Source organism: Nomascus leucogenys, chromosome 6 (assembly GCF_006542625.1).
Source record: "Nomascus leucogenys isolate Asia chromosome 6, Asia_NLE_v1, whole genome shotgun sequence".
Taxonomy (NCBI): Eukaryota; Metazoa; Chordata; class Mammalia; order Primates; family Hylobatidae; genus Nomascus; species Nomascus leucogenys.
This window is the reverse complement of record NC_044386.1, coordinates 87,888,529-88,176,886: the sequence shown is the minus strand read 5'-3', so window position 1 is coordinate 88,176,886 and position 288,358 is coordinate 87,888,529. Positions and strand designations below refer to the sequence as shown.

Below are 288,358 nucleotides of genomic sequence, written 5' to 3'. Positions count from 1 at the left end.
ATGATTAATAACAAGATAGAATATATTTGACCTAATCTTTGTGGACTTTTCTATTATTCATGTAAGTGGAATAAAACTTTAAAATTTACATACTGATTTTTTTTTTTGAGACATTTGGCTCTTGTCATCCAGGCTGGAGTGCAGTGGCGTGATCTCAGTTCACTGCAACCTCCACCTCCAGGGTTCAAGCGATTCTCCTGCCTCAGCCTCCCGAGTAGCGTGTGCGCCACCATGCCCAGCTAATTTTTATATTTTTAGTCGAGACAAGTTTCACCATGTTGGCCAGGCTGGTCTTGAACTCCTGACCTCAGGTGATCTGCCTGCCTCAGCCTCCCAAGTGCTGGGACTACAGGCGTGAGCCATGGTGCTCGGTCAATATTGATTTTCATAATAATAGAACACTACAGAAATAAATATTTCTTAGGTCAAAGACAGAACATGGAAGTACAAGTGCTCTGATTTCCTTCAAAAGTGAAATAAGAGGTAAATAGATGAGTTTTGTCACCCCATTTTTTCTCGCTTTTTGATGAATACAAAATCTAAAGGAATAAAAGCTGTGCCCAAGTACCTTCACTAAAAATGGCTTGTACACAAAATTAGATCAGAGTTAGGAAGATCTGTAATTCCTATTTCTCCTACAAATTGTCTTTTAAGACAATTCAATTCCTGGGTAGGAGCCTAAAATACAATTTTTATAGTAGAAAAGCTTCTGTGTTATGATCATAGAAACCGGAATTTATTTTTGTTTCCCTCATTTTGGAAAGAATAAAGAAGTTACTTAGCAATCTCTGTTTCCCCGATACCCTATTGTTACTTACTTGACATTGAAGATTAAAGTTATTTAAACATTTCAAAGATACTTTTTAAAGTCTGGAGCTCACTATGTCTAAAGTATTCATTAAGTCATTAAATATATATTCGATATTTAATGTTCAAATAATGGAGGGGTAATAAAAATGAGTCAAACATTTTTCTTATCTTCAAGGATTTATTGTAATTTTGTGGGAGAGGTAAATAAGCACAGCATGTGGAAGAAAGCAGCCACTTGCTATACTTTACAATGTTATGCAAGTTCAAGGAGAGGAAAGCTCTTGTTTGTGTGGGTAAAATGGATCATCAAAGGTTTCAAAGGAGGCAATAATATCAAATGTGGTCTTAAATTTTGGGTAGAATTTTGAGTGGTGGGGAAAAAAGGATAGACTGTACAGGTGCAAGAACTGCATAGTCAAAGATAGAAAAGAAAAAGGAATTAACAGAAGGTCTAATTTGCCTGGAAATTAGAGATAACACTGGAAGGTAGTGTGGTCTTCTTTGGGGAGTTTTAATGCCAGGTGGGGGAAAGCAGGCCACAGGGAACCAGAGAGGCTATTGTTGACCGGAGGAGCACTGGAACTGGAACTCAGAAACATTCATCTGGTCACAAGACCACATCAAGACCTCAGGGCCAGTGCTGATCTAGACAAGAGTTTCCAACTACTCAATCTTGAACAAGGTAGTGAATTCTCATAAAATTAAATTCAGTGTAGAGGAGTGTCCTATATTCTAAAGCTGAGTCCTCCCTACATTACCATTTTTAAAATAGTCTATAGAACAATAAAAGATAAGTTTTTTAAAGAATGTCTTTATCTGGCAAAATTAAAAGTTGGGAATTCTATGTTGGTCCTAAACCCTTTTTGAAATATTATTGGTGAGAAAACCCAAAGCCTGGGAACTCTTAGCACACGGTGCCAATTTAGACATGAGAAAGAGTGGGGCGAGCTTGCTTGGATAGAGTGGTGAAAAAGTGAGGCTGATAGGAGGAAAGGTAGTTGGAAATTTAGAGGACGAGGTAACTATTTGGTTATGGGAGTCAACAGAGGACAATTCCAAGGGTACCATTAATCAAAACAGGAGAGCTGGGAGGATAAAGGTAGTTTAGTGGAGGCAGGGTAGGCAGAGGCTGGCGAGGAAGAGATTCGTTTTGGAAATGTCATGTGCTTTGTTCCTGTAAGACAGCTGTTTGGAAATGTCCAATGAGCAATTAAAATGTCAGTCTGCAGCTTGGGAGGGGAGGGCTACTTATTGATGAAACAACAGGCATTTATTTTATACTTACTATGAGCCAAGCACTAAGTTTGGGGGAAAGAGACATATTTGCATGTTATTCTACAGACTCCCTTGCACTGATCTTTTCTTCATTAAGTACTTGTTAATATAATCCTTTTATCTGTTTTATGGTGCTTTGAACATGTAAGCCAAGATACAATGGAAATACAATATTCACATTTACAATTGGTCTACAAATGAATAGAAAACTAAGACCGAAAAAAAACCTTTATTATTGTATTAGTTACTAGCATAGGCTAGAGTAACAAACGGATACAAGCATATAATGGCACAGCCCCATAAAAGTTTCTTAGTCACAGTTCATCTCTTGGTGGGCAAGTAAATAGGTTGCTGAAATGACTCTTAAGAGACACAGCCTGAGAGGGGGTGCACCTCATAAACACAAGGCTTCCAAGGGTCACTGCATCTCAGTCAGTATGCAGTGGCACTTTCAAGCCTTTAAGTGGCAGCATCACTTACACTTAAAATCAACAAGCTAGAACCCAGTCACATGGCCCCATCTAACTGCAAGGGCCGTTTAGGAAACATAGTGAAGCTTTGTGTTCAAGAAGAAGAAATGGATTTTATTGAACAATGAGCAGACTGCCATAATTTTCATTAAATCATCTGAGAAAAAAAGTTAAATTATAAGAAATAAAACACTGGGTCATGAAGAACACTTAGTGTACCAATGAACAGAATCTTTGGCACTGCTTCTCTGGAAAGAAGTAATTGGCACTTATAAGGAACTTCTATTCATGTAACAGTTAAACCATGTTTTATTAGAAACAAAACAGCTGAATTCCAATATTGTTCAGAGTCCTTGCAAGGGTATCATTTGTTTTTTCTAGCTGAATAGTAATCTAAGCTAACCGACCTGAAATGATGGGAAAGAAGACAATATTCCAGTATTAGTATGTTTTCTACAAGCACATCATTGACAGCCTTCCTCTTTGTTCCCAGGAATATAGGCCTCTTCCACGTGTTTGTGGTTTTTGCATTCGTGTCACCATCAGCATTTTTTCTTCACAATTGTCCTTCAATGACTGCATCCTGTTACGAACTCTTAGCCTGTGACCACTTGCCTACTTCCAGATTTTGACTAAATTCTCAAACCCTTCATGTCAGTTCTTAACTTGAGCCTGAACTGTGCTCAGAGTAGCAGACAGAAACCCATTAGCAGTAATCCATCACTGCTCAAGATCTTTTATCATTTGATATCTAGAGATATCAACATTTATTTATGAAATATGTCGATTATCCCTTAGGACTAAATTCCTTGTAATTTAAATCAAATATCTCTACTAGGGACATTTCCTTTCCAAATCTTATCACCAGTTCTGCTTTGGTAGAGTCTTTATTTTTTTTTTTTGAGACGGAGTCTCACTCTGTCACCCAGGCTGGAGTGCAGTGGCACCATCTTGGCTAGTTGCAACCTCCACTTCCCAGGTTCAAGCGATCCTCCTGCCTCAGCCTCCCAAGTAGATGGGATTACAGGCATGTGCCACCACACTGAGCTAACTTTTGTATTTTTAGTAGAGATAGGGTTTCACCATGTTGGCCAGGCTAGTCTTGAACTCCTGACCTCAACTGATCTGCCCACTTCGGTCTCAAAAAGTGCTGGGATTACAGGTGTCAGCCACAGTGCCCAGCCGAGGAAGTCTTATTGACATCAGCAGTAATACATTGTTTCTTCTGGCTTCAAATTTGGAAAGGGAAGCATTTGAAAAGAAACAGGGATTTCAGATACTAGCTCTGCTTTACATTGATCCTAAATAGGCGGTGCGGTCTCTTGCTGGTAAGTAGTAGGGAGGAAGAGGGGGGATACTATGGGAGTAACATGGATCATCAGGAAACCTTCACAGCATTATTTTGTTAGAACATGTTCATGGATTTTTGGTTTTGGTCACCTAGCACCAGAACACTTTGTTTAGGCAGAGCCCTAAAATAGGCAGGAGGCAGGGTCACACATCCCACTGTGGAAGCTAAAGGAGGAAGATAATCTTTTTTCTCTGACAGCTGGGGCATCTGCAAATGTTCTTGCCAAGGGCTTTGAACCTCGAGGGACTGACACAAAAAGGCAGGATGCTGAGATCATTGTATGTATGGTGGGATTCACAGCCCATAGCACAGATGACTTCTGAGGTGTGAGGTCCTCTGAAGACTGTACCTAGGGCAGGGACCATCTTGGCTGTGCTCCAAGTTGCCGGCTTCCCTGGCTTCTTCTTCTTTCCTGGACCTTGTTCTTCTTTGGTTCTGTGATAGACGTAAAAATTGCCTTTTTCTTGCGTTGGTCAGGGTAAATTTCTGTTGTCTTCACCAAAAATTCTGACTAGCATAAACATTCCACATATCATCCACACCTATAATTTCCATTAAAATACCTGTTTCATTGCAAAAATTATCAATGGAAAACTTTTTAAATAAATAAGACCCCAAAGCCAAAAACCACTATGACCTCATCACCCATGCAAAACCATTGTAATCAATGTTTTTAAACATTTTTTGGTACATACTCTCCCAGACTTTTTTCCTGGGCATATGAATCTTTTGTTTTTTTTTCTTTTTCATTTTCCCTCTTCCCCTTTCTTTTCTTTCTTTCGCTATTATAAAAATGCTATGATATGATGATCAACATGTATGTTATATATCTTTGCACACTTGTATCCTGAGTTTGTCTGCTCTTCTACCTTATCTATAGAATTACTTCTCAACATGAACACAGACATGAGTTGGTCTAGCCTAGTGAAAAATGTTTGTCACACTTACTTGACTTGCCCTCCAATAAATATATGTAGAAGTGGTAATTCTCATATACAAGAAGGCATATACAATAATTTCACGTAAATTATTGAGTTATAAGACCAATGCAAGGCTGGGCACCACGGCTCATATCTGTAATCTCAGCACTTTGGAAGGCCCAGGCAGGAGGATCGCTTGAGCCCAGGAGCTTGAGACTAGCCTGGCCAACATGGTGAGACCTCATCTCTGCAAAAATTTAAAAATCAGCCAGGTGTGGTGGCGCATGCCTGTGGCCCCAGTTACCTGGGAGGCTGAGGCAGGAGGACTGCTTGAGCCCAAAAGGTCAAGGCTGCAGTGAGCCATGATCACATCACTGCACTCCAGCCTGGGTGACAGTGAGACCCTGTCTCAAAAAGAAAGGAAAAAAAAAAAAAAGACCAATGCAGCAGAGTAAAACATGTTCCTCCGCCGGGTAAAAGTCCTCTAACACCTATCATGGCTATCTCATTCCGTTATGTACAAATGAATTCAAAGTTTTTATATTGCTAGGATCCAGAACTTCCAAAGAAAGTTTAGGGTATACATATACTCGCCTGAAAGAACCCAATTATTTCAACTAGAAATATGCTAAAAATTTACTAATTTCTCAGAATGCATTAAATTGATCTCTAATTCAAGAGGCACTGTGGAAAATTTTTTACAAATAGCTTACTTAGAGGTACAAATAATAATTGCCATTACAAAGCAGAGAATCTAAGAGGATTTAATTATTGTATACATAATTTTACTATGTATATGAAAGTTATAAATGCCATTTGCAAATAGTAAAAATATTAAAAGTTCTTAAAAAGTCTGATCCCTACCTCATATCTTAATAGATTTTAGTATTCTTTTCTTCGTAGAGGTAAACCTCAACTCTAGATGGATTAAAACAAATTAGTAGAATCTAAATTAATTGTATTTCTATTTTTCAATCAAAATTGCCTTATGTCACTTTGTTCTATAGCTCCTCATTCCATTATTTGTCTTTAAGGCATTTATTTTTTTTTCTTTCACAGCCATATTTTAATACTAAAAGAGCTTACAGCTCTGGTTTTCTTGCTGATGAATGCTAAACAAACTTCCCTCATTGCTACTTCAAAACTGTCTTTAATAAATATGTTTAAGAAACCGATTCACAAAATTTCTAGAGATTTCCAAACAAATGTGCAAGTAAATTTTTTTTTTTTTTTTTTTTTGAGATGGAGTTTCACTCTTGTTGCCCAGGCTGGAGTGAAATGGCGCAATCTTGGCACATGGCAACCTCTGCCTCCCGGGTTCAAGTAATTCTCCCGCCTCTGCCTCCCAAGTAGCTGGGATTATAGGCACGTGCCACCAAGCCCGGCTTTTTAAATTTTTTTGTATTTTTGTAGAGACGGCATTTCACCATGTTGGCCAGGGTGGTCTCGAACTCCTGACTTCAGGTGATCCACCCGCCTTGGCCTCCCAGAGTGCTGGGATTACAGGCGTGAGCCACTATACCTGGCCTTTTTTTTTTTTTTTTTGAGATGGAGTCTTGCTCTGTCGCCCAGGCTGGAGTGCAATGGCGCGATCTCTGCTCACTGCAAGCTCTGCCTCCCAGGTTCACGCCATTCTCCTGCCTCAGCCTCCCAAGTAGCTGGGACTTCAGGCGTGCACCACCTCACCCAGCTAATTTTTTGTATTTTTAGTAGAGACAGGGTTTCACCGTGTTAGCCAGGATGGTCTCGATCTCCTGACCTCGTGATCTGCCCACCTTGGCCTCCCAAAGTGCTGGGATTACAGGCATGAGCCACTGCGCCCGGCCTTTTTTTTTTTTTTTTAATGAGACAGTATCTGGCTATGTTGCCCAGGCTGGAGTGCTGAGGCGTGATCTCTGCTCACTGCAATCTCCACCTCCCGGGCTTAAGGGATCCTCCCACCTCAGCCTCTGGAGTAGCTGGGACCACAGGTGCACGCCACCATGCCAGGCTAATTTTTGTTTTCATTTTTGGTAAAGATGGGGTTTCACCATGTTGCCCAGGCTGGTCTCGAACTCCTGAGCTCAAGCTATCTGCCTGCAGCTTCCCAAAGTGCTGGGATTACAGGCGTGAGCCACCGCACCCGAGCCTTTTTTCCCTTTTTTAAAAGAAACCAACCATCTTTAAGCGGTTTTTAAGATTTTTACTGTTTTTTGTTTTTAGAGAAACAGGTCTTGCTATGTTGTCCGAGCTGTTCTTGAACTCTTGGGCTCAAGTGATCCTTTCACTTCAGCCTCGCAAGTAGCTGGGCCTACAGGGGAACATCACCATGCCTGACTTATTAACTTTAAAAGTCACATATATAACTGTTTTCATCCAACAGTGCTTTTTCTCCATGATCAATCCATTGATAAGGTAACTATCCAATCATTTAAAAAAATTTTTTTTTCTAAATTATCCAATACTTTATTAAGCAAAACAAAATAAGGAATATTTAACTTTTTAGATCCCAGGCTTCAACATTATTTGCTATTCAATAAAAATAAATAAAATGTAGTGGTTTTCACATTTGTTACCACAGGTTTCAAAAGAATAATCTACATTCCTAAAAACTATTTACATATACAAACAAAAAAGAACATAATTCAGCTGGAGTTTTTCCATGTCATTGTCTTTGGAGTCCAAGCAGCAGAACCATGATGTAGGTAAGGGAGTACTATGGCCGATTGCCAGTGATGTGATTCAAGCTCAAGAACTGAAAGTTGAGCTGTGGGTATATTAGCTTGACTCATAAAAAGGATGCTAACCAAAGGGTCTCCAGCTTTAGAGACCAAACAAGGGCAAACGTGCTATTGGTGCAAAAGTAATTGTGGTTTTGCCTTTTTTTAAAAAAAACGGTAATTACTTTTGCACCAACCTAATAAAATGGCAATAGTAACGATACGGTTATTTGTAAAACAGTACTCTCCTACACATTTCAAAAGAGCCTAAGGACACTCATTGTTCATGTCTTTGAGAACAAAATAGGCTGCTCATTTATTTGGAATGGTTCTTGATGGAGGATATTCTGGAAGGCGGGAAGATCTTTCCTTCCTTGGCCATCTATCTCTCTAGGGGGTCAAACTTTGAAGTGTATCTCATTTATTCTTCTCAGCGTGACTCAAACCTAGTTTCAGAGGTTAGAGACTCTACATCTTTCAAACACAATTCCTATTGTAGAATTACTTAGTAGATAGGAACTCTTACCTGTTCCCAACTCCGTTTCAAAATTCAGCCAAGATTCTTTGATATGGGATTTCTTTCTATATTTTCTGAAATGCAGTGCCACTTAGAACACTTATTTACTACTATAATATACAATAAAATGTAATTTAAAAAATAACTTTGTAAAATATGTAAGAGCAGTGTTTTTTTTTCTGATATTTGGTCATGTTGTGTGGGGCGAATACAGCTCAGCTTTGGCTGAGCTATATTCCTTTTTTAATAATAAGAAAGTAAAATCATTTATTTTCTTACAAATAGATCTATTTGTAAAAGCAAAAGAAAATTTATTTCAAGTATGTAAGGAAAGAGGAAATTATTCAATTGGTTATACATATACTTTTGGCTATTTCAATTTCTGTAACGACTGCCATCCAGTGAAGCCTTCTTTCAATTTTCTAACATTAAAAGTCATCAAAATGTATAAAGGTAAGATGCTTCTAAAAACAACGGTCACATTTAATGTTTCGATTTAGTAACCAATCATGATTTTTTCAATTCTAATTTTAATTTGTTTCTGTACTTTCTCTTTAATGGGGGAGGGGGTGGGCTTCTAAGTCTTCCTCTTGAGTCTTTGTACAATAAAGTGAGCTATTTGCTTCTATTTAGCAGAGCTGGATGGGGCACATCTCTGCATTTGATTGGTTGGTTTTTAAGGGATTACTCCTCTGGAAAGACACTGTCTCATATTGCATTGCTAGCAGCATGGTCTTAACTGTGGTTAAACTTTTAAATTGAAGATGAACATTTACCATCAAAGAGAACACAAACTTCAGGCCTCCTATGTTACACAGATCATACACACCATATTGACCTGTTTTGATAAGAGTTCTGTTTGAATACAACCCTAAACACCATATCCAGAAATAACAACTGTCTCAATGGCATAAATAGGTAATTTGGGGTTCCTCATGTATTACAAAGAAGCCAATAAAACTTAGAATAAATTCCAGCTATACAAATAGGCTTCAATAAGATTAACAAAATCTGAGGATGACAGGCAAGTCAACAAGTTAAATATACTGTTTATACCCAGATGAAATAAAACAATGACTTCTAACTTTTATGTTGCATTTCCCACCTACTCAGAGTAAACATCAGACTTCCAATTCCATTTATCATTTTATCTGAAATAATATACCGAGTAAAATCCTTAATTGCAGGGCTTTACACTTGCAATCCATCAGGTTGCAATATTAAAGTTACTACAGCTTCTTCCCCAGTGTAAGCATTCTATATGTGTTTTATTTACATTGTCACTTTTTATTTCCTCCTCAACTTCATATGTCTAAGAATGAAACTGTATTGCTATTATATAACAGTATTTTAACTTTGCAACATACATACTAGTTTATCTCTCCTTTGAACTCATGTTCCTGAAAAATAAACACAATGTATCCAGAAAAACTACTTTGAGGTGTGTGGGGAAGAGTGCAGACATGTAGAAACAAACACTAAAATACGGTCTTGTGGAAAGGTAAGGATGTATCTGTCCTTGTTGACAACAATCCCCGTGGTTTATTAACAGCCACAGGCAGCCAACTTAGTGCCGTAAGTCGGTAACCCAGTGGGCATCAGGGCTTTAAGGTCTCTTAAAACTTAATGTGATTCAAAAATACCCAAGGCAAGCACGCCGAAAAACCTGGAGAAAGTGCTCCAGTTAGAGCCTCCTTGGCAACCCAAACCGAACCAAATGACTCAGGTGGACGATTAGAATAAACCGTGCGCCATTCTCTTTCACTAGGTCTATAAAGCCCATAAATTATGTTTGGTCCAGAAAACCAGGAGTTATGAGCACATTCCTTTTCCACCTTTTAATATTCTATATATCCAGCAACAGTTCTTAATCCATGGTCTTCATTCATTTATTGCCTAAACAAGATCTTGGGTGTCTCTTGGTGATCACTTCTTCCAAGCTGACCTAATATGACAGCAAACTGAAAAGCCTCTTCGTGGGAAGGGTCGAGACCGCGCGGTAAGTCATCCAACAGTGGAAACATCTTGCTTTTACGGACTTATGTATACGAGGGTGGCGATGGCGGCGGCCTGATGGGGACGAGGCCGGAGGGGAAGGGGCGCGCGGGCTGGGCAGCCGCGGCGGGGGTGACGGGAGTAGCCACGCTCCCCAGCTCAAGCCGCCGGACCCGGGACCCGACAAGCCCCTCCCCGCATTGCACCCTGACCCCTCTCCTCCTTCCAGGCCTTTCATCTGCCCTCCCGCTGGGCAGCCCGCGGTCCCCGGACCTCAAGCCGCCCGCCTCCTTCCGCAACCCCGTCGCGCAGCCCCGCGAAGCCCTTGGCCGGGCGAGGACCCCGACCCGACCCCTCCGGCCGCGCCCCTCCCCCTCGCAGAACGCACCTGCGGCCCCGCCCCCGGCCGAACGCTGAGGCGGCGGCTAGCTGGCACGGCCGGGCGGCTCGGCCCTCGAAGCACAGTCACCTTCCCTTCCCCCGCCATTCCGCCCACCCCCCTCACTCAGCCACACAGCAGCCGCCGCGCTCCTCAGCCGCCCCGAAATCTAAAGGGGTCCGTCTCCGGTACCACAACCAAATGGCCGAGCCTCCCTGGCCGGCTGCGCAGCCCGCCCATTGGTCCCTTCCCCCCCCCGCCGCCGCTGCCATTGGCTGTTGCCCGGAGACCCTCGGCAGCGATTGGCTCGGGCCGCTGCCGCTCGTCCGCGGGGCCGCATATCCCGCCTCCACGGCGATCAGGTTAGTGTGCGCCGCGGGTGCTGGGGGCTCGAGAACCGAGCGGAGCTGGTTGAGCCTTCAAAGTCCTAAAACGCGCGGCCGTGGGTTCGGGGTTTATTGATTGAATTCCGCCGGCGCGGGAGCCTCTGCAGAGAGAGAGCGCGAGAGATGGAGATGGGCAGACGGATTCATTTAGAGCTGCGGAACAGGACGCCCTCTGATGTGAGCATTTGCCAAAAATATCTCTGTCGGTCCATTCTCCTACTTTGTGTGTGTGTGTGTGTGCGCGCTGGGGGGAGGCACTTTTTTTGGGGGGGCGCCCGGGAGGTGCGGGTTTGGGGGTCGGACTGCAAGCGAATTGGCAAGGCTGGGGGGTTGCAATGCCATCCGAGCATGTTCCGGCTGCCGCCGCCGCTGCCCTTGGTGTGTGACTACCTGTGCGTGTGCTCCCGCGTGTGCGAGTGTGGGTGCGAGAGTGTGCGTGCGAGTGTGCACCCATCGGGGGCCGGCGGGCGCACGCGTTTGGGTCGGAGAGAATGAGGCGAAATCACCCTCGGAGATCGCTGCTCCCGTGACTCCGTCTGGGGGGAAGATTAACGAGGGAGGAGGAGAAGAGGGGCTGCCTCCTGGATTTAACAACAAAAAAGGGGGTTTTACATTTTATAAATGTATCCCCCCTTCCGCCCCCCTCCCGCGCCTCCCCCCTCCCTTTCTCTCGCTCGCTCGCTCGCACACACAATAAGTTTGGGGCTTCGCGAGTCCAGTTTAGTTTCTGATAAATGTGGGCCGAGGCCCCCGGGGAGAGCGCGTGGGGAGGGGGCTGCAGCGGAGTTGGGAATGGCTGGAGTTTAAAGTGCGTCTTCATTTCTTTGCAGTGATGAGGCGAGAGACGGGGGAGCCATATTTGTAACTTTGTAGTGTTCGTGAACGCGCCCTTTCTCTCCCTCCCTCCCTTTCTCTGCCTCCCTTCCTCTCCTCCTCTTTCTCCCTCACTCTTTCCACCCCACCTTCGGGCCAGATGCTGATGTTTCTTCCTTTCCTTCCGAAGGGAGGATAAATTAGAAGGAGGGGGAGGGATTTTCGAACGTGCTAAGGCACAGATAATCCCCGCGCCTCCCTGCCTCCAGCGATCGCTGGTGCAAGTTGCCCAAAGGCTACGTCCCGGTGCCCCCTCGCCCCAGCTTCTTCCGGCTTCCCCAAGATGCCAGCCTTTGGGCCCTGGTGCCCCCCAGCTCAAACCCCCGGCGCGTCTTTCTCAGGGCTGGGCTCGTCGGCAGCCATTCGGCGCCTGCTTAATAAATGGGCACGGGAAACTTTGTCAGGACGCGAGCTGCCCTGAGCTAGCGCCCGTGGTGGGTACTGGCTGGGTCCACGTTTATGCGGGCATGGCAAACACGCAGCTCTAGGATGGGAGTTTGCCCGCTAGCCGCCGTTATTGATTGGGCAGCGGCGGGAGCACGGCCGGAGGAAACTTACACGGGTGGGAATCGCGAGGCTCGAGCGAAAGCCTACCCCTGAGGAGGGGGAAGGTGAGGGTGGGTGACTAGAACGCTGGTTTTTATTTTTGCCTCCCTCTCGCTTTCAAACCTGTTTTCGGCGAGTTGGCGGCTCTGGGGCGGAGACCCCGGCCAACTCCCCTCTTGGCCCCTCGGGGGGACCGGGGACGCGCTGGCGGGAGGACGCCCCCAGTCTCGGTGGCCCGAGCTCCACGGAGTTGGGAGTTTGGGCAGCACCGTGCGCTGGCCTGTCGCCCCTCTAGCCCGTTAAACCCGAATCCCGGCGAAGGCAGGCCTCGCTTCCTCTTTTCCCCAGTTCCTCCCCCAAACCTGAGTGAGACTTTTGAAAACAAGATCCTTTTTGTCTACCCCCTCCCCGCCTTAACGCAGCTGTGGACTGGAGACGTGCGAGTGCCTTATGGCGCGCAGGGCGGGGAGAGGGCGGCCGCGGGAGAGGAGGGGGCGCCGCCGGTGGAGGCCGGAGTTTCCGCGCACTATTTGCCGGCGGCTTACCTCTCTCCGGCCGCTTTCGTCCCGGCCGGGACACGGCGCCTAGCGTTTGGGGGCTGGGTGTGGTGATGGGGGAGGGGGCCGGGGCCGCCGTCTTCCCGCGTACTTTCCGGAAGCCCCCTGCGCTGAGGGGGAAGGGCGCCAAGCGCGGAGCCGGGGTCGCCGCGGGTGGGTGCGGGGGTGCGGCTGGCCTGGCGAACCCGACCAACGCTGCCGGCCCCCCGGGAGCGAGCAGGAAAGCGGGTCGAACCGGCTCTTTAAACTTCCCCGAGTGTGTGTGTGTGTGTGTGTGTTGGGGAGGGGAGCGCACCGCGCCGTACTGGGAGCGATTTCTCACGCTTCGCCCCCTCGCCTCCCAGCCTCGCGGCCCACACGCCTGCCCCCTGCCTGGAGGCGGGGTGGGGCGCGGGTGGCGGAGGAGGGGGCACTTTCTGCACATTTGCGGGGGAGGGGGAGAAAGCTAGCGAAAGAGGGACAAAAGGGGTGGGGGAGGAGGAACTGTATTTTTTTAAACGTTCTTAAGACAAATGGCTCCCGGAGCGCGTCCCCTGCGCCCCTCCCCGCCGCGCTGTCCCCGGGCCCCCCACACACCCACCTTCGGCACCTCTCCCAACTGGGCTCCGGGAACTGGTGGCCATGCCGCGACGCCGAAATAGGACGAGCAGCCATGTTTCCCGGGGCTCGCGCCGCACGCCCCGCCCCTCCTCCCCGGCGCGGGGCGCGGGGCTCGGAATGCGGGCTCCGGGCTCCATGTGGCGCGGGGCGCGGGCAGGCGGGCGGCGGGGGTGCAGTACGCGCGGGGCCGGCCTTGCGGCTTTCTAGGCTGGTTTCGAGTTCCAGGTGTTTTATTTATTTTTATTTATTTATTTTTTTAACGGCTAAGCCCACCCGGGGCTGATCCTGAAGGGCGCCGAGGCGTTACTGGGGGGCGGGAGCCACCGCCAGGGCCCTGCGCGCCAGTGGCACGACTGCCGGGCGCCGGGCTGCCATTTTGTCACCGTGGCTGTTGTCGCTGTGGGGGGCGGGGGGAGCGGAGTCTTGCGCCATCACCCCGACGGCCTCCCGCGCGGAGGAGGCAGGGGGAGCCGGCTTTGGGGACCCCCAGTTGTGCTATGAGCCCCGATGGGGGTTTCCGCCCCGCGCCAACGGCCTGAGGCTGTGCTGGAGCGTCACGGCGGCCGCGGCGCCGGGAGGACGACGATCCTCTGTGCAAGTGCCCCCCCACGCGCTCCCTGCCTCCCCCGCCCTCCTCTTCGGGGTTTCGCCGCTCCTCCTGCAGGCGCTCAGACGTAGTTAAATGTGGCCTTAAGGACTAACCGATTGCTCTGGTGTTTGCTCTTTCGGCGGAAGTGATAGAGTAAGGGGAACATTAAACATGAGGTTCTTTTGGCGGGGGTGAGGGGTGTCGCGCAGGCGACACTAGTGGTCCTGACTGAAGCCAAGGACAGCAGCCTGTTCCCCGGGAGGGAAGAGTTGTCGATCCGTTGGGGAAACGCCCTCCCGGGCTGGGCTCTCCGGGAAGGTAGGTCGAGCTCCGTGTTTCAGGTGGATGTTGCAGTGCCCAGCAGGCTAGGGGAACCCTCCTCCGCGGTCTTAACCTGCTCCTTCCCCCTTTTATTTTTGCCTGGGGGAAGGCAGCTACAATAGTAATGAGATCCTAAAGCGAAAGAGAGGGATGAAGGTTTGCTTTTGAAAAAAGTAAACCGCCTTTCTCTGGATGTTGACTTAGGAGCCAGGCAATTCGTCGCGTCGGGTCCTCCGATGCTGGCGTCTCTGAGAATTTAAAAAAGCCGATATAGGTGCTGGTTAAGCACCTCACGAGCTGAACTCTGGTATCTGTGCAGAGACTAACTTTCATGGCAGCGTCCAGCAGAGGCTGCCTTGGAAGCCAGCTTTTACTTTGACCTTTGGAATACATCGCATGATGTTTTCCAGGCTGACTTACTGCCTAATTGGGTTCAAGTATCATGATATTAACTACAGTTTATGCAAGCCAACCAGGAACTCGCAGGCAGAGAATTGAGCCTGAGTTCCCCTGTGGTCATAGTCAGTTGAGTTCTGCTGCTGATAGTAGTTTCGAGTCTGGGGGGCTCCATGATGAAGATGGGCTTAGGAATTACACAGACCTGGGTTTGAATTCCCCCTGCCACAAGGAGGTAGGATACATTTACCTGCCCTTGTGATCTTGGGTTGGTGAGCTTAACCTATCTTTTTGAAGCTTGGTTTCTTCACCTGTAAAATGGAATAATACCATTTAATCAGTAAATGATGACAAAACTGGTTTGATATGGCCCTCAGTATATACTGTCTGTGTGACAGTGTTAGTCGCGGAGACATATCAGGGTGCTTCCAGGCATTACTTTGAGCTCCTCCATGGTTTAGGATAATAACAATATTAGCTAATGCTTACATAGCAACCACGCTGTGTCTGGCACATTTCTTAAGTGGATTACATGTACCAACTAATTTAGTCCCCACAACAGCACTATGAGGTAGGTATTATTATTATCATCATTGTGCATATGGAAATTGAGGCATACAGGGGTTATCATGTGACCAGTGAGTGGCAGAACCAGGATTCAAACTCAGCCAGTCTGCATACTCAACCTCTACACTGTACTGCCTCCTTTGAAACACCCTTTTTTCTTAAGATACTATAAGGAAGAGCTTTTTTTTCTCCAGCTTTGGAGTGGTGCCACCTTAGAAAGAAATAGAAAATGAGTTTTCTGTTATTGAAAACATAATAGAAAATGAGTTTTCTATTATTGAAGATGCTGAAATGAAGAGTGGATAGCATCCTGGTTCAAGATATTAGAGGGCCAGGAGGTTCAGGACCAGGGGCTCTGGATTATCATTTTATGAGGCCATGCACTGAGTTTGCTTTAGCACATCACAGTGGGTTAGGTTGAAGTGGATCTGGCCTTTAAGGTGCTGGGGGACACATTTTGAGTAAGGAGAAGACAAGCAGGAGCTGCTCAGGCAGTCTGCATCTTCAGCCAAAAAAACTCAACATAATTGGCATGTCTTTAGTATCTGGGACATAGTATACTCATAGCACCTCATGGATCATCTCACTTAATCATCCCAGCAACTCTTTAAGGGTAGGCCAAGCAGTGCAATGCCATCCCTGTTGTGAGGATGAATCATCTGATTTTTGGAGAGGTTGAGCAACTGGTGTGGCACAGCCGGGTTCTCGCACTGCCAAACTACAGGCCCCTTTGGTGGACAGAGATTCCGAGGAGTGGATAGTCCATTGGGTCCATGGCCCATTACCAGAATCACGCGAGAGGCATGTAAAATGCAGATTCCTGGGCTCCACCCCAATTACAGGAGTACCACAGCGATCACCAAACTATAACTGAGCTCCCAATTTTTGTACAGTCATAAGCTAAGAATTATTTGCACATATAAACGTTGCAGTCAATTTGATGGTATGGAACACTCTTTGAATCCCAATGACATGAAATGTTATTCCCCTAAAAAATAAGAAATCCACTTGTCTTGTTAGCAGATCTCATTACAAAAAAAAATTGTACTCAATATATTCTGAACTTTATCAACAAAAGAATTGTGGAAATGTGTTAGATTTTTCTCGTTATAAAAGTCATTATGTAGTGTTCTTAATTTTGGCTCTTGATAAAGTTTACTATCTGCACCCTTTGCAGAAGAGGTTTGCTGAAAAGGTGGTTCAGTAGATTGGAGGGTGGGCCCCTGGGATCTGGTTTTTGCTTTGTTTAAGCAAATGGCAAGCCATATATTTGGGTGATACTCTCGGGGTCTTTTTAAGTCCTTTTATGTGTTCTGTGCCCTTTAAGTAATTGGCACCTAGTGGAAATCAGCCTCAACCCAGGAACCTCCATAGGAAGAGAAATTATCCTTGTAACTGGTTTAGTATGAAGCACTTCTCGTCTAGAGTACTGTATAGCCAACCGAAATTCTTCGTTGTGTACTCAGAGCATGTCAAAGCCTTCTGTGTGTCTTGTAGTTGAATGGTCACTCTTAGGTTCTAGATGTCATCTCAGAGATAGAAAGAACTTGGGGTTGGAACAGTTAGAGCTTTGAGGCTTGAACCAAAGGTGTGCCAGCTGTGCACCCAGTGGCTGACATCAGCCTTTCAGAGCCCAGATCTTTGAAAATGACAGATAATCCTGGAATTTCTAGTTTTTGGCCTGCTGCTTTTCTACCACGCATGTTTCCTGGGGAATGAACCAGCAGCACAGTGGCGTTGAGTTTCAGAAGTTTTTCCCTCTAGCGTCTTGTGCCTGAGCTAATGCACGGAAGGAATGGTTATAAAATTGGCCAGGTCAAGGGAAGGAGGAGATAAATTCAAGAGGACAAATCCTAGTCCCCGTAACAGCAGCCTGTGTTGTGACAGCAAACCACAGCCCCAGTTCCCTCTCTCGTGCTGCTGCTGCACCACCAGCCTCTCAAGGTGGCTTACTCTAGAATTACACAGTTGGCCATCTTTCTTTTTTTTTTTCTTTCTCTGTAGCAGTATGAGATTTGTTTCCTTTTTTATTTATTTATTTTATAATTTTTGTAGAGATGGGGTTTTGCCGTGTTGCCCAGGCTGGTCTCAAACTCCTGGACTCGAGTGATCTGCCCACCTTGGGTTCCCAAAGCGCTGGGATTACAGGTGTGAGCCAGCGTGACTGGCCCCCTTCTTCAATACCATTGGAAAGACATCTGCTTGAGCTTTCAGAGCTGGCCATCCCAGAGCTTGGGTCCAAATTAATTACATCACATTGCAATAAAAAACTTCCTGGAAATTGTGTAGGATACTCTTCAGACATCTCATGCCTTCTCTATTTTGTTGCAGTCACTTAGGAAAGGAGCAGGGAGCTTGTTGGTGATTGGGCCCTGGCCCAGTGAACGTGGCCCAATTGTCTGTCCTGAATTCTAACTTAGTTTAAGAGGAGGCTCATAGCTCTGGTGTCTAGAGAGGCATTCCTTTAGAAATGTTTGCCACCAGCATCTCTCTTCTTTGTTTTGGCAGTCCATCCCTTGCTCTAACTAGTTCTCTGGTCTCCTAGGAACTACCCTCTCCCAGTCCCCCAGCACCACTGCCTTCAAGCAGAGAAACATGGACCTGACTCTGAATCTTCTATTGCTTTGAAATAGAATTATACAACAAATGATAAATACCCAACAATGATGTTTTCATTAAAGAGATGGAGTCTGGCAGGGACAGAGATTTGTGAAGGCATCTGTTATTCAGAACTTCTCATGTAATAAAATTTGTGGAAACTAGATGAGCAAAGCACCATGGCCCTGAGCCACCTTCTCAGACATGGAAGCAGCCTCCTTGTCTAGAACTAGTTGTCCTGATGATGTACAGACTCTAAAAAAGATAAAAGTCCCTTTATTCTACCACACCAAGCCCTGTCCTGGGCCTGCTGGGCCACACCCTGCAACCCAGTGCTTTCTCTCAGATTTATTTTGTTTTAGCTCCACAGCTGTCCCCTGAATTCATTCAGCTACTGTTTCCTTTACCAAAACTTGCTCCAGGCAGCAGATCTAAAAGACCAGCTTACTTACTACTCCACTATTATTTACTCTAGTGTGGATTAAAGTCGGCGCTGTTTTTCCCAGAGGTATTTACATTTGGAGATTCTGGTTTGGTGAGGAAATTACCAGAGAACTATTAAAGACTTGGATGCTCTCCTCAGCTTTGCTATTAACTAAGTTGGACAAGTTGTTTAGCTTCTTTGAGCCTCTGTTTTCTCCATTCTGAAATTCTAAAATGGGAGTGTTGAATTAGATCAGTGGCTTTCGAACTTTCTGCTCCTAATAGTAAGAAATACATTTTATACCACTACCCAGTATGTACCCGGTATGTTCCTGTGTTTTGTGAAAAACCGACACCATGCTCCTCCCTTACTACATGTAAAATACTTTTATTCATTAAAAAGAAAACTGACTGGCTTGGACCTACAAATTAGTTTCATTATTTGTTAATGTTTGAAAGCCATTAAAAGATGAATATTAAGGTTTCTTTATACTCAATACTTGTAGTTTGGTTTGGGGGAATGAGAGGATGCCCTTGGTAACTTTGTGAGGCCTCTCCACTGAGAGTCAATCATGACTTCTGTTTTAAACCAGTCCATCCCATCTTCTCCAGCTGCTCTCCTTATGTCTTGCTCCTCTCCCCTCCAACCTTCTCAGCATAAGGACTCAATCCTAGGCTCCTACCCCAGACGGGTGCCTTCCAACATTCCTGGTGCCAGTGGCCCCCCATCAGGCATGTTCCCCCAGCCCCTTCTCCACACTCTTGTCACCCAGGGCCCCATCCTTCAGTGCATTGCACACTTTGCATGCTGGGTCAGGGAAGATTGTGGAGAGAGGACAGTGCACCCGGTTTCCCCCCATAAACTGCGTGGGGGTATGTCCTCCCTCCCCTACTTCCAACTGTGGCACTTGGGCACGCCCCTCTCAGCGCACCTTCCCTTTTTGTCTCTGCAAAATGAGGTTGTAATAGTGCCTGCCACACTGTCTGGCACACAGTAAGCTCTCAAGAAATGTGAGCTGTTGTTGCCATTAGAACACCATAGCTAGAATACCGTAACTGGCATTCACTAAAAAAAAAAACAAAATAAAACTTAGGGCCGGGTGCAGTGGCTCACACCTGTACTTCCAGCACTTTGGGAGGCCAAGATGGGCAGATCACCTGAGGCCGGGAGTTCAAGAACAGTCTGGCCTTGTCTCTACTAAAAATACAAAAAAAACAAAACAAAACAAAACAAATCAGCTGGGTGTGGTGGCGGGTGCCTGTAATTCCAGCTACTCTGGAAGCTGAGGTAGGAGAATCGCTTGAACCTGGGAGACGGAGGTTGCAGTGTGAGCCGATATCGTGCCACTGCACTCCAGCCTGGGCAACAAGAGCGAAACTTGGTCTCAAAAAAACCCAACTTACGTTATTCACAGACACATTACATACGAAAGTGACATTTCTTTCAATGGGAAAAGAGGTTTAGAAGCTAGAGATTCAAACTTACCAGAAGTTACTTTTTCCCGCTAGGAATTCACAACAGTCCTGACATTGGACTCTAGGTAGTTTCTACTGAGGGTAAGTGACTCGTCCCTTTTCTGGGCAACTCTTTTTCTTACTGCCCTCAGCAACTATTTCAGGCCTCCCCACCCCTTCCCTCCCAGCCAGGACGTCCTCTTCACAGAAAATGGAAACCTCCTGGTTTCTTAAGCAGTTGTGAGGCTGAACCTGCCTTAATCCCTCCCAGTTCAGTGGTCTTCTTGTCTTGTCCACCCCTCCCTCAGTTCTCTTGTTCCTCCTGGGCACCTAGCCACTCCTGTCCTTTGGATTCTTCTCCAGCTAGGGATGCTTCTCCCATCTTAAAGCAAAGACTCTCATTGATCCTGTGTTGTGCTGTAGTTACTGCCCATCCCCCTCTTCTCCCTACTCCCTAAACTTTCTGAATTGTCTGACTATCTTCTCCATCCTGTCACCTCTCTTACTCCACCCCATGAAGTCTGGTTTGCTTCCTGAACAGTGCTGAGAATCCCAACAGCCTTCATTTCTTATCTTGCCTGATGTCTCGGTGGCGGGATTCAGCATTCTTTTTTTTTTTTTCAGACAGAGTCTCGCTCTGTGGCCCAGGTTGGAGTGCGCAGTGGCGTGATCTCAGCTCACTGCAACCTCCACCTCCTGGGTTCAAGCGATTCTCGTGCCTCAGCCTCCCGAGTAGCTGGGATTACAGGTGCCCACCACCACGCCCAGATAATTTTTTTATTTTTAGTAGAGAAGGGGTTTCACCATGTTGGCTAGGCTGGTCTCGAACTTCTGACCTCAAGTGATCCGCCTGCCTTGGCCTCTCAAAGTGCTGGGATTACAGGCCTGAGCCACTGCGCCCTGCTGGGATTCAGCATTCTTGACTTTACGATAGATGTTCCCCCCTTGGCTCTCCCTTTCTCTGGTATATCTTCTACGGCTCTAGTCACTCCTCTATTTCTGGTGTCCTGTTGCTCTCCTGTTTAGCCATGAAGTACTGACTTATTCAAACTTGGGCGCTGGGCATTCTTATCCTGTATTCCCTCCAATTGGAAATTTGTCCTCCCTCACTGACAGCTGCAGGTACTGCGTGCTGCTCTCTGAGGTTTCAAGTTTACCGCTTGAGTAAGCTCGAGACCCACCTGATGTCTCCACCTGGGTGCTCCAAAAGTGCCCTACTCTTAAGTCCAAAGGGAACCCGTGTCCTCTGTCCATTGCCCCCCACTGCCCACACACACACACTCACGATCCTCTTTCCATCCATCATCATCACAAGTCTTGTCTGTTTAAAACATGCTCTGTTGCTTGCCACTGATCTCCCTGTATCATAGTCTAGTCTTCTTGAAGCCATGCTGTGACCTTCGACTAGAATGATTTTATCAAAACACACATGTAACCATGTCACCCCATACTTAAAATTCACCATTGTTCCTAGGATAAAGTCCCAAATCTTTAATAAGACCAACAAGGTGCTGCATGGTCTGGCCACTTCCCATCATCTGTTCCCTTGCCCCACTCTCTCTGGGCCTCCCTGGCTGCCTCTCATTCCTGCAAACCTGCACCACACTGAGATTGCCACTGTATCCAGTTAGCATCTAGTCATCTTTACTGTCTCCAGCCTCCTCCCTCAGGTTTAGATCTAGTTCTTTTGCCAGAAAACTCTTACAGAACTTTTCCCTCGGAGTGCTTCAGTTTGTAACTACATATTCCAGATTATGAGTGTTTAATTAGCATCTCTGTCGCCTTGCCTAGTGGGTGCACTACACGATTTGAGGGACTTGCTTTTGCTCATCATTGTGGTCTTCAGAGCTCTACACTGTGCCTGGCACATGGTAAGCATTCTAGAAGTACTGATGGAGTGAAGGATCTGCGGTACTTACACTTTCTTGTCACTTTCATCACCTACCGGTTGGTACATCAAGCACAAAGACACTGAAAGGAAGCACACACCTTCACATCCGCACCCCCACCCCCACTGGTGTGAGTTTCTGATGGAGTTGCCTCTGGGTGGGTGATGCATAAGTCTCAGGTTGCTGGTCATCACGTTTTTCTCATTATCACATCCCTTATCAGTAAACAATTTGAACCTGAGCCCCCCAATATGTCTACCTTGCAGTTATGGATTATTCACATTCACTACCTATAAATATGTGCATTATAAAATGTAACGCCAAAAATATAAATTAAAAAGGATACGTTTAAAAATCTAAAAAGTCCTGAAATTCTTGCATCCCAGTGGATTGTCTTGGGCAGTCCACATAAAAGACTACTGTTCTAATTAATTGCTTGTTTTATTTTAAATTCAGTTACTAAAGTTCACTCTGTAAAAGAAATGCTCATACCTTCCCAGACACTGCTTGTTAAGATCTCTCCAGCCCCAGTGTGTGATGAGTAGGGGTGGGGGACATTCACAGTCCCCCTTTAATATAATAAGCTAGCTTGCCCGAGATCCTTCGTTAATCGAGGCTCCACTGCTGTGTGTCAGCTTGGTGCTCTTCATTTAGGCTGTGTGGACAGATCCACGCAAGTCCCCTCCAGTCACCCCTGGGTTCCCACAGAGGTAAACCTCCAGGTTCTCTCTGCCCGTGTCCTGAGAGGCCAAGAAGCAGCTACAATAAGGATTCCATCAGCCATAGATCAGGGTGGGTGGGAAGGTGGCTTTCTCCTAGTTATCTTGGAGTGGGGAACAAGTGAGAGGCAGGATTGTGGGCTGGAAGGGCAGAGACAGAGGTGCACAGTGAAGCTTGAAAGAGAGAGGCCCGCAGAGTCTCTTTGCTGAGAGATTTCAGCAAAGTTGTGCTGGGACTCTGCAGCCAGCAGCGCCCAGTGCTGGGTTTCTGAATTCTGCTGCTTCCTGTAGAATTCGTGAGAACTATGTGTGTATGCATGTGTGTGTGCAGGGGGTGATAGGGTGGAGGCAAGGGCCTGTCATTCTAAATTTAGAGGAATTACTTTCAGATTTCTTCAGGGACCATGCATCTGGAGGAGGGACACATCTTCACTTTATGTAACCAACTCTCACCTTAGCCATTGGCTTCATGGGCAGGCCTAAGTGGTGTAACTGAATGGACAGGTGAGGAGAGTCCACTGACATGACCTGTGTGCCCAGCATCCAGAGTGAGACAGGGAGCTGTATAAATGCTATGTAAGTATTTTTGTAGCAAATTTAATTTCTTGAATCCAGTCCTTCTATCCTGGGCTGGGTAGGGGAGAAGAGCGTGTTTATAGAGGATGGTGGTGCCTGGCTCCTGTGGTGGAGCTGGGGTGATGGAGCATAGCACATACACTGCAGGGAAGAAGGTGTGTGGTTAGTAAAGCAGATTCAACCCCAGCTGTGGATCAGAACTGCCAGGGGAGCATCTGAAGCAATACCCAGGCTCTGCCTGAACTGAGTCAGTCTCTGAGGGTGGTGCCCCAGTCTGTGTATTTTTAGAAAGCTCTAAAGGGGACTCTAAAGCACCGTTGGGAACCACCCCATGGAGCAGGGTGCAGAGCTTCACAGCAGGTAGGAAGAAGTAACTAAGTGGAAACTAGAGGAAAATGGAGCAGAGAAATCAGGAAATAGGAAAGAAGGATGCAGGATTTAATCTGCTGGGGTACAGGGATCCGCTCCTTGACCTGCCCCCCACATCCCCACCACCATGGGATTGTTCACACAACCACCTTCTGCTCATCACACTTGGAATTTTTCATTTACATGTATCAGGATGCTGCTCCTGGGAGTGTCAAGTGGGCGTTACTGATCAAGACTGGACTCGGCCCATCTTTCATGTCCAGCTCTTGAGAGGCCGTGGACCTTTTGTAAAGGGCCCTAGGCGCGACCAGGCAATCAGGTACAGTGGGCAGTAGTGCTTGAGAACTGCTGAGCCTGAGGATGTTGGCAGGTCACCTCACTGAGCCTCAGTTGCCACATCTGTGAAATGGTGAATAACCTGCTTCCCAGAGCTGCTTGTTAGGACCGAAAGAAATATTGTTTATGCCAGCTATGTGTTGTAGACGGACCCTGAAGGGTTAAATTCTACCCGTCAGGGCTTGAACGAGCTGTTTGGTCAGCGGTGGGGGTGGGGTGGAGTCAGCCCCTCTCCAGAAGGTGCTTGCTGGGGTGGGAGCAAGTCTGAGAAGAGCTGTCTCAGCCTGCCCCAGGAGAAGGCCTCGCCTGGAGCTGTTGAAGCAGTGGAGAGGAGGGGCAGGGAGGCTCTGGGCAAAGGAGAGACTCCCCCCAGTTTTTTGTGGAGGTGAGGCAGGAGGGATACCAGCCAAGTTGCAGGCATCCCCTGCCCCCAGGCCTCTTCTGGGGTGGGGGCTTTCGCCCTGGCTCACCTTTTCTGTGGCAGTTGTTCTGTGACCCTAGCCTTCTTGCCTCTAAACTCCCCTTCTGGCTGCAGAACTCTGGGCCAGCCTCTCCCACTCCTTTATCTTTCATTCATACAGCTCCTGAGAGGTCTTCTTTTCTGGGAAGCCCTCCTCAACTCACTGGAAGAAAGGGAGCAAATTGTGTCCACCCAGGTGACATAAAGGTAAAAGTTCTGGGGACTTCCAGGGCACGCAGCAGCGTTCGCCTCTCAGCTAAGTCCAATAGCACTCGCTTAGGTGTGCATCTGTGGCTTTCTCTCTGTCTGGTCAGTGCTCCTTTATATGTCCATACCCCCTGCCAGAGGGCAGCATTGAGGGTGTACAGAGCCCAGTGTGACTCTCCTGCAGCTGGGGACATAGAAGAGCTCTGTGATGATGGCAGATGTGGTTCTCCAGCATCTCGCCTGGCTGCCAGTGGGAGTAGCCTGTCTGTTCTGGCACAGGGGCCTGTTCCATATGGAGGGCCAGGAACTGGCCTTCACAGCCACCCAGGCATTCCTTCCACTTCTGCACGTCTTCCTTTCTCCATGAAGATTTGGGTGTACCCTGGTTGTGGCCTCTGAAGACTGGGCAGTCATGTACTTTGTGAAGTTTTCAGCTCTCTCTGGTAGGCCTGATGAAGCCTATCTGCAGAGGTTGGCCTGAAGCCATAATGAGCAGTTCTGTTCTTTTTAGCCCTTGTCTAGTTTATGGCTCTGTTGCAGACATGCCTTTCTGTGTCTTGGTTAAAAGTACTGGTGTGTCTGTGCATTTAGGTGTGGTCTGCGAGTCTGGGAAAGCTTCTCCTAGAGGAGAGCCCTCCAGGGTTGCTCTTTGGGGTGGGAGTAGTGGGAGCGGAAATGGAATGCTGACTGCCCTCTTACAGCCAAAAGGGTACTTCATTCAGGGCAGGCAGTTGGCATGTGTAGGCACTCAGGAGTCTTCCTTCAGTTCCAGCGGCCAGTGTGGTCATCATCAGGAGCGGCAAGGTTGGATGTGGGAGTGAGAATGTGCCTCTGAGATTGACCAGTGGCCATAGACTCCAGCAAGATGTGGATCTTGGTCTGAGAGGCGCCCACTGTACCAGAAACCAGACTTGTATCGAGCAAATGGCTTATTAGCCCCAGGAGGCTTATTACCGCCGCAAATGTGCCTGATGGTGAGCAGCACTTGGCCACTACCGTCTGATGTTAACCAGAGTTACGGGGGTGGTTTCTGCAAATACACAATACTGTGGAGGGGTTATGTGGCTTACCCAGAGGCGCCCAGATAGCAAGCGAAGGTGCAAGATTGGAATCCCTGTCTTTCTGGTTGACCCTTGGCTTGGCTAACTCATTCATTCATTCATTCCACACACATTGATGAATGCCAACTCTGTACTTGGTTCTGTTCTAGGAACTAGACAGGCACATCACCTGTGCTGCCCTTGTGGGGCTTCTGTTCCGCTGAGGGAGATGGTCAGTAGTAAGCCATCAAGCAAACGCATGGCTGCTGGTGTGATGAGTGCCACGAAGACCCATAGAGCTGTGTTAAAGGAGATGGGTGGTCCAGGAAGGCCTCTCTGAGGAGGTGGCATTTGAGCACTCAAGTGCCTTACACTGGACTTCTGACCCCATGAGCTGGAACTTAGGATATCAGATTTAGAAGTACCTCTGGAAGTCCTCTTCCCAATAAACAAGCTAAGGCCCAGTGAGCTTAAGGTGTGAATTCATGGAGCGATTCATGGGAAAGATGAAATTATACCCAAGAAGGACAAGTATAATAGCTGGCCACTGCTCTGCTCACACCAGCCTTGGGCTCTAGCCCTCTGCCTTTTCATCCCAGAATGTGTTTTATTATCCTCAAGACTCAGCCCTTTGAAAGATTTAGACTTCCAAATTGCATTTATTAAAAATAATAAATTTATTTTCTCATGGCTGGGTGTGGGGAGGGGGTAGAAGTTTTAAACACATTTGTAAAGGTTGATCAGCCCTCCAGGTAAGGCAAAGGCTGACTACCTGGAGCTGGTGTTTTTCCTGCCTAGGCAGAGACACTGCCCAATTTTGTACCACCAGCTGCTGTCACTGTCTGTCAGAGTGGAATTTCCATTGGTGTTTCTGAAACAGCAGTGTTTCTTGGAGGACCCCCATTAGTAATTTCTGGATTCCATCTGGACCTGGTTTAGGGGGTTAGATGCGTTTGAATGGAGGCTGGACAGACCCTACCGATGCCTCCAACCAGAGATGGTGAAGCAGGACTCAGAGGGCCCCCAGGGTTTATTTTAGGGAGAGAGAAGCCGACAGTTAAATCAGAGGTCACAAATACATCAGCAGACCCCACCTCTCCCAAGGACCAGGCTGAGCCATAATTGGCCAATAGTTTCATCTAGAAGCAGGCATCCTACATCAATTTGAAAGGAGCTTCTGGTTGAAGTAAGACTTTATTAATTAGCCTGTTAGGAAAACAGTTTTCCAGTATTATGAGGGCTGGATAATTTCATGCCTAATGTTTTTCTTGGAGCTTCTAAAAGGAAGACATGGCCACGTGCAGTGGCTCACGCCTGCAATCTCAGCATGTTGGGAGGTTGAGGCAGGTGGATCATGAGGCCAGGAGATCGAGACCATCCTGGCCAACATGGTGAAACACCGTCTCTACAAAAAGACAAAAATTAACTGGGTGTGATGGTGGGCGCCTGTAATCCCAGCTACTCAGGAGGCTGAGGCAGGAGAATCAGTGGAACCCGGGAGTCAGAGGTTGCAGTGAACCGAGATTGCGCCACTACACTCCAGCCTGGCCACAGAGCGAGACTCCATCTCAGAAAACAAGGGAAGACACTAGATTTTCATTTTTGTACTAAATAGAAAAAGTAATATCTTTTTAAAAATGTGTTTTGTTTGTTTTTAACTGTTTGTTCATCCCAATGTGCCAGGCACCATATTTACTCTTTAATCTATACAGAAATGTTGCTGGATGAATGGAATTATGCTCACTGTGCCAGTGAGGGAACCAAGAAAGGTTAAGTAATCAACCTAAGGTCAGGTAGTACTGAGGAGCTGTGCTTGGTACAAAACCAGGTCATCTAACCTGGAATCTTAGCTTTGACTCCCTCACCTTCTCCCGGCAACTTTGGTGATAATATGGAAATACCCTAGACTCTTGACTTGACTTTACTTTCTCTTGAAATCTGCTACATTTATTTTCCTACGAAAGTGAAATAGATTATGCCAAAAGTTCTGATTTTTAAAAATGTTTTATTGTGGGCCAGGTGCAGTGGCTCACGCCTGTAATCCAGGACTTTGGGAGGCCGAGGTGGGCGGATCATGAGGTCAGGAGATCAAGACCATCCTGGCCAACATGGTGAAACCCCATGTCTACTAAAAATACAAAAATTAACTGGGCTTGGTGGCACACGCCTGTAATCCCAGCTACTCAGGAGGCTGAGGCAGGAGAATCCCTTGAACCTGGGAGGCGGAGGTTGCAGTGAGCCAAGGTTATGCCACTGCACTCCAGCCTGGCAACAGAGCAAGACTCCGTCTCAAAAAAAAAAAAAAAAAAAAAGTTTGTGAAATAGAGCACATAAAACCAAACAATATGTGTGGGATTTAATGATTTTTGTCCTTTTTTTTCTATTTATTATTTAATACTTTCAGGGATATCCTAGTAAAAGCGACTTTCCATATGCCTGCCTGTACCTTTCTGTGCCAGGGTCTTAAGAAATGTGTCTGGGTTTCCCCTGTGGCTCTGACACTCCATCAAACACCAGGGCTTGTGCATGCAGGTGAGAAGCATACCCAGGTGCCTCAGAGGTACCGAAGAGGGTCTGGAATGTGGGAGAAAGGCAAATGGCTTTCCAAGAAAAGTAGGCTAAGACATAATTAGGGGCTTAAGTGCTGCTTTAAAAAATAAGTAGCAGTGTATTCCAGACTCCTCTAAGAAAAGAGAATTGCTCATTGTGGAACAGGCATGGCAATGCAGTGCCTTTGCCTGGAACACCTTGCTCCTGCCATCACTAAGACCCATTCTGGGATAAGAGGAGGCTTACCCCTTATTGAGTATCTACCATGAGCTTTGTGTGGTCCTTGCTTGCTAGGTACTTGGCAAGCATTATCTTTTTGACCTTTTAAAACACCTCTGAGGTGTAGGTATGGCCACCCATTTCCTGACAGAGATTGGCCTACAAAGGTCAGATGGCTTCCAGGGCACACTGAGCGGCCCTTGTGTGTTGGAATGTTCCCTTCTGTTTGTCCCTCCCAGGCTGGACACTTTGGGAGCAGAAGTCAAAGACACCTTTATCATTTACCCTCAGCACCTGGTGTAGTGCCTGGGATTTAGTAGTTCTGAGGAGCGTGTATTGAATGAATGGAGGTTAAGTAACTTAGACATTAGATAACAGGACTCTGGGCTGGGCACAATGGCTCACGTCTGTAATTCCAGCACTTTGGGAGGCCAAGGTGGGTGGATCACCTGAGGTCAGGAGTGCAAGACCAGCCTGACCAACATGGTGAAACCCCATCTCTACCAAAAATATAAACTATTAGCCAGGCATGATGGCACATACCTGTAATCCCAGCTACTTGGGAGGCCGAGGCAGGAGAATCACTTGAACCTGGGAGGTGGAAGTTGCGCTGAGCCGAGATGGCGTCACTGCACTCCAGCCCGGGCGACAAGAAGAAAATTCCGTCTCAAATAAATAAATAAGATAATAGGACTCTGAGGCTCTATGACTGCCACCCTGTAGGTCAGAAATGGGATCTGATTCCAGCTCTTATCAATAAGCTAGGTGAATGCAAACTGACATGCCCAAGTTTATTGATATTACAAAAGTATTTATTACGCAAAAGATTGGAAGCAACCCAGATACTCATCAATAAGAGACTGGTTAAGAAAAATGATGACACACTATGTAGTTGCAAATAAGAAACGAAGAGGGTTTTTATGTACTCTATTACACAAACTGCATGAAAAAAAGGCAAGGCAATGATTAGTATAGTATGGTAGATTTTTAATAAAAGAGAGAAGAAATAAGATTCTGAATTTGCTTGTATGTGTGTGAATGTTCTAGAGAGATGCTTAGCAGGTGGTATAGTTGACTGGGCAGACAGAGGATAAGATAGGAGGGAGAGTTAACTGTATATCTTATATATTTTGGTTTTAAAACCATGAGAATGAATGTGTTAGTCAAAAAATTAAAAAGGAAAAAAAAAGAGGTGACCTTGAACCAGCGATTCCACTGACCTGTGCGTTAGCCTCCCTATCTGTATGGTGAGGCAGTTGGACCAGATTGAGACTCCTTAGTCTGAAGTGGAATGTTGTGAATATTGTATTTCTCAGACTTTGATGGATTTTTCCAGGAGATCCTGACCTTGTGCTAGGGTAATCTGCAGTCCCTTCCATTGGTGGCCTGGCCTGGCCCTCTCAGGATGTTTGAGAAAGGTTGGGGGCCACAGAGAGCAAGGAGCCTTCCCCAGAGGAGTCAGGCCTTGTTCCTGTCCCCATTCCTCAGAGTTCATCCTCTGAGCACACACCTCTGGTGTGACTCAGTTGGTTCTTCCTCCAAAGTGAAGGATTACAGTGAAGAGAGACTGTTCTGGAGCATTCTGGCAAAGTGCTACAGTTTAATAGGAAGGAAAAAAATGGCAGAACATTTTCCGGGTTATTTTTAATGCTTTTCAGTTCTGCAAACATTTATTGAAAGCTAAGTGCAAGGTAGTGTGGGGGAATCAGTTGCATAATACCTCACCTCTGCTTTCTGGGGTGCAAAGTCTTGGGTAAGAAACATGCTTGTAAAATTTATCATAGTGACCTCTAGGACAGCCTGGCTTATCCATGATCTCATTGGGTCCCATGGAGACAGGTGGGATTGGTAGGGATTCATCCCATTTTACAGGTGAAGAAACTGAGTCTCAGTGAAGTCTTGCCCAAAGCCACACAGTTTGTAAGCAGTAAAGCCTGGAACCAAGCCAGATTTTCCGACTACTTCTCATGTGTCCAAACCCCCATAATCAAAACATTCTCCCATAGGAGATGTCCGGGGTGTAGATTAGGCCCATTTCTACCTGGAAACATGGGGCAAGCACAGTCCTGATTAAAGCTTCTTCTCCTTCACTTTTTTCCTTTGCTTTTTTTTTTTTCTTCTTCCTTTAAGGCAGAGCAAGGTAACTCTTAGGCTTATGGCCAGATCTCAGGTCTTAACTACTTTCCTGTGGTCCGAGCAATTCTTCTTGCATTGCCTGTGAAACCCACTATCCTATCACCAGTTGCATGCAGAATATCCCCTGTGGGTAAAGGTGTGTAACCAACAGCAGCCTTCTCTCCACCCCAATCTCATGCTGCCACCTCCTTTCCTTCCCTTCCACAAATTCTCTCGTACCCACCTGGCTTCCTAGCTGTTCCCCAGTAGGGCCAAGCATGCCACCCACTCAGGGTCTTTGCCCTGGCTGTTCCTTCTTTCTGTCTGGAAGGCCCTTCCTAGTTGTTGACTTGGCCTTACGCCTCTGCCGAAAGCTCACTTTGGATAGGCCTTCCTGGTTACCCTTTCTAAAGTAGTGCCCCTTGTCACTATTGCTTTTCTGTCCTTTTCTTTTTTTTTTGAGACGGAGTCTCGCTCTGTCGCCGAGGCTGGAGTGCAGTGGTGCGATCTCGGCTCACTGCAAGCTCTGCTCCCCTGGTTCACGCCATTCTCCTGCCTCAGCCTCCCGAGTAGCTGGGACTACAGGCGCCCGCCACCACACCTGGCTAATTTTCTGTATTTTTAGTAGAATCGGGGTTTCACCGTGTTAGCCAGAATGGTCTTGATCTCCTGACCTCATGATCGGCCTGCCTCGGCTTCCCAAAGTGCTGGTATTACAGGCGTGAGCCACCGCGCCTGGTGCTTTTCTGTCCTTTTTTTTTCTTTGCAGCATTCATACATATTATATACATGTGTATATGTTTATTGGTTTATTCTTTGGCTCCCCTGCTAGAATGTAGATCTGTGAGACAGGCAACTAGTTTTGTTTATCATGGTATCTCTAACGCCTAGCATAGTACCTGGCATGGCATGTAGTAAATACTCTGTACGGACTGTTGAATGATTGTATCGGGCCTGCGTCCTAAAGCAAGTAATGCTTAAGAAGAAAGAATCAAATCATAGCATTTTAAGAGAGGAAAAGACTCAGAGCCCTCTTTGCAGGGCTTTATCATACAATATTATTAATTCATCTAATAAGCATCCAGCACTCTTTATGTATGAAGCTCTTTGCCCACAGTCACTTACAGCCTTCTGATTCATACAGGGACAGGAAGCTCCCAAATTTTCAGAGCAGCCCCTTATTTTGCAAGACAGCCATAATGATCTAGAGGCCTTCTTACAAAGTACACTGGGGAGAAAGCTGTCTCTTTATGATTCCTGCACTCTGATCTTAGTTCTTGAACCACTGGAAAACACAATAAACACATGACATTCCTTCAAATAAGTGGAGAGAAATAGTGATCATGGTCTCCCCTACCCTCAAGCCTAAACATCACTAGTTCCTTCAATTGTTCTTCTAGTATCCCAGTTTTCAGATGCTTTCCTACTCTGGTTGCCTTCCTCAAATTTGTTCTTCAAATTTTGGAATTTCAGGTCTAGTCCTGTCAGTGCAGAGTGTTTTGGGACCCTGACCAAGGAGCCCTGGTCCATCCCACGTGTTCTTATCAGCACAGCCTTCGATGGCTCATCTGTATTGGCTGCCATGGTAGAAGCCTCCTTCATGAGCCTCTGATGAAGACTAAAATCATTAAGTTCCTTTTTACATTGTCTCGAGTCATGTGGACCCTCCCTGACTTTCTTCATAGTTTTTTGGTTTGGGGTTTGTTTTTGTTTTTTAGCATTTTGAGATTAAAGCAGCCATAGACTTGTGAACAACAATGAACTCAACCTGCACTCTTTTTAAAAAACAACAAGTGTAGGTAAAGTTCTACCACCAAACCCAGATGAAGAGGATGGAACTCTGGAAGTTCAGCAATACCTGCGAAGCCTCTAACGCCTTTCTTCCCTCGTCGTGTCTTTCTGTGTCTGTGTCTGTCTCTCCCTCTCCCCTTCCTTCCAGCAGCCCCTCAGTTCCCCATAGCTTCCTTGCTTTCCCTCATTCCATTTCTTTTATTAATCCTCCTTCCAATTGGAAATATGGAGTTAACATATACTGCTAGCATTTCTTGCACTTCCATCACTAATATTTTTTGCCATACATGTGTCATTTACAGATTTAAGGAAGCTGCACATTTCACACTTGTCTAAGGGAGAAATAACTAATGTTAAATTGCTTCTTATGTGTAGCCCCTGGCTAATTTGTTTTGTGGCCTTGGATAGAAAAAACTTTCAGCCCCAGCCTTAGGTTCTTCTGCTTGGTTGGTTCCCATTTCTGCCCAAATCAGCGATTTCCCATTGGTGGTTGGACAACAGGGCTTCAGTGCCGAGGCGGCGTTTGCTCTGCTTCTGTCATTGCTGATGCTGCTGTCATTTTGCATAGAGGTGGCAGGGAAGGAGGCCAAGGTCGAGGTTTCGTCTGTGAGGCCATTTAGCTTTCCCTGCCTCTTCTCCACTTGCAGCCCTGCCTGGATGTGTGGAAGGTGGGAGGGGAGAGCAGGGACTGAGCTCAGGTCTGGGCTCTTCCTAACAGCTAATTTTATTTTCTACCTTTGTTTCCTCTTGCTTCAAGGAGGATGGAGAGTCCTGTGACTTTGAGGGCGTGGGCCCTAAGTTAGGAGTCGAGAGAATGGCCTAAGGTTCGATTCTACAGTGGAGTAACTGTGTAGCCTTGGGTGAGTCACAGAGTCAGTTTCCACCCAGCTTCGTCAATTGCTAGGGAAGTTGGATTAGATACAGTGGTTCCCCAAAAGTGGCATTGACGAGGTCCTTTAGTTCTTTGAAGCATTTTTTAAAAGCTATCTGAAAATGGGGCAGACACTCACACCACGGCTGTGGGATGTATCCTGGCCTCTGAGTCTGATTGGCATGTTTTCTTAGATGGATTATCCTGGGGGCTGGAATAGGCAGAAACTTTGAATTGCCAGCTCCTGGGTCTCTGAATAGTAACACTGGGGAAATGAATTAACTTCTATTTTGCTGACAGTTCCACCACTCAGGGTCCATCCCGGACTCCAAGGCAGAAACCCTGGGCTGCTCCCCGAAGACTCCAATGGGATTTCCTAAGCAGACAGCTCCCACAGTCCACAAGCCGTCCCAGCCAAGCTGGGCTTCAATCTCCCAATCTGATTTCACAGCCAGAATTAACCGTATCTGTCAGCTGGGACAGTTGATTTTTCTAAGAGTGGTTTTAGTGGGGAGCTTTGCCTCAGAAAGTGAATAAAGGGTTAGCCTTCTATAATCTAGATGATTCTCCAGAGCCATTCCCCACCGACACCCCAACCCCTCCCCTAGCCTGTTTGGCCATTCAGCAAGCATTTACTGAAAGCCACCCCCTCGGGGGAGGGCACCAGGGTGGCACTGAGACCTCAGACCTTAGCAAGGCTGTGTTGGGGGAGAAATAGGAGGAAGAATGACTGGCCTTCAGCAGCATTCAGGACCCTGGTGGACAGGGGCAGGTTGCCTGGGAGGGACAGAAGGGGTAAAATTTCCATTGTCTATGAGCTGGGAAGCACTTTGTAAACTGTAACATGCAACGCCAAGTGATGTCATTATTTTTGCTGCACATCAGGGAGGCTAGCAGAGGGCTGAGATGGGAGGAAGCACAGGGGTTTTGCCAGGGAGCACTGATGGGTGGGGGCCGGGAATCCTACTCTGGATTTGCACTTGATCCCTGTGGCCATTAAAAGCTTTTGGACAGGGGAGTAATGAGACATGATGTGACGTGATCAAAGCAGCGTTTTAGGAAGATTGAGCAGGATTTACCCTCCTTGCTCTCTAGGCCTTGGTCTTCATTCTCTGTGGCTTTTCTGTTGCATGGGTGCAGTGCTGTGGCTCTGTAATAAGATCAAGAACGGCTGTGGTTTGTGTTATGAATCACCGAATTGTCAGCTCATGGATCTGAGTAGTGATTGGTGATCCTGGTCTCTCCTCTCCTCCCACCCCAGGCATCTTGGAGACCACTCAATGACCTGTGAGAGGATAGACATCAGATGGGACAATGCTGGACTCCCACATTCGGAACCCAGCACCCGGGGCCTCTGGAGGGTGTTTTTATATCCTGATGTGTGGTTTTTAAAAACTTGTTGTAATTAATTTTACAAATTGATATAGTTGTACTTATTTTGGGGGTGCTGATATGTTTTAAGAGATTAGATGATTGAGTTTCCCATTTCACTCATTACCCAGGGTAACTGCCCCATGTCCCAGATTTCCTTTCTGGCATCCTTCAGTGATGAATCCTGGGCCCCTTGACCCATGAAATTGGCCACGTTCTTTCGGGAAAAGTGACTGAGTTTGGATGTGGGGTGGGCACTCAGGCTCAAAGTGTATGTACCGAGAAAATTTTGAAACTAGAGGGACCTTATTTCTGTACTCAGGCTGTACTGTCCAGTGTATGGACTAGAGGACTAGGAGAAGCCCAGGGAGTGGTAGTGACTTCCCAAAGAGCACACAGCAAGTTAGCGGCAAGGCGGACCAAAGCCCAGGTCATCAGAGTGCCTGACAAGCATTCTGTGCACTACAGCTTGGTGCATCTTGGCCCCCTTTCCTTCTCTTCCCTGGTTACTGTTCACACACCACCTGCTGGGACTCTGCTTCCAGTGCCTACCTTTTCAGTCCTCCAGCACCTACCTCTTCAGTCTTCCAGCATCCACTGAAGGTAGGAAGGGAACAACCATTTAGAAGAGTCGAGTCTGCGGCTGGGTGCGGTGGCTCATGCCTGTAATCCCAACACTTTGGGAGGTGGAGGCAGGTGGATCACATGAGGTCAGGAGTTCAAGACCAGCCTGACCGACATGGTGAAACCCCGTCTTTCCTGAAAATACAAAATTAGCCAGGCGTGGTGGTGGGCACCTGTAATCCCAGCTACTTGGGAAGCTGAGGCGAGAGAATTGCTTGAATCTGGGTGGCAGAGGTTGCAGTGAGCCGAGATCACGCCACTGCACTCCAGCTCAGGTGACAAGAACAAAACTCTGTCTCAAAATAAAAAGAGTCGAGTCTGTAAGATTTTCACTGGGTCATGTAACCTGCCAGTTCTAAAACCTTCATCTCCCCTTTTCCACACTGCAGCTCCCATCCCCCAGCAAAGCTAGACCCAAAACCCCTCCTTCCCTTCTTCAGACCCCAAAACAGTTCCTGCTCCTCTGTGAACACTTTTAAGAGCTATACATGCTCTTAAACTAGACAGGCCTGGGCTAGAGGCTGGGCAGTCAGGGAAGGCTTCCTGCAGGAGGTAGAACTGACAGGTCCTTGATGTGGAGTCTATACCAGCTGGAAGGTAGGAAGGAGGTTTAAGGGGGAGGAAGCAAAGGAACAATATCAGGGAGGGGCCCAGCTAGGATTCACCAGCTAAACAGGCCCATTTGGCAAGCCTAAAACTCAGGTCTTGCAGCCACCCCAGCCTGCGGACTACTGCTGTGAGTCTGTGTTTCTGGCTGGAGGAACATCTGCGGTGGAACCAGCTCCTCTGCTTTGGTGAAGCAGAAACCCAAGTCCCTCTCACACCCGCGGGAGGAGAGAGAGGAAGCCGGTTCCAGGCGGTGCAGGAGCAAGTCACAGGGTTTATGTTAATGCGGGCCCTCCCCGCGCTGGTGGCTTAGTCTATGAGCCGGGGCCCTGGCAGACAGCTTAATTACCGCTGCAGCGCGCCTCAGCTTGTGTTCCTTGGCTCCCTAAAATAATAAGGATGGCGTCACCGACTTCCCCGGGCCATGTGCTCCCCGCCTGCCTTCAGAGCTCTATTGTAGGAAACAAACAACAAAAAAAAATCAGAGACATGGATGCTTTTTTCTTGGGGAGATTTTTTGTTTGTTTTAAAGTAGTAATAGGGGACTCTACCCCTAGTTAAGGTTTTAAAAGATCTTCTAGAGGTGTGGAGATCTGGGTCTACTACTGTTGAGGCTGCAGAATAGCCTTCTGTTAGCAGAAACTTGAAAGCTACACGGGTGATCTGTTAATTCCATGGTCTTCCACTGGGGATGTGAGTTCTGATGCCTGGTGGTGGTGTGTGCTGAAGGGAAATGAATCGCCCAGCTCACAGTGACTCTGGGCCCAACTTTGGACCTTTCTTCTTCCTCTGAAAAAAGAAAACTGACCTACACCAGAGTTTTGCAGACTGTAGGTCACGTTACACATATTTTGTTCTAAGTAACATAAGAAAGTAATTGCAAGTGTTAAGTTTTGTTTTCAGTTGTGTATGCCTATATACACATAAAAATGTGTGTACTGAGCCACGGTGTAAAATGTAGAAAGCCACTGTGGCCTAGGAGATCCCTAAGGCCCTGCTAGCTTTCAAAATGTCTAACTTTTCTGCCAGAGCTTTCACTTTTCCCCAACATGGAACCTGACTGATTTCTGCAGGTTTTGCCACACTGGCTGTTCGGCAAAACCATCGATTTTATGGTTAAAACAACAAAATCACATGCATCTATCACCCCAGTCTAAAACCTTGGTGTCTCAGACAGTTTGGCCTTCTAGCTGAAATGGGATCTGCAACAGGGGATGGCCCATTTAAAAGCTGACCTATTTAAAACCCACGAGCACCAAAAAACACAGGGTCAATTTGATATGAGTCTTCTCTTGTGTGCAAAGAGTGGAACCTGAAAACCAAATTGGTCAGGGACTGACAAGGTTGAAACCAAAGCTACAAATATTTATTGAATTATTGCTCCGTGAAGGAAAAGAAAATCAAGGTGGTCAGGGTTAGTGTGAAAAACAAAACAAGGTGTGGATGTGAAAATCCAAAGGGGTTGATTTTAAGCACACCATTCCTGGTTCCCCAACTGGTTAAGAGGCCTCGTATTTACTGTAAGGAAGCCGTACAGACAGCTTAGTTGACTCAAATCTGCTAACCTGCCCTTCGTTTCCATTCTTGTGCCTTGACTGTACACAACAGTAAAGATAGCTGTGGAAAAAGGGGAAGGCAAGTGGCTTTTTCCAAGCTGGGGATGCTCCAAGTACATTCTTATTTAATCCAACCCTAGGTGATGGACATTATAGTCACTAAAGGAAACGGAAGCTCAGAAAGGTAAGCTGGGCTAAAAAGAAGAAAAATTGAACTTGAGCCAGTTCTCTCAGACTCGAGAGCCTGCCTTCTGTCCAGCTTTCCATGTTGCCTCAGGAAGTACTAGAAAAAGAAGGAGCAGTTCTTACTCTAAGCTTCCTTCTCTCTGGTCCTGTCCTTCAAAGGGCTCTGTTTCAGGCCCAAACTGTCCACTTTAATCAGGGCCAGCTTCACAGGCATGTGACCCGTGCAGCATGCACTTGGTTTAATGCGCTGCTGTCACTGTCTTGGAATTCTTAATAATTTTTAAGCAAGGGGCTCCGTGTTTTTCATTTTATGCTGGGCCCTGTAAGCCAGTCCTGGCTTTTGATATAGTGTATCTCCTCTGTTGGTCCTTCTGGGTCCCCCTCATCTGCCTTTAGCATGCCTGTTCTATCTGGTAGAGGCATTTGAAGAATGCACCATGGCCCGGCCCCAGTCTTGCTACCTGGCACACTGGACTGAGTTGTTTACCGGTGGCTGTCTCCTCCCAGCTGGCCACCACACCTCTTGCTGGCAAGGACCCCAACCTTGGCTTACTGTTTCTTCCGTGTCCCCTCAGCCAACAGTGTCGCGGGCGTGTCCCATGTGGAGAGGGCTGGAGACCTGCATGCAGAGCACTGGGTCAGTCAGGTCAGGGGGAGTGTGCACAGCTGACCTGCCTCTCAGGGGCTTATGCTTGTCTTGGGTACAAGAAAGACTCCAAGAAACCACTGGTGTTTATACAAGATAGAGTTCATTCAACATTTATTCGTCGTACTGTTGAATATGTTTCATGACAGTTTGACTCAACTCTATATTCCCAGCACCTAATGTTATACCTGGCGCAATAAACAGGACATTTGTTAAGCAGTTGCTCTGGTCTCCGCTCCCTGGTAGGCTGATTACGGAGGACAGTCCCTGACCTCTAGGAGGATCGGATGCTTAATACACGATTAAATGATTCATGCAGCAGCTGCCCTTGGTGCCCCAGGATGCACAGAGCTGAGTTGGAGAAGGGTTCCTGGGAGGGGAACTGGATTTGTAGGGTAAGAGTGAGAGATTGGGAGTGCTAAGGTTGGATGAAGAGGAGGGAGCTCCAAGAATGGAGAACCTTGGAGGTCATGTGTAGGAACATGAATTTTTCCCAAGGCAGTGAGAAGCCAGGAATGTTTTCCAGGCTGGAGTTTACTCTTTATAGGTTAAACAGATCTCATCATCCCCTTTCTACAGAGGCAGAAGCCTGAGGCCTGGGGGAGAGAGCTGAGATCATTGAGCCAGTTGGGTCCTTGCCCTCTAGGTCGAGGCCTGTTCCCAGTAATCCAGGCTGCCTCTTGACCACTTCCATCCTCACAGTCATAGAGACCTGGTTTGGAGGCAAAAGCAGGCTTGAAGTGACTTGAGGTGACAGTGACCAGTGCTGCAATGTTGGGAACAGAGGGGAAAGGCCAAATTTGAGAGATCTGTAAAGACAAGATTTCAGTTTTAAACAGCAAATTGTTCCTTAGAGTAATAACGTATTTGTGTTTATCATGGAATTTTCAGGTCCCATTGGTGAAAAATGACTGACAGGTCTTTGCTTTGGGGACAAGTTTTTCAGGAAGTACAGGACCCCCAGCAATCTGACATCTTGGGAACCTTCATTGCCTTCTCACTGACCTCTCTTATGAATACGAGGGCCCCTTTTAGGTGTTCACTTGAGGAATGAAGCATTGGGGTCCTGTGTAGGTTTCTCTTCAGGGTGTTGGAAAAGCTTCTGATACAAGCAGAGTAATTTCAGTTCAACTAGGTAGAGTAACCACATTTGGATATTTTTAAATGGTCAGTGGAATTGGGGAAAAGTCTACAAAAGTACAAATTTTCCGTTTAATTTTAACTTTGCACTTCACTCACACCCAGGACTTGGCAGGGGAAGTGGGCCTTGATTTTTTTTTTTTTTTTCTTTTTAAAGCAGAACACACCCTGGATGGAAAAGGGATGTTCTCTTTGCATGGAAGGGTTAGAACCAAGTACAGAGGAAATGGGTTGGTATTGTAACAAGAGTTCAGGGGTGGGTCTAGGCTTTGAAACTGGAGCACTAGGAAAGTGTGGCCCTCATGGAGGCAGGCAAGGAAGGGGATGGGATGTCTTTCACAGGCAGCTGTTAGGCTGACATTTTTGTTTTGTCCTGTTTGGTGCATTTCAGATACTTCACAGCTCACCTGCTGCTCTCATTGGGACCCCTCTTCACCTCATGACGAAGCAGTGGGTCTTTCCCCCATGTGGTTTGGGCTTTTTGGTGGTATCAGCAACCTCAGGTCTAAGCCCTGTCCCCTCCCTCTCCTCTGTGATCTCACCCTGCACGGTGCTGAAACCAACCAGGGAGGAAATGGAGAAACAGTGGGGATTCCGAAGATACTACCTTTAAAACGATGGGGATTTCCCAAGGGAATGGAAGCAACCTCTTGCTATTTGGGGAAGAGTAGGGTCCCAGGCCCCTCTCTTTATTCTTGCCCCCTCCTGCAGCATCATCTGAGCCAGGGCAGGGTTAGGCTCTGTGCTTTGGTTGCTAAGGATGTGTAACCAGAGCAAAGACCTCTGGGGGTGGTGCCCACCTGGCTGGTGGAACAGTTAGAAGAGGAGCTGAAAAGAAACAGTTACAGCTGTAGGGGCAGGAAGGTGTGATCCCTTTCCTCACCCATCATAAGAGTCATGGCCAACACTTACAACAAAAGAAAGGCTAACAAAAGAAAAGCGTAACAAATTTATTTAATCAAAGTTGTAAGTGACATGAGAACCTTCAGAGAAGAAGACCCAAAGACCCAGGGAAACTGCCTATTTTTATACTTAGGTTTGATGAAGAATAGACAGCCATGAAGAAATGGGACTGGACAAAGGGGTGTAGGCTGAGAGGGAACCCAGCAAGGCCTGTCTGTTCGGATTCTTTGTGGCCTCTCTGTGTAGCATTCCTTCCTCCTAGATATGGGGCAGGACCTCTCTGGAATGAGGGTCTTCAAGGGAGAAGGGACAGGAGAGAGTAACCTTTCTCGGCTTTGCTTTGGGAGAGAGGAATTCTAGTTTCTGTGACCTGCCTTGGGGAAGAGAAGTTCTGGATTCTGTGACTTCTGGGGAGACAGGGTGAGAGACAGGAGGGCAGGAGAAATTAACAGAGCTTGCTTCTGAGGCCTTCCAATCTCCTTTAGTTCAAAGTATCCAGCACGCCAAAGCCCCTTACATTTGGGTATTGTGTTCTGAGCCCCAACACAGCCAAGAACTTATAGAATTGACTTGGGGGTCTGGGGAGAGTCCCAAGAAACCATCAGGGGCCCCTCCTCATCTTGTGGCTAACACCAGCCACCTGAGTGCAGTAGACACCCACCGTCCTGTGACCTTCTTTTGGGATTTTAGGATAAGCAGTTCGGATATGCCTTTAAAACGGAGAGAACACACCCCAAGGAGTGGTTATGGGGATTAAACGAGACTGTGTATGAAGCACCTAGAGTGTGCCTAGCGAGTGCTTGAGAAAGATATGATGATTATTTTTAATAAAAGCATTAATAGTGGTTGCTTGAGTATTGTCCTCCAGAGGAGCAGCCCCAGTTTTGGTGTGGTGGTAGGAGCCGGGGACTGGCCTCGTCAGGACTCCGAAACCTATGTCTATCTGTAGCATTCCTAGGCAGCCTGCCCCAGCAGTAGCCCCTTGGGCTGTGGGCAGGGGTGGCAGGCAGCACTGTTCCTCTCCAGGAAGAAGGCCGACTTCCTGGACGAATTCCCTGGGCTCCCCAGCACTGCTCTCTGAGGCCCTCCTCTCCTCGGCGAACGGCAGTAAGGAGAAGCCATTGACCTGTCTAGAAAAACCGCATGTCTGCAGTCTTTAAGGGTAGACTGGAATCTCTTCTCATATTTGCTTTGCTTTGGTGGAGCTTCAAGAATTCCCAGGCCTTCCAAGGAAACCAATTACTAAAGAAGACTGTGGGCCATGAGACTCCAGTGTTTACTGCAAACGAAGGAGATGGCTCCCCTCCCCCAATACAGTTACTCTCCCTCCGTCTGCACTGGTCCCCTAAGGCCTGGCTTCCTGGCTCTATGCTGCTTTCCTGCCCTAGGGCAGAAGGCCTCACAGGATTTATTCCCAGGCACTCTTGTCATGACCTTGAGAAGGTGGCTTGACCTGGACATCTGGATCTCAGGGACTGAGGGGGTGGGAAAGGACTGAACCTCCCCCTCCCAGACCCAACAGGAAGGTGGGCTTTGGTGACCATTTCCTAGGCTGAGAGCTCCTGAGCTCCAGGAGAGGGCTACGCTCCCTGGCTCTCCCACTCTGTAGGCTGTGCTAGATGAAACCCACAAATTGCTGCTGTCCCGGGCGGAGCGGCACGCCTCCACCCACCAGTGAAGAATGAAGGCAGGGCAGTTGCAGGGCCCTGCAGGACTCTGAGGTCCAGATGTGTACCCCAGTGCTCCCCTGCTCTGCCCACTGGCAAGAGGGGGCTGAGGAGGGGCATAGCAGGCCTCGTGTGGACTCTGTTTCCATCTCCCTTCCCCCATATCTCTACTTGGCCCAGAGATGCCTGAGTAAGAGGGGCACCCGGTCATTCTGTGCCCAGAAGGAAGAAGCTAGGCATGTTGGCCTGCTCAAAGGAGCAGGAGCAGCCCTGGCCCTGGACAGGGACAGGTTAGAAAGCCTGGCTGCTTATCCAAGAGAAGAAAAGGCCCTGAGGGGCAGGAGCAACCCTTTGAACAATGCCGGACTGCTGTTGAGAAGGACAGGCTTGTGCCATGTGACCCATTGGTGAGAAATCAGGGCCTGTGGATGGAAGTTCCAGGGAGGGAAGCAACAAATCCGGTCGACATTGGAAAGTGTTTCCTGGCACCTGCAGGGAGCTTGGGCTGCTGTGTCCTGGGCTGAAGGGACTCTTTGAGATACCAGGTGCAGCCAGGGATCACCTTTAAGGTGTCTTCCAGTCCAGAGAGGCCAGGTTTCCCAGACGCTGGCTGCTCTGGGGCAGGAAGGAGAACTCTGGGCCAGCTGCCTGGAGGGCCACGCGCCGGGTCTCCTTTGCTTACTCCCAGGGTCATTTCGTGCCTGCGACCTGGTTACTCTTGCTCGGCCTATCTTTCTGCCTTCTTCATTAGAACCTGCAGTTTCACCTTCAGCTAAGCCTACCTCTTAACAACCCTGTGAGAGGATGGCTTTTTATTCGTTCTTTCTACCTCATTAGAAATAAAGGATTTAGGACCCAAATTGTGGGTAAGGGAGCTGAGTGGGGAAAAAGACAGGGCCACAGAGGTGCCTCCAAGGACAGACTTTGAGACAGATCTCAGCATTTCATTATGGGCCCATCCTAAGTTTGTGGGTTTCCATTCTCCTTCCACATCTATGCTGGACCATGAAGAGCAAAGTCTAGAGCTGTGCTATCCAATATAATAGTTACCTGTGTCTGTTTACACTTAAATTAATTGAAATTAAATAGAATTAAAAGCTCCATTCCTTATTCTCACTGGCCGCACTCTGTGGCCACATGTGGCTAGTGGCCCCTGTCTTGGACAGTACAGACTGTTTCCATCCTTGAAGGAAGTTCTGTTGGACAGTGCTAGGCTAGAGGTGGGAGAGCTGGAGGAGCCCCTGGTCTGCTGCCCCTGCCTCGGGACAGGCCACATGGGTACTGCCATGTGAATGCCAGCTACAGGGGCAGGCTCTGCTGTGATGGCAGGAGTGGGTGAAAGCAAGTGGGCTTGTGGGGGTCTCATGGGGGCATTGGGGTGGCGGGGCAAGGCCCAGAAGTCCCTAACAACGCTGTGGCTGGTGCATGTGGGTTTTGGGAGAATGCGAGAGCAGGGTTGGAATGAGACCACCAACCTTGCAAAGGCATCAGGGCTTACTGGGTTTGTCTTCTGCGGTACAGCCAAGGCCCCTGTCTGGAGTGGCCCCCTGGTTCTGCAGCTTGGCTCACCACAGGCCTCCTCTCGCCCAGATGTTGAAAAGGCAGAAAAGTCAGGGTGGGCAAATCCATCCTGTGGTCGTTGGCAGCACAGTGATCCGGAAAGCTAGAAGAAGTGACGGAATGACGGACTGCTTCCTGCGTCTGTCTCCCTGTCCTCCGAGGAGTCTTCTAACGCCCTCCCCCTGCTTCAGCCCCATTCCTCACCCCCACTCACACAGTCGGGCCTTCTTTCAGGTGAAAGAACTTGTCCTGGACAACAGTCGGTCGAATGAAGGCAAACTCGAAGGCCTCACAGATGAATTTGAAGAACTGGAATTCTTAAGTACAATCAATGTAGGCCTCACCTCAATCGCAAACTTACCAAAGTTAAACAAACTTAAGAAGGTAAATAGAGTGGAGTCTGTGTGTGCTGGGAGGCGGGGGTGGGGAGTGGGGAAGGGTTATTACCTGTGTTTAGATAGAGTAATTGAAGGGAAAGCCAGGTGCTTGCACCAACATGCCAGACAATTCCCTGAGACTGCTTTCCCTTCTTGCCCGTCTGGGGAAAGCCGGGCAGCTCTGAGCCGATAGCCTTCATTTTAAAAGCTGTTTCTGCTTTTTCTTTCCCTGCCTTATTTAGCTTGAACTAAGCGATAACAGAGTCTCAGGGGGCCTGGAAGTATTGGCAGAAAAGTGTCCGAACCTCACGCATCTAAATTTAAGTGGCAACAAAATTAAAGACCTCAGCACAATAGAGCCACTGGTAAGTCATTCAGACCCTCCCCTCCCTGCAGGGGTAGGAGGTGGGAGGAATTGGCATCAGCAAATACTACTTTTGCATTTGTCTTTTTCCCACTTAATTTTTTTTACTCTTATGATGTGCTATGAGATAGAATTGAGCTATTGTTTCTGCTGAGTCCATAGAGAAACTGAGGCCCAGAGAAGTTAAATACCTTGACCAAGGTCACACAGACAGAATGGGCAGCTATTGTATAGGTAGGGTAGAACCCTAGTTTCAATTTCTGGTCTCCTGCTTTTCCACTCAGTTTCTGCTCAGCTTTGGAAACCTGAGCTGTAATGTCTTCAGGTTCAGGGCATGGCTTGTTGCCCCTTTTTGGGAAGGGAGGAGTGATCCAAGAATTAAACTGGCCCTGGAGGTGTACTCCAGTTTTCCCCATGGGTCGCTGGCCCCAGAACTGTGGGAGATGAGTCATTCCTGACATAGAACCCTGGAAAGACTGAGAGCCGTGTGGTGTGAGAGCCTCGTGCAGGCAGGCCTTCCTCAACGTGGTGTGGAGAAGAGTGGCCCCTGGTCACCAGTCCTTGGTGCGATAGTGAACAGGCTCTCAGGGGCCTGGGTAGCATTTCTAGCTCCTCTGCTCGTCCTTGTAGAGATAGACATCCCCTAAGCTTCACTGACTTACCAGCCAGAAAGGGGCAGGTCATGTTCAGAACAACGCTTTCTATATTACCAGGATCTGATTTGCTGTATTCCTTTGATTTTAAGGAAATCAACTGTAAGATGTGTCACTGAAAACAACTCTTTTGGAATAGGAATTACTACCACATGAAGTAAATACACCTGTTGTGAATGTACATATAAGAGTCACCTCATTAGGCCGGGCATGGTAGCTCACACCTTTAATCCCAGCACTTTGAGAGGGCGAGGCAGGTGGATCACCTGAGGTCAGGAGTTTGAGACCAGCCTGGCCAACATGGTGACACCCCATCTCTACTAAAAATATAAAAATTAGCCCGGCGTGGTGGCACACGCCTGTAGTCCCAGCCACTCGGGAGGCCGAGGCAGGAGAATCGCTTGAACCTGGAAGGCAGAGGTTGCAGTGAGCTGACATTGCGTCACTGCACTCCAGCCTGGGTGACAGAGCGAGACTCCGTCTCCAGCAAAAAAACAAGCAGCAGCAGCAGCACCTCCAGGCATCTTAGAATCGGGGAAAGGCCAGGAGGACAATTGGCCACGTTTGCCAAATTTCCCTTCTGGGTTTATAGGGGAGATTGGGTATCCCTCAGATTGGGCTGGAGTTTTCAGGGTTTCTGTCCCAAAAGGCACTCCTTGCTCTCCATGGATGCTCACGGGACTTGCTGGTGGCCAATGTGGCAGAACAGGACACTGACATTTCTTTTCCAAGCTCTTTACCTGTCCATCGATGGCACTGGGGGCAACTAGTAGAACGTGCTTCCCACAGAACTTCTTTTCAGGCCTTCCACTGGTCTAGGAGAAAGCCAAACTATTTTGATCTGTCTGGAAGTCTTGATTTTATAATGTCATTACAAAAGGAAAAGTCTGTGAAGTTCTATATATGGGTGAAGTATGGGGATTGAGTGTATAAAATCCTTGTAAAACATTGTGATTCGGTCACCATTAGGGATCAGGCACTCAGGCACATCCACGTTCACACTCTCCACTGCCCCCTGCCCAGATCACACGTGTCTCAGTGCTTTTCCCACCCCTGCTTGTCAGTGTGTGTTGCCTTACCTTCCTGGGGCGGGAAGCTGCTTTTGGTAGGGGGTGCTGGGCTTGCCCACACAGACCACTGTCAAGACTTCCTCCCTGCCCTTGGCTTCTGCTGAGAATGACCCAGGTCTCAACTGCAAGGTCGTAGAGAGAGAGAGCAACCCAGCTCCCGACATTGACTCCAAGGAGCAGTGGTTTTACTCCCTTGTTAGACCTGGCCCCCTTTGGAATGGGGACTCAACCTGGGATGGGATTTTTTTGTACCTGGTGCCTCGAAGGTGGGTGAGGTGGGAAGTCAAAATGCAGCTCAGTTACTTGCAAGCAGTATGACCCTTCCCTTCCTGGGCCTCACTTTCCTCTACCATCAAACAGGGATAACATTGGCTAGAACCCGTCTGGTGTAAAGCTTTGACAGAGCACATCGTGTCAAATACTACGGACAGAATCAGGATCCTCCATTGCTTTTTTCTCTTGTCCTTTTTTGACAGGCAGTATTCAAAGAGTAAGAGCACAGGTCTGAAGTTGGGCTGCCTGATGAATTACCAAATCCTGTGCCCTCCATTTCCACATATGTGAAATGAACTAATAATTATTTCCACCTTACAGGGGTTGTGAGATAAAGTGACTCAGTACATGAAGTGCTATGTTAACTGCCCTCATCATCATCATTATCAGATGCAGAAGGAGTTAGTTTGTTAGTTCAAGTTGCCTTTTGGTTTCCCTCTGGCTCCTTAGTCTCAGGGAGAGGCAGCAAACCTCTTGGCTCATGCACCAAGAAAGCCCCAGGCTAATTTCAAGTCGATCACTGTTAAGACAAGCTGTAATTGCAGAATAAAAGTGTTAACATTGGATAAGGCTTCAAAGATCCTCCAGTCCAACCCCCCATTTTCCAGATGGAGACACTGAGGCCCACAAACTGCAGGTGATACGTCTGGGCAAACACCGTGGCTAAGCCGAGCCAAATCCAAGCTTCCTTATCACCTGGAAGTCGTGGTCTGTCCATGCTATCTCATGGCATCCTTGCCTGTTTGCTAGGGCTGTTCCCCCACCTTCCTCCCACAAATCACTTACTGTTGGCTTCATTTTTCCACTTGCAGAAAAAGTTAGAAAACCTCAAGAGCTTAGACCTTTTCAATTGCGAGGTAACCAACCTGAACGACTACCGAGAAAATGTGTTCAAGCTCCTCCCGCAACTCACATATCTCGACGGCTATGACCGGGACGACAAGGAGGCCCCTGACTCGGATGCTGAGGGCTACGTGGAGGGCCTGGATGATGAGGAGGAGGATGAGGATGGTGGGTGACAGGGGGCGGCCCAGGGCTGCAGGGGCGCAGCTGAGGCCTTGGGGCTCCTCCTTGGCTTTGCAGAGGTGGGTGGGCTGGGTGTTGGGAGGCCCCCACCCAGCTACTGAGGGCTGGCCCGCTGTCTGGTAGCTACCTCCTTCCAAAGCTATGGAGGGGAGTGGGGCCATCTGCTTTGTTTTCCATAGTCCCTGATCCGTCTCATTGGTTGACTTCCCTAAAAGAACAAAGCATGAGTCCCATGCTCATGGAAATATCGCGAGATTCTCCAACTGCATAACTCCTTCAAAACCATCCAACTGAATCCCCACTTCAATTTTTGTCCCTTTTCCAAAGCCCCCCAGGGAGTGGGATTCTTTCTGTACTGTGACCCGCACTTAGACACTCTCCCAGGGAGGGAGGGAGGGGATAGAGAGAGAAGGGGGTGTGGCCGGAGGACCCCCCTTTCCCATCTAGGTATTCAGTAGTGGAGAGGAGGTCCAGAGCTAGAGGGGTTGTGGGGCCCCCTGGTGGTTGCAGCCCACAGCCCCACACCTAGGGGCCCAGGCTCAGGTGCTCAGGAGCCCCAAGTGCTGAGAAGTGGAGGGCTGCAGGCCGCTTGTTGGGTTCCCTGCAGTGTGGTGTGCAGTCGAGGCCTACAGGAAGGAAGGAGGGAAAAGAAGGGAGTTCTTCGTCCTGTTCCCTCCCCTTCTCCCTTGCCACCAGCACAGTGCAGCTTTCCCATGCATCTTTGTGGCCAGATAAAGTTGAGAATGGAGACACTTGCCTGATTAATTAATTCAGATACAGGATTTTGGTTTTCCTTGTTCGATTGGGAGTGTTTTTTAAGATACTCACAGACCGTGTTTGCCTTGGTGGGGATCTTATGATACGGCAGAAAGGAGCCAAAACTGGCAGTCCCAGGACCAGGCCCCCTACCAGGTCCCCTAGGCCCAGCTCAACCAGTGACTCGATGTGTGACCTTGAACAAGTCAGTCCTCTCTGTGCCTCAGATCTCTCACCTTTAACCTGAGGAGTTTGATTGACCTTGCCGCCTTCCCGGGCCCCGGAACCTGTTGCTGTGCTCTGACAATTTCCTGGTGGTCTCGGTGTGAGAGGCCTCCAGAAGGGGCCTTTCACATTCATAACACTTGTGAGGGGGGCTTATCTTTGGCACGACTTCAGGATGTGTTTAATTATGTCAGCACTGTTTTCATGAGAGTTAGTGTGTTCCATCTTTGGGCTTAGGTGGGTGTGGGAGGGTCATGAGCCCCACATTGAAGACGCTACAGGAGCCTGTGCTATGTGGGGGCGGAGCCAGCTCACCACTAGTTCTGTTTCCATTCCCCATTTCGATTGCACAGAGGAGGAGTATGATGAAGATGCTCAGGTAGTGGAAGACGAGGAGGACGAGGATGAGGAGGAGGAAGGTGAAGAGGAGGACGTGAGTGGAGAGGAGGAGGTAAGGAGGCTGGGCTGGGCAGGGCCACCGTCTGCCCCTTTGAGGCAGTCCCACTGACTGCCTCTGTGATCAGTCTTGGCAGCCCTGGAGCCCTGGTTAGGAAAGTCACTCCGCCGTGGGTAGTGAAGTGAGTCCATTTCAGAGCCTTTCACTGGGCTGTTTCTGGGGACACAAGACTTGCAGCAAGCTCTGGGGAGCCTGGATCAGAAGAGGGGAAGAGGATTTTAGAGGCAGGGACTGAACCTGCTGGGGTAAGCCTGGCCGTTGTTTCTATGTGAAGAAATACAGAATGCATGGCCCCATTTTCTGCTTTTTGCTTTCATATGCTAATTAAGATATTCATTGAGCACTTAAACTGTGCTAGGGAAAACCAAAGACTGCCTTGAACCGATAGGTAGCAGGATAACACTGCTGGATCCCAAATCAGAGAGTGACACTATGGAAATAGAGCACCAGGAGTTGGCCATTTTCCTAAAGAGATTGGCTGGTTCCCAGTTTTTTAACAAGATCTGTGAGGGGGTGAGTCCCAGCTCTACCACTCGCAAGCTGTGTGTCCCCAGACAATTCACCTGACCTTTCTGAGCCTATTTCTTCATCTGTAAAATAGGGATCATGATAGCTTTCTCACAGGGTTGTTAAGAGGATAAAGTGAAGTGTAAGTAAAATACTTAAGGACAGTGTCTGACAAGGGGTAAGTGTCTGACTGCTTATTGTAGGCGTTCACACCCTCCTCCAGATTCCTGGCACTGTGTTGGGTTTTGTGTTTGTGTGTTCTGAGTCTCTCTGTAGCAGAGTCATTTTCTATGACTTGCTCAGAATTCTAAATCAACTCTTGCTAATTGCAAAAGTTAGAACTAGAGAGTTTTAAAGTGACAATAGCGTGGACAAGGTGCCTGTGTCCCCTCCCAACTCCCCCCGCAGTTTCCTGTCTCCCTCAATGGAGGATGCAGACACATCCGCTTGCCACTCACTCAGATAGTGTCTTCCAGTTCCAGCCAGCCGGCCCAGGCTTGAGAGACACAGGCCAATGACAGTAGAATAGCCGAGGCCAGGCGCGGTGGCTCACGCCCGTAATCCTAACACTTTGGGAGGCCTAGGCGGGCGGATCACTTGAGGTCAGGAGTTGGAGACCAGCCTAGGCAACATGGTGATACTCCATCTCTACTAAAAATATAAAAATTAGCCAGGCATGTTGACGGACACCTGTAATTCCAGCTACACAGGAGGCTGGGGCACGAGAATCGCTTGAACCCGGGAGGCGGAGGTTGCAGTGAGCTGAGATGGCACCGCTGCACTCCAGCCTGGGCAATAGAGCGAGACTCAGTCAAAAAAAAAAACAAAAAAAAGCTGGCAAGATGAGCTTGGTTTCTGTTTAGTTGTGCTGCTGGCTTTGTCTTCTCCCTAGGTCTAGACTCTTAGGCTCATCTCTAAAGAATATTGTATTTTAAAAATAAAGTCTTAGTAAAACAGGTTCCCCTAGAACAGAGCAGTAAGTTGTATTGGCTAATAGCTGTTTCATCTTCCCCTTCCTGTCACAGGAGTATTGCATGTGGGGTTTGGGGGGGTGGGGATGGGGGGCGTTGTGGGTTTTTTTTGTTTGTTTTTGTTTTTTAAATAATCTCACTGACCATCTGTGTATTTCCAGCTTTCAGTAAAGGAGAGCTTATACATGCAAAAAAAAACCAGAACCTTAGCAAACAGACTGATGAAGGAAGTCTTTGGTGACATTTTAAAAGAATGTTTCCCTTGACAAAAAAGAAGTCTGTCACCAAGTTCTTTTAAACTTCAGGAACCGGGTTTAACAAGCAGATATTCAACTTGCATATACCTTCAGGAGCAGAGGAAAGCAAGGGCCCTGTGTTGAGAATGAAAGTCATACACCTTGCTGAATCTCAAGCTGGTTGGGAATGATGTCCTCAGGGGGTCTTGAATTTATCTTCCCCATCCCTTCCAGGTGGTCCAAGTTTGCAAGCTAGGGAAGGGGCTGGGTCGGGTGACGTCGGACTTGCCCACAGAATCTGGATTTACTGAAACTGGGGTCTTCCCTTGAAGCCAAAACTAGATTGAGGACAGATGCAGGAAAAGATGGCCTACTTTGCACGTCAGGGAGCCTGCTCGGGAACTTGTTCTCCGCAGAGAACGTGCAGACTGGAAAGCTGCCTGCCTTACAGGGACTTCAGATCAGAGTGCTTAACCTGGGTCCTAGAATCCATAACCCCCTGAAACTGCTTGCAAATATTATAAATGATACGGACATTTTCTGGAGAAGGAGTTCACAGCTTTCTGCAGATTTCCCAATGGGTCCTTGATCTGAAATAAATTAAGAACCTCTGCTTTACATTCCTCCCGAGATGTCAAGTCTTGGTGGGGGCTCTGAGAGGCTGGGGGTGACCCCGGCCTTCTTGTGCTCTGTGTGGCTTCCTCAGCATGTCCCAAGGCGGGGCATTTCTAATGTTCTGGTGTCTGTCCTTTCTCCTAGGAGGATGAAGAAGGTTATAACGATGGAGAGGTAGATGACGAGGAAGATGAAGAAGAGCTTGGTGGTATGGCAGTCTTTTTACTCTCAGCTGGTAGCAGCCTGGCCCTTTCACTTTGGCCTTAGATTGCTTAGACTCTGAGGCCCCCGGCAGTGGGCAGGACACTCCTGTCAGAGGCCTCAGGTTCCCCTTCCAGCTGTGCAGATGTCTTGCCTCGGTTTCCAAGGATGGCACAGCTTGCTAGTCGTGGGTCCCCTGACTTCTCATTGGGTGGGTTGAGTTAAAGAGGTGGGATTAATAACTAATCTAAATGCCACTTTCTTACTTTTCCAGAAGAAGAAAGGGGTCAGAAGCGAAAACGAGAACCTGAAGATGAGGGAGAAGATGATGACTAAGTGGAATAACCTATTTTGAAAAATTCCTATTGTGATTTGACTGTTTTTACCCATATCCCCTCCCCCCCTCCAATCCTGCCCCCTGAAACTTATTTTTTTCTGATTGTAACGTTGCTGTGGGAACGAGAGGGGAAAAGTGTACTGGGGGTTGCGGGGGGAGGGAGGGCGGGTGGGGGTGGAATAAAATACTATTTTTACTGCCACTCTTTATTTTTTCCCCCTACTTTTTCTTTGTGTCCAGTTTTTGTCCCTGTAAATGCGATAGCTAAGTACACACTAAGTGAGCATTTGTTTCTGACTCTCAGAGAGGATGGTTTGGAGTTCTCTTACGTTTCCTGGTATTTCCCAAGTCTCTTGGGTTGGGTGGAAGGCTGTGGCTGGTCTCAGTTTGGTTACTCAATGCCCAGGAGGGGCTGAGCACCAGCCATATCTTTTGCTTTGCTTCACATGATACCTGCTTTTCTCGGGCCTGCTAGAGGCATCCAACGCCCTGGTTTGTAAATAGCATCCTAAAGGCGTATTTTGGCACTGGTCTGGGGACATTCCCCATCTCTCATCCCTTTTCCCCCTTCACAGATGGTGGTGGGCTTCGCTCTACAAAGAGGACTCTGATGTTACTCTTGAGCGCTTATGAGCCAGAGAGCTGAAAACGGCAGGCTTGTTGTGTTAAGTTACAAGGAAAATGGATTTGGTAATTAAAATTAGAAGAAACACACCCTCAAACTTCAACTTCTTTAAAAGAAAAAAAAAACTGTCCTATCTTGTTCTGTAAAATATTAGAACGCTTTGTTTTACAAAAAAATGATGAGAGAATTCTTCCACATGTACTTCTGTGCTTAGAACATTTTTACAGACCTAAGCGCTGGAGACGTTGCTGCATGTCGGCTGGGTTTTTTTTTCATACACCCGAGCACGGAAAAACTAACGCAAAATTGTATTTTCTTACCTAGTGGAAATCTGAAATGACTGCAAATTCCTAGTGAATGTACAGGTTTGCTTTCGTGTCCCTCTTCTGGTTGCTTTAGAAGTGACGTGTAATTTCTGAACCCATGTTTCATCTGTATAAAAGAACATCTGCACCAGTTTTTCTCCTGCCCCTCAGAAGAGCCAAACTTTGAGTTTTATGTCTGTTTGTCATTGATAAATTTCAATAAATCTTTTTATACAATTTTTTTGAGGATGGCTTCTTTGAGTCCAACAGGCCATTGATCTTTTCAAGATGCATTCCAGATGAACTGCTAGGTGAGGGGGAAGCTTCGTTTTTGTTACCTGATCGAATAGCTTTTCTTATGAGATATATATAATGTGATACTATGTTTGGATATTTTTGGTCTTAAAGCAAGACTCAGTGGTGTATCTTCATTAAAAGCTTCCTTTAAGAAAGTTACAGAGTTACTAAAAAAACAAGTACCCAAACAATCAAGTTGGGCCAACCTTGGAACCTTGTTTTGAATATCTTTCATTGTTTTGTTTGTCGTATTGTAAAAAGAATGTATGGTTGAAAACTCAGGAATGTTTATAAAACAAATTATTTCGCAAACCCAGAGGTTTACATATGGTGTTTTATTTTGTTACTTTACTTAACAGTATTATAATAATTTCCCTGTATCTTTAATTTTCAAAAGCATGTATCTTAAATGGCTACATAGTAGTCCATCAACTATATTCTGATTTACTTAATTCTAACCAAATGGTTAGATGTTTTCGTTATGTCCAGCTTACCCCTGTAGTGGATATTGTTGTATTACTACTTATTCATACTTTTTGTGGATTTCTTAGTACAAACTCTTAGAAGTAGTAGAGTCATTGGACCAAAAGCTAAAAACATTTATGAGGCTCATGTACAAGGTTCCATGTTTTCCAGAAGAGTTAAGCCAATTTACTGTGGTTGTTTACACATGTACACATATACTCATTCTGATGTATTCATTCTTTACAGCCTTGAACCCACAACAAGCCCTAGTTCCTTACAATGTCTTATAGTTGTTGTGTGATTCCAGCAGTGTAAAGTGTTTCCAGAAGAGCCCGTGACCCACCTCACCCTCTGCGTGGTACCCTGGCACTTACTGCCCTTTGGAGCGAGCTGCCTGTGGTTCCAAGCATGGGATGGAGAAGTGACCTCCTCTGGGCCAAGTGCTGTGCTAAGTACCCGGGCTGTGAGAATGAACTAGGCAGGCATGTTCTTGGGCCTCTCAGAGTGAAAGAACGTGGGGGTGGGGTGAAATTGAGAGATGCTCTGGTCTGGCCTCAGGTTTTCTGGCCCTGACTTCCCTCCATGGGGTCTTTAAGGATCAGGTGACTGACAGATACAGCAGTAATACTATAGGCCAGGCACGGTGGCTCATGCCTATAATCCCAGCACTTTGGGAGGCCAGGGCGGATGCATTGCTTGAGCCCAGCATGGGCAACATAGTGAGATCCCGTCTCTACAAAAAATACAGAAATTAGCCAGGCGTGGTGGTGCACGCCTGTAGTACCAGCTACTCGGGAGGCTGAGGCAGGAAAATCACTTGAGCAAGAGAAGTCGAGGCTGCGGTGGGTCATGATCACCCCACTGCACTCCAGCCTGGATGACAGGCTGAGGACTTGTCTCACAAAAAAAGAACTACAAAATGTAAGGAAAAATGGAAGGTGGTGAATGGGTTGATGTTAATGGGCCTCAGGGAGGAGAACCCTTTCTGTATTAATCATGCCAAGCATTCACGTCAACCCTTGAGGAAGATCATATGTCCATTTAACAGATAAGGAAAACAGGTCAAGTAACTTGGAAGAAGTGGAATCAGCATGAAACCCAGGCCCATCTGGGGCTATTTTCATTTCATGGAACTTAGTGGCACAGAAAGCTCAGACAAAGGAGAGGAGAGAGGGGCAGGGCTGGCTTTTCCTGAGTTCCTTTCCTTCAAATGCAGCATCTCATTAATCTTACCAAATCATCATAGCCACCTTATGTAGATGCTATTACCCTTGCTACACAGGTGGCTTAGAGGGTAATGCCCAAGGCCATACAGCCAGGAAGAAGAGCACCATCAGGAATTAACCAGGTGTGCGATTCCAGAGCCAGCCCTCTTGCCCGTACCATAAGTGCCTCCCACATCCTGACTCCTGCTCCCCAGATCAGACCACTTGTGTGAGGGAGGCGTGTTGCAGTAGTTCCTCACCCAGACCATATGGCTTCAGCGAGGGAAGTTGCACCATTCAGTGTGCTAGTCAATGCCACACAGACCCTTGAGAGGGAAGAACTTTTTCTAAGTCACTCCGTTGCAACCCTCTTATTTGACCAAAGAGGAAATCAAAGCCCAGAGAAGGCAAGTGACGTGCTCAAGGTGGCCCTGCAAGGGAGTGACAGCCAAGCCTAAAACCCAGGACTCCCATCCCTGGGCTTCTGCACCATCTCACACACAGCTGTACTGTTTGGGTGGGGGGAGGCCAGCTGCAGCGAGAAGACACACAGTGCAGTGTGTCTTCCAGGAAGAAAACGGCCGAGCCTTGAGTGAACAGGATATAGTGAGTGCCATGGCCATGTGTGTGTTTAATGTGGCTTTGGAATGCATCATAGGTTCTTGATATTCACAGTGGATTTGGCTTCCTGACATTGGTCCTATCTGACACCGATCACCACGGAAGGGCTGCGCATTTCCTGGTGCAGATCAGTGCCTGGAGAGGACAGTAATGATGACGCTTCTTGATTATGAGCTACTCTGTGTCATGTGCTTTCCATCCATTGCCTCCTCTAATCTTCATAGATTTCACAGAGGAAACCGAGGCTCCGAAGTGAGACAACTAGCCCAGCTAGTAAGTGAAGGGCCTCAAAACTACATCCTTCTGACTCCAGAGACCTTGTTCTTAGCCACTGTGTTCAAAGTACCAGGCAAATGAGGGAAGGGGGGTTGAGCAATTCAGTTTGTCTCATTTGCTGACTTGCAAAGGCTGTTTTTATCCTGGTTTAGAAACTCATTGTTCGTGGTTGGAAGGATTCCCACAGTGGGTCTCTAATAAGCAGCTTTGGACAACAGCAGCTCTAAGTCCCTGGTCCAGCCCTTGGACAGGCCCCTGGGACAGGCTGGCCCAAGGGTGAGCAGGCCAAGGAGGGGGCTGGAGATGGTTGCACAGATAAGCGTAGGTCAAAGGCTGGGTTATCTGACTGAGGCCCTCAAGCCTGGCCGTGGTCGCACTAGCAGAGGAGAGATTGCCAAAAGCTCCGGAGTCACTGAGGCATCTGGAGGCTGCTGGCTGACTGTGAACTGGGGAGCTGACGCAAGGAACGTCCGTGGGCTGCCTGCCAACCATCCGTTTTTCTTGGCCTAGCAACAACTCCAAGGGACCATTGGAAGGACTCACATGGATATGGACCATTCTCCATTCCTGAAGTTCAGATGGGCTGGCCCCCATCCCTCTGGGTCTTAGGTAAGCAAGTTATTTTGTCCTGGCCAGTCAGCCTAGTCCAAATCCTAACCACAGTGACTGGTACAAGGAAGGACCTGAAACCCAAATTGGTCAAATGAGGCTTGCTCCCTGGAATCTAGAAAACAAGAATCTTCTGGTGGGAGGTGCTGGGCTAGAGGATGGAGGCCTGGAGTTGAGGAGGCATAGCCCTTGGATAGAGCCATGACAGAGAACCAGCGAACCTCCAGGTGATCCCCTCTCATCCTGGGAGTCCCGATGACTGCAATGAAGTGAGGACTTCAACAGATACTTAGAACTTACTGTTTGCCAGGGACTATACATTATTTTTCTTGTGTTTCATCATAACCCTATCTGGTAATCATCATTATCCACATTTCAAAGATTGAACCCATCTAAGTGCTCAATATTGGCTGTTTAGTGCCAGACACAACAGTAAATGCTTTATAAAAATCAACCTAGTGCTTCCCAAATTTCCCTGATAATCCCTGGGGCCTGTCAGACTGCCAGGCCTCACCCCTGGGAATTCTAGTTCAGTAGCCCTGGACTAGGGCCCAGGAATTTGTGATTTTAACAATGCCCAGAGGATTCTCATCATGAAGGAGGTTTGGGAAATGCTGCATTAAACTCAATAGCCACAGCTAATGTGGCCATACTCATTCAAAACTGAGAAAAGTGAGGCTCAAAGAGGTTAACTGACCTGCCCAACATCACACAGGTGGCAAGCGGAATTCAAATCTGGGTCCACATGTCTTTTACACCTCTTGTAGAAAGGGGATGATAACAGCTACCTGTGTATCTCACAGGCTGTGAGATGATGGAAAGATGGTGTGTCAGTCTGTTCTTACCTCACTCTAAAGAAATGCCCGGCCGGGTATGGCAGCTCACAGCTGTAATCCCAATACTTTGGGAGGCTGAGGCAGGCAGATCTCTTGAGCCCAGGAGTTAGAGACCAGCCTAGGCAAAATGGTGAGACCCTGTCTCTACAAAGAATACAAAAATTAGCTAGGTGTGGTGATGTGCACCTGTAGTCCTGGCTACTGGGGAGGCTGAGGTGGAAGGATCACTTGAGCCTAGGAGGTCACGACTGCAGTGAGCTATGATTGCACCACTGCACTGTAGCCAGACAGAGCAAGCAAGACGCCATCTCAAAGAAAGAAAAGAAAAGAAGTACCTGAGGCTGGGTTATTTATAAAGAGTTTTAATTGGCTTATGGTTCTGCAGGCTGTACAGGAAGTGTGGTCCTGGTATCTGCTCGGCTTCTGGTGAGTCCTCAGGGAACTTTTACTCATGGTGGAGGCAAAACAGGAACAGGCCCGTCACATGGCAAGTAAGGGAGCAAGAGAGAGAAGGGGGAGGTGCTGTGCTCTTCTAAACAACCAGATCTCTGAGTGAACTCAGAGCAAGAACTCACTCATTACCATGAGGATGGCACCAAGCCAATCATGAGGGATCGGCCCCCACCCAAACACCTCCCATCAGGCCCCACCGCTAACAATGGGGATCACATTTCAACATGAGATTTGGAGGGGACACATATCCAAACCATATCAGATGGGAAAGAGCAGTGGAAAGTGAAAATTTCTTTTTTTTTTTTTTAAGTATGGTAAAGAAGCCCAGGCGACCCAAATATTTTTTGTAACAAGGAGAAAACAAAATTTTCAATGGCCCTTGGTAATTAAGACAAGCTTCTTGGAAGTTTTCCTCCCTTCCCTTTAAAAATTTACATTAGCAAAATCCACTCTGTTGTTTTTTGTTTGTTTGTTTATAAATGTAAGGGGTACAAGTGCAGTTTTGTTACATGGATGTATTACATAGTGGTGAAGTCTGGGCCTTTAGTGTAACCAACACCTGAATAATATACATTGCATCCATTAAACAATTTCTTTGTGTCAACCACAACGGTCATGATACATTCCATGGACTATCTTGGTTATAAAAAGCAATGGATTTGCCCTCTGGGAGTATCCTAAATCTTGCTGATGGCCTTCTGCAGGTGTTACACATTTTGGTGAGGCACTCAGGAGTCAGGAGACCTGGATTCTCATCCTAGCTCTGAAACTAACTAGCTGGGTAGTCGCCAAGTCACCTCTGTGTCCTATAAAAACAGTGATGCGGACTAAATGACTTTGACAGTCTTAGTCGATAGTTTGTTGTATTATTTCCCTCATTGCCCTGGGGCCTATAGTTACATCTATTTTGAACACAAAATAAAGCATTCCCCTGCCAAAACTCTGCAGTGGCAGTAGGAAGGGTCAATGTGGGAGAAATAGTAGCCTCTCTGGTGAGGCAGGAGTGTTTTGATAGAGAATTTGCAAAACGACTTTCTGAGGTCTCAAAGTGTAGACCGATAGCCTGGTCTATACACACCTACAATTGCCTGGGTAATCCAACTGGCTCAATAAGGAAGTGTAGATAAAACTAATCTGTATTGAGTGCCCTTTATGTGCCCAGAGCTTGACACATGTGATCTCATTTAATTCTCACAGCAGAATTCTACTTGAAGTAGCTATTATGATTTCCACTTTCCAGAAGAAGAAACTGATGTTCAGAGACATTATGTTAAGTTGCTCAAGGTCACACAGCCAGGAAGGCACCAACTGGTATTAGAACCGGTAGCTTCCTGGTCTAAAGTATGGAGCTGTTTCCTCAATTTTTAGGTCTTGTGCAGCCTACAACGAACTGCAGCAAGATTCATCTCACCCAAATCTTGGCTTGATTAATTTCACACCTTTTCTCAAGAATCCAGCTCTCAGGCCCAGCACGCTCCTCCCACTCATCTCTGCAGTTCTCCAGACTTCCAAGCCTGTGACAAAACCAGTCTCTCCATAGTCCCTGGGAACAGATGTCTTGCAACAAAAATGTTTTGAACCTCAGGAACAAGGATAATGGATCTCTGCTTCTAGAGAGAGGGACACTAGATGTTGTGAAAGATCAACAGCAGCTCCTTTCAATGCCTGAAAGATAGGAAGAGGCAGCACAGTTGGTGGTACCATCCTAGGCTAGAGCTAGGAAGCCTGTGAGACCTTGGACTAACCACTTATCTCTACTCTCCACCTCCCAGAGTGTCAGGAGATATAGGGCATCCATGCATGCTGACAGGAATGATCCAGTAGAGAGGGAGGCATCAATGATAGAGGAGAGAGGGGGAGAATCTTGGAGAAAATCAAAGGCATGGGTTCTAGTACATAAATAGAAGTTTGGCCTTTGGAAAAGGACAGGACGCTTCATCCTTCATAACAGGAGAGCAGGAGAAAGGCTGTAGATACAGGTAGGTGGGCAAATTCAGTGGAGGGAAGATGGGAGAGTTCATGTTGGCTTTTGAAGGAAATGTGAGGCAAGGTCATCAGTGGGAGATGGGGGCACAGAGGGGCAGAATGGGAGTGGGAAGTTTGAGGAGAGATAGGAGGCATGACAGTTGTTTTGGGAGTGGGAAAACATCTACACCAGGAGGCATGGGAGGGCTAAATGCCCACTTATTTGAGACCAGTGAGCATGACTTTAAGGGGAGGCCCATCGCCATGTCTCAGCAGCTTAAGTGAAGGCACCAAGGAGGCAGACAGTTGCGTTAACTAGCCAGGTGATTCTGATGAGTAAAGTGCAGGCCATGGAGGATAGGGCATTTAGAAGGCTGTAAGGATGGACCATGAGTTCTAAGCTGGCTAGGGAGGGAAGTGAGTCAGCATTGATAGTGAGAAGGTGGGGAAGGTCAACAGATGGAGATGTGCTAGGGCTGAAGGGTTGCTGGGGTGGAGCATCGAGGTGGGTGAGCTGAAGAGAGTGGAGAGTAGCACAGTGTTAGTGAGAAGGTCAAGGATGTGAACCTGGGAGCAGGTGTCTCATAGGATAGAGGAGCCGACCTTCACTGGAGATGAGGAGGTTGCAGAACTGAGAAGCCGAGGTACTGGACAGTTCATCCTTGAGATTGTTGACATTGCTGAGAATGATAATGGGAATAATAATAGAAAAAAAAATAATGAATCAAAGCTAGTCCTCACTGATGCAGAGGCCAAATGCAGCAATGAAGAGGCACTCACGCCTCTTTGAAGGAGGAGGGAGGAGTCCTGGAAGCAGTAATGTGGAACAAAGAACAATGCCCCAGTTCCAGGCTCTGGGGCCCAGGAAGGAGGGGCAGCCGTCCTTCTGGCTTCCTCATGAGAAGTCTGCAGGCGGAGTGGAGTTATCAGGCAGGGAGCAAAAGAGGAGGTTCATCAACTGCTTATCAATGGACCACACATGGTCCTAGCAGGTTGAGGACGTGAAAAGTGTAGAAAATAGCCCTTGTTTTTCCCGCTATAACGTTCATGTATTTTCTTAATTAATTTTTAGAGACAGGGTCTTGCTCTGTTGCCCGGGCTGTAGTGCAGTGGAGTGATCTTAGCTCACTGCAGCCTCTACCTTCTGGGCAAAAATGATTCTCTCACCTCAGCCTCTCGAGTAACTGCCTGGCTGATTTTTTTAATTTTTTTTTTTTGTAGAAACAGGGTCTTACTAGGCTACTCGGGCTGAGCTCAAGCAATACTCCCACCACAGCTTCCCAAAGTGCTGGGAAAGTGCTGGGATTACAGGCATGAGCCACTGTGTCTGGCCACAGAGCACTTGCAGTGCAGCTAGAGACTAAGGAATGGAGCTTTTTTTTTTTTTTGAGATGGCGTCTCACTCTGTCACCCAGGGTGGAATGCAATGGTGCCATCTTGGCTCACTGCAACCTCTGCCTCCTGGGTTCAAGTGATTCTCCTGCCTTAGCCTCCCAAGTAGCTGGGATTATAGGTGCACGCCACCATGCGCAGCTAATTTTTGTATTTTTAGTAGAGAAGGGGTTTCACCACATTGGCTAGGCTGGTCTCAAACACCTGACCTCGGGTGATCCATCCGCCTTGGTCTCTTAAAGTGCTGGGATTACCGGCGTGAGCCACTGCACCTGGCCTAGTAACGAAGCTTTTAATTATACTTCATTAATTTAAGTGGAAAGAGACACAGGTGGATATCATATTGGACAACACAACTCTAGGTTTTGCTCTTCAGGGTCCTGAGCATATATATGGAAGGAAGTATTTTTAAGCTGCTGGTGCGGCAGGGCTAGGGCAGGCTACAGAGCCAGATTTTTCTGTTCCAGTGCTTATGGATGTCCACAGAGATGCTGGCTGTCTTGGGTTCTGCTTGTCTTCTCTGAGTCTTTGGAGATTGCCGGCCTCTCCTTTTGAGGGCTGCCCAACTTCCTGCAGCCCCACACCCTCACTTCTCTTCCAGGAACAGATGGCAGTCACTGCCTGTTGCCTCCAATCCACCCACCGTCTCAGACCAGTTCTGACAAGAAGTTCACTGACTGAGCATCCATTTTCCAGATACATAAGTCAGGTGTCCCCTGTCACCCCTGGCCAGTGTTCCAAACTTCATTGTTAGAATTCAGATGGCAGGGGGAAATCGGGTACACCACTGTACCATCCAAGCCCCATCCAGACCATAAAACAGGTGTTTTGGACAACTGCAACAAAGGCTCCTCTGTCACCTAAATATGATGGCAGCTCCAGGGCCACAGGCATTCAGTTCACTCTGCTGTTCTCTGCATGACCCAGGCAAAAATGAGCTGCCTAAGCTGGTTGGTCACCAACACTAGGAAGCCCCCTGATTGGTCAGGTTCTGGCTTGGACACCAACCCCTGCTTCAATCATCTGGTGAGGGGGCTCCTGCTTTAATTTATAGGCCCTCTCAACTGTGCTGAAAGAACTGCCTGGGCCCACTTTCCCAGAAGAGGCTGTGGGCGTGCTCACCACTTGGAGCTCCACGGATTGTCTAAGGCAGCAGAGTGCCTGAGTCTGGCTGCCCACACTTCAGCACTCTAGATCCCCCTGTGGGCCTCAGTCACAGAACCTGTCTTTGCTGGCTTCCTTGAACCCTATTCATATTCTACAGGTGCTTACCTGACTTGACTTACCTGACTTGACTTGCTGGCTTCCTTGAACCCTATTCATATTCTACAGGTGCTTACCTGACTTGACTTGACCTCCATCGTTTTGGTTCCTGGCACAGTCCTTATTACTCCTTATCAGCTCCAAGCTGTTGCCATTCAATTCCTTAGCAGGCAAAGCGGGGCAGAAATATGGAGTTTTTGCAGTGAGGGGTCTTAAACAAGAGGATAAACCCATGGTTCTGTTGACATTATGGAGTCAAACTTCTCGACAGATTGGTTTTTAGGAAATGGACCACACTCCAGAAAATAGTAAATGAGAGCAGATATATAAAGATTATAGAGAGAGATTTTTTTTTTTTTTTTTTTTTGAGACGGAATCTCACTCTGTCACCAGGCTGGAGTGCAGTGGCACGATCTCAGCTCACTGCAACTTCCGCCTCCTAGGTTCAAGTGATTCTCCTGCCTCAGCCTCCCAAGTAGCTGGGATTACAGGTGCTTACCACCATGCCCGGCTATTTTTTTTTTTTTTTTTTTTTTTGTATTTTTAGTAGAGACAGGGTTTCACCACATTGGCCAGGCTGGTCTCAAACTCCTACCCTCAGGTGATTCACCCACCTCAGCCTCCCAAAGTGCTAGATTACAGGCATGCGCCACTTCTCACCTGGCCGAGAGCAGATATTGACCACCATGCCAACAACTGGAGTAGATATTGGGTGGGGCTACAAAGTTTAAGGAGGCTTATTTTCTGCTCTGTTTCAAGACAGCAGACTGAAGCACGATTTGGACTTGAGGTGTCCCTTGAGATTTTATAGTGACAGACAAAATTTTGCCAAATTTGATCAGCAGCCACCAAAAATGAGAATTCTTAAAACTGTCTCAGAATGGAAAGAGGCTTCTGACACTTTAAAATGCAGTTTCTAGCTTTCTAGGAGGAAAAAGGTACAAGAGGGGATGTTATAATATTTATTGAAAAGAAGAGAAAACAATTACTGTGCATACAAATGGGGATAGTATGTAAAGTTTATTGTCATATGAAAAGTTAACATGCTCTAGATTCAATAAGAAAAAAAACAATTTAAAAATGAGCAAAATATTTGAACAGACCACAAAAGAAGAGCTCCTACAAGCATAGGAATGCGGACTAATTGGAAAGAGGCACAAGGGAACTGCCTGGGGGGATGGAATGATTCTATCTCTTTACTGGAGTGCGGATTACACATGTGTATACATTTGTCAAAATTCATAAGCACGTGAAAAAGTGCCCAACATCGTGAATCATCAGGGAAGTGCAAATAAAACCCACAATGAGTTATCATTCACCCACTAAAGCAGTGAAAATTAAGGAGACTGACAACACCAAAAGTTGGTGAGGATGTGGAGCCATCAGAGCGCTATGTATTAGCTGGTGGGCGTGGACAATGGTGCGACCTCTTAGGGAAACGTTCTGGCGATTTTTAATTTTATAATTGTATACATACTTTCCAACCCAGCAATTTTTTTTTCTTTTTCTTTTTTGTTTTGTTCTGTTTTGTTTTTGTTTTTGAGACAGGCTTCATTGGGTCATCCAGGCTGGAGTGCAGTGGCATGATCTCAGTTCACTGCAATCTTTGCATGTCCCCCCCTGCCAACTCCCCCCTGACCCCCGGGGGCTCAAGCGATATTCTCACCTCAGCCTCCCAAGCAGCTGGGACCACCACAGGTGTGCACCATCACACCCAGCTATTATTTCTTTGTATTTTTAGTAGAGACAGTGTCTCGCTATATTGCCTAGGCTAGTCTTAAACTCCTGGACTCAAGTGATCCACCTGCCTTGATCTCCCAAAGTGCTGGGATTACAGGTGTGAACTACTGTGCCCAGCCAGACCCAGCCATTCTATGCCATGATATTTACCCAACAAAAGTAAAATACATTCGCAAAAAGCCTTGTACAAGAAAGTTTATAGCAACTTTGTGATAGCCCAAAACCGGAAACAACTCAAATGTCCAAAAACAGATGAATGAAAAAAAATTGGGGTGTATCCATACAACAGAATAGTACCCAACGATAAAAATCAGTGAATTACTGATAAGCACCACTCAGAAGAATCTCAGAAACGTTATGCTGAGCAAAACCAAGCCAGACACAAAAGTGTACATCCCATATCCATTTATATAAAATTTAATAACAAGCCTCTGCCAGCATGGAAATGGGAACTGATTGAAAAGAGGCATGAGAGAACTGCCTGAAGATGGAATTATTCTCTTGAGTGTGGATTACACGCGTGTATGCATTTGTCAAAATTTGGCTGGGTGCAGTGGCTTATGCCTGTAATCCCAGCACTTTGGGTGGCCGAGGTGGGTGGATCACCTGAGGTCAGGAGTTTGAGACCAGCCTGGCCAACATGGTGAAACCTCATTTCTATTAAAAATACAAAAAATTAGCTGGACGTGGTGGCACGTGCCTGTAGTCCCAGCTACTTGGGAGGCAGAGGCAGGAGAATTGCTTGAACCCGGGAGGCAAAGGCTGCTGTGAGCTGAGATCGCGCCACTGCACTCCAGCCTGGGTGACAGAGTAAGACTCCATCTCAAAAAAAAAAAAAAAAAAAAATCAGCATGTTGTTGTGCTAACCCCTATCGACTCCAGTGATGATGGCACCAGGCTCAAGAGGCCAAAGAAGAGACCCAGAGCCACCAAATGTGACACGGAGTTTTACTGGGGGCTTACATGCAGGGGAGAGAGTGCAGTGGTGGTGGCCAGGCAGAAGAAATGCAACTGCTTGCAAAAGGCATGCAGTTGATACAGCATTTCCACTTAGCACCCTAACAACCTCCACCTGGCAACCTTCATTCAGCCCAGAACTCAGAGACTCAATCTCCCATATGGGCTGTCTTCCACAGGGTGGGACTGGGGCTCAGATGTTCCTCATAGACAAGGAACAAATCTCCAGGTTGGCCACTCCCAGATTCCCTAGTTCAAAACACACATTCAGGTGTCTCTGCCATACAGGGTCATTTTCAGCATACCCCCAAGTTACTGCTATCAGGTGCATTTACCATACACATATAATATTTGTGCATTTCACTGTGTGTACACTACAAAAATAAAAAAATAGAGAACTTTTATTAATGATATGCATGTTGAGGCATTTAGAGATGAAGTGCACTGATTTCTGCATTTTGACGTGCATAAAAAATAAGATTAATTGATGTATATACGGTAAAGTAAATATAACAAAATGTTCATTATAGAATCTAGGTAGTAAATATATTTTCAGGCTTTCAGCATACGTGAAAAATTTCATGGTGAAATAATGGTGTGAAGATAATATGCAAAACGAAGATATAGAATTAAGATTATGGCCAATTTTTAAAAATCACTGAAAACATTAATTTTGTATTTTTATATTTAATTAAAACACATTAACATAATACTTGTATTACGAGATAAAAAAATTATAGAAATTCTGAGGCCAGGCGCAGTGGCTCACGCCTGTAATCCCAGCATTTTGGGAGGCCGAGGTGGGCGGATCACTTGAGGTCAGGAGTTTGAGACCAGCCTGGCCAACATGGTGAAACCCTGTCCCTTCTAAAAATACAAAAATTAGCCAAGCATGGTCGCGCAGGCATGTATGTCCCAGCTACTAGGGAGGCTGAGACACAAGAATCACTTGAGCTGGGGAGGTGGGGGTTGCAGTGAGCCGAGATCACACCACTGCACTGCATCCTGGGTGACAGTGAGATTCTGTCTCAAAAAAAAAAAAAAAAAGAAAGAAAGAAAGTAAAAGAAAAAGAAAATTTAAAATATGCAGAGTAGAAATAACATTTAAAAAATCTCTACTCTCACAACCCCTGGAAAATCACTTATAACATATTAGTACATTTCTTTTTTTTACTTAACGTATCTTGAAAATTTTCCACTGTCATTAAATGTTCTTCAAAAAAATGATTCTTAGATGGTAATATATTCCATTGCATGTATGTACTATATATAAATTGTTTAATCACTCCCTATTGTTAGATGTTGGCTTGTTTCCAAGTTTTTCTATTCTAAACAAAGCTAGGGTGAACATTACTCTGCATGCATCTTTGACCACATTTTGATTTTTCTTTAGGTTAGATTCCTTAAATTTGGCTTACTGGGTCAGAGGTTAGGAACATTTTTAATGTTTAATACTAACAAACTGTTTTCCAGAAAGGTTATACGAAGTTACATACTCTATGTAGTATACGAGAGTGTTTGTTTCCTGCAACTTTGATATCTTTGGGTATTTTTTTAAATTTGGTTTTAATTTTTTTGCCAATCTATACGGGAAAAATTGTATTGTGTTATCATTGTAATTTGTATTTCTTTGAATACTATTAAATTTAAACATTTCTTTTTTCCAAATTCTTACTAGTGATTTGTATTTCTTCTCTAAATTAATCTGTTTACATCCTTTATCTATCATGTGGGGGAGGCTGTTACTACTTTTATATTGATTTGTTGAAACTTTTTGTAAAATAAGTGTATTAATCTCATGCCTTATGTGTTTGCTACAGCTATTTCTCAGCTTATTGCTTACCTTTTCCATTAAACTTTTGATTTTGAAATAGTTATAGATTCACATGTAGTTGTGAGAAATAATACAGAGAGATTCTGCATACCCTTTACCCAGTTTCCCGTAATGGTAAGATCTTGCAAAATTATAGTACAGCCTGGGTGAGGTGGCTCATACCTGTAATCCCAGCACTTTGGGAGGCCGAGGTGGGTGGATCACCTGAGGTCAGGAGTTCAAGACCAGCCTGGCCAATATGGCGAAACACTGTTTCTGCTAAAAATACAAAAAATTAGCCAGGCATAGTGGTGGGTGCCTGTAATCCCAGCTACTTGGGAGGCTGAGGCAGGAGAATCGCTTGAATCCAGGAGGCAGAGGCTGCAGTGAGCCGAGATCGCGCCACTGCACTCTAACCTGGGTGACAAGGGTGAAACTCTGTTTCAAAACAAAAAGATTATAGTACAATATCACAACCAGAATATTGACTTTGATAGAGTCAAGATATAGAACATTTCCATCACCACAAGGATTCCCCATACTGTCTTTTTCATAGCCACACCTACTTCCTTCCAGCCCCTAATCCTTCCTTAATTCCTGGCAACCACTAATCTGTCCTCCACTTGCATCATTTTGTCATTTCAGAAATTTTATATAAATGAAATCAACATTATGTAAACTTTTGGGATTATCTGTTTTCACTCAGCAGAATTCTCTGGAGGTTCATCCCAGCTGCTGCATGGATCAGTAGCTTGTTCCTTTTTATTTTTAAGTAGTATTCCATGATTTGGATGTACTATAGTTTAACCACTCACCCATTGAAGGACATCTGGGTTGTTTCCAGTTTGGGGGTATTATGAATAAAGCTGCTATAAACATTCATGTACAAGTTTCCATGTAGACATGTTTTCATTTCTGTGGGATAAATACACAGGAGTGCAGTTGCTGGACTATATGGTAGTTGCATGTTTAGTTTTCAAAACAGCTGCCAAACTCTTTTCCAGAGTGCCAATGCCATTTTACATTTCCACCAGAGTATATGAGTCATCCAGTTTCTCTACATCCTTGCCAGTATAAGATGTTGTCGCTATTTTAATTGTTAAATTAATTAATTAAAGAGATAAGGTCTTGCTGTGTCACCTAGGCTGAGGTGCAGTGCAACAGTCATAGCTCACTTGAGCCTCAAACTCCTGGGCTCAAGTGATCCTCCCATCTCAGCCTCCCAAGTAGCTAGAACTACAGGCACAAGCCACCACACCCGGCAAAAAACTTTTTTTCTTTTTCTAGAGACAGGGTCTCACTATGTTGCCCAGGCTGGTCTTGAACTCCTAGCCTCAAGCAATTCCCCTGCCTCAGCCTCCTAAAGTATTGGGATTACAGGCATGGGCCACTGTGCTCAGACACTATTTTTATTTTAGAACTTTTTCTTTTTCTTTTTCTTTTTTTTTTTTTTTTTGAGATGGAGTCTCGCTCTGTTGCCCAGGCTGGAGTGCAGTGGAACGATTTTGGCTCATCTCTGCCTCCCGGGTTCAAGCAATTCTCCTGCCTCAGCCTCCCGAGTAGCTGGGATTACAGGCGCTCACCACCACACCCAGCTAATTTATTTTAGAACTTCTGGTAGATGTGTGTAATAGCTCATGGTAGATTTAATTTGCATTTCCCTAATGATTAATTTTGAACACCTTTTCATGTACATATTTACCATCAGTATATCATCCTTAATGAAATATATCTTTATGTCATTTGCCCATTTTCTTTCTTTCTTTTGTTTTTTGAGACAGTCTTGCTCTGTCACCCAGGCTGGAGTACCATGGCACAATCTTGGCTCACTGCAACCTTTGCTTCCCAGGCTCAAGCAATCCTCCCACCTTAGCTTCGCCAGTAGCTGGGACTACAGTCTCACGGCACCACACCCTACTCCTTTTTGGATTATTTTGTAGAGATAGGGTTTCATCATGTTGCCCAGGCCAGTCTTGAACTCCTGAGCTCAAGTGATCCACCCAGCTTGGCCTCCCAAAGTGCTGGGATTGCAGACATGAGTCACCATGCTTGGCCCCATTTGTTGATTTTCTAATTGGATTCTTTTAACTGTTGAGTTTTAAGAGTTCTTTTTGTGTACTAAATTGTCCTTTATTGAAGTTGGGGTTTGCAAATATTTTCTCCCAATCTGCAGCCTGTCTTTTCATCCTTTTGACATGGCCTTTTGCAGAGCAAAAAGTTTTTAATTTTGATGAAATCTAGTTTTTCAATTTTTCCTTTTATGAATGATTCTTTTGGTGTCAAGTCTAACAACTCTTTGCTTAGCTGTACATCGAGAAGATTTTATCCTATGTTTTCATTTCCAAAGGTTTTATAGTTTTACATTTTATATTTAAGTTCACAATCCATTTTGAATTAATTTTTATATAAAGTGTGAGGTTTCAGTTGAGGTTCTTTTTTTTTTTTTTTTTTTTAGCTATAGATGTCCGGTTTCTCCAGCACCATATTTTGAAAAGCCTCTTTTTTCTCCATTGATTTGCTTTTGCGTCTTTGTCAAAAATCAAGTGAGCACGTATGTGTGGGTCTGTTCTGGGTTTTCAACTCTATTCTATTGATCTGTATGTCTATCACTGCACCAATAGCAGACACTCTTGATTACTGTAGCTATATGATGTCTTGAAATAGGATAAACTGATTGTTCTTACTTTATTCTTATTTTTCATAACTCTTTTTAGTTATTGTATTTCCTCTGCCTTTCCATATAAATGTTAGAGAAATCTTATCTATGTCTGCAAAAAATCTTCCTGGAATCTTGGCAGAAATTGCATTAAGCTTATATATATCAATTTAGATACATCCTAGCTATGTTGTCTCCTAATCCATTAACACAGTACATCTCCCCATTTATTTATATCTTTGATTTCTTTGATTAGTGCTTTGTGGCTTTCAGCACCCCCATTCTGTACATGTTTTATTAGATTTATACCTAAGTATTTCATTTTTTGAGTGATTATGGTATTTTATTTTTAATCTTGTTGTCCACACGTTTATTAACAGTATATAAAATTACAATTGACTGTTCTATCTTGATCTGGTATCATGCGACTTTGCTAAACTCACTTATTCTAAAAGTTTTGGTAGATTCCTTGGAGTTTTCCATATACACAATCATATCATCTGCAATTAGGGGCTGTTTTATTTCTTTCTCCTAATCTTTATGTCTTTAATTTCCTTTCCTTGCCTTAACACTCCGTCTGGAATTTCCTGTACTATCTTGAATAAGAGTGGTGAAAGCAAACATCCTTGCTTTGTTCCTAAAATTTGGGGGCAAGCACTCAGTCTTTCTTCAGTGAGTATAATGTTAGTTGTAGGTTTTTTGTACTCCTATTTTCCTATTTTTCTAAGAGTCTTTATCAGGAATGGGTATTGAATTGATTTTTAAGTGTCGAACTGGTCTTGCATCCTGGAAATAAATCCGACTTTTTTACCATGTATGATTCTTTTTACTTTTTTTAGGATTTTTTTTTTTTTTTTTTTTTTGAGACGGAGTCTTGTTCTGTCACCCAGGCTAGAATGCAGTGGCATGATCTCTGCTCACTGCAACCTCCACTTCCCAGGTTCAAGTGATTCTCCTGCCTCAGCCTCCCAAGTAGCTGGGATTACAGGCATCCGCCACCATGCCTGGCCAATTTTTGTATTTTTAGTAGAGATGAGGGTTCACCATGTTGACCAGGCTGGTCTCGAACCCCTGACCTTAGGTGATCTGCCCGCCTCGGGCTCCCAAAGTGCTGGGATTACGGGCTTGAGTCACTGTGCCTGGCCTGATTCTTTTTATACAGTGCTGAATTTACTTGCTAATATTTCGTTAAGGATTTTTGCGTCTATATTCATAGTGAATATTGGTTTGTCATTCTCTTTGTTGTACTATTTTTAATCTGATTTTGGTATCAGGGTAATACCAGATTCATAAAATAAATTGTGAACTATTCTCACTTTTGTTTTATGAAAGACTTTGTTTAGAATTGGTGTTAGTTCTTTAAATATTTGGTAGAATTTTCCAGTAAAACCATCTGGGCCTGAAGATTTCTTTCTTGGGAGTCGAGTTATGAATCCAATTTCCTTAATAGATAAAGATCTAGGCCGGGCGCAGTGGCTCACACTTGTAATCCCGGCACTTTGGGAGGCCAAGGCGGGCAGATCACGAGGTCAGGAGATAGAGACCACGGTGAAACCCCGTCTCTACTAAAAATACAAAAAATTAGCCGGGCGTGGTGGCGGGCGCCTGTAGTCCCAGCTACTTGGAGAGGCAGAGGCAGGAGAATGGCGTGAACCTGGGAGGCGGAGCTTGCAGTGAGCCGAGATCGCGCCACTGCACTCCAGCCTGGGTGACAGAGCGAGACTCCGTCTCAAAAAAAAAAAAAAAAAAAAGATCTAATCAAGTTATTTCATATTAGGTGAGTTGTGTCAATTTGTGTTTTTTGAGAAATTAATCTTTTTCATCTAAGTTGTCAGATTTATGTGTGTAGAGTTGTTCATAGTATTCCTTTATTTTCCTTTTGATCTCTGCAGGGTCTGTGGCAATATCCCCAATTCCATTCCTGATATCGGTAATTTATAATTAATGTCTTCTCTCATTTTTTTCTGTACATCTTGCTAGAGTTTTGTCAACTTTATTGATCTTTTCAAAGAACCAATTCTTTGTTTCATCAATTTACCTATATTTTCTGTTTTTAATTTCATTTATTTCTCTTCTTGTCTTTATTATTTCCTTCCTTCTTGCTTTGAGTGTATTTTGCCCTTTTTCTGGGTTCTTAAGGTGAGAGCTTAGACTGTTGGTTTGGGGCTTTCCCTCTTTTCTTTAATATTTATTTATTTTCTTTTTTTTAGAGATGTTGGGGGTGGGGGTTCTCACCATGTTGCCCAGGCTGGTCTCGAACTCCTGGGCTCAGGCAATCCTCCTGCCTTGGCCTCAAAGTGCTGAGATCACAGGTGTGAGGCACCATAGCTGGCCTTTTTTTTTTTGGGGGGGGGAATGTTTATGTATTTTTCTTTCTTATAGAGATGGGATCTCACCCTCTTTTCTAGTGTATGTATTTAGTGCTAAAATTTTCCTCTCAGCACTACTTTGTCTTCCACAAATTTTCTTTGTTTCTTTTTCTTTCCTTTCTTCCTTCCTTCCTTTCCTCCTCCCTCCCTCCCTTCTTTCTTTCTTTTTTCTTTCTTTTTTTCCTTTTCTTTCTCCCTCTTTCTTTTCTTTTCCTTTCTCTTTCTCTTTCTTCTTTCTTTCTTTCTTCTTTCTTTCTTCTTTCTTTCTTTCTGTCCTTCCTTCCTTCCCTCCCTCCCTCCCTCTTTCTTTCTCTTTCTTTCTTTCTTTCTCTTTTCTTTCTCTCTCTTTCTTTTCTTCCCTTTTCCTTTCTCTTTCTTTCTCTGTCTCTCTCCTTCCTTCCTTTCCTTCCTTGCTTCCTTGCTCGCTCTTTCTTTCTTTCCTTCCTTCCTTCCTTCCTTCCTTCCTTCCTTCCTTCCTTCCTTCCTTCTTTCAGACAGGGTCTCACTTTGTCACCCAGGCTGGAGTGCAGTGGTGTGATCTCAGCTCACTGCAGCCTCACTTCCTGGGCTCAAGCAATCCTCCCTCCTTAGCCCCCCAGGTAGCTAGGACTACAGGCACATGCCACCACGCCTGGCTAATTTTTGTATTTTTAGTCAAGACGGGGTTTCATCGTGTTGCCCAGGCTGGTCTTGAATGTCTGGACTCAAGCAATATGCCTGCCTTGACCTCTCAAAGTGCTGAGATTACAGGTGTGAGCCACCACGCTGAGCCACAATTTTTCCTATGCTTTGCTTTCATTTTCATTCAGCTCTATGTATTTTTTTTTTATTTCTCTTGAGACTTTTTTTGACTCAGGGATTAATAATGTGTTATTTTGTTTATAATTGTTTGAAATTTTTACTCTGTTTTATTTTTATCAATATCTAGTTGGATTCCATTGTGTTCAAAGAATAAACTTTTTATGGTTTTTATTCTTAAATTTGTTGTCATATTTCTGTCAGCCTCATTTGGCAGATTTATATATGAGGTACTATAATGGGATTTAAGCCTTGAAATCATGGCATTTGTGATCAGGATTAACGAAAATTTTTTATCTCTTATCCCTTGCTACTTTAAAACAATAAAATAAAATACTTCCAAGGCTTAAAAGGTAAGTATCAAAATATTGAAAGAACAAATGGGTACAGAAACCTCATCAGCTGAATATCTAGGACCACTTCTCTCATATCATTGGTATATTAATTTGAAGCAAAGTTAAAATTCTTTTTTTTTGAGTGCGGAGCGGTGGGGATGGAGTCTCACTCTGTCGCCCAGGCTGGAGTGCAGTGGCGCGATCTCGGCTCACTGCAAGCTCTGCCTCCCGGGTTCACGCCATTCTCCTGCCTCAGCTTCCCCAGCAGCTGGGACTACAGGTGCCCGCCACCATGCCTGGCTAATTTTTTGTATTTTTAGTAGAGACAGGGTTTCACTACATTAGCCATGATGGTCTCGATCTCCTGACCTTGTGATCCGCCCGCCTCGGCCTCCCAAAGTGCTGGGATTACAAGCGTGAGCCACCGTGCCCGGCCTCCCTTTTGTTTTAAATAGGTAATACATTCACATGGCTCAAAACCCAGATAATATTAAAAAGGTGTCTAACAAAACATTTCACTCCCATCCCATCCCCCAATTCCTCTGTTCCACCCCTATCTTTCCCTACAAGTGACACACCTGCATCACTTTCTTTTTATTCCAAGATCCTTTTACAAATATGAAAATATTATTATAACTTCTCTTCCCCCCCACTTTTTTTTCCATACAAAAAGTAGCATAAAGAACATTTAGAACGTGAACTCTGAAGCCAGACTGACAATGTCAAAACTGCATTTATTCCACTCACTAGCTGTGTATCTTTACACAAGTTTCATAACCTCTCAGTGTCTCAGTTTCTTCATCCATATTGTGAGGATAATAATAGCATCTGTCTCATATGGCTATTTGAGGATTAAATGAGCTAATATATGTATGAAACATTTATGACAGGGCCTGGCACATGGGGATCTATCTGTGGTACTGTTATCATAGGGAGGTGTGGTTTCATGAATCTAAGAGCGTGGGCTCTGGAGCAAGACTGCCCAAGGCCAAATTCATTTTCTTACCTGTAAAATGTAGATTATAATAGTACTTACCTGGCTGGGTGCGGTGACTCACGCCCGTAATCCCAGCACCGAGGCAGGTGGATCACCTGAGGTCAGGAGTTTGACATCAGCCTGGCCAACATGGTGATTCCCTGTCTCTACTAAAAATACAAAAATTTTCTGGGCATGGTGGCACATGCCTGTAATCTCCACTACTCAGGAGGCTGAGGCAGGAGAATCACTTGAACCTTGGAGGCGGAGGTTGCAGCGAGCCGGGATCATACCATTGCACTCCAGCCTGGGCAACAAGAGCGAAATTCTGTCTCAAATAGTGATGATAATAATAATAATAGTACTTACCTTCGCAGAGTTGTTGTGGGATTGAAATGATCATATATATACATATCTATATAAAATATATATTTATATGTATATAAAAGGATAGTGCCTTGCACAGGGCAAGCACTATTGTATTTCATCAGATCCAAGATGCCATGGATTATAAGACACATCATTATTTTATGTACTAAGAAAGAAAAACCATTACAATTAAATTATGTCCTGCCTTTGACTATAACACATCCTCATTTCAAGTATGTTACAAAGTAAAAAAAAACGCACATCTTAGAATTGATGAAATATGGGATGTAAGTGTTAGCTACTCCACTCTTATATTTACTTAAAAATATATCTTGGATATTGCTCTGTATTGGTACAAAGAAAGCTTCTCCTTTTTTTCTCAAAAAAAAATGGCTATACAGTAATCCATTGTGTGGATGAGTCATAAATTATTTAACCAGTGTCCTATAAGTTTCCAGTCTGTTGCTGTTACAAACAATACCAAATGAATAACTTTGTAAACATGTCATTTTGCAAGTCTGCTGGTGTATCTGCAAGATAAATTCCCAGAATTGTCACTGCTGGGTCAAAGAGTAAACATATTTGAAGTTTTGGCAGGTACACTAAGCTCAAGTTTTAACTTGCAAGAGGCCACTTCAAACTAAGGAAATCATGGATCAAGGATGTTTGGGCCGGGCGTGGTGGCTCACACCTGTAGTCCCAGCACTTTGGGAGGCCCAGGCAGACGGATCACCCGAGGTCGGGGGTTCAAGACCAGCCTAACCAACATGATGAAACCCCATCTCTGCTAACAGTACAAAATTAGCCAGGCATGGTGGTGCACCACCTGTAGTCCCAGCTACTTGGGAGGCTGAGGCTGGAGAATCACTTGAACCTGGGAGGCAGAGGTTGCAGTGAGCAGAGATCACGCCACTGCACTCCAGCCCAGGTTACAGAGAGAGACTCTATCTCAAAAAGAAAAAAAAAAGGATGTTTGAAAAGGATGGGCCTAATGAGAAGAATCCCACCCAAAGGTATGGGAGAAAGAACTTTCTCATTCATTGCTGGGGCTCATGTAAATAGGTCAGATTTTTGGAAAAGTTTTTCTTTTCCTTTTTTCAATTTTACTTCTAGAAAGCAATCTTACAAGGCCAGGTGCAGTGGCTCATGCCTGTAATCCCAGCACTTTGGGAGGCTGAGGTGGGTGAATCACCTGAGGTCAAGAGTTTGAGACCAGTCCTGGCCAACATGGTGAAATCCTGTCTCTACTAAAACCACAAAAATTAGCAGGGTGTTGTGGCGGGCACGTGTAATCCCAGCTACTTGGGAGGCTGAGGCAGGAGAATCACTTGAACCCAGGAGGCAGAGGTTGCAGTGAGCCGAGACCGCGGCATTGTACTCCAGCCTGGGCAACAAGAGCAAAACTCCGTCTCAAAAAAAGAAAGGGATCTTACAGAAATACAAGCACAAGCTGCAAAGACATATGCAATAGTGATAGCAAGTGCTTACTGTGCAGCAGGCCCAAGGCTAAGTGATTTAGAGGAATGAACCCATCTACTTCTAGTAACACTCTGAGGTAGGGGCTACTATCCCAATTTTACAGATATGGAAACTTGAAACACAGACAGGGTAAAGCTAAAAATCTGCAGAGCTAGGCTTGGACCAAACTAGCCTGGTACAAGTTTGTGCCCTTAACCACACAAATACACTATTTTGAAATACAGCAGTAAAAAAAACAAAAATAAAAACAAAAACAGAGAAGCCTGAATGTCCCAAAGTGAGCTAGTCCACTATGGACCCTCTCCCACACTGGAAAACAATGCAACCATGATAAAGAATAAAGCAAATTTTTACATACCAATATCAACCTATGTCCATAACGTACGTATTGCTTTGTTAAAAAATATATATATACAAAAGTGGGGGGCGCGTGCGGTGGCTCACTCCTGTAATCCCAGCACTTTGGGAGGCGAGGCGGGCGGATCACCTGAAGCCAGGAGTTCAAGACCAGCCTGGCCAACATGGTGAAACCCCATCTCTAATAAAAATACAAAAATTAGCTGGGTGTGGTCGCAGGTGCCTGTAATCCCAGCTACTCGGGAGGCTGAGGCAGGAGAATCACTTGAACCCGGGAGGCAGAGGTTGCAGTGAGCCGAGATCGTGCTATTGCACTCCAGCCTGGGGGACAAGAAGAAGACTTAGTCTCAAAAAAAAAAAAAAAAAAAAAAAAAAAAGAAAGAAAGAAAGAAAAAAAATAGAAAAGGGGGCTGCAGGGCAGCTTGAACAGCATGAGTCCATTTCAATATATGTGTGTATGTAATGTATCAATCACATAGATGGATGGATGGATGAATAGGTACATAGATAAATAGATAACATAATATTAGAAGTCTGGAAGGATAATTAAACAATTAAGGATATTCACTACAATTACCTCTGGATGAGAGAAGGGGGACTTCACATTGTATACTTCCAAATTATTTGAATATCTGTGACAGACTTGTTCTTCTAATGAGCTTATTGTTGTTAAGAGGCAGCAGTCATGGACATTTAATTCTTGACTCCTAAAATGTTACTTTACTCCTGCACCAGTGTTATCAGAAACACCAAGAAATGGTTGGGTATAAAAGGGCACCATGGACCCTGTGAGTTGAAGGGAAAAACAAAAAAAACCCAACCCAGATTCAGAGATAAATAGCAGTGACTTGTGCTAATGTATTACCTAGAAAATGATTCAGCATTATCACCTACAGAAGTAGGCCCTACCTGCTCAGCACTTTTCAAATACAAATATTCTTTAAGTGATTAAAAGTAGTTTAGGTTTCATCCGGGCGCAGTGGCTCACTCCTGTAATCCCAGCACTTTGGGAGGCCGAGGCGAGCGGATCACCTGAGGTTGGGAGTTCGAGACCAGCCTGGCCAACACGGAGAAACCCCATCTCTACTAAAAATACAAAACTAGCCGGGTGTGGTGGTGCACGCCTGTAATCCCATCTATACTGGAGGCTAAGGCAGGAGAAACGCTTGAATCTGGGAGGCGGGGGTTGCAGTGAGCCGAGATCGCGCCATTGCACTCCAGCCTGGGCAACAAGAGCAAAACTCCATCTTAAAAAAAAAAAAGTAGTGGCCGGGCGCGGTGGCTCAAGCCTGTAATCCCAGCACTTTGGGAGGCCGAGGCGGGCGGATCACGAGGTCAGGAGATCGAGACCATCCTGGCTAACACGGTGAAACCCCGTCTCTACTAAAAATACAAAAAATTAGCCGGACGTGTTGGCGGGCGCCTGTAGTCCCAGCTACTCGGGAGGCTGAGGCAGGAGAATGGCGTGAACCCGGGAGGCGGAGCTTGCAGTGAGCTGAGATCGCGCCATTGCACTCCAGCCTGGGGGACAGAGCAAGACTCCGTCTCAAAAAAAAAAAAAAAAGTAGTTTAGTTTTCTTTAGCATTTTAAAGTATGATTTCCTCCATTTCTAAGCAGGTTTTACTCCCTAGAATCTTCCCAACCTGACTTGAATCTCTCTCTAAACACCTACTGTCTGTAGTTCATTTGTGCTGCGATAATAAAATACCCCAGACCGGGTAATTTATAAAGAACAGAAAATGTATTTCTCACAGTTCTGTAGGCTAGAATTCCAAGAGCAAGGTGCCAGCACTGGTGTCTAGTGAGGGCTGCTCTTTGCTTCCAAGATGGCGCCTTGTTGCTGCACCCTTCCATGGTGGAAAGTGAATGGGCAAGAGAGTGCCACCACGCCCAGCTAATTTTGTATTTTTAGTAGAGATGGGGTTTCTCCATGTTGGTCAGGCTGGTCTGGAACTTCCGACCTCAGGTGATCCTCCCGCCTCGGCCTCCCAAAGTGCTGGGATTACATGCGTGAGCCACCTCGTCCAGCCTTTGAGCCCTTTTATAAGGGTGCTAATCCCATTCGTAAGGGTTAACCCTCATGAATCGCATCCCTCAAACCATAGCATCTACCAATTAAAGTAAAATTAAGTTATTTTATAACAGGACATGTGTATAAATGATCCTAAATGGAATGCCATTATTGAAAGGTGCAGGCTAGGCTGAGGTGGTGGAGTGAGTAGGCCTGGGCATGCTCGTGAGAGGAAAGTCAATACTATTTCAGTAATACAGGGTGCAGCCGCCTGAAGAGGGTAGCAGCCTCCTACCAAGATGGCCCATCTTCGACTCATGAATGAACCCTGCCCTGCCCACTTGTCACCGCTGGGGGTGGTGTGCAATGAACTCCATTACTTCTAGGGAAGAGAGACTGTTCTCAAGAAAGGAGGGGAATCACTGAAAAATGAAGGATTGATCTTTGGAGAAAGTCGTTTGAAATCATATAAAGGGAATTTTCTCTGGGCGTGGTGGCTCAAGCCTGTAATCCCAGCCCTTTGGGAGGCCAAGGCGGGTGGATCACGAGGTCAGGAGATTGAGACCATCCTGGCTTAACACGGTGAAACCCTGTCTCTACTAAAAATACAAAAAAAATTAGCCGGGCTTGCTGGCAGGCGCCTGTAGTCCCAGCTACTTGGGAGGCTGAGGCAGGGGAATGGCCTGAACCCGGGAGGCGCAGCTTGCAGTGAGCCGAGATTGCGCCACTGCACTCCAGCCTGGGCGACAGAGCGAAACTCCATCTCAAAAAAAAAAAAGGAATTTTCAAGGAATCAGTTTCCTACCAGGAAAACGGAGAAAAGAGAGGATAAAGCTTCATCTTCCAATAAAGAACTTCCGTGCTGCTGAAGTTGTCAGCAGGAAGTGTCTATTTCAGTACACCTGACCCTCTAAGGACAAAGTTGTTGCACCTTCTAGTTTCAGACTCTGGATAAAGTTTCTATCTGAGGAATCCTAATTTTCCAAGCTTCTTTTCCATTTTATCATCCTTTCCCTACTTTCTGAAGTATTCAGCCTGCCTTCCTCCTTCACCTTAGCATATTATTGCTCCCATTCTTTTGCTGAGTTTTCTGGAGTATGGGCCATTTGGAAATCTTTCTTAGGAAAAAGATTCTTGGTTCTGCCTTCTTTCCCGTTTATCTTAAAATGTGATGTTTGTTGTGTCTTGGGGACCCTGTTTTACCGTCCTATTACTCACCTTCCCATTTATTACTTTTCCCAGATGTCTTACTGGTGCCTGGGAGGGGTTTCCTGAGCTGATACGGTTCCTGAGCCTAACTCAATTTGTCCAGAGGCCAAAGGAATCTGCAGTCTCTGGCCATCATTGGAGTCCCTAAGTTTTAAGCTATATCCAGGGCTTTACAGCAAAAAGTGATTGTGTTTGTCATCTTCTTTCAGCGCTTTTCTGGCAGTGCTCATCCTTGCTGGTAGATATTTGCTACTGGTGCTTAGTGGTTGTGCTTCTTTTCCTTTTTCCTCTCCTTTTCTTTATTTTCCTAAACGAAAACACTGTCTTTTTATTTTTGTAGAGACAGGCTCTTGCTATGATGCTGAGGGAGTCTCAAACTCCTGGCCTCAAGTGATCCTCCTGCCTTGGCCTCCCAAAATGCTGAGATTACAGGTGTGAGCCACTGCACCTGGCCAACATTGTCTTGATTTTCTTCTGCTTTATAGAACTATTCTAAACATCTATTCTTTAAAAAAAAAATTCTGCTTTCTTTTAATATAAATGTTTTTCTTTTTTGAGATGGGATCTCACCATATTGCCCAGGCTGGTCTTGAACTCCTGAGCTCAAGCGATCTGCTGGCCTCGGCCTCCCAATGTGCTGGGATTACAGGTGTGAGCCACCCACGTGGCTGAAAACATCTATTCTTTTCTGCTCTTCTCTCACAATGAAAGAGGGGCAAACGTGGATCTTGGAAGAAGCCTGTATTCTGGTTTTGTGTCATCTCAAGAAGATACTTGTAGTTGGGGCGTCTCATCGGGCACTCCTCAGGGCTTGCCACCTCCCCAGCAGGTGGGACATCCTGCCCTGTCTTCTTTCTCCTTTCTCCACAGCCCTGGCATACTGCTGCAAAGCTCCGCAACGCCTTTGCTCGGGAAGTTCCCTGTGCAGGTTCTCATCAAGGATGTCTGCCTCCCCTGCTATAAACAGGAACGAAAACACTACTTCCTGGATTGCATCTTTACAGAAATATGTAACTTCCCAGTAACATCACTTCCTGGAGTCCAGCTTCTCATCGGTCTCGGGAACCTACAATTTCCCTGCTCAATTTTGTCCTTGTCACCTACAGGTTATTTGGAAGTCATCTTGTGACTTTAGTCCCTGATTATTGCTTCCTCTGTTGTTTCACCTCTGATAGCCTCTTGATGGGGCCACAAGAATGAATCATTAGCCGGGAGCAGTGGCTCACGCTTGTAATCCCAGCACTTTGGGAGGCCAAGGCGGGCGGATCAAGAGGTCAAGAGATCGAGACCACGGTGAAACCCCGTCTCTACTAAAAATACAAAAAATTAGCCGGGCGTGGTGGCGGGTGCCTGTAGTCCCAGCTACTCAGAGAGGCTGAGGCAGGAGAATGGCGTGAACCCGGGAGGCGGAGCTTGCAGTGAGCCGAGATTGCGCCACTGCACTCCAGCCTGGGCGACAGAGCGAGACTCCGTCTCAAAATAAAAAAGAATGAATCATTAAGACTAGTGCAGCTGGGTGCAGTGGCTCACTCCTGTAATCCCAGCACTTTGAGAGGCTGAGGCGGGTGGATCATTTGAGGTCAGGAGTTTGAGACTAGACTGGCCAACATAGTGAAACCCTGTCTCTACTAAAACTACAAAAATTAGCAGGGTGTTGTGGTGGGCGCTTGTAATCCCAGCTACTCAGGAGGCTGAGGCAGGAAAATCGCTTGAACCTGGGAGGCGGAGGTTGCAGTGAGCCAAGATTGCGCCACTGCACTCCAGCCTGGGCAACAGAGCAAGACTCTGTCTCAAAAAAAAAACAAAAAACAGAAAAAAAAAACAAAACCCAAAACTACTGCAAAGCATCTTTTTACCCCAACAAAATGTTTTCAGCTTAGTCCCGTTGAAGGGCAATCAGCCTTCCATCCTGTTCTTTAGTGATATATCATCTCTCTCTTTCTCTCTCCTGCTTTCCCAAGCCTATATGTGATTATAATTCACAGTCACAATCACTCACACTTTCCTCCCAGATAACACCATTCTTATGGTTCATGCATTTTTTCTTATTTAATTTTAACAGTGTATGTTATAGATAACTTATATTTATTTGTTATTTTTATTTTTTTATTTTAAATTTTTTGAGACAGAGTCTCACTCTGTTGCCCAGGCTGGAGTGCAATGGTGCAATCTGTGCTCACTGCAAGCTCTGCCTCCTGGGTTCACGCCATTCTCCTGCCTCAGCCTCCTGAGTAGCTGGGACTACAGGCACCTGCCACCACGCCTGGCTAATTTTTGGTATTTTTAGTAGAGATGGGGTTTCACTGTGTTAGCCAAGATGGTCTCGATCTCATGACCTCGTGATCTGCCCGCCTCGGCCTCCCAAAGTGCTGGGATTACAGGTGTGAGCCACCGTGCCCGGCCAGATAACTCATATATTATTTATAAAGAATAAGTAGCACAGCGAACTATAACCCAGGTCAACATTTAGAGCATTACCAAGAACTATTTCCCTTTGAGTTCCCCTTCTGTTCCTTTCTCCTACCCTCCTTTAACTATCCTAAATTATTTGAGTTTTTTCTTTGCTTTTAAAATATATAGTTCTTATGTATGTATATATGTATGCTAAATAGTATGTTGTTTAATGTTGCTTGGTTTTGAGCTCTATAAAAATTCTATCCTGGAATTGCTTGAACCCGGGAGGCAGAGGTGGCAGTGAGCTGAGATGGCGCCACTGCACTCCAGTCTGGAAGACAGAGAGAGACTCCGTCTCCAAAAAAAAAAAAATTCTATCCTGGACTCTCTTTTACCCTTCAACATTATGATTCTTCCAAGAAGTTGCATGTAGCTGTATCTTATTTATTTTCACTGCTGTATAATATGCTGTAATTTATCTATTCTCTGGTTGATGAACATTTAAGTTGCTTCCATGTTTTTTAAAATTAGAAACATTGCTTCAATGAACAATCTTGTACATGCTTCCTGGTGCGTATGTGCAAGAGTTTTGGCAGGTCATACAATGAGTAATGGGTCTACAATGGCAGTTCTCCAACTTTGATGCCTAGGTGCAGTGGCTCATGGCTGTAATCCCAGCACTTTGGGAGGCTGAGGCGGGCGGACCACTAGCCTGGGCGACAGAGTGAGGCTCCATCTAAAACAAAAACAAAAACAAACAAACAAAAAAAACCCCACAAAACTTTTCTGTCTATCAGAATCACCTGGAAGGCCAATAGCGAATACAAAGAGCTCACTGAAGTGGGCCAGAGCCTGGGCCTATTTCTCTTTTTAACCAAGTTTCACAGGCGATTCTGAATCACACCAAAGTACAAGAACCACTGCCTAGAGTTTGGAAATGTTGGCCTTTACACGATAATGACTAATTATTTTGTAAGTGATTGTACCAATTTACACTCCCACCAGCGGTGCATTAAAGTAACTTTTCAGTCACATTCTTTTTTTTCTTTTTTTTTGAGACAGAGTTTGCTCTTGTCGCCCAGGCTGGAGTGCAATGGCGAGATCTCGGCTCACTGCAATCTCTGCCTCATCCTCCCAAGTAGCTGGGATTACAGATGCCTGCCACCACACCCAGCTAATTTTTGTATTTGTAGTAGAGACAGGGTTTCACTGTGTTGGCCAGGCTGGTCTTGAACTCCTGACCTCAGGCGATCCACCCGCCTTAGCTTCCCAAAGTGCTGGGATTACAGGCCTGAGCCATGGTGCCCGGCCTCTCAAGTTGAATTGTAATCCTCATTGTTGGAGGCGAGGCCTGGTGGGAGGTGGATCCCTCATGAATGGTTTAGCGCCATTTCCTTGGTGAATGAGTTCATGAAAGATCTGTTTGTTTAAAAGTGTCTAGCATCTCCTTCCCTAATCTTTTTTTGCTCCTGCTCTTGCCATATGATACGCTGGCTCCCTCTTTGCCTTCTCTGTGATTTTAAGCTTCCTAAGGCCTCCCCAGAAACCATAGCAGATGCTCAATACCATGCTTCCTGCACAGCCTGCAGAACTGTGAGCCAATTAAACCTCTTTTCTTTATAAATTACCCTCAGGTATTTCTTTACAGCAATGCAAGAATAGCCCAATGCACCAGGTCTTTAATTTCTCAGTACATAGGACATCTTGCACAGTTTTTATTAAATTTAACCCTAGTCGTTCATTTTTTAAATGCTACTATAAATAGTATTGATTCTTTTTTTTTTTTTTTTTTTTTTAGAGACAGAACTTGCTCTTGTTGCCCAGGCTGGAGTGCAGTGGCACGATCTCAGCTCACTGCAACCTCTGCCTCTCGGGTTCAAGTGGTTCTCCTGCCTCAGCCTCCCAAGTAGCTGGGATCGCAGGCACCCACCACCACATCTGGCTGATTTTTTGTATTTTTAGTAGAGATGGAGTTTCATCATGTTGACCATGGCTGGTCTCAAACTCCTGACCTCAGGTGATCCGCCCACCTCGGCCTCCCAAAGTGCTGGGATGACAGACGTGAGCCAACGGGCCCGGCCAGTATTGATTCTTAATTTCTTTTTCTAATTATCTGAGGCATTTTAAGAAGTACTGGCTGGGTGTGGTGGCTCACGCCTATAATCTCAGCACTTTGGGAGGCCCGAGGTGGGCGGATCACTTGAGCCCAGTGGTTCCAGACCAGCCTGGCCAACATGGTGAAACCTCATCTCTACTAAAAATACAAAAATTAGCTGGGCATGGTGGTGTGCACCTGTAATCCCAGCTACTGGAGAGGCTGAGGCAGGAGAATTGCTTGAACCCGAAAGGCGGAGGTTGCAGTGAGCTGAGATTTTGCCATTGCACTCCAGCCTGGGCAACAGTGAGACTCCATCTCAAAGAAAAAGAAAAAGCCAAAGAAAAAGAGGGGAGGACGTCTCAAAGACAAAAAAAAAAAAAGAAAAAGAGGGGAGGGGTGTCTCAAAGAAAAAGAAAAAGAGGCGAGAGGGGAGGGGAGGGGAGGAAGAACAAATGATATCTGTATATTGACCTTGTATTCTGTAATTTTGCTATACTCAGTAACTCAAGTAGCTTTTTAATACATTCACTTAGATTTTCTTCCTATGTTTACTATATCTGCAAATAAGACAGCTTTGCTTCTTTTTCTTTCCTTTTTCCTTTCTTTTTTTTCTAACACAGAGAAGGGTGACCACAGCCATCAACAAATTGTTTTATACTTCAGAATTGCCTAAAGAGGCTGGGTGTGGTGGCTCACACCTAAAATCCCAGCCCTTTGGGAGGCTGAGGCAAGGGGATCCCTTGAGGCCAGGACTTTGAGACCAGCCTGGGCAACATAGTGAGGTGCTGTCTCTAGAAAAAAATTTAAAAATTAGCCAGGCATGGTGGCATGAGCCTGTAGTCCCAGCTACTCAGAAGGTTGAGGTGGGAGGATTGCTTGTGCCCAGGAGTTTGAGTCTGTAGCGAGCTAAGATCCCACCACTGCACTCCAGCCAGGGTGACTGAATGAGACCCTGCCTCTAAAAAAAATAAAAACTCAAAACACAAAGAAATGACAAATATTTGAAGCGATGGATATCCAACCACTGTAACTTGATTACTACATATTGTATACACCCCAAAATAAGTACAATTACCATGTATCAATTTAAAAAAAAAAAAAAAACTTCGCATTTCGTGGTTTTAGTATAGAAAACTCCTAGAAATTCTTTTATTTTCTTTTTAAGACAGGGTCTTGCTCTGTTGCCAGTCTAGAGTGCAGTGGTACAATCTTAGCTCACTGCAACTTCTGCCTCCTGGGTTTGAGTGATTCTCGGGCCTCAGCCTCCTGAGTAGCTGGGATTACAGGCACGTGGCACCACGCCCAGCTAATTTTTGTATTTTTAGTACAGACAGGGTTTTGCCATGTTGGCCAGGCTGGTCTCAAACTCCTGGCCTCATGTGGTCTGCCTGCCTTGGCTTCCCAAGGTGCTGGGATTACAGGCGTGAACCACCATGCCCAACCCCTAAAATTTATTTAGGTGAAAAAGCACTTTCCTGTGACTGAGTGGTGGATTCAGCACATTCCACCATAACCATGAAGGGTAAACACAATCCAGATTGTATATGATTAGGAGAGTCCACACTTATCTTTTTTGTTCTTTTATTCATTCATTTCTTTTTTTAATTGTCCTCTTCCTGAAGAGCTTTCTGATCCCTAACAGCTTTGGGCACCAGCTTCCCATAGCAGTGTTTCTCACTAGGAGCAAACTTTGCTATATCAAAGTGGACCCATTGGAAGCATAGCTGCAACCATTGTCCACAATCTTATGGACAAAATTCACAATTTCTTTCTTTCTTTTTTTTTTTTGTTTGAGATGGAGTCTTGCTTTGTTGCCCAGGCTGAAGTGCAGTGGTGCAATCTCAGCTCACCGCAAGCTCCGCCTCCTGGGTTCATGCCATTCTCCTGCCTCAGCCTCCCGAGTAGCTGAGACTACAGGCGCCCACAACCATGCCCGGCTAATTTTTTGTATTTTTAGTAGAGACGGGGTTTCACTGTGTTAGCCAGGATGGTCTCGATCTCCTGACCTCGTGATCTGCCCGTCTCAGCCTCCCAAAGTGCTGGGATTATAGGCGTGAGCCACCGCGCCTGGCCAAAATTCACAATTTCTGACACATACACACTAACTCTGGTTAAAACATCCAGAGAGAGGATGTTCAGGGTTTCCACATATTTGTGGAACTCCCCATCCCAGAACTTGGGCAGTCAGGAGAAAATGAAATTGTCAGTCACCTGACTCCAGAATGTGGAATCCAGCAACTCAGAAAGCAAATCCTTGGCCTCTTCCAACAATCCTTGCACACAGCTGTTGACTTCCTCTCCAGCAAGTCTGTACTACACAGCTTTCTCAAGGGTTCTGTGGCAAGCTTCACTGTGTGCTAAATTCATTACAGCATCTGCTTTTTATCAGGATCTATGGTCTCATTGAATTTTACTGAAAATGGCTTCAGGGCATTGTGAACATTCCCTAGGAGCTGTGCCATCTGGGACTTCTTCTCCCTATACTCCTCAACAAATAGTTCTTATCACCAATGTCCCTAATGTTCATGCAATAAAGGACATCACATCTGAAGTCATCCTTCAACACTCTTCTCAAGATAACGAAAGAGATGTAGGACCTGGCGTGCCCTGTGTGACATGCATCTTAGATGGTTGGCCTGGACCATATCACCTTTCTCCCATCTATAGGTACAAATGTGTCTTTGCTCCCAGTGAGGTTGCAAAGGTGAAGCTTACATGGCTTGGCTGGGCCCAGTAGGAAGGGACCATGGAGGCCGTACTCTCTGGCCTTTACCCTGCTCCCCGGAGGAAACGGCCATGGCTGGGAATCCCAGGCCCACAACCATGGCGACAGATACTTCCCCTTCTTCTTCTTTTTCAATCTGGTCACCTTTTATTTCTTTTTCTTGATTTATTACACAGGCTAGGACCTCCAGTACAATTCTGAATAGAAGTTGTGAGAATGGCTATCTTTACCCTTGTTCCTAATCTTAGAAGAAAGTATTCGTCTTTCACCACTAGGTATGATGAGAGGTGTAGTTATTTTTTAGATGCCTTTTATCTGGGTGAGGAAGTTCCCTTCTATTCCTAGTGTGATAAGAGTTTTAAATGTGAATGCGGTTGAATTGTTAATGTATATTTTTGGGGTTTTTTTTGCTTGCTTGTTTGAGACAGGGTCTTGCTCTGTCACTCAGGTTGGAGTGCAATGGTGCCTTCACAGCTCACTGCAGCCTTGATCTCTGGGGCTTATGCAATCCTCCTACCTCAGCCTCTTGAATAGCTGAGACTACAGTGCACACAACCACACCTGGCTGATTTATTTTTTCAGTAGAGATGAGGCCTCCCTTTATTGCCCAGGCTGGTCACAAACTCCTGAGCTCAAGCAATCCTCCTGCCTGAAGTGCTGGGATTACAGTTATGAGCCACCTGGCCTGGCTGAGTGTTGAGTTGTGTCACATACTATTTTTTTTTTTTTTTTCAGACAGAGTCTTGCTCTGTCGCCCAGGCTGGAGTGCAGTGGCGTGATCTCGGCTCACTGCAACTTATGCCTCCCAGGTTCAAGCAATTCTCCTGCGTCAGCCTCCCAGGTAGCTGGGATTACAGGCACCTGCCACCACGCCCAGCTAATTTTTTGTATTTTTAGTAGAGACGGGGTTTCACCATGTTGGCCAGGCTGGTCTTGAAGTCCTGACCTCGTGATTTGCTCACCTTGGCCTCCCAAAATGGTGGGATTACAGGCGTAAGCCACGGTACCCGGCCTGTTTTTTTTTGTTGTTTGTTTGTTTGTTTTTAGACAGATCCTCATTCTGTCGCCCGCCCAGGCTAGAGTACAGTGGCGCAATCTTGGTTCACTGCAGCTTCCACCTCCCAGGTTCATGTGATTCTCCTGCATCAGCCTCCTGAATAGCTGGGATTACAGGCGTGCACCACCACACCCAGCTAATTTTTTTTTTTTTTTGTACTTTTAGTAGAGATGGGGTTTCGCCATGTCAGCCAGGCTGGTCTCAAACTCTTTTTTTTTTTTTTTTTTTTTTTTTTTTAGACGGAGTCTCGCTCTTCACCCAGGCTGGAGTGCAGTGGCCGTCTCGGCTCACTGCAGGCTCCGCCCCCGGGGTTCACGCCATTCCTGCTCAGCCCCGTGTAGCTGAACTACAGGCGCTGCACCTCGCCCGGCTATTTTTTTTTTTAGTAGAGACGGGTTCACCGTTGCCGGATGGTCTCGATCTCCTGACCTTGTGATCCGCCCGCCTCGGCCTCCCAAAGTGCTGGGATTACAGGCGTGAGCCACCGCGCCCGGCCTGGTCTCAAACTCTTGACCCTGTGATCCTCCCGGCTTGGCCTCCGAAAGTGCTGGGATTACAGGCGTGAGCCACCGCACCTGGCCCTCCTCTTTAATTTATTTCTGTCATGCTCAGAGAATATATTTTGTATAATTTCATTCCTTCTAAGTTTATTGAGATTGTATATGGCTTAGAATATGGTCTATATTTGTGAATGTTCTATGTACCCTTGAACAAGATATGTATTCTGCCAGTGCTGGGTATAGTGTTTTATAACTATATATTAGGTTAAGTTATTTAATAGTATTGTTTAAATCTTTTATATACTTATTGGTTTTCTATCTCCTTGTTCTGTCAATTAGTAAGAGATAAGGGTTGAAATCTACAACTGAAATTGTAGATTTGTCTATTTTGTCTTTCCGTCTGTCAGTTCTTTTTCCATGTACTTTGAAGCTCCATTACTTGGTGTATGCATATTTAGTTATGTCTTCTTGATGAAATGGCCCATTTCTCATCATAAAATGTCACTATTTCTGCTTATAATCCTTTCTCCTAAAGTTCACTTTGCACAAATCGATACATCCATTTCAGCTTTTTCATGATTACTGTTTGCTTCATATATATTATATTTTTTCTATTCTTTTACTCTTAACCTACCTATACATTATATTTAGAGCTTATTCAGGTAGACTTTTTATACAGTCTGACATTTCTGCCTTTTAATTGGAGAGTTTGGGCCATTTTTATTTAATGTCACTATAAATATGGTTGTATTTAAATACACCATTTTGCTATTTGTTTTCTATTTGTCCCTACTATTCTTTGTCCCTTTTTCCTTTTTTTGACTTCCTTTTTAATTCATAAAATACTTTAATGATTTTATTTTATCCCTACTTTTGGCTTATTAGCTCTATCTATATTTTACTTTTGAATGATTGCTCTAGAGTTTACCATATACATCTTTAAATTATCACAGTCTAACTCCAGATAATGGTATCAAACTTCACATAGGCGAGGTGTAGTGGCTCACACCTGTAATTCCACACTTTGGGAGGCCGAGGCAGGCAGATCACTTGAGGTCAGGATTTTGAGACCAGCCTGGTCAACATGGAGAAACCCAATCTCTACTAAAAATACAAAAACTAGCTGGGCGTAATGGTGCACCCCTGTAATCTCAGCTACTTGGGAGGCTGAGACAGGAGAATCACTTGAACCCAGGAGGTGGAAGTTGCAGTGAGCCGAGATTGTGCCACTGCGTTCCAGCCTGGGTGACAGAGTGAGACTCTGTCTCAGAAAATAAATAAATAAATAAATAAATAAACAAACAAACAAAAAAACTTCACATAGTTAACAAGAACCATGAAGGTTCTGAGGTAATACTCTACTTGCAAGCATACAAATTAGCCTGCCACAATTCAATGCTAATAGAAGACTCAAGATTTTTTTGTCTGCCTCTATTGATGGTATAAAAAGTAAAGAAAAAAAAAAAGACCCTGAACTTGTGCATCCTGGGTCAAAGACAAAGAACCTTATAACTCGTACCACAGTAGTCAGTGGATGCTATGCATACAGTGAATTTGCATTTCAGCCAATGAACCCTGGGCTTAGGAAACCCCAATATTTTATAAGGGCCTGCAAACATATCTGTTCAACCTTTGCCCTTGAGGGACAAATGCAAGTGGCTTTATTATTTTCCTCGGAATGTTGTTCTTCCTAGTGTTTTTACATTTCTCAACCAATTCCTTTGCTTTGAATGTTGTGTGTATGTGCAAATGCATACTCTCAGCGGACAAAACTGGAGTGTAATGCCTCTGGTGGGTTAAGGTCACATTTCTCAGAAATTTCTCTTCACAAGGATGTGAAGAATTTAGGACACAGCTGATAGATGCCAGCCACACCAAACTGGCCTCTGTGGTAGGCCTGAGACCATTTGCTTCATTTCTCAGTTCAGCTGTTTGTTTGTTGCTGTAAGGCCCTGGCCACACTGTGAATATTCCCTAGACCTTGATTTTCCTAGAAGTCAGCTGGGCATAATAAATAATGCCTGTATTTTCTCAGCATCTTTTTATCACTTGAAATTTTTAAGAAGTTTTTGTACTTATTGAAGGGCTCTTTTAGACTTATTTAGACAGATTTTCTTTTATCCTATGTCTCTCTTGTGTGCACATAAAAAACAAATATAGGCAAAATAAATTGGTTGTGACACTCCTAAGACTTCTGCACAATTAGAGTCTGGCTCTTCTGCATCACCATGGCTCAGCATCATTGATGTCTGTGTTTTTTGACACAAGATTGTACTCAGTGTTAGCAAGAGGTTGAAGAGGCAGCATTTCTTTTTTCTTTTCTTTTTGAGACCGAGTCTCACTCTTTTGCCCAGGCTGGAGTGCAGTGGCGTGATTTGGCTTCCTGAAACCTCTGCCTCCCAGGTTCAAGCGATTCTCCCCACTCAGCCTCCCGAGTAGCTGGGATTACAGGCATGTGCCACTACGCCTGGCTAATTTTTTTTTTGTATTTTTAGTGGAGATGGGGTTTCACCATGTTGGCCAGGCTGGTCTTGAACTCCTGACCTCAAGTGATCTGCTCACTTCGACCTCCCAAAGTGCTGGGATTGCAGACTTGAGCCACTGTGCTCGGCCAGCATTTCTTAATAGGACACTTCATTTTTGCTTTTGGAATTTTCTTCCTAACCAGTAACACTGATTTTGCAAGTGCAAGCAATAAAAGTATCTCAGGACTGCTGCATGGTTGAATGATTAGAAGATGTTAAAGTGGGAGAAATCAGGGCTTTTGAATTGGAAAATATAGTATGGAATGTATTTTTCCTCATGTGGTGTGATGATCAATAAATAACCTGCCTTCTGTTTCTTCATAGCCCTTTGTGATATAGGTCCTTTTTATCATCTCTTTATTTTTTGGGTTTGAAACTAAATCTCAGAAAGCTAAAGAAACCTGTGCAAGCCGCTGGAGGAAGGGTTAGTACCCAGCTGTGTCTGACTCAAAGCCATCCCTTTTCTATTTCCCTTCCTATGCCTCCATTCTGACTTTTTTTTTTTTTTTTTTGAGATGGAGTTTCACTCTTGTTGCCCAGGCTGGAGTGCAATGTGCAGTGGCGCAATCTCGGCTCACTGCAACCTCCGCCTACTGGGTTCAAATGATTCTCTCGCCTCAGCCTCCTGAGTAGCTAGGATTACAGGCACCCACTACCATGCCCGGCTAATTTTTGTATTTTTAGTAGAGACTGAATTTCACCATGTTGGCCAGGCTGGCCTTGAACTCCTGATTTCAGATGATCCACCTGCCTCGGCCTCCCAAAGTGCTGAGATTACAGGCATGAGCCACCACGCCTGGCCATTTCTGACTTTTAAAAACTTTTTATTTTGCCTTTGGGGATTAGTAGGCCTTGGACACTCCGTTTCTTCAAGCCATACTAGCTTGGGGAACAGAATATAATTACATCATAAAGAGCATGAATAAAACAGTGTTTCTCTGACTCAGCCTCTCCCATGGAATTGCAGGAATCTTAGAGCCTCTCAAATCCCTCCCAAACAGCTTAGGGAATCCCCAAGGGGTCTCACATGTGATTCCCAATCAGTCCACCTGACCCTTCCTCGGTCGGTTTCTGTCCCTCACTTGTCCTGTGGGCCTAAAGCCAGCGGTCACATATTCCCTGGGGAGGGCCTTCATCCTGTGCCCTCATAGGATCAAAACCGTCTCTACACACAAGGGACTCTCCTACTGCTCCTCACCCGCAGGGCTGGGTCCTTGGAACAGCCTTGGAGGGTGTATTTCTCTTCTGAGAGAAGCTTTTCTGACCTTCATGGAAAATGATTCTCCCTCCTTTAGTCTTTCCGTCTCTGGCCTAGCCCCCCACCCCCACTCCAAACCCCCCAGACATGCTTAGATGTAGAGCAATTTATAGCTGAGGTAGCTTAGGACTAAGCTGTTGGTCAAGGGACCCCCCAAAGACAGGCCCTATCTCCCTGTATTAGTTTTATTTATATATTTATTTCTTTTTTTAAAATAGAGATAGGGGTCTCACCATGTTGCCCAGGCTGGTCTCGAACTCCTGGGCTCAAGCAATCCTCCTGTCTCAGCCTCCCAATGTGTTGGTATTCCAGGCATCAGCCACCATGCCTGGCCACCATATTAGTTTTCTATTGCTGTAGTAACAAGTTACCACAAATGTAGTTTCGTAAAACAACACCCAGTTGTTATCTAACAGCTCTATGGGTCAGCAGTGTAGGGAAGCTAGGCTGGGTTTTCTGTTCAGGGTTCTCATAAGGCTGAAACCAAAGTGTCAGCAGGACTAGGCTCTTATCTGGAGGTTCTAGGGGAGAATCTACTTCCAGGCTCATTCGGGTTGGTAGAACTCAGTTTCTTGTGGTTGTAGGACTGAGGATCCTGTTTCCTCCCTCGTGGTCAGTTGGGGGTATCCTTACTCCTAGAGGCTGCCTTCATTCTTTCTCACACTTTTCATGTCCCCACCCATCCCAGCAATAGTGAGTTGAGTACCCCTCATGCTCTGAATCTCTGGTTTCCTCCTCCTCCTCCTCCTTTTTCTTCTTCTTCTTCTTTTTTTTTTTTTTTTTTTGTTGAGATGGAGTCTCACTCTGTTACCCAGGCTGGAGTGCAGTGGCACTATATTAGCTCACTGCAATCTCCGCCTCCTGGGTTCAGGCGATTCTCCTGCCTCAACTCTCAGCCTCCTGAGTAGCTGAAACTACAGGCATGTGCCACTACGCCTGGCTAATTTTTGTATTTTTGGTAGAGATGGGGTTTTGCCATGTTGGGCAGGCTGGTCTCGAACTCCTGGCCTCAAGTGATCCACCTACCTTGGCCTCCCAAAGTGCTGGGATTATAGGTGTGAGCCACCTCACCCAGCCACTGACTTGAGTCTCTGATTCCAGCTACACAAAGTTCTCTGCTTTTAAGCGCTCATGTGATCTGATTGACCCCAGATTGACCCCACCTGAGCAAAGCAGGACATGGCTCTATTTTAAGGTCCAAAACCTCAATTACATCCACAAAGACCCTTTTGCCGTGTAACAGATAAATTCACAGGTTTCAGGGATAAGTGCATGGGCATTGTTGGGGGGCCTGCCACACCCCCCAGCTAGTTTGTAATCTCCATGAGGAGTTGGGGTGCCAGCACAGCCCTGGCACTGTGGGTGCCTAATAAACTCTGTTGCCAGGGGAACTTGGGGGTCCTGCTGTCTGACACCAGGAATTAAAGTAGAGAGTAAAAATTCTGGAGAATTTAATTTTGAAAATATTCTTTTTCTTTTTCTTTTCTTTTTTTTTTTTTTTTTTTTTGAGACAGAGTCTCACTCTGTTGCCCAGGCTGGAGTGCAGTGGTGTGATCTTGACTCACTGCAACCTGTACCTTCCAGGTTCAAGCGATTCTCCTGCCTCAGCCTCCCAAGTAGCTGAAATTACAGGTGCCCACCACCACACCTGGCTAATTTTTGTATTTTTAGTAGAGGTGGGGTTTTACCATGTTGGCCAAGCTGGTCTCAAACTCCTGACCTCAGGTGATCTGCCCACATTGGTCTCCCAAAGTGCTGGAATTACAAGTGTGAACCACTGTGCCCGGCCCTGAAAATATTCTTTACTCAGAAATCGATAGAGGAAAGTATGTTACCACCTTGTGGGAGGTAAATGCCTTCAAGTCTTCGGCTCTTGCAGGTGGTAGTCTTCAGAGCGTGGTTCTCTTGGGTGTGAGGAAGGCTTTGGATGCTGCGTGCTGGTGTTGGGGAAGAGGGGCAAGATGGCGCATCAGCCTGGGCAGAATGAGTGTGCTCAGGTCCAGGAAGCTGGGTTGACAGATGCAGGCTTTTCTCAGGTGGGCTTTCAGCCAACGCTTTGGGAAATCTTTGAGACAGAGGCTATGTGGCTGAAAATAAATCCACACCCATCTGGTCAGGTCTACTTTGTGCGGGGGTCCGCCACATTCAGGACCTCACCAAACCTCAGAGAAACCCCTCTAGGTGGGTTATAGAGGCTTCGTTTTACAGACGAGGAAACTCAGGCTCAGAAGTTGAGTGATATGTTCAAAGTTACACACTGAGGCACAGAAGCAGGACTGGAGCCTGTTGTTCGGTCTCGTAGTTCATTGCTCTTTCTGTTTTTGTAGTTGCCTCCTGGGTTGGAGGTAGGAAGCCGTGGTTTGTCCCCGATGTGTTAGGTGATGGTGGAAGCTCTTCTACGTGTTATTCAAGTCCTAGCCTACCTCTTTCCTCAGTCTATACTAATCTCTTGTTTCTTCTGAATTCCTACAACATTCAGTTATTCATTCATTTTGAACGCAATACATACTTACTGAGTGCCTATGACCTACTAGGCACTGTGCCAGATGCTGGATACAATGGAGAACAGGACAGACATGGTCCATCTCTCAATGGCTTACAGAGCTGCCTTCACTGTTGGGGAAGACAGATGATTATATCAGTAACAATGGTGAAGTGTGATGAGTGTTGGGATGGGGAAATCGAGGACGCTATGGGATTACTGAGGTGTAGGTTCTGACCTATTCTAGCGATGTAAAGGATGTTTCTTGGGAGGTGGCATTGAACCTGAGACCTGAAAGATAAGATGAAATTTGCCAGACCAAGAGAGTAGGCAGGTGATCCATGCAGAAGGAATGTGCTATACGAAGACCAGGAGGCAAGACAGTCTCTGGACACAGCTCAGGAAATCAGAAAAGCAAACCAAAACAAAAAGTAGGTCTGTCTGGGGTGTTTTTTGTATCAACCAATTCCCCGACACCAGCTGGTACCTAGCAATTCAATTCAATTCTGACACTAACTACCCAGAATTAGTGTGGACCCCACAGCTTAAGGGCTCAGTTGCACAAGACTGCCCCCACTTCAGACGCCAGGCCCAAATCTCAGACCACCTGTACTCCTGACCAACTGGCTGTAAATCAGGGCTTCCCATGAACCCCTCCTCAGGTTTGTTAATTTGCTAGAATGGCTTGCAGAACTCAGAAAGGCACTTTACTTATAGTTTTAAGTAAGTGTTTGTTATAAAGGATATCCTAAAGCATACAAATGAACAGCCAGATGAGAAGCTACATAGGCCAGGTCTGCAAGGGTCCTGAGTGCAGGAGCTTCTGGGCCTGGGTAGTTGGGGTGCATTCACCAACTCAGAAGCTCTCAGAAACTTTCTGTTCAAAAGTTATATAGAGGCTGGGTGAGGTGGTTCACACCTGTAATCCCAGCGCTTTGGGAGGCCAAGGTAGGTAAATCACTTGAGGTCAGTAGTTCAAGACCAGCCTGGCCAACATGGCAAAACCTTGTCTCTACTAAAAATACAAAAATTAGCCGGGCGTGTTGGCGGGCGCCCATAATCCCAGCTACTCGGGAGGCTGAGGCATTAGAAACTCTTGAGCCCAGGAGGTGGATGTTGCAGTGAGCTGAGACTGTGCCACTGTACTTCAGCCTGGGTGACGGAGCGAGACTTCATCTCAAAAAAATGAAAAGGTGTATAGAGCAGTGGCTCATGCTTGTAATCCCAGCGCTTTATGAGGCCAAGGTGGGAGGTTCACTTGAGGCAAGGAGTTCAAGAACAATCTGGGCAACACAGTGAGACCCTGTCTCTATAAAAAAATAAAAGTAGGCCGGGCGTGGTGGCTCATGCCTGTAATCCCAGCACGGTGGGAGGCTGAGGTAGGTGGATTACCTAAGGTAGGGAGTTCGAGACCAGCCTGACCAACAGGGAGAAAAATACAAAAAATTAGCTGGGCATGGTGGTGGGTGCCTGTAATCCCAGATACTTGGGAGGTGGAGGCAGGAGAATCACTTGAATCCCAGAGGCGGAGGTTGTGGTGAGCTGAGATCATGCCATTGCACTCCAGCCTGGGCAACACGAGTGAAACTCCATCACAAAAATAAATAAATAAATAAATAAAAGTAAAAATATTAGCCGAGTGTGGTGGCACATAACTGTAGTTCCAGGTACTCAGAAGGCTGAGGTGGGAGGATCTCTTGAGTCCCAGAGTTCAACGAGGCTAAGAGTGAGCTATGATCACGCCACTGCACTACAGCCTGGGTGACAGAGTGAGCACCTGCCTCTAAAAAAAATTAAGGCTGGGCGTGGTGGTTCACACCTGTAATCCCAGCACTTTGGGAGGCCCAGGTGTGCAGTTCACTTAAAGTTAGGAGTTCCAGACCAGCCTGGCTAACATAGTGAAACCCTGTCTCTAGTAAAAATTCAAAAATTAGCCGGGTGTGGTGGTGCGTGCCTGTAATCCCAGCTATTACAGAAGCTGATGTGGGAGAATTGCTTGAACCCAGGAGGCGGAGGTTGCAGTGAACCAAGATCACGCCACTGCACTGCAGCCTGGGCAACAGAGTAAGACTCTGTCTCAAAAAAAAAAAAAAAATAGATAAATAAAATAAAAATCGTATCAAAAGTTTTATATGGCTCTATCTCCAGTCCCCCCTCCCCAACTTCGAGGTCAATGGGTGGGGCTGAAAGTTTCCATCCTCTTTTTTTTTTTTCTTGTATGTTATTCCCATGAAAAGTTTCCATCCTCTTTTACAAAGTCATACTCTGTTGCCAGGCTGGACGATCACAGCTCACTGTAGCCTTGACCTCCTGGGCTCAAGCGATCTTCTCATCTCTCAGCCTTCCAAATAGCTAGGACTACAGGTGTGCACCAGCCAGCCCAATTAATTTTTGTGTTCTTTTTTTTTTGAGACGGAGTCTCGCTCCGTCGCCCAGGCTGGAGTGCAGTGGTGTGACCTCGGCACACTGCAAGCTCCGCTTCCTGGGTTCACGCCATTCTCCTGCCTCAGCCTCCTGAGTAGCTGGGACTACAGGGGCCTGCCACCATGCCTGGCTAATTTTTTGTATTTTTAGTACAGACGGGGTTTCACTTCTTAGCCAGGATGGTCTCGAACTCCTGACCTCGTGATCTGCCCGCCTCGGCCTCCCAAAGTGCTGGGATTACAGGCATGAGCCACCGCACACAGCCTAATTTTTGTATTCTTCTGCAGAGATGGGTTTTCACCATGTTGCACAGACTTGTCTCGAACCCCTGGGCTCAAGTGATCTGTCCACCTCAGCCTCCCAAAGTGTTAGGATTACAGGTGTGAGCCACTGCACCTAGCCAAGTTTCCATCCTCTTATTACTTGGTCTTTCTGGTGCCAGTCCCATCCCGAGGCTCTACCCTAACTCACCTCATTAGCATAAACTCAAGTATGATGGAAAGGGGCTCCTAATAAATTATAAAACATATTCCTATCTTTCAGGAAATTCCCAGCATTTTAGAAGCTCTGTGCCGAGAACCAGAAACAAAGGCCAAGTATTTATTTTATTATTACCACAGTCTATAAGGAGCAGAGAGTTTCAGGCAGCAAATGGCAAGAGATGAGGTCTCAGAGATTAGAAGACCAGGCCAAAAAAAAGGAAGAAGTTAAAAAATTTCAAAAAAAAAAAATTTCTACTTTCCATTAGGGTAATGGGGAACCACCAAGGATTTAAGTAGGGGAGTGACTGTGATTTGATTTGCATATCATAACGATCACTTTTGTGTCCTTGTGATGAAAGGGGCTGGGTGCAGTGGCTCATGTCTGTAATCCCAACATTTTGGGAGGCCGAGACAGATGGATCATTTGAGGTCAGGAGTTTGAGACCAGCCTGGCCAACACGGTGAAACCCTGTCTCTACTAAAAATACAAAAATTAGCCAGGCGTGGTGGTAGGCGTCTGTAATCCCAGCTAGTTGGGAGGCTGAGGCAGGAGAATTGCTTGAACCGGGGAGACAGAGGTTGCAGTGAGCCAGGATCGCACCACTGCACTCTAGCCTGGGTGACAAAGTGAGGTCTCAAAAAAAAAAAAAAAAAAAAAAAGAACTAATTAAAGGGACAAAGCTGGAGCCTGAGAGGCTGGCCAGGAAGCTGTTGTGGTAATCTGGGTGAGAAAATGATGGCCTTAGAAATGATCATGAAGATGGAAAGAAGTGGGTGGGGCTGTGAGAAGGTAGAACTGGTCTACCTTTGATTTTGGATGCCTTGTGATCTCTATCATTCTTCCAGCAATGACTTGTGCTCTACCTTAAGACGTTTGTTTTTATATTTATTTCTACTTCTTCAATGCTGTTGTCTTTTCATGCATTTCTATCTTGTCTCTCCAGCATTCTTTAAGATCAGAGATTGAATCTCATGCCCAATCCACATTTAATTGTTTGATTCTTTAGGCCTTAGCTTCCTCATTGCTAACTTGGGGAATCCACGCCTTTCCTGCTTTGTAGGGTTATTTTGAAGATCCAGTATCTGATGAGATAAGGTGGTGAAGAAGCTTTAAATAGCATGCAGTGGCAATTGATTATTATCATAAAGAAATTACCTGTTTGCATTAGGTAAGCACTACCCAGAGTGTAGTCTGGTCAGAATGCAGTCAGAAAAGAGAAGTAAGAAGCTGAGGTACCCTCTCTTATCTGGTTGATTATTAAGTTATGACTCAAGTTCAACCAATAATAGCCAAATAATATTGACTTTAGCCAGAGAGAAGCCTGGAGAAAATGTTTACCCTCATAATAGGCAAAAATTGGAAGCCAATGGTTTCAGGTATCTACTGGTGTAATTCTAACACCTCAACTCTACATGAGATTGGTTTGAACCCCATCCCACAATCTAGGGGAAACCCCATGCCTTCTGCAAGATTTCTGTGAATTCCCTGGGCTTAGGTTCCTCACTGTCATCTCTGGCTCTAAATTTCCTTCTTTGCTGTCTTGTGGCCAAACCTCTATCCCAGAATTGCCCCAAAAGTTGAACATAGCCCTTTCTTTCTTGATGCCCACCTACCTGCTTCCACGGGGCAGCTTGTGTCATAGACATTTATTGGAGATTTGGGGAATGGATTACATTGGAGAGAAGAGTTGGATTGCAAAACAGCAGTCCAGAAAATTTAAAATATAAACTTATATCTCTCTAAGAGCTTCCCCAGTTTCCCACCTACTAGGGCTTTAGTTTCTAACCACATTGCTTAGCTTTCTTTTTTCCTCCCTCCTTTGTTCTTCCTTATCCCCAAATTCCTGTTCATTTCTTAGGCAGAGCTATTTGGCTATCTTTGTTTTTTCCTCCCAACTCATGTCTTCAGGGCCTCACCTTTTACCCCCAAGGGGCCTATCAAGGTATTTCCCCAAACAAAGACACTTCCTTCCCTAAAAGGAACTCTGGTACCAGCTGATAAAATAATAACTTCTTTTCTTTGCTACTGCAATGACAGGGTTGCCAAACTGTGCCTATTCTTTGGGAACTCCAACATTAACTGGGCCTTCTGGCCAATGGGAAAGGTAACCAGTGGGCAGTCCTTGTGACTTAGGATGCACCCAAGATCTCATTGAATTTAATGCTTGCAAGTTTGGGAGGAAGGCTGGGAAGTTCTGATTAATCCATTTTATGATGGGCAAAAGTGGGGTTTAGAAAGAGTTTAGCAACAACTGGATGAATGAGCTTCTTTTTTTTTTTTTTTTTTTTTTGAGACGGAGTCTTGCTCTGTCGCCCAGGCTGGAGTGCAGTGGTGCGATCTCGGCTCACTGCAAGCTCCGCCTCCCGGGTTCACTCCATTCTCCTGCCTCAGCCTCTCCGAGTAGCTGGGACTACAGGCGCCCGCCACCACGCCCGGCTAATTTTTTTAGTAGAGATGGGGTTTCACCGTGGTCTCGATCTCCTGACCTCGTGATCCGCCCGCCTCGGCCTCCCAAAGTGCTGGGATTACAAGCATGAGCCACCGCGCCCGGCCTATGAATGAGCTTCTGAGCAAGAACTTGAACCCAAATCTCAGCTCATTCAATTTTCTCCTTCTTGGGAGTATTTATGAAAATGGAAAATGTCCCTTGTTTGTTAGTCAAGTCAGCTGTTTTGACAATGAACTTGGTGCCCTGGTGCAGAAGGTCAAAAGTGACATGAGCTATGTGGCAGATAGGTTGTACTAAGTGCTGGGGGCAAAGATAAGCTGTCAGTAGATGCTTTTCTGTGTTGAGACAGAAATGTTATCTCCCCAAGATAATCATCTTGAGGCTGTTAGGCAGGGCTCTTGCTATGGAGGAATCCAGCAGGACTGCTTTGGGAGCCACTTCTCAGGGCCCCTCTGCCATGCCTTTCCCTCATGCTTTTCCCTCTCCCCTCCCCTACACCCTTTCCTCCTTTAAGGCCCAGTTGTCATGGCCAACTGTCCTCTGGGAAGCCATCCCTGGCAGCCACACATGGGTTAAATCCTCTCTCCTGGAAATCCTGTAGGCAATTACTCTCTGCTTTGCACCATTAGCAAGTTATAGACCAGCGGCTTTCAAAGTTTGTTGATTGCAACCCATAGTGAGGAACATATTTTGTTTTGAATCTCTGTATATATAACACACCACTTTTCCTCCCTTTCTCTTACACACACACACACACACACACACAGAGAAATATTGTGTGTGCACTATTAAAAAATGTTTCAAATTTCATCTGGTCATTCTGATGCTTTAAAACCTTCTGAGGTTTTCCATTGCATAAAAAGTACATTCCAAGTAAATAGCCTGAGTATAAGGCCCTTTGCTGACTGTGCTCTCGCCAGCCTTCTTGTTGGCTTCAGAAACTCAAAGCCTTTTGGGATTCTCCCCACATGCCAGCTGCCTCCTTTCTCTCACTTTGCACATGCTGTTCCTCTGACTACAGTGCCATTCTCCCTCTTCTCGGTTAGAAAACTGCTTTCACTTTAGGAACTCAGATGACCTGTCACCACGAGTTCTGTCCTCTGTCTTCTGCATCTTGATTGCTCTGATCTAGTACTCATCACATTGAATTGTAATCACTGATTTACATGTCTGCATCCTTCCCTAAACCAAGCCCCCAAGTCCAGTGATTTGTATATCTCAGTTGGTTTTATATCACTGGCACCTACTGTAGTGTCATTGCCCAGCAGATGTTCATTGAAAATTAGCAAAAGGACACTGTTCTCCAGTTCCATATTATCATTAATTAAAATTCTTCCATTCCATATGGTCTTAATAGCTCTGGCCATTTATATATACGTGTGTAGTGCAGGGAGTGGGAGAGGGTAGATTTTGGAAGTAGTCACAGTTGATTCTATAGTTCCTGGTGTACCTCCTCCCACTCAGCCAGTAGTTTTCATTGCTAGAGGAAGGATCAGGATTCTGATAGCTGGAATACACAAATAAATAAATAGTCAGTACCCAGCTTTTGAGTTTTTAAACAGATTTGCAAAAATTCATGGCTGAGACAGTAAAGTCTTAAAAGCCAAGGCTTTTATTTTTATCTATTTTTTTTTGAGACAGGGTCTTGGTCCTGCTGTGTCGCTTAGGCTGGAGTGCAGTGGTACAATCACGGTTCACTGCAGTCTCCACCTCCTGGGCTCAAGGGATCCTCCTGCCTCAGCCTTCTGAGTAGTTGGGACAACAGGCATGCGCCAGCACACTTGGCTAATTTTTTATGGTTTTGTAGATATGGGAGTCTTGCTATGTTGCCCAGCCTAGTTTCGATCTCCTGGGCTTAAGCAATCCTCCTGCCTCGGCCCCACAGTGTTGGGATTACAGGTGTGAGCCACCGTGCCTGGCCAGGGCTTTTGATTTGAAGAGAAGAAAGGGCTCAATGCCAGAGAAAGCAGGTCATAAGGTTTATGCCACAAGTGGTAGATTGGGAAGAAAACGGGTGAAGAGACAGTGTACCTCGCCCTGTGCAAGTTTAGGGATTGGGGCCACCTGGGGTGGAGTGGGAGGAGATCAGTGGGTGAGACCAGACCAGGAGGGATCAGGTAGGTAGGGCAGAGTCAGCAACAAGAGGATCAGGGAAAGGCTGAGCATCTGCTGCCACAGTGGCCTGTGCTGGGATCCCTATGAGGCATGCCTTGCATTGTGGGGCTGTGTGGTGGTGGCTGGGCCTTCTGGTCAGGACCCCACCTGTCAAGTGTCCAACAGAAGTGACACCTGGCCAGCCCTGTCTGCTCACCCCATCCAGCTGCCCTCCAAAGGGGCAGTGGTGATGTAGGAGGAAAAGCCCTAGCACCCATACCTGGTGAACTGAACAGAATAAGCCTGAGATTTCATCCCGAAGGACACAGTTGGGGCAAATCCTAAACTTTTACGTATGTTTAAAATGTCTTTAAAATTAAAGAATACCTTCTTCTCTTATCCTGTTACCCTGAGATAATCACTGCTAATTATCTCAGTCCTTCCAGACATTTCTCTCTGCACTGAATATGAATTTTAATTATAAACCAGACTGGAACCTCTCTGAGACCAAGAACTACATCTCATTCTAGCACCTAGGACAATACCCAATGTAGAAAAGGCATTTGATAAATATTTGATAAAATAATTTTGAATGAAAACGGTCTCAAAATTCCAGTAGGCAAAGAAAAATAAGCTGTTTTCATTATTTCATTATTATAAATGACTTTCAGAGAGCTATGTGAATTTCAGGCTGGTGGGGGATAAGTTAGAATGGGAGACAGCTGGGGGGTGGGGGATTTAGAATCACTTGAATCACACTGCTAAGAAGCTCTAGGGCCTGCCAGGTCTTTCAGTGATTAAAAAAGCCCAACAAGCATTCTCTTTTCTTTTTTCCTCTCTCCTTCCTTTCTTCCAATAGAGATGAGGTCTCACTATGTTGACCAGGCTGGTCTGGAACTCCTGGCCTCAAGCGATCCTCCTACCTTGGCTTCCCAAAGTGCTGGGATTACTGGGATTATAGGCATGAGCCACCTTGTCCAGCACCCAAAACGCTAAGACCAGCCCTTCTTCTCTCAGGTAGCCAAAGGAACATTCGTTCAGCAAGGTGTGGCCAGCACTGCTGTTGTTGGTTTACAAGGGGATTACAGAACACGGTCCCTATCTTTGGGGAGTGCCCCATTAGACAGCAGGGGGTGGGTCATCTCTGTCCCAACTCTGGTTCCATTTCTGAGTTCTCCTAACCTGTCCTCCTCTTCCTCCCTCTTCCCTGTTGCCTCCCTGTCCCCTCCTCCCACCCACCCCTGGGATCAAGGTCAGTTCCTTATCTCAGCAAACTCTCTTAATTCTGCCATAACTACTGCCCCAGGCTGGGCCACTCCTGTCTCCTACCTGGACAACCCACCCGCCCCCACCGTTTCCCGGCTTGTTTTGCCCTCCAATCCCTTCCATTGAAGTAGCCAGAGGGAGGTGTCCACTCCTGATTCAAGCCCTTCCTTAGCTCCTCATGGCCTGGGGTGGAGTCCAGCCTTCCAGGGCAAAAATTCAGAGCTTCCCGGGTCTGGCTCTGGCCTCTTCCTCTGTGTCCTGGGCTGCTCCCGTGCTTGGGAAGCAGAGACCCTGGACGACTGGTCCTGTTTGTCTCATCAGGAGCTTCCTGGAGGCTGCGTGGGCTGGAGCAGTGAGCCCCAGGCTGGGCTGGGCTGTGCTTGGCCGAGTGCAGATGTTTGGCCTGGACACCTGGTCCCTCCACTCCTAGTTTTTTGCCCCCCTTCACTTTCCAGCTCTTCCTTCTACCACCCCCTCAGCCCAAGCCTCATTAAACGCAGACTCTCCAGGCAGAAAGGGCCCCATCCCTGTCACTATTCCTGTAGGGAAACTGCTCAAGGTCACAGAGCAGGTCAGAGGCTGCCTGGGTGGGGTGAGAACACCCAGACCAAGCCTCTTTCCTGTGCTTCAGAAAAGACTAGGCAGGGTCTCCACAGCCCCGGAAGGAGGAAGGTGAGGTGCGTGCCCACCTCTGGCTGTGCCTTGGAAACAGTTGGTCCCTGGGCTGCCCTCCTTCAAGCCTCCCTTCTCCACTTGGGGTGCTTTGGTTCCTGGCTGTTGTGTGCGCCTGCTTTGCCATGAGGCCTCAGTGCCTATGGTTGGATCATTAATTCTGGAGTGAGTGGGAGGTGCAAAAAGGACCCAGTTTAGAAAAAATGGGCTTGATAGGAAGGCCAGAATCTGCCACCTGCTGGCTGGATTCAAGTTTCTACAAACTCCTGGTCCTTGAATCTCGCCGTCATCACTGTGACCTTGCTCAGTGTCCCTACCTCCCTCCTCTCATTCGAGGCCCACCGTCTTTCATTGTTCCCGTGTCCCCTTCGCTGGATCCATTCTCCCGATTCATACCAGCATCCCAATCCCAGGGGGATTTGCACATGGAGATGGTTCTGGCAAGGGCAATGCTTAACCCAAAGAAACTATGTGCTAATGGGGGGATTCTGGGCAGTGTGACAAGCCAGATGCAAGGGAGGGGCTCTGGGATAGGAGCTTGCTGGAACTACTCTCATCCGATCTCTAGACACTCACCTTCTTTCTCTGAGTAAGGCTGACCCATTTGTGCTTGTTACTGAATTAAATTTCCAAGGAAAGACAGGCTGCAGGTTGTTCCCAAATAGGAAACACACATACACAGAGAATGAGGAGCCTCTGCCAACATCCCAGGCAGGCCTCTTCCCCTCCCTGCACCATAGCCCTACAGTCCCTGTGCAGGCTGACCAGGGGGAGGAGAAGGATCTGGTAATGTTTCCTGTGGCCGAGGTAAGTGCCTCTGCTCCAGGCAGCCCCCATCACGGCAGCCCTTCCAAGCAGGAAGGCTGGGGGGCGGGGGCTGGGAGGTGGGGGTGTTTTCAACATGAAGTCATTTCCCACAGTGAAGAAGCAGCCACGTTCTGCACGGTCCACTGGCAGTCTGGGATGTTTGCCCAGCACCAGGAGAGAGTCTAAAAATGCCCAAGCCCATCTTGGGATCTCAGGAGGCTGGCTGGAAGACAACCCAGGAGTCGTCCAATCCCAGAACAAACTGCCCACTCCACACTGAACCCAGCCTAGGATAAAGCTCATCCCAGCCTCCAAGGGCTCCAGGTCCTGCTGGATGATATGATGCCTATACATAGACCACTGGCTGGAGCCCCTCAAGAGCAGGGCTTGTTCTTTCTCATGTCACGGTTCCCAGCACCTGGTTCTAAATAGATGCAGCTACTTGGTATGTCTTAAACTGAATTGAAAATTCGATTAGGTGTCAGGGGTGGGATAAAGAGTTGTAGGCACACGCGGGAGGATACTCTTGCTGATGGTAAAGGCATTAGGGACATCTCCATAGAAGAGAAGGGTCTGAAGTTTAGCCTAAGGTATCCTTACTTGGAGAAAAGAAGGGACCAGACATCTGGTAGGGAGCATGGCAGTGGGGACAGGTTCGAAGAGCCATGAATGGCACCCTCCTACATCGTTATGATAATTAAAGCAATGTGTTGGGCTAGGCAATGTAATTCACAATGTGTAACGGGCAGAGGGGCCAGTGTAACAGACTAGTCATGGAATATATAACATATGAAGAAATTAAGGATGCACAGCCAGCCAATGGGGAATTGATGAGTTATTCAACAAATGCAGTTGGGAAAATGGGCTAGCGGGGAGACAGAAAGCAAGTTCGAGCCCGACCTTAGACGGTGTACCATAATAAGTAATGATAAACAGCCACCGCGTTGGGCTCAGTATTGGAGATTAGGTGGGACAGAGGTACATATGAGACAGATCACCTTATCCATTCACCTGATCCCTGAGCCTCAGAAAAAGTGATTTTCTGCACCCAAGTCCTGTAGGAAGCCATTCTTTGCTTCCTTTTTCCCAATAAATTTCTTCTTTTTTTTTAATCACTCGTGCTAGACAATGGGTGGTCTTGGGGATTTGTCCCATCCTCTCAACTGCTAGTGTAACGAAACCTAGGATGACATACCAGGAAGGGACCCTAGAAATTGTCCCATCACCTCATTTTATAGATGGAGAAAATGGGGCCCAGGGAGAAAAAAAGCCTTACTCAATGTTGCACAACTAGTAGAGGGCAGGGCCAGGCCTGGACCACCCGTTCCCGGTGTCCTGCCCACTGTTCCTCTGCAGCCCTTTATCCTTTCCTCCTCACCCCTTTTCTAAGGCCCACACTGCTCTCCTCTGGCTCTTCTGAGTTTCCTGTGGGGTACACACTGCCAGGTGCCTGTTCACTTTGCAGCCTGACAACACTTATTTAAGACAACCTTGGACTACTGAGAGACTGAGGATGTCTAGCATCCCTGGTCTCACAATGGGCCCTGGCCACCCTCCCAGAACAGACTCTGCCCAGCTCTGAGTCTGGCTGGGGACTGGGAACACAGACCTTCTCTGGCTCTGGCTCAGAAGACCCAGTCCCTGTGTATTCCCCCCACTATACCCCACTACACTGGCTGAGTGACCTTGAAATGTCACCACTCTGGGCCTGACTGCTCTTCTTGAAAACAGGAATAATCGGTCCTACCAATTAGAGCTGCTATGAAGATCAAATGAGTCAAGTGTGTGGAATCCTGCCTGATAAACTTCAAGATACCATTCCAATGTAGAGCGTTGGTCTCACCCAGACCCCAACACGGGGCAGCATCTATTGAATAGCGGTAGAACAGTGGTTCTTAACCGGGAGGTGATTCTGACACCCCAGGGGACATTGGGCAATATCTGGGGACATTTTTGGTTGTCCCAATTGGATTAGGGTTGCTATGGCATCTGACTGGTGGAGCCAGGGATACTGCTAAATATCTTACAATGTACAGGGCAGCCCCCACAGCAAAGAATTATTCGCCCCAAATGTCAATAGTGCTGAGATAAGTGAAGGTGTGAAATTATATCTGTAGGTACAGACGTGGGTTGTCATTCCAGAAAGGCAAAGGAGCTGTGGGTGGGGAGCTGACCATCAAGGTACCATGGTGACCAAGAACAGGAACCACTGGGGTTAAATGAGATGGCTATGCCCAGGTTTGATAAGTTGAAAACATTTTATTTCAATTCTATCCTTGGGAGGCAGCATAAATAATCACAGAAGACCACAAAGGTCAATGGGGAAGAAAAAAAAAAGCTCCAGAAATGTGGGGAGGAGGAGATGAGTGCTGACACTGTCTAGCTGTGGGGTACGGGGTGAGGAGGCCCTACTGTAGCTGGCTGGGAGGATGGAGGTTCTTAGAGGAAAGGCCCAGCTCGCCTGGAGGGGCTTGGATAGCCCTGGCCTTTGTGGATGAGATTTTCCGTAGGGCGGCCGTGGGAAAAGCAGGTATGGAGTACAATGCATCTAGTAGATCCTAGCTAATGAAAGAAAAGAGTGGACACCCATTTCTTGATTTCCAGATCTCACCCCAAACTGTGACTCTTCTGAGAACAGTGTTTATAAACTCTTTGTGGGTAGTGGGAAATGAAAGGAGGAAAAAAGAAGGAATAAAAGAAAATGTGTACACGATCAAATGAAATGTAGCATCTCAGAGTTGCGTGACCTTGGGCCACTTCTCTCGGTTTCCTCATCTGCAGAAGGGAGTAGACATGAGGCTCAATGAGATCCTATGTATCAAAGGACTGCAGAAACTTTAAAGTGCTATATGGATGCGAGTGGCTGTGGTCATTCTACGTGCATAAGGCTGAAAGTGGCTGAGATAGCGGTGCTGAGAGACACACGCAGAGCATCCCTAGAAGCCATCAGACCCTGGTCTGCCTTCCCCAGGGCCAAGCTCCACCCTTCTCAGCCTCAGCTTCCAGGAGGACGAGGCCTCATCTCAGATGGAGTCCCCTGGGGAGGGTGGTGGTGACAGCTGAGGGTGGGGACCTGAAGGATCTAGGGGCACAGAGCGTGAGGGGCCTCAACTGGGCAGTGTGGCACATTGGCACTACTGGTGCTGGGTAGACGGTAGCAGTGGCTTCCAGTTCTCATTCTCCATAGAGACTTGGGCACTGGCGAAGCCCACAATGGGGTTGGCATCCTGATGCAGCAGGAAAGGCCCTGGCCTTGGGGTCTGAACACCCAGGGTCTTGGTCGTGGGCCCATTGTTGACCTGCTGGGTGACTTTATAAGTCATTTCCCCATTGCAACCCTCAGTTCTGTCATTTATCAAATGGGGACACTAATCCCTACCCTGCCTGGCTCACAAATTGAATGGGAAAAGGGTGTGCAAGAGCTTTGAAGAGAATCATGGGGAAGGCAAGGGGTCATTATGGCCTTGGAGAGCAATCCTCTGAATTCCCTGAAGACAAGAGGGTAGGAAGGGAAGAGACAGAAAGGAGCCGGGCCGCTCGCTGCCCTCGTCGGGTGAGGCAGGCTTCCGGGGCTGCTGAGGGAAGAGGGGGTGGGACGAAAGAGGGATCACTGCAGTCTGCAGTCCAGCACTTACACTGTGGTACCTTCAGTGATGCTGAGAGCTCCAGGCGGGAGTGCGGAGATGTCCTGGCAGCCCCCCTCACAGGGGAAAAGTCCAAGTTCTAAGTCTAGCTGGGATCCTGCTTCCCCCCTTGCTTCCTGGTCCACTGAGATGGAGCCCCTGCCAACCCCAGGGAGTCTGTAGTCTTCACCCAGCTGAGGGGAAGCCTGGCTCCTGGGGTGGCAGGGAAAGGGGCTGTCGGCGGGGGGTCTCCAGGAGAAGCTGGGGACTTTTATTAGCATGAGGTCAGGAGGTTAGAGGTTGGCTTCCAGTTCTCGAGGTGGTAGGCGGGGTTCCTCAGGCTGGCCCCCGCTCCTGTCCTGGCTCTGTCTCTGGGGTCACTGGTAAGGGAGAAGTTAAGGGACGAGTAGAAACGACGGAGAGATTGGCTTAGAAAACAGCCCAGCTGGGGAGCTAACAGTTCTTGGGGCTGTTGCGCAAGTTTTTCAGTTCCAGCTGGAGCTGCCGAATGCGGATGTCCTTCTGGGCCAGCTCCTCTTTCAACCGTCGAATCTCATCCTGCTGCCGGAAGAACATTCGAAGGAGCTGGGGTGGAGGAAGAGAGGGGGCCAAGGAGGTCCCAGGATAGAGCAGGTGAGACAAGGATTTCCCAGGTGAGTCTCCAGCTGCCTGCCGCCCGTGCCCTCACATTCCCCCAGGCCTCCCACTGCTTGATACATTTATTCTCCCCATCCACTCATCACCATTGCACCTCTCCCATCTCTAGCTCAGTCCACGGCTCTTACTTTCCCTTGTGAGGTAGGAAACAAAACCTGCGTCATTAATTGATTCAGGATCACTGAAAAAGGAGTGACCAAACAGTCCAGTTTTCCAAATATCCCAAGCTTGTCCCTTTTTGGGTCCTAACTTAATGCTTTTCTTTACCATTGTATTAATAGATGTATTAATTATTACATCTATAATAATACATAATATAGATGTATAATAATACATAATAATAGATGTATTATTACATGTATTACATATATTATTACATTATTATTGCTAATTTATGTATTTATTTATTTTTGAGACAAAGTCTCGCTTTGTCGCCCAGGCTGTAGTGCGGTGGCATGATTTTGGCTCACTGCAACCTCTGTCTCCTGGGTTCAAACAATTCTCCTGCCTCAGCCTCCCGAGTAGCTGGCATTACAGGCATGTGCCACCATGCCTGGCTAATTTTTGTATTTTTAGTAGAGACTGGGTTTCACCATGTTGGCCAGGCTGGTCTTGAACTCCTGACCTCAGGTGATCCACCCGCCTTGGCCTCCCAAAGTGCTGGGATTACAGGTGTAAGCTACCAAGCCCAGCTTGTGTTGGTAATTTAGAACTTTCTAAAATGCTTTGTATCTTTTTCTTCTTAAGGAGGCTCAGGATACAGAATGGAATCTAGCTTTTTTCCTACTGATGAGGAACTATGACAAGAATACCAAAGTTTGCACTGGTCAGGGATTCATGTACAGCTATCTTGGTAGATCTTCACCCCAACGACTCTCTAGCTTAACCTGCCTCCATGTCTCCTGTAAAACATATTGACAGATGTCCACAAAATGCCGAGCCCCGGAAGGCAACAGGCTCCTTAAGGCTCCTGCACACCTGAGTTGAATGTTACCCACAGTCAATTGTGTTTGGTCTCAAACTTTCTGGTGTGAATTACATTTGTTATTGTAACTGCATAATTTAATGAAATATAAATTGATGAAATGAGCACAAAAAGAGAGTTGTTTCTATAAAAACTTAATTAAATGCTGTAGAAAATCTTGATAAAGGTGATACTAAAAAAATTGCAGCTGAATTGGGTGTGGAAGATCTAACCCTAAAAGACTGGAGAATACTCTATATCTTGGCTGATGGTGGCTGCATGACTGTGTGTGTTTGTCAAAACTCTTAAACCGACACACTACAGAGGATGAATTTTACCATAGGCAAATTATACCTCAGTGTCTCAAAAAAAGATGAGGGAAAACATTGTAAAAACTAGGACTTTGCTTTCAGGTGAACTTTAAATTATTTTTCTACCTAAAAGAAACGGAAACTGGAAATGAGAGTTAAGGTGTGATTTGTGTGAAAGACATGGCAGATTCCAACCAGGGAGGGCCTCCTTGAAGAAAAGGTCCTGGTCCTGCATCAAAATATGCTAAATGAATGTATATGTTTTATATTTGTTTATTTATTTGTTGTTTGTTTGTTTTTGTGACAGAGTCTTGCTCTGTCACCCAGGCTGGAGTGCAATGGCACGATCTCAGCTCACTGCAACCTCTGCCTCCCGGGATCAAGGGATTCTTCTGCTTCAGCCTCCGGAGTAGCTGGGATTACAGGCATGTGCCACCACGCCCGGCTAATTTTTGTATTTTTAGTAGAGACGGGGTTTCACCATGTTGGCCAGCCTGGTCTTGAACTCCTGGCCTTAAGTGATCCACCCTCCTCAGCCTTCCAAGGTGCTGGGATTACAGGTGTGAGCCACCACCCGGCCTACTTTTATTTTTAGGGATAGAGTCTTGCCTTGTTGCCCAGGCTGGACTCAAACTCCTGGGCTCAAGCGATCCTTCCACCTGAGCCTCCTGAGTAGCTGGGACTAGAGGGGTGCCACTGCACCTGGCATGTTTTGTGTTTAAAACAAAAATAAATGGTTTAAAGAAGGTATCAGCTGGGCATGGTGGCTCATGCCTGTAATCCCAGCACTTTAGGAGGCCAAGGCGGGTGGATCACGAGGTCAGAAGTTCAAGACCAGCCTGGCCAAGATGGCGAAACCCCATCTCTACTGAAAATATAAAAGTTAGCTGGGTGTGGTGGCAGGCGCCTGTAATCCCAGCCGCTCAGGAGGCTGAAGCAAAGAATTGCTTGAACCCGGGAGGTGGAGGTTGCAGTGAGCCGAGATCACGCCACTGCACTCCAGCCTGGGAGACAAAGTGAGACTCCATCTCAAAACAAAACAAAACAAAACAACAACAACAACAACAACAAACCAAATGTATCTATCGGCTGGGTGCCGTGGCTCACACCTGTAATCCCAGCACTTTGGGAGGCCGAGGCAGGTGGATCACCTGAGGTCAGGAGTTCGAGACCAGCCTGGCCAACATAGTGAAACCCTGTCTCTACTAAAAATGCAAAAATTAGCCAGGCATGGTGGTGGGCACCTGTAGTCTCAGCTACTTGGGAGGCTAAGGCAGGAGAATTGCTTGAACCCCGGGAGGCGGAGGTTGCAGTGAGTCAAGATTGCACCATTGTACCCCAGCCTGGGTGACAGAGCAAGACTCTGTCTCAAAAAAAAAAAAAAAAAAAAAAAGAAAGAAAGAATGTAGGTATCATTTTTACATTTTTATGATTCTCTCCTTTTTTTTTTTTTTTTTTTTTTTTTTTTTTTTTTTTTTTTGAGACGGAGTTTCACTCTTGTTGCCCAGGCTGGAGTGCAATGGTGCAATATCCGCTTACCGCAATCTCCACCTCCTGGGTTCAAGCGATTCTCCTGCCTCAGCCTCCCAAGTAGCTGGGATTACAGGCGTGCGCCACCAGGCCTGGCTAATTTTGTATTTTTAGTAGAGACAGGGTTTCACCGTGTTGGTCAGGCTGGTCTTGAACTCTTAACCTCAGGCGATCCGCCCGCCTCAGCCTCCCAAAGTGCTGGGATTATAGGCGTGAGCCACTGCGCCCAGCCATGATTCCCTCCTTTAACTAACTTAAAAAAATATTTTTTGTTAACTAACAAACCACCAGTCCCAGTTACATCTGTTGAGAGGGATGACATACTGTTTGCCTTTGCACTAAATGACTCTACACACTCTTGTGTCTTCCAAGTTCTCAAAATTTCTTTGCATTGTTTTTTGGTCCACTTTTGTCAAAAAAACCGCTTTAGTGAGGTGTAATTCACACACCATAAAAGTCACTCATTTTAAGCATACAATTCAGCGATTTTTAGTAAAGTTACTGAGTTCTACAATCGTAGGACTTTTCCCGTGCATCAAGCTGTCAGTTGTTTCCTCACACTTAGATCAATGTGTCCACCTTTGACAGCCCCACTTTCTAATTGGCTGCTTCCAAACTGCTGTGACAATTAAAACTATGGATAAAGGCAGTCAGCAGGCTTTGAGAAAGCTTCTTCCCAACGAGGAAGATGCACAACTTTGGTGTAGATTGTGGTATCTGTTTTGTCTGCTCTGAGACCCTTTAGGCTTTTCCTCCAGGTTCTCAGTTCTGATTCACACAGGCAAGTCTATAGCGAAATATTGCTTGATTTAACTACTATTCAACTCTGCCTTCTCCAGACCCAGTGCCAGAACTGAGCTCAGGCCCTTGTTATTGCCCTCCTGGGCTATCACAATGACCCCTGTGTCTCTATCTTCAAAAAGTAGAGTTCTTTTAAAAACAAGAAAATAGCTGGGCGCAGTGTCACATGACTGTAATCCCAGCACTTTGGGAGGCGAAAGTGGGAGGATTGTTTGAGCCCAGGAGTTTAAGACCAGCCTGTGCAATATACTAAGACCCTGTCTCTACAAAAATGTTTAAAAACAAATTAGTTGGGCATGGTGGTACACGCCGCTAGTCCCAGCTACTCAGAAGTCTAAGGTGGGATTATTGCTTGAGCCTAGGAGCTTGAGGCTGTAGTGAGCTATGACCGTGCCACAGCACTCCAGTCTGGGAGACAGGGCAGGACCCTGTCTCTAAAACATAAATAAATAAATAAATACAAGAAAACACTTAAAAATATTTTTAAATGAAAAATGTTATATATCTATATTAATAGAAAGTATAGCACCATGAACCCCCAAGTACCCATCACTCAGCTTTAGTCTCTGCCTCCTGGGTTCAAGTGATTCTCCTGCCTCAGCCACTTGAGTAGCTGGGATTACAGGCGCGCACCACCACACCTGGCTAATTTTTGTATTTTTAGTAGAGACAGGGTTTCACCATGTTGACCAGGCTGGTCTCAAACTCCCGACCTCAGGTGATCCACCCCCCTTGGCCTCCCAAAGTGCTGGGATTACAGGCATGAACTCCCGCACCCAGCCCATGTGACCATTCTTACTTCATCTCTACCGCCACCCACCTCCATTGCACCACTTCCTCAGGGGTTATTTTAAAGCAAATCCCATTTATTACATCATTTCATCTAGCCCTGAATATCCCTCTACAATGGCATACAAGCATATTTTATGGCAATTATCAAGTTACCTGCCAATCTCCTCCTTAAGATTGTGAGGTCCCAGAGGTCAAGAAGGGTCTTATTTTTATTAATAACAGTGATAGCGGGCCAGGCGTGGTGGCTCACGTCTGTAATCCCAGCACTTTGGGAGGCTGAGGCGGGTGGATCACCTAAGGTCAGGAGTTCAAGACCAGCCTGGCAAACATGGTGAAACCCTGTCTGTACCAAAAATACAAAAATTAGCTGGGCGTGGTGGTGCACACCTGTAATCCCAGCTACTCGGGAGGCTAGGGCAGGAGAATCGCTTGAACCTGGGAGGCATAGGTTGCAGTGAGCTGAGACTGTGCCACTGAGCTCCAGCCTGGGCAACAGAGTGAGACTCTGTCTCAAAACAAAAAATAGTGATAGCATAAGTTGGTGGTATAGGCAGTGTCTAGTTTAAGATGGCCCCCATGTTATCCCCTCTCCTCAAGCATGCGCTGGCCCTAATAGCTTGCTTCAAATGAACAGAATAGGGCAGAAGTGGTGGGATACCATTTCCAAGATTAGGTGACAGAAAGAGTGTAGCTTCCATCTTGGGTGCCCTCTCTTGCTCTTCTGCTCACATACCCTGTTGTGAGCTGCCTTATGGAGGAGTCCACACGGCAGGGACCTGAGGCAAGCTCTGGCCAACAGCCCAAGGAGGAACTGACGCCCTCAGTCCAATAGCCCCTGAGGACATGAGTCCTAGCAGCAACCACATGAGTGAACTTGGAAGTAGATCCTTCCACAGTGAGCCTTCAGATGTGATTCCAGCCCCAGTGGACAGTGTAACTGTACCCTCATGAGAAACCTTCAGCCACGGGCATGCAAAGAAACTGTGAGCTAATAAGCATTTATGGGTTTAGGCCATTAAGTCCTAGGGTAATTTGTTACACAGCAGTAGATAGCTGATACAGCTGACCTTTTTCTCTGAGCACTTAATATGAGCCAGGAAGAGTGCTAGACACTTATGAATTGTCTCTTTAATGCTCACAGCATTCCATATCCCTATTTTACCACAAGGAAATGGACTTATAAAGGTCAGTAGACTTGCTCAGTCACAGCCAGGAAATGGCAGAGCCAGGATTCAAATGCAGGTGGGGTCATGCAGCCATCTCCATTTCAGTTGTATCGGGCCTTATGTCTGGCACACAGTAGGCATCCTGTGAATCCCAGCTGAGCTAAACCATGTTGGCATCAGGGAATGGGGGTGTGGGCTGGAAGAAAATACCGCTGGGGGACATGGACAAGGCCCAGCCGAGCTGCCCCAAAAGAGCTTGCTCCCATTCCAAGTGGTACAAAGAGCACCTTCATAAACACCCAGTCTCTTCCACAAAGACTGGAAGTGTCAGACTCCAGCACTGCTGCAATGCCAGCGAGGGAGGCAGGGCTGTGATACACGAGGCCAGGCTTGCCCCTGTTAGTCAGGAATTTATAACTCCTGGTACTCCAAATGACAGCAACGTTCTGAAATGAATTCATGACGAGATGCATAACTCTGTGGGTTAGTGAATTTGGGGTGTGGGGGCGGTGTGGGGAACCGATATCTCCAGACATCCCAGCTTCTATTTACTGGGGTCAGAGGCATCAGAAGCCAATATCAGGCTACTTATGGCATTTGTCACAGAAAGAAAAATGTCTCAGAATGGAACTGGCTTAAAGGCCTGAAGCCCATAATTGAAATGTAATGGTCTTGCTCTTCCAGGGCCTGTGGAGGTAATAACTTACATTCCTTACCTCATTCTCCGTCCTGGGTGGGACATTTTCTAATAAATCTATTCCATTGACCACAACACTCTTCTTTTCTTTGATGGGAGCCTTAAATACCATTTTTGAGGACTTCTTATAGCCTTCTTTCAAAGACATCAGCACAGGATCTAAAGAAGGCAAGGGAAACGCTCTCACTGACGATCCCATGGATTGTCAGGTGATGGTCCAGCAGGCTGGGTGGGAGGGAAGCTCAAACAGGGGGACAGGCAAGGGGAACTGGGGTGAGCTGCGCTGAAGGCAAAGGCTGCAGCCTCCTGGGCTCTGTGGAGGTCCCTACTGTGGTACCTCGGTTGATGCCTCCCAGCCATTCATCCGGGGTCAGTGCTGGCTCCGTGCCTGGTGTCATTGGGTAAATGTCTTCCTGGTAGGAATCTGACTACAGTGGGAGGAGCAGAAGAGAGGACAGATGGGGGGCTGCTGGGAAAACCCCTACTCTTCAGTCAGACTCTTCTTACTGATCTCCAATCACGCTACCTGCTCTCCTGCCTCTATGCCTTTGCACTGTGTCTCACTCCTGGAACTACCCGACTGCACTCATGAGCAAACCCAACTGTCCCGGTCTGAGAATGCCCCTCACCCCAAATTGGGTTTGAAGACCCCAGCCCACAGCACATCTCTCACCTGGGTTTCTCCAGGGTCATGGTCAGTGGTGAGCAGGCTAGGATGCGATGCAGGCCCCCCTCCCGGAGCCCAGCCCAGCCCCACTTACCCTCCGGGGCACGATCATGGAGATGGGCTCGATCAGGCCCTTGAGAGTCACCAGCTTGTAGAAGCGGAACACCTCGCAAGCTGACACATCCAGCCCGTGCTTGGGCATGACCCCTGTAACAGGCACACATGTGGCTCCATGGGGTCCCAGAAACTGCGTCTCAGTGACATCACCCCATGACGTTCTGGGCCAGGGGAAAGGCTGAGGAATGTACTTAGGTTTGGAGGCAACGGCCCATGCAGAGGGCAGGGGGTGGACCGGGGCTCCTTCAATCAGTGTCTGTCCCTGGGTGGTCACTTCTCAAGCTCCTTGGGCCAGACCTGCCTCACCACAGTGCACGCTTTAGAATTGGACCCTTTAGAATTGGAAGAAACTGCAGAGACATTTGCATCTAGCCCACTCCTTTTCTAGATGAGGGTCCAGAGAAGGTCAGAGGGCAAGAGGCTACCCAAGGTCACAGAGCACAGCAGGGGCAGGGTCACAGAGCCCATTACCCTCTGAAATGAACAGTCATCCCTAAGCCTCCTGTGTCTCCAGTCCTGAGAGAGAAAGGAGGCAGAGGCCATTCCCCATACACCCTACAGGTCTGGACACAGCCTAAGATTGCTGTTCTGTTCTATGTCTCCTAGAACCAACAATGTATGCACATGTTGCCTGTGTGGGTTCACTTGCCACGTGTCCCTAACAGCTGCCTCTGCTGAATATCTATCATGGGGACGAGGGTCAGTGTGGTGCTAGAAGCACAGCTCTATCTAGGGGTAGACCAATGGGGTTTGAATCCTGACTCTGCCCCCTTTCCATCTAGGAGTCCTTTGGCAAGTCACAACTCTCTGAGCTTCCAGTTCCTTGGCTGGTTCGAGGAGGACAACAGTGGCCCTACATGACGTGGTCAGGAGAATATGTTCCAAGATACTCATTAACTGCCTGGGACCGTGACGAGCACAGACAACATTCGTTTCCTTCCCTGTATTGTGAATATGAGTTAAGGCTCTGCCTCTCCTCCTCTGGGCTGGAAGCCTGCTCTTCCACATAAAGGAATTCCAGGAGCTGGAGGTAAGGGGTGAAATGGTTTCCCAAATGGGATTAAGAGCCAGCAGATTCGGTCTGAGTTCTGCTTCTGCTACGTAGCAGATAAGACCTGCCTCGGGTGAGTTGCTTAACTTTTCTGAGTCTACAAGAAGTGCCTACGTCACAGCAAATGCTCAATAGTGGTCACAGGTGAGGAGGAGGAGGATGAGGATGAAGTGAGTCATTCTGAGTCCTTCCTGCTTCTTTCCTCTCCACCCCTCCATATCAGATACCTTAGCAAGTCCTGCTGACATTACTTTCTAAACATCTGGATTCATCCTGTTCTCCCCGTCTTCCTTCTGTCCACCTATTATCCTCTCTTGCCTAAAAGTCTACAACTGCTTCCTAACTGGTTTCCCCGTCTTCCTCCTGCCCCTCCCAAATCCATTCTCTCTACTGAAGCCAGAGAAATCCTTTTTTGTTTGTTTGTTTGTTTTGACAGAGTCTGGCTCTGTTGCCCAGGTTGGAGTGCAGTGGTGTGATCTTAGCTCACCGCAACCTCTGCCTCCCAGGTTCAAGCGATTCTCCTGCCTCGGCCTCCCAAGTAGCTGGGATTACAAGGGTGTATCATCACACCCAGGTAATTTTTGTATTTTTAGTAACAGGGTTTAGAGACAGGGTTTCACCATATTGGCCAGACTGGTCTCGAACTCCTGACCTCAGGTGATCCACCTGCCTCGGCCTCCCAAACTGCTAGGATTACAGGCTTGAGCCATCACACCTGGCTGCCAGAGCAATCTTAACTAACATTTTGGATCACATCATGTTGTCTCATCTCCCACTCAAGAAAAAGAATGCTCCGCACAATGATTTCCTAATCAAATGCAAACCCCTTTCCCAGGCTAATGCATCCCATGGATTCAGCCCCTGCCCACCTCTCCGACAGTCTCCTAACACCCTCCCCCCATCTCCTGCTACATCAGAGTCTACACCATGCTCAGCCACACTGACCTCCCTTCTGCTCCTAGAACATGCCAGGCTCATTCTGGCCACAGAGACTTCGCACTAACCATTCCCCCTGCTGGGACTGCTCTTTCTCCTTCCCATCTTTCAGAGCTCAACTTAAAATATCATCATCACAGAGAGGCCTTCCCTGACCACCGGGGTAAAGTAGCCCCCAGTCACTCTCTGTTCTAGCACACCATTTGACTCTCTGCCTAGAACTCACTCCCATCCAATATTTTTATTTGTTTATTGCCTGTCTCCTGCTCAGTGGAACGTGATCTCCATGAGAGTAAGGCCATGTTCTGTTTTATTTGCCACTGGACTTCGTGCAGGGTCTGGTACACAGTTGGGAGGTCAATAACTGTTTGTTGAACAACTATGTGAAGAAGCAGGAGGAGTCAAGTGCTCTGCCAGGTGCCTTGCACATATGGTCTCTAAGTCTTACATTAGCCATTCAGGGAAGGTTTGATTATCCCCATTTTACAGATGAGGAAACTGAGACTTAGAGGGATTAAGTGCACAGCTGAGCCAGAATGTAAACCCAGGTCTGACTCCAAAGTCCAGGCTGATTTTTATACTATTTGATGCAGGAGTGACAGTGAAGGAGGTGGGGATGACAGAGTTGGGGAAGGGTAAAGTTGATGGAATGGTGATTAGGACTTCGGACATCTTTTGGTTTCCATTTTGCTGTTGGTCACTGGAGTGGGCTTTCAGGCCCTTTCAGCACCGATGTCCCTGAAGCTGGCCCTCAGGCCCTGTCCATAATACCAGACCCACAGGGAAAGCAAGCTAGACTCAAGCTCCAAGGAGGATCACCCGCAGAGGTGGGAACGGGAGGTGCCTGAAAATAGGTGTTTCATTGGGTGATTTGGACCCCAAATGTAGAATTGGTAAATCATATGCATTACCAGGTTACTTGAAAGGAAGGAAAATTGGTTGGAAGACTTTTAGTGGTGGGAGAATGTGGGGTCTCACTCACTACACCCTGTCAATCCCGGAGCCCTCTCTGGGTTTCTGCCTGAGAGCCTAGGGAACTTGGGGCTGCAGTCCCGGGAACACCTGGAACTTCTTCCTGCCCTATCAGACAGACAGAGCTGCTGCTGGGGTCTGGGAGTCCCGGCTTCCTAGAGGCTCAGGAAGGGACTTGTGCCTAGACCCCACTCTGACCTTTAGTCACTGGACCACTTCCCACCATCATCATAGCCACTGTGGGCTTCAGGCTCCCCATCTGCGATCAGGAGTGCAGACGCAGAGAACATGCTGGCAAGCTGCTGCTGATGGTGGATGTGAGCACGGTGGGGTGACAGCGCCGGTCCAGTGGGCAGTGACAGCTGCAGCAGGGCCAGCTCTTGCAGGTTCTGTTCCAACTTGCCCATGTGCTGTGGCCTTCTGAGTCTGATTTTCCATTTAAGGGAGGGGGTGACCCACGGGCCAGATGTCTTCCCGTGCCATGAGCACACCAGCCGTGGCAGCCTCGGGGCCCCTTACCTAGGCCTTTCTGCGGGGCTGGGGAGCGGAACTCCATGAGGTAACTCAGGTAGGGCTTCTCAGTGCTGATCTCGTAGTACCGGATGTTTCCATCACCCTGGGGTCAGGAGAGATGGAGGTGAGGAAGGTGGCAGGTAGGGAGGGCAGAGCAGGGCCTGGTCCCAGGAGCCAGCTGAAGACAGCTCTCCCCTGTGCCTCATGGGCAGTTAAAAAAACCAAGGAAACCTGGCTTCTAGGCTCCTAATGGGTGCACCACAGGGGGCTCACTGCAGGTGGAGAGGTGGAGGTGGATGGGCCGATGTGAGTGTGTGTGTGTAGACAGCCTTTCTGACAAATAAGGCTATATTCACCAAGGATCTCCTTGCGGGTATCTCAAATTCCATCATTCATCACTGAATACACTGCAGGCTGTGATCTTTATTCCAATGTAAAAGCCCACTCCGGCTCACCTTTGAAGGAATTCTTGGTAGCAGACACTTGAGTAAGAATGAGTGTCAGACTTGAGGGCAGGTGTGGATGGGAAAGGTGAGGCCCGGGAACTTGGAAGGTTAGGCTGGCTACTCTCAAGGGGGTGGGGCAGGTGCAGGAGTGCAATGAGGGCAGGGCTCTCCCACAGGCTGCCCCGGGCCCTCCCCCACCTCCTACTACCTTTCCAGCCAGGTAGAGCATGTGGGTGTCAGCATCATAGAAGGGGAACAGGAGGCCAGAGAGCCCATCAATTTCCTCTTCGATCAGGGGCATGGACAGGTCCTCCTGAGGGAAAAGAGCTGGTCTCAGCCTCTCTGCAGGCAGGATGGCATGCCCCTCCCCAAATCCCAGGAAGGCCTCTTAGGATGGCAACTACTTTATGTTAAGACCTCCCCTGGATGTTAAAAAGCCCGTCCTATGGGTGGTGGCAAGACTGACTTTCTTGTCACGAAAAGCAGCCAGGGGCAGTGGAAAGGGTCTTACAAACAGGAGGCAAGGGACTTGTTCTCATTGTCCCCAAACCTGCTACTTGCTATGTGTCCCCAGGTAAGTCTCTTGATCTCTCTGGAGCTCAGCCCCCACTCTGGAAAAAGAGGGTGAACATCTTGCAGGTGTGGCCGACATTGTTCCTTGAAGCCTCTGTACCCAAGCTTGGCCTCTGAGGTCTCTGTCTGATTTCTCCACTGGGAATGCTATGAGAAGCTCGTGTGTGGGCCCAGGGTCCTGACTTTCTGAGGAAGTGACCTCCGAGGCAATGATGCTTCCTTTAGCCCAAACCCAGCAGGCCTCCCCGTGGCTGACCTGGTCCCAGAGGGCAATCTGTCTTGTGTTCCACCTGGAGACCCCTGTTGTGAGGAGCCGCTTCATGTTCCCCAGGAACACCACCCGGTTCACTCTGTGGTTTTTGCAGTTGGCCTCCTGGTAGGAACAGAGGGAGGTGGTGAGCCAGGGTCCCCAACATGTGGGTTCTGCAGTGGCATGAATGGTGGCCCCAAAAAGATATACCCATGTCCTCAGCCCTGGCCCCTGCAATTATTTCCTTATTTGGAAAAGGGTACTTGCAGATGTGGTTAAGCTAAGGATTTGGAGATGAGATTACCCTGGATTATCCAGGTGGATCCTGGATGCCATCATGAGTGTCCTTGTGGGAGAGAGGTAAGATTACAGAGACACACAGGGGAGAAGGTGTGTGACCCTGGAGGCAGAGACTGGAGTGATGTGGCCACCAGCCACAGGAGCCGGCAACCCCCAGAAGAGGCAAAGAATGGGTTTTCTCCTAGAGCATCTGTAGGGAGTACAGTCCTGCTGACACCTTGATGTGGGACATCTGGCTTCTGGAACGGTGAGAGAATACATTTCTGTTGTTTTCAGCCACCTAATTTGTGGGCATTTGTTACAGCAGCCACAGGACACTGTTCTAAGCACTGTGCAGCAATGGCTCCACAGATGCCTTCTCTGCCATTTCCCAGAGAAGGTGGGGAACAGGGAGCAAGAGGGGAGCCAACCTCCACCAAGTCCAGTTGGGGGCTCCACTCCAGGAGCTCTCACCAGGGGCATTGCTTTTCATCCTCATAACAATATCTCTCAGAAGAAATCATTATCCCCATTTTGAGGGTGAGGAAACTGAGGCTCAGGAGGACAAGAGACTCATGCCCATCACTGCTCCACAACTTGCCTCATCAGGGAGTGCCTCCTTAACTGAGCTGTCTTGGGCCTCCTTTCCTGCCCACTGGCTCGTGACCCTTGATTTCCTCCTAACACACAATAGTCCTCGGCATCAGGTAAGTTGGCAGCAGGTCAGAAAAGAGGCCAGTGGGGCAGTGCACATACTCAGGCTGGCGCCACACACTCTGAACTCTAGTTCTAGCTCTGCCAAAAAAGTGTAGCCCAAGAGAAGACCTTCACCTTCCCTGGGATCATGGCCCCATTTGTGAATTGGAGGTGGGAGTTCTCTGTTCATAAACATTCTTTCTGTTTGGCATGGGCTCTGGGTTTGAATCCTAGCTCCTCCTGGAACCGTGAGATTCAAGTCTCCCAACTTCACTAAGGTTCAGTGTTCTCATGTATCAAATGAGAGGAGTAACAGCGCCCAGCTGAGAGGGTTGTCCTGAGGATTAAATGAGACGATGGGCAGAGCCCCGGGCATAGTGCAGGTCACACAGTGAGCTCTTAGCAGATGTCAGTTAACACTAATCATGCTAAGCAACTCTCATTATTCTTATTTGTAGTGGTACAGGTTGAGTAGCCCGTATCTGAAATGCTTGGGACCAGAAGTGTTTCAGATTTTGGATTGTTTCAGATGTCAGAATATTCGCATTATACCTGCTAATTGAGCTTCCTACATCCCCAAATCCAAAATCTGAAATGTTCCAACGAGCATTTCTTTTGGGTGTTATGTCAGTGCTCAAAAAGTTCTGGATTTGGAGTCTTTCGGATTTTGGATTTTTGGATTTGGGATGCTCAACCTATAGTAGCAGAAAACTTTCTGGTCTTGTAATATTGGACTATTCCAAGGTAAACACAGCCAGATCAAGCATTAATCCCTTCTTGTGTAGAAGGCAAACCTCAAATATCATCCATATTTTCCATTCCGTCTCTCCCCATGACCAGCACACAGCAGGTGCTCAAAAAACGGTAATTGCTTACTTCCAAATGGCACTTAACCCCTTCCTCAAACCCAAGACCCAGGAGATTCAAAGACCAAAAGTGGAGCTAAGTTCACCATCAACCTTGGCACCCTAGCCATTTCCCTCAGGCTCATCCTATCAAGTGGCTGGGCAGTGAGGCCAGTGTCTCCTCCTCCTGTGCCTGTGATGGACTTGGTTAACACCTGGGGATGTATGCACTGAAGGGTGTCACCAGTTCAGCCCCCAGAGCAAGCCAGAAGAATCCTGTCTGGAGGTAGGGGGTGCAGTGGGGACAGGAAAAGGTATGAGGTCCCTCCCCACCCAGAACAAGGCAGGGTTCCTATGAGCTGAGAAGGGCCCAGGAGAGAGAAAGGTTGTTCAACAGAGGTGCAGTGAGATGCACTGGAGAAGGGGGCTGGCACAGCCTTTTTTTTTTTTTCCAGGCCTGTTGAAAGCTGAGCCCCAGCCCTCAATACCTTCCCCTTCAATCTCAAAAAATGTAGGGTTCCACCTGCAGAACACGGCCAGAGCGGGGCTCAATCACACGCAGCTTCTTGTCCTTGCACGTGGTGGTGAGCAGGCTGCCGTCCGTGTTGAAGGACATGCAGAGGATCACATCCGTGTGGCAGTCGATCATCTTCACCGGCTCGCCCACGTCCAGGTTCCAGATGAGGACCTGCGAGGGCAGATGCGCGGGAGGCAGGGTCAGCGGCTGCTAGGGTCCTGGGGTGTTTGTCCCCAGTCCACACTCGACTGCCCTGGGAGAAGCGCCCCATGCAGGGCCTGGGGTGTGCTGGGATGCAGGAGGGGGTCATTGAGTTCTATATGGAAAGGCTGATACATCCCTGGCACACAAATCCATCAATATCCTTGGTCAGATCCCAGCACCAGCCTGGGCTCAGTTTATGGAAGAACAAGGATACATGTTCCTTGTCAGGTCCCATGTGGTCAGCTCACCTTTTTTGAGGATGTGCCTGGGGCTCGGGGCTGAGGCTCCACTTTTTGCCCTCCAGCAGCTTTGGTTACCCCTTTTGCCACCTCTTGGTTAAGAAGTGGCCAGGCAAAGGGTGTGGGCATGGAAGGGGCATTCTCCTCCAGTCCATCAACCACCAGAGAAGGCAGAAAAGATGCCTCCGGCCTCTGTGGACCCCAGGAATGACAGGGTGCACAGGAGTTGCTCAGTTGCGTGTAGTGAATGAATGAGCAAATGAACAGATGAGGCAATATTGGTTGCTTCGGAACCAACAGTGCTTCCTACGGGTACCCAAAAGGCCCCTTTCTCTTCCCCAGTCCCTCTCCGCCCAGCTGCCTGCCCACTGCATGCCTTGTAGTCGTAGCCAGCGCTGAACAGGATGTTGTTGGTGGTGGGGTGCCACTCGACCAGCCCCACACGCCGGCTGTGCCCATGCAGCTCCAGGAGCGCCTCCGTCATGTTCCGCTTCAGCCCGCCCTCAGGGATCTCCCAGATCCGCACCTGCAGAGGGAGATGAGGGTCCAGGCTGGGTGGACACGGCCAAGAGGGCCCTTGATGAGACGTGCCCCTTTCCTGGGACACTAGGCTTTCTGAGATCTGCCTGATGAGGCACCTCCTGGCTTGAGGCGATGGGCAAAGTTCGACTGAGGCCTGCTGGGAGGTTTCAGGGTTTGGCTAGAGAGGAAAGAGACCATCTCTCTGCCTGTGGGAGGTTTTCTCTGGGAAGTCTCTGCAGACCTAAGAACCGTTATTACTGGCATGTTGCTACTGCTGTGGCCTAGCCCGGATAAGAAGAACATGCATGAGCTCCTTTCAGCAAGTGTTGTGTTAAAAAGCCTATCCTTGCTTCACATGCCACATCCTTCTAGGAGACTCTGCCTTCCTGCTACTCTGCTCAGCCCCACTTTGGCCGTTTGGACTACAGGGCCTTATCCCCGACTGTGTCCCCCACCCAGGATGGACCCCTGGGCAGGGAGAACTGCATCTGGGAGGCTGAGAGGCCCCAGGTCTCTCCTGAGAGATGATGGACTGGAAGGCAGAGACTGATCAGATGTTGGGGCCTGAGCTGAAAGGATGGGCAAAGCCTGGATAGAGCTGCTATTTTCAGTCTTGTGGATACTGATAATGAAGCAGAAAAAGATGATCTGCAGAGAGGAGGATGGGACATGCAGAGAGAAGCAGAGAGGAGACCATGTGGCCCCAGAGAGGGAGAGACTGAGCAGTTTCTCTGCAATCTTGGAATCACCCCCCTAATTATTTACATCAGCCCTGGTGGGCTTCTGTCACTCAAAGCAAACCTCCTCTGCATAGCTTCAACTCTTTTATCAATAAGGTAGGTGGTAGGTGGGGGGAACATCCCTGCCCTGTTTCACGTACTGGTAGAATGAAAAGACACAATGGTATAACAGTTGATAAACTGCAAAGTGCTCTAAAGGCCTAAGGAATTATAATTGTTATTATTATCATTAATATTATTCATTAGAGTCTAACTGGTTGGAGAGGAAAGAGCACATGTGACTATAATTTAGGATACTTAAGAAAAAAAAAGAAACAGAAAAAGAAAAAAGAAAAAGAAAAGAAAAAAGAAAAAGAAAAAAAAAAAGAAAAAGGCTTTCAGCCTGAGCAACACAGTGAGACCGTGTCTCTACCAAAGAAACAAAAATTAGCCAAGTGTGGTGGTGCACACCTATAGTCCCAGCTACTTGGGAGGCTGAGATGGGAGGCTCACTTGAGGCCAGGCACGGAGGTTACAGTGTGCTGAGAACCACTGCACTCCTGCCTGGGCAACACAGCAAGACTGTCTCAAAAAAAAAAAAAAAAAAAAAAAAAAAGAAAAAAAATCCTTTCGAAAATCTGAACTCCACCCTTGCTAGTAAGGAGAAAAACAGGAAAAACAGCTTTGAGATACCATTTATAATCTGCTAAATAGCCAACCAAAAAAATAAAAAGAGCCAGTGTTGGCAAGGTAATAATAGAACTTATAGATTGAATAGATGTTGGTAGTATTATAAATCAGAGAAACTCTTTTGGAAGCAATTTGGCAATCTTTAGTAGGAGCCATAAAGACATTTATATTACACTCTTTGACCCAGTGACTTCACTCTTAAAATACAATATAAGCAAAAATCTCCATGCATGAAGATGTTCACTGCAACATCATTTATATGGAAAATGTAGAAGCACTGTAAGTGATCAACATTAAAGGAACAATTTAATACATTATATCAACATGTAATACTAGTCAATTGATTATAATTCCAAAGGCTATGAATAAATGCAGAAAGCATGTTAAAGAAAGCCAAGTCCAGGTGAGGTGGCTCACACCTGCAATCCCAGGACTTTGGGAGGTCAAGGCAGGAGGATCACTTGAGCCCAGGAGTTCAAGACCAGACTGGGTAACATAGTGAGACTCCGCCTCTACAAAAAATTGAAAAAATTAGCCAGGTGTTGTGGCATGCACCTGTAATCCCAGCTATTCAGGAGGCTGAGGTGGGAGGATCCCTTAAGCCCAGGAGTTCAAGGCTGCAGTGAGCTATGAATGTACCACTGCACTCTATCCTGGGCAACAGAGCGAGACCCTGTCTCAGAAAAATAAAAAAAAGGAAGAAAGCCAAAGGCAGGGCCAGGCACGGTGGCTCACATCTGTAATCCCAGCACTTTGGGAGGCCGAGGCGGGCGGATCATGAGGTCAGGAGATCAAGACCATCCTGGCTAACACGGAGAAACCCGTCTCTACTAAAAAAAAAATACAAAAAAATTAGCCAGGCGTAGTGGCGGGCACCTGTAGTCCCAGCTACTTGGGCTGCTGAGGCAGGGGAATGGCATGAACCTGGGAGGCGGAGCCTGCAGTGAGCCGAGATCGCGCCACTGTACTCCAGTCTGGGCGACAGAGCAAGACTCCATCTCAAAAAAAAATAAATAAATAAAAATAAAAAAAGAAAAAAGAAAAAAAGAAAGCCAAAGGCAGACCAGAAGTCCTAGGAGCAAGGCTAGGAACTGGGGTGCCCCTCAGGGAATTCCTTGGACAAATTTTCCTTCTGGGTGCCTCCTCCTCAGACTATAAGAATGAGCATTTCCCTCATGTGTGTTCCCCCACAGAGCCAGCTCCTGTGGCTGTCGACTGGAAGGTTTCAGGGTAAGAAAGGCAAGTTCTGTCAAGGGTTTGGGGTCACCCTTGGGTGGACCATTCTCAGTTTCAGTAAATCCATTTCAAAAGCCCACTTGCGAAAAAGTTTATAATTTGGGGAGAGTTTGAAATATTTTCCCATCCCCATTGTCATCCCCTTTGGTGGCTCCAACCCTCTAGTAGTCCAAGACTCCCACACAGTCCTGTAAGATGGAGGTGTGGGGGGGAATTGGGGGAGGGGAGTGATGTATAGGGGGCCCAGAATACCCCAATGTTCTTTCTTCAACAGCCCCTGCACCAGAGCATTCAGGGATGAAGACTGGTCTGGAAGTGACCGAGAGGGTGCAGGCGGAACAAGCTGGCAAGGACATAACTCAGTAGTCACCAACAAAACACATTCCTTCTGTCCCCAAATGTACTGTAGAAAGTTGACCCTGAAGTTGGGAGACTAATGCTTGGGCTAGACACCTACCTACCGCAGACACAGACACGTAGACACACACACCTCTTTCTTTTTACCCAGAAGGGATACTATTACACATGTTCTTTTTCAACTTGCTTTTCTCACATAACAGACACTGGGCATCTTTCCACACCACTCCATGAATATCTGCCTTATCTTTTTAAGTGGCCAGAGAGGCATCTGTTGTATGACCATTCCATGATGAATATAATCGACCTCTATTAATTGACATCTAAGTTCTGTTCACTTTTTTCCATGATTACAATTCATTCTATGACAAACATGCTCGTAATACAAGTTTGTGCAGTGGTGTGGATATTCTTGTGGGAAAATGGCTAGAAGTGTTTCATATTTTTTATAGTTACTGTAAAATTGTCCCCAAAAACTGTCCTAGTTTTTAACCCACAGAGTCTGAGACTACTTCATTATGCCTCTGAAACTATACCTTTAAAAAACTGGATTTTTACCCATCTGATAGGTCAAAAATGCCACCTGTTGTTTGGATTTGTGTTCCTTCCATTCTTAGAAATACCGAGGACAGGCGTGGTAGCTCACGTCTGTAATCCCAGCACTTTAAGAAGCCTAGGCGGTAGCTGGGTGTGGTGGCTCACTCCTGTAATCCCAGCTACTCAGGAGGCTGAGGCAGGAGAATCACTGGAACCTGGGAGGTGAAAGTTGCAGTGAGCCGAGATTGTGCCACTGCACTCCAGCCTGGGTGACAGAGCGAGTCTCCGTCTCAAAAAAAAGAAGCCTGGGCGGGAGGATTGCTTGAGCCCAGGAGTTCAAGACCAACCTGGGCAACACAGTGAGACCCCCATCTCTACAAAAAAGGAAAAAAATTAGCTGGATGTGGTGGCATGCACCTCTAGTCCCAGGTACTGGGAAGGCTGAGGCAGGAAGATCACTTGAGCCCAGGAAGACGAGGCTGCAGTGAGCTATGATCATGCCACTACACTTTAGCATGGGTGACAGAGTGAGACCTTGTCTCTAAAAAAAAAAGAAAAAAAATACCAGGCATCTTTTCTCATGTCTACTGGCTACCCTTGTCTGCACTTGAGTAGGAAGCTCTAAAGCTTTCAGACTCAAAGGGATGAGATATTTGGGGGCAGAGGATTCTGTCTAGGGATGTCTCATACTGTATCATGGTGCATAAGCATTGACTGAGGTAGAATAGTTGCCCCTGGCCATCAAGAAAGATCTTTGAAACCAAAAGTTGAGCCTCATTAACTCCACTAACACCTCCCGAGGGCCTCCTATGAGCCAGTGGGGTGTGGTGTTGAACTTGCCCATGCCTGCTCTTGAGCAGCACTAAGTGGTGCAGCAGATGGGGAGCCTGTGGGGGCACAGAGCTGTTGGAAAGCTTGAACCCAGCTGTTAGGGGGACCAGGGTGGGAGGGTCTGGGAGGAGCAGTGTTGGAAGAGAGGATGTTGAACTAAGTTTAAAAAGACAGGTTGGGATGTTGAAAGGGATGAGGAGGCAGAAAAATGCCCAGCGTGTGTGGGGTCAGGCGCAGCAGGTAGGGAACCTGCACAGGGGTCAGCCTGGCTCGTGTGGAGCAGGCTGGCTGGTGGAGAGGAGGCCAGAGGTCATGTGTGTCATATGTTGTCTCTGAGGCTCGAAGAAACCCTGCTTGGGCCCAGAGTCTCAGAAGAAAACTCTTTCCCAGGGCACCCTAATTCCTGAGAAACCCAGTAACTGAGGCATCTCTGGGTTACACCTATGCCAGGGTAAGGTAGAGTCACATGGGGGGCTGTGGAGTGAGCCCCAGCCCAGGCTCCAGTCTCACTTACTAGCTGAGTGACTTTGAACAAGCCAGCTAACCTGTCTTAAGGCTCAGGCTCCTCATTCATAAAATAGAGACTGGACCTGTTAGAGGTGTGTGGGTTCAACTTAACTGGGTGCAGAGCTCTTGGAAGCGTGAAGCCTTCTAGATACGTGAGCTGACATGCTGGGGTGACAGCTCTGCCTGGGAGCCTAGGGGCTAAGCCCAGGGATGGGGGGTCGGGGTAACTGGTGTCCATGCCCAGGCTCCAGCCCCTTAACTGGATTCAAGTCTCATGGAATGAAGGGCTACGGATGGAAACCAAGAGAGCTGTTTTCACCAAGAACTGTTGGATGTAGGGTCTCAGGCAGGGCTTGAGGGACTCAGATGAATAAATATCCCACAGAGAGGGAGAGAGGTGCCTTGCTTTATCCCCATTTGATACCAGCCACTTCCCTCCCTGGGTCCTGGTTTTCTCATCTGCACATTTACTTTCTTTTCTTTTCTTTTCTGAGATGGAGTTTCACTCTTTCGCCCAGGCTGGAGTGAAGTGATGTGATCTCAGCTTACTGAAATCTCCGTCCCCTGGGTTCAAGCGATTTTCTTGCCTCGGCCTCCCAAGTAACTGGGATTATAGGCACCCACCACCACGCCCAGCTAATTTTTGTATTTTTAGTAGAAATGAAGTTTCGCCATGTTGGCCAGGCTGGTCTCAAACTCCTGACCTCAAGTGAGATCCACTGTACCCGGCCTTCATCTGCACATTTAGCTAGTATTAGTTAATCTTCCAAACTTTTCTGCTTTGACATCATTGAATACATTACTGGGAGAAGGAGACGGGCTCTGCTTGACCCATGGCTACAGCAAACAGTTGGCACCACATGCTACAGAGCTCAGAGGAGGAGCTGGAGTTCACAGTGGGCCTGAGTAGCTGGGAAAGGAATTCCAATCCCTTAGTATTCAAGGGATTTGTTGAAAACAGAGTGGATAAGGCATGGGAGGAGCCCTGTGGATCTGCTCAGAGGTTGCTCTGGGAGGTTACTTCAACTCAACAGGAAACTCAGTAGCGTTTGCCAAACCGGATTTCTGGAAGGAAAGGGTGGGGAGAAGTGGCAAAACCACTCTCTCCAGCAAGCCCGCCTTGCTGGGGACTGTCCCCTTCACAGGTCCCTGGGTCAGAGCCTTGTTTAACTCAGTTATATTCAACCCAACAGAACATACCCAGCTCCTCTCTGTGTGCCAAACAGATTAGATACGGGGGAACGGTTCTCAGTCTCAAGTAGCTGTCAGTCCTGTTGGGGAGGCAGCAGACACTGCAGACAAGGCAAAGGCAAGGCAGCTGATAAGGACAGTTAATAAAGCTACAAAACCAACTGTCCCTGCACACAGGAGAGGGAGCAGCTGGCCAACAAGCAAGAAGTTTGTGGTCTGACAGCTCTGTTAGAATCCAGGCTCTGACCTTATTGGCTGTGAGATTTTCCCCAAGTTTTCTTAGCCTCTCCGAACATCTGTCTTCACACCTGTAAGGATAATTATACCCATACAGCAGAGCTGCTATAAATACTAAGTAAAGATAAAATGTATACACTACCAAGCAGATGACCAAAGAATAACACTTAAGGATGCTTACCTAATATGAATTAAAGATCATGCACAAGTTTTATAGTGGTCAAACTTTAGATGTAATTGAGTTACAGTTTTCTTTTTTTTCAGAGACAGTCTTGCTCTCTCACCCAGGCTGGAGTGCAGTGGTGCAATCTCGGCTCACTGCAACCTCCACCTCCCAGGATCAAGCCATCCTCCCACCTCAGCCTCCCAAGTAGCTGAAACTACAGATGCGCACCACCATGACCAGCTAATATTTGTATTTGTGTGTGTGTGTGTGTGTGTAGAGACAGGGTTTTGCCATGTTGCCCAGGTTGGTCTCGAACTCCTGAGCTCAAGTGATCTGCCCACCTTGGCCTCGCAAAGTGCTGGGATTACAGGCATGAGCCACCGAGCCTGGCCAAGTTATATTTTTCATGTGCACTTTGTTGCCCCCTGTGTAGTCAATACATATGATATGAAGTTTGTCTCCATTTTATGGAATGCAGCATAAACTTCATCTTTAAAATGCTTACATGATTATGGAGGTGTCTGGTTGGATCTCTGCTTTCTGACACATTGAGGGTCATGACTGCTAGTGACTTAGGGCTAGGGCTGTTAGCCCCTCTGATGACACTGTTCCTAAGGGGCAGAATTCTCCATTTGAGGGACCTGCTGCTTATTACACAGCTACAGCAAGCAGACAGTACCCACTGTCTGTATATATGGTATAGAAGTTCCCAGGAGGAGTTGGAGTTCACCATGGGCCTAAGCAGCTAGGAGAACATCTGATATCTAACCCCTTAGTAGCTACTTCAAAAAACAAACAAATCTGTTTTGGGGTAGTGTGGGGAAGAACAGGACAGTATAAGATACGGTTTCTGGGCTGGGCGAGGTGGCTCACACCTGTAATCCCAGCACTTTGGGAGGCCCAGGCAGGCAGTTCACTTGAGGTCAGAAGATCGAGACCAGCCTGGCCAACATGGTGAAACCCTGTCTTTACTAAAAATACAAAAATTAGCTGGGCATAGTAGCACGTGCCTGTAATCCCAGCTACTTGGGAGGCTGAGGCAGGAGAATCACTTGAACCAGGGAGTCAGAGGTTGCAGTGAGCTGAGATCGTGCCACTGCATGCCAGCCTGGTGACAGAGCAAGACTCCATCTCAAAAAAAAAAAGAAAAAAGATATGGTTTCTGGGCTGGGCGCAGTGGCTCACTCCTATAATCCCAGCACTTTGGGATGCAAGGCGGGTGGATCACCTGAGGACAGGAGTTCGAGACCAGCCTGGCCAACATGGTGAAACCCCGTCTCTACTAAAAATACAAAAATTAGCTAGGAGTGGTGGTGTGGGCCTGTAGTCCCAGCTACTTGGGAGGTTGAGGCATGAGAATCGCTTGAACTCAGGAAGCAGAGGTTGCAGTGAGCTGAGATTGTGTCACAGCACTCCAGACTGGGTGCCAAAGTGAGACTCTGTCTTAAAAAAAAAAAAAAAAGATATGGTTTCTGTCCTCAAGAAGCCTCCAATTTAGCTGTATACAGTACACAATCATTGGCCCCAAGATTTCCATCTAACCAATCTACAGAGATGATGCCTGGGTCCAAGAGCACAGTAACTGTGATGTCTCCTGCAGTGAAGAGAAAAGCTGAAGGTGTTTGCTTAGGGGCCAGGAGGCTCCTGGAGCTCTCTGCTCCCCATTTCTTGTCAATCATTCTGTTCATTCTAAAAATTGAGTTTATCATCATTCATCTAAAAGAGAGGTAGAATCTCAAAGTCTACCTTGATTCTGACATCTTCTGAGCACCGGACTCACTGTTTGCCAATATGGGAAACAAATCCCACCAAACCCAGGGAAGTAGGAGGGGCGAACTGAGGATCCAGAAGGAAGCATTTTTGAGCATCTACTGCTGTGAGTCCTGGGAGGGGGTTGCTAGAGGATGCATGAAGTGGTCGTTGTGGCGCTGGATGCGTGAAAGGATAAGTGCTGCGTATTATTATTATGACTACTAATAACTGTCCTTGCACAGATAAGGAAATGAGGCCCACAGAGGTGAGGAAACTTGCCCAGGTGTCACAGCTAGGAAAGGAGGAGCTGGGATTCAAACTCAGAGTTGGAATCAGGCAGACTACCCTCCTCCTCTCTTCCGCACTCCTGCCCGTGCCCGTACCTGATTTTTCCTTCTTCCCTGGGCTGGACCCAACCCCCTGAGGAGGACATGATCTGTCCTTCTGCTTATCATGTTGGCCAGGCTGGTCTCAAGCTGCTGACCTCAGGTGATCCATCCACCTCAGCCTCCCAAAGTGTTGGGATTACAGGCATGAGCTACCGTGCCCGGCCTGGGCAAGTTATTTAAACTCTTGGGCCCTCACTTAAGGAAAAGAAAGTAACAGTTAATGTCTACGGAGTTCTTAGGGGACACAAAACACTTTTATATTCATCTAGTTCTCAGAGCCCGAGATGATCCCTATTTTACAGTAGGGCAACTGGTACTCAGAGGTAAAGAAACTAGTCCTAGGCCAGGCGCGGTGGCTCGCGCCTGTAATCCCAGCACTTTGGGAGGCCGAGGCAGGCGGATCACAAGGTCAGGAGATTGAGATCGTCCTGGCTAACACGGTGAAACCCCGTCTCTACTAAAAATGCAAAAAAAAAAAATTAGCCGGGCGTGGTTGCAGGTGCCTGTAGTCCCAGCTTCTCGGGAGGCTGAGGCAGGAGAATGGCCTGAACCCGGGAGGCGGAGCTTGCAGTGAGCGGAGATGGCACCACTGCACTCCAGACTGGGCGACAGAGGGAGCCTCCATCTCAAAAAAAAAAGAAAGAAAGAAAGAAAGAAAGAAAGAAAAAAGAAAAAAGAAAAGGAAAGAAAGAAAGAAAGAAAGAAAGAAAGAAAGAAAGAAAGAAAGAAAGAAAGAAACTAGTCCTAGATCACAGAGCCTGGAAGTAGCAGAGCCAGGATTTGAACCTAGGCCTAGGGACTCCTGAGCCTGGCTGCTTAGCCATGGAGCCATACTGCTGCTTTCTCTGTGGCTGCTAAATCATTGGTGAAGACCCACTCAGCTCACTGGCCCCTCAGGGCTACCTTCCTTCTACCTCTACAAAAGTGCATCACTCCCTTCCAGCTCCAAGAGGTATTGGTTCGGGAGCTCGGGCGGTGGGGGTGTGCAGGAGGCAGGGTGGTGGGTGGCTTCCAGCAGGGCTGACATCCTGTCCATCCCGCCCCCAGCTCCTCAGGGAGGGGCATCATCTACAGGGTGAGGAGAGCAGACACAGGATGGAAGAGCTTGAATAAAAGGCAAAGGAAAGATGTGGAGCTCGGCCCACCAGCAAGAGGCGCCTGCCTCTTCTCCCTCCTCCCTCTCTCCTGGGATCGCTCTCTCCCTCTCCTTGAGACGACAGAAACCTCTCTTTCTCCGCGGCTGCTGGCCCCCGGAGAAGGGCTGGGAGCACCAGGCTTGGAAACCGATAGCGCCCTTCCCTGCCGCCTGCCAGCCGCCCTCCCTAGCTGCGGCAGAAGCTATAAAAAGCATAGCCTTCAACAATAGGTGACATCACCCAGCAGCGGAAAGAACTGGATTCTGCCAGATGCCAGGGAGAGTTATGGCCCCCAGCCCTCCCTCGGGCCCAAAGCCCCTGGGGAAGGGCCTGGGTATGTTCTGCTGGATCCCTGGCGGGATGGAGGATAGACTCCAGAGGACCTCCTGCTCAGGGAGGGGAAACGGATCCTGGGGGACGGGGATTGATTTCACTGGAGGTTGCAGGGCTGGGGGATATGGGGAAGGAGCTGGGGAAATCAGGGCTCGCGAAATCCCACCAGTGTCCTCTGAATGTTTTGAGAGACAAGTAGAGGGAAGTGGAGGGCTGGGGGTGAAACAGGCGGGCACTACCAGGGGAACTGGTCCAGACCTGCTGTGAAGAGCTTCCCTCTGCGCCCTTGTGGCCTGGCGCCATCCCCAGCCCTGTATGTAGCACAGTGCCTGGCGCACACAGCAGCTTTGCCGACTGACTTCCCAACCCTGGGTCTGGATGTCGTGTCTGGTGAGCAGCAGGTTGACCATTCTGGCTGGAATGGGTGGAGGGAGGGTGCCTCGGTGGCCGATGCCTCAGGTGCTTTGAAGGAGGCAGGGAGGCCGTGGGAAGGGCCCTGGCAGCAGTGCTGACCTCCTGTCCACCCCCTGGAAGCTGCAAACTCCATTTCCTTTACACCCCACCCCCTCCCAGGCTGCAGCGGGGGCTGCCTCTCCTGTGCTTTCCCCCAGCACCGAGGTTGGACCCTGAGGAGAGCAGACGCTGTGATGTAAATGTTGAGCGTGATGAATCTGAACTGTCAGGCCAGCCCACCATGGCCCTGAGCCTCAGTTTCCTCCCTTGTAGAACCAGGGCCACTGGTGAGGGGCTGAGAGTGCAGACTGGGAGTCAGGGGACCTTCCTAGGACACAGGCTCCCTGTGTGACCTTGGGCAAGGCACCTCCCTTAGGGTCTCAGAGTGCGTCCTCCAGGAGAGGTTGGGATCCAGCCTCAGGGACCTGTTGGTTCCAATGCCAAGATCCCTAGCCCCAAGGCGGGGAGGGGTGGACACCTGGGTAAGATGGGTTTCAGGGCTGTACTTCTGGGGCAGCTGGCCTGGCAGCTGGAGCAAGAGCTTAGTTCCTCTCTGATCCAGAGACTTAATCTCCTTGTCTCTGGATCAGCAGCCCGGGCCAGCCCTTCCCTTCCTGTGCCCCAAGCCCATGTCCCTTCCCTTCACTCCTCCAGCCACACCCCTCCGCTCTTCCCTTCTCTCTATTGATCTACCTGTATCCAGCTAGCTCAGGCCCCATGTCCTCCATAAAGCTGTCTGTGACCCCCTCCATCCACACAGGTCCCCTTCCTTGGTTCCCTGGAGCGTGTAGTGTCTCCCACGCACCACACTCAGTGGGGTCCACTGATGCTCAGATGGCTTGAGAAGCACAAGTCTCGCTGCAAAGTTGGGCTGCTCGCCCTGAACCCTAAGCCTTCTCTCCTTGGGTCCAACTGCCCTTCGCAGCTGCCCTTACTGCCCGCTCCTCTCACTGACCACCACCCCAGGGCTCCAGTCACACCAGATGACTCTCCCTTTTCTAAGCGCAATGTATATGCATTCTCTCCAGGCCAAGCACACCGGATATACTGGGTCTCTTCCTGGGACTCCTTCTCTAACCCTTTTTCTGTCTGTCAATGTCCTGCTTCTCCAAAGTCCAGCTAACTCCCTCTTCTCCTCTCTGCACCTCGGTCAAAACTAATCTCTCTCTCTTCTCTGAGTGCATAGCCCTTTGCTTGACCTTGGTGGATGCAACGACCTCATTCTGCACCACGTTTTGGTGGGTGGGGTGGGCCCTGCCCCTCTGCCCCTCTACTAGGGGTGTTTCCAGAGCAGAAGTGAGATAAGCAGGCATCGATGAAGGGACAGGCATACTACTGGGCATAGGCTAACCTTCATCCTCATCACAACAGCCAAAGGCAGGTATCTTACTGTTTCAGAGACGAGCAAAACCGAGGCTCAGAGAGGCCAAGTAACACTCCCTTGGCCACCCAGATGGTAAATGGTGAAGCTGAGATTCCAGCCCAGGTCTACCAGATCCCACGGTTGAGCTCTTTGGACCCCAGCAGCCTGGGTGGTGCGAGGCATACCGTGGTCTCTCAGTCAGTGTGTGCAAAACTGAAGAGAGTCTCTTGGCTCATGTGGCTGGGGATGCAGCCTTATGTTTTTCTTGGACACAAACCATGGATGTCTTGTTTACAAGCTGGGGTCCTGAAGCATGAGGCACATATCAGGTTAAATAAGATGCCAAGCTAGGACTGGTCAGATCCTTCTCACCCTGAGCCAGGCAGGAGAAATTGAGACCTGAGGAGGAACCTGGGTGGCCAGTGATTCCAGGAGCCCTGGTCTAATTTGTACCCCCTACATCAAGAAGAGCGCTGCTCATCTCTTATCCTAGCTGGGTCCCTGGCTAAGACAGGAGCCGCTGGGAGACAGCATTGGCTGTCGGTGATGAGGAAGCTTGGCAGAGCCTGGGCTCTGCAGCGAGCAGGCCAGGTAAAATCCCTGCTCCTCTGCTTCCTGGCTTGTGACCTACCTACCAACCCTCAGTTTGGGGGTGGTGGTGCCTGTCTCACGGAGTGGCTCTAAGCTAAATGTATGTGAAAGGCCCATCCCAGAGTGGGTAGAGTAGCAGCCCTGAGTTCCAGGGTGACACCAGCTGGGGTCAACCCTTCCCGCCACTCTCCCAGCACCTCAGCAGGCAGGGACGGAGCCAGCTGTGGTCACCGCATTCCTTCTTGGGCTCCCTGAACCCAGGAGAGAAGGATGGGCAGCACCTCCACCTGCCCTCTCTCCCACTGACCCCAGGCCTCTTGTACTGGCCACTGGGCCCTCCAGCCTCCACCAGCTCATCTGCCTCCTTCCCAGCCCAGGAAGCAACCGGTGAACTCTCTGTGTCCCCCAGCTCCAGCACCTGTGCCCTTCCTTCTGCAGCCCTGGCCTGCCTATGTCCTGACCACTGACCACTGTCCCTAATTTGGTTCTGGGGCTTCTGAAGCCTGATGGACCATCTTCACTACAGGCTCTTGCTCTCTCTGCTCCCAAGGGCCCTGCCTTCACTGCTGCCACTCTCAGGAGTCCTCTGTGATGGACTTTGGGCAGGTCAAGTGCACTCCACCCTTCCAGTCACCTCCTCACCACTCTCCCATGTACTAGGTACTATGCCAGCTGACCTCACCCCCAGCATATGAACTGATGGGGGCTATTTACTGTGAATCTCTCTTTCTTTGGGTAACTGATTAGATGGACTATATTAATTTACTTGTTCATTTGTTTATCTTTCATTCATCCATCTGCTCACCTGTCATACAGTCATCTATTTACTTATACATTCTTTCATTCATTCATCTATCCATCATCCATGTACTCATTCATCTCTCTATCCATCAGTGTCATCATCTGTCCAACAATCCATCCATCCATCCATCCATCCATGCATCCATCAATCCTATCCAACACCTACTAAGCATTTATTAGGTACCAGGCCCTGTGCTGGATGCATGGGGTGCAGAACCAAATAGGCTATGGTCTCTGCTCCCAGGAGCTCACAGTCCAGTCTGGGAAGACAGGGAGACATGAGTTCTGAAGTTCCTTCCCATTCCAACATTCCTGAAAATCTGACTGGTACCCAGGCTCTGCCAGTGAGCACAAGGTAGATGCTTGTGGCCTGACTAAAAGGCTGGGATTTTCCCGTGCCTGGGAACACCAGGGGCTTAGGTTGATCCTCCTTCATCTAGGAACACCAGGCCCTCCTCACCAGCTCAGCTGAGGCTCTGCAATCTCCTCTTTTTTCCAAGCTGGTGTACTGATGCTGCACAGGGACAGTGTGGAACACATTATGGGACCCTCCTTCTGGAAGGCCACTGCCAGCACCTCTGACCCTACCTCCACTGGTGAAAGTTGGTAGAGTCTGAGGAAGGAGTGGCCAGAACACAGTTTCAAATTTCACTTTCCCTGGATTCTTTTTTTTTTTTTTTTTTGAGGCGGAGTCTTGCTCTGTCACCCAGGCTGGAGTGCATGTAGTGCAGTGGCACGATCTCAGCTCACTGCAACCTCCACCTTCCAGGTTCAAGTGATTCTCCTGCCTCAGCCTTCCGAGTAGCTGGGATTACAGGGGTGCGCCACCACGCCTCACTAATTTTTGTATTTTTAGTAGAGATGGGGTTTCACCATGTTGGCCAAGTACGTCTCAAACTCCTGACCTCAAATGATCCACCTGCCTCAGCCTCCTGAAGTGCTGGGATTACAGGCATGTGCCACCATGCTCGAACTCTTTTTTTTGTTTTGTTTTGTTTTTGAGACAGTGGCTCATTCTGTCACCCAAGCTGGAGTGCAGTGGCACAATCACAGCTCACTGCAGCCTTGACCTTCCAGGCTCAAGTGATCCTCCCATCTCAGCCTCCCTAGTAGCTGGGACTACAGGTGTGCACCACCACACCCAGCTAGTTTTTTTCTTTTTAATTCAATTTTTTGTAGAGACGGGGATCTCACTGTGTTGCTCAGGCTGTCTCAAACTCCTGGCCTCAAGTGATCCTCCCGCCTTGGCCTCCCAAAGCACTGGGATTACAGGCGTGAACCCACTGTGCCCTGGCCACTTTCCCTGGATTCTTTATCCCCCTCTCTAAATTATCTCTTTCCACCTTTCCCTCCCATCTCCATTTCTCCTATCTGTTCTCTCCCTGTTCTCTCTGTCTCCTCCCTGATCTCTTACTTATCTCCCTTCTCCTGTTTCTTCTCTCTTCTCATTGAATGGTGGGACACATGGAGTTCAAATTTTGGGTCACCAGTGTGGGTCCTTGGAAAAATCAGGACACTTCTCTCAGCTAAGTCTCCTTTCCTAGAAACCACGACTCAGAGAGGACAAACCAGATGGTACATTTACCCTGCCCAGCCTGCAAAGAACAGGCGCTCTTTTCCTCGTGCCCATCCAGTTCCTTCCTTTTCTCCCTCCCTCCTTGTTCACATTCTTTCCCTTGCCCTTCTTTAGAGAGCACAGACGAATGCTGAATCACACGCTTAATTTTTAAATTCTAATTCTCACCTACAAAAGCAACACCTCCAAGCTCAATCACACTGAAAACAGATCTGTGGAATCCAGCAGGGATTTGCTCCCTCGGTTCTTTCCTAGCTCCCATCACCCCCCCATCGTGGGGCTTGCTGGAAAGATGACAAAGAAGAGGGAAGAAGGGCAAAGGGTGAAGGAGGAGAGGAGGGTAGGAAGATAGGCCTCCAGAGGAAGCAGGGAGGGGCCTGAGCCCACCCTCCTCCGGGAGCGCCCCTCCGCTCACCGACGTGTCCTCTGAGCATGAGGCAATGATGTTGTCGATGAAGGGGTTCCATTTGATATCCAGCACATTGCCCTGGTGGCCGCAGACCTTGGGGTAGTTGGGTTCAATCCTGCCTGTCTGCAGAGGAGAAAGAGAGAGAGAGAGAGAAGGACATTAGTTTGATGGCCCTGGGGTGGCCTTGAATGGAGCGCCTTTTTTCTGGGCCTCTCAACTAGACTGGAAGGTCCTTGAGGAATCACTGTGTTTTATTTTTGTCTTTGGGCCCCGCTGGGCCAAGTCAGGCTGGGCCACATTGCTCTGTGGCTGTGTCCTCCCCAACACTGAATGGTGCAGGGAGGTCACACAGCCATGGGCCATGGTGGGGCAGGCTGCTGCTCGTTCACACACACCTCTGCAAATGAGGAAAAGGTGCCCCTGCATCAAGTAAAAGTGTTTAAAGTTAAGCTGTTACTACCCACTGGAATCACCAAAGCCTGATAGGCAGCAGCCCTGGTGGCACACACACAGGCCCATGACCTGCCCTGTTCACGCACACCCAGATGCTGGGGTGCACCTACTTTCCCTGGGGCCCACCCTCCCTGGTTCCCCCAGGGCACAGTCAGGTTTGGATCAGGAGGAGTCTCTTTCCTGCTACTCCGGGAGTCAGTGGAGAGGCCTGAATCTCTGGGTCCACCTATACACTCTTACATGAGCCATTCTCTCTACGATATGAATGAGCATCCTTGTGCAGTGTACATCTTGAACACCTGTATACAGTGCCCTGTGGTTGAAAGCATAGTCTTTGGAGTCACACAGGCCTGTGTTTGAATCACAGCTCTGCTGCTTTTTAGCAGTGAAAGTTGTGGCCTTAGGAAAGTTAATGAACTTCTCTGAGCCTCGGTTTCCCCTCTCTAAAATGAGAATAGCAATGTCTACTTTTTAGCATTGTTGTGAAGATTATGTGAGCTAATATGCTTAGCAAAGCACTTAGTGAAGAGAATATCAGTAAATATTCAATATATGACAGCACTTATTATTGTACAGCTTAGATGACACCTCCTCCAGAAAGTCTTCCCTGATCCCTTAGTGGGTGAAGATCTCTTCCTCTGTGCTCTCACAGCATTCTGTGCTTCCCTCCATTATGACACAACCAAGCCGGGCACGGTGGCTCACACCTGTAATCCCAGCACTTTGGGAGGCCAAGGCGGGCGGATCACCTGAGGTCAGGAGTTTGAGACCAGCCTGGCCAACATGGAGAAACCCCATCTTTACTAAAAATACAAAAATTAACCAGGCATGGTGACACATGCCTGTAATCCCAGCTACTCGGGAGGCTGAGACAGGAGAATCGCTTGAACCCCCGAGGCGGAGGTTGCAGTGAGCCAAGATTGTGCCACTGCACTCCAGCCTGGGTGACAGAGCAAGACTCTGTCTCAAAACAAACAAACAAACAAACAAACATCACAACCAGATCTGATTTGCAGTTTGTTTCTGTTTGTCTGTGAGCAATTGAGGACAGAGTCTGTGTCATCCTGGTCTCTGAATCTCCAGCCCCTTACAGGTCTGGTACCCAGTAGGTGCTCAGTCCATGACTTCCTGGGAGGGGGTGAGTCCACAAAAGGATGGAACGAGGGGTGTGGATGGGTGTGGAAGAGCTGTTCCATGTTTAGCGGCTACAAAGGTGACAGAGAAGGGAGGGGTATAGGCAGAAGCTATGCTTCCATCTCCCAGGTCTTTTTCATGCTAGTTTTTTGGGGAGTTTGGAGGAAAGGAGGCAAGGAGGTTTCTCCAGTTACCGCCCATCTGCTAACAGTGGGTAGGTGGTCAGAAAAGAGGGAAGTCTAGGAGGTCCTACCGCTCTCTCCTTCAGATTCCTCATCAGAATAATAAGGAGGAGGAGAACCAATTTCTGCCAAGCCCTTGCTACTGCACATGCCTGGCACTTCCCAGTGAGATGAAGAAGAGTTATTTCAGAGTGTGTGTCCTGCTGTGACCTCTTCCCCACCACTTCCTGCCTGCTTCTCTATCGGCTCATTTCCAGATCGTTTGATCTTTTGCAACAGAGCCATGGCAGGATGGGTAGAGGAAAAAACAGGACTGGAGAAAATGGCAGTGGTATGGAAGATGCAGAATGAGGCAGAGAAAGAGAGGGGGAAAAAAGCCTCAGAAGCTAGACCCAGGAGAATTTCACTGATGTTGTATGTTGTGGGAAAATTAGAGGATAGAGAAAAAGGATTTGGAGAGTGTTGATATCAGTTATGAAAGGGCTTCCTTTTAATATTCTATGAAAGATGCAATTAGGTTTGGAATATATTTTAAATTATTTTTTGGCTGTTAGAATATAAGTTTTTAGGCCAGGCACGGTGGATCACGCCTGTAATCCCAGTACTTTGGGAGGCTGAGACGGGTGGATCACCTGAGGTCAGGAGTCTGAGACCAGCCTGGCCAACATGGAGAAACCCCGTCTCTACTAAAAATACAAAAATTAGCCAGGCGTGGTGGTGGGTACCACCATCAGTAAATGCTCAATATATGACAGCACTTATTAATCCCAGCTACTCGGGAGGCTGAGCCACGAGAATAGCTTGAACCCGGGAGGCGAGGGTTGCAGGGAGCTGAGATTGTACCACTGCACTCCAGCCTGGGCGACAGAGCGAGACTCTGTCTAGTTTTTATTTATTTATTTTTTTTTTTGAGACAGAGTCTCACCCTGTCACCCAGGCTGGAGTGCAGCGGCGTGATCTTGGCTCACTGCAACCTCCGCCTCCCGGGTTCAAGCAATTCTCCTGTCTCAGCCTCCTGAGTAGCTGGGACTACAGGCGTCAGCCATCATGCCCAGCTAATTTTTATATTTTTAATAGAGATGGGGTTTCCCTGTGTTGGCCAGGCTGGTTTTGAACTCCTGACCTCAGGTGATCCACCTGCTTTGGCCTTCCAAAGCCGTGTGCCATTGTGCCCAGCTGAATATGATTTTTTAAAAATGAGACTCTAAGCAGAGGCTGGGTCACATGTGACTCTGAGATTTATTAGGGTTACGCACGTTATCTTTAACTCTGAAAACAACCCTGTTAATTAGGACGAGGAAATTAAGGCCCAGAGAGGTTAAGCTACTTGCCCAAGGTCAAACAGCTGAAAGCAAAGCTGGGATTTCCACACAGGTGTGATTCTCAAAAGCGAGTGTTCTTGAACCCTATTGGTCATTGTTGGCCAGCTCCCGTCCTGCAGCTCAGACTTTTCATGGGCAGATAGGCCCTGCATCATCTGCTTCCACAGCTCACTTGCTCTCTGACAGAGTCATTCCTTCCATCTGATCTCAAAAGCTGCATTGGAGTGTTCCCTGAGCAGAGCTGTCTGCATTAAGTGTTTGGCACCCAGCCTGGCCCAGGCAAATCTGAGAGGCACCGAACCAGTCAATAGGTGGCCATCAGATAACAGGAGCTTCTAGCCAGCAGCCCACGGGTGATACACTGGAGAGGCAGGTTAGGCAACATCACTGGAACCTACTCAGAACAGAGAGGAGCCTATTTAGAAGGAGGAGTGGCCACAGCCCTGCACTCGGGAAGGAGACAAGTCTTTCTAGAGACTGATGAGCTCCATTGCTTAAAAAAAAAGTTTGAAAACCACTTTTCCTTTTTTTTTTTTTTTTTTGAGACAGAGTCTCACTGTCACTCAGGCCGGAGTGCAGTGGCGCGATCTCGGCTTACTGCAGGCTCCGCCCCCCGGGATTCACGCCATTCTCCTGCCTCAGCCTCCCGAGTAGCTGGGACCACAGGCGCCTGCCACCTCGCCCAGCTAATTTTTTGTATTTTTAGTAGAGACGGGGGTTTCACCGTGTTAGCCAGGATGGTCTCAATCTCCTGACCTCGTGATCTGCCCGCCTCGGCCTCCCAAAGTGCTGGGATTACAGGCATGAGCCACCGCACCTGGCTGAAAACCACTTTTCTATAGAGACATCAAGCAAATTTAAAAATGCAATTATTAACTCCAAGAAAACATGTTGTCTGAGAAAGCTAATGTAGGCTGGGCACAGTGGCTCACACCTGTAATCCCAGCACTTTGGGAGGCCAAGGCAGGTGGATCGTTTAAGCCCAGGAGTTCAAGACCAGCCTGGGAAACATGGCAAAATTCCACCTTTACAAAAAATATACCAAAAAAATTAGCTGGGCATAGTGGCACACACCTAGAGTCCCAGCTACTTGGGAGGCTGAGGTGGGAGGATTGCTTGAGCCCAGGAGGCCTAGGCTGCAATAAGTCATGATCATGCCACTCTCCCAGCCTGGACGACCGAGTGAGACCCTGTCTCAAAAAAAAAAAAAAAAAAAAAAGAAAGCTAACGTGATCACATTACTTAATGCTTTATGTACAATATTTACATGATTGTAATAATGTAAAACCTGAATATTTATATCTTAAGCAAGAATTGTGCTATGCTGTACTGGGAAGACAGAGGCAAGGAAAGTGTGTGTGTGTGTGTGTAGTAAGAAGGGAGACAGAGCTGGAAAAATGCTAGAGCCTCATTTTCCATAATAGGGAGCCAATAGGCCATGTCTAATATTTGAAAATCAAGATGCAGTGGTAAAAGCATGCAATTAAGAAATATGGGGTTAAGTGCAAAAAGAAACAGCTAAAACCAGAGTAGGAAATGCAGGGGTATCCCAAGACAGGACAGGGATTGTGGCTCTAGGCAGTGGTGGGTTGTAGATGCTTAACAACTGGGTCTCCAGAGGAAAAAAAGGCCCTGATTCATAGCGTTTGCCAATTTTGGTGTTGTAAATATTCCCACGATCACTGATTTCAGGCTAATGCCACCAAATATAGAAATAGAAGAGGCTCTCGGCACACTATTATAGAATATTTCCACTATGCAAATGTAATAGGCATAGAACACAGATAATAGTGAAATAATTGGGAAGTAATACATTTTTAATATTTAGTACTTCTGCTTTTACTATAACTTAATTGTAAGTTTATTCAATGTAATTTATAATAATGGCTCTGTTTAACAACCAGCTTGCAAAACTCCTAAATTCCTAAAAATTTTACCAGTAGGCTCTCACGAGCCAGCACAAGCCAACCCCAGCACATCAGTTTGCAGTGCTATAGGCCGTAGAGTATTATTAGACCTTCTGACCTCTGCACATTTATTACTTTAACAAACATAAAAATTAAAGAACAAACAAAATACCTCTGCCAAATGTTCTAAAGGAAGCTGATTGTAAATTTTTTAAAATGTGAGCAATCTTCTCCCCAAGTCCCACATACGCCTCTGTTGTACAAGTTACTGTTTCTGTAGAGGGGGTGTGACCAGAGACCAAACTTGGTTCTGTCTGTCGCTAAAGCCTGGCTCCTAAGTGCTACACAATACTGTTTACTCATGCTTCATACTAATACAGTAACACCAACACTAACACATGGCTATTGATAATATCATAACATATTAATATAAACACATTTATATTGATTTACAAATATGATCAAATTTAATCCCCATAACAAGCCCATTTTACAACTAAGAAAACAGAGATTTAGCGAGCTTCTATGGAGTCAAGATTTTTCAATGTTACATGACTGTACAATGACTGTTTAGATGGTCGGCTCACAGAATTGTCCCAGGGGTAGGGTTCTCAGAGGTCCAGGGCTCTAACCTGCCATCTGATCCTCCAACCTCAGAGAACTTCAGTCTCAACAGAGCTGGGGCAGAGACCTTGCTGCCTGGGGTGGAGGGCGGAGGAAGAGACCTATTCTTTGGGGTCTATAACCCTTAGGGAGATCTTCACCCTGTTCTTGTGGGCATTATCCTGGAGGGCTCACAGAACAAGTCCATCCCTTCTTTGCTGGGACAGACCTTCAATGTCAAATGTTGAATGGCAGCTGTTGTGCACCCCGAGTCTTCCCAAGGAAGAGCTCGGGGCTGGGGATCAGGCTGTATCTCAAATACACCCTGTGTGCCAATGCCAACGGACAGAGTTATTGGCAGATAGGGTGTCTTTGAGATACAACCTGATCCCCAGCCCCAGGAGAGGGGCATGGACGCCCTGCTCCAGGATGAGTGGGAGTGTGAAGTAGGGCAACTTCTCTGGAGAGCCATTTGACAGAACCTCTCCAACACTTTTAAAAGGTTCATGACCTTTGACCAATAATTCTGCTTCGGGAATTTACCCCAGGGAAATCAACAGAGAAGCACACTAAAACAGTCACCGCCATGTTATTTATCATAGGGACAGCAATGGGGACATTGTCAAAATAAATTACAGTACACCCATATAATGGAATATTCTGAGGTCATTTAAAATCATATATTCAAAGAATATTCAGTGGCATGAGCATTGCTAAAGATCTACCCTTAGTAAAACAGAATCAAGTTCTATACAGTTTGAGTATCCCATATCCAAAGTGCTCGGGACCAGAAGTGTTTCAGATTTTGATATTTTTTTTCAAGATTTTGAAATATTTGCATTTTACTTACTGGTTGAGCATCCCAGATCTGAAAATCCAAAATCTAAAGTGCTTCAAAGAGCATTTACTTTGAGCATCATGTTGGTGATCAACAAGTTTCAGATTTTGGAGCATTTTGGATTTTGGGTTTTTGGATTTAGAATGCTCAGCCTGCATATATAAAAGTATCCCTATCTAAAAAAACCACTCTACAAGAAAATACATCAAAATGCTAATAGTGACAACATATGAATAGTTGGATATTACTAGCAGCTTCCAATTCTAACAAACATATAAAATTGTTATTAAAAAACAGATATTATTACAAAAAACACACCTCCCATAGCCCTGATTGAAAAATATTCCTTTCTGGTTTCAAGCAAACAGGTCTTAAAGAAATAATATGCAGACTGGTGCCTACCAGATTTGCATGTTTCAAAAGCTTTTGTGCAACATAAATTATTTGTTCATACAGGTTTCTCTACACCCTTGTTACCACATGGATGGTCTGGAGGGTGCTATGGCTTGAATATGTTCCCCAGAGTTCATGTGTTGGAACCTTAAGTCTCCAGTGCTACAGTGTTGGGAAGTGGTTATAAGAGGTGATTAGGCCCTCATGCATGGATTAATGTTTTTATCTTGGGAGTGGGTTAGTTATTGTGAGTGGGTTTGTTATAAAAGTGAGTTTGGTCTTCTCTTGCTCTATCTCTCTTGCCCTCCACCTTCTGCCATGGGATGTCACAGCAGGAAGGCCTTTGCCAGATGCCTGCATCATGCTCTTTGATTTCCCAGCTTCCAGAACCGTAAGCCAAATACATTTCTGTTTATTATAAATTGCCCAGTCTGTGGTTTTTGTTACAGCAACATAAAACAGAATAAGACCAGGGAAAATACATCTTTGAAATTAAATAAAATTATATAATTAATTGAAAGTGCATTTGAGTGTGTGTGTGTGTGTGTGTGTGTGTGTGTGTGTGTGTGTGTGTATGTGGCATGCACTCAGGCAGCCATGGCCGGGCCCTCCCTTGGAAAGGCTGGCGGCATGGTGAGTCTGTGGGTGCGGCTCACCCAGCAGGCTGTCCAGAGGAGCAGTGGGTGATCTCAGCCCCTGTCCAGGATTTATCTGAACCCAGTGAACTGACTGGGGATGAGACAGTTTCAAACTAACCTGCATTGCAGCTTCAGCTTCCTAGATTTTCCCATCACTGCAGAGCTGAATTTTGTACATGGAAGCAAAATGTTTTCTTACCTAGAGAATCAGCTTAGTGAGGCAGAAAGAACAGACTGAGCAGGAGGTAGGATTTCCACACCCGGTTCCGGCGCTCATTGGCCCAGTGACCTTGAACATAACCCCTGGCCTCTCTGGGCTTCCCAGTTTCCCAGATCCTGCTCTGATGCCCTTGCTGCTTTTTCATGGCTCCCCTTTTTACTTTATGAAGCAAGACACACCTGCAACCACAGAGTGCCGTGCCTCTGGTGTACCAGCACAGAACACAGGAATCCACATTGAGTCCACATGAGAAAGATGTGGGATGGCAATACCAGAACAACCATGAAGAAGACAATAGTGATAATCAAAGACTTTGATGAGTGAGTGCAAAGTGCCAGGCCTTGTGTTAAGCAATTTTTTCATTTTTTTCTTTTCTTTTTTTTTTTGAGACGGAGTTTCGCTCTTGTTGTGCAGGCTGGGGTGCAATGGTGAGATCTTGGCTCACGGCAACCTCTGCCTCCTGGGTTCAAGCGATTCTCCTGCCTCAGCCTCCCAAGTAGCTGGGATTACAGGTATGTGTCACTGTGCCCAGCTAATTTTTGTATTTTTAGTAGAGACGGGGTTTCACCGTGTTGGTCAGGCTGGTCTCGAACTCCTGACCTCAGGTGATCCACCCACCTCAACCTCCCAAAGTGCTGGGATTACAGGCGTCAGCCACTGTACCTGGCCGTGTTAAGCAATTTATATACATTTAAAAATGTAATCCTTGTAATGACCCTATAAGGTTTTATTAAATCCTTATAACCCTCTGGTAACAGTTCATTTTATGGATGAGACACTGAGCTCTGGGAGGCGACTTGCCCAAGGTGACAAGCTGGGAAGTGAGGAGCTATCACCTGCAGTTGGCTGTCTGCCTGTAAGGCATCTCTGCTATGCTGGCTTCTGTTTCAGGATGTAGATGAGACACCAAGTAAACCAGGGAGGAAAGTCGTTAGAAATCAGTGTAGGAAGCCAGGCGTGGTGGCTCACTCCTGTAATCCCAGCACTTTGGGAGGCCGAGGCGGGCGGATCACCTGAGGTAGGGAGTTCGAGACCAGCCTGGCCAACATGGAGAAACCCCGTCTCTACTAAAAATACAAAACTAGCCGGGAGTGGTGGCACATGCCTATAATCCCAGCTACTCAGGAGGCTGAGGCAGGGGAATTGCTTGACTCGGGAGGTGGAGGTTGCGGTGAGCCAAGGTTGCACCATTGCACTCCAGCCTGGGCAACAGGAGTAAAACTCTGTCTCCAAAAAAAAAAAAAAATCAGAAGTAGGAGCTCAACATTTCTAGTGCAGTTCCCACAAGGAGTCGGCGGCAGCTCAGTTGTGAAGCCCCTTAGATTTGTTCTTGGAGACCCTCCCTTCCTACTCTTTTTCCAACCCAGTCTCTCTCCTCCGCCTAGAGCTTGCCAAACTTGGCTACATTTTAGAATCACCTGGGAGTTTAAATAATCCCAATGCCCAGTGAGCAATATCAACTTAATTGTCAGTTAAATTATCAATAAAATAAAGTGATTAATTAATCAAACAATTAAATATCAATTTAATCCCAATATCCGAGAGGCAGGAGCCAGGCATTGGTATTTTTAACAGGTTTCCCAAACTGATTTCAACGAGCAGCAAAGATTGGGAACCACTACCTTAGAGGCTCCACAGCCTGCTGGGGCCTGGGCCTCCTGCCTCCTGGAGCACCTGAAATGTTTGTGCATTCTAAGAGTCAGCAGCTGAAGATTAGTCTTGTCTCATGTTGGGGAGGGTGAGCAATTAAAAACATTATCGGCTGGGCACGGTGGCTCATGCCTGTAATCCCAGCACTTTGGGAGGCCGAGGCGGGCAGATCGCCTGACCTCAGGAATGTGAGACCAGCCTGGGCAACATGGCAAAGTCCCATCTCTACTAAAAATACAAAAATTAGCTGGATGTGGTGACACGTGCCTGTAATCCCAGCTACTTGGGAGGCTGAGGCACGAGAATTGCTTGAACCCAGGCGGACGAGGTTGAAGTGAGCCGAGATTGCACCCCTGCGCTCCAGCCTGGGCAACAAAGTGAGACTGTCTCCCAAAACAAAATTAAGAACATTATCATGCACATTTAATACAGGCTCATTTGTAGAAACCACAGGTAAAGCAAATAGGAAGATAGAAGTCACATTAGGTGATGAGCATGTAAAGGAGAACCCAGGGCAGTGGAGCATGCTGAACCCAGCAGATGGGTGATTTACTGCTGGAATCCCAAGCCTCAGTATGAAAGATGTTTTTTCATGGGCCACCCCTATCATCACTTTCCCTCACTGTGTGCTGCCCCATGCATCCCAGACCATCTGATTATGTTGCTTAGAGTCTTCTTGGCTCTCTCTTCTATGACTGGAAGTTGATATTAAAAGAGAGAGAGTCATTATAAAACAGGTATTGTAGTCCTTCTCCCCAGAGTCCTGGGCAGAGATCAGGCTCCCTGTGTCCCAGGCTCCTGGGCCTGAAGGAGGCTTTGCCCCCGACTCACATTTGCACAACCCTCAACACTTGCACAGACATTATCTTAATTAGTGTTACCCAGAGAAACTGACTAAATGAGGACACTTGCCCCTGGTCACACCACTTGGCAGTGACAGAACCAGAATGAGTTTATGCAGGTTCAGAGCTCTGAGTACCACCAAGGGGCGGGAGGGGGTCTCGTGCTCCTAAACATGGATGTCCTTCATCCAAAGTGCTGCCTGCTCCACCGCAGGGTCTTCCCTATTTTCCAGTGACTGTCCCCAACATACACATGTATATGCTTGCATGTGCAAGTGAACACACACACACACACACGTGTGCGTGCCATACAAGCTCCTCTCCTGTGGTCCTTTCTGCCCTGGCCTCTGGCTGTGTTCTTTCTTTCCCTCCATCCCAATCAAGACTTACTTGTCTCATGTCCCCTATTTCAGGACCCTGCTTGCTTTGGCCAATTAATCAAGTAAACAAAAGCTTTCCAAGGAGGACTGGGGAACATTGGGTTAGTCCATTTCTCCTTGCGGGTCATCTATGTACATATTGACAGGAGCATTTTAGAGAAAGCTGCTTGGCCCAAAAGTGGGGTTTTTAGACTCTCAGGCAGACTTCTAGGACATCTATTTTGAGTCAAGGGCTTTATTCACTCTAGAGCTGGCAGGATTTCTGAAGTGGGCCCACTGGTTTATCTCCTTCCCTGTAATGTCTGCTCTTTTCAGTTCTCTCTCCAAACCACCTTACACACTGTTGCCTAATTTTCCTAGGATGCAGCTCTGATGAAATAACTTCCGTGTTCCAAAATCTTCAATGGCTTCCTATTACCTAGACATTATAAGCCAAACTCTTTATCCAGGCATCAGAGCTGTTGTCATCCCAGCATGGTCCTGCCTTGACACTCTCCCTCAGTCCACTGCCCATGCCATGCCCATGGTTATACACCTCCACCTCCAATGCTCCTTCCACACTGAAGGACCTTTGGTTCCTGGTTCATCCCTGCCACCAGGTTGTGAGCACCATGATGACAGTGGTCTTGACCAAGGCCACACTCTCTTGCTGAGAGGTAGAACATACTCTGCAGGGAGGGAGGTGAGGCGGGTGTGTCCTGAGATGGTGAAATCCCTGCTTCCCAGCATTCGAGGTCTTAAATGTGATGGGCAGGGAGACGGCAGAGGGAAGGTGAGGCTCCCAATATCCAGTCCCACCATGATGTCTCAATATCCTACAGTGGGGGGAGGGGGTGGTGCACAAAAACTGTAACTGTTGGAAATGTGAGAAGTGGCAAAAAAAAGTTACATGACAGCATCTATGCAAATTGTGGAAAAAGCACATTTCTGGTTTAGGCAGAAAATCAAAAGAAAAGGACAGTGCTTGCACCATCTCGAGGCTGTCATCACTAGCATTGGCTTTCTCCTCCGCTGCTACAGAGCCATGTTCTCCAAGCAGGTGGGAGAGCTGGGGACGCGGGGTCTGGACCAACAAAGGAGTCAGCTCTGGGGTCTTCAGTATCTTCCCGTGGCTGGGCCCCAAACAGGCCTTCATCCTTCAGGCTCCCCACCAGAGGCCTTCCTGAACATCAGGAACCCCTCCCTAGAGGAATCTATCCCAGCTGGGGGTGGTCTAGAGAGAGATATAGGCATGAAGGACCCGGGGCAGGTGGAGCTCCGTCAAGGTCAGGAGGAGGTTCCTAAGTCTGCCCTTCGCTTTTTGGTCCAGAGGCCTGGGTTTCTGCCATACTAGGGGCCCTCTCAATAGAGGACCCACCATAACTTCTCCTGTGTGCAGGGGGTGCTGCCAAAAGTATAAAAACTCCTCCTTCCATTTGCCATCTAGCCCAAGGAACAAGGAGGGAAAAGAGGACTCTCCCACCAGGTGCCCTTCCGGTAACACCCCAGTTCCACACACCTCTCCTGTAGTGTGAAAGGAAACTCGTTTTGAGTTGTGATTTTTGCCCAGCCCACCTGGGATTTGGGGAGCATTACTAAAGCACTGCTACAGCAGAAGGGCAGCAGCCTGGGGTTCAGTGGACCTGGGTTTTCATCTCAGCTCTGCTGCACACTGGCTGAGTGGCCTGAATCTCTGTCTCTCTAGGTCTCAGTCTCTCCCTCCGAAAAGTGAGACATTTTTGGGGGGCAGGGATAATAAATATGGTGTCCTTGCCCCTCCTGGGGTTTCTATATCTACAACAGGCATTGCCAATCGCTCAGAGTCCTGCCTGAGCCCAGCAGTCCTCAGCACAGCATCTAGGGAGTCCCAACCAGTCGATCAGAGAATGTCAATCTGGGGCCATGTGATCTCTTAGAGCCCTGACAGCTGTAAACATCCTGAGCCCCTTGCTAAGCCTCTGAGACTCCCTGTACCTCTCTGTATTCAGAGAGGATTCCCAGAGGCCTCTGATGGGTTAATCCCCACAAATGCTTTTACATTTGCTCCTTCCTTTCCAGGTGCACCCTGCCCATAGCCTTCCCGAGGCACTCCAGTCTTCTAATTTGTCTCCACGGTGCTGGTCTCTTCTCGAACCCCAGAGCAAGATTGGCCTTCTATAATTATTACTTTCCTTGTGCAACTCCTCCAGAATCTTCCATGACATATGTAACTATCTGTAGGAATTTTTGGCAGTTGGGCATCCAAGCCCCCTTCCTGATTTGGAGGACTTTCCCACTGTGGGCTGTCCTGCTGGGATGCAGTGCCCTACCATGAAAGCTGAGGCAGGGGCTCCTCCTACCCAGGGTCCTCTGCTGTCCAGGGATGGGGCATGGGACTGGGTTTGGCCAATCAGACTCCTACCCAGGGTGGGCTGGGACTGGGCCCTCGGGAGCTGTCTTGGTGCTGATCTGGTTCCAAGTCTGGCTCTCCACTGTCCCAGCCCTAGCCCTTTAAATCTATGAAGCCCCTAAACCCTTTCTGCATAAGAGGACTGGGGTTGGGGGTGATTTCAGTTGCTAGCAACAGATAACCATATCTGTGTTATCTCTGCTCCTCAACAATGTCTCCACTTTTCAGAGACAGAAACTGAGACCTAGAGACAGAGATTTGGGCCACTCAGCCCGTGTGCAGCAGGACTCTTGACTGAGTCAACTCCCCTTTCTCCGTCTTATCAGATCTGACTTACCTGCCTGGCCCTCCAAGGGCATGCACACCCTGTTCCCACCCCCAACTGCCCTCTAACCTTATTCTTCGGTTTGCTCAACCCTACAGGGGTCACACTTCTCAAGTGTGACAGACCCAATTTTAAATGTGATGTCTCAGGTCCTATGAAAATAGTGATATCTCCCCCAATCCCAATATTTGGATGACCACACCTTTTCCCAGACTTCTTCTCTGACAGAGACAAAGAACTTCTCTGCCAGATCATGTGTGTCCTAACCCTTGGTTTGGGAAAATATGGTCCCCAAATCAGGGTGCTCCTCACTGGCCCCCTCCCTGCCTTCCTTGTGACACGGTCCTTAGAAAGGCCTGCTCCTCTGGGCTTCTGCGCCCCTCAAGAGACGCCCCAACTCCTGCTCCCACTGAGACGACTTACTGCACTTCACATCTTGTGGTCTTCCTTTTCCCTCAGCTTTTCTTTACAATTTTTTTTTTTTTTTTGAGATGGAGTCTTGCTCTGTCACCCAGGCTGGAGTGCAATGGCATGATCTCGGCTCACTGCAACCTCCTCCTTCTGGGTTCAAGCAATTCTCCTGCCTCAGCTTCCCGAGTAGCTGGGATTACTGGCACCTGCCATCATGCCCGGCTAATTTTTGTATTTTTGTAGAGGCAGGGTTTCACCATGTTGGCCAGGCTGGTCTAGAACTCTTGACCTCCGGTGAGCTGCCTACCTCAGTCACCCAAAGTGCTGGTATTACAGGCATGAGCCACCGCGCCTGGCCCCTTTTCCCTCAGCTTTTCTAAGCCCTTCTTCCCACAGCATTTGTGATCATGCTGGCTATCATTTACTGAGGGCTTCCCATGTGTCAGACCTGAAGCCAAGTGTTATTTCAATTTTTCAGCACAATAACGTTACGAAGTACAGGTCACTGTGTCCATTTTGCAGATGAGGAAACTGAAGCTTAGTGAGATTAACTAACACAGCAGCAAAGCCAGGACGCAACCCTTAGTCTTTCTGACCTTCAAATTAGAATGTAAGCTCCATGCAGGGTGGTGCTCCGTCTTGTTCTCTGCTATAACCCCGGTGTCTGGAATCGTGCTGGACACAAATGGTAAGCTCTCATCAAATTGTGTTGAATAAATGATGCCATAGATGGTGGACCTAATCAGGATCCCTTGTACAGTTGCATGGACTGTGCACTGTACAACTCAAGGGGGTACCATTTGCATGGTGCAGAGCCTTCTGTGGTGCTCTGGGCCTAACCATGACACTGTCCTGCTTCTCCATTTAGCATTGTCTTGTATTGTTTGCTTTATTTCACAGGTGTTTGTTGCCCTCCCAAGAGATTATCTGCACTTTCATCTTAAATGAGATAATCATGGAAGGTTTCCAGCATAGTGTGAGACATGAATGAAACCTCAGTGGTACAGACATGCTTCTTACACCCTCTGGTCTCAAAACACAATGCCGGTCTATATTCAGGATCAAATGACTCCCCCAGCCACATGCTGCCAGCTGCAAAGATACTGTTGTCATTGATGTGGGAGTGAGTCACATGGCACCATCCACATGCTCCCAGGATGGGCCACTCTGCCTTGCCTCTTAGGGATAGCCACCGAGAGAACCGCCATCCACCAAGAGCATGCACACTCTGCGGGGGCCCAGTGCCCACCATCTTCCCTGTCCAGACACCATAGAGACTCAGCCCCGGGCCATCACTGTCCCCATGGAAGTCATGGAATCTGTGGGCCGGGCAGGGGACCTCTGGCTCAGAACTTCAGCCTTGCTCCATCAGGGATATGTAAGGGGCCAGAGAAGGAGATGCACCACCTCCAAGGCAATGACCCTGGGAATCTATGGCCTTGGAAATGTCCTTTACATTGTAAGTGAACAGCCCAATGCTGAGATGACCAGTCCCTCCCCATCCCAAGCTTTCTCTCTGCTGCATCTGTGGAGGTTGGTTGATCCATCAGGGGCTGGGGTAGTGGAAGAAGGAACATATTGCACTCTGAACCCCTAGAAGTCAGGGTCTAGTTTGGTTCAGCTCACGCCAATGACTGACTGAGCAAGTTCCTTCCTCCCAGGGCTTCAGTTTCCTCATGAGCCAATAAATACAAACTCACTGGGCACAGTGCCTGGCACCACAGAAGCACTCGATAAATAGTAGTTATTATTATCATCTGCAAAATGCAGGTTAGCTTCCTCCCTCTGCCTCTGTGCTCTGCACAGCCCCTGGGACCAGACCCTCCTTTGTACTGTGCTTAATGGCTGTCATGGCTGTCACCCTCACCAAGGGTGAGCTTTCCATGGGTGGGGTATGTGTCTAACCCATCTTTGTACAGACCTAGCATGGCCAGCCGCCCTGGTGCATGTGCTCAGAAAGTGTCTGCACAGTGGACCTGAACCATCAGGGCCCTTCCAGCTCTGCCAGTCTGGGGTTATACGTTGAATCTCCACCCAGCTCACCAAACACAGACAAGGACCCTCCCTGGGCCTAAAGCTGGCCACCTAGAGATGAGTAAGATGGGATGGTTCCCTTGGATGTCACTTCCACCACATCCTCTGTTTTAGTCACTGTATCCCAACACCCAGCATGGTGCCAGGCCCATAGTAGAGTCTCAATAAATATCTACTGAACTCATCCATGAGTGAGAAGCAGGTGATATTTCTGGGAAGGCCCTCACTCTGCCTGACCAGCTCGGAGGGCCAGGGCGGGGACTGGGTCCTACTATCAAGCAGAGTTGGGCTGCTGGAGGGGGCATGGAGGTGAACACACCCCGAGTACAGCGGTCCCCTGGCCTCTAGCCAGATCCACTATCTTTCCAGTAACCTGGGGCTACATTTTCTACTCTAGTTCTTCCCTATCTGAGCACTGGAGGACCAGCAATGAAGGCTGGAGTTTGGGTGTGTGGTGCCTGAGTTTGGGGCTCCCAGGGGACATGGTGTGGGCAGCTCTTCTGAGCCTGGTGCTGGCCGTGCCACCTGCTGATCCCTGGACACGCTCAGCTGCTTTCTTTTCTTTTATTTTTTCTTTTTTGAAATGGAGTCTCGCTCTTTCATCCAGGCTGGAGTACAGTGGCACAATCTCAGCTCACTGCAACCTCTGTCTCCTGGGTTCAAATGATTTTCTCCTGCCTCAGCCCACTGAGTAGCTGGGATAACAGGCACCCACCACCACACCCGGCTAATTTTTGTATTTTTAGCAGAGATGGGGTTTCACTATGTTGGCCAGGCTGGTCTTGAACTCCTGACCTCAGGTGATCCGCCTGCCTCAGCCTCCCAAAGTGTTGGGATTACAGGCATGAACCACCGCCTGCTGTCTTTTCTCTGTTATTGCCTGACAGCCCTGGGGCACCCTTCTGGGGGCTCAGTGTGAGGGAGGGGAGAAAGGGCTCACATTGACACAGAAATTGGGGAATTCCTCCTCCTCCCCCTCCTGCTCTTACTATGGAGCCCTAGGCTGTTCTGCCTGACTCTTTCTCTCACAACAGGACCTGGGTCTGCTGTCCTCCCAGACTCAGTGGGAAAGCTTCTAACCCCGCCAGGGTTGCAGGAACAGCCAGCAGCCAGTGGCACGGGTGCTGTACAAGTCATCCGGGGGGAAAGTCAAGTGCATGTTAGGCCTTTGTCAGGAAGCAACAGACCTTGCAGGGGAAAGCAGGGATCCTGTTAATTATGAAGGGGCAAGGCAGCCTCCTGCGGTTGGGCCTCAAGGCAGCTCCAAGGGGCTGGGCCTCACCAGGCCTCTGAGAGGCAGGGGATTTTCAGGAAAGAACAGGAAACCCTCAACCCAGCCAACGTTCACGTTTTTCCATGGCTGCGGAGAGCCTGTGCCTGGCTGAACCAGGGGATCAGGACCTGTTGTTGACACAGTAGAGGGGACTTGGCCACCCAGCTATGGTGAAGGAGAGGGTGAAGGCAGGAACAGACATATCAGGAGAGGGGAGGCAGGAGACGCACAGAATGGGGCTGGGCAGTGGGTGAGGAACCCTCCAACCTGGTAGGGTTGTTTTATCTGCAGAATGGACAGGGGCTGGCACAGGGTGGACAATTTCCCAACACGAAGTCACCAAGGCCTATGACAAAGACAGCTATTTTCTTCCTGCCCATGGAGGTTTTGAAGGTCCACTCCCAAATAACCTTTGCCTCTCCAAGCAAATCCCTGAAAACCCCTGGAGCACAGCCTCAGCATCCCCCGGCCACCACCTGGCCTTTCCCAGAAAAGCTGCCTTCCAGCTGCCCAAGGAAATGCTTTCTCTGTGGCAGAGAGGGGCCCTTGTCCTTAGCCATTGCATGACAGAGGGAGGGTCTCAGCTCCACCCTCTGCTGTGTGGCCTTTAGCCAGCCCTATCCCTGTCTGGGCCTCATTTGTATCATCTGTACAATGGGGCTTTGTGCGGGGTGACCTTTGAGGTTCTGGAATTTTCTTATTTGCAGTCTCTGCTCAGGCCCAGTGGGAATGACCAGCAGTGCACCCTGCAAATATAGTGATGGGGGTTGGGGTTCAATTGGGAGCTTTGCAGGAAGGGCAGAGGAGCAAGCTTTGGGGAGGGCGGGGAGCACTGGCAGATGGCTTGGAGGAGAGGGAGGGTGTGCCTCCGGGGCTCCAGGCCTGGCGGGGAGTACAGTCCCAAAAGTGCTGCTAAAAACAGGTCTTGGACTGGGCACCGTGGCTCATGCCTGTAATCCCAGCATTTTGGGAGGCTGAAGTGGGAGGATCACTTGAACACAGGAGTTCAAGACCAGCCTGGGCAGCACAGTGAAACCTGTCTCTACAAAAAAAGAAAAAAAATTAGCCAGGCATGGTGGTGCACACCTCTGGTCCCAGTTACTTGGGGAGGCTGACGTGGGAGGGTCAGTTGATCCAGGAAGTAGAGACTGCAGTGAGTCGTGATGGTGCCACTGTACTCCACCCTGGGTGACAGGGAACGACTCTGTCTTAAAAAAAAAAAAATCCAGAAGAAACAAAAAACACAGATCTTGGGCCACCTCTAGACCTCCTGAGTCAGGTCAGGGCCTCTGGGAACAAGCATTTTAAACACTCTCCTCAGATGGCTGCGGTGTGCGCATGCTAGCACAGAGGTGACAGCAGGACTTGGGAACCACGGCTGAGACCTGCACTCCAGCTTGAGAGTCCATGGACTCTAGTTCAAGTCCTGCCTCTGCAGCTTTCTGAGAATAACAGCCCCATGTCACAGGGGAACAGGGACAGTGTGTGGAGTTGTCTGGCATTTGACGGGTTTAATCAGTGGTGGTTATATCCTTGCAGACCCCTCACCCTCTGGCACCTCAGTCCTGACAGCTGAGGAAGGTGACCTGAAGCTAGATTGGCCCCCGGAAATTAAAGGTTACGGTGGGCCAGGAGGCAGAAGTCCTGCTTCAATTCAGAATCCTTTGAAGGGTTTGTGCAGCTCATCATGACTCCTACGTCCCTCACCCATAGATGCGGACGCTAGCAGTCATGTTAGCACAAGTGTGGGCCACTGCCAGCACACACACGCTAAACTGATTGGATCATAATGGGCATCTAATTCAAGCTGAGCCAATCAGATATCCTTATCTGCCCCCACTGTGCCCTTGCACACACAAACACACAGCTGACTGGGCCAGGATGAGCGTCTAACTCAAGCTGAGCCAATCAGATTCCCTGACCACTGTATTTAAATTAAGCCACCCCTCCACCTTCCCACACCTCGTTCCCTTCCCCAACCAATTTCTCCTCCTAGCATTATTCTATTCTATTCTATTCTATTCTATTCTATTCTATTCTATTCTATATTCTATTCCATTTCTGTTCTATTATTATACTATATTATACCCTATAATCCACTTTATTATCTGTCTCCTCCACTAGTGTGTAGGCCCCATGAAGGCTGGGGTTTTTGTCTGTTTTGTTCACTGCTGGGTCCCCAGTGCTTCCCACAGTGCCTGGTACAGAGAAGGTGCTCAGTAAAAATTTGTTAAGTGAATAAATTCTCTCTTCCAGGAGGTGGAATTGCAGCGAACATTTACAGAGAACCTACAATGTGTTAATGTTTTCTAAGCACTTTAAATATGTACTAACTTGTTATGATCTCTATGACCTTGGTTTTATAAAAACAGATCTATAAACATCTTATTTGAGTCTCACTACCTCTGTGGAGGAGTTATTATTTCCCTAACTTCAGAGATGAGACAACAGAGGCTCAGAAGGGTTCATGGTCTTGCTCAAGGTCACGCAGCAACTAAGTGGCAAAGCTCAAACTAGAATTTACAACTTCACCTCCTACCTCCTCAAGTCCCCATTTCTTTCCAGACACAGGATACCCCTCCTCTGCCTAGAAGATGCTATTCCTGCCCTCAGAGGCTTTACTTTCCCTGGGAAGGTGAGCTAGAGGAAGAGACAGCTCCAAAGGCCCAAGCAGAGGCTGAACTGACCGAGGAAAGGGAATTGACACCGCTTGTTTCCTGTCCTCAAAGTTACTGTGAAATCCTCATGAATGACTGACAGCAAAACGGGAGGCAGCTGCCGCAAGGGGAATTCCAGAGCATGCTGAAGCGGGGTACAAACATTCCAATTCATGCTGGACTAGAAGTATTTTCGCCATCATGGCTGCCTTCTTCAGATTCCCTTCTGCTCTATTTCCCAATTTAAGTGTGGCTCACGGAGCTGAGAACAATACTGTACTTCCAGCCTGTGGTCTGACCAGTACAAAAGGAAGGGGGAAGATTTCCTCTTTCTTCTTGCCTGAGTCTTTTTGCCTTATAAAAGAATCTCTGACTCTCTAGTTGACTGATACCTGAAGTTCTACTATTAGAGATTCATTCCTTTCGTGCTCCCCCTTGCTGCTTTCAAAATACAATAAAAATACCCCTAAAGAGAGTGTAGTGGGAGATACTATTGGTCACTGTTGACTCATTCTGAATAAGCTTTGAGAACATTCCTGAACGCAGGTCTGAGGGAAAAGAGCATGAGGGCACCGGTGGAAAGGCTGGGAGGGAGAGATAAAGAGGGAATAAGGTAGCTGGGATCAGGGCAAACTCTTACCCAAACCCAGCCTGGTGAGGTCACGGAGCACCGCTGAGTTTGATGTTCTTCGCGTGTGCTCCACGGAGAAGCCCCTGCCCACGAGCCTTTCTCTGGCGGTCAGGGCCCCTACTCTTTCACCCCACCGCCAGTGCAAGGCCAGTTTGGGGACGGCACTTGCTTGAGGTCACCCAGTGAGTAAGAGGGTGATGGCTGTGCCAGGCCACACCCAGGTTTGCAGACACCCAGGCCAGTGCCCCATCCCGCCTGTCAGTTCTGGAGACCTTGCTCACCGGAAGGGGCAGCAGGGTCACCTGAAGACACAGGGCACACAATCACCTGGGGAATTCGCTGGCTTCACTCCCGAGTTACAGACACTGACGGGCATTCTGATGGCCTCGCCTGCCTTCCGGGCACATCTGTGCAGAGAATATCTCCTACTCACCGTCCCGAAGCCCCCATTAGGGAGCTCTCAGACCCCAAAGGGTTGCTTCTTCTCTGGAAAGCCTCGCCTAGCCAGAGGGCAGCATCGTGGCCAAGCAGGAAAGCTGTGCTACCAGCATTCCACCAGCAGAGGGCGGTGGCTGCGCTACTCTCAGCCACATCCAAACTCTTAGACTGTGTGGGAGTGAACTGAGCCGACCAGGACCAGAGACACACACGCAGCCTCGCTCCCGCTCCCAGTCAACCCCAGCTCACAACTGTGCCCATCACTTAGAAAATTCTTCATAATGAGATGAAATCCGCCTCCTTCTAACTTTCGCCATTAGCTCCTACTGCTGCTTATGGGTCCACAGAAAAAGTCAACCCTTCTTTTATTTGTCAGCTCTTGGGAGCTGGAGTTCCTTTCCTAGCTGGTCACCCACAGTGCTGTGGGTCTTAGCGGGACACTGTCCTTTTTTTTTTTTTTTTTTTTTAGACGGAGTCTCGCTCTGTTGCCCAGGCTGGAGTGCAGTGGCGCGATCTCGGCTCACTGCAAACTCTGCCTGGGGCCCCCGTTCAGGTTGATTCTCTTGCCTCAGCCTCCTGAGTAGCTGGGATTACAGGCGCATGCCACCACGCCTGGCTAATTTTTGTATTTTTAGTAGAAACAGGGTTTCACCATGTTGGCCAGCTGGTCTCAAACTCCTGACCTCAAGTGATTCGCCTGCCTTGGCCTCCTAAAGTGCTGGGATTACAGGCATGTGCCACGGAGCCCGGCGAAGACACTTTCGTTTTTTAAGAAAATTTTATTTTATTAAGACAGTGTCTCACTCTGAGTGCCCAGGCCAGAGTACAGTGGCATGATCATAGTTTACTGCAGCCTTGACTGTCCAGTCTCAAGCAATTCTCCTACCTCAGCCTCCCAAGTAGCCGGGACTCAGGCATGCTTGGCTAATTTTTTATTTTTTTCATTTGTAGAGACAGGGTTGCCCAGGCTGGTTTGGAACTCCTGGGCTCAAGCAATCCTCCCACCTCAGCCTTGCAAAATGCTGGGATCACAGGCATAAGCCATTGTGCCTGGCCTCCTCTTTATTTCTCATCTTTAAGAGATTGATGGATCCCGATCAATTCTGAGGCTCCTTCCAACTCTGACATTCCAAATGACACCCCTTTCAGTTACTGCTGAAGGGCAGAAGAGGGCAGACTCTGCACTTCCACCACCCACCTCCCCAGCTTAGGTTTCCAGCACTCACAGTGGCCCCCGTTCACCACCCCTGTAAGCTACAACTTGTTTGTAGACCCTTTCCCTGGGGGTGTGGGTTCTCCTGCCTGCTATGTCCTCACATCCACCTGCACCTGATCTCATCTTCAACCCATACCCCACACCCTGGTACCCCCCATTAGGCACATCTGATCCAAACTGTGATGTGAGGGGCTGCTCTAAGGTTGCCGAGCTCACATTTTGTGGCTCTCACATCCCACCTGCAGTCCCTGGCCACTTGGTGGGGGTGGGGAGGGACAGGTTCACGGGGTGGCAGGTCCCTGCCTCATAACCTAAGGGGCCTGGTTTGCTGCCTGATGCATCTCCTCCCTCTCCACCTCTCCCTAGGCCACTCCATCCCAGAACAGGATTCTTCCTGGTTCTTGAGGCACCATTTCTTCACTTCCAAAGCTGGGCCACTGTATCACTTGCAGTCTCTTTTGAGAGTCAGATGAATTCACTGCCCTCAGACATTTCTGTTTTAACTTCAAAAATGATATGTATTATACTTGGCTCATGTCTATAATCCCAGCACTTTGGAAGGCCGAGACAAGAGAATTGCTAGAGTCCAGGAGTTTAAGATCAGCCTGGGCAACATAGTGGGACCCCATCTGTACACATACAAAAATTAGCCAGGCATGGTGGTGCACATCTGTGTGCCGGCTATTATACAAACATTATATGTACTTGGCTCATGCCTGTAATCCCAGCACTTTGGGAGGCTGAGGTGGGAGGATCACTTGATTCCAGGAGACTGAGGTTGCAGTGAGCCATGATTGTACCACTGCATGACAGCCTGGGTGACAGAGTGAGATTCTGTCTCAAAAAATTTTTAAAAACCAGAAAATTATGCATACTCAAAGAAGATGACTTGAAAAACACCAAAAAAGTACACACACACACACACACACACACACACACACACAGAGAGACACCTCTTGATTACCATGTTGCTCAGGGATAGTTGCTGTTACTTTAGATATAAATCTTCCCCATGCTGCACTCAGCAAACAAGTGGAGTGGGGTCTTTTCGCCCTGGTTCACTATTCCTGTGGGCCCCATCATGCTCTCAAGGGCCTCCAAAAAAGCTGGGCACAGTCAGAACTTTGGGAACTTATGGATAGCCCCTGACTGCCCCTTAGAACACACCTTTCCCTGTTAAGCACTTTAACCCTGGGATGGTCCCCTGTAATCTCACCTCCTGGTATACATGCCTTGTGTAGTCCCCTCCCGTATTGCACCAGGGTTGGTCTGTGTTACTAATAGAATGTGGCCAGGGTTACACAAGATTCCAGTTTCCGCCTGGGCACTCTTGCTCTCACCTGGATCACCACTCAGAGGAGGCCAGCTGCCATGAGTGAGGACACTTAGCCTACGGAGAGGCCAGGTGGTGAGGGACTGAGGTCTCTGGCCAACAGCCTGCAAGGAAGTGAGGCCTCCTGCCAATAGCTGCAAGAATGAGCTTGGAAGCATATGTTCCCCAGTCGAGCCTTCAGATGACTGCAGCCCTGGCCGACAGCTTTAACTGCAACCAAATGAGACCCTGAACCAGAACTACCCAGCTGCATTTTGGGGTAATTTGTTATGCAACAGTAGAAAACTAACACAGCTATATTTTCTATTTGTTGTGAGGGAGGCAGAACAGGCATTATCATCTCAGATTATGATATGGGAAACTGAGGCAGGTAAGCCATGTGGGTGAGGCTTTGGCTCACATGTGGGTCTATAGCCAACAGCGATGTTGAGCCAATTTTGCTGGGTCTCAAACTGTGGGCACAGTCCCTGACATTCCAGAAGGTCCCTCTTCACTTTTTAAAAAAGTAGGAAAAAAAACCCCAGAAAAATTGGGAAATACAGATGAAGAATAATTTCTACTATGTCCTGGTGAGTATCAGCTCCATTTTATGCCCAGGTGGAGAGAGTGGTTGTGGTTCCTTTCCCTGTGCCGTTGAACATTCTTGAACAGCATCATTTTCATGGCTGCATTGTATTCCACAGTGTGGCTGTACTGCAATACATTATGCAATCCCCTACTTTTGGATCCATAAGTGCTTTATAATTTCCAATACTCTAAAAAGGCTGAGGCAAACATTGTAGCTGAATCCTTCCACACATGAATTTTTAAAAAGATAAATTATTGTAAGTGAAAATGCTAGGTAATAGATCTGCACTTAAAAAAAATGCTTTCGTTATGAATTTTAAGATGCCTTTCACAATGGTTGTACTAATTTACACTCCCATCAGCAACTCAAGAGAATGGCCATTCCCCTATAACCCCTGACAGCACCCAATATTATAATATTTTTATCTCCTTATTTTCAGATGAAAAATATCTCATTGTTTTCCTTTGCAAGTCTTTGATGCCTTGTAAGGTTGCTTATATCTTCATTTGCTTAGCAGATATTTGCATTTATTTGCTTGTGAATCTTCTGATTCTATGAGGCCCTCAATTATTTCCTAATGGTGTATTGGTGTTTATCTTTTTCTTAATAATTTATAAGAGCTCTTTGTATATCAGAGATATTAATTCTGTGTATTAGTTCCTTATCACATTCATTGCCCCTTTTCACTTCTGATTCATCTACAGAACCTAATGATTCTAAATATTTCTGCTGGCTGGGTGCAATGGTTCATTCCTGTAATCCCAGCACTTTGAGAGGCTGAGGCAGGAGGATCACTTGAGCCCAGGATTTCGAGAGATCAGCCTAGACAACACAGGGAAACCCTGTCTCTACCAAAAAAAATAAAAAAATTAACCAGGCTTAGTGGTACACACCTGAAGTCCCAGCTACTTGGGAGGCTGAGGTGGTAGGATAGCTTAAACCCGGTGGGTGGAGGTTGCAGTGAGCTGAGATCACACCACTGCACTCCAGCCTGGGCAACAAAGCCAGGCCCTGTCTCAAAACAAAACAAAACAAACCACTAAGTACTTCTGCTTTGCCATCTTGGTTCTGATCCAGTCCTCTACTAGTTGGTTATCTATACATAATTTTTCAAAAATTTTTAAATTTTTCTTTGTTTTTTTTTCCCTTTTTTTGAGACACAGTCTCGCTGTGTCACCCAGGCTAGAGTGCAGTGGTATGATCTCGGCTCACTGCAACCTCTGTCTCCTGGGTTCAAGCGATTCTCTTGCCTCAGCCTCCTGAGTAGCTGGGATTACAGGCATGCACCATCATGCCCGGCTAATTTTTGTATTTTTAGTAGAGACAGGGTTTCACCATGTTGGCCAGGCCGGTCTCAAAGTCCTGACCTCAAGTGATCCACCTGCCTTGGCCTCCCGAAGTGCTGGGATTACAGTCATGAGCCACACAGCCAGCCTTACTTATTTTTTCTTATTTGGTTTATTTCTCCAAGAAAAATACATTTATTTTATTAGCGGGGAACTGTCGGGGGTTTCTTGGTTGAGCCCAAAACCCACCCTTGGATTGATATTTTTAGTAAGTTGAAATTTTTTTCCTGAAACTCACAGCTAACTCAGAGCCAGCCTTGCCCACTGAGCTCAACGGAAGTGAGGCCAAAAGTCAAGGTCAGTCCTGGGAACAGATTGCTCTTCTTGGCTGTCCTAGCCCTGGCCCACTCATGCATTCATGCAAAGCATACTGCAATTTCGGTCAGAGAACACATCCCACCCACCAGGCTGGAAAACCGACCACACTCTTCACAGCCACTTCCCACCTTTGCCCTGGCCAGCAAGAAGACCTGTTCCCTTTAGGGGATCTGCCCAACTGCAGAGGTGCCAAGGTGCCTGTGTGGATTTCAAACACCCAGCTCTGTCCTGAGAGATAAAGGCTCCAAGTCACCTTCACCTCAGCACAGCGAACAGGCCATGGTCTGGGCATGAACAGGGCTCCCTGCTTCTCAAGGCCGAGTCCTGTCTCCGGCTTTCTTTTCTTTCCCTCCCCTCCCCTCCCCTCCTCTCTCTCTCTCTCTCTCTCTGATGGAGGAGTGCAGTGGCATGATCTTGGCTCAGCACAACCCCTGCCTCCCAGGTTCAAGCAATTCTGCTGCTTCAGCCTCCTGAGTAGCTGGGATTACAGGCACGTGCCACCATGCCCTGCTAATTTTGTATTTTTAGTAGAGACGGGGTTTATCCACGTTGGTCAGGCTAGTCTTGAACTCCTGACCTCAGGTGATCTACCCACCTCGGCCTCCCAAAGTGCTGGGATTACAGGCATCAGCCACTGAGCTCGGCTTGTCTTTGGCTTTCTATGGGGTGTGTTGTTACCATATTTCTTTGTTTAGCTCAAGTGACAGCTAACCTTGAGCTTGAAACCCTCCAATGGCTTCCCACAGCACCTAGAAGAAAATCCAAACTGGCGTGGTCTCCAAGGTTCTGGGTAGCCCAGCCCCTGACTACCATTGGCTTCCCACCCTGGGGCTCCCCGCCCTGGGCCTCAGCACATGCTGTTCTCTCTTTCTAGCGCACTACTCTTCCCCATGCCCTTTACTTGACCGGCTCCTTCCCATTCAAGTTTGCAGAGAGGTCCTTCGGACTGTCTTACCTAATATATCCCTCGCAAGTCTCTATGCATCACTGTGTTGGATTTCTTCACAGCACCCATCACTGTCTGATGTAATCTTAACGACTGGTTGCGTCCTTGTTCATTGTTTGTGTCTGGACTGGCTCACACAGCTCCTGAGAACAGGGACCTTGTCTGTGTTGTCTGCATGATCCAGAAGGTTCTTGGATCCCCTGTAGCACCCCTGCTCCCTGGCCCTAGGCCATGCCTGCAGGTTGCAAGTGTGAGCACGTTGTGGGGCAGATGACCTAGGCCCTCTCGTTGACTGAGGCTCACTGTGTGTCAGGCACGGTGCTAAACTCTTAGCCAGCATCACTCTATTTTATTCCAGTTCCATCACTTTCCAGCTGTGCGACTTTGTATAAGCTATACCTGTTTCCTCATCTGCAAGGTTGCTGAGTATTCAGTGGCACCAGGCGCCTCAAGAGCTTAGAACAGTCCCTGGCCCGTTGTACGTGTTCAACAGGTGTCGGTGATTACTGTCATCATGACAACCCTGCCAGGTGGGATTTATTATCTCTAGTTTATAAACAAGAAATCCAAGGCTTTCGGGAGTAATAGCTCACCTAGAAAATGGCTGGGTCAGGACTCTAGGTCCCGAAGCCCATGGTCTTCACTGTCCCATATTCTATTTCCAGAGATGGAAGTAACTGGTCTGAAGTCTCTTTCCTTTCCAGCAACTCCCTCCACCAAAACATAGAACTACCTCTTTCTGCATTCCTCCAATCCCTCCGCCCATCTTCAGTGCGCTCTCCCATCTCATAGATGGGGAAACTGAGGCTGAGAAGGGGGAGGTAGTGAATAGAGAGGCCCAGTGCAAACCTGGCTTATCCACAAGGCCTCACTTGTCCCACTCCTCATGCAGGGTTTTAAATCCAAAGCTTTGCCGTCAGGCAGATGTGGGGCTTTGGCCAAGACTCATCAGCACTCTGGGCCTCAAAATCTTTCTCTGTCTGAAAAGATCCCTGTCCAGTATTTGGTCTGAACTCTGGCTGTTGGGAATGGAAAAACGAATGCGTGTGTTTCCCAGCCTCAAGGAGCCCATTGCCTAGAAGCAGGAACAGGTGTGAAAACAAACCAAGATACCCCTGCCTCAAACATGGCAGGGACGTGGCAGGAAGCGGAGAGTCTGTTGGCGGAGCAGAGGAAGAAGCAGGATGGCTCCAGGCGGCTTCTTGGAGGCGGTGCCCTGAGCTGTGCAGAGAGGAGCGTGAAGAAGGGCAGGCAGGTGGGAGAGACTGGGGCTGGCTCAAGGTCCGGTGAAGGCAGGTAAGTCAGGAGGGGGCAGAGTGGGCCAAGCCTGGAGCCAGGGTGGGGCAGGGCTTCATCCAGAAAGGGAGGCCTGGCGGGGCGCGGTGGCTCACGCTTGTAATCCCAGCACTTTGGGAGGCCGAGGCGGGCGGATCACGAGGTCAGGAGATCGAGACCACGGTGAAACCCCATCTCTGCTAAAAAATACAAAAAATTAGCCGGGCATGGTGGCGGGCGCCTGTAGTCCCAGCTACTCGGAGAGGCTGAGGCAGGAGAATGGCGTGAATCCGGGAGGCGGAGCTTGCAGTGAGCCGAGATTGCGCCACTGCACTCCAGCCTGGGCGACAGAGCGAGACTCCGTCTCAAAAAAAAAAAAAAAAAAAAAAAAGAAAGGGAGGCCTTAGGGGCTTTTAGAGTAGGGGTGGGGAAGCATGAGAGTGAAGGGAGATCAGGAGTGGGGAGCCGGGGGAGAGGGAAGCCTAGGGCCTGTTTGTTGAGGGCCTTCTTTGCTCCTCACCTGTGCTGCAGCTGAGCCACAGATCCTCTCACTGCCCAGGAAGGAGCCCAGAGCCAAATCTCACCTAAGGGCATGAGGCAGTTTTCTGACAATGCCTAGATTTGGGCTGGTCTACGGCCATACCACCCTGAACACGCTGATCTCGCTGAACCCAAATCTGCCCGACTACAAAACTGTGTATTTTTATCATTTTTGGGGACTCAATGCAGTGATTGCAATAGTGTAGATAGGAAAGGACAACATCAAGGCCCTGTCCAGCACATGGGTTTAGAGAGGCACAAAACTCCCTTCGCCCCTTCCCTGCCCATCCCCCAACACAACACCCCAACCCCCAGTGCCCACAGCCCTGCTTTCTCCACCCCAGCTGTCCAGGAAGAGCCCATTCAGGGGAGGAGGGAAGCACCTGCTCAGGCCACTTCTCTTTCTTTGTCTGGGGCTCTGCCAGGAGGAGCCAGCAGGGAAGGAGTAGTAGACAGAAAGAAAGAGAAAGGAAATTCCTGCCAGCTGTCAGGAAAGAATGGTGTCCTGGAAGGCCACTCACCCCCTCCCTGGGTCCTGTGGAGTTCAGAACACTGGGGACTGGGGGAGACCTTCATCCTTTGCCTCCTCTCATCTGAGAATGACCCTACCCACCTTATGTCCCAAATCTGGGCTCTTCCCTACTTCTGACACCTCGTGACACCTTGGAAAGGGAACTAGCTGCCTGTGGCCTCACTTTCAGTATTTGCATATCTGAGCATCATCTGATGACTTGCCATGTGCCAGGTTTTATGTCCACTACCCAGAATGTTCCCAAAGAATTATCTGTTTGAGCCCCTTCTCTACCTCAAACAAATAGGGCACTCAGCTTTGAGAAGTACAGCAGCTGTTAATACCATTAATCTAGGTGGTGTTCACTGCTAAATGATTTAAACTTTGCAGTATGTTTGAAAGTTTAATAATAAAATGCTGGGGGGAAAATCTTTATTTCTCAACCCAAAATATGTAATAGGTAAATACCTGATGCATTGCCATTCAAAGTTAGGAACAAGAGGCTGCTATGATTTAACATTTTCCTGTAGGACCTGCCAATGCAATTAGAAAAAGAAAGATATACCAGAGGTATAAAAGTTATAAATGAAGAGAAGAATTATCACTACTTGCAAATGATAAGATGGTATCCCTAGAAACCTCAAGAGAAACCACTGAAAATTAGTGTAAGCTATTTGTGAATTTAGTAACATGGCAAAATATTAACATACAGAAACTTGTGGCTTTCTAGTATACAGTCATCAATTAGCAAATATAATTTTAAAAGGATATACAATACAATAAAATAGGTAAATATGTGTAACAAGAAATGAATAGGAGCTATGTGAAGAAACTTTTAATACACCACAAAAGGACACAAAGGACTAGAAAAAGTAAACTACAAAAAAAGAAAATTAGCCGGGCGTGGTGGCGGGCGCCTGTAGTCCCAGCTACTCAGAGAGGCTGAGGCAGGAGAATGGCATGAACCCAGGAGGTGGAGCTTGCAGTGAGCCGAGATTGCGCCACTGCACTCCAGCCTGGGCGACAGAGCGAAACTCCATCTCAAAAAAAAAAAAAAAAAAAAAAAAGTAAACTATGATCACAGATATTTAGACTCAACATCATAAGGTTGACATTCTCTTTAATTTATCAATTTAACATAATCCCAATAAAAATATCAATATTTTCTACCTATATAAGCAGATCCTAAAATTAAATATTAAAATATAAAAGCTAGAAGAGCCAACTACGTCTGAGAAAAGACCACAATGAGTGGTGACTGTCCCTGTTGATATTAAAACATATTATGAAGTCTTAGTAACACAGCATTGTGGTACTGGTACATGAATAACAAGACTATTAAGTAGAAAATAATGGACAGTCTGTAAAATAAACCCAAATACATTCAGAAATGTAGAATGTAGCAAAGCCTGAATGTCAAATCAGTAGGGGAAAGGATGGATTACTCATTACATGGAATTATTTCAACTGGATAGATACCTGGGGGAAAAAAAGTTAATCTATACCTCATTCTTTACACCAAGATAAGTTCAAAATGCATCAAAGATTTAAATATAAGAATGAAATTCTAAAAGTAGTGAAAGGCCTAGTAAAAGGGTTACTTCTTTATAATCTCAGAGAAAGCCTTTCTAACTATGGCCCAAGATCCGGAAGCCATAAAAGAAAAGACTGGTAAACTTAAATATTTGAAATGTAAACAAATAAATCTACATTGCAAAAAGTACCATTTGAAACGTATACTTGCAACTCGTATTCCAAAAGGCTCATTTCCCTAACATATAAAGGACTTCTTCCATCAATGAGAAATGAATCAAAGACCCTATAGAAAAACAGGTGAAGAATATGGACAGACAATTCACACAAAAAGGAAATGCAAATAGATTTTAAGCATGCAAAGATATTTTCAACCTCATTTTTAATAAAAATGTTAATTGAAACTGCTCTGGCAAAGTTTCCCACTCATCAGCTTGGCAAAAAATTAAAACATATGATAACACTCAGGTGTTTTTTTTTTTTTTTTTGAGACGGAGTCTCGCTCTGTCCCCCAGGCTGGAGTGCAGTGGCGCAATCTCAGCTCACTGCAAGATCCGCCTCCCGGGTTCACGGCATTCTTCTGCCTCAGACACCCAAGTAGCTGGGACTACAGGCACCCACCACCACAGCCAGCTAATTTTTTGTATTTTTAGTAGAGACGGGGTTTCACCGTGTTAGCCAGGATGGTCTTGATCTCCTGACCTCGTGATCTGCCTGTCTTGGCCTCCCAAAGTGCTGGGATTACAGGCATGAGCCACCACGCCCGGCCAATAACACTCAGTTTTTAAGAGGTTAAATGAACAGGCACACTTACACTTTGCTAGTTCAAATATAAATTATTGCAATCTCAATGGAAAGCAATTTTGTTAACATTTCAGAAGCACACACCTTTCCCTCCACTCTGAAACTTTTAACCAAGATATACTTGTATCCAAAAAAAAAAAAAAAAAACAACAACAAAAAACAGAGATCTTAGCTGTAAGGTTCATTGAATTTTTGCATGTGTACATTCATAAACCCACTACCATGATCAAAATGTAGAATACTTCTGTCATCCAGTTTTCCAAAGTGGCTGTAACACTGTACATTCCCACCAGTGTAGTATGATAGTTCCAATTGCTCCTCATCCTCGTCAACACTTGATATTACCAGCTTTCTAAATTTTAGCCTTTCTGGTGGATGTACAGTAGTAACTCATGGTTTTAATTTTCATTTTCCTGGTGAGTAATGACGAACAAAGCATATAAACAATTCACACAAAAATAAATGCAAGTAGGTCTTAACACATAAAGACATTTCAACTTCTGTCTTAAAAAAATGCTAATTGAAACTACTCTGAGAAAGTAGTACCGTTTCACAGGCCTATTGACTGTCTGGATATCCACTTTCATGCAATGCTTATTCAAGTCTTGTCCACTTTTTTTTCTCATTTTTAAATTCAGTCACATATTACGAATACTAATCCCTTGTCAGATATATGCAATGCAAATATTGCTCCTCTGTCTGTGGCTTGCCTTTTCACTTTGTTAATGAATCTTTTGATGAGCAAAAGTTTTTAATTTTGATTAAGTTCAATTTATTGATTGTTTTATAGCTATTGCGTTCTGTGTCCTGTTAAGAAAACTGCCTACTACAACGTCAGGAAGAAATTCTTCTGCATGTGTGTGCATGTGTGTGTATGTGTGAGTGTTTCCTGGAAGAAAGCACATACCTCTTCAACTATCCATTTAACTTCTAGGGATTTATTCTACAGACATACCTGCATGCACGTGAAACAAAGTGTGTCCACAGTTATTCTCTGCAGCACTGTCTATGATAGTGAAACTTAAGAAACAATCGAAATACTTATCAATAGGCAAAATGTGGCTGGACAAATGATGACCATCCAAACAATGGAATACTGTGTAGCTATAAAAATGAGCAAGGAAACTCTTTCTATATTTGATGTGGAAAGATCTCCAAGATATATAATTACATGTAAAAAAGCAAGATGTAGAGAGAACAATGTAGGTAGTTGGTGATCTTCGTGTAAAAAAGATTGACCTCTGAACAACACAGGTTTGAACTGTTTGGGTCCATTTATCCACAGATTTTTTTCAATAAATTGGAAATTTTTTGAGTTTAGCGACAATTTGAAAAAGCTCACGATAAACCAGGTAGCCTAGAAATACAAAAAAAATTTAAGAAAAACTTCTGTGTTAGCTTGTTTAGAAAAAAAATTAAGAAAAAGGTATGTCATAAATGCATAGAATATCTGTAGATACTAGTCTATCTTATCATTTACTGGCATAAAATATATACGAATCTATTATAAGAAGCTGAAATTTATCAAAACATACACACACTTTCAGATCATACATGGTGTCATTTGCAGTTGAGAGAAATGTAAACAAATGTTAATGACATAGTATTAAGTCATAACTGCATAAAACTGTGGCATCTACTGTACTACTGCAATAATTTTGTGGCTTGCTCTGGTTGCTATTGCAGGAAGCTCAAGTGTTGCAAGTATCTGCTTAAAATGCATGTGAGGCTAATCATCTCCATGTGTATGATTCAATTCCTCTCTCTGATAAATTGCATATGGCAATACAAAGTAATCTCTTGAGGTTCTCCTGTATTTTTCATCATGTTTAGTGCAATACTGTAAACTTTGAATGACAACTGCAGACCTCATTTCAAGATAAATGAATCCAGCTTAAGGACTATTGTAAAAAAAAGAAAAGGAAATTCATGAAGTTATTCCCGAGTTGTGCCAGCAGGCATGAAAACCCTGCACTTTTCAAAATATCTTATCTCGTTGTGAAAATACAGCTTTTATGTGGGTGCAGGATTACTATAAGAAAGGTATAACCTATAGATTCTAATATGATTCCGGAAAAGGTGAAATCATTATATGAAAACAAAGCAAAAGGAAGTTGAACGATCTAAAGTCAGATAATTTAATGTCAGCAAAGGGTGGTTTGATCATTTTGAAAGAAAATTGGCTCAAAAAATGTCACGATAACAGGAAAAGCAGCTTCTGCCAATCAGGAAGCAGCAGATGAGTTCCTAGACGCCATTAAGAAAATCACTGAAGAGAAAGGACATCTGCCTAAACAGGTTTTTATTAATTAATTAATTAATTTATTTATTCATTTATTTATTGAGACAGGGTCTCACTCTGTCACCCAGGCTGGAGTGCAATGGCATAATCTCAGCTCACTGAAACCTCCACCACTTGGGTTCAAGTGATTCTCCTGCTTCAGCATCCTGAGTAGCTGCGATTACAGGTGCACACCATCACACCTGGCTAATTTTTGTATTTTTAGTAGAGATGGGGTTTTGCCATGCTGGCTAGGCTGGTCTTGAACTCCTGACCTCAAGAGATCCACTTGCCTCAGCTTCCCAAAGTGCTAGGATTACAGGCGTGAGCTACCATGCCAGGCCCTGAACAGGTTTTTAATGCGGACGAAAGTGCCCTGTTCTGGAAAAATATGCCACTAAGAACATTCGTTAGTGAGGAAGGGAAACAAGCATCAGGATTTAAGGCAGAAAGGGGTAGGCTAACTCTACTGTTTTGTGCAAATGTAGTCAGGTTTATGATCAGGACTACCCTTATCTGTAAAGCTGCTAACTCCCAAGTCTTGAAGGGAAAAGATTAACACCAGCTGGTAGTCTTCGTACAACAAGAAGGCGTGGATAACCAGAACCCTTTTCCTGGATTGGTTGAATGTTTTGTCCCTGAAAAACTGCCTTTTAAAGTTCTTTTGATATTGGACAATATCCCTGGCCACCCAGAACCCCATGAGTTCAACTTGCTCCTAAACACAATGTTTCTAATTCAGCCTCCAGATCAGGAGATCATAAGAACTCTTAAGACTTATTACACATGGCACTGACCAGACGCAGTGGCTCACGCCTGTAATCCCAGCACTTTGGGAGGCCGAGGTGGGCGGATCACCTGAGGTTGGGAGTTCGAGACCAGCCTGACTAACATGGAGAAACCTCATCTCTACTAAAAATACAAAATTAGCCAGGCGTGGTGGTGCGTGCCTGTAATCCCAGCTTCTTGGGGGGCTGAGGCAGGAGAATCGCTTGAACTCGGCAGGCAGAGGTTGCGGTGAGCTGAGATCGTGCCATTGCACTCCAGCCTGGGCAACAAGAGCAAAACTCTGCCTCAGAAAAAAAAAAAGAATTATTATACATGGCACTGACCAGACACGGTGGCTCATGCCTGTAATCCCAGCACTTTGGAAGGCTGAGGCAGGTAGATCACTTGAGGACAGGAGCTTGAGACCAGCCTGGGCAACATGGTGAAACCCCGTCTCTACTAAAAATACAAAAATTAGCTGGGCGTGGTGGCAGGTACCTGTAATCCCAGCTACTAGGGAGGCTGAGGCAGGAGAATCACTTGAACCCAGGAGATGGAGGTTGCAGTGAGCTGAGATCACTCCACTGCACTCCAGCCTGGGCGACAGAGCAAAACTCTGTCTCAAAAAAAAAAAAAAAAAAAAAAAAGACTCATTACACATTACACATGGTACTGTATGGAAAAGATTGTCAACACTAAGGAAGAGAACCTCTAGAGAGAGAACATCATGAAAATCTGGAAGGATTACATAGTTGAAGATGCCATCATTGTTACAGAAAAAGCTGTGAAAGCCATCAAACTTGAGGCAATAAATTCCCACTGGAGAAAACGGTGTCCAGATGTTGTGCATGACCTCACCGGATTTACCACAGAGCCATTCAAGGAAATAATGAAAGAGACTGTGGATATGTAAAAAAGGTGTGTAGGAGTGAAGGGTTTAAAATATGAATCTTGGCTGGGTGCAGTGGCTCATACCTGTAATCCCAACACTTTGGGAAGCCAAGGTGGGTGGATTGCTTGAGCCTAGGAGTTCAAGACCAGCCTGGACAACATGGTGAAACCCCATCTCTACAAAAAATACAAAAATTAGCCAGGCGTGGTGGTGCACACCTAAAGTCCCAGCTACTTGGGAGGCTGAGGTGAAAGCATCACTTGAGCCCAGGACGTCGAGGCTACAGTGAGCCATGATCATGCCACTGCACTCCAGCCAGGGCAACAGAGCAAGAGCCTGCCAAAAAAAAAAAAAAAGATATGAATCTCGAAGAAGCTCAAGAGCTAACAGACATCACACTAGAGGAATGAACAGAAGACAACTTGATGGAGATGAGTGCTTCAGAAGCAATGCCAGACAATGAGGAAGAAGACATAGAAGAAGCAGCACCAGCAAACAAATTGACATTAGACAATCTGGCAGAAGGGTCCAATTATTCAAGACTGCTCTTGACTTCTTTTATGACATGAACCCTCCCATGATACAGGCACATGGTCAAAGGAGAATTGGTACCATATAGAAACATTTTTAGAGAAATGAAAAAGCCAGACAGAAATTACAATATATTTCTGTAAAGTTACACTGAGGGTGCCTGCCTGCCTCTCTTGTCTTCCCTTTCACCTCCACCACCACACCACCACTTTCACCTCTGACAGCAATGCCAACCCCTCTTCTCCCTCCTCCCCTTCAGCCTACTCAGCGTGAAGATGAGGATAGACTTTTTTTTTTTTTGAAACACAGTCTCGCTCTGTCACCCAGGCCTTGGCTCACTGCAACCTCCACCTCCCGGGTTCCAGTGATTCTCCTGCCTCAGCCTTCTGAGTAGCTGGGACTACAGGCGTGCACCACCACACCTGGCTAATTTTTGTATCTTTAGTAGAGATGGGGTTTCACCATGTTCGTCAGGCTGGTCTTGAACACTTGACCTCAGGTGATCTGTCCGCCTCGGCCTTCCAAAGTGCTGGGATTATAGGAATGAGTCACCGTGTCTGGCCGAGGATAGACTTTTATAATGATTCACTTCCACTTAATGAATAGTAAATATATTTCTCTTCCTTATGATTTTCTTTTTAAAAATTTAATTAAAAAAATTTTTTTAGAGATGGGCTGTTACTATGTTGCCTGGGCTGGTCTCAAACTCTTGGCCTCAAGTGGTCTTCCTGCCTGGGCCTCCTGATGTGCTGGGATTACAGGCATGAGCCACTGTGTCCAGTCAGTTTCCCTAGCTGACTTTATTGTGAGAATTTACTATATACACATATAACATGTAAGATACGTGTTAATTGACTGTTTATGTTATCGGTAAGGCTTCTGGTCAGCAGAGTTAAGTTTTGGGGGAGTTGAAAGTTATATGTGGATTTTCAACAGTGCAAGGGTCAGCGCCCTTAACCCTCACACTCTTCCAGATTTAAGTATGCACATATAAATAATTTTGGGAAAGACATTCCAGCAACTGCTAACAGCAATTCCCTCCTACTGGAGGAACTGAGTGACTGGAAGCTAGGATTGAGAGGCAGATCGTCCACTGCAGGTCCTTTGCTTCTGAAGTTTAAACTGTCCAACTGTATGAAGGTTTTGCCTAAATATAAGTACTTATTTATAAATAGATAAGTTATTCTAAGTGGGTAGAGTTGTATGCATGTGGATATTGGTGGGCGAGGGCAATCCAGAGGGAGGAACAGCTGGGGCAAAGGCGTGTAGGAGAGAAAGCTGGCTGCAAAGCCGCCTGTGCCTGGGGACAGTGATAGCACTTCACAAACACTGCACAGGGGCGCATCAGGCCTCCATGTTGCATTCCGATTAGCGGGAGCATTTCACAGTCCCACGTACAAGCTCTCTTTGGACAGGCCCATGGCACTGAATGAGCATTGAGCTGGGGGTACTTTATCTACTCTGTTTCATTGACACCTTGTTCCAATCCCAAAGAGTAGGTCTTAGGGATGATGTCTACTGGACAGAGAAGAATGAAGCTCAGAGAGGTTAAGTAACTTGCCCAAGGTCACAGAGCCATTAAGCAGCCCGGGTGGACCTAGGGCTGTGTATTACTTCCTTTCCAGAATTCTACAGATCAGGGTGGGAAAAAGTGGGGAGTGGGTGGAAAGAGTTAAGCACCCAAGAGTGAGCAACCAGGCTCTTCCCCGCATTTTCTTGGCCAGCCCCTCCCGCTTCTACCCAGGTTGTTATCTGGCCTAGGCCCCAACCACAACCCCCACTGGCCCCCCGCTGGCCAAAGGCAGGAAGGAGGCACAGATGGCAGGCGGGGACGAGGCCCCCAGCCAGGCTCACCCAGCTGTCGCTTTGGAGAGCACCATACATCTCGCCCTCCTCCTCCTCCACTGAACAATTGTGAGCTGGCCAGCCTGGTCCCAGCTGTTCCCTCTCCCTGGTCCAGGGCTCATACTGACCCAAGCTGCTGGGGTTTTTGTCTCCAGGGGAGGAGAAGCACAGAGTTTCAGAATGTCAGAGCTGGCAAGACCTCGGAGGACAATGGGCCCAACATCTCATTTTACAGATGGGGAAACTGAGGTCTAGAAAGGCAAAGGAACTCACCCAAGGTTACAAAGAACCAAGCAGAGAGGCTAGGTTTCCTAACTGCCAGTGAAGCTTAGGAGTTTGGGGAGCCCCACAGGAATGAAGGGTGCTCAGGTCTATTGCATTGCTCCCTCCCCACCAACTTTCAGCCAGAGCAGTTCTGCCTGTCCTGATTTTATACAATAATATTTCCCTCTGATTTTATTTCCAAGGTCTTTAATCTGAGTGGGGCCACAGACCCCGTTAGGAGGTTTGCGAGCTTGGGTAGGAGAAAACTTACATCTATATTTTCACTAGCCTCTAACTGAAATCTCACATTTCCTTTGTGTATAAATGTAGGCAGCAAACCCCAATAGGATTACTTGAACCTATAATGTGTTCATCAACAGATATCACAGATATTTTCAGATCACTTCTGCTACTATTATCTCAAAATATTTATGCTCATCATGACTTTGAAATTAGGGTCGTTACTGTGTCCTATACTCAATCATGGTGCGTAATGCATTGATAGAAAAGCACTTATTACAGCACAATTCTAGTATACATTTTGATAACTGTATTTCCTTTTTTTTTTTTTTTTTTTTGAGACAGGATCTCATTTTGTCACCCAAGCTAGAGTGCAGTGGCATGAGCACGGCTCACTGCAGCCTTGACCTCCCCGGGTTCAAGTGATGTTCTCACCTCAGCCTCCCGAGTATCTGGGACTACCAGCATATGCCACCACATCTGGCTAATTTTTTTGTATTTTGTAGAAATGGTGTCTTGCTATGTTGCCCAGGCTGGTCCCAAGCTCCTATGCTCAAGCAATCCTTCCACCTTGGCCTCCCAAAGTGCTGGGATTACAGGTGTGAGCCACTGTGCCTGGCCTGCGTTTCAATATAATCGGCTTCTTTTGTAATCCTATTTTGTATACTTAAAAACTTTATTCTGTGAAGGGGTCTATGGGATTTTCTAGACTGCCAAAAGGATCTATCCCTGACTCCCCCAAAAGCTAATCTGTTTTATTTGAATAAAATTATTCAGTGTTAAAAACTAAAGTTTGCAAACTTTCATACTCCATCTGTGACCTCATAACATTAAGGCAGAATTCTCATGAGATAAATGAGCAAACTGGGGATCGGGGGGACTGGACCCTAGGTGGGGAGGGTGCATCAGAGCCCAGCAGGCCAGGATCACACCAGCAGACTTGCACTGAAAGGTTTGCCCTGAGCCAGGCACCTTCCAGGCTTTATGTAACACCTCACTGAATCCTCAGAACAGCCTCGGGGTTAGGACTAGCACGTCTCTCATTCTGCAGCGAAGGAAACTGAGGCACAGATCAGTTAGATAACTTGCCCAAAGAACATGGCTGGCAAATGGTAGAGTCAGGGTTGAAAGCCAGACCAGCTGATGCAGACCCTGCACCCCTAATCACTGGGCACACTGCCTCCCTGTCTAGGTAGATGGAAGCCTCTCACGGGAAGTCTCTAAGGTGTTGCTGTTGTCTGGGTGCTTCTCTTGGTGGGGGAAGGGGGAGTGGGAAATGGGATGGTTCTGAAGCATTTGCTACCAGGATCAATCATCTGACACATGGGGCACTAACTAGCTGTGCAACCTTGACCAAGTGTCTTGCCCTCTCTGGGCCTCAGTGTCTCCATCTATAAATTGCAGAGTTTTAAGCACTACCCCTCCATACCTTCCACCTCTCATGCTCACCTGACGACCCACTTGGAAACTCAGGCACAGGTTGCTTAGCAACTGAAATCAAGGTCTTGGCTGAGTGGAATGGAAAGGGGGGAGACAAGAAGTGCTATGTGATGCTGATGTCACAGAGCTGTCTCTTGATATGTGAGGCTGTGAATGCTGGGACCAATCCTTCTTCCTCCCACACCCCTCCATCAAGTCAAGAGTCTTGGGATGGGAGCGGGTTGGGGGTGGGGGCGGGGTGGAAGGGGAGGGGTGGCCGGCAGTCGAGGAAGGCCATCTGGAAATGGAAACTGCCCTAAGGACTAAATCAGGCCTGAAGTTTCTCAGGCAGGGCAAACAGGCAGCCATTGTTCTGGAAGCTGCCAGGAGAAAGGCCAGTGGTAGGAGTCTTGGCCAAGGCCTCTGGGCCCCAACTGCCCCCAGGGAGATGCACTGTTTCAAGCCAGGCAACCTTAGTTCCACTCCCCACACCCATTCTGCACCCTAAATCATTTTTGTTCCTTGAAGTGCTAAGAGTCACTGACACATGAGGAGGGTGCTTCCAAAGCTACAGGCTCAGACGAGACACAACAGCAAGTCTCTACCTGGCCTCCCGTTGAGGGGCTTGGGGATGGCTGCCCTTTGCGGACAGATCTCCTGCAGACTGAAATTCCACTATTACCAACACATTCCTTTGGGTCTCAAGAGTTTGGTCTCCTTAAATCTCACCCTAACCTTAACCAAATGCAAATTCCCTTGGTAAAAGAAAGCCATTGTTATCATCGACACCTTAAGAGATGTGAGTGTGGACTCTGAGAAGTGGCTGGGGGCAAGGATTCTGGGGAAGGGGGCATGTCCAGGCATGTCATACAACCTTGGATAAGACACTTCTCCTTTTTGGGATCAGGACTTGTCGTGGGCACAGCAAGGTGCTTGGAATCTATGATCCCTGGGGTCCCCTCTAGAGGGACTCTGGCATTGTGTCAAGGTAAGACTGGGATTGGGGCACTGGGGAGGAGGGCCAGTGAGAGGCATGAACTGTGAGGACTGTGTGGCTTCAGCCTGGCTCAGAGCACAGAGCTCATGCTCATTCAATGGGGCTGTGCCTCCATCTGAGCCAGCTAGACTCCACGGAGCCCCCGTCTCAATTCCAGCACCGTTTTCTCCCACCAACCTGGATCTTTTAATAATAGAAGCAATATAGCTCAGATTTGTTGAGCACTTGCTGTACGCCAGGCACTGTGGTAAAACCTTTACATGCCTTCCCTCATTAAACCCTGGCAGGCAGTCCAACTCCAGACAAACAGGCAGGCTGGCTTGAGAGGGGCACGCACCACCAGGCTCCATGGCAGCCCTGGACCCTCCCTAGAATCCCCCACCTCCAGGGACCCAGCCTGGCATGGCCACCTCAGTCACGCCTCCCTGGAGACCCTGCACCACCATCCCTGTACCCTTTTAGGCACACATGACTTGCCTATGGGTGTCTTCCCCTCGAGGTAGCTCACTGCTAGGAATACTCAGGGACTGTGCCAGACAACAGTAGCAGGAAGGCCAAAGACAAGACTCACACTTGCTGGCCACAGGCTCCAAAGCCCACCAAAGCTAACAGGCTATTGCTAGGATGGGGTGGCCTGGAGATGGGTAACAGTCTTGGCATCACCATGGCTCCCATTTACTAGCACGTACTATGGGCCAGGCTACATGCTAAGCACTTTTTACAGCACTTTATTTAATCATCACAGCACCCTGAGAAACATGCACTATTATTATTTCACAAACAGGGAAACTGAGAAACAGACGTTAGATGCTCAGGGTTTCACAGCTAAGGGGTGGAGCCACAACTTCCAAAGGTATGGGAGGCTCCAGGCCCTAAAAGGAAAATGGGTAGCAGATCAAGCAGACTGGCAGATGCTTCAGAGGCCAGAGCAGTGCCTCTGGGCAGAGTTAGGGCCCATGGCTTGACTTCACAGAGTCCTAGCGAACCAGCTACTATAATTTCCAGCCTCCCTGGCTCTGCAAGGAATGACAGGAATGGAGCCAGGAAGACAGCTCAGCTGTAGACCCCAGCCCAAGGGAGAGGGATGGATTCTTTGACCTCCCATGATGCCCACTAGCCAGGCTGCATCTGTGGCCCCCTGGAATCCAAATCCAGAGAACGCCCATCCCATAACCTTGTAATAAAATAAGAGAGCGACACTTCCATTTCTGCAGAAGGACTCGCCTTCACTTTCCTCAAAAATCAGCAGCCATTCTTCCAAAAAAGGAAAAACACAAAGCAAGCTGTCAATCTCGGGCCTCAGACAAATGAAATAAAGTTGCGACTTTTCTCTTTGAGAGCACAATTCTCCTCCCTTTTCCAAAGTCACTTACTGTACATTCAGGCTGTCATGGGCTTTGAGATGCAAATTGCACCAAGCGGAAGGCAGCTTGAAGAACAAAGAACGATTGAGGAAAGATCGGAAAAATGGATTTGGAAAAGGCTCTCTGAATTCCCTTGGAGAGGCGGAGACCTCACTGCAGAGCAGTGATGAAGATTCAGGCTTTTTTTTTTTTTTTTTTTTTTTTTTTCTGGGGGAGAGAAGGTTTGAGGAGCTCAGTGCTGATTGTGGGGGAGTGATGGGGTGTTAACAGAAATCTGGAATGGGAATGAAAGCTTTGGGTAAGCAAACAAAATATTATTTTATTACAGTCCTCAGTACTGAGCTGGGCACCTTTCCTCCTGACCCTTCTTTTAATATTAGGCCTCAGACATGCTGTGAACTATGGAGCTAATTGATCCACCAACTTCTAGATTCACCTCCAGAGTTAAGACCAGCTGGGCCATGCAATATCATTCTAAGGGCTTTCAGGGGAGGATGCAGCCCCTTTCAGTCTGGGCAGCCCCTGTGGGGTGCTGCATTCTCCCTAGGATCCAGTGGGGATGGGCTGCCAGGATCAGCAAAGAAGAGACCCCATTTCAGAGTAGATAGGCACCTGCCTCTGTGACTTGGCCATAGGTCAGCCCAATGGCCCCTTGGCTGAGGATCTACTGTGAGCCAGCCCCTGTGCAAACCAGACAAGTTTCCCACCCCTGGGGGCTCTCGGTCCAAGAGAGGCAGCCAATTGGACTATAAACTCCAGGTGGTCAAGACTTGGTCTTGTTTACTGCTTTCTTTTCGGTCCAGGAACTCTGACTGAAACCTAGCAGGCATTCAATATCCATCTGTTGGATGGATGGGTGGTGGGTCGGTGGGCCAATTTTGCCTCTTGACTGCTGGAGTGATGCTATCTTGTCTGGACTTCTGTTCCAGGCCCCCACCCCTGCCTCTCCTTGTCAACTAGAATTGTTGCTTCATTCCTTCAGAGAGTAAGCTTCCCCAAGATCTGCTGCACTTGTGTGGAGTTTGGAAACATCTACTCTCTCGGCTTCCAAAAGAGATGGACACAGGGGGTGTCAGCTCATCACATCAAGTGTTGGTTGAATTAATGTTCAAGGAAATCCTCTAAGACATCCAAATGGCAGTAATAGTAATACAAGGCACATTTATAGAAATGCTTCCCTCTAATCCTCTGTAAGGTGGGCAGGCACATGACTGGGAGAGCCCTGGGCTAAATTCTGACTCTGCTACTTGTGGGCTGTGCAGTCTTAAAGGAGTTACTTGACTTTTCTGAGCCTCTGTTTCTTTATCTGTAAAATGGGGAGAATAAGTATACTTTCATCATAGAACTTGAGGTGAGATTCAAACAGAGCAGGTATGTTAGATCCTCAAAAGCTCCTCAGGCCACACTCTTGTGGTGGGAAAGGAGAATGCACCATCCCAGCCCCAGAGACCTGGTGTACAGCTGGGACTGAGAATGGCTGGGTTATAGGGAGAACCCAGACTCTTGATATCTAAGCCAGGTTTCTTCTCTTTCTGCCAGGTGCCAGTTGGGGTAGCAGGTAGCTCTGTTTCTAGCCCTGTTCTTCCTCTGGCCTGGATCTGGAGGTGGCAGGCAGTCTGGGTGAAGTGCAGCAGGAAAGGGGTGGCGCCCCTGGGGAGGCCCCAGTGGTTAATCAGGCTGCTGGGCACAGTGCCTGCTCTCTGGAATATTCATAAGGCCCCTCCAGCTGTGCCAGGCAATCAGGGTGCTGATTGCTCCCCCATCTGCAGCTTAACATTCCACTCCAGAGAGCTGGCAGCTGAATGTTAACTAGGGAAAAAAACAGGCACTGGCCTTCACAACGGCAGCCTGAATAAGAGACCTGGGGAAGACAGAGCCACTCCTTCGAGATCTGCCAGCCAGAACTTATCTGTTTACCATCATCATGGGCGGTGGAATCGTGGATTCAGAAATAAGTGAACTAGTTTGGGGTCCATACTGTATGCCCGGCTCTGCCGTCTCAGCTTCCCCCAGTGTGGGGTGGGGATGGCTCTACCCACCTGCTGAGAGGATCAATGAACACAGAGTTTGCTGGAACTCGAGAGTGCTGTACAAAGGCAAAGCATCTTCGCGGTTGTTGTTTGTAGTTGTTGTAGGCATGGCTTCCTACTCTGCAGAAGAATTTTTAATCATAAATACGGAAATCTCAAGCAAGCTGGCTTTGAAGGAAATGGAGCAAGGAGAGAAAAGCTCTGTGGAAGGTTCTGAGCCTCCCTCAGGAGGTGTGGCCTCGGGGCAGGGATCTGGGGATCCTGGGCAGGTGCTATTCTTCTGGCCCAAATCTCTTAGAAAAGCAAGCAAGGAACGAGAGGAGACGCTGGATAGTAGAGGGAAAAAAATTTAGAGGAGAACTAAGACAATTCTCTGCGGCCTGCTGTTTGCTCAAGACAAAAATCTGGAGCCATTCAGCGTAGGGACAAGACTGTCCCACCACGAATTAATAGCTTATAACTAACGCTCAACGTGATGATTTGCAGTCACCAAGAAATGTCCAAAATCTTTTCTGTGTTTGTACTGAATAGAGGAAACTGTTTTCAGGGAAATTTCTATCAAACTGAGGGGGTGAAAACTGGAGCTAAAATAATCTGACCCTTTTCCTTCCTAGAAAATCGGCTAGTGTAGAACAACATCTCCACCGCGGCCAGATCAACGAAGGGTTCCGCACTGGGCCTGATTGCCTCCATCTCCCCGCAACCCCTGCACCAACCGGGAGGCTGTCCCACGCCTGCAGGCCCAGCCCTGGCCACAGGGGGCGGTAGAGGGACGGCCGTGGCTTAGGCGGCAGGGGAAGCCGGCGCTGGCTCCAATACCTAAGCCACCCCGCTTTGGAGGCGGGACCCTGCGTCCCATAGTCCCCAGACTCGGGGTCCTGCCTCAAACTACTTGAGCCTCGCAGATCAAGGAGCTGCCTCACCCTCCCACGGAGTCAGTAACCCACCCCACCCCTCGCCATGCCTTCACTATGGGTCCTGCAGTTCTGTTTGAACTTTCTGCCCCGAGCCCATATTCAGGTGTTACTCTGGGAGGAAACATTTGCAACATACATAAGGGAGGGCTGATATTCAAGGCAGATGAAGACATTCACACCCTGCACTGAGCCCCTCTCCGGCCTGTAGGGCCTCTGAAACTTCAGGGGCTCCCTCTTCACATCAGCGAATTGCCTTTATTTTTTCGAAAGTACAAAACGTTAAGTACTCGTAAGAAATTTAGATTATATAGCTAAAGGAAAAGAAAATTAAACAGCACTCATGGTCCCAATACTTGGGAGATAACAACTTTTGACATTTGATATATATTTTTTCAGTCGCTTCCAGATAGGTAAATAGATAGTTTTTGGTTTTGAGACGGAATCTCGCTCTGTCGCCAAGCTGGAGTGCAATTGCGAGATCTCGGCTCACTACAACCTCCGGCTCCCAGGTTTAAGCGATTCTCCTGCCTCAGCCTCCCAAGCAGCTGGGATTACAGGCACGCACCATCACGCCCAGCCAAGTTTTGTATTTTTAGTAGAGACGGGGGTTTCACCATGTTGGCCAGGAATGTTCCATTTTTTTTTTTTTTGAGACGGAGTTTCGCTCTTGTTGCCCAGGCTGGAGTGCAGTGGCGCGATCTCAGCTCACCGCAACCTCCACCTCCAATTCTCCTGCCTCAGCTTCCTGAGTAGCTGGGATTACAGGCACCTGCCATCATGCCTGGCTAATTTTGTATTTTTAGTAGAGAGGGGGTTTCTCCATGTTGGTCAGGCTGATCTTGAACTCCTGACCTCAGGTGATCCGCCCGCCTCGGCCTCCCAAAGTGCTGGGATTACAGGGGATAGATATTTTTAATGTGATTAATCATATATTGCATTTCTTCACATAACAGTGTATCATATAAATAGTTTTCTCTTGTTAAATACTACTTTGCATCGCTGGTCCTCAGTGTATGGTCTGGGGACCTCTGGAGATCCCTGCGACCATTTTCTGCAGTCCATTGGGTCAAAAGTATTTTCCTAATAATAAGACATTATCTGCCACTTCACTCTCATTCTCTCTCTCAAGTGTATAGTGGGGTCTTCCAAAGGCTGCATAATGTGTGATATGCAAAGCCAGCCAGCTGTCTTCTAATAAGCCAGACTTATATTAAAGAGATTTGCAAAAGTATAAAATGATGCCATTCTTCTCATTAACTTTTTTGTCTTAAAAAAAGTTATTTTTAATAAAAATATGTTTTTCAGGAGAACATGAAATAGACTTATCATTGTGTAAGTTAATAAATACGTATTTTTAAATTCCTCCATTTTTATTTTGGATATGCTAAATATTGATAGATATAACCCATATAAACTAAAGTTCTGTGGGATCCTCAATAATCAAGAGTGAAAAGTGATCCTGAGACTGAACGCTGGAGAACGAGGCTGCTCTACAGCATCATTTTAATGACCGCATAGTGTCCCTTTGTGTGGCTCTTCCCTAATTTGTTTACCCCATTTCCTTAATGATGGACCTGCAGGTTGTTTCCAACCTTTCACTATCAAAAATTGCTGCACAGTCATTCAGTACTCATGTAAAGTGAAAACTTCTTGAAATGAGAGGAAACAACAGAAATCAACTGGTAGTGTGAGTCGCCACAATGAGTCCATGATTAATCAAGTTAAACAAAATATATTACAGCATGTGAACAAATAAAGTTGAAAAAAGATATATGTCAAATACACCTTATATGTATATATATGGCATATTTCTATATAGAGAGAGACAAACTCTATAAAGAGCACATTCTTTTCTGCTGTCCATGAAGTGTTTACAAAGTATGATCATATTCTAGACCAGTGCTACCGACAGCGTAAAACATTTTGTTACCATTACAGAAATTGAGAGGAAGCGTTTAGAAACGTTTAAGCAATTTGACAGAGAAACTTTATTTTTATTGAATATAATTTAAAAATTGAGGTTTGTAAAAATAATCGAGTACTAAAAAATGCTGCACACATATTTTTTAAATACACTTGAGAATATTTCTGTAGGATGAATTCCTAAAGTGGAATTGCTAGGTCAGTAGACACGCATCTTTAAATATTAATGGAAATTGCCAACTTGCCTCATTTACATCTTACCAAGAGTGTATTTGAGCACCTGCTCTCTCACACCTTTGGCAATACTGATGATTATTACTCTTTTAAATCTTTTCCGATTAGTAGGTTAAAATATATATTTTGCCTTCTGTGAATTGCTTATTCATATCTTTTGCCTTTCTTCCTCTCTCTCTCTCTCTTTCTTTTTTTTTTGAGACGGAGTCTTGCTCTGTGGCCCAGGCTGGAGTGCAGTGGCACAATCTCGGCTCACTGCAAGCTCCGCCTCCTGGGTTCACACCATTCTCCGGCCTCAGCCTCCCAAGTAGCTGGGACTACAGGCGCCCACCACCAGACCCGGCTAATTTTGTTTTTGTATTTTTAGTAGAGACAGGGTTTCACCGTGTTAGCCAGGATGGTCTTGATCTCCTGACCTTGTGATCCACCCACATCCGCCTCCCAAAGTGCTCGGATTACAGGCGTAAGCCACTGCACCTGGCCCGCCCTTCCTTCCTTCCTTCCTTCCTTCCTTCCTTCCTTCCTTCCTTCCTTCCTTCCTTCCTTCCTTCCCTCCCTCCTTCCTTCCTTCAATGGAATCTTGTTCTGTTGCCCAGGCTGGAGTGCAGTAGTGCAATCTCGCCCACTGCAACCTCTGCCTCCCAGGTTCAAGCAATCCTCCTGTCTCACCCTCCCAAGTAGCTGGGACTGCAGGTGCACGCCATCATGCCCAGCTAATTTTTGTATTTTTAGTAGAGGCAGGGTTTCACCGTATTGGTCAGGCTGGTTTCAAACTCCTAAACTCAGGTGATCCACTCACCTCAGCCTCCCAAAGTGCTGGGATTACAGGCATGAGCCACCATGCCCAGACTCTTTTTTTTTTTTTTTTTGAGAGACAAGATCTTTCTCTGTTGCCCAGGCTGGAGTGCAGGGGAGTGATCATAGCTCACTGCAGCCTCCAATTCCTGGGTTCAAGCAATGCTCCCACCTCAGCCTCCCAAGTAGCTGGGACTTCAGGGCAAGCCACTATGCCCGGCTAATTTTTTTCTTTTTTCTTTTTTTTTCAATTTGTAGAAACAGGGTCTCAGGGCCTCACTATGTTGCCCAGACTGGTCTCAAACTCCTCGTGTTAAGCGATCTGCCTGCCTTGGCCTCCCAAAGTGTTGGGATTATAGGCGTGAGCCACGGCACCTGGCCCCAGTCCCTTTTTTTTTTTTTTTTTTTTGAGACGGAGTTTTGATCTTGTTGCCCAGGCTGGAGTGCAATGGCACAATCTCAGCTCACCACAACCCCCGCCTCCTGGGTTCAAGCGATTCTCCTGCCTCAGCCTCCCGAGTAGCTGGAACTACAGGCATGTGCCACCATGCCTGGCTAATTTTGTATTTTTAGTAGAGATGGAGTTTCTCCATGTTGGTCAGGCTAGCCTCAGATTCTCGACCTCAGGTGATCCGCCCGCCTCGGCCTCCCAAAGTGCTGGGATTACAGGCGTGAGCCACCGTGCCCGGCCGGGTTCTTTTTCTTGTTGATTTTCCTGGAACTCTTTATATACTCTTGACAGGAATACTTTGTCTATTATATATTGCAAATATTGTAGTCAAGTATGTGGCTTGAGTTTTCATTTTGTTTAGGTATCTCATTGTAGTACAGAAACTATCTTTTAAAAATTTATTCTAACCTATTCATTTCCTTTATGATTTGGGGGATTCCTGTCTTTCTTAGGAAGCCTTTCTTCATTGCGTGATTTTAAACATGCACTCCATTTTCCTCTAATACACTTGTAGCTTTTCTTATTTTAAATGTTTAGATCTTTAATGCATCTGGAATTAATTTTTGTCATGATGTGAGGTATTGCCTGTTGACCCTTCTGAGCCTAAAGTGGAGCATGGCAGGGTGCCGGCGATAGGTTTGAGCCTCAGTAAGAACCAGCCCACATGTTCCTGGGGACATGCAGGCCTGGATGGATAGAGCTGAGTGCGTGCCTGAGGCAACAGTGATCTGAGGCCATCTGATTCAGGAGGGAAGGGAAGCTGCATTTGAGGATCCTTCCCAATGTGTTAGAGCAGCTGTGAGCCTTTGCCAAGTTGACCAGCATAGTGCATAACTTTCCCAAAAAAGTAACCAAATATCCTTAACATGTTATGTGGTTCACTAGGAGCTTCACATCTACTATCTCACTTAAGGCCAACATGGCAGATGTAGGCAGAGGAGGATTTCTGATCCTGCTTTTACCATTACAGGAAAAAAAGGGTCAGAGAGGTGAAGTGACATGCGCATGGTCCCAAGGCTGGCAAGTGCAGAACCCAGACCTCCCGCCACCAAGTGCATGCTCCTTGGACCTCTCTGTGCATCAGGCTCTGTCCTCAGTGTCCCTGCAGCTGCCCCTTTGATGGAAAGGAAGATCTGGTCTAAGCCTTTTCCAAATTTGTGCTCCCCCACTGTGGGTAGGAGAGACTGGAAAAATCCATCCTCCACCACCAGCTGACAGTGAATTTTGAGAACCAAGGCTTCCTTCCACATGTACCTCTTCCTCCCCCTGAGCGATTTGGCAGAGGGTGGGAGTGGGGATGAGTCAGGCTGGGAAGGGGGAACTCAGCCATAAACAAGTGGGACTGACAGCAAGCACTTTCCCTGAAGCGCGTGACCTCCCACGGGCCTCTGGGGACTCCGCCTGAATGGATATGGCTTAAAAATTTCATGATCTAGGTTTTGCAGATTTAATCTGTTACAGTCACGTAAGCAGCCGCAGAAAGGGGAAAATCTTTAGATAGGAGGTGGGGGATGGGGAAGAAGGTAAATTATTTCCAGTCTCTCAGTAGAGAGCAATTAAAAAAAAATGAGTGGGCCAGGTGCAGTGGCTTATGCCTGTAATCCCAGCACTTTGGGAGGCCAAGGTGGGCAGATCACCTGAGGTCAGGAGTCCGAGACCAGCCTGACCAACATGGTGAAACCCCCATCTCTACTAAAAATACAAAAATTAGCTGGGCGTGGTGGCACGTGCCTGCAATCCCAGCTTCTCGGGAGGCTGAGGCAGGAGAATCACTTGAACCTGGGAGGCAGAGGTTGCAGTGAGCCAAGATCCTGCCATTGCACTCCAGCCTGGATGACAGCAAGACTCCATCTCAAAAAAAATAAAAAGTGTATAATTTTTGCAGATGCTCAATGTATAATACCTATGGCTGGGTCTTCATCCCTTCCGGCTCCAAACCAAGGGGACGCTCAGGACACAGAGTGGTAGAGCTAGACCTGGTCTTAGAGATCAGAGTGTTCCACTCCCTCAGGGAATGGAACCTTGTGTACACCAAGGGAGTGGCTTGTCCAAGTGCACACCTTTAGGCAAGCTCTGGAAAGAGATCTCAGGTCTCCTGGATCCAGGGCCTGCACTTGTTCTGCTGAATCTCAGGAAAACCCCAGAGAAGGCATAGCCACTAGATGCTTGATGAGGAAGTAAAAGGTGGGAACTCAGAGAGAAGTAGGGTCAACAGGCATAAGAGAGACCAAGGAGGGCTCCTCTCTGCCCTGGAGCTGCAGCTGGAGTGAAGGTAGGGGCCACCTACCTGCTCCAGGGGAATGACAAGGAAGGAGCCGCCCCCCGCGCTCTCGGTGACGATGGCCAGGAAGCGGGTGTTGACGGCACAGAAGTGGTTGTCGTGCACATTCTTGGTGATGGGGATCCCATCGAAGCAGTGCTCCCGGTTGGCCACCTTCCCGTAGACATTCCGGAACTTGGAGCTACGGTATTGCGGACGCCACGACATCTGTGAGGGGCCAGGAGAGACAAGGGTCAGGCTGGGCCCTGCGCCATGAAGGGCCTCGGCTGGGCTCTGGGGGGAGGGAAGCTGCGGCTCAGAGGTGCAGCAGGTGAGCAGGCCCTGGGTCCCCTGTCAGGAAGAGGTGGAAAGGAAGAAGCATCCAAGAATTCAGGGCACACTCAAATGCCCAGCCCATTCTAGTGGGGCTCGTCTTTTAATAAAGTCTTACAGGAACAAAGATTGGCATAGGAGCTTTTGGTACACATGCCCACCCTACTTTCTAGAAAGGTTGTAGGGTCCTTTTACTACCCAAGAACCTATCATGTGATAGAGCAAAGCAAGAACACATACAGACTCCCTCCTGAGTGTCTGGAACTGTGCTCGGTTCAGCATGGGAGATGCGGACAGCAGAGGCCAGTGTTCACCAAGATTGAGGACAAGGCCCACAGCAGGAGCGGGGCGGGGAGATGTCTCTCCACGTGCAAGAAGGCAACCCCCCACCCACTGTCATCCCCTCGGATTCTCTAGTGTTTCTAATCCACAGGTACACCCTCAGAAATCTCTGAGTCCTGGATATTATCATCATATCATCAGGCACAGAGAGGCTAAGTGACTTGTCCAAGGCTACACAGCTAAGTAGGGCCATGAACATAGGTCTCCTGACTGGAAATCCAAGACTCCTCCTATGCCAGATTACCCTTTGGAGCAAGGTTTCTCAGCATGTGGCCCACAGATCACCTGTATCAAAGTCATCTGGGGTGGGGGAAGTCTCTGAGCTTCCTATGTCATTTATAAGAAATGCTGATTACTGGGTCCCAATCTAGACCTACTGAATCCAATATTTTGAGGATGGAGCCCAGGAATCAGTACTCTTCCATCACAACTGGAGAGTCTCACGTGATGACAAAGCACACGATTAAAGCAATCTGGATTGCTGAGTCACTACATGAAGCATTGCTGTCTTGGAGCACTTATGGAATCCACAGTGGACTTTGCATGAGTGACAAACTTTTGTTAGAAGACGCTATGATTTTGGAGTTAATTTGTTATTACAGCATATTCTAACCTGTTCTAACTGATATACTTTGTAGTTTTTTTTTTTTTGGTTTTTTCTTTTGGGTTGTTTTTGAGACGGGGCTGTCACCCAGGCTGTAGTGCAATGGTACGATCTCGGCTCACTGCAACCTCCGTCTCCCAGGTTCAAGTGATTCTCCCACCTCAGCCTCCTGAGTAGCTGGGATTACAGGGACCCACCACCACGCCCGGCTAATTTTTGCATTTTTAGTAGAGACAGATTTCATCATGTTGGCCAGGCTGGTCTCGAACTCCTGACCTCAGGTGATGCATCTGACTCGGCCTCCCAAAGTGCTGGGATTACAGGCGTGAGCCACGGTGCCGCCTGGCCTGCATTTGATTTAAATCAAGCCAGGAGCTAAGTCACAAGGTCCTCTTTATTGAAGGAAGAAGTTCAGAATCCAGAAGGAGAATCCCAGGGAAGATTCCTAGCCTTCAGGCAAATTCTCTTCCACCAGCTCTCTGGGCCCCAACCCTTGCCTCTCCACTGCCTCTTCTCCACTTCCCAAGGTTGCCCTTCACCTCACAGGGCCAGTCTCCCTGCTCTCCACTCGTCCCTACTTCCCTGCCTTTGCCTACGCTGTGCCCCTGTCCCACTTGCCATCTCTCTCTGCTGAGTTCTGCTCCAGACTGTCTGGATAAAATGCTGGAGAGGCAAGAGCATTGGCTGGGAGGCTGGTGGGTCACGCCCCTTCCCCTCCCCAGGCTGACTATGTGACGTCAGGCAAGCCCCTCCCCTCCCCAGGCTGACTGTGTGACCTCAGGCAAGGCCTTCCCCTCTCCTCCCCAGGCTGTGTGACCTCAGGCCAGCCTCTCCCCTCCCTCCCCAGGCTGACCATGTGACCGCAGGCAAGGCTATCCCTTCCCCAAGCACTGGCTCCTCATCAGGACACCAACTATTCCCAAAGTGGGGTCCCAGGTGGTCCTTTACATGGTTACAGAGATGAAGTTAATGTGTTTATTTTAAATTGTTTTAGAAAAAATATAACTTGCATGCCAAATCCATGATTTCACAGATACTACTGCTAATGAGGCTAAGTTTTAAAAAGTGAATCAATTCAAAGAAAAATACAGTATGAAAAATATAGTATGGGTGGTTGGTGGACCTGGCAAAAGTTTAATCTGAAGTGAGAGCACTAGGTATTTCTCTGTCTTTTCCACGCAGAACATTCTCGATGCCACAGTTTCCACAGAAGAGAAAGGAGGTGTCGAGCTTGGTCACTCCAACCTCCTGTTCCTTGCTGTGCAATTCTAGCCTGGAATGTCTTCTCTGTGCAGCCAACCCTCAGCCTTTAAGGCCTGACTCACTCTGATCTACATAGTCCACAGTGACCTCAGAATCCGCAGACAGCTGGCGCCTCTCCCTGGGCTCCTAGTCTAGAGCTTGTCCTAGCCTCTCCCATCCTGGGGGTGGGTCACTGCTCTGTGATGGCAGGAAGTGATACCAGGGTCTTTTGAAAGGGACTGAAGACTAGTTTGCACTTTTCCCAGGCAGACTAGGTGAGTCGTGGAGGCCACGGGGAGACCTGCTGGGCAACTGGCCTCGTGGCAGGCCCAGCCTATCCATGAAGGGAGCCCAGCCTAGTGGGGAGACAGATGACACAATTCAGCATCCACCAGAATCCGAGGCTCAGGGAGCCACAGGGATGGCGAGTTCTGTCTCCAACCCCAGCACAGCCCATGGCTGGGCACCGGGGATGGTCTGCACAAGGCCTGTTTCTAGACTGAATGCCCAGTTCTGTACTCTTCTCAGTGCAGACTTTACCGCAGGCTCTCCCTGGGGGACAAGGGGAAGGGTCACAAGAACCGGACTGGAAGCCACGCAGACCTAGATTCAAATCCCAACCCTGCTGTGTGACTTGGGCAAGTCACTGAACCTCTCTATGCCACCTCCATCTACTCCCATATTAAAGAGGCTAGCAGTCAGCGTGGCAGGCACCTATAATCCCAGCTAGTCGGGAGGCTGAGGCAGGATAATTGCTTGAACCAGGGTGGCAGAGGTTGCAGTGAGCCAAGATCACGCCACTGCACTCCAGCCTGGGCAACAGAATGAGACTCCGTCTCAAAAAAAAAAAAAAAAAAAAAAAAAAAAAAAGAGGCTAGGCCAGGTGAGGTGAGTCACTCTTGTAATCCCAGCACCTTGGGAGGCTGAGGCGGACAGATCGCTTGAACCCAGATATTGGAGACAATAGCCTGAGCAACATGGCAAAACCCTGACTCTATACCAAAACATACCAAGTTAGCCAGGCATAGTAGTATGCGCCTATAATCTCAGCTACTTGGGAGGCTGAGGTGGGAGGATGGCTTGAGCCTGGGAGGTGGAGGTTGCAGTGAGCTGAGTTGCACCACTGCACTACCGCCTGGGCGACGGTGCCAAACCCTGTCTCGAAAAAATAAATAAAAAAAAAGGTGGCTAATCATCCCCATCACCTCCAAGGGCTTGGGAGGAGCCAATGCCAAGCTGCCTGTCATATGCCCAGCACGGGACATGCTGACCTGTGGGGTCACCTGACCTGTGGGCTCTCCTGACCCCACCCAGCAAAGTCCACACTTACCCCAGGTTCCCCAGGTGGAGTGCTCAGCGGCCCGCAGTTTCCGTGCCTGTTTTCCCATCTGACTTCACCTCTTCCTCGTCCACCCTCCCCCTTCTCCTTTTCCCTGCTCCTTCTGCTTCCTCCCACTCTCTGCCCTTCTTTCCTCTCTCCCCCAAATCCCCAGCTCCCCAGTCCTCAGGGTGTAGACACAGGAAGGAGGCATCCGTGGTGAAGGCTCTGGTGGGCACACCTGTGGTCTCCTTGAGTGACTCCTCACCCATCTCCTGTTGCCCCCACAGCCCAGCTAGCACTTCTGAACTGGATGCTGCATCCTGGGGGACCACAGCGCTCAGGCTCGGGATGAGCAGGCATGTTCTCCCACTCAGCGTGTTCCCCGGGGATGGGCCTGGGCAGGCCCTAGAATGAGGCAGGCCTGCTTCCTGGGAAGAATGGAGAGTGTCTGTCTCTCAGCAAGCCTGGGCTGGCCTCTCCACCGTGGCTGGTAGGCTGGGACTGGATCTCCATGGAGATTCTCTCTGCTGGGCCTTTGGAAGGGCCAGGGGAAGGGAGGTCAGGGGCTGCTGTTGATCAATGGCTCCACATCCCTGGGCGTGGAGCTCCACTCCACGGGAACCTATGCGTAAGTGTTCACACAGAACCCTGAGCTGGGAGTCTGCAGTCCTGGCTCCGCTCCCCATTCAGACTCCTACTGACCTTGGGAAAGACACTTTGCTGCTCCAAGCACCAGTTGCTCCTCCCCCTCTACCCCAGCCCTTCTTTCTTTCTTTCTACTTCTGCGGAATTACGGGCAAAGAACTTGCAAAAATCATGACTCCTGCCTCCTCATTCCTTCAGCACGCATTTCCTACAAAGGACGGCAATTTCCTGAGCACATCGCCATCATCGCATCCGAGAAAACTGACCATTCCTCAATACCACGTAATGCCCAGCCCGTGTTTAAATTTCCCCCCAATGCCTTTTACAGCTATTTTAGTTTCTGAACTAGGATTCAGTGAATCCTAGGTTCATGTGTTGCATTTGGTTGTGATCTCTCTTTTGCCTTCTTTAACCTAGAATACTCCTATCACCTTTTTTTTTTTTTTTTAAATGGCATTGCCTTTTGGAAGATCCCAGGTCAGTGTCAGTCATCTTATAAAACATTCCAATGATTTGTTTCATGATGCTTCAGGGCAATGCCAAAGTTGTTCCTGTATCCCTTGTAAACTTAAGAGTTAGGTCTAAGGCCTTGATTTGATTCAGGTTACTATGTCTCCATTATTAGTTACTTGGCTTTGGTAAAGCATGAGAAAAGAGAGGAAAGGGCAGAGGGAATGTGCGAGCACACACCTGGTCTGGCTGTTGGCAGTGAGGAGGCCACCTGGCCAGTGCCAAGGGTTTGTTCTGGAAGGTGATGGACAGAGGCTGGAAGGCCAGGCCAGGCACCAGTACACACTGTGGGCCAAAGCTGGGTGTCTGCAGAAGGACCTGCATTACTAAGGGGCTGACCTCACTGTGAGGTCAGATGCATGGGTGTGCAGGCAGGGAACAGAAAAGACCCTCCCTACACTGCCAGAGGAGGCCTTGCCGAGGCTGTAACCGGGGGAGGTGCCCAGACCTCAAAGGGAAATTGGTGGGGGCGGCCAAGAGGTGACCTGAAAATCTAGCCCTTTGCCTTTACCCTTAAAGCCCTGCCCAGATCCTGGTAGATTCCCCCCGACTGGTTCTAGTGAGAGCAGAACACACTCTCTTTGAATCTTTTAGGACCAATGAGCACAAGGCGCAAGATTGGGACATACTGGTTTTGAGATTGGTTTTCAAGATTGGTTTTGAACTCTGTAAAAGACAGGACTTTCTTAATGGTTAGAGCTGCCTAATGTGGAAAAAGAAGCTACCTTGATAGGTAGTGAGCTTCCATCCCGGGGGGGCGGGGTTCAAGATTTAGGTGGATGACCTCCGATCAAGGACGATGTGGAACAGTGAATGGAATAAGATCGCCTTCCAGCCCTGAGATAATAGAGTTCCTCTACTTTATTAAAGACATCATGTTGGAACAGAGAGGAGTTTTGGTGTCTACCATCCTGGTTCTGCCACCCTGGCCGGGGGCCTTCCTCTTCTATATTCCCCTACCCCAGTTGGGTTGCTGTGACCCTGAATTACAACAGCTTTTACATGGCAATAGCCACCTCCTTTTAGGGCGTCCCACAGAGCTGATTAATGCTTTTGGCACTTATTTCAAGCTTTAGATATGCATGTTTTCTTTCTCCAGTTACTGGTTTGTAAGTTACCAGATCATCCAACTCCTCTGGCCCCTGCACAGCCCCACCCCACTCCATGCCGGGTTCAGGGCTCCCTTATAGCTGAGCCTCACAGTGACTCTGGCTGAATCATCTCTCAGTATGGTAGGGGGACAAGAGCCAAGGTCAGGTACAAGGAAGTGCCTCCTTCAGGAACCTCACCCCAAGGCTGTGACTTCAGCCTGCTGAGGTTTTGCATTTTATTTTCAGGCTGATGTGCTGCCCTGCCCACAGGATGAGGGTCTGCTCCTTACCCTCCCTCATGAGCCCTTCTGCTACCATGTTCTTCCTTCTGGTCATGCAGCCCTGTCTCCATTAGGCTCCTTGTCACCAGAATACCAACACCTCTGAACCCAGTACTGCTGTCAGGCTGAGGCCTAGCGAGTCCCTTGCTGTTGACAGCACAGAATCAGCAAGGGGCCTGTGCCTGCAGAACCACCCTGAAAAGCCCACCCGCAGTCATGATCCTCTCTAGACACCACCTCTGTCAGCCCCGCTGCTGCCCAGCAGGCAGAACTAGGCAGGTGCTACAATCCCATTTACAACATAGAGTGTCTGTGTGGCCAATGGAGGAGTTAAGAGACTTGTCCAAAGTCACATGCTATCAAAATGGTGTTGCCAAGACTTCAGCCAAGAACTTCTGACTCTTAGTCTACTGCTCTTTCCAATGCAACCCACATCTTCTCCTCCTTCAGCCTCTCCACCTCAACTCTTACCCCTCCCCAATAGCTCCATAAATACAGGGCCCTACACAAAAGTGTAAAGAAACTGTATAGCGGGAAGGGTTTTAGGAGTCAGAAAGAATCCAGTGGTTTCTATCTTGGCTCTGCTACTTGTTAGTTGTACGGCTTTGGACTACCTACTCAACCTGTCTGAGTATCAGTTTCCTTAACTGTAAAATGAGAATAGTGTCATCCAGCTCACTGGATACAATGAAGTGACCAAATACAAATTGTCTGGCACAGTGTCTGGCCCAGGATGGGTGCTTGCTAAACACTAGCTTTACCCTCTCTCCTTCTCCTGTGAGGGAGAGTCTCTGACTTCAAATAATCAAATGTTTACTTGGGGAGGTCAGGCTTTGCCAGGAGGAGGAGGACAGGGCTGGGCTGGGCTGGGCTGAGGGTCAGGAGGAGGGAGGGAGAGGTTCTGGATTCCAGATGTGCACAGCTGCTGGGCCTGCTCCCTAGCAGCCTCTGCCTGGGCCCAGGGCCATCCTGGTCTCCCTCCCAGATGGGGAGGGCCCGGAAGGAAGAGGTATTCATTTTGCAGCTGAATGGCCCTTATAGCCTCTCAAGAAATGTAGGATGCCTTTTTCCCCTCTGAGATAATCACTATGTACACTCCACACGGAAGCAAATTGTATCCTGTCCTCGGATCTCAAAAATGATTTATTGTGGCCAGCGGGTGCATTTTCTAGATGAGGGCATGAGCAAAATTTAGTTTTTAACTGGAACACAAAAACATAAGAGCAGTTTTTTTAGTTTCTGACTCAGGTGAGGGGGCAATGTGGCTACATTCACATCAAAGGGCTGGGAGGAAGCCCCCTGGGAAAGAGCTGTGTAATGTGGGGAGCCCAAGAGACCTCTCAGATCTGCCTTGGTAGCTCCCATGGGGCAGCCCATCAGGATATATGGCAGAGCCACTCTGGGGTCAGGTGCTGTCAGAGAAAGACTGGCACTTTCCATCTTGTTTGGTCACTAGCTGTGTGACCTGGGACAAGCCGCCTTCCTTCTCCAGGCTCAGTGTCCTCTTCTGTGATATGTGGGTATCAACTGACCTGGGTCCTGGAATCTGTATGAGTATGGAACATGAGAACACAAGAGAAAATAGTGTGGCACTGTCATGAAGGAAAGACATGGTTATCAGCTGCTCCATCTCATCCACAGCATTCTGGGTGGTGAGCGAGAGCTGATCATCTGTTCCCCCTCCACCCAGGAAAGCTGGACACACAGGAGGAACACAGCACATGTTTCCATACTGGAGGGAGCAGAGGGAACCAGCCCACAGTCCCGAGGGGCTCGCCAGCCTGGGCAGTAATTCCCAGTGGACTCCAGGCTTCCGTGGCCTCCTCTGTAAAATGAGAAAGCCAAACAGACAATGGGAGGTGCATGAACTGTGCCATTTCTCTCAGCATAGCATCTCTCAGACCCCTGCCCTGACCATTTCCAAACTTGGTTATGCATCAGAATCATCTGAAGAGTGTGTTATGAAGGCCTGTATCTGTGGAACCAACATTTGGGAGTATCTGCTCTTGCCTGTGCACCCTAGAGTTGGCTCAAACTGCACTGTCCTATATGGTAGCTACTAGCCACATGCAGCTGTTTAAATTCAGATTAATTAAAATTACATTGAAAACTCCTCCTCCACTTAACCACACGTCAAGTGCTCAATAGGCACATGTGGCTAGTGGCTACCATATGGGACAGCAGAGATTACAGAGCATTTCCATCACTGCAGTGTGTTGCATTGGACAGCACTGGGGGAAAAGACATCAATTAGCTCCTAAAAGTCATCAATCAGCTACTAAAAGTCCTAAATCCTGGAAGAAAAGAATCAATCCAAACTTCCACACCTGGAAGTTTCTGGGTGGGGTGTACAGGGACTTAGGAAGGCCGTGATTTGGAGTCACTCCACTGTCTTTCTCTGCATCTCTGACAAACACGGAATTCGTGGGTTCCAGGACAGTTCTCCTACCAACTCATAGGGCCTGTTGGGCAAGCCCCTCATTCTTCTCACCCAGGAAATGGGAATTCTTCCTCACCACCCAGCTCTGTCCTGCCTCCCTCATGCTATCAGGGAGTGGATCTAAGCCAAGTGGGAACAGGCAGGGCTGGGATGGTGCCTTCTCAACAGTCTCTAGACAGGAGGATATGCAGCATGCATCCACCACCCAATGCAAGCCCAGCCAGAGACACAGTCTATTCTGTACCAGGCCTCTGCCCCGAATCCCTGCAGCCTTTCCTGCTCTGGTGAACAAGGCTGGACATGTAAGGAGAAGGCTGTAGCCTCCTCTGCCTCAGTCTCTTCAAGACAGCTTCCCACCTCCCCCAAGATGGTCACTGGGAAGTCTTTCCTGAGGCCCCCAGATTCCATGCTGTGCTCCCCTTGCTCCTGTCTCATCACACTAACAAGAGCCAACATGTGTTTAGTGCTTACGATGAGCTAAGCATTTTACATTCATTATATCCTGCAATCCTTAAAATAACCCTGAGAAATAGGTACAATTATTATTCCCATTTCCAGATGCGACTGGGTTTGTCCAGGTCACTGAAGTGGAGGAGCTGGGATCTGATTCAGAGCTGTCACCGAGGTCTCTCCTTTACTTGTCTGCTCCTCAATTATCCTGGCTGTTGTTGAGGGCAGGGACTGCACCTCATTCCTCCTTATTTTTCCAGGCTTACCATTGGGCTTAACATCATCTTGATAAATGGTTACTAAATATACAAGTGAGGGAAGGAATAGGATGGGCAGGGACAAGGAAGAGCAACCCAAGTCTTTGCCTCAAGGCCTACAAGAGTCCCTTGGAGCTCCAGATCACAAACCTTGTCCATCCCCATATTTGCAGGACCAGATCCTGCAATATTCACTCTGCACAGAGAGCCAGGAAAAGGAAATGTCTGCCTCCTCTGGGCCCAACTTTTCCTCCATGTGGTCCTGACACAAAAAAGGCTTTCAAGGAACCGTATCCTGCCAGAGCAGAAAAGGACTCACAGGTCCACTAAATCCAGCCTCTCATTTCATAGATCCAGACCGGAGGAGTGACTTGTCTCTGGTTGACCGGTCCATACTGCAAGCTTCCTGCCCCGGGGGTGGTAGAATCTGGTGCTGCCACCCCTCCCCTGCAGGCAGATCCCATGGGAGTCTGTCTGGGCAGGCAGTGGCAGAGCAGCACCCACTCAGGGAAGCATTCATGCTCCATTGGGGTTCTGAGTTCTGTGTTTCTCCGGCCAGGCAGAGAGGGGCGGTGGAGCTCAAAACACAGGCCCAACAGATGGTTTCTATTTGCAGCCACTGAGGCTGGTCTGTGCCAGACTCCTGACCTATTTTGAGGAACCGAGAGCCCTGCTGGCTCAGAGATGGCCTCCAACTTGCACCCCCTTAGCCCAAAGTCTGGCAGGACATCAAATGGGTGGTTCAAGACCAGTGGGGAGAGGAGTGAAGGTGGAAAATCTTTGAAAATGAGGCCAGGGTGGATGGTCTGCAAGCTCAAGCTCCAGGGAACAGATCCTTGGAGTGCGAGCCCCAGGTCATCTGCCTCAGAATCACCTGAAGTGTTTGTGGAAATGCAGAATCACACACTGTGGGAATGAGCTAGGAAATATGCATTTTAACCAAGCCCACCAGGTGCTTCCTGTTTGGGATCTTTGCTGTTCAATGGACCGCCTGTGGACCAACAGCACTGGCATTACCTGGGAGCTGGTTAGAAATGGAGAATCCCAGGCCCCACCCTTGACTCAAATCAGAATCTATGGTCGAACGCGGTGGTGGTCCAGGTGGTTCACACAGATGATTAAGTTGGGTATCACTCTCCAGCTCAGTGCTTATCAAATTTGCATGTGCATCACAATTACCCGGTGGGCTTGTGGAAACACAGATTGCTGAGGCCAACAGTTTCTGATTCAGGAAGTTTAGGGTGGGGCCCGAGAATCTGCATCCCTAACACGTTGCCACGTGATGCTGAAGCTATTGGTCCCGGAACCAGACTTTGGTCCCTGAGCGGTATTGCAAGGAGCACTGGACCCTCTGAAGCTTCAGCTCTGTGACTTTGCATCTGTCCCTTTACCTCCCAGTTCCTCCATCAGAAAAATGGATATAATTCATATTTTTCCTAGGATAGTTATGAGGATCCAGTGAAATAATATTGTGTGTCAATGTGCTTTGCTGACCGTGACTGCTCAACAAAGATTATTTTATCAATCAATCTGCACCTTCAAAAGTGCTTTGGGTTTGCCCTTGACAACCACCCTGCTGGCCAGCGAGTGAGTAAAAGAGCTGGGCCTAATGCATCCCTCGAGAGTTTTCTTCTGCATTTCTAGACTGTCATGCACAAGATCGTGCAAACAGCAAGTGCTCAATAAGGGCTGGTGGAGTTAAACCCAGGACTTCTGGTTTTCAGCCCTATTCTCTTTCCACAGCAGGTCTTACTTCTCACACCCTCCTTCATGGCCTCCGGCTTCTTGGTAGGCGAGGCTGAGCAACTTTTTTAAAAGGCTGTTTCACAGTCAAGGCTAAAGGCTGAGCTGGGGAGATGCCAGGCATAGCTGCCACTGCCGAGACTCCCTGCCTGTGACATGCCCTGACCAACTCTCAAGATAACTGGGATCCTGTGTTGAGAGTGCCTGGCCTGGCCCCTGGCCCACAGACCAAGACCTTGCTCCCTGTCACCTGGCAGTGCAGAAAAAGATGGACTGATAAACTGTCCCCAGGGGAATGTGGTAACTGGTGATGGGTCTTCCCCTTCCCAAGAAATAATCTATCTACATTATAGCCAGGGGATGGCATGGAAGAGAAGGACGGTCTGCTGGCTCCATTGTAGTATCTCTGTTAGAGCAAAAGGAAGCCCATCTCTCAGTGCCCCAAATGAGAAAGGAGAAGCTGAAGTTCTTTATATTCCTGCTAATCATTTTGGGTATAAAAAAGGGTAGTAAATCAACTTGCCCATAAAGAAATAGATACCAGGCCACATGCACAGAGCTTATTTGGAGATAAACTCTTTGCACTGTCCACCCTGCACTGTCCCCAAGGAGTGTGTGTGTGTGTGTGTGTGTGTGTGTGTATGTAGGAGTAACCATTTCCTCTTGGACTTTGGAAACAATTCAAGGGGACTCACCAGCTGAGGGTCTAGAAACTACAGCAGAAACTTTTTTTTTTTTTTTTTTATACTTTAGGGTTTTAGGGTACATGTGCACAATGTGCAGGTTTGTTACATATGTATCCATGTGCCATGTTGATTTCCTGCACCCATTAACTCGTCATTTAGCATTAGGTGTATCTCCTAATGCTGTCCCTCCCCCCTCCCCCCACCCCACAACAGTCCCCGGAGTATGATGTTCCCCTTCCTGTGTCCATGAGTTCTCATTGTTCAATTCCCACCTATGAGAGAGAACATGCGGTGTTTGGTTTTTTGTCCTTGCGATAGTTTACTGAGAATAATGTTTTCCAGTTTCATCCATGTCCCTACAAAGGACACGAACTCATCATTTTTCATGGCTGCATAGTATTCCATGGTGTATATGTGCCACATTTTCTTAGTCCAGTCTATCGTTGTTGGACATTTGGGTTGGTTCCAACTCTTTGCTATTGTGAATAGTGCCGCAATAAACATACGTGTGCATGTGTCTTTATAGCAGCATGATTTATAGTCCTTTGGGTATATACCCAGTAATGGGATGGCTGGGTCAAATGGTATTTCTAGTTCGAGATCCCTGAGGAATCGCCACACTGACTTCCACAATGGTTGAACTAGTTTACAGTCCCACCAACAGTGTAAAAGTGTTCCTATTTCTCCACATCCTCTCCAGCACCAGTTGTTTCCTGATTTTTTAATGATGGCCATTCTAACTGGTGTGAGATGGTATCTCACTGTGGTTTTGATTTGCATTTCTCTGATGGCCAGTGATGATGAGCATTTCTTACAAAGCTGGAGGCATCACGCTACCTGACTTTAAACTATACTACAAGGCTACAGTAACCAAAACAGCATGGTACTGGTACCACAACAGAGACAGATCAATGGAACAGAACAGAGCCCTCAGAAATGATGCCGCATAGCTACAACTATCTGATCTTTGACAAACCTGACAAAAACAAGAAATGGGGAAAGGATTCCCTATTTAATAAATGGCGCTGGGAAAACTGGCTAGCCATATGTAGAAAGCTGCAACTGGATCCCTTCCTTACACCTTATACAAAAATTAATTCAAGATGGATTAAAGACTTATATGTTAGACCTAAAACCATTAAAATCCTACAAGAAAACCTAGGCAATACCATTCAGGACATAGGCGTGGGCAAGGACTTCATGTCTAAAACACCAAAAGCAATGGCAACAAAAGCCAAAATCGACAAATGGGATCTCATTAAACTAAAGAGCTTCCGCACAGCAAAAGAAACTATCATCAGAATGAACAGGCAACCTACAGAATGGGAGAAAATTTTTGCAACCTACTCATCTGACAAAGGGCTAATATCCAGAATCTACAATGAACTCAAACAAATTTACAAGAAAAAAACAAACAACCCCATCAAAAAGTGGGCAGAGGACATGAACAGACACTTCTCAAAAGAAGACATTTATGCAGCCAGAAAACACATGAAGAAACTTTTTTTAAATTAAACTTAATGGTACTGAGGAAATCAATGGGTTTTTGCTTGAAAACATCCGTGATAACTGTCTCATGATGTTCTCCACCTCTCACTCACTGCCTTGTAAAAAGAACCCAGTAGTTAAATTTAGGACCCAGCAAGGAAAGAGGAGTCTTCTTGGGATCTGTGGCCAACAGTTCCCTTACAATGCCCTCTGTTCCCACAATTCACAAGGGAGGCCGCCTCATTCTAGGTGGTCGTGTAGCATTCCGCATGACCGTCCAGCACACAGCTCTGCTCCATAGAAGTGACCCACACTCAATGGTGACAGCTAAACCAACCAGCTCCTCCCCTTGAAGGGTTTAATGTGGGCTACATTGCACCACTAGTTGGTGGCAGAGGCAGAAGCCATAAGCGGAGGGAAGAGAGATGGAGAAGAGGTCAGAGAGGAATGTAAAGGGGATCACTATAATTTTTAAAATAATGTTAGTGCACTGTTCTGCATTTACTAGGTGTAACCTTCCTGCTCTCCCTCTAAATCACATCCATTTATTGGCTGGGCATGGTGGTTCACGCCTGTAATCCCAGCACTTTGAGGGACCAAGGCAGGCAGATCACTTGAGGTCAGGAGTTTGAGACCAGCCTGACCAACATGGCAAAACCCCATCTCTACTAAAAATACAAAAAATTAGCCAAGCGTGCTAGCATGCACCTATAGTCCCAGCTACTCAGGAAGCTGAGGTATGAGAATCACTTAAACCAGGGAGGTGGAGGATGCAGTGAGCCAAGATCGCGCCACTGCACTCCAGCCTGGATGACAGAGCAAGATTCTGTCTCCAAAAAAATACAAAAATTAAAAAATAAACAAATGGCATCCATTATCCAGGGAGAGTTTGGACTGTTAAAGCAGGACTCAAAAAAACTCACATTCCGACATCCAAGATAGGATTCTGCAGCCACAAAATATCTTAAGAGCCAGAATTGTTGAGAGAGGACGTTTCTCAACTCACGTCTCTCCGTGTTAGCAAATGAAGAGTCTTGTCTGGCTGACTCCATCACAACTCTACTGGACCGAGCTGAATGCGTTTTATCACTGCTACCTACCAGGTGGGGCTCCTGGATGACACCAGACAAGCTTCAGAGGAAACAAACTTGTATCTTCTTTGCACATCCAAGTTGTCAGGGCTGCCAGCTAAGACAATGAAGGCTGTACCCTGCACACATGGGCCATGTGGATGAATAGCACCCAAGGAGTTATGTCACATGCACATGAGGGCCGCGGGTGCAGGAGGCACTCACATCACCATCCCAGAGACCCCGCTGCAGCAGTCAAGATAACGGGAATCTGAGTACCTTCTAGCTCCGAAATTCCAGGCATCTGAGGCCTGGGAGTCTGGGAGGCCTGGCTGCTGGTCACTCTCTAGCCCTGCCTCCCTCATTACTAAAGGTCAACAGAATCTGTTGCTAGCAACCAACAGAGAGCCCGCTCCAGCGATGCTGAGGGATGGCATGTGGCCCTCCCTGGTGGCCATCTGGGGCCATTCCAGCAGCCTTTTTACATTGACTGCCAGGAGCATCTCCTCCTGGCAGCTCAGGAGGGGCTGTCTTTGTGCAGGTGTCAGCACCTTCTCTGATGTGGCTGCTGATGTCAAGAGGTAAAGGAATTGGCCCCACGGGGTCTCTGACCATCCCATCCCCAGGGACCTACCCTCCCCTGAACACCTGCAGCATTTCCTGGCTGCCACCCTGCCCCCTGGCACCTGGTGTGTACTTCAGGGTTGATTGGTTCTCTTTACACGTGTTGAGATTAACTTCTCCCGGAGGCTGTAAGCTGGGCCCTGGTGTCAGCTCTGAGAGCTGGAATGCACAGGAACTCTAAAGGTTGCCAACTTCCTGGCTGAGATTCTGGAAGGAGAGAGGACACTGTTCCAAATTGGGCCAAACAGAGGATGGCTTCACAGACAGACATGGGTTTAAATCCTAACGCCACCACTTACTAGGTATCTACTGGACAAGTTCATTAACTTTTTGGAGCTTGTGTTCTCATCTGTAAAATGTTATAAAATGTATAACAAGCCCTAGACAAGTTCATAAACTTTTTGGAGCTCGAGTTCTCATCTATAAAAATGGGGGCAACACTGCCTCCTTCTCAGGACAATCTCCATCCTCTTGGTCTTCCTCACAATGCCCTATACATGAAGACCATCCATAACCCACTGATGGGCAAGTGGCTGGCCTTTGGGGGACATGGGGAGTCAAGCACCACTTCAGAACCCGGACATCCAGGTGTTCCCTGGGAGCACTGGGACAAGCTCCTGGAGAAGGGAGGCAGGCAGATCTGCTGACTGGACTCGTACCTGCCATTCCCAGCCCCCTCCCCCCCAACCACCCTGCACCACCACAGGAACACAGCTCACCCTTGGGAGAGGGTCCAAGACCCAGTTCTGGCCAGTGAGACCTAGGAGGAAGTCCACTAGGGGTCTTCTGAGAAAGATTTTTGTCTCAGTAAGAAGAGAGAGAGACATAAGACAAGTTCTTTCTTGGCATACTGGCACCCACATGGCTTCCTGCCTTTGCTTGCATTTGAGGATGTAAATCCTGGTGCTCTGGCACCCATTTTGTGGCCAAGAGGTAACAAGCCTACAACCAAAAGGCCAAAATGATGAGAAGACAGACCACAAGGACAGAAGAGGCCTGGGTCCTTGATGGCACTGTGGAGCGACCGACCAAACCTAGGACCTCCTTCCTCCACAACTCTTGTTTGAAACACCATGAAAATCCTATAGCTTGAGTCAGTCTTGGTTGGCTTTCTTTGTTACTTGCAGCCTAAAGCATTCCAACTGATGGAAACAAAGAAGAAAAGGGACAGGGTAGTAGATCTCTGAGTCTTTGAACACTGCCTGTGACCTGTCCCCATGAGGTCTCTCTGCCCCCACAGCAAAGAACTTTGCTATTTTAAGGAGGCCCAGAGACCACAGAGCCCCACCCAAGCCTAGCAGGCCTGCCCCTGCCAGGAACAAAGAAAAGCATTTCGTTTCGAGGTTTTCTCTCATCCCTCAGCACAGTTCCTTGGGGTGTGTTGATGCAGCTGCCTGTGCCTGCCATGCAGTTGCCGGAAAAGTTGCACAGCTCAGGGGATGATAACAATGACCACTTGGGTCAGGGGGAGCGATAATCAGGTTCATACTGCCCGTTGCACATGACCACCCCACACAGCATCCCTTGGGTCCAGCAACACTGCTGAGCCTTGAAAGGAGATTTTTCCCCCTCTTTTTCTTTCTTTATTCCACTGAATGCTGTCATTGCTACAGAAACCACGAGGAAGAGGGGTGGAGAGGAAAATGAGGTAATGGATGCAGAACATCTGGCACAGTGCCTGGTGGGCACCCTCCCTTTTCCCTTCCAACATAATGGCAATGCTGGGTGACAGAACACAGCATCAGGTAACTCCTCCAGGGCAGCGGTGCCTCTGGTGGGGGCATTACCTATCCTTTTGGATTCCTGGTTTTTAAAGGACTCTTTCTACTGGGGTGCTTTTCCTTCATGGTGTTCACTTAGACGTAGTGCGTGTGTATGCACACAACACACACACAGACACACATGTGCGCACACACACACACATACACACACACACACACACACACACACTGGTTTAAGAGCCCAAGCTCCTGATTCCACAGCGAGTTGGGTCCCAGTCATGAGGTCAGGGTTCTCAATTAGCTTCTGCCTCAGCCTCATCCAAGTCCTCCTGATCTGACCCCTACTGAGGCTGCTCGTGCGCTGGTCCCCTGACCATTTCATAAGGACATTCAGAAGGCCTGGGAGCTGCTCAGTGCACAGCCTTTCCCTGCACATCATTTCATCCCCAGCACCTGGGCTCTTTGTTTGGGCCCTCTTAGTTTCTGTGAAAGTCAAAGCTGTGGTTTTCTGAGTACCAAACCACTGGCATAGTCTGGCCTCTGTAAATCCACCTCTGGGGATAAAGTCTCTCTCCTCACCTCTTCCGCTGAGTCAGGACCACTCCAGTCCACAGGGCACTTTTGTGAGAATAGAAAAAGGCATCTCTTTCTCCAGCAGAATCAGCTCCAGGCTCAGTGAGTGGAATGTGGACTGGATTTCAGCCCCCACTTACCCCCTGCCAGGTGCCTTTGTGCAGGGCACAACTCAGACAACCATACACAGCAGACCTGCAATGGAGCTTTTCCAATTATTCTCCTGAACTTCTGATCTAAATGCTTTTCTCAGACATTGACTCATTCAGAAGTACTCCAGAATTTCCAATGTGGAGCAGCCCCACTGAGGGGGCAACAACTTTGCAAAACTCCAAGATACATTCAGCACTCCCCAGCATGATCCCATGGCTCCCCCAGCAGACCTTGCTGGTCTCACCTTCCTGGCTCTCCTCTGCTAACTCTAAATACAGCTACAGCATCTCTGCTGTCCAATTACAATTCATTCCTCCCTGCCCCATCTGGAGGCAAATGGCACATGTGTCCCAGGAGACCCGGTGGTCCCTCCCTCCCACATTCTCATCCTGCCCTTTCCCCAGCTTGCCTTATCTTCCACATCACATGGGAAACTGAGGGCATCCCTCTCAGCAGAAAGTCTCTTGTACCCAGCAACACTTAGCCTCAGGGAATGAATGGAGAGGCTGGGTGAGTCCATGTGGACTCCGGAGGAGGCAGGATAAGCCCTGGGAAAAGGCCTTTCTCTATTGCTCTGTCGTGAGCAAGTGGATCTACCTTTTGGGGCCCCATTTGTCCATCAACTGTGGTGATAATAATGGTGCCTCCTCATGGAGCTGATGTGGGGATTAAAAGAAAATACCTGTACAGTGACTGTAACATTACTTTGCTCATACCATGGGCTTAATACATGAAGCTATTGTAAAGTCCCTTGACTCATCTGTTTGTATTCTGTTGTTACAAAATGGATAAAGAGATATGTTACCTATTTTAATGTATTTGACACTTAGTGTTGTACTTGCTATATGTCAGGTACTATTCTAAGCACTTTGCAAATACTGCCTTCCTTAGTCTTCATCGCAACCCAGTGAGGCAGGCGCTATTATTATCTTCCCCATATCACAGGGAAGGAAACTAAGGTACAGGCATTCAGTAACTTGCTCAAGGTCACCCAGGCAAGAAGGGACAGAGAAAGGATTCAAACCCAGGCCTTCCACTCCATAGGGTGTGTGCTTAACTGGGTTATGGGGTTTCTCTGTGACTATTGTGAGAATTAAATGAGGTCATGCCTGCAAAGTGCTTGGCACGTAGAAGGCACTGGAGATCTGGTCATTATGGTCATGTACCATTATTGTTGAATATTAATCATTATTATTACTAATATATGCAAAGCCCCACCCAAATTATGCTGGCCCTTCCCCTTTTCTTCTTCTCTCCAGCACTGCTGTTGCTGGTTTGGGTGGTGGTGGGGTTGGAGGAGGTCTCTTTATGGAAGGCTGTGTTTCCAGTTTGGGGGCAGGGAGGGAAGATTTCAGGTACAGAAGAGTGAGTAAACTCCCTCAGCATAAAGCCTCATTGAACTGGTACACCAGAAGCTCAGCAAGTTATGTTAGCTATAATACGGGGAGGTGTGGAAATGGGGATACACCAGGGTGTGCGGGGCAGTACCCATAAGCCCGAGGGTCTATGGCAGGGGTAAGCAGACAGAGGGAGATGAGGCTGCCCTTGCAAGATTCAGCTCAGCAAATACCTGAGCCATCTAATACAATCATAGAGGCTCAGGGCAGAAGCCATTTCCTGCTCACATCTCCCCGTCCCATCCTGCAGATGAAGACCACACTTGTCACAGTGCCTCTCACCCAACCATGATGCAGAGTCTCCTTTCCCACGAACTCCTTATGCTATAGCCAGGCTCTCCTTATTGTCCCAGGCATGTGGTTACCTCCACCTCCCCAACCCCAAGACAGTCCAAAGAGATGCCCGCCCTCTTCTCTCTGCATCCTGGAATTTTACTCATTTCTCTCCCAACACCCACCTTCCCTAACCACCCCCCACCAACACACTCTTTCTTCCTGGGGACCCACCTGCACTTGAAGGTCCATAAACCACTCTCCGGCACTGAGGGCAAGTTGCCCAGCCCTGGTGCATTGTTTTTCCTGTGTTTGGGTCTAACTCCAAACTCCCTGATGGTTGGGATGATGTGTTAGTCATTTCTGAATCCCTCATAGGAGACCAGCACAAGATCAATACAATAATGAATACACGAACATGAAGTAAAACAAACAAGTAAAAATCAAATTTTATAAGTAATACATTTAGAAGCAGCTTATAGCAATTAACTAATTTAGTCCTCATTATCCTCATGAATCTGACATTATTGTGCCCATTTTGCAGATGTAGAAACAGAGGCAGAAAAAAGGTAAGTACCTTGCTAAGGACCCCCACTTGGCAGTGGTGAGACTGAGAGCTAAACCCAGGAGTCTTGCTACACATCCTGTGCTCAGAGCTACCCTTTGCATTCCCATTGGCCATTGATGAGTGACTCAGTGATGACACCTGGCTTCTGCCTACTCTTCAAACTCGTGACTTCTCCAGGGAAACTGACAGAGAGAGGTGCCTGGGGGCTGGGGCCCCAGCCTCTGACCAGACCTCCTGGCCTGTCTGGAGCAGCGGTTCTCAGCCCTTGTTGCTTAACTTCACCTGTGGAGATGTTTTTTCTTAAGTACTGACACCTGGGTCTCTCCCAGCCAATGAAATGGACTTGATGGTGAGGCCTGAGCCTCTGTATTCTTGAGCTCCCCACAGTGAGAATGAAAAGCCACTGCTCTAGAAGCAGTGATTCCCAGGAAGACTCTGAGTCTCTTGCTTCCTCCTCCCCTCACTCAAAGGCTGGGAGTCCTGCATCTGTGTCAGCCAAGCCCCTGGCTTCTCCCTTCTGTCCACATCACTTGTCCTCAAAGGGCACAGGGGAGAAAACCTGTCTGAATCTCTAGCACTCAGGACACATAAGCCATAGGTCGTGAGACAGGACTCAATCTAGCCAGCAGCTAGCAGCCAGCACGGTGATTAAGCATGTTCTAAATTAGTTGCCAACATTTTTTAAAAGTCAGGATCTTTAAGAAAAACCCAGACTTCTTTCTTTTCTTGAGAAATCAAAAATCAGAAACTACTATGCACCCACATTCCCACTGCAGCCCCTTCAGAAGGGGAGGGGGATGCTCCAATTACACTCAAGCCCCCTCATGCATTACGGTTCTCATCTGAGCCCTGTAAGCACTGGAACTATGTGCCCTCGCAGCAGCACGCAGTAGGAACATTTTTTAAAAATTGCTGAAGAATGAGTCTTTTTGACTTTTGAAGCAGCCCGTGCAGAAAGATTTACATATGAATCAAACAAATTGCATTTCTTGCTAGACAGCATTTCTGGATGAAAGCTAGAAACAATTAAATTACCCCAGGAAGAAAAGCTGTGGCACATCCACAGGATGGAACACAAACTCAGCAATAAAAGGAGCAAACTACTGATACCCACAACACCACGGATGATCAAATACAGTAAAGCTGGGCCGGGGGTAGTGGCTCATGCCTGTAATCCCAGCACTTTGGGAGGCCAAGGTGGGCAGATTGCTTGAGCTCAGGAGTTTGAGACCAGTCTGGGCAACATGGTGAAACCCTGTCTCTATAAAAAATACAAAAGTTAGCTGGGTGTGGTGGTGTGCACCTGTAGTCCTAGCTACTTGGGGTGCTGAGGTGGGAGGATTGCTTGAGCCCAGGAGTTGGAAGCTGCAGTGAGCCGTGTTCATACCACTGCACTCCAGCCTGGGCGACAAAGCAAGACCCTGTCTCAAAAAAACACAAAACACGAAACAACAAAAAAGAAAAAAACCTGTAAGCGGACTGCACAAGCAGGCTCAAAGGCTGCATACCCAATGATTCCATTGATATAATATTCTGGAAAAAAACAACTTCTACAGATGGAACACGGATGAATGCCGGCAAGGCCTGGGGGTGGGACGAGGGCCTGACCACAAAGCGGCAGGAGGGAATTTCAGGAGGCAGTGGAGATGTTCTGTATCATGATAGTGACGGTGGTTACACGATTGTTTGCATTTGTGAAATGCTTAGAAGTGGACACTAAAAAAGATGATTTTTTTATGCACGTAAATTATACCTCGAAGAACCTGAGTTAAAAAAAATAATTAGCTGAAGACACGTTTGTCCCCATTCTAGATACAGAAAGTTGCATAAAATAAACTGTGGAAAAGCTTCAAGTTTAGAGATTCCTAAACCCTGCGTGGCAGCTGAGAAGACTGGGTCCCTTCAGCATATAGCAGCGTGCTCGGACCACCCGTTGCAAGGAGGCTCAGGAACAGCTGAGTGTGGTGCAGAGGAAGGGACCCTGGGCATACAGTCACTTGTCCTGCAGTGTCCTTGACTCTGGGCAGGAGTGGTCTTCGACCACTAGCACTGGAGTTAAAAACAGAGACACGGCCCGGTGCGGTGGCTCATGCCTGTAATCTCAGCACTTTGGGAGGCCAAGGCAGGTGTATCACGAGGTCAGGAGTTTGAAACCAGCCTGGCCAACATGGCAAAACCCTATCTTTACTGAAAATACAAAAATCAGCTGGGCGTGATGGCAGGTGCCTGTAATCCCAGCTACTCAGGAGGCTGAGGCAGGAGAATCAGGAGGCGGAGTTTGCAGTGAGCGGAGATCACGCCATTGCACTCCAGCCTGGGTGACAGAGTGAGACTCCATCTCAAAGAAAAGAAAAAAAAAAAAAAAAAAAAACAGAGATGTCCAGCCCCACCCCAGATCTAGTGAATTAGAATCTCTGGGCATGGACCCCAGGAACCCTTGGGTCTGATGTTTGAAAAGCCCCTAAGGTGATTTGAATGCACAACTAATACATCATATATTAGTTTTAGGCCCAAGAGACAGTTCCTAATATCAGTTCCAGGCTGGAGGAAACACTGTGAACAGTACCTTTCACAGACTCATGTGGTGCTGATCACGATTGTTATTCGTGTTGGTAGTCGTGCTCACTGTTGATTCTAATATCATTTTTGTTGTTGTCATTGGTTTTAGAGACATGGTCTCACTGCTGCCCAGGCTGGAGTGCAGTGGCCATCATAGCTTACTGCAGCCTCAAACTCCCTGAGCTCAAGTGTTCCTCCCGCCTCAGCCTCCCGAGCAGCTGGGACTGCAGTCTCACACCACTGCCAAGTCTTGTGCCATGGCTGATTCTAATATCCGACATTGGTAGAGTGGTGCCTCTAGTTTACAGAGCACCCTGACATGGATTACCTGACTGAAGCTGGGCAGCTGGCTTTATTTTTTATCCTCATTTATGGGATGAGGAGACAGAATTACAGGTTAGGTCACCTGCTCAAGACAGCAGGACCCGCCACCCCAGTCCTTTAAGTCCGTCTCAAGTCTCTTTCCATCACCCAGTCTCTAGGGCTGAAAATCCTCCTTCTTGTTGGAGGTTGAGCTGAAGAGGGCTGGGCAGAGAGCAGGAGGAATTAGAAAGGGCGTCTTCCCAACACAGCAGTCAAGGAATCTGTGCGACCCATGCTCAGCTGCAGAGAGAAGCTGCTGTAATCCATGGTGCCGACAATGGAGGGGCTGGGGCTGCTCAAACACACCCGCCTCCAACCCATGCTTTGCAAGTGGCACAAATGGGGATTACCCAGCAGCCGTGATCCAGCATGCGGTAATCCTCACCCAGCCCTGCCTGCCCTCCCACCCACTGCTGCTGCTCCTGGAAGCAACAGGCTCCTGGATGCTGGGATGGAGACGCCCAATAGGATTTCTGGAGCAAAGGAACCTGAAGCTGCCCTTGGCTTCTCCCACCAGGAGTCAACCCCACTGCCCTGAGATGACTCCTGGTCCGCCAGCCTCTGTTTACATGCAGGGTGGGAGAGGCTGACCTCACTCACTTCTGGCTCTTTGGGATGGGATGGGGTGGGGTGGGGGTGAGGAGGTGGTGTAAACACAGCTGTGGGTGGGGCAGACTGGAGGTCACTCATGTCAGGCTTCCACATGCATGGACACTGCCAGGGCTTCCACATGACCTTCCAATGGTGGTGCAAAGCACCCAGGGTCTGCATCTAGCAGCTTCAGTCAAGGCCCCTGCTCTATTGCTCTGGCAAGTCTCAGTGACTTGATTCAAGAGGCAGCATGGGCCTGGGCTTAAAAGAGCCAGGCCAGTTCCTTGCTGTGTGACCCTAAGCAAGCAATATCACTTCTCTGCTTCCTCATCTTTTTTTAATTTAAATTTTATTTTCTTTTAATTGAGACAGAGTCTCACTTTGTTGTCCAGGCTGGAGTGCAGTAGCGTGATCTCGACTCACTGCAACCTCTGCCTCCCAGGTTCAAGTTATTCTCCTGCCTCAGTCTCCAGAGTAGCTGAGATTACAGGTGCCCACCACCACACCCAGCTATGCTTCTCATCTTTAAAAGAGGGGTGATATTAATAGAGTTTACCTCCTAGGGATGACATGAAGATTAGATTCCCTAAAGTATACAAAGCACCAGACACATGCTAAGTATCTATAAATATCAGCCATCACCGTCACTACCACCATCCTGTTTCCCAGTCTGTTCAATGGGAATCATTCTAATCTCTTCTGCCTACCTCACAGGGGTGTTGTGAGTTAAGGTCAACAAAACTGTAAACTCTGAGAGGACAGAGGCTGTGTCTGCCTTGGTCCTCTGCTGCATCCCCAGGATTCAGAATAGTATCTGGTAGTAGGGGTGCTCAGCAAATATCTACGGATGAATGAATGGGGTGTGGGGGTGGATCCTGTGACTCTGAAGGTGCTCCATAGGGCTGAGCTGCTTTTGTTTCTAATGAGTAGTCGGTGAGGTCCAACGACAGGATTTGCTGCGTTGGGAGGTGGTGAGTTCCCCATTGCTGAAGGCAATTAAAGAAACTGGAGGTCACTTAGCACAGATGTCAGGGATGGAACTCATATAGCAGGTTCCGGTGGAACTGAATGACACTGGAGAATCCTTTCCAACTCAGAGTGAATTATAGGCTAGCTCACCCCATACCAAATCCCCACGGCCTTCAACAGCATCAGGCATGTCTTCCCCAGTCAGCTCACACTCAAGGGAATGTACAACCAACCCTCACATCCTCACACTGCAGTCACACAGTCCACCCAGCTGGGCAGTCTCAAAACACGCCCATGCCCCCACACACTCCATTTCACATGCAGTCACTCACCCAGCAGCATTGCCACAATTGTCATGAATGTACCGAGCACCCACTACAAACCCGGCTATGGGTTAAGTCCTTCTCCAACTTCGTCTCATTTAATTCTCACTCGTAAGAAAAAGAGATTATCCCCATTTTAAAGATGGAAAACCAAGACTCAGAAGGTCAAATAGTGGCTCACATTTATAATCCCAGCACTTTGGATCGGGAGATCACTTAGGGGTGGGAGGATCACTGGAGCCCAGGAGTTTGATACCAGCCTGGCCAACATAGTGAGAACCTATCTCTACAAATAATAAGAAAATCAGAAAAATTAGCCAGGCATGGTGGCATGTACCTATAGTCCCAGCTCCTTGGGAGGCTGAGGTGGGAGGATCACTTGAACCCGGGAGGTCAAGGCTGTAGTGACCCATGATTGCACCACTCCCCTCCAGCCTAGGAGACCCTGTCTCAAAAAAAAAAAAAAAAAGTGAAACTTGCCCCAAGTCACATGAGTGTCAAGGAGCTGAAGTGGGCTTTGAACCCAGGTCTGTATTATCCCAAAACTTGTCCTCTTGAGTCACATTGCCTCCCTAACACAAACCAACAAGCAAACCAAAGCAAGGCCAATCTGTTCTCACAAGGCTCTGGTAACCCACCCGTCTGGAAAGGCAGAGTTATGAAGCCAGAGCCACAGTTCATTCCTATCCCAGATGCACATGTGCTGGTCTCCAGTTCAGGCCAATGTGGAACCCTGGGCAGGTCCCCTTTCAGGAATGCCTCCTCCTCATCTCCTCCTGCCAAACCCTGTTCAATAGTACGAGTACAGTTCAAATGTCTCCTGTGCTGCGAAGCCTCTCTGGTCCCTGAGACAGAACTCAGCACTCCCTGCATCGTGCTTGCTCCAGGTCTCCATGCTGGCACGCACTGCATTGTTCTCTGGCTAACTGTTTATGTGTCTGCTTCCCCTAGCAGACTGAGTCCCATGGGGCTGGAGGCAGTGTCTGATTTGTCTGTGCCTCCATTCGGCCATGAGCACAGGTCCTGGCACCTCCAAGATGCTCCATTGCTCATTAAATGCTGTGGCTAAATTGCTTATGTCCTGGAGGGTCCCTACACCTGCACTGGCAGGGTTTATGGTGGTCACACAGTTGAGAATATTCACTGCTGATCTCATCCATCCACTCCACGCTGAGTAACACACCCGTTAATCAGCAGGCGAGGAGAACATCTGTGGCTCCTTCAGAAAGTAATAGCTTCCCAGAAGCGGAACAGCATATAATAGACCCTGTACCGTTCGTTCGCTGTGCTCCCAAGTGGAGCTCGGCCAGCAGACTGCCTTGCATTTACCCCAGCAGAGTTTCTACCCTTTGTTGGGGGATTTCATCAGAGAAACTGGCTCCCTGCCCAACCCTGCCTGACACGCACAGTGGGAAGGCCTGGAAACCTTCTAGCCCTGGTCCTGCCTCAGCTGGCTGAGTGACGGCAGGCACACTCCCTCTCTGGGCCTCAGTTTGTTTATCTGCAAAACAAAGAAATAATTACCCTACTATAGCTGCTTGATAAGACTCAGACTAAAAAAGGGAATGAGAGAATAAAACAGAGAAGGCATTTTGGAAATATAAAACTGATTCAAAAGCAAGATGTGGGACCAGGTGTTCCCTAAACGCAGGCTTTTGAATGAGGTTGGAAGGGGAAGACCCTCTTTACTCCTGTGGCTTAAAATAACTTATCAGACTCATGGACAAGTGTTCTGTCCTTTCTAGGCCTCAGTGTAGTCATTTGTCAAACAAGAGGTTGAATGGAATCAGTGTTTTCCAAACTTCATAATTTGTGTACCACTGCCAACATGTTCTTGCCATTTCTACAAATCACCTGAACCATATTTATTTAAAAATTTTCTTTAAATTGGCTCTCTAACATTTAAATATCTGTACAAACATCATTCTAAGCAATTTAAGCCATGACATCACAGTTTGATGTCCTAGCTACCATTTTTCCTAAAACACATTAAATAAATATACAACAATTAGGCCGGGCATGGTGACTCACACCTATAATCCCAGCACTTTGGGAGGCCAAGGCGGGCGGATCATCTGAGGTCAAGAGTTCGAGACCAGCCTGGCCAACATGGTGAAACCCTGTCTCTACTAAAAATATAAAAATTAGCCAGGTTTTGTGGCGCACGCCTGTAATCCCAGCCACTCAGGAGGCTGAGGCAGGAGAGTTGCTTGAACCCGGGAGGCAAAGGCTGCAGTGAGTCAAGACTGTGCCACTGTACTCCAGCCTGGGAGACAGAGTGAGACTCTGTCTCAAAATAAAAAATAAAAAAAAAATGACTCCACTTTCATCTTCTATAAAATGAGAGTGATGATGCCAGCATTGTCCACCCAAAAAGGAGAGAACACAGCAAGGAAAGCCCTAGAGTTTATCTGGTCCTACTATTCACACTGAGTTTGCTCAGAATGAACACGTGCACACACACACACGCATGCACACACTCATATATATGTGTGTACATATATGTATGTGTACACATATGTATGTGTACATATATATGTATGTGTGTGTATATGTATATATATATATATACACACACACACATTTACACCCAGCATTTATAATTACACCCAACCATGTTTATTCAGGCCCCGCTGAGACTATCTTGTGTACTACTGGTGGTCTATGTCCATTTTTGAGAAGCAGAGGGAGAGAGAACCCTTTGGAACATTTCCAGCTCCAACAGTCCAAGGTTTACATCCATGTGATGCACACACCTGGCAGCAGCGCCATGACAGAAGCCCCAGGGGATAAGACAGTCCAGCCCTCTAAGACCTTTCAATCTTGCACACACAAAAAATGCTCTCCAATTGCTTCAGTGTGTTTTATTTGTATTTTATTTAAATCCTGCTCTAAGGCATCATACTAAAATGCATACATTGCAGCAGGATGAAAATCTAAGTGATAAAATTCAGGCTAAAGGAAAGTGAGGGTAGGAGAACTAAAGCAAGGCAAAATGAATATATAAAAGGCTAATAGCTCTTGAATGCTCCCTGGAAGAGTACCACAGATTGGGGCTCCGGGCTTCCTAGCAGTCAAAATAAAAACGAAAACATGATTCATTCTCCTTTCATTCTTATCAGTATGTGATATATGAGCAATATCCTCAACTGCATCCCAAAGATAAATATGATGTAATTGTATCTGGGGCTGCTAACCTGACTAGGGAGATGCTGTTACCATCTTCTGACAAGTATCCCTGCCTCTCCTTGAGCCCATCTTCTATGCTGATGCCACTGTGATCCTCCCCTAGATAAATTTTTGATCACGTCACTTCCCTTTCTCAAAATCGCAAAATGTTTTCCTCTTCCCTACAGAATGAAATTTTAAATTTTCAGGCTTGTATTCAAACATCCCCTTGAACTAGCTCAAAGTATTTTTAGGGCCACATCTCTAGGAACCTCATATTTAGATCACAATGTAACTGCCTGAATTCAAATCCTGGCTCTACCACTTAGTAGCCATGTGACCTTGGGCAAGTTACATAACTTCTCTGAGTCCCATTTTCCTCTTTTGGGACTCAGAAGTCCCTGCCTTGTGCTTACCTTGCAGCAAATATACTAAAAAGTCCCTGTCCTATAGGATTATTGAGAACCAAGTGTGATAACCCAGGAAGAGCACTGCTCATGTGCCAGGCACATCAGTGCTATCTCCTCAGCTGCGCACTCACGCCTCCCAGCCTTTCATCACACTGTTGCTTCCATCTGGCTGCCTTTCCCCTTTTCCTGTTTACTCAAATCTTTTCACACATCTGGACTCAGCTCAAGTGCCACTTGAACTGGGGGCCTTCTGTGATTTTCCCAAATTAATTCATTTTTTGCTCTTTTTCCATAGCACATAATTTATATGTAATACAACATGTGTAATATATGCAACACTCAACCCATGTTTTTCACACTGGAGGGTCAGCTCCAACTAGTAGGCTATGAAATCAAAGTGGTAGGCTGCCACCAGTATTTTAAAAAAATGAAGCAGAGTAGAAAAGACTAGAAAATAGAGTGCATATCATGACCTTTGGTTTTGTTTTGTATATATAACACGTATTTGTGTGTGTGTGTGTGTATGTGTATGCATGTGTGTGTATTGGGTCACAACAAAATGATTTTTCTCACTAGCAACTATAGCAAGAAAGTCTGAAAGCCACAGCGCTAACTGGGTTCCTGGAGGGCAGGGACTGACTCTGTTCAACTCTGTCCCCAGCACTTAGTAGGAAGCTTGGGACATAGTAGATGCTCAATAAATATTTACTGAAGTGAATTGAAAAATCTAGCAATCCAGAATGGCATGTTACTAGGGCATTCCAGTAGCCTAAGATTCAAATGCAAACCCCCACATTCAGCCACAGTCTCTAAGGGCCCCATTCAGGCACAGGGCTCACCCACCGGGATGACAACCATCCACTGGGGATTTCAAGTTGAGGTTGTTAGAAGTGAGTGGAAGAGCATAGTATGGCTTAGTACCTCCTTACCCAGGACTCCTTCTTAAGACTCTGCTTTCATCTTCTATAAAATGAGAGTGATGATGCCAACATTGCCCACCCAACAGGGAGAGAACACAGCAAGGAAAGACCTAGAGTTTATCTGGTCCTACTATTCACACTGAGTTTGCTGAGAACGAACATGTGCATACATACACACACACACCCAACCACACATATATAGTCACAGACACACCCATACATACACGCACACTACCCTTCATTTTATAGGTGGGAATGTGGAGGTCCAGTATGGGCAAGTGACCTGCTCAAGGTCACACAGCTGGTGAGTAGCACAGCTGGGACTAGAACCAATTCCTTTGGTTCCCAGACTACCAGTGAAGGGAGGACAAAGGATACATTAAACAGAAAAGTGCTTGAAAAACACAGAAGAGTGAAAAGTGGTGTGAGCCTAGCTCCAAGATCTGCAGAGACAAGAGGCCACAGGCCACAGTGGCTGATGCACCTGTCTCCTCCTCATTGCCTCTGGCTTCCCACCCATCCCCAGCCCCCACTCCCGACAGCCACCAGTGTCAGGATATGACTCATCCTGCTCCCTGGAGCCCAAGAAAGCCAATGTTGTTGGAAAGCATGGGCTTGAAGGCTGACATCCAACTCCTGGACCATTTTATTGACCCCTCAGAGCCCTGCTTCCTCATCTGGTAACCAGGGTTACTACTCTCCATATACATGGTTCTTGGGAAAATTCAATGAGACAAGGCAAGTTAAACACCTAGTGTTTGTAAACTTTAGTTCCTTCCTTTCCCTTCTTCCTCTGAAACCCTTTGTTTTATCCTCAGGCATGTCTTCCAAATAAAACAAAACTCCAATTCTGCAAGGCTTCTCAGATCCATGCAGTTGGAATTAATCTGGCTGTGTGTGTTTGGTTCCAGAACCAAATCCAGTTTGGCATACTGTGCCATCCCTCTGCGCAAACCTGTCTGTCTCCCCCATGAGACCATGTGCACCCAAGAGGCAAGACCCAGCTCTCGGGGCCCTTGGTAACGCTAGCCCTCACCCATGGGAGATCTCACGGATGACATGGGATTGCCTGCTTGCACTGAGGCCCACGTGCTGACACAGCCGTACTCACCGCCTGTCAGAATCATTCGACCGCGGCCTGGAAGACTTGCACAATGGCCCACGGCACCCAGCAGGCGGTTTGAATCTGGATCCAGGGCAGCTGCCTGCTTTTAAGGGAGTGCAGCATGGCAGTAAAGCCAGCAGGCCGGGCAGCAAGAGACCTTGGTGGGGGCTGGGTGACTTTGAGCAAGACCTTCCCCTTCTGTTGGAGTCATAGTAAAGTTCCAAAATCTATAAATAAGACTAAAAATAACACTAAGTACTTTTCTGAGAAGAAACTAGGATGACCAGAGAGCTTTTTAAAGCTATACATTTCCTGCCCAAGATTCTTAACCCTTTTTCTCCGGAATAAGTGCATCTGAGGTGATGGGGAAGAGGCAGCGGTATTATTTTGAGAAGGCTCCAATGATAATTCTGATTAGCCATAGCCCCGACAGCAACCCAATTATACCCGTCATTATACTGTTTACTACAAAAGCACAGGCCATAGAGTCAGTCCTTGGGCAATTACTTAACCAGTCTGAGCTGCGTTCTTCCATCACAGAATGGAGAAAAGGCTTCACGCTGGACAGGGTTGCTGGGAGGAGGGAGCGAGCTGCTGCACGTAAACCACCCAGTAGGTCTGGCCCACAGTAGGTGTTCTATAAACGGCAGCCTCCTCCACCCTGCTCATCTGGGCGAAGTTTATGTCTCTGTCAAGCAGTAAGCATCTAGGAAGAAAGGCTATGGTCTTCTTTCTTGTCTCAGTCCTTTCAGGCTTCTGTAGCAAAATACCATAAACTGAGTAGCTTATGAACAACAGAAATTTATTTCTCATGGCTCTGGAGGCTGGGAAGTCCAAGACCAGGGCACTGGCAGATTTGGTGTCTGGTGATGGCCCACTTTCTGATTCACTGATGGGCCTTCTAGCTGCATCCTCACATGGTGGAAGACACAAGGGCCTCTCAGGGGTCTCTTTTATAAGTGAACTAATCCCATTCATGAGGCCTCAACCTTCATGATTTATCATAAAGGTGACTGGTTAATGACCAATCACCCCAAGGACTCCACCTCTTAATAACTTTAGGGGTTAAGATTTCAACATGGATTTTGGAAGAACACAAACATTCAACCATAGCACTTCTGCTTCTCATCTAAGCCTAAGCCACAGCCAACAGCTCAGGAATGGAAACATCACAAATACTTGAAAACCCTTTTGCATCCCACAAACATCCACTATGTGATTGCCCTACACCAGGCCCCCCGGGTTAGGGGGACACAGAAAGGAGCAAGACCTGGCTGCACATCTCAAGAGTCCTGGTCCAGGGAAAATGACTGATTCTCTGTCCACTTTGATTAGAAAGGATGACATTAGTCCTGTCTCATGGGTGCCCTAGGGAATTACTAACTAATTGGGGTCACGGTTAGTCAGAGAGCCCCAGTTAATGACCAAGCAGTGCATCCTGAGCCGGCCTAGGAGCCCTGGGAGGTGGAGGAGCATTTCTCTGGCTGCCCTGAACCTGAACTAAGCCATTACTCCTGCTTCAGCCAGGAAAGCCTGCTGTGGCACCCACAATGCCCTCACCTCTCTCCTCTCAGAGGCGGCATTGAGAAGCCCAGCTCCTGTACACAGCATCCCCACCATCCCACCCTCTCTCATCCCAGTGCCTGGTAAACAGGACTCTGTGGGGAGCAAGCCCCCACCCCACCCGACTTCCACACACAGGAGCTTTGTCTCAGCTGCTGCTGCATAATACATGGGCGCAGGCCCGGACCAGCCTCGGGACCATCTTGGACAACAGGCCCGTCACTAAGAGGCTGTGAGGGGCACAGTCAGGACACAAAGCGCTCCAGTCAGAGCTGAGAGGAGCGGATAAAGGGCCCGCTGCAGCCCTGGAACCAGCCCCTCCCCCAGCACACAGGGCAGGAACGGAAAGGAAGCCGCTTCCCTAGTGGGCTCCCGGGAGTCCTGAAATCCTCCCAGGCACTTTCCAGCACAGCCTCCAGACACACCCTTGACCGTGAGGGCTCCGGGGCTTTCCTCTCATGACCCTCTAAAGTCATTCAGGAGCTCTCCTTGTCTTAGTCCCCATGTCTTTTCTTTGAAATAGTTTCTCCAGCAAGTTACTGACTTGGCAGGGTCTGGTATGCTCCTTTGTGTCTTAGTGGTGGTTTCTAATCTTGGCTGGCCCAGAGGCTCCTCATCTACCCAAACCCATGCATCAGAGCGAAAACAATAAAGAAGAGTAAGAGAGGGACGTTACGAATCACCTCCCGGGTACTTCCTAAAAGAAGCTATGCACAATTTTATGTGATAATACGGCACCTGCCTTTAGCAAGATATTTAAATAAAACAACTCCACTTGCAACTATCTCTATAGAAGCAGAATTGGAGACTTACATGTATAACTGATTTAACAACAAAGATCTGGATGATTTGTTTCTGAACCACCCTGATAACACATTAAGATGTGTTCACAGGTTCTCACTGGCACAGAGACATACATTCTAGGGACCACTCCCAGAGATTCTGATTCGGGAGGTCTGTGTGAGAACCCAAGAATCTGCATTTTAACAAGCACCCCAGAGATTCCAATGCAGGTGGTCCACTGATGACACCTTTAAGGCACGGTGGTGATTGAAAAAGTATGGGCTTCAAATATACAGATAGGTACCACACACTGGTGGCTAACTGAACAACCCACAACAAACTAAATCTGTAATAAGGAAGCCAAACTCACAGCAAGTTATAATTGAAAAGCAAAATTAGCAGCAATTGGACATTGGAGCTAAGTCAAGATGACAATGAGAACAAAGTGTTCTTACTAAGACTTTCAGGAGTTTCAGACATCTATACAGGTACACACAGTAGGAGCTTTGCCAAGGACTGCAAAGATGCCAGACATCTTAATAGAATATTGATTTCAAGGCCCTGAAAAACTCTAGCGATGTGCTAATTTAGGTTTACAAATGCAATGGTTTGATAACCCCTGTTTAATTCAGGAGGATATCTGTAAGCAGCTTTTGGTTGTATATTAAAATAAAAGTCTATGGCATTGTGCGTCATTGGTTCTTAACAAGCCAAGGAAGTGCTTGCAATTCCAAATCTGTTCTCAATCCTTCAGGGAGAGCCTTGCCAGCCACCAGGGGACTGAAGACTGATCCTTCAAGATTTGCCGCATAGAGAGAAAGAAGGGAAGTTCTGAGAGGGTTGAAATGGGGAAAAAGTCAGGTTCAATCTACTTTGATGAACCTTAATTTGATAAGCCATTTTAATATGCCGCTACTACCATCACACGGATTTTTGAAGCCCTGAAGCTCTGGGTTTGAAGATCTGTTTTTTGCAGAAATTGCTCATTTCCCATTCTTCTATTCTGGATTCTGTTCTTCTATTCTCTCTCATAGTAATAGTCTTAGTTTTTATCAGAGAAAAAGACTACATTTCCCAGGTGCCTTTGCAACCTAGTAAGTGGTCATGTGATAAAGTGTTGGCCAACTGGATGTAAGCTATAGTACAGTGTGGCAGCTCCTGGTCATCTATGAAGGAAGGGGAATGCTTCCCTTTCCTTTCTTCCCCCTTTCCATAGGTAGAAACATGGACAACGTGGGGAGCCATCTTAGACGACAAAGCAACAAGACAAGGAACCTGGGACCCTAACAACTTGGAAAAGCTGAGCCACCTTCACAGCCTAGACACTTACATCCAGACTGTGATGTGAGAGAAAAATGAACTCCAATTTTGTTTATGCCATTTTGGGTCTTTATTAGAGCAGCCAAAACCATATCCTCACCAAAGCCCTGTTTTAAACTCCTATTTCTCACTCTTCCATCACCCTCAGGATGGGATGCGGGGACAATAATTTCTGACCCCTGATTTTGAAAGGAGCCACTTAAGATAAAAGCACACAAGCTAAGACTGAAGGCTGCTTCCATTACATGCCTCTTCTGGACCTCTCGGGAAAGATAGAAAGCAGCAGGTTTCTCTGAAGGGCCATCAGGAGTTTCGGTGAAGTGAGAGGGGGAGTCCCATGTCATCCTGAACCTGGCTGTACTGATTCCCTGTGCAGTCCCATAAGAGTGAATGGATCTGATGTCCTGGACCTGGGAAAGGAATTCCAGAAAGTTGTTCCAGGCCCTAAGGAAAAATGAGCCACAAAGAGCAAGGGAGCTGGGGTCAGTTACAAACCAGATACTGTCACCTTTCTCTCCCCAAATGCTGGGAACTCCCAAGCTACAGATTTGCAGAACTGGTGGAATCCTAAAGATCTTCCAGCTTCCAGATTCCCTCATTTGCAGAGGAGGAGACTGCGGCGTGAGGATCATGAGTTTCTCCATGTGAAGTCATGAGTTCATGGTCGGTTAGAGAGCAAGTTATCAGCAGCAGACCAACGTGTGAACTCAGATTGCCTGGTCGCATCCAGTTCAGTGCTCTTTCTAGACTTTGTGCTCCAACTGCTGAACAGCCCATCTCCCAGGAACTCAAGAGTGTGAAAAATCTTACCAAACAACCTCCTGTCAACCCAACAGCTCTGTTTTCCTGCTTTACCCCAGACCTCAGAGCACTCACTTCCACATCACCCATTCCAGTATTCCAGGACTCCTCTGCAGTGTTGGACATTTCTCATTCTCCTTTTCTCTGTCTCTCCTTTCTCTGCCCCTTCTCACGCACACCTCCTCTCATACATAAATGTAGTCATTCACTACTGATTTGTCCTTACGATCATCATTTCAAAGCCTATACACAAAGAATGCCACAGAAAATAAGAGCTTAATAAGTATAGTGCCCATCTTTATCCTTCCATATTCACATATTTACTTTTGGACCTTTTCAGTGTGTACATGCATCTGTATCCAGAGCTTCTAAGATCCTCATTTGTTTTGTCTCATTCTATCTATTCCTGGGAATCTACCCCAATAAACAATGAGCAGTGTGGACACATTTCATGTTCAGAGATGCTTCTTAAAAGTAGAAAGTTGCGGCCGGGCACAGTGGCTCTTGCCTATGGTCTCAGCACTTTGGGCAGTGGAGGCGGGTGGATGGCTTGAGCCCAGGAGTTTGAGACCAGCCTGGGCAACATAGCAAGACCCAGTCTCTATGAAAAATACAAAAATCAGCCAGCATGGTGGTGCAAACCTCTAGTCCCAGCTACTTGGGAGGCTGAGGTGGGAGGATCACTTGAGCCTGGGAGGTTGAGGCTGCAGTGAGCCGAGATCATGCCACTGCACACCAGCCTGGGTGACAGAGTAAGATCTTGTCTCAAAAAAAAAAAAAAAAGTGGAAAGTTGGAACCACCTAAATGTCTAATATAAGAGGCTAATAAAATATGTTTATGTTCATAAAATAAACTATTATATAGGCATAAAAATCATACTTTGAAGCATATTCCATATCTTATTAAACCTAATTCAACCAATTGTAGAACTGACCATTATTTTACATTCAACTAGGAAAAAAATGTAGTAATGAACTATGACATGCTTTCAGTTGAAGATATATCCAAACAGAGATAAAAAAAATTTGAAATATTATAATCAGTAAAATATGGCATAAATAATACAATGGGGAAACGCTCCTGATGCCATGTTGTAATATCAAAGGCAAAAGGTAGGAAATTGGCATATACGGTCATAGGGGAAAAAAAACAAACAAACAAGTGAAAGGAAAACACCCAATGCAAAGGATGGTATCTTGGGAGGGTAGGGTAAAGTATGATTTCAAAATTTCATCTTTACACTTTTCTGATTTTTCAAATTTTCCAGAATGAACATATATCATTTTTACAATCTGAAATAGACACTGTTATTTTTTAAAAATAAATACAAACGGATACAATGGAACAAGAGAATCATGGAGCGTGTTACTCCAGACTCTGCATTCTTCTTTTCCATTGTCTCCAACATGTAGAGCGCTGGTTCCCACAAGTCGTGCTCAGTGGCTCAGTGGTGGGGAGCATTTTCTCATGTTGACGAACCGAGGTTGGATTAGCTTAGTTGTTGTTCAGTACGTGAAATGTTTTCCAATTGTTCTGCTAACACAAACAAAGCTTTGTATAGAGCACTTCTTTTATTTTCCCCCTGGGATTCTTTCCTTGGCTGCGTCGAGGGTGTGGAATGGAAGGTGCTACCTGCCATCAGCTCTGGGTGTTCGTTCACATCTTTGTGAGTGGGAGTCAAGGGACGGTGAGGTGTTTGAGGTTCCCTTCCATGCTGATGCTCTGTTTCTCTATGTGAATATCCTGGACTGGCCTGATGCCCTGTTGGCCTCCCAAACCTGCCTCACAGAAATGGAAATTATTTGACTGGGCCTCAGAGTACCTTACTCTGCAAGGTGAGAAGCCATTTTAATAAGTGAAATCGACACATCAATGCCTTGGGAGTAACATATACTCAGGTATAGAAGGCAGACATAGGATCTAGTCTGGGACTAGGCTTCTACAAATTTAAACACACAGGATGCTGGAGGAGGGGCTTTGTGATGGAAGGATGGGAGAACAGGAGGGGAGAGAGGATGTATGAGGGAGGGGATGTGAGCGAAAGAGCAAGGGGTCTGTTGTTCCTAGAACAAGGGGGTCTGGAGATCAGGGAGGAAGACAAGCCTGGGGCCAGGCAGCAAGGGGTCTTAGATGTTAAATTGGGGGGTAAACAGGAAAAGGATGCATGCAGGGCCCAAGCCAGCCCCCAGCCCTTCACTAGGCCTTGAGTCAAGTGCAGCACTTCAGGGCAGGGAGTAGTTCAACCATTTGCTTTGTAAACGAGGTGCTGGAGAAGGTGTCTCGTCCTATGAAGTCCTAGCTCCTCTTCTGGGCTGCATCCATTGACATTTAGTGAGGGCTGCTGACACTGGAACCAGAGGGCTGCAGGGTCCCTGAGGATAAGGCCCATTTCCCTGAGATCTCTGCATCATTCAATGCCTACTACCTAAGAGGAACTCAGTGATATTCACCTAGTTAATTAGGAATAACACATGGAATCATCACTGCATCCATTTTCTCTCTGTGCCTGAGTTTCTGGCCAGGTTTTATCAAGAGAAGGAGGGTGGGTAGAGGGGAGAGGCTGGTTGCACAATTATAGGGCCCCCTGGGGATGGGCTAGCTGGCCAATGTGGATGATTCATGCGGATTCCAGGTCAAGCTAGTGTACTGAACCAGACCACTTCGTGCTCCCCTACCCCATTCCACCCTGCCTGCTGCCATCACAGTTAGTGACGCGGCCCCAAAAGGCCATCCATAGGCTGCTGTACAGTGGAAAGCAGCCCTCCAGTCCCAGGGCATGGGCTGACCCCAGCTCACCCCTGGGCAGCCAGAGCAACAGCCTTCCATCAGTAGCTTTTATGCCTTTGGTTAAGTCACAGGACGTCCTGGAAGAAGAATGGCAGTGAGGGAGCAGTGGGGAGGGGACAGTGGGCTCAGGCCTGGCAGCGGAAGGAGCTGGGAGACCAGCAGCAAAGAGGAGATGAAAATCCCATTTACTCCCCCAACTCCAAAGGAGATGCGGATTCGGGAGGGAAGGCCCCTGCCCTGGAGCTCAGACATTTCCCTTCCTTTTCCTCCCCACCCAAGCCAAGTCTGGGACAGAGGCTCAATTCCTCACACCTAGATGCTTGATGTGGACCACAAACTGATGCCCTGCCCCAAAGCCTGCATAGCCACGGCCCTCTTCTTAAATACAGGCCCTGCTGGGAGAAATAAGATGGTCACTAACAGCCTGGTGTGACTCAGTTCACCAGATCCTCTTCTCCTTTGCTAGATAACGCTCAGACAGGGAACAATGGGGGAGAATAAATTCTCTTGACAGCAAATGTGTCCCCTTCAGGTGACCATTCCCCTGCCCACCACCACCACAAGGCCCCATGCTCATGTTGCTCTTGTCACCTGCAATCCTTTTCCCTCTCCCTGCGTATCTGCCTAACCCAAATCCCCACCATCCCCGGAGGCCCAGTTCCAATGCTGCTCCTTCCTTCCTGGAACCCAGTGCACTGTGCAGGCAGCCGGGGGCCCTGGCCTCAGCATTTCTCCAGGCATGTGGCTTCTAATTGCAAGCTGACTTCCTCTCTGCTGCACCTTGAGGATAGGGTCTGAGTTTGAGTGTTTATTCTCTTTCTCTCTCTCTCTCTCTTCCTAGTACCCAGTGGAAGTTTTGGTAAATACTTGTTGAATGGGTGGACGGAAGCTGAAATAGCAAACACGGTGGAAGGGAATGATGATGCTGATGATGACGGTGCGGAATTTCAAGTCCCCTCCTGGAGCCCCATAACTCTTCAAAGCCAGCTGTGGGAAGCCTGAGAAAGGGCATTTGGGAGTGTGGGCAGGGGAGGGGCGGACAACAAAGCCATGAGGCTCCAACCATTCAGGATGCAGGAATGCTTGTTCATGGGGAGTTCCCTCCCTAGGAGAGAAGGAACTGGGAAGTAGAGGGGAGTATGTTCCCTGACCCACAGGTCTCTCATCATTCTCCAACAGATCCCTTCACTGCACAGAGCCAAGTCCTTAAAAAACAGAATGTCCTCCAACACACACACTCACACACACATGCACACTCACACAGAGCAATACCAGGAAGTGGATGGGGGCTCCCTGGGGGAGAGAGCTGGGCTCCCAGCCAGTCAGTGGGTCAGCTTGGGCTGCCTGGCCTGGCCAGGGGAGTTGTCCTTCAGGCCGAAGTCCTCCAGGGGACCACAGTGTGGGGGAGGGAGAACCTGCCTTGCTGGCTTTTCTCCCAGGAGGCCTGGAAACTGTAACCGCCAATGTTCGGGTCTGGGCTGGCCATGCGCAGCCAGCCACAGGAGGCCAAGCCCTGATCACGACCCTGTGGGCCAAGCCCTGATCACGACCCCGTGGGCCCCTGCCTAGCTCTTCACAAAGGAAGCCTGTGGGCCTGCAGTGGCCGTGCTCAGGCCCCAGGTCTGGTTTGGGTTGCCTAAGTGCAAGGGAAGGAAACCTTGCCCCAGAGGTAGGTAGCAGGAAAAGTGGGATATGTTCCTTCGTGTTGGTGGCATTTCACCAGTGTCAAAGGACATAGGCCTCTGCAAAGCTGTGGTCTGGCAGCTGCAGCTGAGCCCACGTAGACCTCTCACTCCCATTCACTCCCAAGGCCCTGTTTCGTGAGGTGCTATGCCCAAGGGCATGTGATTTTGACCAGAAGATGATAAAGGCCCTGGGGTCTTGTCGCATGGCATCTGTTCCTGGAGTCCTGGTCTGACCTCTCTTAGAAAGGAGTGAAAAATGAGAGCTAAAGGGGCTTTTTTTTTTTTTGAGATAGGGTCTCATTCTGTCACCCAGACTGGAGTGTAGTAACACAATCTTAGCTCACTGCAACCTCAGATTTCTGGGCTCAAGCAATCCTCCCACCTCAGCCTCCCAAGTAGCTGGGACCACAAGCACGCATCACCACACCAGGCTGATACTAAAATTTTTTGTAGAGATGGGTTCTCGCTATGTTGCCCAGGCTGGTCTCAAATTCCTGGCTTCAAGAGATCCTGCCACCTCAGTCTCCCAAAGTGTTGGGATCACAGGCGTGAGCCACTGTGCCTGTCCCAAAGAAGCTCTTTATAAAAAAGACTTTGAGGCAGGTTCCATGTCCTCTCCAGTGGAATCTGGGTGTGGAAGTGACCCTATGTGACTTCTAAGGCTAGGTCATAAGGGATCATACTTCTTCCTTGTTTGTTGGAACACTTGCTCCTGGAGCCCCAAGTCATCATGTAAAATATCTGACTACTCTGAGGCGGCCATGCCATGAGGAAGCTCAAGTCGTGCAGAGACACCATGTGTAGATGCTCTAGTCAACAGTCCCAGCCAAGTCCAGCCTTCAAGTCATCCCAGTCCAGGCACCAAACATGAGTGTGAAGACACTTCCAGATGATTCTCAGATGTCACCCCTAGTCATTTAGGTCTTCCTAGCAAAGACCCCAGACATGGTGGAACAGAGACAAACTATCCCCTCTGTGCCTGGCCCACAAAATCCTTGAGACCCCTTGCTAACCCCTCCACCTACTTCAAAAGCCCAATATCTATCTTGAGCCTGGTGAGCCAGGGAGAAAACCAGGGGAGACTCAAGATGTTTGGAAAAGGCTCCTTCTTGTAGTGCCCTCCAGCTTTGGGTGTGAAGGCTCTGATCAGCTGGCTTGCCCATTCCCTGGTTTCTAGTCAATCCACAGTCAATGGAGGATATAATGAGCACCTACGAAGTGCCTGCCCTGTGCCAACAGCTCCAGGGGTCCTGTAATGTCTTCCATGTCCACCCCTCCATGCTCAAGAAACTCACCCTCTATCTGGGGCCATCAGAAGCTGACCAAAGATATCAGAGGAAACATAACTCCATGTTCAGTTATGCTCTGGATTTTTCTGTACCTGTCCCAGTTTCAAATACTCTGCCCCACTCTACCTATGAGCTAGCAAAATATCCTCATCCTTTCAATGTTTCTGTGTCCAAACTGTATTTTCTACGCAGCCTCTTCCACTCAGAAGCAGCTCAAAAGTTCTCTCAGGCCATGTGCCAGAATTTGGGATATGGAAAATGTTTACTTTAAGGAAAGCGCCTGACCAACAACTGTACCATTCAGTGCAGCAGAATGGTACTTACATGTGCTATAAGTCATGCTGCCCACATGTAAGGCCCTATGCTGGGGACCACAGGGACCATGAATGCAGTCCCAGATTCACTGGAATTATCCAGAGAGCTTGGAATAAATGCTGACGCCCAACCACAGCCCAGAGGCCGTGATTCACTGCCCTGGAGGGATCTCCAGGTGACTCTAATATGTTTGCTTGGCTAAGCCCCACCACCCTAACTCCCTTTGCCTGAGGTCATTCATGCTCAGGGCTTTAAACACCATCTACAAGCTGATGGCTCCAAAATTCCCACTCCTGGTCTACATCTCTTTTTTGACCATTGGACCCTCCTTTTGGATTCTTGCAGTCACCTTTGACCTAACATGGTAGAGCTAAACTACTGGTCTTCTCCCCATCCCAATCTGCTTCTCTGCCACCACGATTTCAGTAAACGAGGCTTCACCCACCCAGCTGCTCACCCTCAAAATCCAAGAGCCGGCCGGGCGCTGTGGCTCACTGCTATAATCCCAGCACTTTGGGAGATCCAGGTGGGTGAATCATGAGGTCAGGAGTTCGAGACCTGCCTGACCAACATGGTGAAACCCTGTCTCTACTAAAAATACAAAAATTAGCTGGGTGTGGTGATGGGTGCCTGTAATCCCAAATACTCAGGAGGCTGAGGCAGGAGAATTGCTTGAACCCGGGAGGTGGAGGTTGCAGTGAGCTGAGCTATTGCGCCACTGCACTCCAGCCTGGGCGACACAGTGAGACTCCATCTCAAAACAAACAAACAAAAAACCCAAGAGCCCTCTGTGACTCCTCCCAGCCCACTTCTAGGTCCTGTCCATTCTCCCTTCACTTTCCAGTCTCAAAGCATCTGTACTTTCCAAATAATTTTTACACAGTTATAATCATGATATGCATAAAACTTCATGCCCCACCTTTTTCACTTAGCACGAATATTTTCCCACATTTTCATATCATTTTGGTATTATAATTTTTAACGGCTGCAGAATATTCCATTGAATCAATGCTTCCTAATTTACTCAGCCAGTCTCATACCGTTAGGCCTTTATTTTGTTCCCAATGTTTCATTGTTATAAATAATGCCGTGATGAGCATCTTGATGCATAGAGCTTTTCCCCGCCTTTGGATTATTTCCTTTGGACAGGTTCCCAGAAGCGGGATTACTAGGTCACAGGATATGGACATTTTTATGGCTTGTGGTGCCTGTTGCCAAATTGCTCTCCAAAAGGGTGATACCACTTTACTTTATGTGTCTTTGATAATGGCTTATACAACTTTGGATGACACTGCCATAGGACCCAGGACAGTGCTAAGCAGCTGGGAGATTGAAGTTTTTCTTTTCAAAACTTCTTTTTTTTTTTTTCTTGAGACGGAGTCTTGCTCTGTTGCCCAGGCTGGAGTGTAGTGGCATGATTTCAGCTCACCACAACCTCTGCCTCCCAGGTTCAAGCGATTCTCCTGCCTCAGTCTCCTGAGTAGCTGGGATCACAGGTGTGTGCCACCACGCCCGGCTAATTTTTGTATTTTTAGTAGAGACATCGTTTCACTATGTTGGCCAGATTGGTCTTGAACTCCTGACCTCGTGATCAGCCCGCCTTGGCCTCCCAAAGTGCTGGAATTACAGGCGTGAGCCACCGCGCCTGGCCTCAAAACTTCTTAACAGCTTGCTTAATTTTCTCCTAATTATTAAAGTAAAAAATGCACAATCTAGAAAGGCAAACAGAAAAGTATAACCATGTAAACAAAAGCACCCATAATCCCACCTTTCCATAGGTTCTCAGAAGGTGTGATTTCTGATTGTTGGAATGCTGGGATGAGGAATTGGGGCTGAATTTACACAGAAGGGAGGTTGTTTTTTTTTAAATCACAACTTATACATAGAGAGGACTCCAGCCTTTCCAGAGTGGTCCTCTGGGGAGGACATGCACATATTCTAGCCATGCTGCTGAGATAAAATCGCCTTTAAAAAAAAAAAAACCCACCCCTTTTTAATTTCCTGGTATGAAATTCTGCTTAGGACTGGCAAGGCATTCTTAGGGCTATCCTCAGTGATGGCGATCTTTGCCCTTGTTAACAGGGTTCCTCTCCTCAGCCATAATCCCAAATCATTCAGGAACACGCTTGTTCTGCTCATGGTGGGAAAGGCGGTTTGGGGGTGGGGGCTGACCACGAAGAAAGGAACCAATTTCCTGATGGTAGAAGCTGCTACTGAGAGCTGCTCTCAGGAAGGTCCCAAAATTCTGAGCAATGCTGGAGCCCTGGAGTATGCGTCAAGGGAAGGGGGCACCCAGAGTGACAGACAATACTGACCAGCAAACGTGGTAAGAACGATGAGGGGCAGCTCATGCCTGGGGAGTGCTGTGTGTCGGGCTCTGTGCCAAATGCTTTCTATATATGAAATACACTCAGTGCTCACAACACTTCTGTGGGGTAAGAATCTGGACCCCAGCAGTCTTGACTCCACAGCCTGGGCTCTTATGCTGAACCTCCTGGTGTACATGTTCTAGTATGAGCCTCTGAAGGAGACCAGCTGCCCTTCTGAATTCTACAACATGGCACTCTTCCCCATGTTCTGTCCCTTGAGCTCCAAACTCAGATCCCGCATCCCCTGTGTATTAGCCTGCTCAGGCTGCCATAACAGAACGCCACAGGCTGGGGGCTTAAACAACAGATATTTATTTCTTACACTTCTGGAGGCTGTAAGTCCAACATCAAGGTCCAGCAGGGTTGGTTTCTGGTGAGGCCCCTCTTCCTGGTTTGCAGACAGCCATCTTCTTGCTGTGTCCTCTGTGCACATGTGGAGTGAGTGAGCTTTCTGGTGTCTCTTTTCTTACAAGGACACCAGTCCTACTGGGCCAGGGCTCTGCCTTTATCACCTCATTTACCCTGAATTATCCCTTTAAAGGCCCTGTCTCCAAACACACTGGGGGTTAGGGCTTCAACATATGAATTAGGCAGATACAATTCAGCCCACAGCACCATGTCACCCTAACTCTGCCCTAAACACACGGACTCCTTGACATCTGCTGATGACCTTGCACTGTTGCTGCAGTTTGTCCTCCACGAAGGCTCTTCTGTCTCAGGCCTCACACTAGTATTATTAGTAAGTGTGTTTTTTTTAAGATAATAATTATTTGGAGGTTACAGGCCAACTTTCACTCATCTGTGCATACCCTCCCATCCATCCACTCATTCATTCATTCAATTCATTTATTTGTTTGACAACACAGTCTATCCAGCAACTAGTTTAGTAAGCACCTACTGCGACCACACACTGTGTTAGCCCTGGGACTTCCATGGTGCATAAGACACAGTGGACAATTCTGCATCCTAATTCCAGCCAACCTACCCACTTCTCTCTCCCTCTGTCTTACTCTCTCACCCCAGGCAACCAATGTCTCTCACCTCCTATCCTAACAGACCCTTGACAGACCCCTCCTTGAGCAGGGGGCTCTTTGACACCTTCCTACTCAGGGGAAACAGATGGTGTTAAGCCAGTGTGGAAGCTGTTTCTAGGCAAGGGATTGCAAAGCTGTGTGTCCACCCCCTGCCCCAAGAAAACAAAATTATACATATCCCAACAAGGGAAACACGTGTGCTTGCAAGATTCATACAGGCAGTCCCTCTTTTCCCAGGAAACAGGCTTGCTTCCATGAGACATTTTTATTAGAAAACAGAAAGGAATTGCTTCTTAGTGTTCTCAGGAAGAAAGTGGGTGTTGCACGTTGCACAGAACCTCCTTCACTGATGTAGAGAGCTATGAAACTGGCAGTCACACCTCACATCTATCATCCCTACCTCAAGGGGGGCAATAAAAGGAAGGGAAACCCCAAAGCAGGCAGAGCTATGGGGCTCCCACCAGCCAGGCTGATCAGAGCTCTAGGAACCATGGAGGTTACAGCTGGATCCTGTTTAACATAGTACACGATAGGGAGAGGCGGTTAAAGACACAGCAAGAGCGCTTTTTGCTCATCTCTCTCTTAGTGAGCTAAAATTTCCATATCAAAGTGAATTACAACATGTAGGTAAAACATGTGTGTGTGTGTGGGATCCGCCCCTAATTTGGGCGGGACCAAATATCTCAATCATGGCAAAACCCTTCCTGTCTCTCAATTCTTCCCTTCCACAGCACCAAGAGTGTTTTAAAAAAAATTATTTCTACTAACCAAAAAAATACAAGTCAGAGTGGTCTTTTAAAACATAAACCTAGTGTCATTCCCCTGAATAAAGCCAGTCAACAGTTCCCTCCACTCCCACTTCAGGACCAAGTCCATGGTCCTTGCGAATGGGATTATGATGGCTGCTGTGACGGTGACAATGTGATGGTATTCGAGGCAGGTCCTTTCAGAGGTGATTAGGCCATGAGGGCTCCTTCCTGGTGAATGGGATTAAGGCACTTATTTAAAAAAAAAAAAAAAAGCCTTCCCATCGTGTTTGGTCTTCTGCCTTCTGCCATGCTGGGACACAGTGATCCTCCCCCTCTGGAGGATGCAGCTCTCGCCAAACGAACGAACTTGCTGGTGCCTTGATCTTGGACTTCCCAGGCTCCAGAGCTATGAGAAATCAATTTCTGTTCTTTATAAATGGCTCAGGTGTTTTATTATAGCAGCACAGAGGGACTAAGACAATGGCCCTCCCGGGCCTGGGCCCTGCCCCAGCACCACCAAGTAAGCCCCAGCTGCACTCAACTTCTTTCTGCTCCTCAAAGCCCTCATTTCTTCTCCAGCCTTCGCACACACAGCCATTCCCTTGACCTCAGCCACACTTCCCAGCTGTTCTCTTGGCCAAATCCTCCTCTTCCTTCACATCTCTGCTTCCAGGCCACCCCTGGGGCAGGCCTTCCGATGCCCCGACACTGTGTGGCTGCTCCTCTTCCAGGCCCCCACAGGCATCCTCATCCTAGCACTCCTCACACTGCACGCTTATGGCCGCAATCCCCACCTCACACCACCCTTGACTGTAAGCTCCATGTGGGCCGAGACCTCTGCCACACTCACTGTTTTATCCTCGGTGCCGTGCCTTTCAATGCTCAGAGGATGCTGGCTGAATGAGGCCCAGGGACGGGTGGGACCCTCAACCTCCCAGTGCCGCCAACCCCATCCTGTCCCCGCCTGCCGCCCTGGAGCCCAGCAGCAGTATCTCAACCATCTCTACATCCCAGGGCCTGGCACAGAGCTTGGCACTCAAGCCAAGAAATGTTCAAGAAACATTTGCTGCACTAAGGGGAGAGGGTGTGGAGGAACGAGGAGAGAACATGGCTTTCTGGACAGCTTTTCCAATGGCTACCTCTGCCTGTCAACCATTCACACACCCACAAAACCTGCATGCCACCCCATCCCCATCGAGGGAGGCACACACACCACAGAAGTGCCCCTGTCTTAAAGGCTGGCTAGGAGGTGTTCTCTCCCTTTTAATTAAAAGTCAGACAGGCAGCTTCCTCCCTACTCATTCCTCTCTCTCTCCGGTCATTTCTAGAAACCGAGAATCAGCAGGACAGCCGGGAAGGAGGTGTTGTGGTTGTGGGGAAACTGCTGGGTTTGCATCTCTCCCTCCTCACCTTCCTCCCACGCTTCATGTCTCCCTATGGGGGACCAGGCTGAGGGGCTCAAGGGCCAGGAAGCTGGAGGCTGGGCCAGGGCTGTGCCATTTACTGTTTTCATTTCCTCAAATGTCCTTTTCTTCTCCACATCTTCCCCAAAGGCCTGGTTTTAGGGCAGCCCCTCTTCCTTAGATAGGGAAGGCAAAGTGTCTGCCCACTGGTCAGCACCCATGGTCATAGTGGGCAGGAGGGTATCTGAAGGCCCCAGAAGCCACATCCAGAGAAAAGCCCCCCAGCCTGGGTCTGGGGGTGGGACAGAGTTCAGAGACAGGCTGTTAACAAAGACCCCTTTGTCTTTCTGACTGAGTCCTACAGGGGACCCAGGTCTAGGACCCCATAGAGGAGGGCAGTGGTGGTTTATCCATGCTGGAGGAGCTTGTCTGCTGGTGGGAAGGGAGCATAGTGCGTACTCAGGGAAGTCCACTCCTTGGCAGATTGTGCTGAAAAATGTCCCTGGCTCACAAACCAAGCACAGTGGCAGAATGGGGCTGGGAAAGATGCAAACATTCAGGAAGGCTTCCTGGAGGAGGTGACACTGGAGCCAGGCCTCCATGAAGGAGTGCAATTTTCACATTTTAGAAAGATTTGCAAAACAAGCAGCACTTAGGCTATTGGAATTTGATGTGCTGTGTGTGTGGTTTTTAGATGGAGGCTTGTTTGTTTGTTGAAGAAATCTTCAGCCAACAATAAAGCTGTGGGATCATCCATCTGCGAGTACCTTTTATCCCTGAAGCACTGAGACAGACTGTAGGCTACACACAGAAACTGTCTCTACTCCCTCTGCCAGCCCCAGGTCCCCTCTGGAGGGGGCCTACCCCAAGCAGCAGGGACAGCAGCAGCAGTCCACACCAAGGGGTGGGAGGGGCATGCCTCCTAGCCAGTCTCCAAGGACGCAGTTCATTATGATGCATCCTCGTTGCCATGGAGACCCCAGGCCCACAGAGCCTGGCTAATAGTCCCTGAATTCACTCAGGCCTGGAGCACAATTAGACAAGATTAATTTTTGAGTCACAGCATAATGAGACCCGGATGTCCGGAAAGCATATGGCAGCCTCCCAGGGGAGGGGAGAGCCTGGGGAGGGCACACTACTGTCATGAGGTCACCAGGGTACTGCCTCTCTTGGGTGGAAGGTCTGAGAGGCAGTGGAGAGTGCATTCCCTCCTTTAGAATTCCTCAAGGGCAACCCAGATCTGTCTGGGCAGCGTGGGGGTGGGGGCAACTGAACAAAGGAAGAATAAGCTCCCTATAGCTGTCTCAGGCCCTTGTGGGGACAGAGTTGGGTGGCTTTATTCTGCACCCTCTGATGAATTTGCCAACAAATGCATCTTATATGGCTGAAGCTATGATGCATGTACAGAATAGATTCTTATATCCGTGCAAAAAATATAAATACATCATTCAAAAATCTGTAATTGAACATCTATAGGGCCAGGCACAGCAGGAGCACCCAATGGGATCTGTGGTGCAACACGCTCCCTCCCACTCAGGGCATGGGGCTTGCCCTCTGGCAGGAGAGACAAGACATGTTCAGATATAACTATCTCATCAGAGCAGTGGCATGAGAAGGATGGAGTTTGGAGCAAGGAGAGATCAGAGAAGGCTCTGTGGAGGAGGCGGCGCTTTGGGCTTTGAAAGCAGGAATCAGACTTTTCAAGTAGAGAGGGAGCAGAAAAGCAGAGGTTGAGTTTGGGGGCACTAAGCCGACCAGCGTCTGGTTTGAGCAGGGGCCAAGGAGGTAAACAGTGGCCAGAGAGTGAAGGCTTTGAATGCCTAGCCAAGTGGTTTGGGCAGGGCCGAGCCAAAGGATGGGGCAATGGGCTCTAGGAGTACAGGCTGGTGGATCCCCTAACCCCTAGCCCCACTCTCCTAGTCCAGACCAGCTCCAGACCGAGCTTCGGCCTGTTCCCAGGACAGACTCACAGCACGGCTGCCCCAGCTCCCATCCCCACCAGCTTCCCACAAGCAGAGTCACTCTTCCAGGCCTCAGGAGGGTCTGGACAGAACAGAAACTTTCTTTTGGCAGCGTTTCTGTACAAACCCCCAGATTTCTAAACAAAGTCCAGTTAGCAGATTAGCTCCATGGTGCCCAGCAAAGAGATGGGAAGGCACAGGGGAGAGCTAGGTTGCGCTCGAATTAAAACTCCAAAGTAAGGAGCTGGGGAGATTAGGCTGCTGCAGAGAGGCGTTCAAGGCCAAGCGGGCTCTAGGGCAGGAATGGAGTCTGGAGACAGGCATGCCGGTGCTCACCGGGGACTGGCTTCTCTAGTCTAGGGTATGAACTCCTTCTGGCTTCTCTCAGGTTGAGGCCTTTTTTAGAAAGCAGGCCTACTCTCTAGAGAAAATTGGACTGCTGCCCTTGGATCATTTTTTCCCCAGAAGGTTACTATTAGTAAAAATCACTGACCACGCATAATAGAGAAGCAGAGACAGCAAAACTTCCCGTTTATCTCCACCCCCTAACAACGCGCACGCTTATGTGCACACACACAGCAGTTCTAGGAGGGTTTAGCAATGCTAAAATCCCAAAACCCACATGGCCTGGGCCAGGAACCAGCTCAGTTCCCTGAGAGCCAGGACACCCCAATTCCAGCCAGACTGCCTGCCCTCTTCTCCAGGGGCTGCCTACAGAGCCCAGGGCACTGAACTTCGTTCAGCCTCTGGGATCTGATTCTCTGAAAGAGTGAAAATGCTCTCAGAGCCAAGTCTATGGAACAAGGTGGGTGATCCAGGTAGTGGAGGGGGTCTGGATCTGAAACAAAGGTGGAGAAATCAGCGCCACCTCTTTCTCCTGGGTTCTCTGTCACTCTTGACTGTGTGGCCATGGTTCTCCACTGACTTCTAACTCATACCCACCCCCACAGACTCATCAACTTCCAAAACGTCACCCTGCATCCTGCCCTCCTCTCAGCCCTCACTGGTTCCCCCCGGTCAGCTTAGGCCTCTTGCCTGGACCACCACAGTGGCCCCCTAATGGGTCAGATGCCTCCACACCTGCCAAGGGCAATGGGTCTAACTGTGCAGGCCACTGGGGAAGGGACAAGGATGGGAGCTGCAGGCTGGACTTCTGCCCGAGGTTCCTCTCTGCCCTTGTTCACCACAGTAACCCTGGTGAAGCCTCTGAGCTCCATAGCAATGGAGGAGTTTGTTTGTTTTTTTTTTTTGATGGCGGGGGAAACAGAAATTAGGAAGAAGGGATTGGCTAAACGCAATGCTTTTGAGAGGCCAAACAGCCAGGTAGTTAACAGCATGGGCCCTGGGGTGCAATGGGGATGCAATAGAACCTTTTCTATGCATAGAAACCAATAGGTTCCATTTCTGTTGTGTGACCTTGGGCATGCTGCTTAACCCCTTGGAGCCTCAGTTTCACAGAATGGGCATAACAGTAGGAGCCATCTCCCTGTGCTTTCCAGGTATTGAAAGGGTGATATGAGGTGTGTGTAAAACAATTAGGACTGCCCCTGGAACATGGTAAGTGCTGAATAAGCATTAGTGATTCTGTCCTACTCGTTTGTATTTTGTTGCTGGTGAATTAAAATCCTACAGCATCTCCCCTCCCTGTCACCCCAAAACCAGGCCAGCCTGGAAAAGATGTGCCAGCAGCCAGGCGAGCAAAGCCACCTCTCTCTGTCATCTCTCCTTGACCCGAGAAGGCTGTGCCTCTTAATTGCTCTTTGGTTTTACGCAATTTGAAATGAGCAGGCCACCAATTCCCTGCAGGAAAAAAAAAAAAAGATATATATATGCTTCTGCTCAAAATACTAATGAGGTTGGACTCGAGGTGAGGCTGGCAGGGGAGGGCGGTCCCTGAGGACTTCTGCGGAGCCCTGCTGGCCCTGCTGGAGGACAAGACCCAGTTTGGAGCACCCTCCAGAAGGCAGGCAGGAGGAGAACCACTGGACAGGTTCCATGGGCCCCAGGTCAGGAGGCCAGAGTGGCTGGGGTGGCCTGTGGGAGGGGGCGTGGGGAGCGCTCTGTGGTGATGCGCGGCCATTTCTCCCCATGGGTTTGTGGATCTGGATCTTCTCCCAGGAGCTCCGGGAAGACTCTGGCTGCTGTGTTGTACCCCTCTCCTCCCTCACCATCCCCAAGGCCTGAAGATACATCTTCCCTGTGCCTGCTGCCTCTGCCCTGGCTCCATCCTCACCACCTCAACATGGCTGCTGGGCTCCAGGCCTCCAGCCTTATCCTTCACCTATCGGTCCTCCCAGTCAGTCGAGAAATATTAGTGAGCAGCTAGCACAGGCCAGCCTTATGGGAGCCAGAACCCACCTTCCTCTTCAATCTCCTTTCCCACCAGACCAGGCCTGCTCACTGTGCTTTCCGTGGCAGGCAGGCTCCTGCTGGAGCCTCAAAATTGCTTCTCTCTCAGCCAGAAAGATCCCCCTAGATCCCATGGGGCTCTATCCCCGCTTCATATCACAGGGGATCCCCTTCTCACAACCCCCAACCCCTACCCCCCCATGCCCCTGTATTCTCTTTAACAGCATTTCTACCACTGATGTCAGGATTGTGTTCTGTCCTGTCTCCCCACCCTCCCGGGCCTGTCCCTGATGGCAGGGACTGTTCCTGTTTTATTCACCCATGTGGACTGTCCCATCACCTAGGGTCATGGGCACAGTGCATGCTTAATGAAGATTTATTGTTGTGGAATCTAATGACTTCTTCGCATCTCTTTACTACTAAAAGGCTCTTCATGGACGGACTGATACACATGGGCCCAGGAGCAGCACTCCTGCACAACACCCACCTCCCCACAAGCCACCCCTAAGCCCTCATCACCTTCCCAGCCCCTGACCCTCCGCACTCAAACCTCACTGGGCACCCTCGTGGCTCGGGAGCACCCCAGGGTGTCACTGCCCTGGCCTCTCCTCACGCTGCTCCTTCCCTCACCTAGGTTCAGAGCCACACTCCAACACCACCTCCTCTCAGATGCCCGCTCAGTCTCATCAGGGTCCCTCGGCCTTTAGGACTCGCATTCAAAGCCAGGCCAATCGCTTCCTCCATATTTGTTTGCCTGTCTGCCTCCTAGGCAGAATTCAACTTCCTTAAAGGCTGGGGAAATTGGTCCCCTCTGTGTGTCCCCTGAGCCAGTACAGAGCCTGGCATGGAGCAGGTGCTTAATTGATGGTATTTTGTATTAAGATTTGGATTGGTCTAGTGATAATAACTGTTATTAACTTTACCACTCATGAGGTCCACCATGGGAAACAGGAAGACCAAGCCAGTCACAGAGCTGAGAACAGAACCCACCCCTGGGAGAAGCCCCTGAAGCCCTGCCCAAGGGGCTGAACTGAGGGCAGGGGATCCCAGTCCCCTAAGGGAGGACAGCAGATGACCTGAGCCCTGCTGCATGGCTCAGGGCCTGGAGCCCCAGGCTTCTACATCTGACGACAAGGCGTATCCCACTGTCATGGGAAAGTGCTGCCTTGCTTCTCTGGTGTCTGCAACTCCCAGGGATGTAAACTGGACATCCATGTCCCCCTTCCTGGGAGGAAATCCTGCCAGTGTTCTCAGGGACACAGGACAGAAGGGCTTAGCTGGAGGAGGAAAGAGGGAGGGGGCCCCTTTGTCCCAGCCTGAGGCAGGGTAGGGCCCAGCTCAAGAGAGTACTCCCTCTGGCCTGACCCCACAAGTCACAGCTGAGGCTGCCACTTGGCTGGCCACTCAGCCAGTTCTCTGGCCTTGAATGCTGCAGAGTTGGGACTTTGCATGGTGCAATGCTTTCTAAATCCACTTCACTGCACAACTCAACTGACTCTCAAAATACTATCAAGGGGCAGACAGAACTGGACTGATAGCTAGAACTGCACAGACAGCTAGAACTGGACTGACAGTTCGCTCTTTTCAGAATTGGAAAAAAACGATCCAGAGAGGTTAACAACTTGCCTAAGGTCACACAGCATGATAGAGGCAAAGCCCAGAATAGAAACAAGGCTGAGATTTCAATTGTTATTATTTGGAGTCGCCAGGAAAGTATGTGCTGAAAAGCTTTCCTGGGACTGGAGGCAAGAGGTTGAGAGGGCTTTCTGTCCTCTCCAGGAATCCCACCCCACTTCCTTCTGCAAGCATACAGGCTCTGTCTCGCTTCAAACCCAAAGAAATTCCATCTCTGCTCATTGGCTCGCAGACACGGGAAGTGGCTCTTTCCCCACGGCTTCTTCCCTGGAGGATGAGTTCAATAAACAGAGCCCCTTTCTCATCTTCCTGCATAAATATTTCAGGAGACAGAAACAAACAGATCTGCTTTTGATCTGCTGCTGGTTATTCAGAAATCGGGGCTCCTCTATTCCAAGCAGGGACCACCCTGCCCAAGGAATTAGTGTCCACCAGGCCATGGGAGATACAAGATAGCACCTTCCTGCCAGGGCTGCTCACCTGGGCTGGGGAACCTGGTGAGAGCTGGAGAGCACAGCTCAGCTTGTACCAAAAGCACCTCCACCTACCCATCCACCCACGGCTTGCTGTTCCTAGAAATGGGAGGAAATGGTCTGTTCCATGTCTGCTATTCTTGGGGATGCTTCAGTCACTGCTGCCCCTGGACCATACTGCAGGGGACACCAGGTTCCTGCACAGACAGGCACCACCTATGGGGAAGTGGGTGCAGAGCCTTCCATGCCAGGTGGACCAGAGTTCTGGCTGCAAACCTCCGCGATTTAGAGGGTCAATCCCCTTTATGTCTCCCCCAAACACCGCTTTTGTTTATTCATTCAGACATTTATGGAGCACGTTATTCTTGGATCCAGAACATTCAGCAGCTCCCCATTGCTGACAGGATTCTGACTTCAGACTGTCATTTCCTGTGCCACCCAACCACATCTCTCTCTGCTCAAGTCATACTCCAGTTAGCCTAGTTCCTCCCTTTCCCCCAAATGAGCCCTTCCCCTTCTTAAATGCATTTGTCCTTTTGCCTTTTCTCCTCTTCTCTTCTCTTCTCTCACCCTTCTAAGGTCAGGATGGCTCATGTGCCACCTCCTCCATGAAGCCTTCCTTGACCTTCCCACCCCACAATGGGACCTTTGCACAGTGCAATGCGTCCTACACCCACTTCGCCGCCTCAGAGCAAACTCACTTCACAGCTCATCCGCTTCTGGAAATACTATCAAGGGACAGACAAACTGGACTGATAGTTCTTTTCAGAGTTGCAAAAAAAAAAGCAAACCCAGAGAGGGTCTTTTCCCCCTCCTCTCTGAGCTCCCTTGTAGCTTTCTGCCACCGTTGCCCAGGAATTGCTCTTGTGACACTCTCATGTGTGAAGTCTTATTGTTTCAGCTCAGTCACAAGTGTCCAGAGAACGAGGCTCCAGATTGTGTTTCACTAGGAGTAGGGCTACATCCAGACCTGGCTGCTAAAGAATGGAAGCTCAGCTTTTAAGAAATGTGAATGCCTGGACCCCACCTCTCAGAGATTCTGATTCTATTGTTCTGGGGGAAGGAGGACAGGGAGGACCAACTATTTCATTTGCAGGTCCCCTTTTTCAAAAGTTTTTAAGAATTTCAAGACAGTGACAACAGAACATTAAACCAAATGTTGAACAGGTCATACACCCATGACTATGGTTTGAATGTCTCTGCCAAAACTCATGTTGAAATTTAATTGCCAACGTAACAGTATTAAGAGATGGGGCCTTTAAGAGGGGATTAAGTCATGAGAGCTCTGCCCTCACAAGTTAATTAATGTGATTATCCTGGGAGTGGGCTCCTGATGAAAGAATGAGTTTGGCCCAATTTCCTCTCTCTGTCTCACACACTCACTATGATGTGATGCCTCTGCCATGGGATGACCCTCACCAGATGCTGGTGCCATGCTCTTAGACTTCTCAGTCTCTAGAACTATAAGCCAAATAAACTTCTGTTCTTTATAAACTACCCAGTCTGTGGTATTCTGTTACAGAAGCAGAAAATGGACTAAAACATACATGAAGCTGGCCCTGGAGACAGGCATTTAAACCTCACCAGGTGATTTGCAGCCGGGGTTGAGAACCACCTCCATGGTCAATATCCCCATGAGCCCCGAAGGTTCTGTGCTTCTGAGGTCCCATGACAGTACACAGACGAGAATGCTGTACATTCTGTACCTACTGTACAGTACACAGACCAGCCCCTCCATCTCTGTATGCCTGGGCTGGCTGGAGCACAAACAAATATTTATAGAGTGAATGAATATATGAATAGATGCAGAGAGGTGGGACTTGAACCAGAAAGCTGGGAAGAATCTTTTTTCATTTATTTATTTTTAATTGAGATGTAAAATATATATAACATACCTATAGTGCACAAATCTTAAGTGTTTGCCTTAACAGATTTTTATACATGTATGCATTCATGTAACCACCATCACTCCAGAAGTTTCTCTCATACCCTATCTCAGTTAATACTCTACCCCTATCCCCACCCCAGGTAACCGCTAAAAACTGGATATAGAATTCCATCAGATGAGGGCTCTCCCAATGAAATAGACACAATAAGCACAGGTGGGGTATATCCAAGAGACATGAAAGACACTGACTCAGAAAATTCCCTTATGTGTGCCAAGGGCTGGAATTTACACCAAATGTATGACAATGAACACAAAGGTTGAGACTTCCTCCAAGCAAGCAAGCTGGCAGGACTCAAACTCTGGTCCTCAACCTCCAAGTCTCATGAACTTGTCATAACTCTCAGTCTGGAGTGGATGTGTGGTTGGAGGACACTGCGCAGAAGGAGACACACTGGCTGCACAGTCTGGGGACACCGGGGAAGGGAGGAGGGTGAAACAGGGCCCAAGGCTGGGCAGCATCAGGGCATAAACTCGCATCCAGAAGCTCACTTCTGCACCCAGCCTCAAACCAGGTGAGGCAGTCCCCAACCAGAGGAAGAAGTGACCAACCCAAGATCACACAGCCAGGGAGGGTCAGGGCTAGGGTTTAGGCAGGAGCTCCTGAAATCCCATTCCAGTGCTCTTCTCGCCATGCCATAACCACGTTTTCCTAGAAGGAAACTTCTGGTCCTCTGCCCCCTCCTATGTTCTCAACCCTTAGATCAAACCATCTGGCAGCCCAGGCAGATGGGAAAGGCCCATACCATGGAGTGGTGCAGGCCAGGACTCCCTTCTTAGGGTAGCAGGTGGGACACATTTGACACTCAGCTCCCAGGCACAGGGAGAGACCTTCAGGAAGTCTGGGCTAGGGGCTCAGAAACCCCTTCCCTGCCTCATTGCACATAGGCTTCGGGAATGTCCACTCACCTCTCTGCCTCTAGGGCGACGTGGGTAGGTGCAGACCACCTAAAGTGTGAACAGGATCACATCACTCCTTTGCTTAAAGCCCCTCTAGGGCTCCCAGCATCACCACACAATGAAGCTCAAGCTTCTTGGCTTGGCATCCAAAGCTCCCCATGGCCCCTGCCTGCCTGTCCAGCCACATGCAGCCCCTCCATTTCCAGCCCAGCAGCACCCAACTGGTTCTCTCCTAGAATAAGCCAAACATGTTTCCCCTTCCATTCCTTTGTTCACGCTGCCCGCTCAACCTGGAATGCCTTTCCTGCTTCTTCATCTGCCTCTGCCTACTCATCCTGGAAGACTGAGGGAAGATCTCTCCTTCCAGAGAGCTTCCTTGGCCTGCGCAGCCACGTCTCTCATAGTTTCACAATTCTGTGCACATGTCCCTGTCACTGCTGTTCCACGCCTCCACCCATCAGCCTCCCTTCTCCAACATCCCTGCAGCCATGTGTCCTTCTGAGTGGCCTGTGTCCCCGCCCCAGACCAGGATCCCCCTGGAGACAAAGACTGCTTTGGTTCATCCCTGCACCCTCAGTGCCACTTAGGGCCTGGCACACAGGGCTCAGCAAATTTTTTTTAATAAATCTCAGTCCTCGTTTTACTTGTACAAAGGTAGGGATGGGGAAGGCGGCCCTGCACAGGAGAACAGGGCAGCCAGGGTGGAGAGGAACACAGAACAAGCTTGGCTGTCCTCTCCTCTCTACACTCACTTCCCTGGCAAAACTGGCTCACTTACAGTAACCAGCTCTCCCTCCTGCCTCATTTGCCTCTCAGGAATCCCTCCTGCACCTACTCTAGTGTTTTCCTCCCAGCAGGCTGGGTCCAGTCAATGACAACCACTTAGGGCATTATTACCCCCTCAGGGGGATTTGTATTTTTAAGAACACCTAAAGACCCAAAGGAAGGGAATTCTATAGTGGGTTCTAAGCGAGGTGGTAGGGGAGGACCTTCTAAACCAGCGGCCCCGCAGCACCCTCGGCCATCCACTGCCAGGCCAGCTGGCCTGCAGCTCCTGCTTGTGCATGGGGCGGTGCAGCCAGCGGGTTACGGCCCAGTTTGCCCCTTCCTGCCCTGTGAAGCAGGGCAGGCCATCCCCTTGGAGGCTGTCTCCCCCTCTGAAAAGTGGGGGTAACAGCAGAGTTATGGGGGTACCTGAGAGAACAGAAGTGCAGGGCTGGGCATGGGGGGGCAGCCTCCGAAGAGCTTTGTTGTTCCATTGTTCCCGCTGCTCTTCAAAAAGCAAAGGCCCACTGAGCTTGTGGCTCCCAGGCTGCTCCTACACTCTTGTCCTGGGAGGGGGGGCGGTGGCACAGACGGGCAGCTTTGTTTGTGGCTCCTGAGTACCCTCTCCCCTTCCCTCCACCCATTCTCCCTCCTTCTGAGCCAGAGTTCCAGGGAAATCTTGGCCAGGAGACTTCTCAAGCTGGTGATAAGGTCTGGCCTGAGGAAAGCTCTTAGCAACCCAGGCTCCCAACTCAGCGGCCCTTCTCATGGTTTCAGAGAAACAAAGGAGGGAAAGATTGCTGGCAGCCCAGTGTGCCAGGACGGCCAGCTTCCAGGAGGGAGAGCCGGGGGTCATGGGCCACTGTGGAGGCCAGGGGGGCAGCCAGGCATGGAGGGCATGCACTGCCAGGCCTGGGCAGCCACAGCCTGATGGTTGAGCAGAAAGGGCTCCAAAGTTGCTCCCTCTGCCTCTGCCACTGCCAAACCAGGCCTCTGGTCAGGGCACTCCTAGCTGGTCACTTGGGGAGCCAAGTCTCTCCAACCAGGTGCCTCCTCCCATCTAGGTTAAGTTCTCAAAGTCTCCTTTCTGGAACTTTCTCCCATTCCCCACTTTTGAATCAGTCCTTGGCCTGCCAACATTGGGCAACTACTAGAAACCTCGAAAAAAACCCACAGAATTGGAAAACCCAACCTGAGCCTGCCAGTAACTTGGGGGGAGCCCCAGTTCCCACTCAGCCACATCTTCCCTATACCCCCTTGGAAAACTTTCTAGGACTTCAGTTTTCTCCTCTGCAAAATGGGGGTGTCTACTGTACATCTTTAAAGTCCCTTCCGGCTGTAGCAGTCCACAGATCTCTAACAGTAGAGATTTTGCCCAAGCAGCAACAGGGAATGTTTTAGGTTTGCTCCAAATCCTGCCAAATTTTATATGTCTATACCTGGTATTCAAAAAATCCACAACACACTCTTACTGGCATGCACAGCCCTTTGATGAATGCTGTGAAAGCTACTAAAAAGAATCAGACCTAATCTCTAGCTTCAGCAAGCTCACAAGTTAGGGAGCCAAAGACCATGCTCATAAGATAATCAGCAAACAACATGGAGCATTAGGCCTTTACCTGCTGGCTGGTATACCAGGGATCACATGCTACAGGGGCTCCAAGGATTGAGAAATTAATGTGGATCCGAACCCTGAAAAGGTCAGTTTAACAGGACAGCTCAAGCCCTGAAACAGCCTCAATCCATAATAACTTGAGTTTGTTCCCAGATCTTTTAATGAGTAAGGCAGGAAGGCAGACTCAGGGTCTCTAGAAGACAGATTTGTGATGATAAAGTTATCAGCTGGCCACTCAGGTATGCAGAAATCCCCTTTCCCAGAATTCCAAATTTCTCGGAATCCCAAATTTCCCCACGCATTTCTGCAAGCTGGTCTTTCACCTGGAGGTCAGCAGGGCAGGCATAACCAGCAATTTCTTTAGGAGTTAAATAAAAATCCTCAGGAATTAAATCTCTTTGTCGCCTTCCACCAACACCTTTCTTTCCATCAGCCGTTCCACGTCCTGGAAATTCTACCAGATTCCAGATTATAAAACTGTTAGTTCTGAAATCAGACTCAAGGTGTTTAAATGATTTGCTGCAAATGCCTCAAGCTAGTAGAGGCTATTCCTTTCCATAAACCTAAAGGAAAAGCAGGTCTGAGCCCCGGGGGCATCGGGAGGTATCTGGAGCAAAGATCAAGGTCATTTGACAGTGGGAACCTGGTCTCTCTGCCCAGGGACCCAGGTAGGACTGTGCTCTGGGTCCCACCTTCCCTCGCCTTCCACAGGGAGCTCTGATCTACAGAGAGCCGGGATAATACAGATCAAGGTTTGGATGCTTTATTTGGCTCACTTTTCAAATGAAAGCAGGACACCACATTTTTATAGCCAGATTATTTGTCCCAAGCATATTAAAACAGCCAAAATAGACAGAACAGGAAGAGAGAAAAGCAACATTTCATCTGCACCAAACTAGCCTGACAGAGTAAAAACAGATAGAGGCTGTTTGGAAGAGATGAACTTTTTTCTTCCACCCACAGAGTATGAATCAATTCTGAAATGAGGACTACAGCAGGGGAGAAGTGGGCTAGCTATTGGAAGGAACTGCCTAAATCTGAGGGCCTTGAAATACTGGTGAGGAAGAGGAAAGGAGGGGGCACAGATTAGACATCACAATAAACCATTTCCTGCCATGACATCTACAAAGCGCCTTATTTACATCTTTCCATGTTACTTAAATATTAGAGCACCCTACAGAGATAGACTACTAACTCCATTTTCACAGAGGCTCAGAGACATCCAGGGACTAGCCCAAGTCACACAGTAAGGAGCAGAGGCAAGAGCAAGGCCTGGGTCTTCTGCCTCCAGGTCCCATGCTCTGGACCACATGTTTCAGGGTCATTCCCACCAGCCTGACAAAGTGGCAAGACAGAAGGCCTGTGAGGCAGGCTGAGTCCCTGACTGGCTGTGGGAAAACTGTAAAAGTTACCTCCCTTCCTTCCCTGGACCTCCATTTCTGCAGCCACAGAAAGGGGGATAATAATAGCACAGACTTCATAGGCTGTCATGAAGCTTAAATCAATTAATACATATAAAACATACTGTATACGCTTGGCATAAACTAAGTGCTCTGGAAGGGCTAGCCGCTTCTATTATTACTGTTACTGTTATTGTCTGTTGGTCCCTTGAAAGCAGGGACCTAGCACCCGGTGAAAGGCTGGGAACTGCCTACTATTAAATTAGTATTTCTTAAACTAATCTAAATTAAAATTAGGAATTATTCTCATATTCCTAAAAAGTGTAGAGTGCCGTACAGGCAGAGGGCTGGCCCAGATGACCTCAGACATCTCCAGAGTTAGATATTGATCATGGAGGCTTCCCAGCAATTAGCATGAGCACCTACCCAGGGTGAGCCTCCACACACCACCACTCTGGGCAGCCAGAGCCTCCAGGGGTGTTAACATTTTTCTCATACAGGGGCCAGTAAGTTTAAGCCTATGGCATGAACACCATGTAAAACATCCACCTTCTCTGAGCTCAGGCAGAGCAGACACCAAACTCGACACTTAGGGGTTTTTTTTTGTTTGATTTTTTTAGAGGTAGGGTCTCACTATGTTGCCCAGGATGATCTCCTGCCTCAGCCTCCTGAGTAGCTGGGACTATTGGTGTGGACTTTTAACACTTTAGAAAAAATGTGTGTGTTTGTGTGTGTGTGTGTGTGTGTCTGTATACATATCTCCCTATAGTTTGACTTTAAAGACCATGGCCCAATATAGATAATAAGAAAGATTTAAAGAACAAAAATGGTCATAATTGAGCCCACTAAAAATATAAGGTGGAAATTTTCCTGCCAGAGCAAAGTTTCCTTTTGGAAAAATAAATGACTTCTCCCTCCTGCCTGAGAGCCAGGAGGGCCTCTGGCCTCTTTACACGGCCCAAGGAGGCTCCATGAGGCATCGGGGTGGGCAACTGAACTTGGCACTTCCACACCCCCTTGCCTGGGTCAGTTTTAGAAGCAGCCAGGGTCAGGCCACCCTCCCCATCACCAAGCAGCAGGCAGGGAGAAGGAAAGAGGCCAGAATCCAGAGGTCCGGGTCTGGACCAGCTTCATCCTGCCTCACTGGGCCACCTTTCACAGGTGACTTAGCTTCTCTGTGCTTGTGTCCTTATCTGTAAAGCAGGGATGATAATAGTAACCTATGCCATGATGTCGCTCTGAGGATTAAATGAGTGGATACTTGTACCATGCTCTCATCAATGCCCAGCATGCAGGAAGTGATCAAGGTCCGTGGCTTTTGACTCCCGACATTTGCCCATTCATCCCCGGCCTGTTGCTCCCTCCTCAGCTCCCCTCCTTTCACCTGCTACCTCCTACTCATCCTTCATGACTCAGCTTAAAATCACTTCCTGATCCCTCTGACTAGGTCAGGCCCCCTGCTATTCCCAGAGTTCCCTGTACTGCTCATTTCATAAGCCCCAGGACACTCATTAATTTTCTGTCTTCCTGAGAATAACAGCTAACACCACATGTCAGGCATATGGTAAGTGCTTCACATGGATCAGCTCACTTTATCTTAACAACAATCCTTTTAAGTGTTACTATTATCCATCCCAATGAATGGATGAGGACACAGATGTTCAGAGAGGTGAGGCAACTTGTCCAAGAATACACAGCAAGTAAATGACAGACTGCCATGTGTTTGACTTCAAAGCCAGCATTCCTAGCCAGTGGCACCCCAAATCATCAGGGGCTATCTGGAGAAAAGGCTGCTTCTGGTAAGGGCTGCAGGCCTAGACCAGGGACCTGCATTCTCTGAACGAAGCTAGCCTCATGGAAATGGAGAAGGCGGCTCTGTCTCTGTCATACTTTGTTCTGCCCTCGGCTGAATGCCCTGCCCAAGCAGCCCAATCTGATGACGAACACCATGTATAGGACACCCTCCTCCCCCAGCACCCTTCCCCGAATCATTTACATGACTCTCAGCTCCAGTAAAGACCACAGGCAAATCTAAGCAGGACACAACCATGGGCGTCACCCTCAAGGCAACCAGCATTTGTCCTGCACATCCTCAGTGGCAGGGCCACAGGCACAACAGACAACAGCTCACTGTGTTGTAGGTGGGGGGCTGGTGGGGAGTGGAAGCAGAGTAGGATCATGCCCCAGGACCAAAGGCCTGGAAGTGAGATAAAAATGTTCTCTGGAGTCAGACAGCCCAGGTACAAATCCCTGCTCCCCACCCATTCATTCAACCTGTGACCTTGAGCAGTTCACCTACTCTCACTAAGCCTCACTCTCCTCCTCTGGAATATGGGATGGATAATAGAATCTACCCCATGGTTGTACAGAGTAAATGCAATCATGCATGCCCAGCGCCTGCTTAATAACTGTTATTATCATGATGATGGTGATTAATCTTCATGGGTTGTGGACCATTATGTGATCGGATTGAAAAGGTTCTGGCTCAAAGCCAGAAGACCTGGGCATGCATCCCGCCTCTGACCCACACTAGCTCTGGGACCAGGGTGTGGTCATCTCTCCACTCAGACACTCTGTTTATCCATCCCTAAATAGAGAGGACCGTCCCCACCATGACAGAGCTGATGGGATTCAGGGAAGTAATCCATGTATGTATTCTGTACGAAAGACAGCCTGAGCAAACCTGGGAGCCTCCCATCGCTACATTAATTAATTGGAAGGAGGGTGCCAGCCAGAAACCAATTACAAAGTCCCTCCAGGGGCCTCTGCGGGGGCAAAAAGGAGGGGTGAGGGAGGGCGGTGGTGGCTTCTCCCCCATTCCCCACCCCCACCCCACTTGTGCCTCCTTAGCAGCTGGTCCCGCACTCCAGGCCCACAAAGGAGAGGCTCATTCTAAACAGCTTCTTTTCATGTGGAAGCCACTGGATTTGCATCTGTCCTTCCCTGGCAGGGCCTGCCCCATGCCAGCTGCCCCAAGCTCCCCAGGCTGCAGGGTGCTCCAGGACCCTGGGCCTGAGCCTGCAGGGCCTACAGGGAAAGGAATGGGAACCCAGTGGGGCTGATCAGGAAAACAGGGAAGGAGACAGGGCTGGGCGCAGAGAGAATTTGCACACGTTCTCATCTCCTGGACACCAGATAAGCTCTGTGGCCAGGCATATCCAAGTCAGAATCAGGGCTGCCCGGGTGCCAGGAGACGAGACTCCACCGGCACTGGCCCTGGCGGAGGCTGTGTCTGCTCCAGCTAGCTGGCCTGGGAGAGAAGTGGGAAAACCCACTCCATCCCTGCGCTGCCAGGACATTGGCCCAGCCAGTGCCCACACTCCCAACCAGCCAAACTCAAGTGTGTGCCAGCCTCATAGGGCTGGCCAGTGTGGGGTGATTCTGGGAGCCCTGGAGAGCCTCACACCCTTCCCAGCTTCCTCTAAGAGCTGCCATAGGTGTCCAGGTGGCAGTGCCTAGGGAGAGGGGAACACAGGGCCTCTGGGCACAGTCAGGAAGAAAGCACCTGACAGCGCTTTTCTGGAGAGTGAGCTTCATTGCTTAGAGGGAGAGACAGTAAGGAAGGAAAGAGCCTGCATTCACTAGGCACTTACAGTATGCAGGCAAGACAAGAGGTCTCCTGGCTTGTGCCCACTGGACCTCGAGACTCTGAACTCAGGGCTTTGGCCTTTCCATGTCCTTCTCCTCTAAGGTCCTGGATCCCAGGGACTATGGCTAATGCCACTGTGTTCCTAATGCCTCACACAGGGCCTGGCCCAGAGCAGGTGCTCAGAGGGTGCTGGCTAAATGAACAAATGACTGCTAGCCGCACACCTCCCAGCACGAGAATGCTGGATATCTGGAAGAAGGCCGGAAAGAAAGAGGAGGCATAACGGGTGTGTGGGCAGGGCAGGCAGAGCCCTTGCCCACCCGCAAGTGGGCTCCCACCCGGCAGCTGGGTCTGTGCTGGTACCCCCGCTTCCTCTTCACCAAGGCTTCCTGAGGTGCTGGCTCTCTCACTTTCTCCCCCAGGGAGACCCAGACAGGAACGAGGTGCTGGGATGTAGAATGTCTGGAGGTTCAGGTATCTCCTGGGTAGTTAGATTCTGCGTCAGGGAACTGGAGGCAGAGGGGCCTTATAATCCCCCTCGCCATCTGACTGTAGGTATAGCAAGGTTCCTATGGACTTTGCTCCCCTGCCCCATATCCTGTCCCTCCTCCCACTCCCACAGTGCTTTTTCCATCTAGGGCAGAGGGTGTCCCACAGAGGGAAATCCAGGCACCAGCAGGACAGGCGGAGGTGATGCAGTGGGGTAAGTGGAGTGAGGCCAAAACACCTGTGCCTACTCAGGCTGCCCCAGGACCCCTTCCCAGGGCAGCCAGGTGGAAAGAGCACTGACCATGAGTCAGGAGGACCAAGGTGCCAGCCCCTCCAGCCTCAAACTTACTGAATGACTTTGGGCAAGTCATAACTTCTGCTCGCAGGGTCTCAGTTCCCTCATTTCTCAAGGGAAAGGGCTGGGTGATTTGCCTGCTCCAAAATTTTATTCTCCTATGGGTGACTCTGTAGGGGCCCTAGAGACACATGATCTTTGGCAAATGCAGGCCTGCTATTACCTGGAAAGGATAACATCATCTTCAGTCCTTTCACATTCAGCAGGAGCCACTGGCTCTTATCAGCAGGCTGTGCCCTGCTGGAGCTGGGGCAGGAGAGAGAAGGCTGCCCGCAGAAAGAGGGGCCAGGGCACAGTTGATCATGCTGCCTACAGACCTGCAATCTATCTGCTTAGCAGGGAGGAGCATGTTGGCATCCAAGGTCTTCTCTTTTCCCACACTCCTTCTCCTAAGGCCTTCTGAGGTGCAGCACGCAATTCTGCTGCTCAGGGTACTTTGTTCCTGGACCGCTGACCCCGCTGAGCCACGCTCAGGAAGGTAAAAAGCATTCAGCTCACTAGCATCTAACTTAACACAGCACACCCAAAAACAGGGGAGCCTGGTCATTATAAGCCACCTCCTCCCTTACCTGGGAGACCTACCTCTGGTTACATCACAGCCAGCAGCCAGGAAATCACTCCAAAGGGCCTCTGAGCAGTACAAAGCGGGTTGCAAGGGCCCAGACTTCAGCTCACAGGTTTTCTCATAGCCCATTAACTTATAGGGGCCCTACACACAAGTAGGGTCCTTTACACACAACTCTATTAATGTACCTTGTCCTCTGCGTTTCCAGTTGATAGCAATATAGAAACAGATATTTAGAACTGGAGAAGCACTGCTAGTCTGGTACATGACTGAGATGGAACAAGAAAATTATACAAAGCAGTCAGAAGAACCTGAAGAATAAAATCAGCTGGAGCTACTTGTCTCAGGGAAAGCAGCCTTGGCTCCCTCACCCCGAGCTGCCCTAGGAAGCACGTTGGACTAAGACTGAGAGGAGGCAGCACCTTGACCTCCTGTGCATGCTCAGGGCCCTGCATCAGAGCCTTCCTTCCCTCCGCTCTTTCTTCCCTTTTTCTGGCTTTCTTCTCTTTCTCATCCCATAAAGAAAGTAAGGTAACTTACTAAATTACATACAATCAAATCAAGTTTAAAACATAACCAGGAGAAATGCCATGGGGCTAGAAGGTCTCCGGGGCTCTGTGTTCCTAAGGCTAGGTAGGGCAGGAGTCCTTCAGAAACCCACAGCATTTGCCTGCAGCTTCAGCAGCTGTGCCTCATGGTTAAGGGGGCAAGGGGATGTATGAAAGAGAGGCAGAAAATGGAAAACAGGCTCACCTCCTCTACAGAAGTGCTACTGAGGATCTAGCAACTTGCCATCTGGTTCCCTCTTCTCCATTTGCCAGGCCTCTCTGAGCTCAGAGCTCCTGAAGTCCATACCTAACCCTGGCCCAGAGGACTCTGCCCTCAGGGACCTGACACAAGGACTAAGGCATTCGTCCAAGGGGCAGGAAGTTGGGACCCAGCCATCACCCTCTGCCTGGAGAAGCAGCAGCAGAGAAGGCTAGAACCCTAGACACTGCCCTGGGAGCTCACTCTCGAACCCATTCCCTCCCCTACCTACCGCTCCCAGTGTGTCAGCAGCGATCCTACCTCTCACACTCTCTTTAGGGTTCTCCTTCATATCTGTCTTGTAAACAGACCACCCCCCAGAGAACAAAGAGTCTCCCAATCTCCATCAGAGGTGACTTTCTTGCCAGAACTCAAGCTGCACCAAGGCTCAGCAGAAGAGGCCCTAGAGATCACTGGAACCAAGTCTTACATTTGACAAATAGAAAAACAGAGGCCCAAGGATGGAAGTGACTGGTCCAAGGTCACACAGCCAGTTGGTGGCTAATTTAGGACTAGGGGCCAGGCCTTCAGGCTTCCAGAGCATGGTGGCTTTCCCTATGGTATTGGAGGAGCTACTACCAGCGGGCTTGTAGACAGCAAGACAGTCCCCAGGGCCTCTGCTGCAATCCTTCTGCTCTCTGTTCCCCACAAGAACACGCTGGTCTGTGAAAGGCCAGCAAGGGGAGAGAAGATAGGGTTAAGGTGGGGATTTTATTTAATCCTCTGAGCTTGCTTAAGCCAAAGCCACATTGGTTAGAGCAGGAGGTGAGCGACATGGAGGGTTTGTTGGGGCCTGGGTATGGGGGTGGAGGAGTGTTGAATAGTCACTGGATACCAAGAAGCTAGGCCTGCCAGTGGGCTTAACAGGTAAGCACCCACTTTCATGGACTCCCTGTCCCATCCTGCTTCAAGGTTCAGGCCTCCAAGCAGTACTCCTCTACCATGGAAGTCCCCCAGTAGCCAGGATGCCCAACGGTGCAGAGCAGTGCAAAGATCACTGGCCATAGATTGAGACAGACTTGAGGGCAAACCCCAGCTCTGCCACATACATGCTGTGTGACCTCAGGCAAGTCATTTCACCTCTCTCAGCCTCAGTTCCTTCCACTGTTAAAGAGAACTGAACACACCTTCCTTGCAGGCCTCCAGGGAAGGAAGGCTGCATGAGTTCGTGCACAAAAAGAGACACAGGGGAGGCGCTGAGTTAATCCTCAGCGCTATTATTAAAACCTCACATCCTTTCTCTCTCTAGCCGGGCCCATCCATTACTCCTCTGTCCCAGCCTGCTTGCATCTTTGACATTAATAACCTTAATATCCCTCCCAGTTGAATAGCATTTGCATCATTTCAAAACCCTAAGCATCCTACCCCCGGTGGGTCACAACAGCCCTGCCAGAAGTAGCCAGAGCTGAGGAAGCCCCTGCACCCTCAAGTTCATCTTCTCACAATGCTCCCCAGTCCCAGAACCAGGGCCAATGGCAAAGTTTGGAGTTGGGCCCAAGAATCCGCACAAACATTCAGTCTTGGGGCAGACCTCAGGAGGGCAAGGGTAGGCCCTGGCTTACCAGCAGGAGCCAAAACCATCCCACCTCCATCACTTGCACTCCAACCCTCTATCTGGCCCCACTGCTCTGACCACAAGCGGGCCGCCGGTCCCACTTTGGCCTCCAGCTCCCCAGTTTTGGGACCCAGCTGGGCAGCTGGAAAGGGTGGAGTCTGGCCCTTGAATGGAGGGCCAAGCCCAAGGCCACCGCCAGACTGTGAGCTCAGTACCCAGACAGATCTCTCTGAAGAGTGTGGGTTCACACCCTTGATTTTATTGGTTCTTTAACAGCCTGTCACAACCCAGGACCCATATTATCACCCTCACAGCACACAAGAAGAAACTGAGGCCCAAAGTGGACCCCTCCCCGACCAAGGTCATCCAGGGGATTTGGGATAGAGCTGGCATTGAACTCAGGTCTCCCTGGTCCCTTGACCCTGGCACTTTCCACTGCCCCATCATCTTTCCTCTTAACTCTTTCCTTCCTACAACTAGGAAGCCCCTAAAGTCTCTCCAATAAACGTGGGCCCCTGACAAGGCCGAACAATCATCCTCCAATATGGGGGCTGCCAAGATGCCCACCTTTGCTTCCCCTGTCACATTCCCTCCCCACATCTTCAAGCCAACCACCTGGACCTGCCCTGTCTCTGGTAGCGGGCTCCCGGGACTGGGCAGCGCCTTCTGCACAGAGTGGCTTTGGAGTGGAGCCAGCGCTCCGGGCATGGGCGGCGGAGGCTGGCAGGTGGGGTGGGGTTTCCCCTCCACTGGCCTCCTCGGGGCGGCGGGCCCATCCCCACACCCACTGCTCAGCACCAGCCCCTGCCAGCGACGCTCCCCGCCGCGCACTCGCTGGAGGGACACCGCTAGCCGCCCAGCCCAGCTCTCCAGGGGTTAAAAATGCAGCATCCCAAACAAGGGTTAAAAATGCAGTCCCGGGGTTGGGCCGGGCACGGAGGGATGTTGGCCAAACCGGCGGGGCTGCCAGAGCGGCATCCTCCCCCTGGCCTCCGCAGTCCTTGGGGGCCGGAGTGACTCGAGCGGATCCCGCAGCAAGAGAGGCGCGCGCCGCACCTTCCCGGCACCGGCGCCCCCTCCCCACACCCACACCCCCGCGCCCCCCGCAGCCTAGCCCGGGGGCTGCAGGCGCCGGCGGGTCCCGGGTGCGGCGGGCGAGCGGCGCTTACCTTTGTGACAGTCATGCAGAAACTCCGCGGCGGAGCGGGGGCGCGGGCGCGGCGTGCGGAGGCGGCGGCGGCCCGGGGCGGCGGCGGGAAAGGGGTCCGGCAGCTCCCGGCGCGCTCCCCGCGCCCCGCCGGCGGCTCGGCCGAGCTTGGGGGCTGCGCTCCGGGCGGGCAGCGCGCAGGGACGGCTCGTCGGCGCTCGCCCGCCGCTCGTCGCTGATGTCAGCCCCGAATGTGCATTTATAATAGATGAGCCTCCTTCGCCGCAGGAAGGCGAGGCAGGAAGAAAGGGAGAGAGGGAGAGGGCCCGGGCTGGGGGGCGGGGGGAGGAAGAGGGGCCGGGAACTCGCTACAAAGGAGGAGGCGGAGGGAGGAGGAGGAGGAAGCGCAGCCCGCCAGCGGCCGTGCCCCGAGCCTCCCGCTCGATCGCCGGCCGCCGGGCACCGCCGCTCCCGGAGCCGGGACGGGCGCCCGGGTCCGCGGCCTTAACCCCTTCGGGCCTGCGGACGCCACGCGGCTGGGCGAGGCTGGCTCCCGGCACCTGCCGGCTGGGAGAGCGGGCGGCGCCCCGGGCTCTCGGGTGCCCCGCTGGCCCGGGGACGCTGGTGAAGTCACAGGCTGGACGGCCGAGGCGCTGCGCCGGCAAAGAAGGCGGTCGGGTTCGCCCCCTGGAGGCTCGCAAAGTCGGCCCGTGGGCCGTGAGTGTGGCGCGGCGGGCTGGGAGGGGCGTGGCAGCCGCAAGCCCGGGAGCCCTGCCCGCAGCCCCACCTCGCGCTGGCCCGGGGCACAGGGTGGCCAGACAGATTTGTGTAAGCACTCTTTCGAATCTAATTCCCGCCGCGATGACTTGCCCGAAGGCCGCCTTAGTGAGTTTTGCAGAAGAGGAGACTGACGATCAGAGTGGGACGGACGCGGGAAGTGACTTAGACCACAGCACAGGACCTGCCTGCCCGAGCCATTCCTCCCGCTCTTTCCAGTCCGCCGCTAGCTCCCTAAGGAACCTCTTGTTATAGAAGCTGCCCTGCCCTAGGACTGTCTACACTACCACTGAGTGCCGCTCTACTCGTGGAGTGACAACACAGGTGCGTCCTGTGTGTTGATCCAATCCTGACTCGGAGCACAGTGTGTCCTGGAGCTGCTGCGGGGATTTGAGGGACAGTCACCTGAAGGTGACCTCGCAAGTTTTGAGAAAGGAGTCTCCCTCCCAAGCACCTGGGCAGAACTGGTTTCCGCAGATACAGAACCGCGGAGAGGGTGAAGGGGAGGGGTTAACAGAGGTGGAAGCAGAGGGGTTCTCCAGGCAAGACAGCCTGGCAAGCCCGGAAGTGCTGGCTTCCTGCTCCACGGTAATTACCGGTGCAATTCACCAGGACAGCGAAGGCAACGTCATATATGAGCACCTGCTCTGTGGAAAGTGCTGGGGGAACAGAGAGGAGATGGGATGCCTGCCTTCCAGACCAGTGTCTAGATTGGAGCAATAATAATAGAGTAACCAGCCTCCAGGAAGTGCTTTGTGGGTCATTGTGCAAATTTTTTTTTTTGAGACCGGAGTAGTCTCACTCTGTCCCCCAGGCTGGAGTGCAGTGGCGCGATCTTGGCTCACTGCAACCTCCGCCTCCTGGGTTCAAGCGATTCTTCTGCCTCAGCCCCCCGAGGATCTGGGACTACAGGAACGCGCTACCACGCCCGGCTAATTTTTTATTTTTATTAGAGACGGGGTTTCACCGTATTGGCCAGGCTGGTCTCGAACTCCTGACCTCATGATCCACCCGCCTCGGCCTCCCAAAGTGCTGGGATTACAGGCATGAGCAACCACCCCCGGCCCTGCCATTTTTAACTACATTTTCTTGGGAGCCCTAAATGCAACAGTGTGAGGAAAGAATTACCGTCCCCATTTTGCTGATGAGTAAACAGATTTAGAGAAGGGAAGGGAATTGCCCAAGAGCACACAGTGACAGAGCGAGGACTTGAATGAAAGTCTTCTTAAATCAAGCTCAGCATTGTGCTTTGAATCCGTGAACTCCAGGGTCCATTCCTACCTGCTGCTTTATTTGAGTTTCACAGGTGTCTTAGGACATAGGTAGGCAGCTATTCGTTCCCCAGAGGAGTTCCAGGGACTTACTAAATCTCTTGGGTAGCAGATGTGCTGCAGACCTCAGCCTCCTCCTCTGTGCCAAACCCTTCCTAAGGCATCTTCCCACGTTGCTTGCCTGCCAGGAATGCTCTCTTATTCTTTTGCACTAACTCAAACGCATCCCACCTCTCACGGCACCACCTCCTTGCCACCTCTCCTGACAACTCCAGCCCAATGGCTCTCCCTGTTGCATTTAGTTCTGAGTGTCTGGTCTCATTTTCATGAGCCTCTGAGCACAGACGCGTGCCTTCTCTCACTGTGTACCCCTGGGCACATAGTAGGAGCTTAGCAAATATTTAATGCCACCAAGAACAAATCAAGCAAAATACACCTTTAACCTGCAGCAGAGGAAATTTAAATTAGGCCCATGAAAGCATTTCCCACCAGCGAGCTGTCCAGCACTGGAAGAGTCAGATTCCCCGTCTCAGCTATCTTGGGCAGGTCAGCGTCTAGCCAGAAGGATGGAGCTCAAGACCTTTCCAGGGCCCTTCCAGCCCTAGGACCCCATCCGAAGCCTTTAAAGGGCAACTCAAGGACACCAGTCACCCTGCACCCATGGCTGTAACTTGTCTGTCCACTTTTATATCTGACAGAGATTTCAAATCCCATATTGTCATCCTGAGCTCTCCAACATGCCTCTTGGCACCTTTCCCACCATCCGCTGTTGTTGTGGGCTCTGGGAATGAGACAAGTACTTAATAGCAGCTTGAGCCAAATGTAATTAGGAACATCAATCTGCTGCCCCCAACCCATGTGATGTTCTCCAAAGGCAGAAGGAAAATGTTTCTGATCCCTCCTGTGCTGCTGGCTCACCTCCTCTGTCACATCTCCCCAGGCAGAAGGGAGGTCTAGAAGAGCAAGGGCAAGCTCAGACAATGCCACATCCCCTTGTGCCCAGTCATGGCCTCTGCATGTAGGGGATACCGAGAAATACATGCATTTTTTTTTTTTTTTTTTTTTTTTTTTTTTGCGATGTAGTCTCACTGTCACCCAGGCTGGAGTGCAATGGCGTGGTCTTGGCTCACTGCAACTTCTGCCTCTCGGATTCAAGCGATTCTCCCACCTCCACCTCCCGAGTAGCTGGGACTACAGATGCCCGCCATCCCACCCGAATAATTTTTGTATTTTTAGTAGAAACAGGGTTTCACTATGTTGGCCAGGCTGGTCTCGAACTCCTGACCTCGTGATCTGCCCGCCTCGGCCTCCCAAAGTGTTGGGATTACAGGCGTGAGCTACCACACCCAGCCAATACATGCATTTTATATGTGCGATTGTTAACACCACAACACTACTCATCCTGGGTCTCCAGTAACATAGCCCATCTTAGTTTGGGTTTCCTCCAAAGCAAAGCCTGAGAGAGGTGTTGGATGCAGGTGATTTAACTGGAAGGTGATCACAGGAGTGGAAGATTGGGGCAGTGGAGGTGGGGAGTGGTGCAGTTGAGAAGGAGCAAAGGTGAATACACCAGTATAAAGGTGTATTCTCACTGGGCGCATTGGCTCACACCTGTAATCCCAGCACTTTGGGAGGCCGAGGGGGGCAGATCACAAGGTCAGGAGTTCGAGACCAGCCTGGCCAAGATGGTGAAACCCCATCTCTACTAAACATACCAAAATTACCCAGGCGCGGTGGTGGGCACCTGTAATCCCAGCTACTCAGGAGGCTGAGGCAGGAGAATTGCTTGAACCCGGGAGGCAGAGGTTGCAGTGAGCTGAGATCGCACCACTGCACTCCAGCCTGAGTGACAGAGCAAGTCTCAGAGGAAAAAAAAAAAAAAAAAAAAAAAAGGTGTATTCTCAGGGTCACTGCAGGAGGCATCCAAGGGAGGGAGGCTCAGTTCCCCAGAGACCCCTGGATCGGACACAGAATTGCCTGTCAGCCTAGCGGGTGTTTATCCACCCTCCTCTTCCCCATTGTTTGAGGGCTGACCCGAGGGCATTACCTTCTTGCACTTCAGGGCTATGTTTTTGGGAGGGTAGAGCGGGCCTCTCAGCTTCAGAGAATGTCCTGGGGCAGAAAGTGAAAAGTCCCTGGTTCTTATTGGAGGTGGGATGCTGTCAGCTCAAGTCTGGGCTTTCTCAGATGTGCTAAGCTGCAGGTGAGATCAGAGGTGGGGTAGCCTGAGGGGATACAGTACACATTGTGGAGTAAATAAGAGTTTGCAGTATTAGTTCTGGTCTCTTCTAGACACTTTCATGCCTCAATGCTTTAGGCCATGCTCTTTCCTGGGTCTCTGGGGCCCTAGCCCTCTTTCTCAGCATGGCGAACTCCTATTCATCTTTCAAAGCCCAGCTCAAGTGTCAGCTCTGCATGTAGCTCTCCTGGTGCTGTATCCACGGTCGCCTGATTCACCCTGTATTATAATCATAATGAAATATATTTGCTCCTTTCTCTTTATGGGCTCTAACCACGTGTTTTTTCTCTTTTTTAAAATCACAAGGCTGACACATGGGAGATGCTGGATAACTGGCTCACTGATCAATAAGGCTGTGATGGGCACCTTTATCTTCAACCTTAATAACCTCCTGATTCAAGTCCAGGTCCCTATAGCAAGGAATAAGGGCCTCTCGGTGTGAGGCTCTGCCCTGCCTAATGTGCTTCTTTGCCCAGCATCTGCCCAGGCCCTGTACCAAGTGCTACTCTAGAGAGTGAGGAGGGCTTGGGCTTGCAGTCTCTTAGGATTACCTGCAGCTGTGGGCACCCATCCCAGACCATGGGTGAGTGGGTGCTGCATTGTGGTAGAGGCCACAGGGAGATTCCCAAAGCCGTAGAGCCCCTAAGAGGGAGATACTCCTCCAGCCCTTGCTGCCTGCCTCACTCATGCCACCCCAAGTGGCGTGTCCACATGCTGGCCCCCTCGGCTTCTCAGGCTTCCAAGCTCCTGCAGCTCTCAAGTTCCCTCCCACCTCTCTGTCTGCACAGTGACTGCCCTAACTCAGCATTTTCCCTTGCTGGGCCACTCAGACTTGCCCTCTTGCCTGCTCTCTTGTGCAACTCAGTCTGTTCTCCCCCAGCAGCACTTGCACACACAGATCTGGCTGCTTGAATCCCATCAGGGGCTCCCTGCTGTCCTCAGGATGAGGTCCAACAGGGTCCTCCAAGACCTGCACCCATCCCCCAGGCTTCCCGTCTCACCAAAATCTGGCCCTTCTCTCCCCGTCAGCACCTAGCTGACTTCTTCAGTCTTTCCTTAGGTATCACCTCCTCCGGAAAGCCTTCCTAGACCGCGACTGGAATGGTCTAGCTGCACGGCCTCCGTGTTGCTTTCCACAACTCCCTGAGCCTCGTTTTCTCTGCTTCTGTGAATAGTTTTAACATTTTCTGTTTGTATATTTGACAAGCTCCTGGAGAATGAAGCATCCCCGGGCTTGAGGACGGGGACTGGCTCTTTCACTTAGTAATTCCAGCACACAGTGCTGTGCTCAGTCAGCTTCGGGTCTCTCCTTCTCTGTATGTGGGTCTCCCATTTCTCCCTTTCTGTCTGTTTTGTCCCCCAGCCACTGTCCCCCACCACATGCCTCAGCTCCCACCCTGCTCTGCTTCTCTGCTGCATTCACCTTTCCATGCTTTGCACCTCCCCACACTTCCTCAGGGATGCCCGTTTCCCCTTCCTGCCCTCTGCCCACCGCAACCCCTCCCTGCTGTCCGGCTTAGCCAGAGGCGCGCCTCTCTGCTGCCATCCCCTTGACCTTCATGATTTTGCTCTTCGTCCTGTCTCTCCTCCAGCTCTGCCCCCACCAGATCTGCTTATTTCCACCCTCCTGCCCTTCTCACCTCTCTGTGTGTTTGTCTCCATCTCCCTGTCTCTGTGGACGTCTCTCTTTCCTCTTTGTCCCACTGTTAGTCTCTTTCTCTCTTTGTCTCTCTTGCCTTTTCTCTGTCGCCTCTGTACAATGCACATATGCCAACTTTGGCATGGGGGTTGCTGGGGTTGGGGGGCCGTGCCCTGCGGTGTCATCTTCCACCTCTGAGGGGTAATGACTGAGGGAGCCACCTGAACACAGGCTGGTCTGGGGCCTCTACGGGCTGCATCCTTGGCTGGGGGCCCTCACCTGAGCAGCTGCCTCTTGGTCCTGACCCCCTCTGCAAGTGTGTGTGAGTGTGTGTCTGAATGTGAGAATGAGTGTGTGGGACTGTATCTGTACATGTGTGTGCACGTGTGGAAATGAACCAGGGAGAAGGAGCCGCAGACCTGGGCACAGTGAGGGAACCCCAGGGCAGCCTCCTCCCAGAGGGCTGCTCCCCTAGAATCTCCTTGGGGCCATGATGGCAAAGAAGCCCAGTCCCTTGTATAGAGCCAGCTGGGACTTGGGAACCAGATTTCCAGCCTTTTCTGGAACCAGATTTTCCAGATCCTTCCAGTCATTTTGGATCTAAATTTTGATAACACCTAATCAGCAGTTCTCAAAGTGTGGAACCCAAACCAGCCTCAGTTTCACCTGGGAGCTTTTTTGAAATGCAAATTATGGGGCTCCATACCAGGCCGATTGATTCAGAAACCCTGGAGTTGGGGGGCTGTGAGCAGCAAGGAGGTATTCTGACACCCCTTCTGCCCCAGTTTGAGAGCCACTGATTTACGTAATAAGGTGTGGTGAGTGCCCTGTCAGATAAATCACGCAAAACAGATATGAAGGAGTTGTTTTCACCTTCCATCTCTCAGGCAACATAGCTGAACAACATAGCCAAATTTTCAGCCTGAGCCAGAGGCTTTTTAGATCTTTCCACCGAAGACAAGGAGGTTACAAGCATGGCAGGGAGAAAAAGCAAGGCAAGCGGCAGGTAACGTGAAACAGCTCCAGCAAGGGACAGTAGCATTGACATTTCACACTTTGATTTAAAATCCTATGCAGATTCAGTGGCTCCTGGGACCACCCTGGACTTCCTGCACTCTTCCCTTTAAGGCTGAACCTGCAGCTGCTGCAGTGTTCTGGAAGCAGTGACTGGAAGGGCAAGTCCCTGATTGCCTCCTGGGAGAGCTGCTCCTCAATTTGGAGAGCAAGAGTGGGGCCTCTGGGACTGGAATGAAGGCCTTGGAGATCCACTGACAGCCCACAGCCCCCCAGATGCCCCTGGGCCAGACCAGTCCTGGGCAGTGCCCCCCAGGTCCTGCTTATCCCTGTTCTTCTGGATAAGAAGAACTCCTGAGATCCCCCCCTCAGGAGTTCTCTCCTTCAGAGATCAGCAGAGAGCCTTCTCATTACAGTGGGAACCCCACCATCACCACCCCGGTTACATCATTTCATTCCCTGCACTGAGCTCCCAGCACTTACCACCTCCTTGGGGCTAAATACCTCCAGGCATTGCCAGTGCTGCATTTCAGTCCATTATATTTGTAAAGAGCAGGCTTTGGTTGCCAGGGTCTCTTCTTCATCAAAGATGTTTCAAACTCCTGTTCCCAAGAAGAAGGCTTATCTCCAGGGTTACTGGTTACAGCTGTACTCAGCTTGTGCAGGGCCTTGGGCGAATGTTTTTTGTGTGTGGGACCTGTGTCTATATAAACAATTTGATTTTAAAATGTAATTAAAAATTCTTGGCCCATATGAGGTATTATGATATATTGATGAAGGTTTACAATAATGGGGAGAAAAGAGGTAGTAACATATTTGTTTATTTTCCAATCTGTGCATGTGAAGATTCTTTGGCAGGGTCCAAGAATTATCTTTTCCTGTTCAGGTCCAGGAACCATCTCTTTGTGTTCTTTATTGTCAAACGTCATTCCTGGCTAATTTCTTATCTCCCACCATGAGAAAAAGGTGACAATGCTGTTGTTATTCACAATGCCATGGCTTTTAGGGATCTATTTGTATTAAAATAGTATGAATCTTCTTGCCTCTGCAGTTCCCTATGACCCCTACTACTGTGTATTTAATGCTGGTTGCATCAGTATTCACATGTACTGAGTACTGAATATTGAGTACTGAGTACAGAACAAGTGGCTGGGGTAGAATGGGAAAGGACAGTTACAGGGAAATTCCTCAGAAACTAACAAAGAAACTCATTTAAATGTTCTTGGGCAGCTCTTTAAAGAGATACTTACCATCCAGATCAGTATCCCAAATTCTTCCACAGCCTGGGGCATGGCTTTTAGATGTCAATCATCCATTCCCTCCTCTCAGCTTCCTTCCTACTTTCTTCCAAAAGAACAAAATCCTGATTAAGTGCTTTCTGCCATCATCAAAAATAGGAACTCAAGATTAGGAATAATAACATAGCTGGGTACAGTGGCTCATGCCTGTAATCCCAGCACTGTGGGCAGCTGAGGCTGGAGGATTGAGTCCAGGAGTTGGAGACCAACCTGGGCAATATAGTAAGACCCGGTCTCTACAAAAAAAAAAAAAAAAGCTACGTGTAGTGGGCCTGGGTCCATCTTCGGCTCTTTCTGCTGCACCATGGGGGTCTTCTGACTGTTTGAACACAGACCCTTTCCTTCCCTAAGGGAAATACACTTACTATTCCCCTCAGAGTAACTGGGACAGACCACAGCTTCCAAAGCCTTCATTGTACTTCACAAGAGAACAAAAGGACAACTTGTAAGCACTTCAGCTTTCCTATTTGGGGTTCCTCTGATCAGCTCACTTTGTGGGCACACTGCTTTTCTGAAAATCTTAGCCTCTGGTATTGCCTCAGTGTAAGAGCACCAGCTTATGAGTCACCACCCAGAAGTTTCCTTTGATGTCTTATGACTTCATGATCAAGATCCACAGTAGCCCCTAACTCATTCTATGGGGCCAGCATTACCAAATCCAAACAAAGACATCATAAGAAAAGAAAACCACAGATCAATATTTCTTATGCAGATAGATGGTGTAAGCTCTAAACAACTGCTGTGTTTACATGCAAGTACTCTATATGCAGAGCCTCCCTTGCTCTTTCCAAGGATCCCATGAAGCTGCACTCATTTAGGCTGGAAGAGGCTATGTGACTTACATGCAGTCACATAGCTAGTAAGTGGCAGACCTGTGATTCAACCCTGTATCCAACTCCAAGCCCAGCTCTTCCTACCACACCACCTAGTCATCTGCATATGGCAAGAGAAACGGTGGACCCTGCAAGTTTGCACTGTTGTTCTTATCACCTCTGTAAGGCCTCTTGCCCAGTTGACCCACCAGAGTACAGTAGCCTCTCTCTGCAGGTGAGAACTTTCCCAAGGCCATAGACCCCACTGACCAATGACTCCTCAGCCAAAGATCACACATCAGCCTGTGCACTGTAGGCGTTACGTGTGTGAGAAGGAGGTGGAGTGGGAGGGCAATTCTGCCTCTCCCTGGGCAAGCCTTTCACTCTCTGCACCTCGGTCTCCTCATCTGCAAATTGGGGGCAAAGCTCTAAACACTGATAACACCAAATGCTGGTGAAGATGTGGAGCCACAGGAACTCTCATTCATTGTTGGTAGGAATGCAACAGTACAGCCACTTTGGAAGACCATGTGGCAGTTTCTTACAAAACGAAACCTATTCTTACCATATGATCCAGCAGTCGTTCTCCCTGGAGTTTACCCAAAGGAGTTGAAATCTTATGTCCACACAAAAACCAGCACATAGATGTTTTCAGTAGCTTTGTTCAGAATTGTCAAAACTTGGGCACAACCAAGATGTCCTTCAGTAGGTGAACAGATAAATAAACTGTGGTACATCCAGACAATGCAATATTATTCAGTGTCGAAAAAAAATGAGCTATCAAGTCATGAAAACACATAGAGGAACCTTAAATGCATATCACTAAGTGAGAGAAGCCAGTCTCCAAAGACTACAGACTGCACGATTCCAACTAGATGACATTGTGAAAAAGGCAGAACTATGGAGACAGTGAAAAGATCAGTGGTGGCCAGGGGTTAGTGGGGAGGGATGAACAGGTGGAGCGCAGAGGATTTTTAGGGCAGTGAAACTACTCTGTGTAATACTGTGATGGTGGATGCATGTTATTATACATGTGTCAAAACCCATAGAATATACAACACCAACAGTGAGCACTAATGTAAACTCTGGACTCTGGGTGATAATGACATGTTAATGTAGATTCATTGATTGTAACAAATGTACCACTTTGGTTGGGGATGTTGACAGTGGGAGAGATTGTGTGTGTGTGGAAGCAGGGGGCATATGGGAACTTAGTGTATTTTTTTTCTTTTTTTTTATGTGCTTTTTAAAATTTTTATTTTAGGTTCTGGGATACATGTGCAGAATGTGCAGGTTTGTTACATAGGTAAACGTGTACCATGTTGGTTTGCTGCACCTATCAACCCATCACCTAAGTATTAAGCCCGGTATGCATTAGCTAGTTTTCCTGATGCTCGCCTTCCCATTCCCCGCTGGCAGGCCCCGGTGTGTGTTGTTCCCCTCCCTGTGTCCATGTGTTCCCATTGTTCAGCTCCCAACTTGCTGTATTTTCTGCTCAATTTTGTTGTGAACCTAAAACTGCTCTAAAAAATAAAATCTATTAAAAAATGGGGGCAAAATCACTCAGGTCTCAGGCTGGGGCAAATGAGCTAATGCCTATAAAAACAAGTTGTAAACGGTAAGATGGTTTATTGACATAAAGGATTGGTACTATTATGTTTTTAAATCCCAGATGTCCTAGAAATCTACAGTGGGAATTCAGGTCAATCACTTTGACTTTCGGGGTCCCAGTGTCCTCAGCTACAAACCAAGATAATACTACTTGTTCTTCGTTTCCCTCCCCTACCCTCTGACAACCTCTCAGAGCGTAAAGGGCAATAGTGATGATGATGGAAATGATGATGAAAATGGTAGCCAGCACTTGTGTCTAGGCACTGTGTTAGGCACTCTATACACATTATCTCAATCCTTATAACCGCCCCGACTTTATAGATGAGAAAATGAAGCATTGTTTTGGGGCTGGGGGTAGGGTGGGGGGAAGTGCAGGGAAGGGAGAGGGGAGAAGTAACTTGTCCTGGGTCATACCACTGGTCAGTGGTAAAGCAGGTTCTGGAAGACTCAATGGCCCATACTGAACCTCCAACTTTATCCCTGTGTCTCCCAGGTTGACCCTACAAGGAACCCCAGGGGGTGGCCCCATTGCCTGATCACTGGGGATTGGCCTCACAATAACAAATGATGATCATAGGCAATATTTCTTTTCTTTTCTTTTTTTTTTTTTGAGATGGAGTCTCACTCTGTCGCTCAGGCTGGAGTGCAGTGGAGCGATCTCAGCTCACTGCAACCTCCGCCTCCCGGGTTCAAACAATACTCTGCCTCAGGCTCCCAAGTAGCTGGGATTACAGGTGCCTGCCACCAAACCCGACTAATTTTTATATTTTTAGTAGAGATGGGGTTTCACCATCTTGGTCAGGCTGGTCTTGAACTCCTGACCTCGTGATCCACCCGCCTTGGCCTCCCAAAGTGCTGGGATTACAGGCATGAGCCACTGTGCTCGGCCTTTCACAGCCAACATTTCTACAGGACTTTGAAGGTGTGAAGGACGTGCCTTTCAAAAATTCGCCAAATTGGTGTATTAATTATTTTGAGTTGAAAACATTGGGGAAATTGTAGTTTCAGAAAAGGCGAGTGGACCTGTCTCTTCCTGCAGGCAGCAAGCCCTAGCATTCCTCTGGGAGGGGGTTCCTCTCCATACCAGGGTGAGAAAATAGCTCTTATCACCAGAGACTGAGAATTGGGAGCTGCAATGGACCTGCATAAAAATACTCTCCAAAGTAACCCTTATCTTCCACTAGCTCTACATCTCCATGTATCTCCTGGTGACTTCCCTAGAAATTTACTACCCCTGGCCAGACCCTCTTTGTCCTGTCACTTCTCATACTTATCCTTCTTTGTGTAAGTATAAAAGAATCTTTTGCTTTGGCCGCTTTGAACTTCACTCTCTTATGAAGATCCCCGTGTACATGTAAAACTAATAGAATTTGTGTGCTTTTCTCTTGTTAGTCTGACTGTTGTCAGCAGGGTTTCTAGATCCAGCCAAAGAGCCCGCTAAGAGCCGAAGTGGGGTTGGAGGTGATCTTTGGCTCCCTAATGACTCACTGTGAGACAGGACTATTTCTAAGCACGTGGTATGCACTGTTTCATTTAATTCTTACAGTAACTCTGTGATATAGGTCTTATTATGATACCCACTTCACAGATGAGAAAACTGAAGCACAGGACCCAGAGAACAGACAACCTCAGACCCAAGCGGGAGAGTGGAGATCAGCCAGTCTGAGTCATTTATTGGACATGCTGCCTCTTTGCTGGCAAGCTCAGGTGCTTGAGCTGCTGTAAGGGAAACCCCAACAAGGTGAGTGTATGTGTGTGTTGCACATGACGCTGTGTGTGGTAGCTTTGGGAGCTACTAAATCAATGCCAAGGGAGGCCGTCCCTGGGCCTCCAGAACCCTGTCTCATGCTGGGCTCACCCCAAGAGTGCCTGGCTATACAGGCTCCCTCTCCACCCAGGATGACTTTTTGTCTCCAAATTCCAGGCCAGGGAAGGGAAGTCAGGTGCCTGGAACCTTATTTGCTCCTTAACCACAGGGGAGGCCTGTGGAGCAGGAATGGGGCAGAGTGAGGGGTGTGGGGACAGGCAACAGCCCAGGGAAGCAAAGCATCTGGGACCATGAAGAGTCCACCCGGTATCCTGACTCCCAGCAGGCATGTCCCGAGGCTGAAGGGAAGGGGAGGAACCAGCATCCCTGCAGGCACCTCTCATTTGGTACCCACAGGCTCAGAGACCCAATTTTAAGTGGCGTTCCTTCAGAGAGGATATTTTGGGTGGTGATCGGGAAGATAAGCCTTTAGAACCAGCCAGCTTGAGTCCAAATCCTGCTTCTCCTACTCTCTAGCTGTGTGGATTTGGTTAAATTACTTAGCCTCCCTGGGCCTGTTTCCTCTCCTATCAAATGGGGATGATGACGGCAGCCACCTCACAGGGGAACTGGCATGGAGTAAGGAGTCAAAACACATCAGCTGCATCTCTGCTGTAAAACAGGGTTTCTAACAGGACCCTACCATGTTATGAGGGTTAAATGAGCAAAATACCTGGAAAGTGCTTAGAAAGGATCCTTGTTCTCCCCAACCCCTTCTCCTCATCCAGGCAGGGCACTCAGGCATGGGGAAGGGGACTGCTTGACTTCAGTGTGCAAAATGCAAAGATGGCATTGTCAGCTGCCTCTCCACAGAGGTGGAGGAAAGATGGGGCTGCGGGAATTCGTTAGCACCAATTAACACCCCAAGGCTCCCTTCTGCTCTCACCCTGGTCTGCTTCCCTGCTGGCTGTGGGCCTGGAACCACATGGCAGAGGAAGCAGCCAGGCCCCAGGGGAGAGGGGGAAACTGGGGAACCATCAGCAAAGGCTGAGGTGCTCCAGTGAAGCCCAAGCAGGTATTATTTCTATCCAGAACGGAAGGCTCCAGAAAGGAATGAGAGGCATGAGCATGGGGCAGGCCTGGTTCCTTAGGGCTATAGACAAATACCTCTCCCAGCCAGTGGCCCTCCTAGAGCATCTGATACGTGGAGTGAGAGTCATCCCGTCCACTATACAACGAACTAACTTTCAGTCAGAATCTGGCAATAAAAGAAATAAAACAAATGTTGGAAAAGAAATGCAGATAGAGAAAATGTTTTGTTGAGCTTTATAAATATATATATATATTTATTTTTATTTGAAAAAATGTTATTGGCATGCACATGAATATATATATTTGCTCCTTAATCACAGAAGAGGCCTGTGGAGCAGGAATGGGTCAGAGTTAGGGGAGGGGGCAGGCAACATACATCCACATGAATATATATATATATATCCACGTGAATATATATATCTATATATCCACATGAATATATATATGCACTTGAATATATATATGCACATGAATATATACATATATATGCATGCCAATAAAATTTTTTAAATAAAAATAAGGAAAACAGTAATGGATTAGTACTTTCTAATTATATTAGTGTTTTTCAAAACAGGAGAAAACATATCAATATATTAATCTGTCACAGTAGCAATTAAAAACATTACAGCTTGTGCAAATCTGTGGATGACATAAAAATTAATCTTCTTAAATTCGTGTTCAGTAGACAGTAAAGGAATATTTGTCTATCTTTGCTCATAATTAATTAAAGAACACTGTTTAATTAATGGTAACTTCGAAAAGTTACTTTCACATGAAGCAACAAATATGTAAATTAGGAAAATCTTAACTATAAGGATAGGTATTATAGAGATTCTGAAAATTCCATTTCACAAAAAAATTCCATAAATTTCAATACTGTTTATATTTTTGTTTCTTCAGGATCAATCATAGTGGTTTTCATGTTTCTGTATCCAAAAATTTCTAATAAAATATTTTCAACAGAAAATTTGTTCATTCTATTTGGGAAGCACCTTCTGAAGTTTTTCTTCTGCAAAAATCAGAGAAAATAGCTGAAAGATGGAGAACATTGATATGATTTGACCATTTGCTTTAGAAGGAGCAACCAAACTGAGTAACTCAGGTTCCATTTCTTTATCTTTACAATGACTCTATCATCAGTGATAATTTTGAATCCACTAACATACAAACTATATCAGAAGAAAGCTTAAAAGATTTCACTGCTTTGGGCCAGGAACTGTGGCTCATGCCTGTAATCCCGGCACCGTAGGAGGCCAAGACAGGCCGATTGCTTGAGCCTAGGAGTTTGAGACCAGCCTGGGCAACATGGCAAAACCTACTAAAAATACAAAAAATAAAATAAATAAATTAGCCGGTTGTAGTGGCACGCACCTGTAGTCCCAGCTACTCGGAAGGCTGATGGGGGAGGATTGCTTGAGCCCAAGAGGCAGAGGTTGTAGTTAGCCAAGATCACTCTACTGCACTGCAGCCTGGGCAATAGAGTGAGACCCTGTTTCAAAAAAAAAAAAAATTTAACTGCTATGAAATTATTCTCCAAGCAATCACATATAACAGCAGAGTCTAGGTATGCCAGAGCCCACTGCATAATTGGAATGGAGTCATGCTGAAAACAATATTTATTAAAGTAATAAAAAGTGACAATTTGCAGTGTTCTGCTATCCCCCTCAACACATTTGACAATAAGCACAGCAATTATTGAGAACTTAGACCATCTACTGTTTGTAAAAAGATATTGGCGTACAGTTTCCTTTTCTTGTGATGTCTGTTTGAATTTCGTATCAGGGTAGTGCTGGGTTTATAGAATGAGCCATGAAGATCCCTTATCTTCTATTTTTTGGAAGAATCTGAGAAGAATTGGTTTTGATTCTTCTTTAAATGTTTGGTAGAATTCACCAGTGAAGCCTTCTGGTCCTGGACCTTTCTTTGTTGGGAATTCTTGATTATTTACTGAATCTCTTTATTTCTTATAGCTGTTTAGGTTTCCTGTTTCTTCCTCAGTTTTTGTAGTTCTTTCTAGGAATTTGCAGATTTCATCTAGTTTTTGGCATACAATTGTTCGTCTTCATTTATAATCTCTTTTCTTTCTGTAAGGTTGGTAGTATTGTCCCCAATTTCATTTCTGACATTAGTGATATGAGTCTTATCTCCTTTTACTTAATCAGTCTAGCTAAAGGTGTGTCGCTTTTGTTGATCTTTTCAAATAACCAGCTTTATTTTCATTGATTTTCTCTATTATTATTCTGTTCTCTATTTATCTCCACTTTATTTTTTTCATTTCTCTTCTTTTTTTTTCTTTTTCTTTTCTTTTTTTTTTTTAAGACACAATTTCACACTGGTTGCCTAGGCTAGAGTGCAGTGGCACCATCAAGGCTCACCACAGCCTCAACCTCCTAGGCTCAAGCGATCAATTCTCAGCCTCCCGAGTAGTTGGGATTACAGGCACACACCAGTATACCCAGCTAATTTTTGTGTTTTTTTGTAGAGATGTAGTCTCACCATATTACCCAAGCTGGTCTCAAACTCCTGGGCTCAAGTGATCCTCCTGTCTTGGCCTCCCAAAGTGCTGGGATTATAAGTGTGAGCCATGGTGCCTGGCCAATCTCTACTCTAATCTTCATTATTTCTTTCCTCTGCTTGCTTTGGGTTTCATTTGCTCTTCTTTTTCTAGTTCCTTAATGTGTGGAGTTAGGTAATTGATTTGAGATCTTTCTTCTTTTATAATAATTTATAGCTTTATATTTCCTTCTAACCACTGTTTTCAATGAATCCTAGACATTTTAGTATATTACATTTTTGTTTTCTTTTCTTTTTTTGTTTTGTTTTTGTTTTTTGTTTGAGATGGAGTCTCTCTCTGTCGCCCAGGCTGGAGTGCAGTGGCATGATCTCGGCTCACTGCAAGCTCCACCTCCCGGGTTCACGTCATTCTCCTGCCTCAGCTTCCTGAGTAGCTGGGACTATGGGCGCCTGCCACTACACCCGGCTAATTTTTTGTATTTTTTAGTAGAGATGGGGTTTCACCATGTTAGCCAGGATGATCTCGATCTCCCGACCCCTCGTGATCTGCCCGCCTAGGCCTCCCAAAGTGCTGAGATTACAGGTGTGAGCCACCATGCCCGGCCTGTTTTCATTGTCTCAAAGTATTTTATAATTTTCTCATTTCTCTTGTGATTTTTCTTTGATCCAGTTATATTTGAATTTCAAGAAACAATGAGTAATTTTTTAGTATATGTATTTCCCACTGCAATACTTGGGGTTCCTTTGTACTAAAAATAATTTTTGTCTGAAATTCAAATGTAACTGAGCCACCTGCATTTTGCCTGAGAACCCTATTCCAATAAGAATGTAAAGACATGAGCCCTATACTCTGGGAACATCTAATGTAAGGGAGGAAAATCAGGACCATCCTAGGGAGGCTCCCAGTTCAAGGGAAAAATATAATTCTTGTTCAGGGAGCTACAGTCTCAGGAGAAGAGGAAGGGAAGGAGCAGCACAATCTTGCCTGGAAGGTGAGGGCGAGATTGCTAGGGTAGCCAGGCCTTTGCACCAGGGCCATTACTCCTTCCTTCAAGGCTTCCTCACCTGCACCCCATAGTCCACCCAGTGCTCAGCCCCCAAAGACCCCTCTGTGTAGTCCTGGGGACTCACCAGCCCACTTCTTCCAGACTGGACTGCCCTGACAGACGCCATGGAGGCATGGGAAGGGGTGGCTGGAGGATAACATCATTAAGGCCTTTCTCCTTAGTCCCTGGACCCCAGTACCCACTGGGTAGGAGCTTGTCCCAGTTGGCCTGCCTTTAGGGTAGAGAAGGTACAAGGCCAGTCGGGGGACAGGGCACTTGCAGCCCTCCCCCCACTCATCCACATTCATACGCATGTGCACACACTCACAACACACACTCACGGTCATGCTCACAGGCACCCCTTTACTACATACACATTCCCATGCACGACTATGCACACAGGCTCACCAAGCACACTAGCAGGATAACCATGGCCGTATACTCTCAGACCCACGGAAACATGCTCCGCTCACACAGGCACATGGCCCTGCACATATTTGCATACTTGTCTACACTCTTTCAGTCCCGTACACGATAACAGACAGATCACAGTCACAACAAATCCTGTACACTCTGCGAACACTCTCTCAGGCTCTGGGTGTGTGCGTGTTTCTCTGCATGTTCTCCTACTGTTTGTATCTGCATCCCTGTCCATCTTCCACCCTCCCACCCAGCTGTCTGCCTTCCTCCCTGCAGCAAGATTGAGGGAGGAGGGGTAGGCCTGGTTTCCTTGACAACCGGAGACCCTCTACCTGTCCCGCTGGGCCCTGGTTAACTGGAAGGGGAAGGCGCTGGGAGGCAGTGTTGGCTTGTCCAGGTGCTTGCTCTGAGTGGGGCTGGGGGTGAGGGCAGGGGAGAGTCGGGGAGGGAGGGATGGGTGACCATCTGGACCGGGAGAGTGAGCTGCAGGCACTGCCCAAACGCTCCAAAATGGCAGATGGGCATCACCGTGCCTGGGAGGAACTGGGAGGGGGGCTGCCCAGCGTGGCATATGCAGGAGCTCTTCCACTGCCCCAGCCCAGCCCTCTCCCAGCCCCTCCCCCTTATCTCCTGAGCACCCTCAGGCCTGACTGATTCTGGAAAAAAACCCTCTTCAAGCCCCCTTTCCTGGGATCCAACCAGTATCGAGAGGTAAAGTTGTGCTGGGAGCCTGGGGGACGCGGGGTGGAGGGGACACAAATCCCTTAACGACCACCAGAGCTCTATGCTTTCTGTGTGCCATTCCTTTGGGGGAAATATGGCCCTTCCTAAATTCCCATTTTGGATCCTATCCCTGGAGGCTGCTAGGGAAAATTACCCTGGTTGTGCCATGGGAAACCCAGAAGAGTGGTGCTAATTTGCACAAGTCCCCACAAGATCGTGAGGAGAGCTTGGGCTCTGCTTCCTCTGGTCCCCTCGGGTTGTGCAGGCTTTTCCCTCGTACAGAATCCACTAGTAAGATGACTGGCTTATGCCTAGCACCCTGCCCTCAAGGTCCTGAAAGCTGGCCCTGAAAGGCAGGAGTCTAGGGAGGACAGCTGGAGAGAGGGGCCCTGACCAGCAAGGAGCAGAGAGGAGGAAGATGGATTGTGTGTGGAGGGCAGTGCTTAGAGAGACAGGAGGCTGCACACTGCCGGCTGCTGGTGTTTCCCTTCAAGAAAGAACCTGCAGGCTGGGCGTGGTGGCTCAGGCCTGTCATTCTAACACTTTGGGAAACAGAGGCAGGAAGATCACTTGAGGCCAGGAGTTCAGGACCAGCCTGGGCAATATAGTGAGACCCTGTTTCTACAAAAAAAATTGTTTTTAATTAGCTGGGCATGGTGGCATGCACCTGTAGTCCCAGCTATTCCAGACACTCGGGTGGGAGGATCGCTTGAGCCCAGGAGTTTGAGGCTGCAGTGAGCCATGATTGCACCACTGCACTCCAGCCTGGGTGACAGAGCGAGATCCTGTCTCAGAAAAAAAAAAAAAAGGAAAGAAAAAGAAAAAAAAAAGAAAGAAAGAAAAAGAAAAAAGAAAGAGAAAGAATGGAAGAAAACAATGAGTGAACTTGCAGACCAGCTGTAGGGAGCACAGTTAGCAGCCTCCAGCACCTCCTGTCTTTCACATTCAATGTCCGGATCTTTCCAGGCAGCCCCCCAGCCAATGCCTGAGCACTGCACGGGTGCAAGTGCCCGGCCACGTCATCACATCGCGGGACTCTTCAAACCGGCAGTCTCCACCGGGATCTCCCTGCTGGGCTGGCAGAGACTTGGTCAGATCTGCATCGCCGTCTGAGGCTCTCCCCGCCAATCGTCCTTACACAGGTTTAAATCCCCAACAAACCTCTTGCACTCCTAACGCCATTTCAGCGTCTGCTTACCAGAGGACCCCAACCGGCATAGATGCCAAGAGCCACACGTCTTGTGCTCTCCGTGCGCGCGCGTTTGCGGGAGACCTGCTGGTCTTGGAGCGCCGCAGCTCCGAGGAAGGATGCGGGCCGCGCCCCCTGGTGGGCACCCCGTGGAGCTGCACGTGGAGCAGTCTCGGGCGCTGCAGCCTCACACAGTCCTCCTGGGAGAACCCCAGAGAGCACTACACCAACCGGAAAACCGGAAACGGAGGCCCAGACAGGGAAAGGGTTAGGGGAAGAAAAAGTCTGGGGGCCTCTTACCATCAGCACGCTTGTTCCCTCTGCTCCGCGTCTGGTCCCTGCAGTTCTTCCAGCGGGCCGGCTTGGCACGGTCAACTTCGCCCTCCCCGCTACCCCCTCAGCACCCCGCTGACGCCCCCTTCTCCGTTCCCAGACCCAAGACTGGGGCAGGGATTCTGCTTGTATGAGTGCCCCAAACCATTCAGATGCGAGGGGTCTTCTGACGGCACTTTAAGAACGATTGACCAGAACTTCTAAAATGGATACCTCGGAGGCTTTTAATTCTCGCGGGACGAGAGAGTCGCAAACTCTCTGAAGGCTGTCTCTCTTCCCGCCAGTGGACAGGGGAATTAACCGGCTGATTATTTTTTCTTATGCAAATGCTCTTTGCAAAACAAAGCCCAGGGTAATTTCTACATCAGATTTTTAATGAAATGCGCTGCCACTTTGAAGTATCACTGACGCCACTGAGTCAGGCCTGCTCCCTGCCCCTGCGGGGTGCCGGCCGCTCTCCTGAAGTGCCCAGCCACACCTCGCGCATTTCTAGGTATTTGCCCCTCCCAAGCAGGAAGAACGGCGCCTAGAGTGTGGTAGAAGCTCCGTACATATTTACTGACTAAAACTGAAGATAGTAAAGTAGGGAAAGAGAGACACCCTCATTCCTGCGTGGCCGGCGTGGGTCACCTCTTCACCCACTATCTCATTTTATTTCTCACGCCTTCCCGTGGCGTAGACTAGGACCTGGAGATGAAGGAACTGAAGCCAGAGAGGGGAAGTAACTTGGCCAATGTTACCCAGCCAGTCAAGGCAGGGCTTTGGCTCGCCCTGAGATCCACCTGGCTCCTTGCACCTCTCCTGCAGCCTCCACAAAGGCCTAGGAAGGAGGCGGGTGACCCCGTGTCCGCACTCCCTGTTATATCGCAGACCACGTCTGTCTGGAGTCAAGGGGGAGAGAGGCCAGCACGGTGGCTCATGCTTGTAATCCCAGCACTTTGAGAGACTGGGGTGAGAGAATCGCCTGACCCCAGGAATTTGAGACCAGCCCGAGCAACAAAGTAAGATCTCATTTCTGCAAAAAATAATAAGTTACCTGGGGGAATGGTGACACATGCCTGTGGTCCCAGCTGCTCAGGAGGCTGAGGCAGGAAGGAGGATTTCTTAAGCATGGGAGGTCATTGAGGCTGCAGTGAGCTGTGATTGTGCCACTGCACTCCAGCCTGGTTAACAAAGCGAGACCCTGTCTTAAAAAAAAAATGGTGAGGGGGAAGGGAGTTTTTGCTCTCCTCTCCATCCCCACCTTCCCAGCCATTTGGGGTTCCAGCAGGACACCTGGGCCTGCCAGGCAGGGGCAGCAGCAGACAGCTTCCTGACAAGCTGGGCTTGGATGTAGAGATGTTTGATGCCTTGGGGGCTCACCAGCCCCGCTGTGTAGTCCTGCAGCGGATCAGAACACCAGCCTCACCTGTCAACTTCTTATCTGCCCTCCCCCAGGCTGGCCCAGCCCACTGACTCAGCCCTACTGAAGCCTCTGTGCCCGCGCCCACCCTCCCTGCCATTCCACTGCCAGGCTGCCCTGCCTGCCATTGGGTTAAGGGATCCCCTAACTGTGCCCCCAAAGGCCTATCACAGTGCCCAGTGCCCTTCATTTACCTTAAGGTGTGTGTTGTGGCCTGCCGAAGTCTAACTGGACAGACATAATATATTAGCTGGGAGGTGTGGACTATGGCCAGGGTCTCATGCTGTGTAATGCCGGCAACTCTCACACCTGTCATTTGCTGCACCCCCTCTTACCTAACTCCTAAAGGACCATGACTAAGGCCATGGAGTCCCAGTTAACGTGGTACAAACTGACGTCAGGCTGCCTGGGTTTACGTCCTGGCGTTGCCACCTTGCAGCTCTGTGACCTTGGGCATTTACTTAACCTCTCTGTGCTTCAAAGTGATAATGAATGGAATGGTTACATATGAAGTGCTTAGCACAGTGTCTGGCCTGTAGTGAGGCCTCACTGCTTCTCTGGTTAGGGTGCTGCCTTCCCTTTGTGAAGCTGGGTATACCCAAGGCATACTTAGGTTTCCATCCCTGCACTGCCATTTTCCAGATGTATGACCTCGGATAGATTGGCCCCTGAACCCTAGCTTTGTTATGGCCTTGGATAAATTGGCCCCTGAACCTCAGCTCTGCTGTGACCTTGGATACATTGGCCCCTAAAGCTCAGCTTTGATATGACCTTGGATAGACTGGCCGCTGAACCTTGACCTTGTTATGACTTTGGATAGATTGGCCCCTTAACCTCAGCCTTGTTATGACCTTGAATAGATTGGCCACTGAACCTCAGCTCTGCTATGACCTTGGATAGATTGGCCCCTGAACCTTAACCGTTCCAAGGTTGTATTCAGGATTCAGCTCTGTAATGTAATCCTCTATGAATCCCTTTCCTCTGTTGGGGGAAAGTGCAAGCAGGGCAGGGTCATTCGTTGAGCTGTGTATTCCCATGGCCTCCTGGCAGAGGCAAGTAGGCTTCGCATTTTCTTACCCGAGGGGACATTTATGGCCAAACCAAAGCAGAAGTTGCCAGCAATAGCCATCTCTACCTTTTGACTTTCCTTTTCCCAAAGCTGGAAGCCTGTGAAAGGGAGTGGTTATGCTGAGTCCTTGAGTGGGGCTGGAAGGGGACTGATTATGACAGGAAGGGAGACAGACTGGGGTCAGGGAGGAAGATTCTCGTGAGTCCCCTCCTCACTAGGAAGGGAAAAGAGGCCCAGGGATCCCACAAGGAGAACTCTAGGAGGTGGTCAGGGCTCTGCAGAGGTGGCTCCATGACAAGGTCACATGGGCTTGGGCAGTGAGTCCCTCGGCAGCCACAGTCACGAGTCAGGTCCTGGTGAGATCTGGGAGGGGGAGAAGACCCCGAACAACAACCAAATGGACTTTCTTACCAGTGTGGGATGAACTGTCTGTGGAGTAAAGAAGATTTAGTGGAAATAAAGTGGGAATTCAGCCACACCTGAGTTTGTGACTGGGCTTTAGCCACTCCACACACCAAGCCCTTGTGCTCTGTGGGGCTGCTTTTGGGGGTCCTTTCGACCCTCACACCTCTGGCCTGAGTGCTGTAGGTCGTGGTGTTATCAGACTTGCACTGAAGGACCTTGTGAGTGTGGCAGTCTTTCTACCTGGGAAGGGGAACTCCTCCATAGACTCCCATTTATGTCAACGAAGGGAACGTGGGTGAGGAGCGGTAGGGACCTCTGCCTGCCTTGAGAATGGGGAGGTGTGCCTCCAGCAATGACACCACCCAGCTGTTCTTTGGAAGCCTGGGGGAGCCCTGCCACACTCACTCCCTGCCACTGGCCGGTGCTCCAAGAGGCGTGGGCTCTGCTCTTCCAGAGTGGCCCTAGCACTTGTCACCCCGTCTTTCTTCCTGCCACGCATCCCTGTCATCCTGTGATTACGAGGCATTGTGGGAAGGTGGTGAGATGAGTGGCTCTCCCTTCTCTGCTCTTGCCTCCTTTCTCTGCCCGGCCCTTTCCCCATCCTGTCTCTGGGCCTGTCCTCACCCCACCTTGTCCTGAGCCAGGCACTGCACGAAGGGCGGAGATGAGTGGATTCTCTTCCTTCCTTCTCTGAACCCAGCTCCTCTGTGTGCCCACGATTAACATTTCCAGTTCTGACAGTTCCAAACCATCTCCCACAGACTCACAGATCACACAGAGGGAGGGGCCAGATGGCCGTCCGTGGCCCTTGAGGCTGGCCCTGCTCATCTTGAAGTTTGGCGCTCAGCACAGACCCTCTTGTGGGACCCCTGTGCCTGTCCCCCTCCTCCCTGGCTCTGCCACCTGGAATCAAAGCAGCATCAGAGAGAGGGGCCGCTTCCCCCAGACATCTCTGAGTTCTCCATGGGGAATGTGACCACATCAACTGCAAAGCAAAATCATTTTCCCATTTTCTTCTGCGACAACTTAATATTATACATGGTTCATCAAGATGCAGAAACAGAAATCTCGTACCACCACATCAAGTAACCTGGGCCCCTCTCCCAGCATCTGGTACCCACAGACACCTGCTGGCAGGAACACAGAGTAAGGGATGAGTCCCAGCCACAGGCTGCCACAGCCCATGGAGCAGGCAGCCTTCTCTCCCCCCTGCCCAGCCCCCAGCCTCGGGGTGGGTAAGCAGTGGTTTGCAAGTCAGAGGCTGTGAGCTCTGACCGTGGCTTTGACATAAGTGGTTTGGGTCCCCTTGAGTGGGGAGCTCATTCTCTCAGTCCCACTATTTACTCATTTGCAAAAGAAGAGACCTGGACTGGAGCCCTCTCCAGCCTTGGTGGGAGGGGAACCGTGGAGGAAGGGAGTGAGGGTTTGTGTGTGGAGAACACACCTGATTGGGGACAAGATGGCAGGGCCATGCCTCCATCAGGACTCACTTTTCCCAGTCACCTGGGCAGGAGGTTTAACCACAGCATCACACCTCCTCATTCAGTGCAGGGGAGGAAACCAAGGGTCTGACGCCACCTGACGTGGGGACCCTAGGAGAGGATTGGTGCCTCTGAAGAGTGAGCTACATGTTGGCCTGCCTTGATGCTGGGCAGTGTGGGAAAGGGGCCGCCCACCCCAGCCCCAGCCATGTGGTAGGGTGGGCCTGGGAGAGCCACCACTGTGCAATCCATTCCTTTCTGCACTCACACAGCCCTGGGGTTGGGGTCATAAGTTTTGGAGTCAGACAGGTCTGACTTCAAATCCCAGAGCTGCCTTGCACTGGCTGTCGAGTGGCCTTTTCTGACCCTGGGCCCACACCCTGGGGGCTTCTTCCTGCAGCCCTGGACTTTGACTCTCTGGGAAGGAGCCCTGGCTCTGTCCCTTCCTAGTCATGGGACTTTGAGCAACTGACCTGACAGCTCACTCAGCCGCTCTGAGACTCAGTTTCCTCATGTATAAAGAAGTGAGAACACCATCTTTTTCATAGAGTGAATGACAGTAAACCAATGATGTGGGTGAAGTGCCCAGTGCCGGCCTGGCATGTGGGGAGTGGGCAACAGATGGTGGGGTGGGGGCTGTTACTCTGCACATGAGGAGACCGAGGTTCAGCAGTCATAGGACCTCACATGGGTGCATTTCAGGTGCCCATCTTCTGGCTAGTTCTGCACAAGGAAGGTGTCTGGGCTGGAGGTCTGCCTGGGGGAGGAGGTAAAGATCAGCTTAGACTCTGGCAGCTGGAGGTTCTCCAGGTGGGATTGCCTGCTTTCCAGGTAAACATCTCCTGGCCTCTTTGGGGTTTGCTTGGGCCCTCAGCAGAGCTTGGCTAGGAAGTCTGCTCAGTATTACGTCCACCTGCTCCACATCCCGAGGCTGGGATCCTTGGAGGGTCCTTCCACAATGGGCACCTGTGAGTCCAGTCCCCTCAATTTCAGCAGCTCACCTCCCCAAATATGACCAATGGCGCCACCTACTGGCAAAGCCCAAATCTGTGTTACTTGGTTCCTCTCTCTGTCTCCCCATACTCAGGTGGTACCAGGGCCCGACAAGCCCACCTGCTGAGCCCTCCCCAAGGGGGCCTGTCACCGCTTCTCTAGCCTGTCTCTGCTGTGCTGTGCTCATCTTCCTCCTGGACTACTGCTCAGCCTCCAACGTGGTCTCCCCCATCCATTCTTGCCCCTGTAATCCTTTCTCCTTTCAAAACTAATGACCCTTCTAAGATTCCAATAAGATTGGTTCAGCCACCCCTGCTCATAACCTTCAGTGGCTCCCCATTGCTCTCAGGGACACATCCAAACTCTTCATCACGGCTTGTAAGGCCCTGCATGATCTGGGCCCTGCCCTCGCCTCTTTCCTCTTCTCTGATAGCTTCATCTCCTCTCCCCAGCAAAATCTTCACTGTGCTACTTGCGGGGCACAAACGCACTAGGGGCAGTCCTGCTTCTGGCCTTTGCCCAGGCTGATGCCTCTGCTACTTTGCTGGACTCACTCCCAGTTCTTTAAAACTCTTCTAGACATCACCTCCTCCAAGAAGCCTTCCACTTGTAACAAATGGCCACACACGCGGTGGTTTAAAATAGCACAAACTTACTCTCCTACAGTTCTGGAGGCCATAAGACTAAGATGAGTGTTATGGGGGCTAAAACCAAGGTGTCAGCAGGGCTGCATTCCTCCTGGGCGGTTCGGGGGAGAATCTCATCCTTGCCTTTTTTGGCTTTGCATTCCTTGCTCTGGGCCCTTCCTTGTATCACTCCAGCCCTTCACTTCCATCATCACATCTCTCTCTCTCCAACCCTCCTGCCTCCCTGTTATAAAGATCTTGTGATTACATTTAGGACTACTCAGATAATCTGGGATAATCTCTCTATCTCAGGATCCTTAATCACATCTGTAGAGTTCCTTTTGCCACATCAGGTAACATGTGCGAGTTCTGGGGATTAGGACAAGGACACCTTTGCTGAGAGCATCATTCAGCCGAACACCCCTCTTTCTCCCAAGCATGGATGTGTTGCCTTTCTTCTGTGCTTACGTGGCCCCTGAGATTTCCTTTTTGTTGTACACATCCACATCCACGTGTGTGACTGTCCTTTGACTCGTCTCACTCCCCTGCTAGTCCCAGCTGCAGGGACTGAGCTGTCCTATGTGCCCCATGTTTCCGGGGCCTGGTGTGGTGCCTGGAATATAAGCACCATGGGCTGAATGTTTGTTGGATGAACACATGTCTGTCTCTCTGGCTTCTTCAGCCACCCAAAGACTGACAGCAGAAAGTGCAGCTCTGAGGCAGCCTCTGCAACCACTACATGTCCTAGTCAGGCTCCCTGCTTCCTTCCTGTCTGCTCCTGGGAGGTAGTGACCCCAGCAATCCAATAGGTTGGGACAACTTCTTGAGGAAAGGTCTGGTGGCAGGATCAATGATGTTGAGATCAGAGGGGCTGATGATTTGGGGTAGCTGAAGGAAGCATGGGATTCTATGATGAGGAGTGACGGAGAAGGCAGGGAAAGAGGGAGGAAAGGTCTTCATCATGGTATAGGGGCCTCCAGTGTGTGCAGGAGGCAGTCTGCAATGGGGGAGGACGTGGCTCCAGCCAACTGGTTTTAAAAAGACTGGAGACTCGTAGGCACACACTCTGCACACAGACTCCCTCTGATGGGGTTGTCACCGAGGCAACAGATAAAGCTGGTTACCCAGCAACAAGGCCCTGCCCCCCCTCTCCACTTCCTCCTATGGCCATGGCTGCCCCTTGGGAGTTTTATGCCCTTTCTAGATTGCACCAGTGTTTAGATGGAACCAGATTTCCTCTGTGTCCAAATACCAAGGATAAGCAGATGAACAGGGGTTATTTTGTGATTGTTGTGGTCAAGGGTCATGGATGAAGCATCGGAAGAGATGGGGGCCAAGGTGTCCCAGGCTGGGAGAGCAAAACAAGAGGATGTTTTGGCCTAATCTTTCCTGGGTGCTTTAGTTTTTCCATTTGTACTAAAATGCCCCTGGAAGAATGCCAGTCTGGGATCAGGAGACCTGGTTCCAGGGCCTGAATCTGCCTCTCACTTGCTCAGCATTTTGAGCAAGCAGCTTCCCCTCCTTGGTCCTCAGTTTCCCTATCTGTGAGAGGACACTCTGGGGATGCTGATGACCAAAGCCCTTTCTGGGTTCCAAAACCTCAGGGGTAGAGAAGGAGCAGGCAGCCCCGTGCTCCCTGCCAGGTCTCCCCCGGCCCCCACCTACCCATCCTTGCTTCCATGTCTGGGTCGTGATGTATGGGAGGAGAGGGGAAGGTGGGCCATCGGTTCTGGGCCTCACTTCCATGAAGAACCACAAATAGACTTTAGATCTCATCATCAAAGAAGTTTTAAGAGTCATTGTCATGTTTTATAAGTGAAAAGTATTAATTTGTCATTATAAACATTTAAAATAAACTGCAGTTTTTGTAACCCTATTTGCCATTTTTCATTTTAAAAATATACCTTAGTCTAAAGGATAGAAGGCACCAGGCCTCTGTCCATCTTCAAGAGCCCTGGTTCCTGCTGCCCAGGGTCCCTCACAGGGGCTCTGGGGATCTGGGCTGCCTTCCGTAGGAGAAGGAAATGACACAAGACCTTCAGAGGAGTGAGGTGGTTGGTCAGGGACAGGGCTGTGGGCACAGGAGGGGCCCAAGTGTTGAGGAGATTCACTCCTCAGGAAACAGGAGGCCGGGGAGGTTCAGCTTGGGAAGAGCCACCAGGAACAGTTGTGGTGAGCTGTGCCTCTTCACCCACAGCCCAGTGGGAACTTTGAGGCAAGGCTCTCAAAGGCGAGATGAGCTACCCTCGTGCCAGGTTGGGCCTGGGCCTGCGGGGAGGACCCCTGGGGGTTGTTAGCTGGACCTCCTGGTTCCCAGCCCTTTGAGAGTTAGGGGTGAGGTAGGCTGGGGGTCAGGCACTCACACAGAATGAGCCCCCAAGAGCATCCTGGCTCCGTGCCCTGTGAGCGGCCCCTCTCTCTCCATCACACCTTAGTTTCTCCCCACTGCACCCCTGTCTGCCCACTTTGGAAAGTGAGTGCTGGGAAAGGCTGAGTGAGGACCTCCATTCAGGGTCACCCAGGGGCGGTCAGCCTGGGCCCTCTTCCCCCCAGAGAGTCAGGAACCTCCTCTCCACCAAGACACGCACCCAGTGTGCTGTGAAAAGCTGGTCATCCCAACCTCTCTGAGGATCTCACGCCCATCCTGGGGGTGGGTGGGGTAGCCCATAAGTGGGAGGGAGACTGGAGGTGTGGGGAGGCTCAGGTGTCCCCCTCTGGGAGGCAGGTGGGCTGGGTTCAAGTCCCGGCTCTCTCATGGCTGCAGGAACACAGTACGGCCATTTTAGTCTTGGGGTCCCCTTTGGGAAATGAAGAGGCTGGGCCCTCCAGAGCCGCCTGCATCTCAGATGTGCTCTGGCTCCCAAGCCACCCACCTACCTCTTGGAGAAAACCTTCCCGCAGAACGCCTGCGGGCAGATTTGTTCTGAGACAGCACCACCTGCTGGACATTCTGGGTAGGACGCCTCTCCCTTCTCAGGTGATCCCAGAATCCCAGAACTCGGGGGCGACAGCAATAATGGTCCCTAAAAAGTACCATTGCACCTTCCATACTTTGTACTTGGATCATATAATTAAATCTTTACAATCGACCATAAGAGATGGGTGCTATCGTGGTTCAATTTTATAGATGATGAAACTGAGCTTGAGAGAGGTTAAACAACTTGACTGAATTGATCGGGGTGTGGCTGAAATTCAGTGCAGTCATTCTGACTCCTTAGCTCCAGAGATCACTAACCAGGCCCCTGGCTTTCAGAAGGGGTCCTGAGGCCCATGGTGAGCGACTTGCCAAAACGTCATGGCAAGTCAATGACAAAGCTGGGAAACAGCCTAAATCAACTAGCTGGGGCATTACATCCCGGGGGTTCTTTTAAGCTTGTCTTCGGGGTCTGACCCACTCTGTATTTTCATGCTGGTAAGAAAGAAGCAGCTTCAAATTCGCCCCAGGCAAGCGAGTTTCTCCTTAGAGCACCCCCAGCACACCTGAGACCCCGCACTCTCCATCCACCCCTCAGCTGATTCCACCTTCCCCAGGTTTGGAAAATCTACCAAAATCTTCCTGCCCGCAGGAAGCAGGAAGCAGGAAGCAAAGAACTCGCCAAGATTGAGAGAAACTAAGTAACTTGCCCACAGTCACCAGCAACTTTATTATTTATTTATTTATTTTTAATTTTATTTATTTATTTTTTTGAGACATAGTCTTGCTCTGTTGCCCAGGCTGGAGTGCAGTGGCACAATCTCAGCTCACTGCAACCTCCGTCTTCCAGGTTCAAGCAATTCTCCTGCCTCAGCCTCCCAAGTAGCCAGGATTACAGGCACACGCCACCACGCCCAGATAGTTTTTTTGTATTTTTAGTAGACACAGGGTTTCACTATGTCGGCCAGGCTGCTCTCAAACTCCTGACCTCAAACGATCTGCCCACCTCGGCCTCCCAAAGTGCTGGGATTACAGGCGTGAGCCACTGTGCCCAGCCACCAGCAATTTTATGCAGCAGCTGGGACCAGAATGTAGTGACCCAGCTTCTAGCTCAGGGCTTTCCCATTCCATCCTCCCCATGGTCCCTTCACCCTGACTCACAGGGGGCCTGGGCTGGACCAGCCAGGGCTTAGCCAAGGGCCAAAAGGGAAGGAGCTGGAAGTCCATGCTTAGGACAGTAGGAGGTTTTGGTGTCACAAGAACAGACACATTAAAACAACCAACCAATCCATAAAAAGATTAAAAAAAATCAAACAATTAAAAAAAACCCAAACAACCCCAGATCATGGAAGACCCCAATGTAAATTCCAGGAAGGAGGGCTGACAAAATTGAAAAGTGCTAAAGCAAATTCTCAAAGAGCTGCACACTACATAGCAATATGCCCTGTGAGCTGCAGTTTTACTGTAAATGGCCATTAAAACAGAAAGACCAGAGGTAATATACCAATACCTGAACAGTGCTTGTTTCTGAGTAGTAGAATTGTGATTTTCTCCTCTTCTTGACAGTCTATATTTTCTAATTTTTCTGCAAAGATTCTGTATTGCTCACATAATAAGAAAAAAATTATTTGTAAAAAGGAAGGAAGAAGGGGAGCATCTTTATGGTTTGGGAAAGAGGAGAAAGAATTTCTGAAACAAAACATAAACCAATAGGAAAAAATTTAACAAGCTAAATATATTTGCCATATATATAATCAACAAGGGAGTGTGATATGATATATAAAGAACTCTTGTCAATCAATAAGAAAAAGATATATAACAAGATAAAAATGGACTAAGAATATGTATAGGTAATTTGCAGAAGAGGAAATCTAAGTCATCAATAAGCACATGAAAGGTTGTTCAACCTCACTGGTTGTACCACTTCTCATTCATCATGTTGGCAAGAATGGAAAAGTCTGAAAGTATTGAGTATCAGGAAAGATTTGGAGACATTAATACTCTCATATGCTGCTGGGAGGAGTGTAAATTAGTAAGACTGCTTTGGGGAGACATTTGGCAATAAGTAGTAAATTTGAAAATGCACATAGCAGTTTTGTTTTGAGATATATTCCTAGAGAAACTCTCATACGTACGCACAGGGAGATGTATGTGCTGTGGTGTGCTGGAGCCGACTTGTACAGCTTGCAAGACTGATAGTGTTCAATTCTTCCCAACTCTGCGGTTTAGTGATGTCCTGTTGGCAGCTTGAAATCAGTCATGGCGGGAGTATTTCAAGAGAGCTGATGGTTAAACATTTGCCAGCACACCACTGCAAATAGGTTATTTGCAGCTTTGCTTTTAAGAGAAAAGCATTGGCTAGTCTAATGTAGACTAGCCATTAGTAGAAGAACAGGCAAATAAAATGTAGTATTCTTATTCTGTAAAATAGTGTACAGAATTTAAAAGAATTAGGTGTATGTATCAACATGGACTGATTTAAATATATATTTATATATATTTTAGATGGAATCCTGCTCTGTCACCCAGGCTGGAGTGCAGTGGAATGATCTCGGCTCACTGCAGCCTCCGCCTCCTAGGTTCCAGCGATTCTCCTGCCTCAGCCCCCCAAGTAGTGGGATTACAGGCATGCACCACCACGCCAGGCTAATTTTTGTATTTTTAGTAGAGACGGGGTTTCACCATGTTGGCCACTTTGGTCTCGAACTCCTGACCTCAAGTGATCCACCCGCCTCAACCTCCCAAAGTGCTGGGACTACAGGCGTGAGCCACCATGCCTGGCCAAAAACATACTTTTAAGCTAAGAAAGCAAGTGACTGAATGAAATAGTCCATAAGATATGACTATGTAGATTGAAAATAGTATTTAATATTTATGGAACATATGTCTGTATGTAAAGTAATTTTTAAATTGACTGGGAGGATAAATACCAAATTTATCATGCTAATTGTCTTTGGGGAGAGGTGGGCTATAGGAAGGAGACAGAGGACTTTATCTGAGGTTTTTTAAATTATTATTATTAATTCTGTGTAGGCCGGGTGTGGTGGCTCACGCCTGTAATCCCAGCACTTTTGGAGACCAAGGCAGGTGGATCACGAGGTCAGGAGATTGAGACCATCC

The 288,358-nt window shown here is 48.1% G+C and overlaps 2 protein-coding genes across 3 annotated transcripts; one reads left to right on the top strand and one right to left on the bottom strand.

The window, feature by feature from the left end:
- The first annotated feature begins 10,774 nt into the window (after nt 1–10,774).
- Nucleotides 10,775–52,730, top strand: ANP32A (acidic nuclear phosphoprotein 32 family member A). Its single transcript, XM_003267149.3, has 7 exons — nt 10,775–10,979; nt 43,363–43,512; nt 43,748–43,870; nt 46,678–46,876; nt 48,226–48,323; nt 50,803–50,866; nt 51,134–52,730. Exons 1-7 carry the CDS (start codon nt 10,926–10,928, stop codon nt 51,193–51,195), a joined length of 750 nt encoding a protein of 249 aa, XP_003267197.1. The 5' UTR covers nt 10,775–10,925; the 3' UTR covers nt 51,196–52,730.
- A 53,321-nt stretch (nt 52,731–106,051) lies between these two features.
- On the bottom strand, nt 106,052–257,663 carry CORO2B (coronin 2B). Of its 2 annotated transcripts, none has more exons than XM_030814650.1 (12): nt 256,646–257,663; nt 188,782–188,982; nt 138,461–138,577; nt 123,035–123,184; nt 122,222–122,386; nt 119,885–120,001; nt 119,264–119,368; nt 118,616–118,712; nt 115,115–115,227; nt 114,691–114,781; nt 114,373–114,512; nt 106,052–108,020 (listed from the first exon to the last, which is right to left on the bottom strand). In XM_030814650.1, the coding sequence occupies exons 1-12, from the start codon at nt 256,658–256,660 to the stop codon at nt 107,889–107,891; spliced, it is 1,443 nt and encodes a 480-aa protein (XP_030670510.1). In that variant the 5' UTR covers nt 256,661–257,663; the 3' UTR covers nt 106,052–107,888. The 2 variants fall into 2 exon arrangements, with proteins under 2 accessions (XP_030670510.1, XP_030670511.1); XM_030814651.1 differs by lacking the exon at nt 256,646–257,663 and adding an exon at nt 253,868–253,891.
- Nucleotides 257,664–288,358: the final 30,695 nt, after the last annotated feature.

Coding starts and splice junctions, on each gene's coding strand:
- ANP32A (XM_003267149.3), top strand. CDS start 10,926: ATGGAGATGGGCAGACGGATTCATTTAGAGCTGCGGAACAGGACGCCC. Junction 43,513..43,747: donor AGTTAAACAAACTTAAGAAG/GTAAATAGAGTG, acceptor TGCCTTATTTAG/CTTGAACTAAGCGATAACAG. Junction 48,324..50,802: donor ACGTGAGTGGAGAGGAGGAG/GTAAGGAGGCTG, acceptor CCTTTCTCCTAG/GAGGATGAAGAAGGTTATAA.
- CORO2B (XM_030814650.1), bottom strand. Junction 118,713..119,263: donor TGCTCTACCTGGCTGGAAAG/GTAGTAGGAGGT, acceptor TCCTGACCCCAG/GGTGATGGAAACATCCGGTA. Junction 114,513..114,690: donor GCTGGGAGGCATCAACCGAG/GTACCACAGTAG, acceptor TGCCTTCTTTAG/ATCCTGTGCTGATGTCTTTG.